This window comes from Argopecten irradians, chromosome 2, assembly GCF_041381155.1.
Source record: "Argopecten irradians isolate NY chromosome 2, Ai_NY, whole genome shotgun sequence".
Classification (NCBI taxonomy): Eukaryota; Metazoa; Mollusca; class Bivalvia; order Pectinida; family Pectinidae; genus Argopecten; species Argopecten irradians.
The window spans coordinates 52,976,412-53,260,022 of NC_091135.1; the positions used below are offsets into that span (position 1 = coordinate 52,976,412).

At 35.0% G+C, this 283,611-nt stretch overlaps 15 protein-coding genes, 2 long non-coding RNA genes and 1 pseudogene across 28 annotated transcripts; 7 read left to right on the plus strand and 11 right to left on the minus strand.

The window, feature by feature from the left end:
* Positions 1 to 3,097: 3,097 nt before the first annotated feature.
* Positions 3,098 to 18,765, minus strand: LOC138315911 (beta-1-syntrophin-like). Its single transcript, XM_069257280.1, has 6 exons — positions 18,215 to 18,765; positions 12,419 to 12,801; positions 11,450 to 11,592; positions 10,802 to 10,995; positions 10,254 to 10,447; positions 3,098 to 9,300 (listed from the first exon to the last, which is right to left on the minus strand). Exons 1-6 carry the CDS (start codon positions 18,717 to 18,719, stop codon positions 9,208 to 9,210), a joined length of 1,512 nt encoding a protein of 503 aa, XP_069113381.1. The 5' UTR covers positions 18,720 to 18,765; the 3' UTR covers positions 3,098 to 9,207.
* Positions 18,766 to 47,821: 29,056 nt separating this feature from the next.
* LOC138317018 (uncharacterized) lies at positions 47,822 to 49,842 on the plus strand. Its single transcript, XM_069258651.1, has 3 exons — positions 47,822 to 47,937; positions 49,117 to 49,371; positions 49,548 to 49,842. The coding sequence occupies exons 1-3, from the start codon at positions 47,871 to 47,873 to the stop codon at positions 49,727 to 49,729; spliced, it is 504 nt and encodes a 167-aa protein (XP_069114752.1). The 5' UTR covers positions 47,822 to 47,870; the 3' UTR covers positions 49,730 to 49,842.
* Positions 49,843 to 53,377: 3,535 nt separating this feature from the next.
* On the plus strand, positions 53,378 to 79,522 carry LOC138316714 (dnaJ homolog subfamily A member 2-like). The gene is made up of 10 exons (XM_069258372.1): positions 53,378 to 53,512; positions 56,115 to 56,174; positions 57,980 to 58,094; positions 58,379 to 58,514; positions 58,866 to 58,946; positions 59,151 to 59,284; positions 60,470 to 60,612; positions 62,876 to 63,074; positions 63,330 to 63,537; positions 79,498 to 79,522. The coding sequence occupies exons 1-10, from the start codon at positions 53,444 to 53,446 to the stop codon at positions 79,520 to 79,522; spliced, it is 1,170 nt and encodes a 389-aa protein (XP_069114473.1). The 5' UTR covers positions 53,378 to 53,443.
* Positions 75,717 to 100,345, minus strand: LOC138315915 (uncharacterized). 9 transcript variants are annotated; one of them, XM_069257286.1, is made up of 10 exons: positions 99,768 to 100,345; positions 99,252 to 99,345; positions 84,348 to 84,612; positions 83,630 to 83,705; positions 80,908 to 80,953; positions 80,774 to 80,804; positions 79,078 to 79,165; positions 77,281 to 78,817; positions 77,065 to 77,175; positions 75,717 to 76,598 (listed from the first exon to the last, which is right to left on the minus strand). In XM_069257286.1, exons 1-3 carry the CDS (start codon positions 100,296 to 100,298, stop codon positions 84,587 to 84,589), a joined length of 651 nt encoding a protein of 216 aa, XP_069113387.1. In that variant the 5' UTR covers positions 100,299 to 100,345; the 3' UTR covers positions 75,717 to 76,598; positions 77,065 to 77,175; positions 77,281 to 78,817; positions 79,078 to 79,165; positions 80,774 to 80,804; positions 80,908 to 80,953; positions 83,630 to 83,705; positions 84,348 to 84,586. The 9 variants fall into 9 exon arrangements, with proteins under 9 accessions (XP_069113387.1, XP_069113393.1, XP_069113390.1 ...); XM_069257292.1 differs by lacking the exon at positions 80,774 to 80,804 and adding an exon at positions 88,599 to 88,682 and having other exon boundaries at positions 80,871 to 80,953; XM_069257289.1 differs by lacking the exon at positions 83,630 to 83,705.
* Positions 87,825 to 90,169, plus strand: LOC138315914 (bifunctional 3'-5' exonuclease/ATP-dependent helicase WRN-like). The gene is made up of 4 exons (XM_069257284.1): positions 87,825 to 88,069; positions 88,283 to 88,334; positions 88,815 to 88,974; positions 89,189 to 90,169. The coding sequence occupies exons 1-4, from the start codon at positions 87,998 to 88,000 to the stop codon at positions 90,138 to 90,140; spliced, it is 1,236 nt and encodes a 411-aa protein (XP_069113385.1). The 5' UTR covers positions 87,825 to 87,997; the 3' UTR covers positions 90,141 to 90,169.
* Positions 90,172 to 95,629, minus strand: LOC138315913 (uncharacterized). The gene is given in 6 exon segments (XM_069257283.1): positions 90,172 to 91,482; positions 91,484 to 92,422; positions 93,139 to 93,269; positions 93,495 to 93,621; positions 94,094 to 94,567; positions 94,831 to 95,629. Coding segments are annotated over 6 exon segments (2,337 nt in total). The 5' UTR covers positions 95,263 to 95,629; the 3' UTR covers positions 90,172 to 91,248.
* A 244-nt stretch (positions 100,346 to 100,589) lies between the features above and the next one.
* On the plus strand, positions 100,590 to 114,151 carry LOC138315912 (DNA replication licensing factor mcm4-A-like). Of its 2 annotated transcripts, none has more exons than XM_069257281.1 (18): positions 100,590 to 100,725; positions 103,946 to 104,036; positions 104,503 to 104,538; positions 104,781 to 104,972; positions 105,303 to 105,469; positions 105,738 to 105,944; positions 106,240 to 106,474; positions 106,697 to 106,939; positions 107,317 to 107,557; positions 108,026 to 108,117; positions 108,402 to 108,504; positions 108,835 to 109,011; positions 109,234 to 109,327; positions 110,031 to 110,185; positions 111,128 to 111,245; positions 111,835 to 112,076; positions 112,398 to 112,608; positions 113,032 to 114,151. In XM_069257281.1, the coding sequence occupies exons 2-18, from the start codon at positions 103,952 to 103,954 to the stop codon at positions 113,125 to 113,127; spliced, it is 2,694 nt and encodes an 897-aa protein (XP_069113382.1). In that variant the 5' UTR covers positions 100,590 to 100,725; positions 103,946 to 103,951; the 3' UTR covers positions 113,128 to 114,151. The 2 variants fall into 2 exon arrangements, with proteins under 2 accessions (XP_069113382.1, XP_069113383.1); XM_069257282.1 differs by having other exon boundaries at positions 104,784 to 104,972.
* Positions 101,475 to 102,002, plus strand: LOC138316715 (uncharacterized). The gene has a single exon (XM_069258373.1). It carries the CDS (start codon positions 101,475 to 101,477, stop codon positions 102,000 to 102,002), a length of 528 nt encoding a protein of 175 aa, XP_069114474.1.
* A 4,860-nt stretch (positions 114,152 to 119,011) lies between the features above and the next one.
* On the minus strand, positions 119,012 to 191,232 carry LOC138315918 (H(+)/Cl(-) exchange transporter 7-like). 3 transcript variants are annotated; one of them, XM_069257295.1, is made up of 25 exons: positions 191,182 to 191,232; positions 183,837 to 184,048; positions 155,452 to 155,613; positions 149,456 to 149,530; positions 146,755 to 146,820; positions 145,711 to 145,846; positions 145,263 to 145,372; positions 144,789 to 144,932; positions 136,266 to 136,352; positions 135,792 to 135,950; positions 134,533 to 134,646; positions 134,128 to 134,182; positions 133,635 to 133,695; positions 133,334 to 133,475; positions 132,575 to 132,668; positions 131,836 to 132,014; positions 131,219 to 131,233; positions 127,543 to 127,719; positions 126,475 to 126,560; positions 125,613 to 125,730; positions 125,202 to 125,270; positions 124,645 to 124,731; positions 124,346 to 124,429; positions 123,808 to 123,888; positions 119,012 to 123,573 (listed from the first exon to the last, which is right to left on the minus strand). In XM_069257295.1, the coding sequence occupies exons 2-25, from the start codon at positions 183,963 to 183,965 to the stop codon at positions 123,475 to 123,477; spliced, it is 2,529 nt and encodes an 842-aa protein (XP_069113396.1). In that variant the 5' UTR covers positions 183,966 to 184,048; positions 191,182 to 191,232; the 3' UTR covers positions 119,012 to 123,474. The 3 variants fall into 3 exon arrangements, with proteins under 3 accessions (XP_069113396.1, XP_069113397.1, XP_069113398.1); XM_069257296.1 differs by lacking the exon at positions 131,219 to 131,233; XM_069257297.1 differs by lacking the exons at positions 183,837 to 184,048; positions 191,182 to 191,232 and adding an exon at positions 166,419 to 166,641.
* Positions 191,233 to 197,021: 5,789 nt separating this feature from the next.
* Positions 197,022 to 197,870, minus strand: LOC138316716 (keratin-associated protein 4-12-like). The gene is given in 1 exon segment (XM_069258374.1): positions 197,022 to 197,870. A coding segment is annotated over 1 exon segment (849 nt).
* A 2,842-nt stretch (positions 197,871 to 200,712) lies between these two features.
* LOC138315919 (uncharacterized) lies at positions 200,713 to 204,461 on the plus strand. Its single transcript, XR_011207556.1, has 3 exons — positions 200,713 to 200,910; positions 201,989 to 202,183; positions 202,961 to 204,461. It is a non-coding gene; the product is annotated as an uncharacterized lncRNA (long non-coding RNA).
* A 1,439-nt stretch (positions 204,462 to 205,900) lies between these two features.
* On the minus strand, positions 205,901 to 210,651 carry LOC138315920 (uncharacterized). The gene is made up of 2 exons (XR_011207557.1): positions 210,294 to 210,651; positions 205,901 to 208,161 (listed from the first exon to the last, which is right to left on the minus strand). It is a non-coding gene; the product is annotated as an uncharacterized lncRNA (long non-coding RNA).
* Positions 210,652 to 214,826: 4,175 nt separating this feature from the next.
* LOC138317020 (sex peptide receptor-like) lies at positions 214,827 to 216,493 on the minus strand. Its single transcript, XM_069258652.1, has one exon. It carries the CDS (start codon positions 216,224 to 216,226, stop codon positions 215,054 to 215,056), a length of 1,173 nt encoding a protein of 390 aa, XP_069114753.1. The 5' UTR covers positions 216,227 to 216,493; the 3' UTR covers positions 214,827 to 215,053.
* Positions 216,494 to 219,550: 3,057 nt separating this feature from the next.
* On the minus strand, positions 219,551 to 226,980 carry LOC138315921 (2,4-dienoyl-CoA reductase [(3E)-enoyl-CoA-producing], mitochondrial-like). Its single transcript, XM_069257298.1, has 8 exons — positions 226,870 to 226,980; positions 225,194 to 225,396; positions 224,391 to 224,448; positions 223,889 to 224,123; positions 221,506 to 221,605; positions 220,975 to 221,047; positions 220,673 to 220,819; positions 219,551 to 220,428 (listed from the first exon to the last, which is right to left on the minus strand). Exons 1-8 carry the CDS (start codon positions 226,930 to 226,932, stop codon positions 220,306 to 220,308), a joined length of 1,002 nt encoding a protein of 333 aa, XP_069113399.1. The 5' UTR covers positions 226,933 to 226,980; the 3' UTR covers positions 219,551 to 220,305.
* Positions 226,981 to 227,142: 162 nt separating this feature from the next.
* On the plus strand, positions 227,143 to 230,593 carry LOC138315922 (bolA-like protein 3). The gene is made up of 4 exons (XM_069257299.1): positions 227,143 to 227,234; positions 228,048 to 228,180; positions 228,900 to 228,988; positions 229,554 to 230,593. Exons 1-4 carry the CDS (start codon positions 227,205 to 227,207, stop codon positions 229,620 to 229,622), a joined length of 321 nt encoding a protein of 106 aa, XP_069113400.1. The 5' UTR covers positions 227,143 to 227,204; the 3' UTR covers positions 229,623 to 230,593.
* Positions 230,594 to 231,311: 718 nt separating this feature from the next.
* On the minus strand, positions 231,312 to 232,227 carry LOC138316717 (uncharacterized). Its single transcript, XM_069258375.1, has 2 exons — positions 231,919 to 232,227; positions 231,312 to 231,707 (listed from the first exon to the last, which is right to left on the minus strand). Exons 1-2 carry the CDS (start codon positions 232,225 to 232,227, stop codon positions 231,312 to 231,314), a joined length of 705 nt encoding a protein of 234 aa, XP_069114476.1.
* A 23,052-nt stretch (positions 232,228 to 255,279) lies between these two features.
* LOC138316718 (uncharacterized protein MCAP_0864-like) lies at positions 255,280 to 257,181 on the minus strand (annotated as a pseudogene).
* Positions 257,182 to 267,000: 9,819 nt separating this feature from the next.
* LOC138315923 (retinal guanylyl cyclase 2-like) lies at positions 267,001 to 276,787 on the minus strand. The gene is made up of 3 exons (XM_069257300.1): positions 276,072 to 276,787; positions 269,797 to 272,383; positions 267,001 to 268,403 (listed from the first exon to the last, which is right to left on the minus strand). The coding sequence occupies exons 1-3, from the start codon at positions 276,383 to 276,385 to the stop codon at positions 267,873 to 267,875; spliced, it is 3,432 nt and encodes a 1,143-aa protein (XP_069113401.1). The 5' UTR covers positions 276,386 to 276,787; the 3' UTR covers positions 267,001 to 267,872.
* Positions 276,788 to 283,611: the final 6,824 nt, after the last annotated feature.

The following is a 283,611-nucleotide window of genomic DNA, read 5'->3' on the forward strand; positions in this document are numbered from 1 at the left end:
TTAGTTACAGTAGTGACAATGTACAACTTTTCTGTGTACGTTTAGTTACAGTAGTAACAATGTACAACTTTTCTGTGTACGTTTAGTTACAGTAGTAACAATGTACAACTTTTCTGTGTACGTTTAGTTACAGTAGTAACAATGTACAACTTTTCAGTGTACGTTTAGTTACAGTAGTAACAATGTACAACTTTTCAGTGTACGTTTAGTTACAGTAGTAACAATGTACAACTTTTCTGTGTACGTTTAGTTACAGTAGTAACAATGTACAACTTTTCAGTGTACGTTTAGTTACAGTAGTAACAATGTACAACTTTTCTGTGTACGTTTAGTTACAGTAGTAACAATGTACAACTTTTCTGTGTACGTTTAGTTACAGTAGTAACAATGTACAACTTTTCAGTGTACGTTTAGTTACAGTAGTAACAATGTACAACTTTTCTGTGTACGTTTAGTTACAGTAGTAACAATGTACAACTTTTCTGTGTACGTTTAGTTACAGTAGTAACAATGTACAACTTTTCTGTGTACGTTTAGTTACAGTAGTAACAATGTACAACTTTTCAGTGTATGTTTAGTTACAGTAGTAACAATGTACAGCTTTTCAGTGTACGTTTAGTTACAGTAGTAACAATGTTCAACTTTTCTGTGTACGTTTAGTTACAGTAGTAACAATGTACAACTTTTCAGTGTACGTTTAGTTACAGTAGTAACAATGTACAACTTTTCAGTGTACGTTTAGTTACAGTAGTAACAATGTACAACTTTTCTGTGTACGTTTAGTTACAGCAGTAACAATGTACAACTTTTCTGTGTACGTTTAGTTACAGTAGTGACAATGTACAACTTTTCAGTGTACGTTTAGTTACAGTAGTGACAATGTACAACTTTTCAGTGTACGTTTAGTTACAGTAGTAACAATGTACAACTTTTCAGTGTACGTTTAGTTACAGTAGTGACAATGTACAACTTTTCTGTGTACGTTTAGTTACAGTAGTAACAATGTACAACTTTTCAGTGTACGTTTAGTTACAGTAGTGACAATGTACAACTTTTCAGTGTACGTTTAGTTACAGTAGTGACAATGTACAACTTTTCAGTGTACGTTTAGTTACAGTAGTAACAATGTACAACTTTTCAGTGTACGTTTAGTTACAGTAGTAACAATGTACAACTTTTAGTGTACGTTTAGTTACAGTAGTAACAATGTACAACTTTTCAGTGTACGTTTAGTTACAGCAGTAACAATGTACAACTTTTCAGTGTACGTTTAGTTACAGCAGTAACAATGTACAACTTTTCAGTGTACGTTTAGTTACAGTAGTAACAATGTACAACTTTTCAGTGTACGTTTAGTTACAGTAGTAACAATGTACAACTTTTCAGTGTACGTTTAGTTACAGTAGTAACAATGTACAACTTTTCAGTGTACGTTTAGTTACAGTAGTAACAATGTACAACTTTTCAGTGTACGTTTAGTTACAGTAGTAACAATGTACAGCTTTTCAGTGTACGTTTAGTTACAGTAGTGACAAATGTACAACTTTTCAGTGTACGTTTAGTTACAGTAGTGACAATGTACAACTTTTCAGTGTACGTTTAGTTACAGTAGTAACAATGTACAACTTTTCTGTGTACGTTTAGTTACAGTAGTAACAATGTACAACTTTTCTGTGTACGTTTAGTTACAGTAGTAACAATGTACAACTTTTCAGTGTACGTTTAGTTACAGTAGTAACAAGTGTACAACTTTTCAGTGTACGTTTAGTTACAGTAGTAACAATGTACAACTTTTCAGTGTACGTTTAGTTACAGTAGTAACAATGTACAGCTTTTCAGTGTACGTTTAGTTACAGTAGTAACAATGTACAACTTTTCTGTGTACGTTTAGTTACAGTAGTAACAATGTACAACTTTTCAGTGTACGTTTAGTTACAGTAGTAACAATGTACAACTTTTCTGTGTACGTTTAGTTACAGTAGTAACAATGTACAACTTTTCTGTGTACGTTAAGTTACAGCAGTAACAATGTACAACTTTTCTGTGTACGTTTAGTTACAGTAGTGACAATGTACAACTTTTCAGTGTACGTTTAGTTACAGTAGTGACAATGTACAACTTTTCAGTGTACGTTTAGTTACAGTAGTGACAATGTACAACTTTTCAGTGTACGTTTAGTTACAGTAGTGACAATGTACAACTTTTCTGTGTATGTTTAGTTACAGTAGTGACAATGTACAACTTTTCAGTGTACGTTTAGTTACAGTAGTGACAATGTACAACTTTTCAGTGTACGTTTAGTTACAGTAGTAACAATGTACAACTTTTCAGTGTACGTTTAGTTACAGTAGTAACAATGTACAACTTTGTAGTGTACGTTTAGTTACAGTAGTAACAATGTACAACTTTTCAGTGTACGTTTAGTTACAGCAGTAACAATGTACAACTTTTCAGTGTACGTTTAGTTACAGCAGTAACAATGTACAACTTTTCAGTGTACGTTTAGTTACAGTAGTAACAATGTACAACTTTTCAGTGTACGTTTAGTTACAGTAGTAACAATGTACAGCTTTTCAGTGTACGTTTAGTTACAGTAGTAACAATGTACAATTTTTCAGTGTACGTTTAGTTACAGTAGTAACAATGTACAGCTTTTCAGTGTACGTTTAGTTACAGTAGTAACAATGTACAGCTTTTCAGTGTACGTTTAGTTACAGTAGTAACAATGTACAGCTTTTCAGTGTACGTTTAGTTACAGTAGTAACAATGTACAGCTTTTCAGTGTACGTTTAGTTACAGTAGTAACAATGTACAGCTTTTCAGTGTACGTTTAGTTACAGTAGTAACAATGTACAACTTTTCAGTGTACGTTTAGTTACAGTAGTAACAATGTACAACTGTTCAGTGTACGTTTAGTTACAGTAGTAACAATGTACAGCTTTTCAGTGTACGTTAGTTACCGTAGTAACAATGTACAACTTTTCAGTGTACGTTTAGTTACAGTAGTAACAATGTACAACTTTTCTGTGTACGTTTAGTTACAGTAGTGACAATGTACAGCTTTTCAGTGTATGTATATTTACAAGAAGAAAGCATATGTGATAGTCCATTATTTTATTCTAAAAAAATTTTAAACAAAATCAGGGAGGATGAATTTTAATAAACTACATAAAAGTATAACATAAATATTTAAGTAAACATAAATCTACAACAACAACAATAACAACAGTACGTCTATACATATACCACCACATTGCCAACAATGTAGAATTTGCTGTCAATTTAAAGGCGTAGCAATGGAGTCGTCTCTAAAACTATATTAGATATTCCAATACATTCTTCATTATCGTTACTATAAGGTCATAAATGTATATAAAGTAGTTTATGAATATTTAAAATATCAGTATTGCAAGTATGATTTAACAAAATCATGATCATCGAGTTGTCTAATACACTGTATACTATTACAAATCAATTCAATCACTGGCTTATGTCAGCACATAAAGTAAATCATGGGGTTTAACAAAATATGTAAGTTTTTACTACGAATACCACATGTACAATATGGTACATGGGCATATCTGGTATGTTTTTGAGAATATTGTATAGTTGCATGTATAGTGCACACTTTTTCCATAAAAAATGGGTAATCAACCAGAAATAGGACAAAATTTTACAATTTTTTTTCCTGCCATTAAGACAAATTAATGTGGATTCTTACTTATGAATCTTTATTTCCCATGCATGGTTAAAGATCCTCTTTAGTTAAAGCATTTCACATTGTACCAATAGCACCACACCTCTGAATCGGATGATTATGAGTAGCTAGCTATGAGGGAGGTCAATATTTTCCCAACATCATCATTTCTATCATCCTCAATTCTCCAGGGATTACTATCATTGATGTTATATCCACCCCTGGACTATCTCATACTAAACCTTGAGGCAACAGGAGACACATGTAATTTGATCTTTTGATGTACATCAAAGGATTCGATTAAGGTACATTTTTGTAAGTGACTTGACTTTGAAGTTGGGCTTTGCTCTCCCTGTAATATTCAATGGAAGTCTTTGCAGGCCTACCATTGGTCGTTTTTTAGCTCGCCTATTCGAAGAATAGGGGGAGCTAATGTTGTCACCCTGGCGTCGGCGTCCGTGTTGGCGTCCCATTTCACTTTAAAGTTTTTGAGCAAGTTTCTGTTTCCTCAATTGTTTAAGCTTAAGTCATCATAAATGTTTATGATTTTATTTTCCTTATGTATATGGTTGCTGAACGTGATAATACAACCAATTTGGGGCCCTTTAGGGTTTTTTTGAGTCTGTTAATTTGTCATATTTCCATGTTAAAGTTTTTGAGCAAGTTTCTTTTTTGTCTATTGTTTAAGCTTAAAGTTGTATTGCTGCTAATTTCACTGTAACAATATGTAACTTAAACATTTGATATTCAAACATTGAAATGTAACTTGATGATTTAGCTTCCCAAAAGCATATGTCGGCCTATAAGAGAGCCGAAATCTAGGAATCATTTATTCCTGGTTTTGAATAAAGCGCCTTCAATCACCGCCATGTACAGTGACTTCGGATTCCGAATCGTATCACGTGACTGACGTTCGACACGACCTGCACGTGGTGAGCCAGATAACTAGCGTAAGCGCACATGTGTTTGTTTACGTTTTCCTTCTGGCTTATATGAGCAAATCATGCTGGTATATGTCCACAGATAGAGTATTTGAAACATCCAATTTACACATTACCATAAAATATTGTGTGGATCAAATACATGTATAGTAATGTGCAAGCATTATTTTGTTTGTAGATAGAGTCTGATGAAGTCGACCACATGTTTTGTTTATGAAAAATTGTTGATGTTTTCTCTTGGTTTCACAACCCTCGTTTTACTTCGAGATTGTCAAGACGATGTTCGGAAGAGTTCGGAATGATTCCGCATTTTTCGAGCCTATTTTTCACGTGTACACGTTAAAAAGATTTTTTACTTTTATAATTAAAGATACTTCCAGTGCTGCAACTTTATAAAAAGTGGTAAAATTAGAAAGTTTAAAACTCAGACAGATGGAGAAAAATATGTATAACACTTAAACAGTTTTCACTATGACAAAAAGAGCGAAAGTTATAGACCATACAACTTTAAGTCATCATAAATGTTTATGATTTTATTTTCCTAATGTGTATGGATGCTGAACGTGATAATACAACCAATTTGGGGCCATTTAGGGGGTTTTTGAGTCTGTTAATTTGTCATATTTCCATGTTTAAATAGTAAATACTTGAACATCAACTTCTTCTGAATAGGTGAGCTTTGCTGTTCTCCAACAGCTCTTGTTTCTCCTGAACTGCCTCCGGTTTTTACAGTGAGATAGTCCAGGGGTGGATATGTGTCAGTGATGGTAACCCCTGGAGTATTGAAGATGATAGATTTCAATGTAATATATCTTCATGTTAACAAAAAGTGATCAACGATTACACCCATGTCAAAAATCAGATGTGTCTTTGGTCAGACTCTGTTAGTTTGTGGTGTCTCATGATGAGACGTAAATGATCCTGACTTAAAGCTTAAATCAACCTTACTTATATAAACTTGTCATAAGGAAGAAAATTGTTATAATTATAACATCTAAATGGAGATAAAACACAAATAAAAGTGCAAAGCATGAACACAATTCTGTGATTTGTTCACAAAAAGGCACAGCATACTATTGACATGGAACAAAAATTTCATCTGAAATGAACGTCAGAAAATGAAACACATGACACCCACTATTCATGTTAAAAACGTACAATAATAAGGAAGGTATGTACAACTATGTTCTACAATAGTTATATAATCTATTCAAAATCTCCATGACATGAAATGGGGTTACTTAAACACATTGGACTATCAGAAAATCCTTCTCTAGTCTTGTGTCTATCTTGCATAAATTACAAAAAGGGGGAAATGTGCCTTCTATTACAACAATTACATATACACTAACATTTCTAGTTCATACTGACATGTATATAATTATATATAATGTACAAACATCTCACAACTCGTGATATCTAATACTTATACCATCCTTACATTTCATTCTGATGTATGAACAAATCTGACATGCTTAGAGAAAACATGACCCTCCCAGATGGCATATTATACACTAATATTGACCAATCATCATCACTTTGTATACATCTTATAGCATTCTTCATAAATCACTGAAAGTATTCAGCATTTTAAAGTATTTCATGAAATATCATGCATTAATAACTTGATCCAGGACATTACAAGTAGATGACAAAATCTTAAAACTCTTGGTTGATGATTTGAACACATTTGCTTCCTTCATTTGTTATCTATTAAAAAGTTAAAAGTTGTTAAAAGATAGAACAGCAATTTAAATAATGTGAATCTATGATACATTTCGGTTCAAACTGAATAGTCATTCGGTCAAAGTAAAATTCCTCACCACTCTTTAAAAATATAATATGACATACACTTAAACAAATCTTAAAATATAAATTACTAATCAATTCCCTGAACAAATTCCTGTATTGCTTTGAAACATTTCATTAGATTAGAAGATACAATTTGTTAGGTACAGATATAAAGATACAGTTGTATAATTGACATTTACCAATTTGTATTTTTTCAACAAGTTAAGGGGAGAATTAGTCTAAAATTCTAGCGAAAGCTTCCGATATTGAGTTATCAACATTATTCAGACTGTAACTCAATATTTACTAATGTAAATCAATGATGTAATAAAAACAAAATCAACATTAAAGATAAAGTCTTGCCAAATTCACTTGCTATATGTCTTACAGTGTAATGCATGATATCATGCTTTATTTATTATCCACTTCAAAAAAATCCAGTTCAACAACATGCCCTTTGTACAATTTCACTACATTTCACTACTTCATTTAATTATCTTGGTTGCTTCCTAAAATGCCTTCTCCAAATTCCAAAGCTTAGTTTTGAACTGAGTGGAGATATTCATAGTATAAATTATAAGTTTGAAGATGACAATCAAGTCTTTTATCATATTCAAGCAATTCCACTCCATGGGTCATCCAGACGATCAGATTACAATTTGCCAGGTGATAAATGATTTTGATTGTGATCTAATCAGTTAGCTGAGTCAATATTTTCATGCAATTTATACAATTTTACTAATGTTATGGGCTAACATTCTATTATGACTACATGCTTTTGGGGTATAGGTTTTCAGCAGTTAATGTTTTCATATAAATGTTTCTACACCAGTGAACTTTTTCTGTACATGACAATTTTTCACCATGACAACTAGCAGTTTTGAAGCTTTACCTCACCCTAATGCAATAACATCATCCATTAATGTAGTTAATCTGTTATTAAGTTAACATCCTAATATTTTTCTACATAAAAACTCTGTACAAACAGTACCCGTTTCTAACAGCTAGAGTAGACATGTTGTCTAGACTACATATATACAATGGTTAAACTAATTTAATAACAATGCTGATGACAGAAAGATTACTTTTATAGACGTATATAAGTTACTTGTCTAACCTGAGAATGGCTTTGTAGAGCACTGACATCTACTGAAAACATTTCACTTTAAAATAAAATTGAACTCTCATTCACTGGCCTGGGAAGTATAAATACAAGTAAATGAATCAGCAATGATGTAATGCTGATGCTGAGGATTGGTCAGGAATCGACTGAAAACAACACTAGATTGTAGACAAAATGTGCCTATAAATCTACAGTATCTTAAGTATAAACAATTCATATAGAGTTATCTGCTCTTGTGACCAGGTATTCATTGGTATGTGGTCAGTTGGCAGGTAAACAGGTCAATGCCATAGTAACCTATTAACAATATACTACACAACTTCTATAGGTGTAAGTACATTTCTGTAGATAAATCTTATGAAAACTAATTTTCTCACAAATTAATGACACTATACTACATAGAATGTAACTAAAATTGAAATGGTATCTGCTCTGATGGGAGATAACTCTGTAAAGATGAATGGGGAGGGGGTATTTAGAGTCTGTACATATCACAGGTAAAGCATCCTCCTGTCTGTACCAGCACATTGTGATGATAAAGACGGGGACTTGGCATGAATATGTACACCACTGTCTATTTACTATGAACTGTTGGCTATCAAGCCCCTGTGGTAGGTAACAAGGATAAAAACATGACAAGTCTTAAAATATCTCATGGTCCAACTAGACAATTTTTTTTTTTTTTGCAACTTTCTAATCAATGAATGGCTGAACAATCCATTATTCAAACTAGAATTCCATCATGTGTACGTAGATAGTGTGTTGCAAATTCATGTCAAGTCTCCATGGCAACATAGGTCTGAACAACACATTTTACATTTTATTATATGTACGACAAGAAAGCTACAACATTCTCTTGAATCACATTCATTCTCAGCCTTATACCACAATTCCATGGATACACCAGTATCACAGGATACTGAGTTACAGAATCATCAGACCTTCCTTAGTTTGCTTAAGATATTTTCAGACATTTTAGAGGTTTTGGAGAGAGAAGAAGGAATTTTCAGGTATTTTAAAGCTTGATTGTCAATGTTCATACAAAAAGGATTCTTCATAGTAAAATTTAGGGTAAGTAAGTATGTACTCTGTAACTCATTCAGATCCATGTGATTAGCAATACCCAAGTTCCTCAAAATCTGAACCATTCAGTAAATACGTAAAATAATGTAATGCACTCTGTGATTTGTAGTTTATATGTCCTCCTGTGTTGTCATGTCAACCAGAATCATTTCTCTAGGCCATGTAGTTTGACATTTTTCAAGTATTCTAGGAGTAAATTCAGCCTCGTCTGCCTGGAGAGTGTTAGTCACTTGGCCCGCAAGAATGTAAACTATAGTCAACACACCCATTCAATTGTTTTATATATTTGTCCTTAGTTCATTTGGATTTGGACAAACTAACATGGCCCAGGTGCTGTTCAAAACACAAAAAGTGACATCGTTCCTTCCCAACACAACTCTGGAATTTCATCTAAAGTGTCTTCGATGTTGTTGTGACATCACAGCTTCTTTTTGTCAAAATCACCACTTCTTTGTATCATGCTCCCATGATATAGTAACTTCAATGCGAAATTATCTTCATTATATATGATCAAATCTAATTGACCAAAATATCTCCATGGCAACATTTGATGACTGGGTTAATAGGTCAGGTCATGCCACAAGGCCAAGTCTGTTCACCTTGGAGGAGAGAAAAGTGTGCAGAACAAACACCATTGGCTTAGGACAAGTTCTTAGATCCAGTTCCTGAAAAAAAGTTTAATATATATTGAATATACATGTATAATGCAAAGAAATTCAGTTACACTTACCGGTACTCTCTTTTTGCTCACAATGAATTACTTATCTAACTAATTTTAATTTCAACTTCAGTACATCCTGTTCAAACTGGTCCTTGTCTAATTCAGATCCCTGTCTATTCTGACTTAATTTTATGATATTTTCCTTCATAGTTGATAGCAATGTAAAACCTGTATAATCCAGAACCTATCTACACTGGCAGTAAAAAAGCTGGTCCCTGTGACATTAATTTTAGACAAGTTATACTGTTTTGATTATTTTTGTTGGAACTACAATATATAAACTTTGAGGCTGTCATTTCTTATCAACAGCGACAGAACTGGTATGGTGGTTCAAACTCCCTACGGATCCATTTTCATTGAGATAATATCTGAATTCCAACCTATCAAAACCTTTACTTAATTGTGTTACAATAGCAACCAAGGTATACTAATTCTTATTGATTTTTTGGTTTGATTAGTTTAACGTCCTATTAACAGCCAGGGTCATTTAAGGACATGCCAGGTTTGTTGGTGGAGGAAAGCCGGAGTACCCTGAGAAAAACCACTGACCAGCGGTCAGTACCTGGCAACTGCCCCACATCGGATTCGAACTCGCGACCCAGAGGTGGAGGGCATGTGGTAATATGTCAGTTACATCTTAACCACTCGGCCACCGCGGCCCCAATTCTTATTGAAATCTTGCAATATCTACAAATATTCATGTAAAAGCAAGCCATGTGAGTGATGACAATTTTGTTTCCTTCAATTGTGGGAAGAAATGTTCTTACACATCTAATCTGCGAAGAGTAATAGGGTGCATACAATGCATAGTGATATAAAAAGAATTGGAAGAAAAACGGAGAAATCACTATTTCAAAAAGTTGGGAAACATGGAATTAATGATATAGTAAAGCCAACCTGTTCTCCTTCCTCTCCAAAGTCTAACCACATGAGTCTCTGTCCATCATCTGCAGACATCCTTAACTTGTCATATGGGTATGCCCAGAAAACATTGGCCTTATCTGAGCTGTCCCGAGGTTTGGCGCTCGTCAGTGCGAATCCCTGGTCATAGTGTAGGGTAAGTTTGCATTCCTGGCCTTGCCATCCGACAGCTGTCAACGTACACAGAAATCAATGGTAGTTTACAAAAAACAATAGCTTTCAAAATAACCTTATTATAAAATATTAAAAAATTACTGGGTCCCTTCCACAAAAAGCAACCCTCCCTCTACAAATTACCCTCCCCCTATATATATGCCCCTTCCCATAAGCATCCCTTCCCCTATAGATAACTTTTTCTCTCAACAATCCCTAAATTTGGTCCAAGTGTGAATCTGAAGTCATATTTATAGGATATCGGGGTAAGTTTGTATTCCTGGTCTATAAACACTACTTACCTCCCCTTACTAACACCTTTCTCCTATAAATCCTTTAATAACCCAGAACCAATGCCCTAACATACTTACCACAGGTAACCTCCCTAATGAGAGCTGCAGCTCCATGAGACCCTTGAACGAAAGCCCTGGACCAGTAAGCAAGGTCTCGCTGAGTCTCCACCCGAAACACATGAATTTCCACCCCATTCCTTGTTCCTGTCCTTGTGCCGAAAGTCATTATCTCACTTCCTGTTTGAGGCGTACTGTTGTTTGAATGCACAAGTCTGGAATAGATCAGAAACTACCCAGATGTTTTAGTCTGTCTCTTCATTTTGTCTTTACAAATATTGAGCGGAAGTACAATGGATATGAATCCATATATTAAACAAAAGAATATCAAAGTAGCTGGATTGATAGGGTTAAAGATTGGTGGACAGGGTTATCATTTGTAACTAGCTAGCTTCTGTCTAGAATTAGGAAGGTCAGCTACATTTTCTTCTCCTGTTTCTAAATTTCGCCACAAACTAAATGGCTATAGGGACGGTATGCAGGTTTTCATGTGCGCAATTTTCATACGAATAAAGGTAGGGGATGGAAATGTACATGTATACAAGACATGGTCGATCATAGTGTGTTCTCAACAAGTGTGTTGATATTGGTAGATCCTATTTCAGATGGTCCTGAGTTTGATCCTCTGTCTAACTGTTACATTCCCCTCCTTTGACAGAAGTACCCTACCTTGTTGCTAATAAAGGATGACTTTGGAAAGGGGTGGCCCATTCCTCTTTGCTCCATGGGGCAGTGTCATAAAGCAGAGCATCTTTGTCAGTCAGGGCGATAAAAACTGGCTTCCATGTTGGGTTTCCTTGTTCATTCAATAACTGCAAATAAGCAGGGATATTATATTTATTTTCTAACACAACTTCATAGAGGTGACTTCAAAATAATAAGAAATTCACCAATACTCTATATAGCTAACAAACTGTAAAATCGCATTGATCATGATTCATTTATCAAATTTAAAACTTATCTGTCACATTTTGTTAATTTCAAAATGTTATGCACTCTTCTAATAAATGTTTTCTCATTTCCCCCTGATGGCACTGTGACTATATATAAGTGCTGCCTTAAGCTGAGTATGGTGGTCTCCAGTTCCTGATCAGGTACTCTACTTTTCTATTTGGGTACTTTTCTGTCTGTGCACCTGACCTGACTTACTTACCATACTATCCCCCATCAACTAATCACACCAAAGTCAAGTGTCCTCAAAAGAAGGTATAAATATTACGCCCAAATAAGACATTAATTTAAGAAGTTTTGAAACCAAACATGGTATAATTATAAGTACTTTTAACCAGACATTGCCAAAGTTGAAAAAAAATGGCCGGACATTCCGACCGGCAAGGGCAAGCCGGACTAAACAAGATTTTGCTGGACCGAACATTAATGTGAATTTTTGAAATAAACATAACTGCCTGCTATTAGTGCAGGCAGCTGTTTTCATGATTATTTCATGTAGTTTACATTTTTGCCAGGTTCGGCACCTGCATAATACTTCAATTACTACCACTTCCAGTTTTGAATAATTGCTGGATGGTCGGTCCGTACCGGATTTTAAAATAGGCAGTCCCAGTCAAATTTGGGCAGACATTTCAGTCAGACCAGCAAATTTCACGATGTCTGTTTAACATAAGCAAACATTATCACCTGTTCTGATAGCCAGCCTATGTGTCGAACCTCTCGTGAGTTGGGCGCTGAACTCATCACATGGTTTGCCTCCACAATGCACTGCGACATTAGCAAGTTCACATTGGAGTGGATAGCACCGAACCAATCGTTGGCAGTGGCAGGGTCGGGAAATCGTAAAATGCAGGAACTCTTTCCGTCAGGAGAATGTAACTCCAGCGTGCGTTTTTCTGGGTCCGACATACTGAGGTTACGACACAGGTAACAAAGCCGAAGAGGGATTGCCTTTGATTCTGTCCAGTTTGCTTTTGCGGCATCCCTTTGTGCCTCTTGTGTTCCCCAACCAAGTTCATTAAGAGCTGAAGACTTCCGAATGTATGGACTCACTTTTGGAATATACTTAACTGTGGACAAAAAGAAAAACCTTTATAAATGACATGTATATATATATACATAAGTGTAGAAATGGTCAACTATATAGCTTATAAAATCAATTACTTAACTTCAAATAATAACTGTAATAGCAATCTATATGCAATGTCTTGCATACCTTATAAATTTTTGCAAATGTGGGACATTGCTATGATCGGGAAAACTTGATCCAAAAAATATTGAGAAATAATTGAGTCATATTCCTTAAAAGCCAGATCATGAAAATCAAAATCATCTAAGAATTAATGTTCTTGTTTTTAGTTGAAATCATGAAAACTGTGGAATTGTACTTGTATACTGTAACATTTGGCTCATGTGACTTCACAAGTAGGTGAAGATTCTTCATTTGAACAACCTTTGTTCAACCATGCTAGTGGCCATATAATTAATATGATCCATGGAATGTGAAGAGTTTCAATTGATAAAACTACTTTGTAATTATTTGCAAGATTTTGACTTTTTCTAAAATGGAATTGAAATGGAAAATTCAGTGCACATGCATATATGCTTGTCATTTGAAAGTTTCATTTTTCTTACCGACAAATTATAAATATTGACCAAGCCTAGTTCAAACTTGTGCTTTAAATATCCATTTATACGAAATGCTTTATAAATCCGTCAATATGATCATGTGAACTTGTTAAATGTCTGACAGAAATTTTTCTAACTTGACCCCAAACTTTAACCTTTCGGTGAATAAAACGTCATTCAGTCCTGCTAAAAAGTGATGTCACATTCACCAGAATGATGCCATTTTTACGATATCGAAAAATTTCTTATGGCGGTGTCATATTTTTTCTTGGCTCATGACAAAGGTATGTATTGTAAAGTAATTCTTTGGTGGGTAATAATTGTTTTTTGAGTATTTTCATGTTATTTCATTGATATTACACACTTAAAAGAAATACTGGTACTGTTCATGAATGCATTTATACATTTCCCATGGTCGGTAAAAAGGAGTACACTCTTATTCGGTATAGTGAATGAATCTTTTCCTCCTCAATAAATAATCGTCTTGCTTTGAGCAAAACCTTCTAAATAACTGGCAATTTGCATTCTTTTTGAATATCATAATGGTTGCAGGATAAACAGAATACACGGTTAGATTCAAGTTTTATATTGGTGCTCTACACAGAAAGCCGAGATTATTCGGCAAAGCCTCGTCATCTCGGCTTTCCTAATTATTTATAAGTCTTGCACCAAAGTAAACCTTTTATTGTAGGATACTAACCATGTTTTCTCTATATACAACTTAAATTTGGGGATTAAAGCTGTTCTGAATACAATTAGTTGCAATTTTATATGTACCCCCTGCTGCCAGACATCATAAAGAGGAAAGGCATTTTATTTTGTTACATTAAATCCGCTGTGGTCAGCTTTGATAAATATATGATTGAGGTCTAGATTTTTGGAGATGGACACATGTTCCTGCACCAATAAGCTCTCCCATTTTCTTTTTAGCTAAAAATGGCATCATATGACATATATATGCCCTACCTGCCTCAGGATCATGAAACAATCTTAAGTCTAAAACAGTCTTACCAGGTAAGTTTAGACTTAGCCAATCAACGACGATTTCTGAACCTGATTGGCTAAATACGTCTAAACTTAAGTCTAAAACTGTTTCATGATCATGGAGCCAGGGTCTCCATAAGAAATCTCCATTGGATTCTACAGGAGAGGACACAAAGGGATATGTGACAGATATAGGTTGCGCAATAAGACACATTTTTCTGTCCCTTGGGGTGTCTCATAACACAGGTTTGACTGTACTTATATACATATGCTCCCCCAGCCCAGCACAGCAATGTTGATTACAGCAGTACGGATAATAATTAATTTAGTAAGTAATTACAGCATGTATGAGCATGTATATGTGTACTGTACAGCAGTTTAAATTCGCGGGGTCAATATTTCGCGTTTTTGCTTACGGAACATATTTGCGGGGTTTAATTTCGCTGTGCACCTCCTCCAGATATTTCATAGATAGATTGTACATTGACATTGTTTTAAGTCAGTATTAAAATTTGATAAGGGGATAAATCATCAACTTTGAAACAGAACTACGCTTGTCACCACGTGTGTTTTTAATCTTGCCTTTTGTGTACACTATATCGTCGTGCGTCAGTGTCTGAATTCACTCGAAAGAATTCACTGAAGCAGAACTGATTCTACAAAACAGATCATACTAATGTACATAGTGAGTTGTTATCAATAAATTGTTTGCTTTACACGATCTTGGCTTGTTTTTACTCAGTCAACAGGCAACTGTCTAGGTATAAACACGTACTCACAGTCTCACCCAGTAATAATGTTTCTTGAAACATGGCTAAAACATGGAAAACTGGGTGCACGGACACCACTATCGCCAATATTACCTGACCTACGGCAACTAGGAGATGACTTTGCTTCATAACATTGTGCTAAATATTTCGCTGGTGTTTAAAACTTGCGGATTTCGGTGGAACCACGAACATAGCTAAAATAAAACACCAGCGAAATATAACCACTATACAGATTGTTAGTGACAATAGGATTATATACCATAATGTCTTGTGAAGTGAATTTCAATGACATGTAATTGCTTGATAAATATTCATGAACTAGTAATTGAAATGTAGCTAAAACTTCAATGTGACCGGCAGCTGATCATCAGGGCGACATTTGTGACCTTAAAGATGTCTAATTACATATACACGTTTTACATATTTGTAACAGGTGACCTAGTTTAACAGAATGACAGAGTAATAGAGCAAGGGAAAAAGACATTATAGAAGTCTATTACACATGAAATATAATCACCAGTCCACTAATGCCTGAAATTGAAGGTTCCCAATAGCTTATATGCATGTACACTAGTACTGTAAGCCATGCATCTTCAGCAAAATTACTTTAATGAATTATTGAATTCATTATCTTGTCATTTGAAAATCTTCATTTTGGATATTGATTTATTTACATAGCACATTTTAATAATGGTTTAGAAAATCAGACCTGGACTTGTTTTGGGTCTTTTCTATTAATTGTTTGGAATGATTAAATCAATTTAAAAGAGGGACCTGCAAAGACAGATTGTGTGACACCCTTTTTTTAATCAGACACAGCCATAATATACCTGTTGATAAACCTATATACAGTATAGGAGGTCGAATATACACAAATATTCATTTTAATTTGACACAAATTACATGATATTAATTATCTCCCCTTGTTGTTATGTTAAATATAATTTTTATATTCTTTTTTTTCCTTTGGTAAAATAATTCACTAAACCTTTGTAATTCAAAAGACTATACCTCCTCCTAAATTTTCATTCCAAACTTATGCAATACTATTTTCTGGAAAAAAAATATGGCCATTGGCCAATTTTTTTTTTTTTTTTTCCATTTTATTCTGTTGATAATATAAAATTACCTCCCCTTGGTTTGGAAACTTCTGGTAGTAAAGGAAAAAAGAACTTCTACCTAACTTCAAGGTACATACATGTATACATGTCTTTTTTTTTTTTTTTAAGGGAATTAAAATGACTTTGTTATTGTTAATCTTACCATTAATATTACACTGATCAACATCTTTTGAATAATTTACCGGTTATTAAAATAAAGTTTAATGTTAAGTATTTCCTGCCGTCAGACATCCTAATTACTGTGCATTATAAGTTGACTATCATTGTGCCAGACAGAATTTTTTTTATCTATTACATAGATCTATATCACACAAGGAATCTTGATATAGATCTAGATTTTGTTATTATTGTATTATCAAAGTTTTAATTTTTGTTTCAAAATGTAGAAACCCTACTGACCGGCCTTTAAATTATAATAACTTTATTTTTTTTATTTATATTCTAAAATCTGACCATCAGAATCTTACTACAAAATATCTTAAAGATGCTCCACCGCCGACAGAGCATAAATGATATTCATCATTCGAACAATAATTTGTGTTTAATCGTGTATATATATGCCTAATTAAAACAAAAAATAATATAAAATAATTTATTTCGCCTTTGGTGCATGCGCAATCAGTACTTCATTTCATATAGAATATAGTGCCACGGATTTTTTTCGGGATGCAATTAATTATTTTTCATATTTTTAACTTGAAGTAAAATTAGAAGCTCAAAGTTTTCAATGGTGGTAATTGTGTCAAGTAAGTAACTTTTGTAACTGACGAAAAATACTTAATCGTCTGCTCCTGTTTTTGAAAGTGAAAAAATACCATTTGTCAGCGGTGGAGCATCTTTAAATAACATTTTATTTAATGGGTCAGAATTTCTAGTTTGATATCGACTGCAGTAGACTTCTAATAAACTTTTAGGCCTAAAGTATTTTATTTTCAATTTTGTTTTTAATTCTCACAACTATAAAAGTCAATACAAGAAGATTTGCTGCAACTCACACATTGGAGTGAGACTTGGCTACTCAAATTCAACGAGGACAAGTGCAAGTCACTACACGTCGGGAAACACACTGGAGGGAACACTGGATATGTGCTTAATAATACAACATTAGAAGAAGTGGAAGAAGAAAAGGACCTTGGGGTCATATTTGATAAAGAGCTTACATTTGACAAACACATCAGCGAAAAAGTACAAAAAGCAACTTCAATTTTCGGTATGATCAGAAGAACATTTAAGTTCCTAGATTCTAAACTATTTATTCCACTTTACAAATCTTTGGTAAGAACCCATCTGGAATATGCAAGTGTTGTCTGGAGACCATATAAAATGAAAACATTGAACAGTTGGAAGGAGTACAAAGAAAGGCGACTAAACAACTACCGGGAATGGATAACCTATCTTATCCTGAGAGGCTTAAGAAGTTAAAACTCCCAACCCTGAGTTACAGACGTGTACGAGGTGACATGATAGAAACCTACAAGGCAGTTACAGGGAAATACGACAAAGGAGCAACCCAGTTCATAAGGATGTGGTCCGACACATCAGAGAGGTCTAGCACTAGGACAAACTCGCTGAAAATATTCCCCCCAGCATACTAAAACATCGATCAGGAAGAACTCATTCTCCGTTAGGATTGCTTCAATATGGAATAACCTACCAGACCATGTCGTTACATCTAAGACATTGGACACCTTCAAAAACAGATTGGACAATCACTGGAACGAACAGGAAATCAAATACAATAACTATAAAGAGAATATCAGCTAGGAAGTGACTATAATCATAATATGTAACTAAATAATATTACGAGTCCAGCAAAGAGGATCTATAAGGAGCCTGTGCTGGAAAACATTTTTAATTCTCACAACTATAAAAGTACCTAATATTCATATATCTGCTGATTAAAATAACAACCATTTGATTAAGGATCTCCATTAGGCTACTTAAACTCTATGAAGCAATTACGCAATATATTATGTTACCTTCTATTTCGACGACCTTCTTTGCCTTTTTGAGGGCTCTGACAGCATCATCATGAGTTGCCTCCCTTAGATCTTCTCCGTTGACAGACATGATAGCATCGCCGACGTAGAGTTTCTCTGTTTTGTCGGCTGCCATACCTTTGAATATTTTACTAATAAGAATCGGCATTTTGTTCTCCTTGCCGCCCTTAATACTGATCCCCAGTCCATTTTGTTCCTCTTTTACCACCCGGACGAGACGTTTTTGGCCGGTGATGCTTTCTGGTAGTTTGTCTTGATTCGATGTACTTCCATTTGTGCGAGCTGTATCCGTTCCGTTAGTGACACTTACTTGATTTTCTGGATTTTCATCCAACGCTAGCGTCAGTGAGTCCTCATTTAAAGTCACATATACCTTACACCACTGCTGACGGATATACACCTCGAATAACCCCGTCCGAGGTAGGCCAGCCGCCATTTTGACTAACATTGTGTCACGTGATAACACTTCATTCCTTGAGGCCATTTATGGGGGTTGCTTTCACACATCAAAGAGTTTTGACTGTACTGTACATTTAGTGCAAATCCGCACGGAAGAACAAAAACGAGCGTTCCTCCTTATCCTCGTACAATAGGCTAATGAGATAGGATTCGTGTTTCCAATAAATCGCACGAGGTCAAGGGCAAACTCTAGGAACGTGTACATAGAAGACCGTATTAACCGTTTTGAAACCCAACCAATTAAAGGATATCTAGATTTAAATAAATGAAAATATGCATAATTCTTCTTTTCGATTTGTGTTTAAACCATTCTTGTCTAGGTCTCCTCTTGGTATTTGCACATATATATATATTAAAATGAAAGAGATTATACACAAGTTATAAACTTAATTATGAATCTTCATGTATGCTCTTTATTGCATTTGGTGGTTATAAACTTAATTATGAATCTTCATGTATGCTCTTTATTGCATTTGGTGGCTTCCGATCATTTAAAACAACTGTAAGTTAAAAAAAAATTATAAGAAAACAAGTATATGTATTTAAGTGTACATGAAAGTTAATTGCCAGTCCACCAGTTTATATGATAAGCCTACAGTAAACTAACGATTTGGTGTTCCTAAATGAGCCCCAAAAGATCCCGAAATTCTCACACAGATAATGAATTTGTGAATTATTTTTCATTTTATTTTTATTTGTGCATAAAAAATGAGAAACTTTAAAGATGCGCCACCGCCGACAGAACATAAATGATACCCTTCGTTTGAACAATAATTGGGATGTAATTGTGTATATACATGTATATGTCTAATTAACACAAAAAATATAAGATTATTTATTTTGCTTTTTGTGCTTGTGCAATCAGTACTTAATTCCATAAAGGAAATAGTGCCATGGAATTTTTTCGGGATACAATTAATTATTTTCAATATTTGTATATTTTTATCTTGAGGTTAAATGGGAAGCTCAAAGTTTTCAATGGTGTAAAAGAAGTGACTTTTGTAAGTGAAGAAAAATACTTGTTCGTTTACTCGTGTTTTGGATAGAGAAAAATACCATTTGCCAGCGTCGGAGCATCTTTAAAGTATAGGGTTGAGGGATATACATATGTAACAAGTTTCCGGTTTCCCGAGATTTGTCTTTTTCCCGAGGCGGAGCCAGAAACTTGATATATCAATCAATCCCATACTTTAACTGTTTTAAACTAGTTTAACGGTCATGATCATTAGAGACTGAAAAGGTAGTATTTTACATTGTAATAGATCTACGTAATCTTAGCTTCAAATATTTGAAGTTATTCCGACATGATAATTGTGACTTTTTGAGAAGGCAATAAATATCAAAGACAGCTACATAGAAAACCATATTGACTAGAGACCTCACCAAACAACAAAGAGAGGAACGAAAGGCAAAATTCTACGTAAGAAAGACTGAAGAAAACTTGAAGGCTATTGCCTTAAGCTCGAGCTCCCATGGAACTAAGACCAATGAAAATCTAAGGAGAAAGACCTGCTGTCTGGGGATAGCCCCGCCACAGGTCCTATCTGAAACCCTAGTCATCCAAATCCTTCAATCATCCAGAAATCAACAACCGTAGATGATGTTAAGTCATTACAAACAATAGACTATGTAAGTCATATAAGGCCCTGTCAAAGGTTAGCCAAACTGAGACTGGTTACAGCTAGTGTATACAATGACACAACTCTTACTAATACCTCCTCCCAAATTTCTATCAACGATGACCAAGAGGAAACACTAGCATACGCAATCGATTCCGATGATGACCCAGTCAACGATACCATCACTGAATCTGGTTCCGAAAAGACCATATAGGATACCTGTTTTACCAGTGTTTCCCAAGATGATGTCCAAAATGATGTATGTGGAAAACTAACGACTATGTACAAAAACTGTGATACTCTAACACAAACTCAAAAAGTTGAATATACGGACATTATACGGATTAGTGACCCTGACATAATATAAGTCTAACAGAGATTCATCGTATACTTACTACGATCGTCACTACAAGATAGAAAACTACCACCACTATGTAGCGAGAAACACGAAGAGAGGAACAGCAATATCAAACAAATCAACTGGGAGACTATGTCAACATCGGTTGGATACAACCATCCTGCTAACAAATTTCTGTCTACAATTTAGGACTGCTCCCATGTATGTGGTGTGTTGCATGTATGTTTGCGGTATATTCATGTTGTGTCTTCTTGTATAATGAAGTGTTTTACGTACCGTGACGCTATATTATTAGTTATAGAGTCAGTTACTGACCCCCTATAAAGGCATAGAGGGTCAGTAAGATTTATAGGGGGCGAGGGCGTAGCCCGAGCCTCCTATACTTCTTACTGACCCTCTGTGCCTTTATAGGGGGTCAGTAACTGACTATATAACGAATTTATCGCATCGAGGACCATTTATTTGTTTTATTAATTCTTTGTTTCCTAGATTTCTATTTGTTTGGTCAAGAATCTGAAATCAAACTTAAATCACACTGGCGCGAATGATAACAAACAATCGCCAATTTTAAAATAATTGGCCTAGGCTACATATTTATCTATGTATTTCTTTCAAGAATTTTCAAATATACTGTATAAGGAACCTGCAGAATAATAATGAATAATTCATAAATCAACAATGATTTCGACATTCCTATGTGCACAGTAGGCCTAACGTTACCTCAATACGACACCAGACCGTCTGTATATTGAAAGCATCATAAACAAGAGTGACACAAATATCCATCTAACATTTTAAGCACAATCTCCTTGATCATCTGTGCATTCTCGCTGAGATAATCACTTAAAAGTTATGCCGATAATTTGATTGTAGAGTGAAGATTGATCTGTAGGTACGAACACCTCCATTTGTTTATAATCACAGTCTAGAAAACGCTTTGACTTTCGCCGCGTCATCAACTTTCAAACTGGCGTAGGGGAAGCAACTCGTATTTAAAAAATGCATTTCATGTAATTTAAAGTATTAAAACGATTCAACTTATTTTTACACAAAAATAAACAATTAATATATAGTTTTACGGTAGTGAAGTGGTATATTTAGTTGAAGATAATGTGTTTAAATTTTGAAGCGAGACTGAGAGCCGCCATATTGCACCATAATAAAATTTACTGACCCCCTATAAAGTGATAGGGGGTCACCACGTGACGGCGCTCCGCCAATCATTTGGGGACATTTCTGTCCGAGGTGCGATAAAAAAACGTTTCGGGGCTCTTGTATAGGAGATTTCAGAAAAGATGGCGATGACGTCACACAAAGGTACATCCGGGCGCTCAAAGGTACAACTCTGTATATCTACACATAAACATAGTGGGAACACAGCCGCTTGCGATGATTGTTTACATTCTATTGTAATAAATAGTGCGACAATCCGAGAACTATTGCGTAATTTTAATTATAAAAAGGGTAAATAAATATAATTTAACAAAAACATTTAGATATAAACATCTGGTATTCATATATTTTACTCTGTTTATACTCCATTTTCGACCGCCACGAGTAAAAACACGGTCGACATTAGACATACGTATAAACATTGACAGAAGTTACAAAATTATCAGAAACTACATATTAAATTCCAAGTTTTCCCCAAATAATATAATGACATTTTAATAATCGATTACTGTTTTCTAAGTTTAACTTGGTAAAACATCTTACGATGTGTGATTATGACTAAATTAAAATTTGCCTTCGTAGATTACCCCAAGCGCACGGCAGCCATTACGTACAGTACTGCCGAGATCTCGAATTTCGTCATTTTTCAGAGTCACAAAAATTATATATTCTGGTTAACTTTTTTGTCAGAAATTTTGGAATTTAGTTTATGACATTCAAATGAGTCATTTTATAGTTTCTTTTTATCATATTTTAAAACAAAACTTCGAGTATTTTAGGATTCTCGATGCCGTGCGCAATGTGTCCTGGTCGGCATTTCTAGTATTACGATCTAGCTATGTTGTAATTCATAAATCTAAATGTAGTCAATCTAACATGCATTCAAATTACTTAAAAGTAATATCACCTCAATTTGGCATTTTACATAACGGCACATGGAATAAAAGTGACTAAAAATTAAAAAATAAACTCATGAAATTGAACGATTTCACTATTTTATTTTTCGAGATATCGGCAGCAATACTGTACGTGTACGTACACATACATCTTCATTTATGTGTAACCGTGGTTTATACCATTTATTTAAAACCAGATATACATAGGAAATAACGAAATATATATCTTTTACAAGTACTTATTGAGATATACGTTGGTAATTACGTATAAATATTATTAATTTCCCAACTATTGGCTGTTGACCGAGGTGATCTACCGGCGAAGCCATGCACGAGCGTCCGTGGTCTGACCAGGTGGTTCACATTTCGTTATATTTATATTAAATAGTGTTATGAACAGATTTTCCGTGTATTACAGAAATATGATACATTGAAATCAATTATTTATTCATAACTTTTTCACAACATGGATTTCTATGTGTGAACAAAAAGCGTGTACATGTGACGGCCCGGCACCGCTTCGCAAGCTGGCCTCAACACTAAATCTACACAAATATAATTAGCAATAAGAAATTGTAAATATAAATGTCTGTAACCTCTGAAACAATATGAAATACTATTTTAATGTCAGAATTTGCAAGTATGAAAGTGTATACTTTTGTCACAGTATCGATTGTGTAGCAGGGGCTGTACGTATCTGTTATTGTTTTTTATTAGTCGCCATATTGTGTTTGTACCTTTGAGGACCCGGATGTAAACTTTCTGTGACGTCACGCGCATCTTTTCTGAAATCTCCTATAATGAACTGTTGCCCTTTTTATAGTAACTTTATTATATCCAAGTGATAATCCTGCATTCTGATTGGTCGAGAGATATTTGGTATTTAACACTATCACACGGCAGGTAAACATTAAAACAATAGGAAACAATTGACACGTTTCGTAGCAACCCCCTAGCAACGGGGTGTATTACGCCCGAAAAACTGATGCGCACTCGTTTCTTATTTCGACGCCATCTTTGTTTTTTGAAGCGACGCTTCAAAATTTATCTGGAGCTGTTTAGTAATAGTTTTGCCAAATTAGTCTGTTTATCAATAAAAATATCATAATTAAGGACGGAGCTTTCCGTTCACGTCTTTTCGCTTACCGTCAAAGCGCTATATGCTGGATTTTATGAACCCGTCGGTGATTAGGTGAACGGAAGACATGCGATTTCAAGCGTCATCCTGACGTTGCTAATGTTGTAAACAGACGACGGGACGAAACAAAAATTCATTGAGATTTACAAAAACGTTAAGATTTAAACAAACGCGGGAAACAAGACAACAAGAATTTTCAATAAATGCTTATTGTGAGTATTCTTTTTTAATGCTAAAATCAGTTAGGCCTAAAATGTTTCAATATATTGCAAATACTTGAAAACTAGTTTTGTTTCTAGACTTTTGGTATAATAAAATAAATACTACCTGCATTAGAGGGTGACAGTGCCTAGTGTCACCCCTCGGAATATCAGTGTCACCCTCGGCTTCGCCTCGGGTGACAGTGATATCCTCGGGGTGACACTTGGCACTGTCACCCTCTAATGCAGGTAGTATTTATATAATATAACTGACGCATGCCGCCAAAGACACCAAGCAACACACCCCACCCGGTCACATTAAAATGACAACGGGCGAACCAGTCGTCCCACTCCTTGTATGCTGAGCGCGAAGCAGGAGTAGAAACTACCACTTTTATAGACTTTGGTGTGTCTCGGCCAGGGGACAGAACCCAGAGCCTTCCTCACAAGGGCGAACGCTCAACCCAAGGCCAAAAGTGAGGCGGTGCCAAGGAAGGCATAAGGAAGGATAGTCAGTTAGGAAAAAGAGAAAAGATAAGATCCTAAATTTAGTCGCCTTTTACGATCATGCAATAGGGGCAGCAGGTACAATTCTAACGCCCTCCCTGCAGGACCAAGACTGCTACATGTTCCATCATGTAAAGGATCCGACTAGATAAAGAGAAGGGCAAGCAAGTAATACCCTGGACCTGGTCATCACTAACGAGGAAGGGATGGTAGAAAATCTTGAGTAAAGTCTTGGTTCCAGTGACCACTTTAGTACATTACATTTGATCTGAAATCGTGAACGTTGATAGCAACTCAGAAGACAACACTAAAACAAGATACAACTTCCATAGAGGAGACTATAAAGCTATTAGGCAAAGTCTTACCAACATTCAACTACAAGATATTGAGAACTGTCATAATGTCTCGGAAGCCTGGGAAGTCCTCAGTCAGCACCTAATAATGAGATTAAGGGGATAATAAAAACAAGTGGAGCTCCCCAAGGAAGCGTTCTGGGACCAGTACTGTTTCTGATATACGTAAATGATATTCCAGAAGCTGTGCCATGCCTTGTTAAAATGCTTGCTGATGACACCAAACTATACCAAAAAAATCTCTAATCCGGATAGCAGACAAGAATTACAAAATAGTATAGATAATATTGGTAAAGTGGACAGAGGACTGACTAGTGACTCTTACCAAGTATAAACACATGGAGATTGGAAAAAAAACAAGAAAACATCCCAGTGCAACTTCCGGAACGAATCCTCAAACATAATCATTCAGAAAGTTTCAACAGAGAATGATCTAGGTGTGATCCTAGATGAGAACCTGAACTTCTCAGAACAAGCTAACAAAACAGCACAAAAAGGCAATTGTATCATGGGAGTCTTTTTTAAGACATTCACGTACATGGATCAGCATATATTCAGAACCCTCTACAAATCCCTGGTACGACCTCACTTAGAATATGCCACTACTATCTGGTCACCATTTCTACCTATAAAAGATATGATTAAAGTTGAAAGCGTCCAACGTAGAGCTACAAAAAAGATTACTTGTCCTATGAAGACAGACTTATAACACTAGGTCTCCCGACACTGGAGTATAGACGTAAACGTTGTGATTTGATTCAACTACTAGTATACAAAATTATTAATAAACACGATAAAATAGTCTCGGACACAATGTTTAGTAGTCGACCATACCAGTCAACTCAGGGGAATGCCTACAAACTGTACAAGAGGCAGGTCGGGCTGAACACAACAAAAATGTCTTCTCAAATAGAGTCATCAACAACTGGAATGCATTACCAAATGAGGTAGTCAACGCCACCAAGTCACTCAACAGCTTTAAGACTTAGCTTAATAAAAACTGGAAGAACAACAACAAGTTTGTCCTAAGTGAACATCCATATTGAGGTCTGGAGAATATGGAAAACAGTATAACCAACTAAGATAGGTTTGGTCCAAGGAAACTGCAAAAGAGACTGTATCATTAAGTAGCGGTATTGGACTGGTTCGATCATCGGTGACCAGGTAGCTCAATCGGTAGAGCACTCGGCTAGTGTTCGGAGGGTCCCGGATTCGAATCCCGGTCTGGCCGCTACATTTTCTCCTCTCCTGTTACAGAATTTGCGCCCAACTAAAAACCCACGGAGGTGGTGTTTCGAAGGGTCACGTATTTCTTCGAGGGCAAAGACTTCGAGAAAGGAGGGAGGAGTGTAGCGGGATTGGACTGGGTCGATCATCGGTGACCAGGTTCACAGGGACCTGGCACGATTTTTTTAAACTAACAGTATACATATACATATTATAGTATCAAGGGTATGAACTCGGCGGTCGAGGAAAACGGACCTATTTGTTTAAAACCGTGATTATTTTAATAAATTGGTTCTATACAACATTGACGGATATCTTACCTTAAAGAGAAATAATTTTTCTTTTCATTGAGTGCTTGATGAACAAAATTGGCCAAGTATTGACGAAGTTATGACTTGATGAATCGGGAAATTTACGAAAAATATGCCAGGTAGACATTTCCCTGTCCGGTCGAAATGTCGTCTCGGCTCTAATGGGCACCTCAAAAACCAAGCCATAATCACAAAATCTACGCTTGTGGTGGTAAACAGTACCCATAACTGTGGTCATCCACAAATTCCTTTGGAGGTGTCATGACCCGTACTTTGTAGAAACTCCATTTAAACATCGTGTAGCTCACTTACTTTAACCGTCACCGCCATGTTCATTTGTTCTTCGGAATGCTTCTCGAGTTTACCCAAAAGCACAACATTACATAATTTGCATAATGTAGTCACATTATGTAAAGTCGAGAAGCGTTCCGAGAGAAAAATGAACATGGCGGTGACGGTTAAAGTAAGTGAGCTACACGATGTTTTTATGGAGTTTCTACAAAGTACGGGTCATGACACCTCCAAAGGAGATTGTGGATGAACACAGTTATGGGTACTGTTTACCACCACAAGCGTAGATTTTGTGATTTTGGCTTGGTTTTTGAGGTACCCATTAGAGCCGAGACGACATTTCGACCGGACAGGCAATGTCTACCTAGCATATTTTTCGTAAATTTCCCGATATATCAAGCCATAACTTCGTCAATACTTGGCCAATTTTGTTCATCAAGCACTCAATGGAAAGATAAATTATTTCTCTTAAAGGTAAGATATCCGTCAATGTTGTATAGAACCCATTTATGAAAATAATCACGGTTTTAAAAAAATAGGTCCGTTTTTCTCGACCGCCGAGTTCATACCCTTGATACTATAACATATATATATGTATACAGTTGGTTAAAAATTTTCGTGCCAGGTCCCTGTGACCAGGTTGCTCAATCAGTAGAGCACTCGGCTAGTGTTCGGAGGGTTTACAACTTTTTATTTGAAATATTGACAATGTTTATCAACGGAATATCGCAAAACACAACAAGAAACTGTATCTGTCGACATTGCTTGTTTATAACGGAAAGAACCGAGTGCAGCTTTGAGTTCAAAATCTGGATTGCTGAAAATCTCATCCGGCTAATGGATATACATCAAATGATACCACTATAAGAGACCACTTATATTTTATCGGTTATATTGGCCTGATTCAGTGTAATAGCCGATACAATGGAAATATGACAAGAAGTGAGAGATATTTTCACCCGTTAATTATGTATATATTATACATGTATACAGGTGTACATGTACTTTATCAAGCAAGCAAATACATTTTACATAGGTCTACAATGAATATGTAAGGTATATTTTTGCTTTGAATACATAAACACATACAATTTAGATATATAGGTTGATTTTTTAAAGATGCTCCATCGCTGACTAATGGTATTTTTTTCACTATCAAAAACAGGAGCAGTCGATTTATTGTTTTTCTTCAGTTACAAAATTACTTACTTTACACTATTACCACCATTGAAAAGTTTGAGCTTCTAATTTTACTTCAAGTTAAAAATATGAAAAATAATTAATTGCATCCCGAAAAAAATCCGTGGCACTATATCCTATATGGAATTAAGTACTGAATGCGCATGCACCAAAGGCAAATGAAATTATTTTATACCATTTTTTGTGTTAATGAGACATATATACACGATTAAACACCAATTATTGTCCAAATGAATATCATTTATGCTCTTTCGGCGATGGAGCATCTTGTTAGTTTGTTTGTTTGATTAATTAACGTCCTATTAACAGCCAGGGTCATGTAAGGACGGCCTCCCATGTGTGTTGCGTGTATGTTGTGCGAGGTGCGTGTTTTGGGAGACCGCGTTATATTCATGTTGTGTCTTCTTGTATAGTGGAACTGTTGCTCTTTCGGCGATGGAGCATCTTAAGTAAATCAGATGGAAAAAGGTTATATAACTAGTGACATGTAGGGGAATGTCCATTAGACGGATAGATATTATAACTAGGGATACATATAGGGAATGTCCATTAGACGGATAGATATTATAACTAGGGATACATATAGGGAAGGTCCATTACACGGATAGACATTATAACTAGGGATATGTAGGGAAGGTCCATTAGATGGATAGACATTATAACTAGGGATACATATAGGGAAGGTCCATTAGATGGATAGACATTATAACTAGGGGATATGTAGGGAAGGTCCATTACACGGATAGACATTATAACTAGGGATATGTAGGGAATGTCCATTAGATGGATAGACATTATAACTAGGGATACATATAGGGAAGGTCCATTAGATGGATAGACATTATAACTAGGGATACATATAGGGAAGGTCCATTACACGGATAGACATTATAACTAGGGATATGTAGGGAATGTCCATTAGATGGATAGATATTATAACTAGGGATACATATAGGGAATGTCCATTACAAGGATAGACATTATAACTAGGGGATATGTAGGGAAGGTCCATTACACGGATAGACATTATAACTAGGGATACATAGGGAAGGTCCATTACACGGATAGTCATTATAACTAGGGATATATAGGGAAGGTCCATTAGACGGATAGACATTATAACTAGGGATATGTAGGGAAGGTCCATTACACGGATAGTCATTATAACTAGGGATATATAGGGAAGGTCCATTAGACGGATAGACATTATAACTAGGGATACATATAGGGAAGGTCCATTTGACGGATAGACATTATAACTAGGGATATGTAGGGAATGTCCATTACACGGATAGTCATTATAACTAGGGATATATAGGGAAGGTCCATTAGATGGATAGACATTATAACTAGGGATATATAGGGAAGGTCCATTAGACGGATAGACATTATAACTAGGGATATGTAGGGAATGTCCATTACACGGATAGACATTATAACTAGGGATATGTAGGGAAGGTCCATTAGACGGATAGATATTATAACTAGGGATACATATAGGGAAGGTCCATTACACGGATAGACATTATAACTAGGGATATGTAGGGAAGGTCCATTAGACGGATAGACATTATAACTAGGGATACATAGGGAAGGTCCATTACACGGATAGTCATTATAACTAGGGATATATAGGGAAGGTCCATTAGACGGATAGACATTATAACTAGGGATATGTAGGGAAGGTCCATTACACGGATAGTCATTATAACTAGGGATATATAGGGAAGGTCCATTAGACGGATAGACATTATAACTAGGGATACATATAGGGAATGTCCATTAGATGGATAGATATTATAACTAGGGATACATATAGGGAAGGTCCATTACACGGATAGACATTATAACTAGGGATATGTAGGGAAGGTCCATTAGACGGATAGACATTATAACTAGGGATACATAGGGAAGGTCCATTACACGGATAGTCATTATAACTAGGGATATATAGGGAAGGTCCATTAGACGGATAGACATTATAACTAGGGATATGTAGGGAAGGTCCATTAGATGGATAGACATTATAACTAGGGATATGTAGGGAAGGTCCATTAGACGGATAGACAATATAACTAGGGATATGTAGGGAAGGTCCATTACACGGATAGACATTATAACTAGGGATACATAGGGAAGGTCCATTAGATGGATAGACATTATAACTAGGGATATATAGGGAATGTCCATTACAAGGATAGACATTATAACTAGGGATACATAGGGAATGTCCATTACACGGATAGACATTATAACTAGGGATATATAGGGAATGTCCATTACACGGATAGACATTATAACTAGGGATACATAGGGAATGTCCATTAGACGGATAGACATTATAACTAGGGATACATAGGGAATGTCCATTACAAGGATAGACATTATAACTAGGGATATGTAGGGAAGGTCCATTACACGGATAGACATTATAACTAGGGATATGTAGGGAATGTCCATTACACGGATAGTCATTATAACTAGGGATACATAGGGAAGGTCCATTAGATGGATAGACATTATAACTAGGGATATGTAGGGAAGGTCCATTACACGGATAGACATTATAACTAGGGATACATAGGGAAGGTCCATTAGACGGATAGTCATTATAACTAGGGATATATAGGGAATGTCCATTACACGGATAGACATTATAACTAGGGATACATAGGGAATGTCCATTAGACGGATAGACATTATAACTAGGGATACATAGGGAATGTGCATTAGACGGATAGACATTATAACTAGGGATATGTAGGGAAGGTCCATTAGATGGATATGGACATTATAACTAGGGATATATAGGGAAGGTCCATTAGATGGATATGGACATTATAACTAGGGATACATAGGGAATGTGCATTAGACGGATAGTCATTATAACTAGGGATATGTAGGGAAGGTCCATTACACGGATAGTCATTATAACTAGGGATATGTAGGGAAGGTCCATTAGATGGATAGACATTATAACTAGGGGATATGTAGGGAAGGTCCATTAGACGGATAGACATTATAACTAGGGATATGTAGGGAAGGTCCATTAGATGGATAGACATTATAACTAGGGGATATGTAGGGAAGGTCCATTAGATGGATAGACATTATAACTAGGGGATATGTAGGGAAGGTCCATTAGATGGATAGACATTATAACTAGGGATACATAGGGAAGGTCCATTAGACGGATAGACATTATAACTAGGGATATGTAGGGAATGTCCATTACACGGATAGACATTATAACTAGGGATATGTAGGGAAGGTCCATTACACGGATAGACATTATAACTAGGGATATATAGGGAATGTCCATTAGATGGATAGACATTATAACTAGGGATATGTAGGGAAGGTCCATTAGACGGATAGACATTATAACTAGGGATATGTAGGGAATGTCCATTAGATGGATAGACATTATAACTAGGGATATGTAGGGAATGTCCATTAGATGGATAGACATTATAACTAGGGATATGTAGGGAATGTCCATTAGATGGATAGACATTATAACTAGGGATATGTAGGGAATGTCCATTAGACGGATAGACATTATAACTAGGGATATGTAGGGAAGGTCCATTAGACGGATAGACATTATAACTAGGGATATGTAGGGAAGGTCCATTAGATGGATAGACATTATAACTAGGGATATGTAGGGAAGGTCCATTACACGGATAGACATTATAACTAGGGATACATATAGGGAAGGTCCATTAGACGGATAGACATTATAACTAGGGATATGTAGGGAAGGTCCATTACACGGATAGACATTATAACTAGGGATATATAGGGAAGGTCCATTACACGGATAGACACATTATAACTAGGGATATATAGGGAAGGTCCATTAGATGGATAGACATTATAACTAGGGATACATATAGGGAATGTCCATTAGACGGATAGACATTATAACTAGGGATATTATACAAATATAGCATTTTGATGAGGTCGATACATGGTTATATCGACCAAAGAAAAAAATATTGACCGAGGACGTAGTCCGAGGTCGATATTTTTTCTGTGGTCGATATAACCATGTATTGACTGAAATCAAAATACTATAATTGTTTTATTATTTTTCTGGATTTTTTACATTTTGAAATGAGTGTGAAACTAAATGACGCATCGCATTGTAAATTCTGCTTCGTGATGACAGTTACAATACTATGATTTTGTAACAAGTATAATTCAAAAACAACATATGAAAACAGTATCAATTGATGTACTTCAAGCTTTTATTACATGAACCCGGTGCATGAGTGTTTGTAAATTGCATGTACATGTATTCCATTATACATGTAGCTCCATGTCTTAAGGACACAGTCAATTAAATGTATAGTTTGTTCTCCGTTGAAATAATACACTTCGACGTCAAACCTATATTAACAGATTCAGATTGACATTAAGATTCATTATCTTATGCTAAGTATTCCATTCATTAAAATAAAAATCGTATACATACAGTAGGATTAGCCTAGGCGCTAATGTTGTAAGTAGCCTAGGTAGAATTTTATAAAATAAATATCAAACGTATTCACTATTCAATGACTCCAGACGCTTAATGAATGTTATTCGATTATTTCCTACTCTCCTACCGTGTTTATATTGAAACTTTAAAAGCTTAAACTGTAGTCATCAGCTGGAAGTCATCATCATCTTTGTTAGAAACCGAAACAATCAATATCTAATCGCGACATCTCGGAGTAATTTCCGTGAATCTTCGGAAATATATCACATTTCCGAAGATTACCGGAAATTTCTCCGAGGGGATCCGATTGAATCAACATCGTCTGTCACATTTTGTGGTTGCGCTTTGAAACAAACTCAGGTCATCAAAGCGTTTGTTTCAAAGCGCAAGGAACACGAAGCGTTTTGGTAACGTCGATGATAACGTTATCTAAAAATAACCGTGCAATATACTTTTTCTATAAACTACTTCCGGAAAAATCGTGCAATATAGTTTTATATCGGTGATCACGTGCGTGTTTTTGACCAATGAGAAGTGACAAAAAATCCAGAAAAATAATAAAGATATAAAGATATATAGGGAATGTCCATTAGACGGATATACATTATAACTAGGTATTCTTATTAGTTACATAATTTGTTTACACCAATTTGCATTTGAGGAAATATGCTATTTTCAATTATTACATAATTTGTTTACACCAATCTATATATGAGAAAACATTATATTTTCAACTATTATCCCGACCGTTCAATAAAACCTTGTTATATTGCACAGATAGAAGTTATATTGCACGCTTCCATGGAAACGTTATATTGCACGTTTCAAGATGTTATATTGAATTGTTATATTGCACGGCTTTACGAACACCTCGCTGTTGTTGTCTAGTTTTGTAGAAAACTTTCGAGGAATCGAGCGTCACAGTGAGTTACGTTATTATGACGTCACAAGGTTCACGCTCAATTTCGCGCTAAATTTATAGATCTCGAATCAGGCACGCCATGTAGACGTTTATCGAGTAGAGGACGGACACGGCAATTGTATTAGATTAAAAGGCTGCATTCAGCTCTCATAACGTTAAAGAAGACAATAAGACATTCAAACCGGAGTTACAACGTGACGTATGTGGGTAATACGTCAATCTTCAATAGGACTTGAAGCTTCTCCGTACGCTACGGTGCTGGTACGGTGCTGGTGATTTTGTTAAGTCATAGTCGTATTCGTTTTATAAAATATTCAACTAAAAAACTAGTGGTTATGTAATAAAATATAATATTTGTTGATTATCACCACCGAGGGGTAAATATTATGAACTAGAGCACAGTAACCCATGAAATATATTTGTATGATAGGGAATTTCCATTAGACGGATAGAGACTATAACTAGATATTTATAGGGAATGTCCATTAGACGGATATATATTATAACTATGGCTATATAAGGAATGTTCATTTAGACGGATAGAGACTATAACTAGAGATATATAGGGAATTTCCATTAGACGGATAGACATTATATAACTAAGGATATATAGGGAATTTCAAATATTGATATAATGATAAAAGAAATACATGTACCTCATTAGTCCGCTAAACATGCCTATATTATTAGTTTTTGTTTCCATTTTTTTCATATTATAAAGTGCATATATTAGGCCATTTTTTTTAAATCTGATAAAATTGGCAGGTTTAGCGGACTAGTACCGAATATCATGACAAATGAAAATAAAATAATGGTAGAAGCAAGTATAAAACCATATAATGTAATGAAATTTTATACTCAGTATAATTTATAGCTGCAAAAACCTGTACAATATATTAATATTTACACTTAGAAACTCTTCACAAAACTTCTGCATACTTTTCAACGTTTATTAGATTTTAACACAGTAATCAGGTACTTGTAGTCGATAGTCGATAAACCGGTGTTTTCAGTCGATAGCAGATATGTCAATTAGATAGATGAGATTTCCTTCGATGAATGTTCCCACATCGCGCATGCACACAGGGATTGTTTACACTGTGGGTATCCGTACACCGGATATTGGTATCGACGAGGCGAGGCCTGTCGCAACAAGGATAAGTTTTACAATATTTGCACAATTCTAATGTAATCAATGTATCTGTAACTATTGTCCACTTCAAGCTTATTATATATCGCGTCCGTATGCGATCTGTCAACCCCCAGCGTCATATATTTATTGAGGAATAGACAGGAATCCAGGGTCACCTGTAGGGGGGTACCGCAATGAAAACGACTGTGAACTATTGTTCGTGATATTGAATAACTAGCTTGTTCCAGGTTACAATTTTTGGGTTGTATAGACGGGTTATGATGGGAAGTTCATGTTGAGGCCAATTTCGTACTGTCGTGGCCACGGATGTTTCAACAAGACGACTCAAAATTTAGCTTGTGTACGGGGGCTTGTTAAACTAGTGTACGGGGGCTTGGTTTATGTGATAAAAATGGTGTACGGGGGCTTGGCATAACTAAAATGACAAACTTAACAATATGTTTAAAACAGATAGCGTCTAGTCGTCCAAAAGACAGATGTAAAGTTTTTCTCTGACGTCTATGTGTTCGTAGATCTCGTGTAAAGATGCCAATGGAATAGTAGGCCTACCAGACGAAGATGATGAATGTTGGTTAGTCTGTAGATTTTGTATACAATATCAGTTTGTTTGTTTGCTGGAAATTTTGTTAAATTCTTTAACGGAGGGGATCATTTTGAGGGAGGAATGTACTCGTATTAACCATGTAGCGCTGATAACTCAATTTCAATAAGAAATACAACTTCACCTGGTGGAAATGTCATAATATAATAGCAATAGTAAATTTTACTTTTAAATTGTAAACCATGGCTAAGAATACGTATTTCCATTTATCTATTTTTTTTTCTTTTCGTTTACAGGTGCTGGCCGTTTACATTTGTTTTTACTGTCCGGAAAATTTCGATACGTTCCGTATGGCTACCTGCCACCTGATTGAATGTCATAGTGACTTGACATTAGAGCTACGTAGACGGGAAAATAATAAGAAGCGCGTGCATACTTTAACATCACACCCGAACTCTGTAGAGAGGAGGGCAAAACAATACCTGTTATTGACAAAGTCGAAAAAATACATATTTCTAGGAGAGATGTTGTACCGAAAGATAGCCCATTCAAGAAAGATATCTAAAGATAATGTTTAAAGATGCTCCACCGCTGACAAATGGTATTTTTTCACTATGAAAATCGGGAGCAAACGATTTAGTATTTTTCTTCAGTTATAAAAGTTACTTACTTTACACCATTACCACCATTGAAAAGTTTGAGCTTTTAATTTTACTTCAAGTTAAAAATATGAAAAATAATTAATTGTTTCCCGAAAAAAAATCCGTGACACTATATTCTATATGGAATGAAGTACTGATTGCGTATGCACCAAAGGCGAAATAAATTATTTTATATTATTTTTTGTGTTAATTAGGCATTTATAAACACGATTAAATACTGGTTATTGTTCAACTAATGAATGTCATTTATGCTCTGTCGGCGGTGGAGCATATAAATACTTTAATACTTTTTGTTGCCCAGGCTTAAATTAATTGAAAAGAACTGTTTTTGCATGAATTGATCAAAATCAAAATGAATAATCATTCTGCATTGCGTATCGTTTCAATCAGTAATTTGATAATCATATAGAACGCTATATATTGCTATTTAGAAAGAAATATTTGACTTAAAAAGCTGCGTTTCTCAACTCATCAACCAATTTTCCGTACAATCGTCAACCAAGCTGCCGTACAATCACCATCCAAGCCCCCGTACACTTGATTTTTAACAACAAGCAAGCCTCCGTACACAACGTGATTTTCACGTATTTATTTCGTAATCTTCATGACTTCAAATTTGTCATCGGGGCGTGAGATGCTTTCATATGTCGTGAATTAGCCATAGAAAATGAATTCCGTTATCAGGAAAGCATTAAATATCTATATCAGTGATTTATTTTGAACCGTCTTTTTCACTGCGGTACCCCCCTACATGTGACCCTGGATTCCTGTCTATTCCTCAATAAATATATGACGCTGGGGGTTGACAGATCGTATACGGACGCGATATATAATAAGCTTGAACTGGACAATAGTTACAGATACATTCATTACATTAGAATTGTGCAAATATTGTAAAACTTATCCTTGTTGCGACAGGCCTCGCCTCGTCGATACCAATATCCGGTGTACGGATACCCACAGTGGTTTACCTCGCCGAAAGATAATAATATGAAATAGTGACTAGGTCGTTTCTATTTATTTTCAGTTTTTTTCTCCATTTTGAACAAAATGGTTATGCAAACTTTAAAAATTAGTTTTTTTTAACACAAAGTACACAACTTTTATAGTTATTTTCAGTTCTATAATTCGTTTTATCTTTTATTACATTATTTTTTTAACTATTTAGTCCCTTTAAGTAGGTACAGGATGCTTGAGGATTGCCCCGCCACTTGTAACAGTTCCCCAATAAATAATATTTTATTGATTTAACCCTATAGTTAGATCAATACGATAATGTAACTATAAAGCTCACAACTAGTACACATAGGGTACCCATTATCCATTAGACATCAATATTTTTAAATGAGACTTATCTAATCTGTCCTTTTGACTGGAATATATAGATATTTTTTATTTTGTTAATAATATAATATAGTGATACTTTTAATAATTGTAAATAACATTATACTCAAAAGTCAGTGTAGGAGGGGAAAATACATCATCAATGTCTCTCCATAAGTGTTAACGATTTCAACGAGGTCGTCATCAGCGAAGTATCAGCGAAGTATTTCCGTTTTGTTCAACTTTTATTCAAACCGAAGGTTATAATTTGATTCCGTGGCTCAATATTATACCATTTTATATCACTAGGTATAATCCTGATACTATATGCTTACATGCATGTACTGTTGAAATTCCGAGACGTTAACCACTTAGTAGGGAGCTAGTCAATCTAACAAAGTAACTTTTATATAGTGTAAATAAAGTAGAGGTACATTGTATTTTAAATAAAACGCGAAATGAATCTTCACTTATGACATAGATTATGCAGAAAATCTTCAATTTGTTTGGTGTTGTAATCAAATTGTGATGAAAAGGTAAACCTAATAGTCCAGTAAAAATACGAAAAATAGAGACCTAACCTCCAAATAATCGCAACAGAATTTATTTTCTGCTTTTTAGGTTGGAGGATATTAGTATTTTACCATGAAAAAAGTCGCCAAAAATCATGTTTTCGGAAAATCGTTTTTACAACACCCGAAAAATAAGAAAATGTAAAGAAATCACACTTTTGACCACTTTTGAGTACAATATCTGCTATTTTTGCATACTTGAAATATGAAATCGGGTATATAGTATGAGTAAGACAAACTTTAGGTTAGTACAAATAAGTTGAAATGATACAATAATTTCAGTCAATCCAAGAAATAAAGAAGGATGAAGAGGGCTTAAAACCTTTTGAATTTAGCTAGCATTACCGTTTTTGTTCTTTTTAGATGCAAACATTTATAAAATCTTGCCCTGAACAATATAAGTTTATGGTTTAATGTCTTAAAGGATTACATTTTCTTTGATATTAATGCATGATCGATAAAACATTAGCTAGAAAAAAATTAACCTGTCAAGTTGACTAATCGTGCCAATTTGAAGTGTTTTTATACTTAGATTTTGGCAAAAAACCCATTTTGGTAGCTAATATTTTGGAAAATAAAAAAGCAAATGCTTCCAAATATGTTATTTCCTTTTTTGTATATTTTGTACTTGGACTCAATAACAATGCTTTCTAGTAATATCATTATCAGTGTATAATGATAGTACAACACGTGCGGCGATTATATTGTTACGGGAATAGTCGCTGGCGTAGCAAAGTGGGGTAATGACCCAATGACCCCACTTTTGGTGGGAACATATGAAAGACTTTTCCAATCAGATGTTCAATCGAATAAGTTGACGATGACGGTTGAGAAAGAATATATGGGTATTTTAATAAAAGAAAATATGCAACTGTCGCGAGAATAAATAATATAATTTTGCGTGAAAAACTGTAAATATAAGGAATGCATTTTGATTTTGTTGAGGTTATGAGGGTATAATGATAATGGAGCCCGTGTAAATTTTATTAAATAATTTACACGTGTTCAATTATCATTATACTCTCATAACCTCAACAAAATCAAAATATATTCCTTAAATAAATATGCACATCTTATTTACTAGTAAAAACTTCCTATAACGTTAATTTGGCTGAATACCAAAACATGTCTATGTCCATAAATCTGCAATACAAAAATCTCGATTTTTCGAATATGCTTTATTCGTTTGTCATAAAATTTTGCCAGTAAATAAATCACGATTTTCAGTTATAAAATTGAAATTAAACTTTTATTTTATTCCTTTATCTCATTGAAAATTATGTAACCCCCATCCGGTTCCATTATGGAAAAATGAAAAACTGACCTATTCAAATATTTGATCAAAAAGAAACGTCAATCTCACGTTATAAAGAACGCTCCATTATGGTGGTAATATCTGCCAAAGGATTTTGCAATATGATTAGTTACAAAAATAGATATTCACATTTTTGATATTTCAACTTAAGGACTTGCTCGACCTCACGTCTATTATATTTGGGGATATCCTGATATAGTTGTCTCTTTTCGGTGAGAATAGCCTACATCGAATCTGAATTAATAACTATCTAAACACTTGAGACGGTACTTACTGAATAATTCTTGAATAAAAAGACATATTATTCAATTTGGACTTCAAAATATCCTTGGAATGGCCAAAAGACTAACTCTGAACAACCATATTATCTCAGGTAGTGAAAGTGAAAAGTTTTATTTTTAAAGCCTTTAATCAACAAGTTTTATTCAAAAAGATTCCACCAAAATGAGTATCAATGGTATTGTTGATAATAACAATTTTTTTCTCAACAATCCAACAAAAGCATTTTCTCTGTGTTGATTTCCCCATATGTTTTTGTCAATCTGTGCTGTCCTTATAACTTTCTTGCCATACAGTAATTTTCTAGTATCTCATGATAAGCATGTAAGTTTATATTTGGCTTCAAAGTAAGCAAATTATGCAAATATCCCTATTTTTCTGATTTTTTGGGGGTCAAGAAAAACGCTTTCCCAAAATTTTATTTGAGACGACTCTTTTCTTGTATGAAATAAAGTCAGATCTGTATGAAAACAAAGGAAAAATTCTGTTGCAATTATTTTGGGGTCTTTACTGGACTATAAACCAGACATCTATCTGTCATAATGTCTAAGTCTGATGTCAGGGCCAGAGTAGCTCGGGCTACATAATTTCATATCCAATTCTTATATAATTGCTATGCTGTTTGTATGAAAATTACAGAATGGGTTGAAATTAATTGATGTTAAATATATATGTATATATAAGAATAAAGTGAACCATCCCTATCCCGTAATGTGACCATGTAGGTAACATACAAATGATATCACATCGCAACCAAAAATCAATTTAGGAATCTATAATAAAACAGAGTAGGATTGATGACCCGCGGACTACAGAGTAAGGCGATTATTTCGTGAAGTATTAGTAATATCGACAAAACCACACGACCTTCACTTCATTACATATCACGACAATCATCTTATCTGATTACCTTATTTAGCCCGAGGCAAGGTAACGCTCGCACCACGAAAAATCTGTGTGTTGATGTATATTTGTTTATTTACGACTTCGTGTGTTAACTTCCGTGATTATTCAGAGATACAAAAGGTACCGCATTTCATTGCATTTCCTCACACTCGGTCATAAATTTATGATAATTCCCTTTTTTCGGTTACACCTCTTGTACTTCCTTCCATACTAAACAATGATTTATTAATACATCTACATGTAGATCATTAACAAACCTGGCCCGGCTGATCAAAAGATGATTAGGTTGATCACAGTTTAACGACGGGTTTTAAGATAAAATAAATTCTTGTACAACATGCTTGATAAAATTTTACAGAATTCCCACGTATTCTATGTTTTAACCTACTTGTCTATCTTAGAGAAGACGTAATTACAGATTTTGCAGCAAAATGGAAATAAAAAATGTGCTAATCAAGTGATTATGCTAATAACCCTTTGAAAGGGCTCTGAACAACACATAATTTATTATTTTTTCTTATCTATAACAAATGATAGAAGACATCCTTAAGCTCGACGTATAATATCTTATCGGTAATTGTATGATCAGCATGCACCTTGAATGGTCAGAGTCAGCATTTGGAGGTGAATGGGAAAGAAACCGAAGCACACACAGAAAGATAAAATATTACGGAAAGAAAATGAAACTTCAAGTATGTAATTATATGCATTAATTGGACGATTATTTTCGACCTTCATAGACATATCCAGTTGCTGTGGACGACAGATGTATATATCTCAAAGAAAATAGAGAGCCAAATTGGACTTGCAAAATCATATTAATTTTGTTTACCTAACAGACAAGGAAATGAACTACGTATAGATACATATATATATATATATATATGTATTTGTGTTATCTGATAATCGTAAAGTCAGTTATCTGATAATCGTAAAGTCAGCAAATGGTAGTTAATGCATTTTACACCAAGGACAGTTGTTAAGGAAACATAGACACGATTTATCATCTCCTAAGATATATGTTTTGTTACATTAAAAGGTTTACGTCGAGTGCGTTATTGACTAACAAGGCGCATATCTTTCCAGACATGGTCGTAATATCATTTCGAATCTTCATTTTATGTGAACATTTTCTAATTGTCTCATTGATTTTTAATTAGAAAAACGATTTTATTTGTTAAATATGTTATGTTCATACATCTGACGAGCGATTGTGAGATTATGGCTATGTAGATGTGAGGAATACGATATAACCAAGGGCTAGCCACATAGTATCTCAATATCGACAGGCAATCTATTTCACCACTAAAAGACATGTACTTGTCGTTTTATAGTTAAAGCAATGATTGTTTTTTCATGTTGATAACAGCTAGTAAAAATCCGAAGTAGCAAGAGTCGTCAATACAAACATATTTTCTTATTGGATGCGATGTATATGTTTGTGGGTTTAACATTTTTTACTTTTCATTCACGTGTTTATTGTATAGATTAACGCTCTGTCTCATTTTCACATGCCTTTATTTATGGCCCACTCTACAGTACAATAGAGATGTTGATGTACATGTAATTTCATGTTGTAGGCAAATGTTACAAAAGCATAAGACACTAATATAAATATAAATAGTTTACGACACTTTTGCGCCCCTGAATAATTTTAATTTGAATTCGCTTAAAATCATGAAAGAAACTGTGTCTCATCTAACTATTAACCATTTATCAACCTCAAACATTGGCCCAGTTTAATCAACAATCCCCAACGTAAAGAAATCTAACCAAAAAGAATCCATAGATATATCTACTCTAATGAACTTTCATCAACATTTGTAATGCTATTACACTGAAAATTTCAAGTTAAGGAGTTGATTAACGAGCAACGAATTGTGAAATTAACAATAGTTGTTACGGTTAACTTGATTACAACATGATACAATCGTAACAGTATACAAGTTTCTAGGTATATAGATTTGTGTTAATATTAACACTACCAGAGGGGAGATAGGTGACCGATTACGTTACTCCCGAGGCCGTGTTTAGTCACTACTATTCTGGTGGTTATTGACAGCCGAGTGTATGTTCATCTGTATGGTAATATTGTCGATATCAATATATCAATTAAGCTTCCTCCTTGGTGTACCACTTTCATTAACAAATATCATCAAGTAGTATGGCGGACTCGTATGCACGAATCGAATGAACTTTAGAAAACATTAACTGAGTACAATATCAAACTACACTTGGTCATTAGAACTGAAGCTTTTTAAACTGTAGTCCAACAAAGATAATCATTTAAGTATAGTGTTGAGATATATGAATATCAGATCTGTTGTGTACATCACTAATTATAAACATAATTTTGATAATGCAAAATTATCTCAAAGAATATTTGTTTTCAAGAATCTGTGCAGCCATTTGTTTAGGAAAACATTTTGCACTGTAAACCCAATGACTTACTTATTGCAAAGTGACAAAGAAGATATTTACAATATGCCGAAGACATCTAGCTATCACAAAAATTGTTTATCAGGAATCGACTTCACTTAGCATTGTGTTGTGTATTGCATGTAAGAGAGGCGGGAATTGCGTGTGCATTAATATACATGCAATGTATATAAAAAACAAAGTTGAGCTTATCATTAAGAGATCACTCGTTTTTACATAACACAAAAACCTAACCCGCTCTGTCAAGGAGCCAGCCACGGAATGACGTGGTACGAATCATGTTCTTCGTTAAATCTGTTGGATAAAATTAACAACACATTAATTATATGTAGTAATGGTATGACCACCCCGAGGTATACCCAGTCTGTCTACCCAGGTATTTAGTACTGACACATAGACCGTCTCATACCTGTGGTCAGAATAATCATCAGTAATGACCTTACCATATCTGTAATGACCTTGCTATGTAGACGTGACCTTGTCGATTTGGTAAGAACACGTGCTTTTGTATTTTCACAACATAAACTCGCATAAACTGAATCAAATAATCAAAATCTAATATTTATAATTAATGCTTGATAAGCGCCAAATATTTTGTTTTGTTTCCCCCAATTGATAGTAGTGTAATACTAAATATTTCTTCCGAGATATGAAAGTGGCATGACAATGATTTAGTATGATTTTCAGAATTAGGTTTAGTTATCACGAGCTGTTCTCGTATTTGAGACTCGGATTTGATTGTTCCATTTCATCTGCACCTTTCGGCATTCAGACAAGTCCTTTAGGTCGGTCGTCTATTTGAAAACGTTAATTCACAATTACAGTAAATGAACACAAGAAACCAATATTCTAGAAACGTTGTACAGACATATCAAGGATGCACACAATTAAATTATCCCAGCAAGGCTTTCTACAATGTTGAATTTAGTACTAAACGACCGTCACGATCCTTGTGCAGAAAATACTTGTACACGCCACTAATCAAGTTATCCATATCATTGTAATGATTGCATGGCAAATGTTATTTCATGAATGGAACAGGCTTTTTAAAATCTTCTTGCATCAATAACTATGGGATATTGACAAACATTGTATTTCTTAATGAGGAAGGATGAATGAGTTTGACTAATACAATGATAATTACAATAATCCTTCTAATAACCTCACTATCATCGATATAGTCTGGACTAGTTTATTGCTATGGAGTTCGTCTTGTGGTTCCGTTGGCGTCGCTGTTAGGCTGGGATTTGACCTAGATTTTGGTATGACTGATGTAATGGACGACTTACTCTTCCGAACCACCTTGTTCTGTTTTCCTTGAACTTAGAAATATTTGTAATTTTGAGTTATAGTTATATGATCACGTCCGTAGAAATTTAATTATACCTTGGTTATTATAAGGTTCCATTTAAAGTTCTTATCGAGTATAGAAAATTAAGCTTTAGCTAGATATTCCAGTATATGCACAAATAAATCGGGATGATGAAACTATTCAATTTTGCCACCGACATGCCAAAAAAGCACGTGTCCTTACGAATTCGCCGAGGTCATGTCCACATACCAAGGTCATTACAGATATGGTAAGGTCATTAGTGATGATTATTCTGACCACAGGTATATGGCAGGGTATGTGTCAGTGTGTCAATACTAAATACCTGGGTAGACAGACTGGGTATACCTCGGGGTGGTCATATCATTACTACATATGTACATTAATCGTAACATCTGTCATATTCAATCAACAAAGTCATCATATTTTCAACAGAAATTATTCCCATGACAGAGAGTCGTGACAGGCTTTTGTGTTTAGGCTTTTAATGTATAGATTATCTCTTTAATGCATACCAATGCAAACAATCCCGTAAAATGTCTTCTTTCAGAGTCCGTAAGTGTTTCATAGTTTGAATTCAGCGGGTAGACTCGCAAAATGACTCTTTCTAAAAGATCAGACGTTGAATACCTCATTTATGATATACTTTTAAAGTAATTATCATTCCCACATTGCCTGCTGGTCTTAGCTTACATACATTGGATCTGGCCTAAAATGTTTAAAATTTGATAACTTTGATTCTCCTTCTATCGATATAAGAATCTTTGCTTATCATAGTTATTAAAATGATAAAACTGTTTCATATTCAAAATGATATAACTGTCTCCATACAATACCCATACTACGTAGGGTCTATATCGAGGTTTTGTTTTTGTTTTCTGTTATTACCGACACTTTGTAATTAGCTTCATCGCATGGAAGACGCCACATTTACATACGACAGTGAATTCCAACTCTGAAGTCATGTTTAAAGGATTCGAAAATATAAAATGACTCTTCTGTGTTGTTATACAAGTAAATAAACTGGTTTATAACTTCCAGTTATGAACTTTTTCTAGTGCACAGTCTATCGATGTTAACTAATCTATCAATATGATGAAATTGCTATTTCTACACAATATATTAACTGATATTTTTTCCTGATTTAGTCGGATTTTAACTTAACTCAATGTTTTGTTCATAACTAGTTTGTAAGATCAGGAGTAATCGTATTTTGCAACACAACTATGGTCGGTTCATTGAAAGTTGTAAAATACTTAATGAATCCATCCGCCGTGAAGGAAGTTAGATTGACTTGTTTATGTTGATAACATAAATACACAGATTAACATACATTCGGCTGTCAATATTGGCCAGAATAGTAGTGACTAAGCACGGCCTCGGGAGTAACGTAATCGGTCACCTATCTCCCCTCTGGTAGTGTTAATATAAACACTATAGAACTGTCTACCAAACTACGTCACTGTGTACTTTTATAGTGACGTCATCTCCCAAGTGGTTAAGCCCTCAATTAGTTGTTAATTGATTAAACACAAAAATTGTTACCTTAAAAAGTTTAAACATTTGATTGTACATTTGAACAAACATATCCACGTTACAGAATATGGTTGGAGGTTACTGAAAACCTGCATATGCATTTGATTTACCAGAAGATGTGTAAAAATATTTTTAGTATCATAACATGTAACACAAAAACATTACAATGACTGATACTAGAATAGGACAGTATATGTGTTTAAATACTAAGTTAATCACTTCTACTTGCCACAAACGTAGCTCTTCTCAGAGTTAACATTTATATTTAAATTGAGTAGAAAGTGAATACACATCTGAAAAGATGTGGTTACGAGATAATAGTTCTTTTCGCAATACTGATAGATTAATAGCAATATAGATACATATGGTGAATTGTGAATCAGAACATCACTGTCCTTCTATATGACACATTTCATTGATAAAGGTTGTCAAAAAGGGAAGTATAATAGACATAGGGTACCGGAAACAAACGTTACACAAGAACCTACTGGTCTATCTGACTTGTGATCAATATTTTATTGATTTTTTGAATTGTTTAAATCTCAATTTCCATTGATTATTGATCAGGATACATACAATTGCTTTAGGTGCAGTTTAATCATAGTGTGGAATCATATATTTAATTTACACCTAACTACACCTGCTTGGCATCAGTCGATACATGTAGCAAGGTTAATTTAGAACGTCCTAACGGTCATGCAATTACCTACTTTGAAGGTTGTTTGGACCTTAGGGTATACGGGGGATACATACCACGTAAAATTGCAATTACAACATGATTATTTATTTCCAAGAATTCCTTTTTGTGGCAATCCACGAAACGCCAATTTCTAAATGACTTCCACGTTCTTAACAACATGGTCTAATATTTTTGATTATCCTGATATTCTCACTGAGATTGCCATTTATGCTTATTTCCCTTTATAGTGTCCTGTTTGCCTGATTCTTTTGAGAAATAATCTGTGTGTTAAAGGAATACATTTAGTTCGCTGGCCGTAACGATATTATTTCTTAAAAGCAAACATTTTTATTTATTGTTTGAAGATAAAAATATTCAACCTAGTTCCTACCTTGTCACAATTATATATTTACATATTTTGTTTCCTGCATGCAGTGAACTTCTTAAATATTTGTCAATGTAAATAAAATATTTTGAAATGTATAATGGATTTAATAAAAACCAGAATACACATTGCATTCCTTGCACACTATGAACGTCATATCTTATTTCGTTTCAGGATATTTTGTTGTCAGATGTTAAAGACAACGCAATCCATTTTGAGTGTGCCTTACATATCTAACCACAACCTTCAACATCAATTATTGTTTGCCAAGCGTACGCCTCATTGACAGACATTTGTTTTCTAGTTTGATGGTCTAATTGATATGTCAAAATCAATGTAAAGGGGAAAAACTGAAACAATGAAATTGTTGTGAAGAGGAGAAGACCATTTTAGCGTTTTTCAATTCATTAAATAGAAAAGTTTTGATTGGTTCTTCACTGGTAATGCATGAAGTTATGCATTTTCAAAAATGGTAACTTTTGTGTTTGTCAAAATTGTTCCTTATATTGAAACCGGCCAGATAAAACCGTGCAAATGTTATTAGACATTTAAGGTATACATTCCAAAATGATAAGGCCAGTAAAGTCAGCCAATGGTCAAATATACTTGACCTAAATAAACAGTGGTCATTGAGAAGTTATTTTTTGTGTCGGAGTAAAACGTCACCATGAAATACTCTTATGAATGAACCACCGTAGTACTATCCCACCCCCGCACATACTTGTGGCTAAAAATGCAAGTCGAAATTAATATTGGATAATGATGAAAAAAATTAAGTGATTGCATGACGCTTATACAGTTATTGTGCCAATTAATACTGTTTTCAGATACAAAACAGTTCAAGTAAACGTAAAATAAATACACAACTCCAACGTCTAGAAGCACCCGTTGATTTAGTTGCACCTAAGGCAACTATCAGTTCTTAAATTGGTGATCAAAAGGTTGAAAAAACAATAAAATATCAATAAAACACTGTTAGTACAATATGATCCCACAGGGTGCTAGGATAGCGTTTGTTCCGTGTAACTTTGATTTTATTTCACTTCCTTCTTTGGAGTAGGTATTGACCGTGCAAATGAGTTATACGTTATACAAATACATATATTTTCTCACCCCTGGGGGCAAACACAGAGATTCTCAGCACACTGACAGGTATTTTGAGCCTACTCAATTAAATTCTTTACATGGGTATATCATGTAGTATCATACTAGGGTCTTGACAGGGGCTGATGGATGGGGGAGCGTCATAGATGTCACCCGTCACCGCCCCTCCCTGGCTATATAGGGCCGGACACCCAGGGACACAGCATTCCCAGTTCCCCTCTCACAGGACTAACACATTTCGAGGACAAGTTGTTAGATACTGAAAACGATGGAGACTTTAGCAATCGTTTGCATCTTGGCTTGGATGCTTGCTTATACATCTGCTTTACAAACCTGTAAGTAGCATTTTTCTTAAATATTTTTCTCTCAATTTACAATGCTTGTTTATCCTAGATCTGCCCAATAGGCGAGCTGTTACATAGTATATTATGTCTCAAATACCAGTTATATGAATTTTCTACTAAATACATCTCATAATATGCAATAAATCACTTTAAATGTAATTTCAACCACTTTTCTATATTTTCTTATTTTTATTTAATACTAATTTAAAAGGCTTAGCGGCTTTTGGGATATTTTTGCGTATTCTATAATCTTTACGTTTTTTTCTGAATTCACCAAACGTACTACTTTGGTTTTTTTCATATTTTTTATATGTATTTAAAATGCTTTTGAGATATTTAAATGCGTTTTTGGAATCTTTGAGTGGTTTTTTTCTCTGAATTGATCAAACTTATCAATTCACATTAAAACATTTACGCCAGAGTTGGAAAGTTGAAATGGTCATGTTTCTTTCATATGAGTGATCTCTAGACATAGTATTAAGATTATTGTGTTCTTCAAAAATTCCCGGGAATTTTTGTGTATTGTTGATGTTTTTATTACTTACCTTTTACGTTTTGGTCATTACATATTACCTGCCGTGTTATGGTATGTGACATGGGTGATTGGTCGCATACCTGTAAAGGTAAAACATAACAGATAAGCCATAACCCCATCAATCACCGAAATCAATCAAGCATGACACTGATTAGGTTGTATCGAATTTCTGTGGTAATGTACCTACATAACATGTTGTAGACTGGTATCTTAATATTTTGCCTGTGGGATATCTGTGTCATCGCAGAGAAATAAGACTATTTCATTTAATACATTCAAAAATGAAAAAAAAATGGTTCCCGAAAAAAAATCAAGGTTGTTTAAAAAGTTAGTGAAAGCATTGATTTCTTTAAAGCAACATAAACGATTTTAATTCGGGATAAGTTATGTTTTAATAAAAATAATAAAGAAAACAAGAAAATAAATCAATTTTACCTCCTTTCAATGTAATAAAAACTATAATTTCGTATGATATGTAATTCACCTCCCCCTCGTTCTTTATAATGTTTTACTTTTTAGCATTGGGTTTTGTAATGATTGCTTACAAAAGAGCTTATTTACAATATTTTTTGGTTTACATAAAGACTATACAATTGAATGTTATGTCTTATTATTAGCTGCTTCTTTGTCAACAGATTATATGGAGGAAGGATGTGGAGCGGCCATCAATATGATGACCAGGAATGAGGACTCGATCATCCTAAGGCTGACCAGAAATCCTACACACCGTCCTAACCAGGACTGTGTGATTGCAATCGAACCACCACTGGGGAAGGATCTTTCTGTGACCTTTCGCGATCTTGACGTAGAAACCGGCCCAACAGGACAGTGTGCCACGGACTTTTTGAGAATGTACGACGGCAGGAGTGGGCAAGCACAGTTTGTTCAAGGTAATTTGTCTGTTTCGAAAATTTGCTATGTAATTGTTAAACACTCTCTAAATCCGTATAATTTCATTCTTACTTATATAATAATTTATTTAAAAGTATAATTCAATCCTTAGCCTTGATATTTTGTCATCATTGTCTCTAACCCCATATTGACATCTCACGTTTTGACATTTCAGGTCTTCCCCAGACAATCTGTGGTAACAACAATATGATGTTGAGCAGATCCTACGAGACCCGACTTGGATACCTCACCGTCCAGTTCCAGAGTCGGTCTCAGATCGTCAACAGGAGGGGATTCGAACTTCTCATCAGTGCCTTCAGACGAGGTAACATAAAGCAAGCACTTCCTAATGTTTAACTTTGGAGATCAAATTGTATTCTTTTATAAAAATTAATTTGCACTTTGAAATTTGAAAATTTCATTTATCTTTATGATTCATCAGCCAAAATGTAGACGACGTGGTGTACTAGTGATTTTTTAATAACATATTATTTTTATCACCTCGATGTAACTTCTAGACATTAATTAGATCCATTAATGTAAAATTCTAATGTCGGCAATATTGATGAGACTTTCTCAAACACAACAAGCTATACATAATTAATATAGATATTATAATATAGGTATAATTATCCTTAAACATTAGTTATTAATTATTTATTCATGTTATTTAAAACATTACAAGTAATTTATCTACATCACGAGGTTTGATATATTTATGACTGTGATGATGGGTGCATAATAGGTAGTTATTTATACCAAACGTAAATATAATAATTCCTTAGGCAATATTAATCATGTTAATTATTATATACAATATAAGAGTATTCAAAAGATTTCAATATCAACTTTAATAACGCAATTTTATGCCATTGTCCACAATAAGATTATAGATCCCCCCCCCCTCCCCCATACTGAAATCCTTTGATTAATAAAGAGAGACGCTTGATAAAATATAACCTCTAGTTACACATCGAGCGATCCGAACTGCATTTAATAATGGAAATCAATGATATACACCATCCCATTACAAGCATTCAAGGACTATTTTACCGCCCTTATTCCGGTTACCACGTTACAAAAAAACGCTGTTCTACATGCTAAATGAAGTATTGACTTTCTAGAGTTGTCTCCCGTTGATAACTTTCTCGTTTACATATTTTGCCAAGTCCGATCGCGAATAGTAGCAAAAGCGGTACATTTCACTGTGAGAGTGGGTAAAGTTTTGTGATTTCAAACTGATATGAGAAGTCATTTCTTTTGATTATTACGGCATGCAACTTAAAGCTGAAGTTTAGCTGTAAGATTTGTGTAAAACAAATGCAGAATTATCTTCAATTTGCCGATAGACACAGCATTTTATCTGATAATTTGGTTCAAAGTCGCAAACGTGATTTGATCTTGAGTCGGACACCAAAAATGTCCAAAACGATCATAAGTCGGACAGTGAATTTTAACATTATACCAGTGAATATATGTGATATATAGACATAAAGAGGTGCTGTAATTACCCTTTTTTCATCATATAAGTTTGAAACTTTCATCCCTTATTTTTATTATAAATATTTCTTATCTATTTTTTATTTTCTAATCAGTCTTTTAAGTTTCCTTTCAGGTCACCATTGGTATTCTTCTTTAATTTTTAATCAGAATGTATGGCAGCGCACATTTTAGTAGAAAAACGTGTGTAGCCCAATGAATAAATTTTAAATATATATATACAACAAGATTTCTCATATTTTATTGGTGCCATCCTGTTGATTGTACAGTTACATAATGTACTTTGTAAAGCAAAGAAGTGATATCGAGTACGCAATACACGAATATTTTTACTTGTCCATCAAATAGACAATTTTCTCTGACATATCAATGGTATATATATCAAAACTCATTCTCTGAATCATTTATCTAAAATATCGGCAACACAAGCTACAATGTAGACACAGAAACTTTAATTTGGGATGGCCATGACTCATGATTAGCGCGGGAAAAGGATGTTGTCCATCCAGCCATCCTGGAATTTGGACACAGCACTTTTGGTTGTATAGTTTTCAATTCTTTTTAAAGTAATTGGAGCAGGTTCTGCATGTGTTTATTAGGAACACCGGAGTTGCTATTGGCAATCGTCAATTCCTGAAAATGTTTGTGCTTTGCAAAGGACAAAGTCTCCTAGCATCAAAAAATGTACAGTGTATTTCAGAATGGGTTTAGAGCGACAGGCATTTCTCCTTATTCAACTTATGCAACCACGATAAAACACAAACTCAGATTAGGCAAATACATGTAGTTGTTTAATGATAAGGCCAGTGTGCTCGCCACGTCTGACCACGTAACATCGATACATAGTCGCGTTTGAACTGCAGATCCCTTTCGTGGTATAGTTCGTCATGTTCTAAACTTTTACTAACATTGATAATGTTTCCCTGGAATCTTAGAAATAACTGAATATACTTTCAAGGAACATGTTATGTTAAAACATATAACAACCCAATTTCAAGCATTGTATGAAACAAAATCAATATACATTCCCGTATTAAAATTGACCGCAGTTTCTTTCGTTTTTCAGTCCATGAAATATCTACAACTATTTCGTCAGGCTCATTTGTTATACAAGCTATATTTATTGATTTCCCAGAGATACACTGTATGTAAGGTGGAAACATTTTAAAGTGAAGTATATAGCCACATCTCGTGCCCGCAAACGCACGTGTATCTATTCAATGTCGGAGCAAATGTAATGTTGTAGCATACACAATACAAAATGCATTTTTAGTCATGTGCAGTTTGCTTGACAACTGGCGATATGTCAATTACCGAAAGTAATATGAACAACAAATTTCTTATTTAATGATAAATGACTAATATTGTTGATTCAGAATTGTATAAAATGTTAACTTAAACCGATTGTCCGACGTAATATCAAAGCAATCTGGACTGTCCGACTCATAGTCAAATGCGTCCGACTCTCGATCGAATTGCAGGTTAGGTACTTTATTTGCTCTGTATTGTATTGTAAGGTAAAAAACGAGAGTATCGAAATGGAAATATGATGCAGAAAGTGTTCTCTCTCGGACGGTACCCATTAGATTAATATGGTGGTCTTCATATCTCGACGTACTGCTGTTCTGAACACAAAGGGTGTCCGACTTACGATCACTTTACCCTAAAAAATAAAAGTGCTCAAATTACCATTAAATGTAAAAATAAAGTGAAAAAGTGAATCATTTCATACATTAATGCTCAATATTTTAATTATCACGAACCAAGTAAAGATTTACAGCAAAAATTAGCTCGATACAGCTAAAAATGCTGGTGCAGTGATGATTTAAGTAAAAACAATTTCAGTAAAAAATGGTAAAACTTTGGCTCTACTCAAAGCGAAAAAAGACACAATTTCAAAATGGCCGCCAAATGGGCCATTTCTTAAAATCCCCGTATAAAAAAACCTGCTGAAGTTAGAAATGTAATTTTTTGACAAAATTTGAAACCGGCAACTTGCTACAGGTATTGATAAATTGTGTTTGAAAATCTCATAACTTCTTTGATCTTTGTCGAAACGAGACTTCAACGGGACTGAAACCTCAGAAGAATACAACCTTAATAACTTTTGCGACTCTACAAAATGATCAATTAATCTCATTTTACATCCCCATTTCCAAAATTAAAAGCCGTTTCCGGCGGAAAGGTAGTCTATTAGGCCTACTGTACAAAGATCGGTAAAAACCTACATTATTGTATAAATTTTCGGCACTATAATATTTATTGTTTGATTAATTAGGCAACAGGCCAAGTCTATCTATAAAAGCCATTTCTCTTTTAAAAATACATACAGCAGACTAACACAGTTAAGTACTATACATATACTGTACTTTATATATTCTTATCCAATTCAAATTTATAGGAGATCAAATAATTTAAAAAAAAACTTTAGGCCTATAGACATATTTCTTAGTTGCCATCCGTTAAACCCAACCGTTAGAAATTAAGCCCAGATCTAGTTACCTCCCTTTACAATAAAGGAAAAAGATTTTCCTACCAGGTGGCTATGACGTCACGATTCACCTCGTGAAAATGGCAGACACAACGCTCTACGAAGTATTGGGCGTTTCTAAAAATGCCTCTGATGGGGAAATTAAGAAGGTAAATTAGGAGAAAACTTGACTTATATGTTATTAATAATCTGTTTTGTTTGTATCATTCTTTAAATACCACAAATATTTGTGCTTATTTCGATTTGAATAGGTTTTGTTCCCCGTCGATCATGTTCAGCATGGAGAAAAAATCGTGCATGGTCTTGACATTATCTTTTACGGCATGTTTTTTGGGATATTCACTAACGATAGGGTTTACTGTTATTCGTATTAAATGTCTCTATCGTTTAATGCGGGCAAATCACGGCAGAACTATATATAAAATGTCGATGTAAATATATTATCAATTCATTGTTCGACAAAATGGCGAGCAAGGAGAATATTCTAGTTTCACAAAAATTACGTCACCTTCTGCGCCTAAATAAAGACTTAACTTGCAATTCCTTCAAATCCTTTTAGTGCTATTGGTGTGTTTTATCGAGCTTGGTTCTATAGCTATTAAATCTCTGCTACTTCCATTGAATTATTGATTACTATTTGACTAAGTGGGATTGTTTTAATATGAAAGTACACCATTACAATAGCTTAAAACAGAAGACATTGAAGCAGAAAATCTCATCATGTTTCAATGTCTTCTGCATAGATGAAATGCTAAATCAATTAAACTTACTGGTCATTGAGCAATGAATGATCAAGTGAGTCCTTGTCCTATGATCAAGTCGTGGAAAACCACTAACTTGCGTATTATACGCAAACTAGAGTATTATAACCCATTGCAGTATGGATTTGCAAGGACATATATGAGAAGGATAAGTCACACTGGGTTTTGGGGGAGTACAATGAAGGAGCTTTTGTGTTTGTGCACTGACCGTGATTTTCCTTTGATATCCGCCGGCGTAGCCTTTGATGTAGCTTGCGGGTCCGAGGGTTACTGTCTTTCTTTCTGATGCGGAGCCGTCATTTCATGAGCTGTCTTATTTTTTAACGAAGATTTAAGACATGTCTCCTAAATCTTCCGTTTTTAAAGCAAGTGATAAAGGTTGTGAAATTTAATAAACTTTACATTGGTGCTTCGTTTGACTCGATAAGACAAGTATTTGTTGAGAAAAGCAGTTTTTATTCCCGGTTCATAGGCGTCTCGCGTGGTGTTCAGTTGTGTAAAGAGACAGTCACGAATCCTTCTCACTTATAAATCCTTGGGATTTGTTACTAAAAAAAACCTAAATTGCTGAAATCTCAGCTTTTGTTATACTTTTCAAAAAATCACATTAATACATGCCAATATGTTTTTAGTAAGACCATCTTTAGAATATGCCTATAGTGCTTGGGACCCATACACAAAGACTGACATACATCAGATAGAGATGGTACAACATGTAGGGCAGCCCGCTTTGTCACCAACAGACACAGGAACATGTCCAGTGTCAGCTCAATGCTGAGCAGTCTGGGTTAGCCAGCCTTAGAGAAGCAATGCAAGGATACGCGCCTCTGCACTTTCTTCAAGATACTAAGTTGTGCATGATCAAATCGACATATCGAAGGACGCACTTGTAGCTCCTATTTGTCTCACCAGGCACTCCCAAGCTCACACCATCCAGGTCCCTTCATGTAAAACCCAAGTCAGAAAACAATCATTTTTCCCACGAGCCATATCAGATTGGAACAGTTTACATCAAGATATTTGTAAAATCACGAAACTCGAAGCTTTCAAAACAGCCCTCACAAAACTACCAAAAAATTCACAATTTTTTTTTCTACTCAATCCTTGGTATTTAGCACACCACCATATGACATAATCTTCATCCTGTTGAAGGTTTCATTATAAAGTAGAAGTAGAAGATAAAGTGCAATTACTAAAATATGTGCAATAGTATCGTTTGTTACTTATGAACTTGATGCAACTTTTCTGAGTTTTCTCAAAGTATTGCATTTATTTTCAATACTTTCTGACATGCAAATGAATCAAATTTTTGCATGTGTGTACTGTTTCATAGTTAAATAAATGTAATCTGTGAAAATATTTGGGAAAAGTGCATTTTAAAGCTTTTTTAGTTATTTTTAGTAACAAAACCATACTCCAATGATTGGGGTATTATACTCCAGTTTGCGTATAATACGCAAGTTAGTGGTTTTCCCCTCGTGATGACATGACCATGCAGTCACCTGTTCTCAAAGTCTCTGCCCTCAAAGACACCCTCCAAGACAAATCTCAAAAGACTTTGAATTTCACTGTGGACTCCAGTCCTGTAATAAGGGATAATGTAGTGACTACCTGACCAGTTAGAACCGGGATCTATCTGAAAAATTCAGTCCCATTTCATAACTATACAAGTTTCCAATGTGTAAAGTGTTTAATATCCACTTAGGAAGTGAATAGTAAGGTGTATGTTTTTGCATTGGTTGTGAATATTAATATTGCCAATGTATTTTTAAATCCACAAAGTAATGATAAGCTATAATTTACCTGCAGTTAGTATGAAGGAGAATACTGTACTGGGAGCTCATATCTTTTTAATTTGGGCAATGGCATAAGCACATCATTTTTAAGAATGATTTGTAGGTAATTTTATCACTAAATTTGTTGAGTTGCAATTTAAAAAAAAACCCAGTCAAGTTATTAAAATAATATATTAAAATGTTTCTTTTTGCAGTCGTACTATAAGTTGGCAAAAGAATTCCATCCCGATAAGAATCCAGCAGCTGAAGATAAGGTGAGAATTCTACTTTTCTAATGTTCTGAATTTCTTCATTTTATGGCAAGGTTTAGTTTCTGTCACCTTTTAATTTTCAAGTTTTCTTACAGTTTTTTAGCTCACCGGGCCGGTGAGCTTATGTCATGGCGCGGCGTCCGTCCGTCCGTCAACATTTCCTTTAAATCGCTACTAGTCATAGAGTTCTGCATTGATTGTAACCAAATTTGGCCACAAACATCCTTTGGGGAGGGGGAACAGAACTTGTATAAATTTAGGCTCTGACCCCCCTGGGGCAGGAGGGGCGGGGCCCAATAGGGGAAATAGAGGTAAATCCTATAAATCGCTACTTGTCCTAGAGTTCTGCATGGATTGTAACCAAATTTGACCACAAACATCCTTGGGGGAGGGGGAACAGAACTTGTATAAATTTTGGCTCTGGTCCCCCGGGGGCAGGAGGGGCGGGGCCCAATAGGGGAAATAGAGGTAAATCCTTTAAATTGCTACTAGTCATAGAGTTCTGAATGGAATGTAACCAAATTTGGCCACAAACATCCTTGGGGGAAGGGGAACAGAACTTGTTTAAATTTTGGTTCTGGTCCCCCGGGGGCAGGAGGGGCGGGGCCCAATATGGGTAATTAGAGGTAAATCCTTTAAATCGCTACTAGTCATAGAGTTCTACATGAATTGTAACCAAATTTGGCCACAAACATCCTTGGGGGAAGGGGAACAGAACTTGTATAAATTTTGGCTCTGGTCCCCCAGGGGCAGGAGGGGCGGGGCCCAATAGGGGAAATAGAGGTAAATCCTTTAAATCGCTACTAGTCATAGAGTTTTGAATGGAATGTAACCAAATTTGGCCACAAACATCCTTGGGGGAAGGGAAACAGAACTTATATAGATTTTGGCTCTGGTCCCGCGGGGGCAGGAGGGGCGGGGCCCAATAGGGGAAATAGAGGTAAATCCTTTAAATCGCTACTAGTCATAGAGTTCTGAATGGAATGTAACCAAATTTGGCCACAAACATCCTTGGGGGAAGGGGAACAGAACTTGTATAAATTTTGGCTCTGGTCCCGCGGGGGCAGGAGGGGCGGGGCCCAATAGGGGAAATAGAGGTAAATCCTTTAAATCGCTACTAGTCATAGAGTTCTGCATGGATTGTAACCAAATTTGGCCACAAACATCCTTGGGAGAAGGGGAACAGAACTTGTATAAATTTTGGCTCTGGTCCCCCGGGGGCAGGAGGGGCGGGGCCCAATAGGGGAAATAGAGGTAAATCCTTTAAATCGCTACTAGTCATAGAGTTCTGCATGGATTGTAACCAAATTTGGCCACAAACATCCTTGGGGGAAGGGGAACAGAACTTGTATAAATTTTGGCTCTGGCCCCCGGAGGGCAGGACGGGTGGGGCCCAATAGGGGAAATAGAGGTAAATCCTATAAATCACTACTTGTCCTAGAGTTTTACTTGGATTGTGACCAAATTTGACCATAAACATCCTTGGGGGAATGGGAACAGAACTTGTATAAATTTTGGCTCTGACCCCCTGGGGGCAGGAGGGGTGGGGCCCAATAGGGGATTTAGAGGTTAATATTAAAATTCCTTCAGAAAATAAACAATGAACCTGTATTCAGAACATTACTTGGCATTACAAACCAGGAGAGCGATACAGGCCCTCTGGGCCTCTTTTTAATTGCTAGAAAAGTAATGTACGTTACACATATTCGAGTAATAACCTAAATTTGTAGGCATTGCATGCATTATATCATTACAAGTCTGTTACATTACTTAGTTGTTGATGTTTAGTTATTATATTTTTTTTCTAGTTTAAAGAAATAAGTTTTGCCTATGAAGTTCTTTCTAATCCTGAGAAAAGGGAAACCTATGACAGGTTTGGGCTTCAAGGACTTAAAGAAGGAGGTGGAGGTGGCGGTGCTGGAGGTAAAATGAATATCATAACTGCCATCGGTTTCTGTTCAACTTAATGATAAGAATATTTTGGAATGATCAGAAATAATACCTTAGTAGTTGATAAATATTAAGTTAAGCATTATTCTGATAATTCCGTTCTTGTAGCAGATAATGTGTAGTGTCAGAATTTTATGTTGTTCCTGGACACAAATTAGAAGATATTTCCTGTTTTCAGTAGACTCTATCATATCAAGTTTGTCTTTGTTTGTCGAACCCTAAGCCGGTTTTTAGAAATAATGTTTTGTATATTACAGGTTTCTCAGACATGTTTGGAGATTTGTTTGGGGGAATGTTTGGTGGTGGTCCATTTGGTATGGGAGGAATGGGAATGGGTGGAATGGGAGGACGACGTGGTAGAAGGAAGGGCGAGGACACACTTCACCCTCTCAGGTATTTAACCGTTTAATAAATATATTTACTGTTATTCCCTGAAACATAGATTTTGTATCTTCTGTGATTTTTCAGGAAAATTGCTAATATTATTATTACCAGTAAAAAGTGGAAGGAATTATAAATTGGAGTCTCCAATTATGTGTAGATGTTTATCATGAACTGAAGTCCTGGATTTTGTTAGAATTTTTGATGGAATGTGTATTTCGAAAGTAACTTATGAATATTAATTTCAATTCCATTTTCAAGGTAAATTTTTTCATGTTATTTATCCACTGTATCCTTAATTAGGATTTTGACAACAATAAACATCTGTAATAAGTATGCATCATTTATAACTTTCATTTTCAGAGTAACACTTGAAGACCTATATAATGGGAAAACATCCAAGTTGCAACTCAGCAAAACAGTAATTTGCACAAAATGCAATGGGTAAGTATTGTTAGTAAGACTTAGTGTCAATAATTTGGGCAGCCATAATTACAGCCTAGGCTAATTAAGAAACTAGGAAAAACAAATTGGTTCTTTTTATTTTCTATACATTGAAATATGCTAGCATTACAAAGATTCTTTTTACATTTGTTAAGAATTACTAGTGTTTTTTGAAAATTGAAGATGGGTCTCTTTTCTTTCTAGATCTGGTGGAAAAGAAGGTGCCATGCACAGATGTAGGACATGTAATGGCCGTGGTGTAAAGGTAACACTCCGACAACTTGGCCCTGGTATGGTCCAACAAATGCAATCTGTGTGTCCAGACTGTCATGGAGAAGGTAAATATTTAACTCATCATCATCAGTAGTGGTACATAGTGTTCACCATAAATTACTTGTAATTTATAAGTCACATAGGGTGATGCCACTGATATATATACACTGCCAATTATTTAGTGAAATGACTCAACATAATCTTTTATGGTTTTAAGCCCACCGTCATCAGATGGTAAGCTATTCAAATCTCCTTTTGTCAGTGGTCCGTCATCAGTCAGTCTGTCTGTTAACAATTCTTGTTACCGCTATTTCTCAGAAAGTGCTAAAGGGACCTTTTCAAATTTCATCTGCAGGTTCCCCTTTGGCCCTAGTTGTGCATATTTCATTTTGGGACCGATCAGTAAACAAGATTGCCGACTGGCGGTCATCTTAGATTTTGATAGTTAAAGTTTGTTACTGCAATTTCTCAGAAAGCACTGAAGGGATCTTTCTCAAATTTCATATGTAGGTTCCCCTAGGATCCTAGTTGCGCATATTGCATTTTTGGACCGATTGGTCAACAAGATGGCCGACTGGCAGCCATCTTGGATTTTGATAGTTATCGCTTTTTGTCAGAAATTACTGAAGGGATATCTCTCAAATTCCATGTGTAGGTTCCCCTTGGGCCCTAGTTGTGCATAGTACCTTCGGGACTGATGGGTCAACAAGATAGCCAAACGACCACCATCTTGGATTTTAACGCTGTTTCTCAGAAAGTAATGAAGCGATCTGTCTTAAATTTTATATGTAGTATGTTGGAAAAAGTTTGAAAAGCAGGGAAAAGATCCCTCTTCCCATTGTCAGACATAGATCATTCTTCGGTGGGCGTCAAGATCCCTCGGGGATCTCTTGTATGAACATTCCAGGTAATTTAGACATATTCAATTTCTGGTTTAAGGCTAACAATACCATAACACAATATTTCTAGCCTAAAATGACTGAGTATAACTAAAAATCCTGATAAGCTGCACTGAACTTAGAGGGGTTTTTCTGGCTGAATTAGGAATGAACATTTTAACCTTATTTTGAGAATAAAACGGGTGAAATGGAAAACAGAAAATAACTTAGGATCAAGGCCCCATTATCGGCCCAAAAAAAGCCCTGATAGTCTTTATTTTCTTAAATAGTCTATACACATGACCCCAAATTGGCAAAATTTGTTTTGAAAAATCATTTTTGCAGTCCGTAAAGAACTATAATTGTTTACAGGTGAGACTATTAATGAGAAGGACAAGTGTAAAGACTGTAAAGGAAAGAAAGTGGTCAATCAAACAAAGATCCTTGAGGTCAATGTGGACAAAGGCATGAAGGATAACCAGAAAATTACCTTTCGATGGGAAGGTGACCAGCTGGTATGTAATTTAATATACAACACATCATACAGTCAAACCTGCAATAGCGGACACTTCTATATAGCAGACACCTGTCCATAACGGACTGTGCTAGGAATCCCCAACAAAAATCACTATATAAATGTCATGCAGCGTGCCCCCTGACTTTCTCTCATCAGGGGTTAAGTGTACCCTTCCTCAGAAAATTTGAGGGGTACAAGCATAAATCTTGGGGTACAAGCAAAATTTTAACAAATATGAAGCATTTCATCAAGCTTTGATCATAAGACAATGACACATTTAAGTATATTCAATTATCGACTCCTTGGGTGACATAAGGGCAATGTTACTTTCATTTCTAATTCCAATTCATCGGATATCATGCTGCAAAAAATGACATTGAAAGGCTCAAAGCTGTAGATTTTAAAGAACTTAAATAATAGTGTTAACTGTTTCCAATCAAATCATCATAAACACTGGGGTTGGAACTTTTTTACTCGTTTCTTACATTGATCTACGTTTTCAGACGTTGTTTCATTCAGGGATTTTCTTTTGGTGATAGAAGAAATCGTTAATCGTACGCTTTTTAGACGGCTCCATGTTTACAACATCGGACAAGTAAACACCACTGGTGTTACGCCTTACGATCTTTAGTGTGTGATAGCGCCCATAATCAAATAGCGAAACATTATTCAGGTTATGAAATAACCTAGATCCATGGGTCGTCATGATCAGCCAATTAAAATGCAGGGAAATCGGCAGTAGCAACCAGCTTACAGAAAGATCAGAACGATATTGTCTCGTCATTTCTTCCGACAGTTTTAATATATAAATTATATATAACAACTGTTTTCAGCTTTTACACCCATTTTATTAGCTTTTACTCCCATTTTATCGTACGTGCAGTGTACCCTCTGCTTCCAATTTGTGTACGTGCATATTACTTTTGATGCGTGAATCACGTACACCTGTACGTAATGGGGCACGCTGGTCATGTATATAGCGGACAGCGGACACTAGATTTAGTCCGTAAGTCCGTAAAAATTTCCATATAAGGGACACAAATAAATTTTTCGAACGTCGGTACTTTCACTCGAAAAAACATAAGCTTTCAGTAGAAGTTAGACTACATAGATATACAGTATAGTGGACACAAAAAAAGACATTGTGTTTGAATGAAAATCACTGTATGAATTGAATGTGTATAGCAGACACTTTCTATGAAGAAAGCGGACACTTAAAATTAACCCTATAATACAAACAGCGAACATCTTATCTGAACCTGTGCATCGGTAAAACAACAAAGGAAGCCATATTGGTAATGTTCTTCTGCGTTAGTCAATTAGAGTTATTTCCCTTACGTCACCTTTTGTAACACTCTGGGGTTTGCATTATATTTGTGTTGGAATACACCATCGGGACTCGTTGGGTGTGAACCATTGTTTGTAAAGCGACTTTTTGATGTCAGCCAGTTCATGACTACATGTGTTTACATTTGTTTTGTCTGAAATAACAGAGATTTCAAGACAGCGTGGACACTTTACTCAGCTCATTAACAATGTGTTCAGAACAATTACATGTAACAGTTACGGACCAATGAGTGGCGAAAAGATGGAATCTTCCAAGATATTGTCAACCCCAAATGGAAATTTTTGAACAAGCCCAAACATCGGTTTTCTCATTTTGTGCCACTTTTTATTTGGGATTTTACAAACACAGACGATATTATGGCTTGTTCAAAACCTTCACGAAAGGCTCTGTCCCTTGATCAACGTGTAGACAGTTAAAAATAATTGGCCAATTCACTAAATAAATAAAAGGAAATTGATGTTCTCTGTTTTATAAGAATATCTATATTAATCATGAGGCTAATCAGCCCAAATTAATATGTGATAAATATTTTTTGTAATGCATTTAATTGAATTTTATATTTGTTTCTTCTTCTTCATAGAATTTGAGTGGTTAAAGGAATCAAAATGATTTTTGTGTGTTTGATGTTGTAATAATCATGGGGCATAACTTGTCAAAACACTGACACCTGTCTATAAAGGACACTTAAGCCTTTTCCCCTTGGTGTCCTTTATACACAGGTTTGACTGTATTATGTTCTGATCTGATTAATCTCAAGTTTCAAACTGTCAACAGGGCTACATGTGCAAACATTCACTTTATTAGCACTAATGATTTATGATTTCGTTTTAGTTTTACTTTTTTCGTTTTAAGTTACTCATTAAATTTCTTTCTTTGGCTATGATATTCTCAGTCAATGTTTTGTTTGTTACAGCCCGATATGGAGCCTGGTGATGTTATAATAGTGCTGAAGCAACAGGAACACGAGCTATACACACGTGATGGAGAAAACCTCTTCTGTACTTACAACCTTAGCCTCACAGAAGCTCTCTGTGGTTTCCAGTTTACACTCAAACATTTAGATGGTAGAGATTTACTCGTCAAAAGTCCCCCTGGTGATGTCATACATCCAGGTAATCCTTTTAACTACTGGGCTATACAATAGGTCAGTTTACTGGAGGAGGTGGGGTCTACATTTTTTTCACAACAACTTTCACCAGTTGAAAAATGACTTCTTGGAAAGTTTGTGTTTCTTCCTACTCATTAGAAGAATTCATATTAACATTTGATTTCATTAGTCTGACAAACTGAAATTCTTTAAACATTGGAAAGATATCATCATTTTTGCTGTTGAATTCATTACAACTAACATGATTGCCCTGTTGTAGGAGCTGTAAAATGTATAAAAGGAGAAGGAATGCCTTTGTACAAGAGTCCATTTGACAAAGGAGACCTTTTAGTCAAGTTTGATATCACCTTCCCACCACAAAACTTCGCCCCAGAACACAAGTTACAGGTAGGAATCATTTTTGTTTCAGTATTATTTCATTTTATCAAATGCAATACCATATTTTTGCGCAAAAAGTGTGCACCTGCGTATATTGCGCAGATTTGTTTTTCAGTTTTATTTTTTTTTTTGGGGGGGGGGGGGGGGGTTTTAAAAAAAAAATCTCAGATTTTGTATCTTCATTGAAAATGTTTTGCATAGCCTCACGATACTCTTAACCCTTTACCATATGTAAGCGCCTTTGGACGCCTTTACCCCTTGCCACATGTAAGCGCCTCTGGACGCCCTCACACGATCTCGATGCAAGCGACTCTGGACGCCATTTTGACTATCAATGTTTTGCTAGCTTCGTATCACGTGATAAAAGCGCCACCCATGTTCAGCCTTTACAATATAATTATAGACGTGACCAAATTTCTACCCAATAAAAAATCGGCACAGTGTTACTATATAAAACTCTGAATAAATTAACCGAGAAAATCACACGTGTGTTCACTGCTTCACTCATGTTACCACGGACGCCATCATGGCTTCTGTTGTTGATATTACAGTAGATATTTGTAATTATAAGTACAATGTCATGATAGTTAAATATCACAGGCCTAAAAGCATATAATCTGACAATGATTTAGACGATGTTTTATTCAATTTGACCGATCGAAAATCTGACGGTCATGAAGAACGATGAGGTCCCGTACTATCGCCATTACTTGACGCCGTGTTGGAATGGACTGGCAAGTTTACAGCCGTGAGTGTTGATAATTTTGTTAGAAACTTGTTGTCAAAACTTCAATAAACCTTTAATATACTTCAAGTAAAGTTGATAGATTATTTTCTTGCATTTTTCAACGGCAAATAATGTACAAACATCCCACAACAAACACAAAACTCAGAACGATAGAAAGTGAAAGTAGCGGTGAATGGGGTGTGAACCGGCAGGAACAAAGAAGAAATAACAGTGTTTTTTTCAGAGCAAATATATTGACTGAGCCATGATTCAGATATATATTAGTTTGTTTACGATATTTCAAGTAATTTGTGCAAATTTTTTTCTAAAAGTTATAAAAAATCGGCAATATTTTGAGTATTTCCGACAGAGAAAATCAACCATTTTCTGACCTGTAAGGCCAAAAAAAATTAATTGTTAGTTTCTCAGGCCACTTTTTTAAAAAGTCAGTGCAGGCGGCGGGAATATTTTTTATTTCTCTGAAAACAAATGCCGCAGATAACATTTTATTTTTTTCTCACTTGAAGGACATGAAAATCAATGAAAACATGTGTAGAAAATGTAAATTCTTACTCAGTCTTTAAGAACAGCTTTTAAATATCTCAAATTCACTATATCCAAAGAAAACCAGTTGAAAATACATAATCCTGGGAGGAAACATTCCGTTTTGAGCAAATGCTGACATCGGCAGCCATTTTTTACCGGAAATGAAAGGTGCATACTAATATTGGAGCCAATTTTTGGGTGCGTTTTCGAATGGAAATTTCGGGCGAGTTCGAATGGAAATTTGGGGTGCGTTCGATGCGGCGGTCTTGATTTTAATTTTTAAGTTATGGCGCATAAAAAACGTTTGTGTGGGGGGTAAATGTTGATGCGGCGTGGCCTGAGAAATTGAGAAATAAATTTTTTTTGGCTTAAATGTTTTTAATAATTTTTAGCCCACCATCATCAGATGGTGGGCTATTCAAATCGCTTTTTGTCCGTGGTCCGTCCGTCCTTCCGTCCGTCCGTCCGTTAACAATTCTTGTTATCGCTATTTCTCAGAAAGCACTGAAGGGATCTTTCTCAAATTTCATATGTAGGTTCCCCTAGGGCCCTAGTTGTGTATATTGCATTTTGGGACCAATCGGTCAACAAGATGGCCGCCAGGCAGCCATCTTGGATTTTGATACTTAAAGTTTGTTATCGCTATTTCTCAGAAAGTACTGAAGAGATCTTTCTCAAATTTCATATGTAGGTTCCCCTAGGGCCCTAGTTGTGCATATTGCATTTTGGGACCAATCGGTCAACAAGATGGCCGCCAGGCAGCCATCTTGGATTTTGATACTTAAAGTTTGTTATCGCTATTTCTCAGAAAGTACTGAAGGGATCTTTCTCAAATTTCATATGTAGGTTCCCCTAGGGCCCTAGTTGTGCATATTGCATTTTGGGACCAATCGGTTAACAAGATGGCCGCCAGGCAGCCATCTTGGATTTTAATACTTAAAGTTTGTTATCGCTATTTCTCAGAAAGTACTAAAGGGATCTTTCTCAAATTTCATATGTAGGTTCCCCTAGGGCCCTAGTTGTGCATATTGCATTTTGGGACCAATCGGTTAACAAGATGGCCGCCAGGCAGCCATCTTGGATTTTAATACTTAAAGTTTGTTATCGCTATTTCTCAGAAAGTACTGAAGGGATCTTTCTCAAATTTCATATGTAGGTTCCCCTAGGGCCCTAGTTGTGCATAATGCGTTTTTGGATCGATCGGTCAACAAAATGGCCACCAGGCAGCCATCTTGGATTTTGATAGTTAAAGATTAATATCGCTATTTCTCACAAAGTACTGAAGGGATCTTTCTCATATTTCATATGTAGGTTTCCCTAGGGCTCTTGTTGTGCATAATGCGTTTTTTGGATCGATCGGTCAACAAAATGGCCGCCAGGCTGCCATCTTGGAATTTGATAGTTAAAGTTTGTTATCGCTATTTCTCACAAAGTACTGAAGGGATCTTTCTCATATTTCATATGTAGGTTTCCCTAGGGCTCTTGTTGTGCATAATGCGTTTTTGGATCGATCGGTCAACAAAATGGCCGCCAGGCTGCCATCTTGGAATTTGATAGTTAAAGTTTGTTATCACTATTTCTCAGAAAGTATTGAATGAATCTGTCTCAAATTTCATATATAGGTTCCTCTATGGCCCTAGTTGTGCATATTTCGATTTGGGACCGATCGATCTACAAGATGGCCGCCAAGGAGCCATCTTGGATTTTGATAGTTGAAGTTTGTTACTGCTATTTCTCAGAAAGTACTGAAGAGATCTGTCTCAAATTTTATATGAAGTATGTTTGAAAAAGTTTGAAAAGCAGAGAAAAGATCCCTCTTTCCATTGTCAGACATAGATCATTCTTTGGTGGGCGCCAAGATCCCTCTGGGATCTCTTGTTTAAGTTCTCATATCGAATAATATTTGGAAATTATAGCACCACTGTGTAGTTTGATTCATTTTTAGCTCACCTGGCCCGAAGGGCCGGTGAGCTTATGTCATGGCGCGGCGTCCGTCGGCGTCCGTCGGCGTCCGTCTGTCCGTCAACATTTCCTTTCAATCGCTACTAGTCATAGAGTTCTGCATGGATTGTAACCAAATTTGGCCACAAACATCCTTGGGGGAAGGGGAACAGAACTTGTATAAATTTTGGCTCTGACCCCCCGGGGGCAGGAGGGGCGGGGCCCAATAGGGGAAATAGAGGTAAATCCTATAAATCGCTACTTGTCCTAGAGTTCTGCATGGATTGTAACCAAAATTAGCCACAAACATCCTTGGGGGAAGGGGAACAGAACTTGTATAAATTTTGGCTCTGATCCCCCGGGGACAGGAGGGGCGGAGCCCAATAGGGGAAATAGAGGTAAATCCTTTAAATCGCTACTAGTCATAGAGTTATGAATGGAATGTAACCAAATTGGGCCACAAACATCCTTGGGGGAAGGGGAACAGAACTTGTATAAATTTTGGCTCTGGTCCCCCGGGGGCAGGAGGGGCGGGGTCCAATAGGGGAAATAGAGGTAAATCCTTTAAATCGCTACTAGTCATAGAGTTCTGAATGGAATGCAACCAAATTTAGCCACAAAAATCCTTGGGGAAAGGGGAACAGAACTTGTATAAATTTTGGCTCTGGTCCCCCGGGGGCAGGAGGGGCGGGGCCCAATAGGGGAAATAGAGGTAACTCCTTTAAATCACTACTAGTCATAGAGTTCTACATGGATTGAAACCAAATTTGGCCACAAACATCAGTGGAGGAAAGGGAACAGAGCTTGTATAAATTTTGGCTCTGACCCCCCGGAGGCAGGAGGGGACGGGGCTCAATAGGGGAAATAGAGGTTAATTCTTTAAATCGTTGCTTGTCCTAGATTTCTGCTTGGATTATAACCAAATTTGGCTACAAACATCCTTGGGGGAAGGGGAATAGAACTTGTATAAGTTTTGGCTCTGACCCCCCGGGGGCAGGAGGGGTGGGGCCCAATAGGGGAAATAGATGTAAATCCTTTAAATCGCTACTTATCCTAGAGTTCTGCATGAATTGTAACCAAATTTGGTCACAAACGTCAGTGGAGGAAGGGGAACAAAACTTGTATAAATTTTGGCTCTGACCCCCCGGGGGCAAAAGGGACGGGGTCCAATAGGGGAAATAGAGGTAAATCCCATGAATCCCTACTTGTCCTAGAGTTCTGCATGGATTGTGACCAAATTTGGCCACAAACATCCTTGGGGGGAAGAGCAACAGAACTTGTATAAATTTTGGCTCTGACCCCTGGGGGCAGGAGTGGCGGGGCCCAATAGGGGAATTAGAGTTAAATATTAAAATTCCTACAGAAAAGAAATAATGAACCTGTATTCAGAACATTACTTGGCATTACAAACCAGGTGAGCGATACAGGCCCTCTAGGCCTCTTGTTAAGCAATTTTATTACCAAAAAATTTCTCAAAAATAAACATGAAAGTGAATAAATGCAACTTAAAAAAGGTATTAACAATCCAGACTGAAAACTTCAAAAAGTGCCATTGAGATTATACACTTGACAGATGTTGCAACAATGTTCGTGTTGAACATTGTGTACTTTCCTCATGGAAGCCTGGTGATGCAGTCTACTAGTTTGCATGTGGTAAAGGGTTAAACCACAAAATCAAATGATTCCTTTTGTGTATCAGCGCTTCAAACAACTGTCTGGTCATTAAATTAACAAAAGATGGTAATAAGAGTATATTTTTAGCCCACCTTCATCAGATGGTTGGCTATTCAAATTGCTTTTCGTCCATGGTCAGTCCTCTGTCCGGCGGCCATCCATCCTTCCACCTTTAACATTTACCGGTTAATGGTACATATAACATAGATTCAGGTAATTAGCACGTCTGTAAACGTGTGACATGTGCGTTTAACATCAGATGGGTACGATGACATGGGTGCGCGGTGCATGGTCTCCTCAGTTGTCAGAATTTAGTTCACAGAACTGTATGCATGTTCCAGTTTAGGTGAACCAGGAATTAGCGGTCAAATCAAGAAATTGGGGGGTCAGTCATCTCTGCCATATTGGAGTGCCGAGAGCCATAAAGGTATAAAACATAAGTTACAGCTTATACATTTGAAATTGGTAACATTAAGGGGAGAAATTACATTGTATTACATAATGTCTAGTTTGGGGTGTGGTATTTAGACCTGCCAGGTATCATTGGTGGGAGGGGGGGGGGGGGGTGGGGTGGTGGTGGGTGGGGGGGGGAGTCATCTCAGGTAAGCTAATTTAACTAATTGTACTGATTAATTGTAATATTAGGGCTAATTAGTTTATTAAAAGTATGCATTTTATGTTATAATGATGTAAAATACCATTTTGTGAATATTTTTTTCCTTTAATGAAACATATTAATGGTGTTTCAGGGTCATTCAAGATTTCCGGAAATATGTGTTGGTTGCACAGATTCCAGTCATGGACAAAGACATGCATCTTTTGTGCTCATTACAGGTTTGATCTTTGTTTAATTTGTTTATTTTAAACAGAAAGGCTCTGGAACCATGTTCCTGGTAAATTTTGAATATGTAAATGGTATGGTATATCTGGATTTCTTCCAAAATCTTGACATTTTTCTATATTATAGGGGTACCTGATTATGTAATGGATTATCTCCCCTTGGCTGGGGACTTTTCCTATTTTTTCATTATATTCAGAAAGTTTAATCATGTAACTAATAATTAACTTAAACAACATTAATACTATTTCAATATTTAATACATAATTTGCAATTAATCAACACAGTGTGTAAGTTCAACATTTCATGTTTTCAGAATTACTCCGCGGGTGACTGTCCGAAGGTGAAGCCCTGTCCTGGACAAACCACTTGACCGATTAAATTCATATTACAGATTTGACACACAGCCGAAATACACTTTACATCATAGGTGAGTATTAGAATTTTAATTTCTGCTATAGGGATCAACCAACTAAATAAAAAAAGACCTTCGAAATGGCCCCTGTGTATACAAGATTGAGCCCAGGATAGAATTTTAACCCGGCCGCTGATTGGCTGGCTAATTATGAATTTCAAAAGTAAAAATGTTTTCTGACAGGTAATTATTCCTAGATAACCATAATATAAATTTGGAAATTCATATTGAGATTTAGGTTCAAAATATCAATTTTGATAATGAATAGGTAAAAACATTAGAATTTCCGGATATTTTAGTGCAAAATGCGCCTGATTTCAATAAAGCTACCCTGGTTGGAGTTTGAGCAGAAGGACCCAAACTTTTTAGGTCATCTGACCCGAAGGGTCAGGATGACCTATTGTCATCATGCACCGTCCGTCGTCGTGCGCCGTGCACCGTGCGCCGTCCACCGTCCGCCGTGCGCCGTGCGTAAACTTTTTATTCAAACGACTTCTTCTCAAGAACCAGAAGGCCCAGGGTACTCATATACTCGTGTAGGTTGCTGGGATGGAGGGCTACCAAGTTTGTTCAAATGAATGACCTTGACCTTCATTCAAGGTCACAGGGGTCAAAAAGGCTAAAATTTTTAAATAACTTCTTCTCAAGAACCAGAAGGCCCAGGGTACTGATATTTGCCCTGTAGGATGCTGGGATGAAGGGCTACCAAGTTTGTTCGAATAAATGACCTTGACCTTCATTCAAGGTCACGAGGGTCAAATAGGCTAAAATCCTTTAAACAACTTCTTGTGAATAACTAAGAGGCCTAGAGACCTGATATTTGCCCTGTAGGATGCTGGGATGAAGGGCTACCAAGTTTGTTCAAATAAATGACCTTGACCTTCATTCAAGGTCACGAGGGTCAAATAGGCTAAAATCTTTAAACGACTTCTTCTCAAGAACCAGAAGGCCCAGGGTACTGATATTTGGACTGTGACATGCTTGGATGAAGGGCTACCAAGTTTGTTCAAATAAATGACCTTGACCTTCATTCAAGGTCACAGGGGTCAAATAGGCTAAAATCCTTTAAATAACTTCTTGTGAATAACTAAGAGGCCTAGAGACCTGATATTAGGCCTGTGGCATGCTGGGATGAAGGGCTACTAAGTTTGTTCAAATAAATGACCTTGACCTTCATTCAAGGTCTCGAGGGTCAAATAGGCTAAAATCTTTAAACAACTTCTTCTCAAGAACCAGAAGGCCCAGGGTACTGATATTGGGCCTGTGACATGCTTGGATGAAGGGCTACCAAGTTTGTTCAAATGAATGACCTTGACCTTCAATCAAGGTCACAGGGGTCAAAAAGGCAAAAATCTTTAAACAACTTCTTCTCAAGAACCAGAAGGCCCAGGGTACTGATATTTGCCCTGTAGGATGCTGGGATGAAGGGCTACCAAGTTTGTTCAAATAAATGACCTTGACCTTCATTCAAGGTCACACTGGTCAAATAGGCTAAAATCCTTTAAATAACTTCTTGTGAATAACTAAGAGGCCTAGAGACCTGATATTAGGCCTGTGGCATGCTGGGATGAAGGGCTACCAAGTTTGTTCAAATAAATGACCTTGACCTTCATTCAAGGTCACGAGGGTCAAATAGGCTAAAATCTTTAAACAACTTCTTCTCAAGAACCAGAAGGCCCAGGGTACTGATATTTGCCCTGTAGGATGCTGGGATGAAGGGCTACCAAGTTTGTTCAAATAATTGACCTTGACCTTCATTCAAGGTCACGAGGGTCAAAAAGGCTAAAATCTTTAAACAACTTCTTCTCAAGAACCAGAAGGCCCAGGGTACTGATATTTGCCCTGTAGGATGCTGGGATGAAGGGCTACCAAGTTTGTTCAAATAAATGACCTTGACCTTCATTCAAGGTCACGAGGGTCAAATAGGCTAAAATCTTTAAACGACTTCTTCTCAAGAACCAGAAGGCCCAGGGTACTGATATTTGGACTGTGACATGCTTGGATGAAGGGCTACCAAGTTTGTTCGAATAAATGACCTTGACCTTCATTCAAGGTCACAGGGGTCAAATAGGCTAAAATCCTTTAAACAACTGCTTGTGAATAACTAAGAGGCCTAGAGACCTGATATTAGGCCTGTGGCATGCTGGGATGAAGGGCTACCAAGTTTGTTCAAATAAATGACCTTGACCCTCATTAAAGGTCACGAGGGTCAAAAAGGCTAAAATCTTTAAACAACTTCTTCTCAAGAACCAGAAGGCCCAGGGTACTGATATTTGCCCTGTAGGATGCTGGGATGAAGGGCTACCAAGTTTGTTCAAATAAATGACCTTGACCTTCATTCAAGGTCACGAGGGTCAAATAGGCTAAAATCTTTAAACGACTTCTTCTCAAGAACCAGAAGGCCCAGGGTAATGATATTGGGCATGTAGCATGCTGGGATGAAGGACTACCAAGTTTGTTCAAATGAATTACCTTGACCTTCAATCAAGGTCACAGTGGTCAAATAGGCTAAAATCTTTAAACAATTATGTTGTATTGTACTAATAGTCAGATGACCGTTAAGGCCCATGGGCCTCTTGTTTTTCTATCTAGTGTTATATGAGAACCTAGACTTTAATTATAGAACACAATACCTAACTAATATTTCTTTGTTTTAATAATACAGTACAAAACTTTAACAAAGTTTAACACTGTGGTCTATGTAAAATCATTTAGTTGGTTGCTCTCTGTAGAGTGTGATGAATTATTGATGAATATAACCTGACTGTAGAGTACCTGCTAACGTTATTGATGGACATATATAAACTGTATTTTTAGTCCACTGTCACTGGTACTGTGGATTTAGTGTGACACTGGATGTTATACCCATGGAGGAATAAACCACTCGGCCATGACACTAATTAACATATCTGATACCAGAGTTCCCTGTATGTTACCCCTGCCCCACTGTAACTGTGAACTGAGACAGACTTTCCTGTATGTTACCCCTGCCCCACTGTAACTGTGTAGTGTGACAGACTTTCCTGTATGTTGCCCCTGCCCCACTGTAACTGTGTACTGAGACAGACTTTCCTCAATTTATACCATCATCCTCGTCACTCTCTGTAAATTTGTACTGTAAAACCACAGTGACTGTGTTAACATTGGGACGACTATGGATTCAGAAATGGTGCGTCCTGTATATATAATCTAAACCGTTCTGTACCTTCATCCTTATAGATCTCTGTAAATATGCATATATACTTAGACATATAAGTAGGGAACAGTGACAAATATTAATTTAGGACCGTCCTATAGCTATAATCTAGGATCTTGGTACTGATATATCTTTGTGTACATACAAACAGGGTATGGTGACGACCATGGATTTAGGACTAGTGTGTCCTATTTTATCATTCAGTATCTTGGACCATAGATTTTGGGTAACAAGTATGTGTAAGTGAGTATAGATTTTTGGCTATCAATTGTCGTGGTCCTTGTGGAGGTCCATAAATAAACTGGCATTTATGTATGGTATGTCAGATGCGTCTTCTTTCTATAAACTAGTACATTGGTCCTTGAATATATCGGTAATCTTTCTATAAACTAGTACATTGGTCCTTGAATATATCGGTAATCTTTCTATAAACTAGTACATTGGTCCTTGAATATATCGGTAATCTTTCTATAAACTAGTACATTGGTCCTTGAATATATCGGTAATCTTTCTATAAACTAGTACATTGGTCCTTGAATATATCGGTAATCTTTAACATATGTCTATAAACTAGTACATTGGTCCTTGAATATATCGGTAATCTTTCTTTCTATAAACTAGTATATTCGTATCTTGATGTATGTCTATGATTCGTTCTATTTCGAGATCTTATATACTGTCTGATATAGAAAGAAGAAGAACCATAACATTGTATAGAGAAACTACTATCATGGTCAATATACAAAATGTAGGCCCATGCCACAATGTCACAAGATAACTATTAAAAAGCAGACTAAGTCTGGAATTTTGATATATACTTAGATAATGAGGTGACTTAAGTTTTGACTTAAATTATGCTCCACCGCCGACAGAGCATAAATGATATTCATCATTTGAACAATAATTGGTGTTAAATCATCTATATATAGGTCTAATTAACACAAAAAATAATATAAAATAACTATTTTACCTTTGGTGCATGGGCAATCAGTACTTCATTCCATATAGGATATAGTGCCACGCAATTTTTTCGGGATGCAATTAATTATTTTTTATATTTTTAACTTAAAATAAAATTAAAAGCTCAAACATTTCAATGGTGGTAATGGTTTAAAGTTAGTAACTTAACTGAATAAAAAATACTAAAATGTCTGCTCCTGTTTTTGATAGTGAAAAAATACCATTTGTCAGCTGTGGAGCATCTTTAAGCGTCAGTTTTTCTCTCTCAAAAACTTGAAGGCGTGTCAGTTTGTAGTACTAGTATTTAGAGCCTATCATAGATGTAGGCCTGGTAGGGTCTCCAACGGTGATCATGTATAACTGTCCACTTGTGATCTCAGTTAATAAGGTGCGGTTTTTAATTGAGTTAATATGCATGTTTAAATAACCCTAAGTGTGGAATTGTTGCAGAACAAAGTGTACACAAAATTGATACAAAAATACCTATTCTGTTGTTCTCGGGTAAACATGAGAAATACGTCCTTAACTGTGATATTCTGCTTCCTGTGTGCTACTGTTGGTTGATGTTTATTTACTATATATAAGTATTAGTGAGAGTGCTATCCCATTGGTTCTGTCCTTCTGTTATTTACTTTGTGTTTATAAAACAAGAAATCATGGACAAGTTCTTACAGTTCTGTAAAGTTTATAAAACAAGAAATCATGGACAAGTTCTTACAGTTCTGTAAAGTTTATAAAACAAGAAATCATGGACAAGTTCTTACAGTTCTGTAAAGTTTATAAAACAAGAAATCATGGACAAGTTCTTACAGTTCTGTAAAGTTTAAAACAGAATCATGGACAAGTTCTTACAGTTCTGTAAAGTTTAAAACAAGAAATCATGGAAATTCTTACAGTTCTGTAAAGTTATAAACAATTCATGACAAGTCTCTTACAGTTCTGTACAGTTTGTAAAGTTATAACAAATAGTAAAACAAAAAGTTCTGTAAAATAAAACAAGAAATCATGGACAAGTTCTTACAGTTCTGTAAAGTTTATAAAACAAGAAATCATGGACAAGTTCTTACAGTTCTGTAAAGTTTATAAAACAAGAAATCATGGACAAGTTCTTACAGTTCTGTAAAGTTTATAAAACAAGAAATCATGGACAAGTTCTTACATTTAAAACAAGAAATCATGGACAAGTTCTTACAGTTCTGTAAAGTTTAAAAAAATAAAAACAAGAAATCATGGACAAGTTCTTACAGTTCTGTAAAGTTTATAAAACAAGAAATCATGGACAAGTTCTTACAGTTCTGTAAAGTTTATAAAACAAGAAATCATGGACAAGTTCTTACAGTTCTGTAAAGTTTATAAAACAAGAAATCATGGACAAGTTCTTACAGTTCTGTAAAGTTGTGTTTAAAGATAAAGATGGTTATCATTAAAACGTTTAATAGCCGTCTGTCAAAGTGAATGAAACTTCTTGTTTGTCTGAATGAATTAAATGCTTGTTGAGGTATCTGTAAATTTGTTATTTAACAATCATTAGTGTGCAATGTGTATATTTTATTGGTCATCATAACACAACAGCTTTTGATAAAGAAAATGAATTGTTAAATTTAGGTTCACACATAAATTAAGATCTGTAACATGAGAAAAACTCACCAGTTGTGTAATTTTTAATTATTTCGCGTCAAATGATATTGATAAAAAATATCTTAAAAGAATGCTTTTAGGATTATTTTTTTAATTTTTGGATTATGCCAAGAAAATGTTTAGTCAGGTTTGTGTTTCTTATTCGGTTTTGTATATCAATACACCTCCCATATTATAAATAGAGGGGGGATTAAGATAAGAATTGGCTACACCCATCATTCAGTATATCAAAAAGAAAATTCAATGTAAAGACTAATTTATTCATTATTCCATGTTGAAATCCAGATATTGTATAGCTAGGCATGTTGTAAGGATAATATAGGATAACCATGGTTTACCTTTTTGAAAAGTTTAATCTGAAGATTACAGATTTACAATGTACATAAATAAAAATATTATAAACAAATGGTAACAGAGAGAGATTTGTTGTAGAAGTTTTATGATTGGTATGTATGGTGTGCGTCATTCTACTTTTATATATAAATTTGTAAGTATTGTTATGTACAGACTGTATTATGGACTAAAACCATTCAACACTAGTCTGTATTCTATGGAACTTCTAGTGTGCATGAAAAATAAACTTGCTTTGAAGAATACACTTTTGTAATTTTATCATTGTTTTGTTGCAAACAAAATTCAATCGAGTTGGAGATATTTTATTGAAAAAAAAACCCACTTAGAGAATCTAGAAGTGTCTAGAAGATTCAAGCGCCATTTATGGTATCGTATGGTATAATAGTCATTAAACTCATCACATAATGTGTATAGGCTCTCGTCTGTTTACCATAGTGTCCTGACGTCCTTGGGTAGCGAGTATGAAACCCTCAAGGGGCAGTTGCCAAGTACTAATTCGAGTTCGATGGTGTTTTTTTCACTGAGAATTCTGGCTTTCCACCACCGCTTAAACCTTCAATTTCCCTGGCTGATGTGCATGGACGTTTGCTAATGTTATCGACAGGCAACTTACAAAAACATGCTCAAGGTCTAGAAAACAACACAGATGTTTTAAAAGCCCATAAAGAATGGATTCCTCATGTCAGGAATTTTCACAGATTTCATTTCACATTTCACTCTATTTGAACAGTGAGACAGCAATAGCATATCTTCATGTTCTTACTCTATATTGTACCACCAATCACGGTTAGTTGTCGATTACAGCACGTGCCCTGTATTCATTGACAAATCCAAAATATTTCCACTGTAATGTTTGATATACTGAAAAATAAACGGAAAATGTTAAAACTAACTTTGAATAATCTAGAACCATTTGTGATTGGTATACTGTGTTATTAAAGCATATTCTAAGAGCAAAAGTTAAAACCATTCGATAATTTACATGTAAAAGTTCTTATATTAGCGGTGGTTATAAGTATTTTAGTAATGAAGACCACATAGCCTGCTTTAGTTTGAGATCGAAGCTTGACCTAGACCTAGTTTTGTATAAGACCGGAATGACCTATATTGGTACACGGTACATGCCTTACATCTCAAGTCTGTGACACAAGATTCTGACACATGACGCCTGTGTTGGATTGAAAAAACTTTCTTTTTCTTCAAAAATTCTTTAAGTTAATTATTTTGATAATTCACATATTGATATTATGAAAATATTAGAACTTTGCACTATGGATTAAGTAAATAAAAACTATTTTGATAGATGAAAATAAATATATATACACACCACTCACAACTTTGGTCATGAGTAACTAGGGTAGACATCGTACAAGCAGATGGAATACTCGCCCCGTTATCAGCATGAGCTGTTCAGTCATCTTTTACGAGGTATCGAACACTAAAATTGATAAAAAAAATTAATAACAACAATAGCACTAAACTGTTCCATGTAAACTGAAACCACATCAGTCATGTGGCTAGATGATCTGTTTTACTTACTTACCCATTCGATGCTCGAAACTCCAATGCTTTTTGTTTTCGCTGTTGCACATCGATTCCATTTAACTGTCACTCTGTATACAAGTTAGATAACTAATTATTTCGAAATATTAAATAATCGGACATATATTAAATAAGTCTTTTATCTATTAATTTGAATACGCATGATTTATATTAAGTTATTTCCTGATATGAACATTTTATCCGACAAGTATAACGATTATTGTAAGATCATCTCGATATTCAGAAAGTCACAAGAAAGAATAAACATTAAATAAGAAAATAGTTTCATATCAACTGGTAAAAATAATTTTGATCCTTACTTACCTCAGTAGGTTCCTACTGAAATCAACTTACTTATAGTTTAGACAATCAAAACCGGCAATAAAACTTAACCTTGATTTCTATGTGTTTGAATGACAAACATTTTGCAGCATTTTGTTGATAGATATCATCGATAGCGTTGCATGATCTAAGGTTGACTATTATGTCAGGAACACAAATATATTTTTTATAATTTAATGCAGTAAAGTACCATAGTTTTTATGAATACCGGTGTATCTATATAAAGTGAAACAAATTAAATATTGATTACAGATATTCATAACATTTCATAAATCAAAACAAACAAAAAAAGAAACAAACCATTCTAAGGTCGAGAGACAATAAGATAAACCTTATATTTATAGTTCATAATTGATTAATATGGTATAAACACAAATTAATATTTATTTGGTATCTTGCTTTTATTCATTACAGTATAACATGTACATCAATCGTTACTTGATAAAAGGTATGTATAAAACAAATGTAAATATGATGCATATATTCATAATATTTCATAAAACAAACGAAAGGAAAATATAAACACTTCATTATCTTTAATAGGATAATCTATAAGCTTGGCGGTAATGTTAGAGCGGGACATGAACAGAGATCACTCCCTGTACATGGTCATGTAATGTAAAATAACGAAATACTCAACATAGTCACATGACAAGTGGTTAGTAATGTAAACCATATAGTGATGATAAGGTAAACAACATAATCACAATAATGAACAACGTATCATTACATAATCGGAATTACCAGAATTCTTTTATAATCTGTTTAATCACACACTATAACTGAGAGAGATATTGGTGTTAATATCAATGTTATTATTTTTAAATGTTCTCTTATTAAATATTTTATAATGCAGTATGCAAATTTATCTGAACTGCATTTACTGTATTATTGAATGACATCGTGTATGTAAATACTGAAGTAATCAATGAAATAGAGTTAACAGTTTATTTACAGAATGTAGAAATATGTCGGAATTTCCATTTTGTACTAACCTTCTTTTTCACAAAGATATGGCAAAAAGGTTGTACAGGACAGATCGTTCCAGCCGCTATCATGGATATGAACACAATCCTGATTACCACCAGAATCACTGGGTTGACCTGGAATCCAGTCGGTGTATGTTACTATCGAGTTGTCTGACACCCAAAACCAGACAGATCGGGTATTAGTGTACGCTCCGATCCATGGACCTCCTTGTCAAATAGTAAATCAACAACAATGATATATAATAATAAACCCATGATTTTATCGAAAGTATATTAGATATTAGGTATTTTTACCAAAAGAATGTTGCACGAAAGATGAGTATCAAATATGACGACTTATAGATTATAAATGCTGCTGCTTTTTTTTTTGCTGTGTCACTTCTGATTGGCCGTTACAATATCTTTTAGACGTTTCGGTATTGGGCACTGATGTAAGGTAAACACGTAATATTTATTAATCTGGATACCTAATAGGCTATGGTTAATTTTCAGCCAGGAATTTTCTGCAGCTGTTTCTATCTTTACAAGGGTGCTGCCATGGTTGAGGCATTCATTCTGTAAAAAGAAAAACAATGATTTGAGCATTTTGATAGTAAAATAATGTTGCTTCACAAAGAGACAGTAAAATAAGTCTGGAAAAAAAAATTCAAGCAGATAAGAGTACATGGCACATTTGTATTTCTTGTATAGCCTTTGTTGATACTCGAAGATGATTTTTAATGTTTAAACCTCTGTTGGAAATACAGACAGACAGACATGTTTTCGTTAAGGCTGTTACTCTCCTACACGCTGAAGAGTGACTTAGGTTGATCAACATGGCGAACGTTTTTCGATGACGCGTGTGAAACCTATTTTCGAGAACATATTTGTTTTCCTTTCTTTTTCAGATATCTCTTGGAAGTTTACAAATAGGGATTTATAACTTTGCCCCATACTTAGACATAACGTAATTTGTCCTGAAAGCACAAAAAAGGTTTTAAAAATTATCTGTAAAATGCAAAATTATTCGACTGAATAATATCAATAATTCAAATTAATGATTTCGATAATTCCTGAAATTAGTAATATCAATAAATCGAGACATTAATTTATCTACTGACATCATTAAGGTATCTACTGACATCATTAATTGATCTAATGACATCATTAATTTATTTAATGACATCATTAATCTATCTAATGACACCATTAATTTATCTACTGACATCATTAATTTATCTAATGACATCATTAATCTATCTAATGACACCATTAATTTATCTAATGACACCATTAATTTATCTACTGACATCATTCATTTATCTACTGACATCATTAATTTATCTAATGACATCGTTATTTTTTATTAGTGACATCGTTAATTTCTTTTGTGACATCGTTTTTTATTTAGTGATATAACATATTCACGTTGTTATTATCATTAATTGATATCGATAAATATTCCGATTTATCGATACATGCAGCACCAAATTGATATAACTACTTGATATAACGTAGTTATATTATTAATTCATGTGTTGCGTCACATAAACAATAATTACTCCACATTTTGTGTGTGACGTCACCCGCTTTGGTTGATCCAGGTATGAAGCCTGCTTGTCTCATTAAATCCAAAACTCTATTTGGTATTTAATTTGGGAGAAACCATCATAACATAGATGTTAAGCTTTGATATGTATACTACTCTCTGTGTTTATATGCTTTGTCACTCTTTTTTCTTTCTTCTTTTGTGTGTGTGTGTGGGTGTGGGGGGTGGGTTAATTTTGATTATGTTTCATTTGAATGATAGACTACATATTATAGTCTTTCTTATAACCTACCTGGGCGTCAGACCACGTGTCTGTAAACAACCTATAACAATACATACGTCTTACTAATTACCTACCCGGGCGTCAGACCACGTCCTGTTGTCTGTAAACAACGTTTAACAATATACACGTCTTACTAATTACCTACCTGGGCGTCAGACCACGTCCTGTTGTCTGTAAACAACCAATAACAATATATACGTCTTACTAATTACCTACCTGGGCGTCAGACCACGTCCTGGTGTCTATAAACAATATATAACAATATATACGTCTTACTAATTACCTACCTGGGCGTCAGACCACGTGTCAGTAAAAAACCTATAACAATATATATGTCTTACTAATTACCTACCTGGGCGTCAGACCACGTGTCAGTAAACAACCTATAACAATATATAGTCTTACTAATTACCTACCTATAACAATATATAGTCTTACTAATTACCTACCTGGGCGTCAAACCACGTCCTTATGTCTGTAAACAACCTATAACAATGGCTGTTATACTCCGTCCAGTCGTCCTGGCAACTTTCTGTCACAAAAAGACGAAATGGTTCTAATGCAAACTGCACACTCAATATTAACATATTTAAAATAAGATTTGAACACTGTATTCTGTTCCTGTGATTCCTCTACTAAACCAGACTGATGAATGTCAATTGTGTCTGGTAATGTTACAAGGACTGCAATCAAAATGTAAACACAGGGAAGTAATTATCAAAGAAGTCAATGCGAAATCTTCTCGCGAACGTATAACAACTATGTTTTAGTTGTAAAATGATATTAAATGAACCGGTTATAAAATAGAAACATGGAAACACGAGCGAAATTATACATATTGCTTGGCCCTATAAATCTATTAGTCAAACTAAATGGCAAGCGTTGGATTTGCAATTCAAAGTTGCCGGTTTGATACCCAGCCAAAGCAGTGACTCTATGCTATGTTCTGTAGAACTTAATGAACTACTTAATGTTAAGACCATTTCTCCTGTTATTGTATCGCATTTTATCTAGGATCTAGATTTTTGTTAACATGAAACATCGATTGATTGTCAAAGGTATATAGACAATATATATCTATTATCCTATTCAGTAATTAAGTACATTAAGTTCCTTTTTCACCTTATCCTAATCATACACAGGTGCGCCAATTTCACTATATAATTAGTTCAAAAGATTATCCAATTATTTCTTTGGACCGTTGGACAGAGTTCTAGATAATTTCACTTGGCCAAATAGCATGGGCAAACGACTTAAAGTCAAGTCATTACATATCAAAAAGATCGATTTGTCTCCAACAACACATAATTATATTATACTATATTGAGTATTATGATGAAATCCCCCCGAGATCTGTTTAAATCATTAAAACCGGTACAGTATATTTGTTAGAATATATTTGTCTTGTCTTGACTCATAAAAGGACACCTAATTGTACGCTATTAACAGCAGGTATCATATTTCATCATTAGGTAATTTAATTCAGCATTACCATTTCATTTTGTAAGGTTTAAACTCCCATTTTTCATTTTGATAGCAGTCCTTCTGTTCATACCAACATGTAACAGGATAGAAGAATATTTTAAATCTAGCGACAGTTTATGCAAACTATATTTGTTATTCAAATTAGAATTTGGATCTTTCTATTTTCAATGTTTAACTTGTGTGGATATAGGGTGCAATATTGATGTCGTATTATATAGATAAGTACAAATAAATGCCATGAAAATCTAAATGACAAATGTTTTTACCATAACAAGAGGCCCATGGGCCTTAACGGTCATCTGACTCATGGCACAAGACAACTAAGTCACAGTATAAAGTATTGGTTAACGATTAATATAAACAATACAAGGAACTCCTTAGTTGAATATGTAAGTTTCTGAAAAAGGTAAATGTCATTTGTTGAACAAACTTGGTAGCCCTTCATCCAAATATGGTCGAAACCCATTCAAGGATTAATATAAGGAGGAGTCAGATTTTAAAGCCAAATTTCAGCAAAGTTCCCATTTTGGACCTCAGTCATAAAATCCCCATGGGTCTTACCTCGGTCCTTTATAAAATATGATTGTCCTTACCTAAAGTTCCCCCTTCTGAATCAATTAAAACCACTATAGACCAATTTTCATTGAGATCGGAGACTGGAACCTTAAAACAGGAAGTGGGCCAACGGCCATCTTGGAATACCAAAATCTTTACGAAGATGTTTGCATGTTGTTCGGCATCAATTAAAACCCCTATAGACCAATTTTCATTGAGATCGGAGACTGAAACCTTAAAACAGGAAGTGTGCAAGTGGCCGTCTTGGAATACCAAAATCTTTACGAAAATGTTTGCATGTTGTTCGGCATCAATTAAAACCCCTATAGACCAATTTTCATTGAGATCGGAGACTGAAACCTTAAAACAGGAAGTGGGCCAGCGGCCATCTTGGAATACCAAAATCTTTACGAAAATGTTTGCATGTTGTTCGGCATCAATTAAAACCCCTATAGACCAATTTTCATTGAGATCGGAGACTGAAACCTTAAAACAGGAAGTGGACCAGCTAAAATTAAGAAAATTTGCCCTTTTGGGGCCCCACCCCTCAGTTCCTAGGGATCAGACCAGACTCATTTATATAAAATATAACTGTGTTTCCCCAATGATGTTTCACACCAAATATGGATAAAATTCATCCAAGGATGGAGGAGGATTAGGATTTTAAAGCTTAAATTAAGAAAATTTGCCCTTTTGGGGCCCCACCTTTCAGCCCCTAGGGGTTGGACCATGCTCATTTATATAAAATATGATTGTCCGTCCCCAATGATGTTTCACACCAAATATGGTTAAAATCCATCACGGGATGAAGGAGGAGTAGGCTTTTGTATAAATAGTCTTACGCACGACGCACGGCGGACGGCGCACGGCGGAGGGCGCACGACGACGGACGAAACACGATGACAATAGGTCATCCTGACCTTCGGACAGATGACCTAAAAATGCACCACCTCAGTACTATTGGAAAACCATTGCTCAGAAATCTGACGAAACCTTATTAACATCATTTGAGGATAGTGCCATTTTTAGACTTGTAGAACTTCACAACGTAATGTAATTTTCGTTCTATACTTATATAAAGTACCTTGAGAACGAAAATGAAACTTGTGTTAAGAAAAACCTACGAACTATCCAACCGAAGCAACTGTCAAGATATTGTTCTACTCACCGCTAAGATACACTAGTAGTAGAATTGGTAGGACCAGACGGTATAGAATAAACATTGTATAGGCCAAGTTGGCTTCCTGTAGATAATAACGAAAAGAGAAATACAGTATAATTTTCATGAAAATATTGACAAAGCGAAAAGAAAAATACAGCTGCTGTCTGAGCAATTTTCTATTGCAATGATATGGGGAACATTAGTAATAGAACGATATGAAGTACTCCGATCAATCTTATTTTATCTACTTTCCTTTTGATATTATGTTAAATAATGTTTTATCTGGTTAAGTTTGGTTTTGTCTATTTTTGTGCAACAGTTTGAAAGATCAGCAATTAAAAGTAGTTTAAATAAGGTTCACAAACTGTGAAGATTGACATTTATGTCATATTTTTATTATTTATTGTATTTCATTTCAATGTGTCATGAATTTGTATCACAGATTTGTTACACTATCACCCACGCCGACCTAAGCACTGACTTAATACCTACTCCAGGTATATCTATACGATGACCCGTTCCGTTACAACATTGCAATATACAGTCGATAAAACATACATGTAATTTATCATTAAGAATTCTATTTTGGGCGACAGGTAAATGAAATTTCGCATTTAACTAGGACCGTGTTCCCCCCATTTTCAAACATTTGTATCGATCAGACATACTAAATAATTTATTTTATTTTTTTTTTCATATTTATCACTATGTCAATGTTTCTTACCTTATAAATATATAGGTATCATTAGTCTTTGTGAAAGCCTTCCAAATTCTTTTTGTAGCGGATCACCAGACTGTATGGAATCTTCTCTGCTCCCTACTGTATTTATATACGGACTGTCGTTAAGTGACGACCGGTTTGTAGTTCTAGTACGACTTACTGCCGGGTATGCCCCCATGTACCCAGTCTGTACACATACGTGCCTGTTATTATGACACCCGGAAGTAAATACTTTGTACAGATCAACTCGAGTAGCTTGATCCTTTACCTTTGTAAGATATAAAAAGACTTAGTACAGAACAAAGGAGTCATGCATTGACAACTTATTTAAAAACATCTGCCAACAAATGAATAAAATAGAATCCTTTATATAGCTGGAATACATTCGCTCGTTGCTGTGTTTTGCGTGCTAAGGTCAGAGTTGTGTAGTTTATGATTTGCGTCCGTGTGCTGGTAGATTTAAGGTCCAGTGAGTGAAAAAAAACCAACAAAATATATTTTAGGACTGAGCAATAAAACATATACAAGAGGGAAAATGATGTTTCCCACCATCTCCAAAGATGTACAATCAACAAAAACAATTTTTTTTTAAATGATTTGTGTTTGATGAACAGTGAAACATGTATCAATTCAAACACCGCAATAAAAGGTGTATTATGTGTGTTTGCCACCTCATTGTCTGGTATGTTTAAAAAAGAAGCATATCATAAACCCAAACAACTATGGCCTATGAAGATATCATATCACCATACAATAACGGGGAGGCTGAAGAAGTTGGTTCCGAGTTCCGAGTTCCGTTTAAGCTAAACGGAACTCGGAACCAGTTCCGAGTTCCGTTTAAGGATTTTGTTTTTTAAACAAAATTTAAAAAATTCAATTTATGTAATTTGAACATATTACAAATGTTTTCTGTTGTGTTTTTTTCATGGATAATTTGTGATAGAGCTAGTTTAAATACGTTTTCAAATAACATCTATTTCCGTTTAAGTAAAACGGAACTCGGAACCAGTTCCGAGTTCCGTTTAAGAAAATTCTCTATCTTTTTAGATAAAAGTTATCAATGTGCTTTGGACATATTAGAAATGTTGCCTGTTGTCTTTTTTTAATGGATTAATATTGGTAAATCCTCTTTAATTTAGTTTTTGATCAACTCCCATTTCCGAGTTCCGTTTAAGTTAAACGGAACTCGGAACCAGTTCCGAGTTCCGTTTAAGGAAATTTTCTATCATTTTGGATAAAATCATTCTATATGCCTAACACATATGAGAAATGTTGCCAGTTGTCTTTTTTCATGGGTTACTAGTGATGGATCTACTTTAATTCAGTTTTTGATCAACTCCTATCTCCCAGTTCCGTTTAAGTAAAACGGAACTCGGAACCAGTTCCGAGTTCCGTTTAAGGAAATTTTCCATCTATTTAGATGAAATCATTCTATATGCCTAAGACATATGAGAAATGTTGCCTGTTGTCTTTTTTCATGGGTTACTAGTGATGAATCCACTTTAATTTAGTTTTCGATCAACACCTATTTCCCAGTTCCGTTTAAGTAAAACGGAACTCGGAACCAGTTGCTTAATCATTCTATATGCCTAAGACATATGAATAATGTTGCCAGTTGTCATTTCTTATGGGTTACTAGTGGCAAATCCACTTTATTTTAGTTTTCGATCGACTTCCATTTCCCAGTTCCGTTTAAGTAAAACGGAACTCGGAACCATTTAAGGAAATTTTCTATCATTTTAGATAAAATCATTCAATATGCCGAAAACATATGAACAATGTTGCCTGTTGTCTTTTTTCGTCGGTTACTAGTGAGGAATCCACTTTAATTTAGGTTTTGATCAACTCTTATTTCCCAGTTCCGTTTAAGTAAAACGGAACTCGGAACAGTTCCGTTTAATGAAATTTTCTATCATTTTGGATAAAATCATTCTATATGCCTAAGATATATGAGAAATGTTGCCAGTTGTCTTTTTTCATGGGTTTCTAGTGATGGATCTACTTTAATTCAGTTTTTGATCAACTCCTATCTCCCAGTTCCGTTTAAGTAAAACGGAACTCGGAACCAGTTCCGAGTTCCGTTTAAGGAAATTTTCCATCTATTTAGATGAAATCATTCTATATGCCTAAGACATATGAGAAATGTTGCCTGTTGTCTTTTTTCATGGGTTACTAGTGATGAATCCACTTTAATTTAGTTTTCGATCAACACCTATTTCCCAGTTCCGTTTAAGTAAAACGGAACTCGGAACCAGTTCCGAGTTCCGTTTAAGGAAATTTTCTATCATTTTGGATAAAATCATTCTATATGCCTAAGACATATGAGAAATGTTGCCAGTTGTCTTTTATCATGGGTTACTAGTGATGAATCCACTTTAATTCAGTTTTCGATCAACTCCTATCTCCCAGTTCCGTTTAAGTTTAAAGAAATTCTCCATCTATTTAGATGAAATCATTCTATATGCCTAAGACATATGAGAAATGCTGCCAGTTGTCTTTTTTCATGGGTTACTAGTGGCAAATCCACTTTAATTTAGTTTTCGATCGACTTCCATTTCCCAGTTCCGTTTAAGTAAAACGGAACTCGGAACCAGTTCCGAGTTCCGTTTAAGGAAATTTTCTATCATTTTAGATAAAATCATTCAATATGCCTAAGACATATGAATAATGTTGCCAGTTGTCATTTCTTATGGGTTACTAGTGGCAAATCCACTTTATTTTAGTTTTCGATCGACTTCCATTTCCCAGTTCCGTTTAAGTAAAACGGAACTCGGAACCAGTTCCGAGTTCCGTTTAAGGAAATTTTCTATCATTTTAGATAAAATCATTCTATATGCCTAAGACATATGAGAAATGTTGCCTGTTGTCTTTTTTCATGGGTTACTAGTGATGAATCCACTTTAATTCAGTTTTCTATCAACTCCTATTTCCCAGTTCCGTTTAAGTAAAACGGAACTAGGAACCAGTTCCGAGTTCCGTTTAAGGAAATTCTCTATCATTTTAGATGAAAACAGTCAATGTGCTTTGGACATATTAGAAATGTTGTCTGTTGGCTTTTTTCATGGATTACTATTGGTGGATCCATATTGATTTAGTTTTCGATCAACTTCCAGTTCCGTGTTCCGCTTAAGTAAAACGGAACTAAGAACCAGACCCGAGTCCGTTTAACACGAATACTTTGCAACGAGCCGAGTTCCGTTTAATAGGTTTCCTACCTCTAATTGCATGTTTAATTACATATATTATATTGGAATCGAACTCTGGATTTTGCTGCAATGATACAACTCAGAATTGATCACTTTAGCACATAATATATTTTTGAAACATATCTAACACCCATACCCCAGTTCCGTTTAAGCCAATCTAATTTAAATTCGATGTTCATTATCTACTCCGTATACTCCGTATGAACATCTAACCACATCCCTATAGGGGTCACGTCAGGGTTCAAATTTCCCGCATAAATTAGAAAAAAACTAACCAATCATCTTTCGGGAAATCTGTCCCGTCGGACCAATCAGATTAGTCGTTCTTTCACGCTTAGACCTCTACATCAAAATGGCGACGAAAACATTATCTGATGCGATTGCAAAAGTTGTTCCATTATTCGGAGAAAATATTAAGCTCAAAGACGAACAAATACAAGTATTACGATGCCTCGTCGACAAAAGGGATTGTGTGGCAGTTTTGCCAACTGGTTTTGGAAAGTCGCTTCCATTTCAAATGTAATATATACCCGTGGAGCGCATGTTGTGTAACGAAACTTCAAAAGTGATTGTGGTGTGTCCGTTGATACACAGGGCCTCGTTACTATTGATGATATATATAAGATAGGTCACGTCTATTTACATACATTGTAATGTATGTAAATAGACGTGACCTATCTTATATATATCATCAATAGTAACAAGGCCCTGTGGTTGATATCTCTGATGCAGGACCAAGTGGGGAAACTGTCCAATGTCAATGGCATAACAGCAGCTTACGTAGGTATGTATGTATAAAATGTAGTTAATATAAATGTAATTATATGATCATTACACCAACGCTATCGGAATCTCGTACTTTCGCAGAAAATAATCTGAATCTGATCATGCATGAGCCTTGGATGATGTACGGAGACAATTTAAGCTACATGAACCCGATGCAGCACCCGTTCGATCGGTTGTCAAAACGTGAGCAACGTGCATATAATCTTTCAAAGATTTGGATTGGTATGCTTGATATGTAATTAAACAGGTTGGGGACACTCACGTATAAACAGGATACTGGATAGTCGCGCCTTTGAGTAACAGTCCTGTATTTGATGGATAATTTTTGGTACTCAAATGCAGGATTCTGTGAAATGAAAATGGATAAAATTGTTTTACAAATTTGTATCAAAAAAGGGCATCAGATAATGGAGTGTCCTGTTAAACTTCAAGAAGATCAGCTAGATAAAATCTATAACCATCTATTTCAATTTTTCAGGTTCTAGTCCAGAGGAAGACACCAAAATTAGGAATGGTGAAATAGATTTGATATATGGATCACCGGAGGCTTTTGTTGGTGACTCAGTGTGGAGAGCCAACATTCAGAAGCTGAATGTTTCAGCAATAGTTGTTGACGAGTTCCACACCATTGCGACTTGGTAAGTTGTACATGTATATTAAAAAAAAAACCAATATGAAAATCACCCTTTCATTATGTAGACAAATGATACATATTTGTACGTCAGGTATGCATGTGTGTGCTCTATATGTATTCGTGAGTCGTTATGCATGAGGTCACACCTGTCATTACATGTGCATATTTTGCAAAGCGTAGTACACATGTTCTGAAACTGATGACTTAAATCTTTTCAGGGGAGATGATGACGATGGGACACAGAAACGGGCTTTCCGGAAGTGGTTCGCCAGTGTTGGGGAATTAAGATCCTTATTTCCAGCCGCAACTGTATTGGCATTGAGTGCAACATGTACTGTTAAGATAAAAAAACGTGTTATGAAAGTACTGGAGATGAAAGATGATACAATTGAAATAATAATGTCTCCAAACAAACCAAACATTAAAATATCAGTGTTTAAGGTTCCAAGCAATATTGAAATGGCTATGTACTGGTTAGCAGAAGGACTATCTTCCAAAAGAGAACATTTTCCGCGAACTATTGTATATTGTGTTTCAATTAAAGACGTGTCTAAAATATATTCCTACTTGACAACTGAAATCCCAGAGTGTGCCAGTTTAGTTGAAATGTTCCACTCGGAGACACCGGAAGTTAAGAAAGATAAAATTATTACAGAACTTAAGGTAGAAAGTGGCTCTCCTCTCCGGCTAGTGGTATCAAGTAGTGCTCTGGGAATGGGGATCGATGTGAAAGACTGCCAAAGTGTGGTTCTATTTGGACCTCCTACCAATCTTGTTGATTTAATTCAACAGATTGGTAGGATTGGTAGAGACAATAGCCCATCAGTGGCTCTTATATTGTACCATTCGTATCATCTAGGACAGCTAGGATTTGAAGTAAAATCTCTTGTTAAATCCACTGACTGTCGCAGAGTACAATTACTAGGCAATTTCCTTAATCCCAAGGAGTTAACAGACATTAAGAATAAAGAGTCGGGACTTCACATATGTTGTGACTTTTGTACACTGAAGTGTAGCTGTGGGGAATGTGAGTCATTGTTGTTAGAAAAACTGTTTAGTTGTACTCAAAGTGAACTTGAAAACGACAGTGATGGGGATACCGAGCCATATGATTTGTCAGACTATGAGTTTGAAGAAGAATTGCTCATGGCAGACACCGCAAATGACTGAAAATAAAATTAAAAAGGAAGTGTACAAACTGTTCAGTTTTTGTTAAGTTTTATTACATGGTCATACTTCCATGTGGGTGTATATGTGATATATCATATTCATATCTAACATTGATAGCAAATCTTAAAGACACACAATTTAAAAGCTTCTTATACACCATATCTGTAAAATGTCCATAGCAGCCTGTTCTTTTACTTATCAAAATAGTATTTATATCACTATATTAATTTCAAGTTTATTGGTCTAATTTTTGAAGAAAAAAAAAATTCTTTAATTATTTGATTATCACTTCTTGTTGCTATTCTTGGAATAAAATAAGACAAAAACCTGTGAAATTTGTGTCTTAACATTTTCTCGTACATACATTTGGTCACAGAAGGAAGTGTATGCTGTAAGATGGCTATGTGCTGTAAGATGGCTATGTGCACAAGCTGACATTACAAACAATAGACTTAGTGATGTGCATTATATTTCGAAAACTAAATTTTATGACAGTTGCAAACTGTTTACTATGAAAGCTCTAATAAAAATGTACATGTGACATCATGAAACTGTCCAAGTCACTGTCCAAGTCATCACTGCTAAAGAAATTCATTTTTGAATCATCATCATGATGACAGTTCAATTTTTGGTATAATTTGTCAATGGTCAGTGTTACTAGAAAGTATATATATAATTACTTTCTTTGCTAAATCATGAAACTTTTGAAAGGTAATGAAGCCAAGATCATATATATTGCAGGTTTTTTGATCATTTACTATTAATGCCTGGCATAATATTAGCAGTTAGCTCTTTTCAATATTTCAAAAGACATGAAAAAAGTCTTTAACAATACTTTTAAAAAAGAATTATGCTGCAGGTCTATATATCTATAACAGTTGCCTCCTATATGACGGAAAAGGAAACCTTTAAAAAAATCAGCAATTTTATCCTGTAAAACAGTGGAGAGTCTGAGGTATTTATCATAGACTGGGATTTATTTCGCATAACATCATTTCAAACAAAATCTTTATCACAAGTTCATATTCACTTGAGTGATCACTGTATTATAAATATCAGTGCATGTCATAAGCACAGTCGTGTATAGCTTCATAAAACTATGGATCCTTCAGATATGTGGATCTCTCAGACGATGATAGGGAACTACTGGTTGATGTCGATGAATCATTGTTGATAGTCCCCGAAATGCACTGTTGAAAGGGTTCCTTTCTGCAACCAGATCCTTGCACTGTAGGTGCCTGTTAGGTTTCTCTGTCAATACATCTTGCTCAGCAAAGTCCTTTAGAATTTTTTGAACATCAGTTTTGTAAGGTGGTAAATGATGAAAACCTTTTCTTTTCTTATATTTGGGTAATGTCTTCAAAATAGTGTGAGAAATTTATCAGGTGGGGGTATTCCTTAGAATGCTGAAGTATGCTGTTTTTTGTTTGGTGTCCTGAACATGCAATTTTGCTGTCTCTGTTCAACATTTCTAAATATTCATCTAAGGAAATGTTGTTGTTTTTTCCACCTTGGACATTCACAAACCGATTCACGGTCAGTCGTTTTCTTTGGTGTTCGGGAAGTGTCTCTGTTGTTAGAGAAGTAAGGTGTATGGAGCCGATGGAATACTTTACTTTGTTTGTACGGTTGTAGATTGGAAGTTCATACTTTGCAGAACGTACAACCCTTTCACCATCACCCATGTCCACACCGGTGTCAAGATTCTTGTGAAGAATGACAAGCTTAAACAGCATAAGAATGTACTCGTGCAGCTCATCTTTGTCTTTCCTTTTTGGTTTTGCCTTGTGCTTTTCACTACTAACACCATGTTCTTTAAGTTCATGAGCCTTTAACGATCCAACATAAGCATATGTTTTGTCACAGAAGTGGCACTTGACGCGTCCATCTTCCTTTTGGTTTGCAATCCAGTAATTCTCTGGATGATCAGGATTGCCAACTATCTCTCGTAGTTCCTGACATATGTCATCTCCCTTGTCGAAAAACCATTCTTTCAATACTGAAGCACTTATATTGTCAATCCACATCACTTTTTCAGCATCTGTCATGTTTTCAAAATTGTGTGGTACAGCAACTTCGTCATCAACAGTTGTATTGTTGAATTTGTTGAGAAAGAAGAGCAAACACAAAGCATCCAGCATTGCGTAATACAAAAGTTTGTATGCTCTATACGAATTGCACATGTTTCCCTTTACGTTACGCATGTTCAGAACATTTCTGAAGTAGTAAGCCGTACCAATATCTCCACTGCTCTTAGTACTGTATGTCATCTTGTGGATTGCCTATTTAAAAATAATGGTTTTATGAGTATTTCTTATCTAAACAATATTAGAATCAACAATAACTGCAGAAAATATGCTGTATTTTTTTTATTGTTTGTGAAATGTTGCCTACTAAATTACCAAGCAATATTGACATGTATGCTATATATAGTGCTAATTCATTAAGCATACATACCGCCGTCACAAGTAGCCAACGTTTTTATATGCTTAAAGGCCCACTACCTTTCCGGAGCAAAATTTATAGGTTTCTTAAAAACATTAATAACAAAAGAAAATATATATCGATGGCTTAAGATGAGGTTACAACACCAAACATATGCAAGATTTCCTGTCTAATGTACGATAACAGTGGAGATTCATTTCGCTGTTTTGCCGTCTAGCGCAGTGATAGTCAACTACCGCGCGGCATTTAGGACGACGGCGGGAAACATAAAACGACCCGCGTTATGAAAATTAACATTTTATTTATTCTAATTAAACAGCTCTGAAGGTGATGATAAGTGTGCTAGTAAACGTATAGTTAATTAATCCTGCGACTCTACAAAATTATTGATCTCGTTTTACATTCCTATTTCAAAAATTAAAAGCCGTTTCGGAAAGGTAGTGGCCCTTTAATGGTACAGTGTACATACATGGAATATGGCCCCATCATTTATCGTCGCATTAAAGAGATGCGATGTAATTATAGTTCATATTTTCCAATTTAATTGTTATACCTCCATGAAGTTCATCAGACGGTGGAAGTCTTCGATTTTTGATATAAATCCCTCCAATCTTTCTGACGGTGTGTCCGCATTTGCCATTGCCTGTTGAGCGGATTGTATTCTTTCATCCGTCAATCGGTCACCTTTAGAAAAAAGACTTTGATTAAGGAAATATCAAATTTACACATAAAGTTTTTGGGTTCAGATTTCTGAGTTATTTAATAAATGGACATCAAACTTGTATAAGATTGTAAAACAAATTCATATGTATCAAAATTAAATACCATCCAGACAGTTTGTAATTCACACTACCCATACCACTTTGTAATCCATGCTGAATAGGAAATAAAGACTGCTATAATTCTTACCACCAAAGAAAACCGGTTCAACGATTTCTCCATCCCTGTGTGGTACATATTTCTGTGACATTTCCTTCAGTAGCCTGATGAGTTCCTGAGTCTTATTTTCGTTGGTATCAAATAGGCCAAGCTGAAACTGCAATTGCATTTTTTTTTTAAATTATCAAGCTGTTGTATAGATATTAATTCAAAACGTTCGACAGAGCATCTCTGTTCCAAACAATATTTCTGGAATTACAGTGTGGATTTCTCAAGTTCAGCAACCCATTCATGAGTCTGGCATAAGGTGGGCTATAGTAAAGAAACAATTGTTATGAATCAATAAATCAATTTAGCATTTTAAACTAGTTGATTCACATACTCTAAACTTGCATGCGCAGCTAATACATGTGTAATTTCTTAACATTTCCATTAGGTGGGAAAGTATTATAATAATATTGTTACATAACCAGTGAAAGAATTCACTGGTGGCACAACAATATCATTACATGAAACATACAATTTGTTATTGATAGAATTTCAACCATTATTTTAGATCTTAATTTATTTACAAAAGTTTATCACCCTATCCACTAAGCCCCACTAAACAAAATGTTATGATATTATACCTGCTTAGTTTTTACACCAGCATATTCTGAATAATGGTGCTCAAGGTGCTTTGGATACACTTTGTCTAACAGCTGCTGCATCTTCGGGTGGTTCTGTATGACCGATGTAGAAACAATGAAGCAGAGTTCCTTCATGAGCTGTTGTTGTTCCTCGACTGATGGAATAAATCTACCAACATCAAGTCTCTGAGCATGATGATCAACATTCTCTGGGTCAAAAGTTACCCTGTCAACAATTGCATATACATTGAAAAGATGCAATGACAATGTTTTTCTGTCAGAAGTTCTGAAAGAAGGTAGAATGTTTTTGTCCCAGTTATCCCCGATAAGCTGATAAGTGGTCGATCCTCCATTAGCCCATGATTCTCGGATATCAACTATTTCTGCATCCAGGTTGTGTTTCCAGTTTGTCAATTTTCTTTGCACAGTCATGGGATGAACACTGAGGCCAATCTGTGAAAGCTTCTCAATGTTCTGCAAAAAAAAAAATACAATGTACTATACCTTTTAATTCTCTATAATCACCATAAATATCACAAACAAGAAAAATGTGGTGTAGCCATACTTCAAATTGATAGAATCTTTGGGTGAACAAATTATTTCAATCAATATTAACTAAACTTAAAAATATTCAAAATACTTTTCAAAGGATTACTTCTTTTAGTATAGTTAAATAGAAGATTTTGTTTATCTTTCGAAGAAAGTTTTGTGAAAATGGTTGGAAAAGTAATTTATACCCTTTGTGTACATCCACCATGAGTTAAGATGAAACCACACATAAACTGTATCAAGGACATTTCTTGACTTCTACCATGAAGACCAATGGCTGTTGTCAACAGGATGTGGTGAAAGGGCTTGGTGGAAATATTTGGTGACGTATCACAAACTATAGCAGTCACAGCTGAAAGGAGCGCCGGGCATCGTCTCTGTAGTTCTTCATGAAGCATTTCCCAATGGAAAGTAAAAAAGTCCTCAAAGTCCTTTTTTTGGAGCGCTGACCCTGATCCTCTTTTGGATAGTTGTGTACACTCCTCCCTTATTAGTTTGCATGCAACCTTCATCACTGCCATTGGATTGGTCTCACATATACTTTGAACAACATTTTCATCCACATTTGACCCACGAACTAAAGCTTTGCATATTTTCTGATGAGCTTCATCAGTGACCATGGTTTTCTTGGTACCACTAGGATAATAAATAGTCACCTAGGAAAGAAAAGCATAAGTTTTCATCAAGGGGTGAGGGTAGATAATGAACTGAACATCAAATGTAAATTACATTGATTCTACAATTGAAATATAATTAGTATTTAATTTTGATAGATCCATGAGGTTCATTTCATGGCCTTATAATTATAAATATATACAATATCTAAGAGGGACAGATGATTTTTCCTGTAGTGAAATATTGGATGTGACATTATATGCAAACTGCTCCTGCAACTGTAACTAGGTATATATAAAATATGAATATGTAGCCAATATAAATTATGTGTTAACATTACTGTAAAATTAATATCACTCAATTGCATTCAATTTAAGTTGTATAACTTACCATGTGATGTGCACTTTACATTAAATGTATCATTTCAAAATGAGAAACAGCATTCCTGAAAATAAACTAAAGCTATAGCAAGCAATTTAAAACAATTAATTAACATCCCTCACTTTCCTAAGATACTGTATCATCATGTTCAATTTGATTATGTTACAGGATATTTAAAATTGGTTTAAGGAACAGTCAGGGTTTTTCGAGTCATAAGATACAGTAGTTTTAGGAAATTCTGCTGCGGATATTACATTGATACAAGTTATCGCATATCTCAATCAGTGAAAGTGAGAGATACTAAACTATAACAACAATAACACAACCTCTTACCAGTCTGGAAACATATGTCTTGTACATTATATACAATGTGTAGCACATATAGGTTATGTACATGAAGCAAAAGTGACCTAATATTTATACATGTGCATGTACTTTGTGTACGCTATATACATGATATCATTTTTCATTCCATGTATCGCTTATAGTTAACTGAAAAATTAACAGATATTAGGCTAATAACAAATACACAAATCCAAATTCTATCACATTTATGGTTCGAGAACAGAAATATGATAATTATCACAAATTGATTTTCTATTTCCTTTCATTATATTTTATTGCTGTAAATCATAACAGCTGCATGATAGTCTATATGTGCTACAAAACATCTACAGTAGTTAACATGTGTCTATAAAAAACTGTACCGTATTCAACACAATAAGCGCACAGGCCACTTACTGTAAATATAAAAAATGAAGGGGTGCTTAATAGTTTACAGGACCAAATTTGGACTGATATCCCGAATCATTGCAAGCCATTTGATTTTCAAAAGAAATCAAAAAGAGAATGTTAACCAAAACAGTTTTCATAGTTACAGTCTGCATTTAATTTTGAGACAAGTGACACTGTACACACTACAATCAAAAAAGGATGAAGGGTGCTTTTAGGGACATAGGCGCTCATGGCGTAGTATTGAGTAGAATACGATATCTATCTAAGCTACTCGGGATAAAACCGGTAAATGTACACAGTCCTTTCAGTTTCATACCATTGTAATAGTCTCTTTTTGCAACATTTTTATTTTATAATATTATGTCTTTATTAAAATCTGTCAAATGTGTATGTATGTTTGGTATAAATGATGTATGTATAATTGGTTAAATTTGACCATGAGGATTTTTTTAATTTAACTGTGTACATGTACAATTTGTAAGAAGTTTGTTTCAACTGTTTGACATGACAAATCCAAATTACATAGGGCTATGTCAAAGGTCTATCCTCCTATAATTCTGAAGTTGTAATTGAATCAACTTTATCAATGAGAATATATTATTAATTTCTATTCACACAAATTAGATTAATGCAAGACCAAAATGGAATTGATTTCCACTTTGACCATCGGGACATAAATTGAATTTGTCAATTGAAAGAATATAACTGAAATTTAAATAAAAACCATTGAACACATGCTGATTTATACCATAAATTCTGTTTTGTGTTCAGTACCACAGGGATCAGAATCTGGAAGTTTGTTTTCTTTTGCACATTCAAATTCTAATGTTTTTTTTGCTTTGGGCTTCCCTGGCAGCTTCTTAAATGTTGGTATCTGCGCAGGAACTAAATTTAAGATTGAAAATGTTAATTATTTGATTCTTGTGTTTGTGCTGAAATTGTGAAATCAAAATAGATATGTGACTGATATTAACATGTATATGTAATATGTATCACCATATACAAATCTACATTTAAGGATTGATTGTCAATTTTGTTGCTTGCATTGACTGATGAAGAAAGTTAATCTCGTGCAAATGAAGTGAACTGCGAAGCAGTTCATGTAACATTTGCACGAGATTAACTTTCTTCATCAGTCAATGCAAGCAACAAAATTGATAATCAATCCTTATATTTACATTAACCAATTTAAAATTTCCGCTGTTGAAAAAAATCAAATTATATGTGTTAGGTATAAGATTATTATACAATTTTGCAACATTGTACCAGTTATCGTACATGTATGTACAGCTACGGAACAGCCGCCAGTCAGTTCTTCTCGTCACCAAGGCAACACAAAATGTAGTTCCGAAAATAACTTCATTCTTTGTGCGTTGTTACGATAAAAAACGGCGATTTTGAAATATTGTTTTTATATTCAAGAATTAATGGCTTAAATTTTATCATAAAACATTATTATGTAGCTTCAAATACAAAAATTGCTGCGCAATACTAGCAGTGCAGTCAATGTGTAATCCGGTCGCTCGATTGAGCAGGGGTCCGGTTTCGAAGAAAATGACGATTGTGGTGAAAATGCTGAATAGTTGGTATCTAAACATAATCAAACCTTTTAAAACTCAATTATAATTGTTATGGAATTAACAGAATGCTGTATTCCCGTCTGATAATTATTTGTAGCTGACATTTAAATATGTATTAACTATATCTGTTGTGAAATCCAACCCCTGTGTCTATGGTATGTGATGCAGTCCAATAACCATGCTTCCGGGGCTGAATAAAACGTGTTAAAATGTGGGACTTAGTCGCAGATCACTGGAAGACTTCTGTGTTATTCTTGAAATGTGATAACTTCTCTGTCTACTGGAGTTTGGGGATTAAAATTCGGTATAAAGTAAGTAGAGAAACATCGATTTGAAATGTTGGCGGTTTCCAACGACCCTCCAATGCCGTGGATTTTGACACTCACAGAATCGTTTCGTTAGGCTTAATGTCACTGAAATTAGCCTGTTTGCTGTTTGAGCGTATTTTCATGGAATCTATCGTTTCTAAGCTTTCGTGTATGACACCGTTTCACATATATTGTACACATTAAACTATTTGCGTTCGATTATGCCTACTAGGCTATGCGATGAGTGGTGAACCTCACTGCGTTCGGTCCTAACGTGACGCTAACCCAAATTACACTTTTTGAAGATAACATTGTTAAAATTTTCTTACGTGTGCTTGAATTAAGATATTCCTCTAAACATTAAACAAATAGATGCTTTTAGTTTTAATTTCATGCTTTGTTTACTTGTCAGCAGTGCATATATTTAGGCCTAATAAATAGAGAGCTTTGAAGCATCCCCGGTTCAGGCTATGCTCAGCATTTTTTTTTACCTGGGCTTGAGCCTAATTCAGTGTTTCATCAAAATACGTGTAAAATATCTCTAGGCGGCTATAATATTATATTACTGACAATTTCTAATATCACTTTATCAAACATTCCTGTCTGTGTTTCTAAATGTACAACGATAGGCCACATCGCAGAAAGTTCAAAACTGAAGCGGCGTAAAACTACAATGTAGGTCAAAATGTAAACAATGTCAAAATGTATTCTCACGCCGGTCAGAGGTCAGCGCGTGACCAAGCATCTTCATTGGGAAATGAAGTGATCGGAGTTTACTAGTTACATTGAGGCGGAGCGAAGTGAAAATGTAAATATACATGTATAATACACCACTGGTGTCATATATATATGTGTTTATATCATATATACATGGTACAGTAACAGTGAATCTAGCTGTGTGGCTCATTATAATTATAATTACTTATAGGCTACATGTACACTTGTTAAATCTTGCATACATGTATTATATATACATGTCTTTATTCTTACCCAAAGGCATCACTGTTGATCCAAGCAAAGGGATAGTTGGCGGTTGTGCAATACTGGCCACAGGTTTGCTTGGATTATTGGTTTGATCATCATTCTATTTCGAAATAAAACAACATGAACTTTGCAACAGGAGTAAACTAGTATGACTACAATATATCTATACATATGTATATATTGTATACATTGGTGTATTATAATCATTATAAATATAAGCTGTATTGAGTAATGTTGTATTCAATTCAGAACTAAATACTCTACAGTATATAGATTTATATCTATCAGACTATAATATATATATATACACACACTGTACATGTATAGTACATTGAATCTGAATTATAGTACTATAATAACAAAGTTGCAGTCTAGTTTTCCACATAAAAATTGTGAATAAATTAATGATAACTGTATTATATTTTGATAGAAACAAACACCTAGCTCGATCTTAAATTTCAATATGTTCTTGTTTTTACGTTGCATAATGCAGTATGGTTCTCATATACGTCCTTGACCTACCCTGCTAAAAACTGGCCCAAGTGATCGTCCGGGTGCCCTGGAATGTGTACTGGGTCCAACATCACTGGTATTGGTAGGTCTACTGCTGTTTGAAAGCTCACGAAATGGAGCGATCTTGACTGGCGTCACCACCCGTACTTTCACGTCGATTTCCCCTGCCTTCAACGACTTTGAAACAGGCAGTGCCACGTTAGGGCTACGTAGCATGCGTTTCGTTGGCATGCTCATTGTTGTTCTCATTGACTGTATTAATTCATTTCTTAGATCAGAAACGTCCTTCTCAAGCTTCAAAATCTTTTGCACAGCACGAAAACATTTCCTACAAATACCATTTTCCCCCTGTACCACTATCACCTGTTCCACAGCGTCCTCGATATTCTTGCGTCTTTCCTCATTAATTTTCAGCTTTGTATCGAATTTTTTAAAAACGACTTTCCCTTCTTCTGCAAAAGTTATAAATCTTACACCACAAAATATGCAACAATTACTCTTCCGAGGCGTAACCACTGCCCCAGACATGGAGGCTGCCATTGTCAATAAACTTTCGGTAATCCTCGGATCGGTTCTTCAATTCTTCAGTGAAGCGTACGCAAGGGAGGTAACTGAGGCGAGAACCAGTCTAGTGTATATAACAAAAATCGAGATAGATGTCGTAAAGTTTTAATTTATTTTGATAAATAAATATATACATTATGACTAACATTGATAATTATATTTTAATATTTTATGCTAATATTGTGTAATTTTTCCTAATTTTTCTTTGGTGGTCCCACAAAATATCAAATTAATATGAAAAACGGTTTTTAAAAAGTCGTAATAATCGGTTGTTCCGAAAAGAAAAAGTAGACTCCGAACGGACAATATTCCCGCGTTTTACGAAACACGTGACAAAGTTATTGTTGAGCCATCGTTGTTTTGCAGGCGAAGATCGAAATAGAAAACTTCAGCAGCTGAATAGGTAATGAAATCTCGATACTGATATTTTATAGATAATTGACTTATAACTTTAAACTCATGATAGATCTAGATTTATGATCATTTTGGGACAAATCTATAGGCAATTAATTTTCTTGATCGACCAACCTGCCAGTTGAAAATGTGGTCTCTCAATCATCCGCAATAAGTCTGCATAAATGGCCTTTTTAATTATTGTATGTTGTTTAAAAGTTTTAATTAGTCTTATTAAAATAATTCATGAAGATGATTTTAATTTTTTCGATGTTTCTTTGGATATTTTCATAGCTTAAATCCATGGACCATTTCGGTCCCAATCAACAGGTTGGGCACAACCCTGCATATGGGTAACAGTTACCCATTTGAGTAACAGTTACCTGTTTGAGTAATCAATAAGTTACCCAAATGAGGAATATTTTGTAAGAAAAATGCATGAAGTTTTAAAAAAAATTTATCAAAAAAGGGCGTAATAATTTTGACATGGCACCATTAATAACATAACATAGTACATTATTAATCAAAATGGGACAAACTTCATTGTCTCAATTTTGGTAAAAGTCACAAAATAAACCACCTCCATTGCTTACTATGGTGCTAAAAATAGAAACCAGGTAAAACTCATTCAACCATAGGTATTTAGAACGCTGATAAGTCAAAGACCCACTATAGACTATTTTTGCTGACGACACCAAACTTTACAAACAAATATCTACTCCGGGTAGCAGACAAGAACTACAAAATAGCATAGATAAAATGGTAAAGTGGGCAGAGAACTGGCTGATGACTCTCAATCTTACCAAATGTAAACATATGGAGATTGGTAACAACGAGAAAACATCCCAATACAACATCCGGAACGAATCCTCAAACATAACTATCCAGAAAGTCTCAACAGAAAAGGATCTAGGTGTGATCATAGATGAGAAGCTGAACTTCTCGGAACAAGCTAACATAGCAGCACAAAAAGGAAATCGTATCATGGGAGTAATTTTTAAGTCATTTACATACATGGACCAACATATATTCAGAACTCTTTACAAATCCCTGGTACGACCGCACTTAGAATATGCCACTACCATCTGGTCACCATTCCTACAAAAAGATATCATCAAAATCGAAAATGTCCAACGGAGAGCTACAAAGAGGATTAAAAATATCAAAGACTTGTCCTACGAAGACAGACTTAGAACATTGGGTCTCCCTACACTGGAGTATAGACGAAAACGTTGTGATTTGATTCAACTATACAAGATTATTAAAGGGACAATTCACTCACGCTAATTCTTTTACATAACCAAGAAGCAAAATATGGCATAAATGTATTGTTCTACATTTCTTATGAAACATGTAACATAAGATATTGACAAATTCCACGTCATTGTTAAGTATTTTAATTGATACCGTTGTAATTACAAATCGTTGATCAATACGATTAAGCAGGTACAATGTGTACGCTGTAAAAATATCCGAGCCAAAGTCACGCACGTTAAACAAATGAACTACATAACCGCTGTGGAGGTGATATAATAATTTTTTTGGCAAGACAATTTACCTAATAAGGTAAACACACATCTGTCAGAGCGATTTGAGCTGTTCTAGAAAAAAGTAGCATTACTCTACGGGCAAGGGACTGGGTTCGGCATACAAGATATCCGACCACAATGTGTAATGGCGGACAGCGAATGAGTTTGAACATTTCACACGCATTTCACCACCATGGGATTTTATGACATATCACAGTAAAACCGACTGATCTAATTTCCATTAGAACTGGGGGGTTTCCGATATATATACAAATTTTAATGTTCTTGTAGAATGAATTGTCCCTTTAATAAGCATGATAAAATAGTCTCAGACACAATGTTTAGTAGTCGACCATACCAGTCAACCCGAGGAAATACCCACAAACTGTTCAAGAGACAGGTCAGGCTGAATACAACAAAAAATGCCTTCTCCAATAGAGTCGTCAACCACTGGAATGCATTACCAAACGAGGTAGTCAACGCCAAGTCAATCAACAGCTTTAAGACTCAGCTAAACAAATATTGGAAGACCAACAACAAGTTTGTCCTAAGCGAACATCCTTAGTGAGGACGGTAGTGTAACTTTAAAATAGATTTGGTCTAAGGAAACTGCAAAAGAGACTCTATTAAACACATATGCAGCCTATAGACCAATTCTAATCGCCAGTCTACTCAGGTTTATATACTCATTTACCATTAAGTAGTACAAGTTGTTTGGGGATTGCCCCGCCACTTGTATCAGTGTTCCCCATTATATATCATTGTATCAATCTACCCTATAGATAGATCATAATTTTATGAAACTAAATCTATTAACTAGTACATATACACATAGGGTACCCTCAATTCATTTGACACCAATATTTTAAAATGATACATATTTTCAGTCCCTATGACTGGAATTTATAGAAATTTTATTTTTTTGTTAATAGTGATACTTTTAAATTTTTGTAAATAACTCTATAATATCTGTGCGTGCGTATCCGGAACTCAAAAGTCGGTGTAGGAGGGGGAAAAACCCCTATCTCCACCAAGATCTATAATACCATCAATGCCTCTCTACAAGTGTGTACACTTTCAACGAGGCCGCCATCGGCGAAGTATCAGCGAAGTAGACTAACATGTAGAGAAAGGTAAGGAACTCCTCCGTGACGCAAAATTGGATAATTTAGTTCAAAGTGTTGTAAAAAAATATCCAGAGCAGATATTTCAACAGCTTTGGTCTTAATTGAAAGTTAAGATGTTACACTTCACGATGATAACAAGAAATCCTACTGAACTTAACTAATTTTTTCACAAACAGCCTCGAAACTTTGACGAAAAATTGATGAATTTCCGTTAGTCAGACACGATCGAGAACATTTTTGCAAACGAAAATGTCTATTCGCTACACTGAAAACACGGCAGCCTACAATAACAGGCTTTGACATACACAAACAACAGGTGAAAACAAATGTATTTACTTGTTTGACGGTTCGTCCAAATCCCCCTCTCGTGGTCCTTATGTCATTTTTCAGCGTTAATAGTTATCCGGGTCAGGTTGACTGCCATTTTGCCACTATCTTGAAAGTTATGTATAGCCTAATCTGATTGGTCGGTTGGTTTTAGCTTAGCCAATGAGATTAGGCTATACATAACTTTTTATTTTCCTGATCATTGTGAAAAAAAAAAAAATCTTGAATGGTTCTATATTGTTAACAGATAATCATGTCTTCCCCTGTGACCCCAAGAAGGAAGAGTAAAAGGGGAAGGGAAGAGACGAGTAGTCCACCTCCAGATGATCCCGTTACACGTAAGTATTAGGGGCAGCAGGCAAGTCGTCCAGTGATTTCTATTCTAAATCATCTTCAGTTGTTTTATGTATGCAAACTCTTCTATTGATGATGAGATCTAAGTCCTCAAAATATTTGTCAGAAATCAAACATTTTCTTATTTTAAAACTGATATGAATACCCAGTCCAATCCCTCTACACTTAGTTTACTTTTAGCGATTAAAAGCATTGCAGATTTAAGTCTATGCGCTTTGTAGATATCACTCATATTTTTAGTAATTTTTGAAGGAGAAAAGGTGACTTCAATGTTGGGCACTAGGTGCATGTGTTCTGCTAAACACATTTCTAAAGAAAATGGGGTTGAGTGAGGAATTCTATCATAAGTCCCAAACTCAGTTTTGAAAACAGTAATTATGTTGTCCGAGTGATAAAATTCATAAAAGTTTTGCATCTGATTTGATATTTAATTAATGTATAATTTTATAGCATCAAGACGCAGCACAAGATCCGGAGCTTCAACGCGTAAGTAACTCAATAGATTTTCTTGTAAATCATTAATTTATTCAAATAAATATGGGTCTTCAAGCAACTTGAGCATGATTTTGAAGTATATTTGGACAAATTCCATGTTACGCATGAAAAATGATTAATGAAACATTAATTCATATTCTTGGAAGATTAGCAAACATTCCAAAAGGCAACAAAGATACTGTTTTCCTTCCAAATTATGATGTAATGTTGAGAGATATGGTCTATGATTTTAGCAGCTTCTACGAGAGGAAGTGCCAGGAAGCAGAGGGCTTCATCTAAAGATGACGCCTCATCTCCACCAAAAAAAGACAGGAGACTTGACAGCTCCCCAGGGGCTGATCTGGCCCCACTGCCTTCGTCACCTCCGTCTGGGGCCCAACAGGAGTCCTCATTGTTCTCAAGTCCACCACAGTCCCGGGCTGGAGGTATGTCCTGAAATTTATTTAGTTGTACAGTTGTACATTTGTGGCTGAAAATGGGGCACTTATCAGAGTGTTTTTGCTATATTTACTAAGTGTTCAGATTTCCAATGTATCACTATGAAATTCTTTAATAAGCGTTAGTTATGTCATGATTGACATCAACAGAGTATTGATTGTTATTATATCTCTATAGCGATATGACTTTATTGTGAAGCTTTATTAAATTTAAAACAATAATGGAATATATTTCTGATCACGGACCATTATAAAAAATAATCTTGGCAAGTTTGAAGTGTCGTGTAAACTGGACATTAGTATTGCCTCCTATTACAGCTCCTACAAGTGAAATTGACCTCAGTTCTCCACTAAATTATGGAACACCTAGCTCCAGGGGAGGGCCCAGGACACCGGGTGTTCTCAATACGCCCATCCGAAGTCGGCCAGATGTTCGCAGTGACCGAAAGTTGAGACAAGTGACCATTGGAGGATCAGATCCTAGTGTATGTATTGAATACAAGGGGTATGAACAGCATCATATAAGGGAATAATAGCACAAGTGAAATTTATTTATTTGCATTCTTTAAAACTAATCTTTATGTCCTTGATTTTCCTGTAAAAGCCCATGAATGTGAAATTCTGCTACATTCTTTCTTCCATGCTTTCTTCTAATTGTTCACTTTCAAGACTTTTGAAATTTTACCCAGAAAATTACTACTTTTATAATTATTTTATGTTCTGTATTAACTAATTTGATATTTTTTTGTTCAGGAGCCGACCCGGATCACTAGTGAGATCACCAGTGACCCTAACGCTGGGCCGCAGCTTGTAATCTGGGGTACCGATGTAGTGGTCAGTCACTGTAAAGAGAAGTTCAGACGCTTCATTACACGCTTCATTGACCGCAATGTATCGGAAGATGAGGAATTTACTGGCATGGATATCAATGAACCATACTACCTACAACGGTTGGAAGAAGTGAGTTCGTTAAATCTAAAAGTTCTTAAAATTGATTGAAGGAGAGCACCATTTGTAAAATGTTATTTGAAAAAATAAATTCCTACTGTTTGAGACGTGGAAACATTATTAAATTGCAAAAGAATTCAATGAATATGTAAAAGATAACAAATTTTTGAATTAAATTTGATAAAGTTTAGAATTTAAGTCTTTGTGCTCTAAGGAAGGCACCAAACTTTATCATCATGTAAAAAACAAGAGCAGATAACTATATGGAACAAGACAGTAACTACAATTGTATTATTATTGAAATCAGGTGAATGTAATTGGTGAACCATTCCTCGGGATCAACTGTGGTCACCTGAAGGAGTTTGACCCAGATCTGTATCGTCAGCTGATCTCCTACCCACAGGAAGTCATCCCCACATTTGATATGGCCATTAACGAAATGTTCTTTGATCGATACCCAGATACTGTTCTGGAGCATCAGATTCAGATTCGACCTTACAATGCCGAGAAGACCAAGAACATGCGTTCTCTGAACCCAGAAGGTAAAGCTTTGTCTCTGACATATCATAAGGTTCATAGGTTCATCAGAGATTAAATATTATCTAGTTGGTAGTAGTGTACATGTGAATTTAAGAAGTGAGAAATAAGTGGATTTTCTTTCCATTGAATATGATCAAACAAGTTCTGATACATTTTTACCTAGTATAATAAGATCTCTAAAATTGTTTATTTTATGTTATGGCTTATTATTTCGGTTTCTGTAGACATTGACCAGTTGATCACCATCAGTGGTATGGTGATCCGAACTTCCTCACTGATCCCAGAGATGCGCGAGGCGTTCTTCAAATGCTATGTGTGTGCTAACACAGCGTCTGTGGAGATTGACCGCGGACGTATCTCCGAACCCACTTTGTGTACCAACTGTAACACTAATCACTCCTTCGCCATGGTTCATAACCGCTCACAGTTCACAGACAAACAGCTCATCAAACTGCAGGAATCGCCTGGTAAGGCATTAATACAGCATCGTAGTTTCAAGGAAAAACATCTTTTGCTAAAAATTGAAGTCATTGGAATTATTTAAAATAGGTGTTAGTTTATAACGGACTACAATACAGAATTAAAAAATTATTAAACTCAATCTTCACCAGGGAATAAGTTTGAAACATGGCCTCTGCATTAAGGTGTTGATCTACTATTAAGAGGCATAAACAGGAGTATTCTTGATATTTAATCCTATCAAGAATCTATTGGAAGTATTTGTATTCCTGCCAGTGTTGATTAAGGAGCCACCGCAATCTGCAGTCAAAGAAAGTATTGATATCAATGTTTATAATTAAATAAGTGTTTAAATATTGCATCAGTCCTTACAACGATATTTCAGATGACATGCCCCCTGGCCAGACTCCTCACACTGTATCTCTATATGCTCACAATGATTTGGTGGACAAGGTCCAGCCAGGTGACCGAGTGACCATAACCGGAATCTATCGGGCCACACCTCTCCGTGTTAATCCTCGTCTCCGCAATGTCAAATCTGTTTACAAGACCCACATTGACACTGTACACTTCCGCAAGCTGGATAGCTCCAGACTGCGAGAGTGTACTGTTGATGATGATGACCAGTAAGTGTTAAATACAGGGTTCAGAAATGCCTGATTTAAAATTTTGTAAACAGATACTTGGAAACTGTTTACTGGTAAATCTGAGTTGTATTATTACTGAAAAGTAAATCAGTGCAGCAACATGATAGCCTGTTAAATACCAGTTTTAATTTTGTGAATCCATCACAAGCATTTAAATCTTGTTACACACTGCTTAAAACTTAAATTTTTTAAGATTAAACATCTGCATTTTTGCATCAATATCAATATGAAATTGTATCTATAGATCAAATCTCAAAGTACTCACATATTGAGATTGAACATTAGTATTCTTGAGATTGAACATCAGTATTCTTGCATAATATCAATATGAAAGTATTGTTGGGTAAAATTCCAATGTACTAAACCTAAATGTTTACTTTTTAATTGTAAGAAAGTTCAAGAATGTTTCGCTCTATTAATTTATTATTTGTTGTAACATCTTTGAAGGAAAGAAGCTGTACTGAGCCAAGAAAGAATTGATTTCCTCAAAGAATTGTCAAAGAAGTCGGACATATATGAAAGATTAGCACATGCTATTGGTATGTACAATGTGTGTTAATACTTTTTCTAGAATAACTAACACAGAAGATTTGAAAACAAATCAAGGTAGTCTCCATCTATTTCATTTTGATTTGTAAAATTGGTGGAAGATTAATTATAAGTTCTATATTCAAGAACAAGATAATTTGATTTGACAAAAAAAGTTATATCCAAAAAAAAAAACCCGACATAGAAATATGAAGAAGAAACAACTATTTCACTGTTTATTGTGACTTTCAAAATTGTACATCACAAGTTATAACATGTTTTTTTTCAACTACAGCCCCAAGCATTTATGAAAATGAAGATGTAAAGAAAGGAATCCTGCTGCAACTATTTGGGGGATGTAGGAAGGATTTCTCAAACACAGGCCGAGGCAAATTCAGGTAACAGTTGCACTCCGCCATTTCTGCTCAATTTTACATTGACTAGAAGAGTTTATTTCATAGTAATTAATTGGGCTTCAATTATTCCTCTGACCTTCCTTTTGAACTAGTTTGTTTGAAAATATAAAATAATGTGATTTGAACTTTAATAATTTGAGGTAGAGCAAAAAAGCTTGGTTGGAAATATAAAATAAAGTGATTTGAGCTTTGATGATTTGAGGTAGAACAAAAACAATGATTGTATGTATTTACAAAGGCAAAAGAATTGTTGCAATATAAATAGTTATTTTGTAGCCACTTGTTTTCTGTACGGGAGAGGTTGTGTTTCAGGTCAGAGATGAACATTTTACTTTGTGGAGACCCAGGAACCAGTAAGTCGCAGCTGCTACAGTACGTTCACCATCTGGTCCCTAGGGGGCAGTACACATCTGGGAAAGGCTCCAGTGCTGTCGGTCTTACGGCGTACGTCACCAAGGACCCAGAGACAAGACAGCTGGTACTACAAACGTATGTGTATTACACTAAATATCTGGTCAGGGATGTTTCATAAGCTTAAAACATACATCACTGGTGGGTCATGTTAAGTCTTGATTTGAAAGTATTTTTGAACACTCATTTAGCCCATAACTGATCTAACTCTAGTCTTATGGTTTTTGGAAATATTTTGAGTATGAGTAAAATAATGTTTTAAACTCACCGATGGATAAAATTGAATGCTGTGTTTTACAGTGGAGCCCTGGTACTTAGTGACAACGGTGTATGTTGCATTGACGAGTTTGATAAGATGAATGACAGCACCAGATCAATTCTACATGAAGTCATGGTTAGTATTATCTCGGGCTTAGGATGGAGTTACATAGTGTACTATGTAGATGAGGTTTACTTTAATAAGCTTGACAGTAAAACATCAGACATAAGGTGCCATATTATAGTTATAAATCATGAGCTGTGGTTTCAGAGGGGTCACAAACATAAACAAATTATCTTATACAAGATTGCATATTTTTGCAAATTGTTATGTGCTAAAGAATACTCTAAACCATGAACTTGAATAGGGTATTTGTGAGAGGAAAATCAATTTAATTAAGAGCTTTTCCAGTAAAAAAAATCTACCTGACCCAAGAATGTTTTGGTTCTATCCATGGTTGCATTCTCAGAAATATCACTTCTATGCATGGTTGATGTCAGTAAAAAACACTTTTATCCATGGTCCTACATTTCTGCACACCTTAATTTGCTACTGTCCCTTTCTCTGAAAAAAAGTAAATTATTGTGAGCATTATGGTAACGATCCAAGGAAAAAGAAACTAGTCTGTTTCCCTAGTTGATACTATCCTTCTGATCTTGTATTACATATAGGTTCCCTCTATAGACAATGTTAACTTGAGAGAATAAATAATTTCAATGAAAGGCGGCAGAGTGAACCAGGGTAAATATCTATCAACAGCAGTTTCACAGGAACATAGAGTAAGTTATGTATATCTGTATATGTTAAGATGTAAAGGTTAACTATTTGATGTATACAGGAACAACAGACACTGTCTATTGCCAAGGCTGGAATCATCTGTTCCCTCAACGCCAGGACATCTATCCTGGCAGCTGCTAACCCTGTCGAATCGCAATGGAACAAGAATAGGACAATCACTGAGAACATCCAGCTACCACACACACTGTTGTCAAGGTAGTCCGGCTTACTTTACTTCAATATATGCCCTTTGTCATCTATCATACACTATTCAGTAACTTGTTGTCCTGTTACTGCGCAAACCAATCAACTGCGAATGCTTAGAGTTGTGAACTTCCTTACTGTGTATGGAAACACTCTATTGACAATGTGGCTGTTTTTAGATTTAGTTCTCATTTTCTGAAGGCTCGCTGAATCGCAGACTGATTGGTTAATACCAGCATGCTGACAGGACGGCGTGAAACCGAAAGTAAACAGACAACTATTTTGATTCGAGATCATGGACAGAAACGTCGACAGAAACGTCAATGGTCGTGTTTATAAGGAGGGGAACCCATTAAACGATGACAGTAGGAACACTATCATTCATCTACATGATTCAAGACTGCCATATTCAAAAATTTCCAAAAGGACCCGTGTTTCGGCCTCAACTTGTCACAAGATTGCAATGAACAATTTAGCTTAGCTGGTATTAACCAATCATGGTGTTACAGTGAGCTTTGTAGATCTAAATATAGAGTGATAGTGTTTCTATACATGGTAGAGAATTTCTCGCTATATTACATGTCAAACGATTGATGGTAAGGAAGTTAAAAACTCTTAAGCATTCGCAGTTGACTGGTTCACAGAGTAAAGATTTATTTGATTAACTTTTTAACAAATTTGTATTCAGTGTTAGAGAAGTGTGATACTATTTGATTTGTTTACAAATGAAGAATTCAAATATTGTGTTAAAAATCTAGCATTTGCGTATGGTAAAATTCTGAACTGCTATCAAAAGAGCAAATTCTTCCGTACTTATTTTCTACAACAGTCCTTAAAATGATGGTTTAGAGCTGTCGGAACTGAAATAATTTTCATTTTTATCACTAAATGTAGTAATTTTTATGGTTATCACTAAATGTAGAGAAATCTTAACTTAGATATCTTAACTTGCAGATTTGACCTGATCTTTTTAATCCTGGACCCTCAGGATGAGGTATTTGATCGTCGGCTTGCCAGTCACTTGGTATCTCTGTACTTCCGCTCAGAGAAGGAGGAGGAAGAGGAACACTTGGTAAGGATAGTGATAGGTGTTTCTCTCACCTGGCCAGCTGTAATTATCATACTTGGAAATCTTAGTATGCTTCAAAAAAAATATTTAAAAAAATATGACTAGCACTTTTGTATCTCGTGAGGATATTATGAAGAAAGTGATTCAAACTACTGTTCACATATTGGTTTGTTTTAATCATGAGTTGACATTAAAGTGATAGAATATTTAGGCCATACAAAAAATATTTGTGTTTCTGGTAACCCGACCGACCTTATAAAATCAGTGCCTTCTCAAAAACTTTTGATCAGCTTTGTCCTCAAGCAAACAAATAACAACCTAAATTATGTTTGGTTTAGCACAAAATCATGAATTTTGGTACAAATTCTGTAAGTTAAGACACCAGTAATCCCCTGGCAATCAAATCTATGGTTTATATAAGGTTGAATAAAGTCTATTTCAGTTTTTTACTGCAAGAAACTTATGAAAAAAATATTAAAAAAAAAAAAAAAAAATCCTACTTACTGACCCGTCATTTCTAAAGGATGTTACCGGAAACAAAACTATTTTTTGTTTGGCTTTAGCTTGGTTTCAATGTAGGACTTGGTTACAGGACATGAGTATTCTGAAGGACTACCTGACCTATGCTAAAAACTATATCCAGCCAAAGATTGGTGAGGAGTCCGGTCAAACATTGATACAGGCCTACGTAGACATGAGGAAAGTGGGTAGTGGACGTGGCCAGATCTCCGCATATCCTCGTCAGCTGGAATCACTGATCAGATTGGCAGAGGCCCATGCCAAGATGAGGTTCTCGTCTGTTGTGGAGACTTGTGATGTGGAAGAGGCCAAAAGGTAAACAACTCATTCGTGATTTAAATAAAGACTTTAAAGGGCAAGTGTTGCCATGGCACCACTTGACCTCATTGATTTTTTTACATCTTTCTGAATATCAGTAATTGAAATAATTAGAACCATCTACAACATCAGTTCAACTTCTATTAACCATGCATGCTAGCTTAGATTAAAATCTTTATAGGAATAAAATGCTGGTTGCCTAGGTTCACTTTGGGAAAATGAATTTAAAACTGCTCCTCAGTTAATGATAGTATTTTGAATAATAAAGTTTTATAATATATATCTTTCTACAACAAATCACCAAATTGTTCCTAACAGATTGTACAAGGAGGCTATGAAGCAAGCAGCTATAGATCCATCAACAGGAAAGATTGACATTACGATCCTGACCACGGGTATTAGTGGTGCTGCCCGAAAGAGGAAGGCTGAGATCACACAGGCACTCAAGAAACTGATTCAAGAGAAGGGCAAGGTCCCAACCCTCAAACACCAGAAACTTTTTGAAGATTTCAAAGAGAAATCTGACTTTGTAAGTAAAAATTTTATATAGAAATTTCTACATAATTTCTGATGTTAGTGTAGCAGGTTTTAATTGTAATTAGCTATATGGTCCACTAAACATGAAATGCAACATTATTATCAGAAAATTAAGATCATTCACACAATGTCACAGCATCAAATAACACGCACACACATACACACAGTAAACCAGTATCATTCTGAATATTCCATCAGATAGGGAATTGGTCTCGGTGCTTTTTACCCCATTTAACTTGCTGCTTTATAGGCTACAGTTAAAAGTTGATAGAATGACGTTTATAAATACAAATTCTTTTTAATGAACTGTGTATTCAGAATGCTGGTATCATTGTTGTAAATGTTTAAGAGGGGCAAATCATGCATACTATATAGAATACTTGTCAGCTTTACGATTGTCCCCGTTTTATTCCAGCCCATCTCGAGGGAAGCCTATGATGACGCCTTGAAGGAACTTCAAGAAGAGGACTACTTGATCGTCACCAATAAACTCATTCGTCTCTGCCAGTAAAAATGGAATGGATTCACCTCAGCTAGTAACAATGGAATGGATTCGCCTCAGCTAATAACAATGGAATGCATTCGCCTCGGCTAGTAACAATGGTATGGATTCATCCCTGCCAGTGACGGAATGAAGCTGCTTGTCTTAAAATAAAATAAACACAGTAGTAATTGTGGGTGGACATCTCCACAGTGATGGTAACAAGTGTCTTTGGTGTAAAATCAGTAATAATCATCAGTGGAGTAGAAAGTAGCATGAACTTTGTTTAGACAGAAATAACTTATTCAATCATATTATGCATGTTGTGGATTTTTAAATCCTGAAAATTAATTGTTTAATTGACTTAATATGTTGCACAAATGTCAATAGATGTTTTCACAGAATTGATGAATTTTTCCAGTACTAGATACAATTACATACATACTTATACATCGTTTCAAGCTCCAGGCTACATTTATTAAGCCATTTAGATTTGGAGATATACCTTACTGAAGATTCACGATCGTAACATATGTCCGGTCATGAACACACGTGCCCCAAAATGGACTTTCAAGAAATTAAAGATATAAATTTCAAGTGAGCTTTTCATTTCATATTCAATATATGCATTGAATATTGACTTAAGGATCCAAGTATTTAATCATATCTCTCAACATGTACAAAATGTTAGGCTACTACACACTTTAGCTTGGACCTGCCGGTCGGTCATCATGACTCAGGGCCTGTACTTGCGTATAGTGCGCACCCCAACTTTTCACTTGATATTTTATGGAAAAAAAGTGTACACTATACGCACAAAAATACAGTAGTTATTTTGGAATTATTAATACATGTGATTTGTATTATATTATTAGGACATGTATGGGTAAAGGAATTGTAAATATAGTAATACCCAGTGTATATAGACAATGAACTCTACATGGGGTGGGGTTAAAACTACCATTAGGGACTTAAATTGATGGTTGATGTTTCATACTGAAGAAAATTTGACTTTTGTATTATAAAAAATAAATGCTTATAGGTCTCAAAACAATTTAAGTTTTGTCATTTATGAATTAATGTAAACTGGTTACCACCGTCTAGAAGGTGAACTGGTCACCAGTCTCTAGTAGAATATTATTATCCCCCGCCCAACGAAGTTGGAGGGGGATATACAAATGGGTTCCGTCCGTCCGTCTGTCCGTACGAATGGTTTCCGGAGCATAACTCTAACACCAGTAGAGATATTTCCACGAAACTTCATACACACATTGGTCTTATGGTCTAGTAGTGCCTTTTGCTATTTTTAGGTTTTCATTTTTTGCATTTTTTCCGTAACCATGGAAACATTGCTGAAAATATCATATTTTTGTACCAGGTTCGTTTCCAGAGCATAACTCTAAAACCAGAAGAGATATTTCCACGAAACCTCATAGACACATTGGTCTTATGGTCTAGTAGTGCCTTTTGCTATTTTAAGGTTTTCACTTTTTGTACTTTTTAGCCCACCATCATCAGATGGTGGGCTATTCAAATCTCCTTGCGTCCGTGGTCCATCGTCCGTCCGTAAACAATGCTTGTTATCACTATTTCTTAAAAACTGCCGCAGGGATTTTGTTCAAACTTCACATGGAGGGTCCCCTTGGTCCATATTTGTGCCATACAGATTTTGAGGCTGATCGGAAAAACAAGATGGCCGCCAGGCAGCCATCTTTGATTTTGGCAGTTGAAGTTTGTTATCGATATTTCTTGAGAACTACTGAAGGGATTTTGTTCAAACTTCACATGGAGGTTACCCTTCGTCCCTAGTTGTGCCATACAGATTTTGAGGCTGATCGGAAAAACAAGATGGCCGCCAGACAGCCATCTTTGATTTTGGCAGTTGAAGTTTGTTATCGATATTTCTTGAGAAATACTGAAGGGATTTTGTTCAAACTTCACATGGAGGGTACCCTTGGTCCCTAGTTGTGCCATACAGATTTTGCGGCTGATCGGAAAAACAAGATGGCCGCCAGGCGGCCATCTTGGATTTTGATAGTTAAGGTTTGATATCCCCATTTCTCAAAAAGTGCTGAAGGGATCTTTCTCAAATTTAATATGTAGGTTCCCCTAGGGCCCTTGTTGTGCATATTGCATTTTTGGACCAATCGGTTAGCAAGAGTTATAGTTTGTTATGGCTATTTCTCAGATAGTACTGAAGGGATGTTATGGCTATTTCTCAGATAGTACTGAACGGATCTGTCTCAAATTTCATATGTAGGTTCCCCTAGGGACCTAGTTGTGCATATTGCATTTTGGGACCGATCGGTTTACAAGATGGACGCCAGGCAGCCGTCTTGGATTTTGTTATTCAAAGTTTGTTATCGCTATTTCTCAGAAAGTACTGAAGGGATCTGTCTCAAAATTCATATGTAGGTTCCCCTAGGGCCCTAGTTGTGCATATTGTGATTTGAGACCGATCGGTCAACAAAATTGCTGCCAGACAGCCATCTTGGATTTTTATATTCAAAGTTTGTTATCGCTATTTCTCAAAGTATTGAATGGATCTTTCTCAAATTTCACATGTAGGTTCCCCTAGGGCCCTAGTTGAGCATATTGTGATTTGGGACCGATTGATCAACAAGATGGCCACCAAGGAGTCATCTTGGATTTTGATAGTTGAAGTTTGTTACCGCTATTTCTCAAAAGGTACTGAAGCGATCTGTCTCAAATTTTATATGTAGTATGTTTGAAAAAGTTTAAAAAGTAGAGAAAAGATCCATCTTTCCTTTGTCAGATATAGATCATACTTTGGTGGGCGCCAAGATCCCTCTTGGATCTCTTGTTATCTCTGGATATGTCTGATTTGTTTAAAAGTTTTAAACTAGGGGCATATAATCTAGTAATAAAATTCTTGTCAACATCTGGAGTCTGATGGCCAGTCTCTAACACAGAGGATAACACATGTCACTTTTACTTACTGAAACAAAAACAAGAGGCCCAGAGGGCCTGTATAGCTCACCTGGTTTATTTAGTAATTATCATAAAAAAACTCATACAATTTGAAATAGTAAACTTGGAAATGGCTCCGCCATTTGTACAATTTTGAATCCCCACTCCATAAGGATGCTACCAATGCAATATGAGTGCTATCCAATGCTTTGTTTTTGAGAAGTCATTTTTATGGGATAGCCAAATTGACACTTTTTGTCCAACCCCTCAGGCTCATGGGTGTCAGTCCCACCATTTTACAATTTTTAATCCCAACCCCATAAGGATGCTATCATTGCAATACAACTGCTATGGAATGCTTAGATTCAGAGAGGAAGTCGTTTATATGGAAATAGCCAAATTGACCCCTTTTTGCCTTCCCCCTCAGGCCCCTGGGGGTCAGCCCAATCATTTGTACAATTTTCGGTCAGTACCCCATAAGGATGCTACCAGTCAAATTTTGTTAATTCCAACCTGCAGTTATGGAGAAGTCGATTGTTAGCTCATTCAAAATTGTACAAATGATGGGGCTGACCCCCAACCTGAGGGGCGGGGCCAAAAGTGGTCAATTTGGTTATTTCCATATTAACTTCTTCTTCTCTTAAACTATGCATGGGATAGCACTCATAATGCAATGGTAGCGTCCTTATAGGGTGGGGATTCAAAATTGTACAAATGATGGGGCTGACCCCCAACCTGAGGGGCGGGGCCAAAAGGGGTCAATTTGGCTATTTCGATATAAAAGACTTTTTCTCTGAAACTAAGCATGGGGTAGCACTCATAATGCAATGGTAGCATCCTTATAGGGTGGAGATTCAAAATTGTACAAATGATACAGCTGACCCTCCGGGGTCTTGAGGGGCGGGGTCAAAAGGGGTCAATTTGGCTATTTCCATATAAACAACTTCTCTGATACTCAGCATGGGATAGCACTCATAATGCAATGGTAGCATCCTTATAGGGTGGAGATTCAAAATTGTACAAATGATACAGCTGACCCCCGGGGGCCTGAGGGGCGGGGTCAAAAGGGGTCAATTTGGCTATTTCCATATAAACAACTTCTCCGATACTCAGCATGGGATAGCACTCATAATGCAATGGTAGCATCCTTAAAGGGTGGGGATTCAAAATTTTACAAATAATGGGACTGACCCTCGGGGGCCAGAGGGGCGGGGTCAAAAGGGGTCAATTTGGCTATTTCCATATAAACAACTTCATCTTTGAAACTAAGCATGGGATAGCACTCATAATGCAATGGTAGCATCCTTATAGGTTGGAGATTCAAAATTGTACAAACGATGGGGCTGACCCCCCAGGGGCCTGAGGGGCAGGGCCAAAAGTGGTCAATTTGGCTATTTCCATATAAACGACTTCTTCTCTGAAACTAAGCATGGGATAGCACTCATAATGCAATGGTAGCATCGTTATAGGGTGAGGATTCAAAATTGTAAAAATGATGGGGCTGACCCCTGGGGCCTTAGGCGTGGGGCCAAAAAGGTTAATAAGGCTACTATTTTCATATAAATTACTTCCTCTCTGAAACTATGTATTGGATAGCATATTGGTATGGTATCTTTAGCATCATATGGTTGGGATTCAAAATTAAACAAATCATGGAATTAATTTTGCTATTTTTAGCTCACCTGCCCGAAGAGCAAGTGAGCTTATGCTATGGTGCAGTGTCCGTCGTCCGGCCGTCTGTCCGGGTCAACTTTTCCATTTAAACAACTTCTTCTCCAAAACTTGGAGACCTAGAGTCCTGAAATTTGTGTTATAGCATGCTGGGATGAAGGGCTACCAAGTTTGTTCAAATAAATGACCTGACCTTGAATTTCATTCAAGGTCACAGGAGTCAAATAGGCTAAAATCTTTAAACGACTTCTTCTTAATAACCAAGAGGCCTAGGGACCTGATATTGGGCCTGTGGCATGCTGGGATCAAGGGCTACAGAGTTTGTTCAAATGAATGACCTTGACTTTCATTCAAGGTCACAGGGGCCAAATAGGCTAAAATATTTAAACAACTTCTTTTTAATAACCAAGAGGCCTAAGAACCTGATATTAGACCTGTGACATACTTGAATAGAGTGCTACCAAGTTTGTTCAAATGAATGACCTTGACCAACATTCAAGGTCACAGGGATCAAATAGGCTGAAATATATTGTTAAGACTTCTGCTTCATAACCAAGAGGCCTAGAGACCCGATATTTGGCATGTAACATGCTGGGATAAAGGACTACCAAGCTTCCTCAATGACTTTCATTCAAGGTCACAGGGGTCAAAAAGGCTAAAAATTTTAAACGACTTCTTCTTAATACCCGAACAGTCTAGGGACCTGATATTGGGCCTATGGCATGCTGGGATCAAGGGCTACCAAGTTTGTTCAAATGAATGACCTTAACTTTCATTCAAGGTCACAGGGGTCTAATAGGCTAAAATCTTTAACAGACTTCTTCTTAAAAACCAAAAGGCATAGGGACCTGATATTAGGCCTGTGGCATGCTGGGATCAAGGGCTACCAAGTTTGTTCAAAAGAATGACCTTTACCTTCATTCAAGGTCACAGGGGTCAAAAAAGGCTTAAATCTTTAAACAACTTCTTTTTAATAACCAAGAGGCAAAGAGGCCTCTAATGTGATTAGGAATGATATAAATTCTTATTTACTCTATTTGTTAAGTATGAACCATGTATAATTACCAGATTGCAGGTGAGCGATTCGGGCCCATTGGGCCCTTGTTTCTAATTGTAAGAGTCTTTGTGATTTTTGAATCTCTAATTACTAAATTGCAGAATTACTCAAAAAAAAAAAAGACAACAGTAAAGCGATACAGGCCCTCTGGGCCTCTTGTGCATGGATGGCAGGACGCCAAGGTATTGCAAAAGCTCACCTTGGTCCTTCGAACTAGGTGAGCTAAAAATGCACACAACAAACAACAAGAAAGAATTGTTAACAAAAGAAAGGAAAAATTTATTAAATTTTTGGGAATTGGATATAAAAATACAAAGATTGATAAAATTGATTTAAATTCTTCATGAAAATCAATATGCATGCATAAAACGAAGTAGTCTTGAAACTTTAGCAAATAGTTTGGTTGCTATATCTGTATGTAGATTTGATATCCAAAATATTTACTAACTTCAAGACCAGTATATTGTTATCTGGCACTCCCAGTTTATTACATTCAAAAAGTAATATTGCATAAATCACCACATTCAACAAATCCCCGTAGCCAGAAATTATCTGCATGTGGATAATTTAAAAAACCTTTTAATTTTTACCCCTTCACAAATTTCAACTTTTGGGCTTCTGAATTTTACCCTAGTTTAACTATTTCTATTCAAATGCCGACTCTTTTACACATGTTCAGTCTGTATTTCTTCCACAATTTGTCTAGCAAACAATTTATGCTTGACAAATGAATTTCTTTTTCCCAGAGTCAGTAAATATTGGTTATTTAAACAATGAACTACCATTTATTTCAGAAAAATGTAAAAGAAATCTATTGAACTTGCTCCACTTAATTTTTCCATTTGACTGTTATTAGATAATGATTAAAAAACTTGTCCATGATGTAAAGTTCACTCTCCTATTTACACGCTAATTGAGAATTTAGGAAACTTAACACACCTTACTTGACCCAATGAATGTCCAGTGTGCAAAATTTGGGACTGTGTGATAGGCTGGAGAAGATGTTTGATTATGCACAAATTAAGACTGTCAACTACCTCCAGGCATTGGAATAAAAAGGATGGGTGCTTAATGGATCAAATATGATAATTTTGTTTATTCACAAATAGCTTTTCCATAGCAACAAAACATTGTCAAAGACTTATAATGTTGGGAATGTTTCCTGCATCACAGGGACTTGTGCAGGTTTGTGTTATATGAGTAGACCCCCAATCTGTACCAAGTCCCTATGCTACACTTCTCTGTAACGATATTATTCTATTGTTATTCTATTGCACTGGCATATGTCACATTTTAAACAACCACTCCTATTTGTGAGGTGCAGATAGTTTCAAAAATACAGAACGGACATGCACAGTGATTAAGACATGTATACATGTGTGAACTATCAAGAAAAGTATTATTTAGGCCAACATTAACTTCAACACACTTGCACGATTTCAAATGACATGTGTCTATAGGTATCAACATGATGTGTAAATGTACATGATAGTATCTGGTCTTATGAAGGTGGAAAAAACCCCACAAGATTTCATTTCAAATAATGATATTTAAAAATCCTGATATTCGATATTTTTGACAGACTAAATGTCTAATGCAGGTCTCTGGTTCAGAGTAAACTTGGACTTTCATGATGATCCTCAATGTTTCTGTCACAAGGCAGACCTAACAGAGGTTAAATGCACAACTGAATTAAAACACAAAGCTTCTGAATTCTCTACAGATAAATACAACCCAACTACCACGAAGGAACTTCATCTGGAACCGACGTCAATAATGACTTAGACAATAAGAGCACATTGCTGTACAAAATTGTGTGCCAATACTACTTTCGTTGTAAAACATGGTAATATAGGAAACGTAACAATAAACAAATATTTACATTAAACATAACAAAAACTTAATACTACCTAACTATCACACTTGTGGCCTTATTGTCGGAAACTCATGAGTTCACAAACGATAAAGTGGTGACTCGTGGGTTTCCGAAGATGTTGTGGTCTTCGACCGAAACTTGACGTTTACCAAATTAACAGAAAAGTAACCATTCTGTTTTGATAATATTGTTTTCAGTCAACTTTACAGGAACATCTACTGCCATTTATTTGACTACTGATAGCCGTTATTTTGAGGACACTTTTTCATTGTTATAACAAACGTTAATTTATTAGACTATTTACAAAACAAGCAATAACTAATTAAATTAGCAATTAAATCACATCATGTCATGGTTATGGGGAATTTTAACTAATCGTGTATTGGTAAATCATCTCTTTACATGTTGGTGAAAAGAAATAGCGTATAAAGATTTTGAAGTAAAACTGAAGTGTTTAAATACATACATGTACACATCTGTCATCAGATATGTAGTCTCCTACGTACGCTCCATAGAAAGTTTGCAAAGACGTCAATTTTAATACTATGATACAGAATAATTAACTAACTTAAACAGTGATAACTTCAAAAATCTTCATTCAAACGCTTACCACAATATATGTGAATACCATATCTTGGTTAAAATGCACACTTAAAAAAATCGTTGAACATCATTCTCCCAACAAACTTTTATCACAGTCATCAAGGATTTCTTATGTACATACATAAGTATATTTTCTGGCCAACAATATTACATATTTTAGAGCAATTCATCCTGCAAAAATTGTCAATACATGTACATACTACGGTAAGTACACAGAACAAAAGCCAGTGTCCAGATATAGGCTAACACATGTAACATCTGGATCACAAATACTTTCCTTTTTTCCAAAACTTCAAAACCTGACCTGTTTCTAATAAATGGTGTAAAAAAGGCATCATATTACTACTGCTACTTTCCTTATTACTTTTTGTGTCCACATCAAAGAAGTCAAACTCCTCTAGCCTTTGATAAATCAACAGATTCCGTTTTAACATTTAATTGAACCTGATTGTTAACTTGTTTGAAGAGTAATAAATTTATTGGCAATTGATAATTTTTTCATATTTAAAACTAAACTGTAGTTTCACTCATTTAAATTGAATGTGATAAATGTATGTGGAGAATATTTCTCTCATGAATTAGAAAAATACAAGTAGCTAGATAATTTGACAGGTTTTGTTTTAAACATGAAGAAAATGTTAGAATATAAGCTACTTTCAAAGTGACCTACTTTTGGAATGTGACACAACACCTGTCTAAGGTGAACTCATGATCCAATAATTGTTAATTCCTATGATAATCTCAAGAACAGTAGATAGAGGGGAGATAATTACAAGACTATGGGTATCAAAATCATATTACTATTTAGCAGGTTATTCGTCAGAAAACTAAACTGATAAATGAACAAACTATAAATTCAAAGCTTCTTTGTACCAGTGCTGTAAATACTGACAATCTGAATAAAAATGCGAAATAAAAGTATCAGTTTAACAGATTCTGTAGACACAAAACCCCGATATGTCCAGGCATGTCCTAATGTTATAAACATCCCCTCTTGGATATTAGCAATAAGGCCAAAGTAGCATAAATATACAATTTTCATAAAGATTCCAAAAATGTTAATTAACGCCATTTTAAGTCGAAATGTATGATATTACTATATTTGTTCAATATAAAGACCAAGGTGGCAGCACACAAATTTTGACTTTAAGAAATATGCTTATTGCATGTAACAAAAAGTAACAATTATGTGCATTGTTATCAGATATGTATTCACTCTACCCATGGGTACGTTTAGAGAATATGGAGTAACCCATGATACATGTAGAGTAATACAGTTTTCCATAGGTACATTTATAAACAAATTGGAGAATCCATGATAACAAACATTAATACACAGGTACAATATGGAAAGAAATGGGTTTATTTACAAACATTGTAATCAATGGGTACAGTAACCCATAGGTACATTTACAAACACATACAGTAACCCATGGGTACATTTACAAACACATACAGTATCCCATAGGTACGTTTACAAACATACAGTAACCATGGGTACATTTACAAACACATACAGTAACCATGGGTACATTTACAAACACATACAGTAACCCATGGGTACATGTACAGACAAGCACGTTAAGTCGTGGTCAAATTATCACTTCTGCTTTGAATAAATAACTTTCTTTGGGAAACACAAAAAACCTAAATGACAAATAATTGACAAATGAGCCCAACTGCAAATAAAACTCCACTTTTCTATGACTTCAAGCTAAATGACCAATAACTAAAGTTGATGAAAGTTTTAACATATATAACCTGTTGGCCTATATAAGTTTGTTCACTTTGATATTATATTTAACATCGACAATCAACAAAATCTTGACAGTTTAAAACTGAACAACCATGTATCATTTATCAACATTATCATGTGCTTATATTTTGGCACGTGTACATATATATATATATATTTGTTTGACATATCAACACAGAGGTGCATAGTAGGTACTGCGGAATGAAAGGAAGACTCGGACAGCCTCCTGTAGTGTGAGGTGTAGTGATGTCAGGCGCTCTCCAGGAACCTGTTACTATTGATGATTATTGGTGTGGTACACAGAGACTTAGAGAGGACTTGTTGTTATGTTTAGTAGATGATGACCACCTGGTATGTTGTCTACCCTTAACAGTAGACATAAACTGGTGACTACAAGGTGTCCATCTCCGTGAGATAACAGTATCGTACTGGGATATGGTGCTTGGGTGATCAGGGATGTACGAGTCAATGAGGTATACTTCCTTACATGTCCTCAATCTTTAAATGTTCTATTTTCACAATTCCTCTCTTTGAACCAGCACGGAATTTTGCTAAGTCTTTTCGTGTCACCATTCCAATCGCCTGAAACAATGGAATAGCACTTTGTACAAACATACTACGAATAGCCTTATTCATCATAACTTTGTCCAAAAATCTAACCCTGCAAGTATGAAAAGAAATGCAAAATTTAGCTAAATACAAAGTTTACTTTTTAATTGGATGAAATGCTCATGAAATAAATGTAAAATTTAGCTAGATACAAAGTTTATTAGATAAAATGATACTTGAAAAAAAGTTAACAAGTAAAAACTGTACCTGGTTCTTTTCATTTACAACAATTAAATGTCTCAGTCCGAGTCCACGGAACAATTTAAATACTCGTGGCAGTGAAAATGTCTGAAGGAGAAAATCAAACAAATATATCCAAATGCACATCCATCTGGTAAATAAATGTGTTTGTATGAAATGCATTAAAAAGTGTATTAATAAAAACAAACTAACAGACAAATCAGGATAATTAACTCCAATGATCAAGTTCCTTATTACTTTAAACATTATGGTTTATCAGTAAATCATCTAGGGTGTATGGTGTATGGTTTGTGGGTATTCAAAAAGAGGGTGTTATAATCAAATATTTATGTAAATTTATGTTACTCAAATTTTTTTATGTATTATTTATTTTTAGTTTTACTCCGAGAATACAAAGATTCTGATTTAAATGTAATACGGTTATAGCTATTTATAGGTACATGTATATGTATAGAGTTATAATCTACATTAAATAAGTTTATATCGTTATAACATGTATTCTATTGACAGTTTATGTAAAGTAAAAGTATTATAACTGACTCACAGATTCTATGGTATATGGTGATGGATTCATGAAAGGCCGTAAATCCATAATATACTCTCTTTCTTCTTCTTCTATGTCTATTTCCTGAAATTTAAAAAAGAGATTACAGCTCAAAACAAGTACTTTAAAGTTTGCTTAAATTTCAACTGAATAATGAAAATTAACCAAGAAAAAGCTTTCTCTTGCTGTACTCCTGGTTCTAATTTCCATGAACTATTTCATGATTGTCCTTGCAATTATGGAGTAGTGGTTATTCAACTTTGACAGATGAAAATAGATTTGACAAATCTTCAACTTACATGTACTTTGAGGTATACTGGATAAAAATTACGAAAGTCTTTCAATCGTATATTTCTTGGCTGTGGTGTACCTGCTGGACTAAATATCTGAAATTTAAAGAAACTTTAACTTATTACAAAAATTCATGAAATTCTAAATTGGTATTTTCTTTTCTTCATTCAAATGAAGATACAGTCCAGAAATAAAATGCTTGTAAAACATAAATACTCCTGCCCTCTGTATATGAAAGTTGGGACAGTCACGTTAATATTATATATGCCTCCCCCCCCTTTCATTTTGTTAACATTAACAAATTCCCCCTCCTTCATTTCATGGCAGGGCAAAGAACTTTTTTTCATTGAAACTTTATCAAAATTTGATCTAAATTAATAAGACACAAGACGCCTCCTCCATAGTATAAGAAAGAAAGTGCTTTACACTCACTGTCTTTGTACTTGTTTAGTAGTCTCTGTACAACTTCATATTTTACCTGTAAGTGGTTTCCCTTGTTTTACTAATTTTGAGTTGTGATTACATTTTGCTTATAATGTTGGTATTTGTTATTTTTATGACTTACCTTTTTCTTAAGAAGAACTAAAAGTTGTGATCTCAGTATAAGACCCTTAAGTTTGCCTTTTCCTGGGAACTGAAATAGTATACATTTTGTAATACATTTTAGGGAAACACCTCATCATCCTATTCAGTTACATTTGTTTGATGCTCAAATGTTCCTCGGTACTATTGATTCCTTGATTTAATGTTTCTTGGTTATATCTACAAATATTGAAGTTCATTAAGATAACTGTTGATTTTTCTGTGTATTTTCTATAAATGCTGTATGTTTAATCGTTTTTTTCTTTAATTTTCATTACTGTTAGATATTTTCATATGACTAATCAATGGTTGCCATTGTCTCTGAGCATTTGATATAAAATAATGATATACATAAATTGGCCAACATGTTTAGAGATACGAGGTTTATACTGACCATTGGGTCATCGTCCACTACAGGAAAGCCACAGCAGCACTCATTATTAAGGATGTCCAGTATATGACCTACTTTCTCCTTTGGTTTGAATGTGGTTAGAGGCTGGCTCATCACCTCACTACAAATGGCAAGATCTAAATATAGTTACTACAAAAGCTTAGATCTTGATTCGATCACTGCAAAAGGTAAGATCTTAATACAGTCACTAAAAAAGGTAAGATTTTAATATAGTCACTACAAAAGCAAAGATCTTAATATGGTCACTACAAATGCTAAGATCTTAATACATTCACTACAAATGGTAAGATCTTGATAAAGTCACTACAAAAGCTAAGATCTTAATACAGTCACTACAAATGGTAAGATCATAGTCACTACAAATGGTAAGATCTTAATACAGTCGGTACAAATAGTAAAATCTAAATACAGTCACTACGAAAGGTAAGATCATAATAGTCACTATAAATGGTAAGATCTTGATACAGTCACTACGAAAGCTAAGATCTTATTATGGTCACTACAAAAGATAAGATCTTAATAAGTCAATATAAATGGTAAGATCTTATTATGGTCACTACAATAGCTTAGATCTTGATATGATCACTACAAAAGCTTAGATCTTAAAATGGTCACTACAAAAGATAAGATATTATCATGGTCACTACAAAATGTAAGATTTTAATAAGTCACTAAAATATTGTAAGATCTTTATATAGTCTCTTCAAAAGCTAAGATCTTAATACAGTCACTACAAATGGTAAGATCTTAATAATACCATACCTGTAAGACTCATTTTACACATTTTTTCATCATCATTAAAGAGAAATAGGAAGGTGACACAAGGCAAACATTTATTACTTACCTAGCCCTGAGGTCATCACACAGGGGCGGGGGTTCACAAGGCAGCAAGGGTATTCCACTAACTTCCACATTCATGTCATACAGCCCCTAAAAGTAGAAAAGGAAATACTAATATATTTCCACACATATACAGTGGAACTCGGTTAATACGAACTCGAAGAGACCGAGATAAAACTTCGAGTTATCCAAGTGTTCGAATTAAGCAAATTTGATTACTGACGAGAGCACCTGTTTTTTATGATGTCGCCATTTCAGTAGGGGTAATGTTTATGTACAAGTAATGAACATGTACTGCAGCTTTACAATTGATTATCGCTGATGATTGTTGATACAATATAACTTAGGTTCATTGCTAAACATTAAACACTTTTTCCATGTTTTTGAAGTTGTAAGCGGCTATTGAAATGCCGTTTTATGGCATATTTATGAAAAAGAAATCAGCATTTTCTGCGATCTCGGTGTCCAAAAAATCTCAGTTCCAGTTATACGAACATTTTATGTATGATTAAGTTCATTCGGACCAAAGAATTACTTCGCATCATCCGAGTTTTCCGAATTCAAATTTTCCAAGTTTTGTTAACAAAGATAAAGAAGGAATTCGGCCGGGACCGGCAAAGTACTTCGTATTATGTCGGGTTGTCGAATTATCCGAGTTCGTATCAAGCAAGTTCTACGGTATTTCAATAAAATTACATTGCTAATTTGGTTAGGAAAGCTCTAGTACCTGGAGAAAAACCACCAGCTTATGGAATTGAAGTTGTGACCTAGAAGTGGAAAGCTGGTGGTAATTTGTCAGAACACCTTATAATCATTCATAATTAATGGAGACAAAAGTAACCCGAATAGGATTTCCAAACATTTTCTTCGGGTTAGAAAGAATGGTTTATGAAAGGATATTGTTACACAACCAGTAAAACAGTGTCCATTAATCTGGGGTCAAATTGTGTATTAAATGATTGAATCTAATTTGTCTAATATAGAAACCTGTTCTGTATATCCACAGGTATCCTGCATAAAACATTCATCTCAACATACACAACTACATCAGTTACTATCCAAAAAGTCTCACCGTGGTGATGAAATCTCCGACCCACTTGGATATCATTAGCACAATCATGATGGGTAGTCCGAATGAGATGTCTCCGGTACATTCCACAATGATGACAGTCAGACTGATTGTCGTACGTAGGATTCCTCCTAGTTGGCTGGCTGCCCCTATCAATGCATACTTCCCTACATCCATTTGCTGAAAAAGAATTTAGCAGGTAAAATTAATTCTTGAATGATGCATCTAATTTAATTCTTGACGGGTAACTATATTTTATTAACTAAACTTCATGCACAATTCACATCACCAGAGGTTCATGTTGAAATATATCGGATACATAACTATGATAGGCACATATATGTTTATTACTTATTAGGATATTCTAGCATGTTTTTTTAGCATATTTTAACATAAAAAAATCTGTTTTCATCCATAAATCTGAATTATTATGCTTACTGTAAATCCCTGTAATGTCAGTGATAGCAAGCTATTGTATCTGCAAACAACACACCCTTTGGTATTTGGGTTAGAGTTTCCCAAGAAAGGGATGAACTTTTTTATATTTTACACTATCCTCATATTTCAATGCAGCTGTGGTAATACAAAAATCTTGTAAGAGTTGCTTCCCTTCCCACAAAACCAACATGTACTGACAATCCATCGAGTAAAGAAGACAATAATCTAATACATCATCATCTCTTGTAATAACAATCAAAATTCTATAAAGATTTACTAAATGGAAATGAAATCAGATATTGAAACTTTGAACTGAGAGTGGCATATAATATTTACTCAGTATGCAGAATGTAAAACCAATTTCTAGGCAACCCCAGATAATATAATCTTCTTAATTAATAAACACATGATTAAATACATGTGTGATATGATGGAATTTTATTCCACAGACATGAGATTGAGTGGTAAGCTATGCTATCTACACCAAGAGACAATAATTAGGGCTGCTGTGCCAGTACTGGGTGAGTAGGTGTACAAATATACACAGGTGACTGTGTATTATCCTCTGCCTATCAGGTTACACCAAGCTACTGATCTAAAACATGTATACACACATGCTCTAACATCTAGTCAACCCTTGTTGTTCGTCCAAATGCATGCTGTGATCATTTCATCTCTCTATCTTTCTTACAAGAATTAATAAACACTAATCTTGATATTGTATCAATTAAATCTAATATAAAAAAAAATTCCAATTAAAATTAAAATTGTGATATTTCTTATCAAAAAGATTTCACAAAAAATGAAAGAAAGAAAAAAGAAATTCAAATAGGAGATTCCCCACCCCGTACTTGATAATAATACTTATCATGATATGATTACCGGTAACTATGAATGAATTATCTCCCCTTTATCAATGATAACTGTATCCCAATTGTCATATATTTACTTCAATTACAAGTTACATTTGTAGCCACTATACATATATTTCTTGTATAAGTGTCATTTCCTATTACACTTAATCAAACATAATCAACCATACGCTTTCTACCTTCTTCATGACAAAATATATATTGTAATATTTGTTTTGGGTAAATGTCATATACTAAATGTTAGTAACACATCACAGTTTTTGTACATGGAAAATGATATTACTTAAAACAACCAAATTCATGGAATTTATATCCCCCGCACTTGTTAATCAAAGGGCCATAACTCCACCAAATAGGGTACTATGAAAGTGCCCAACCAACGGGGCAAGGCCCTGACACATTAACCATGTTACTAACTTTCGAGAAAATCTGGTAATATTTACGAGTTATTGCACAGAAACAGCGGAAAATGCTGTTTTTTGTTAATCAAAGGGTCATAACTCTGCCAAAAAATTGTCAGATGAAAGCGCCAATCGAACTTGGACAAGGTCATTAAGACATTCAACCATGTTACAAAGTTTCGAGAAAATCTGGTAATATTTGCGCTTCAGTACTCTCTAGAAAAACAGCGGAAACAAACTTCAACAATGAAATCTAAGATGGCAGCTGGTTGCCAATCTTGTTGACCAAAACATTCCCAAAAGGCACTTTGCACAACTAGGCCTCAAGGGGAACCTACGTATGGAATTTGAGAGAGAGAGAGAGAGAGAGAGAGAGAGAGAGAGAGAGAGAGAGAGAGAGATCCTTCAGTAATTTCTGAGCAATAGTGGTAACTATCAAATTAAAAGATGGCGGCTGGTTGGCCATTTTGTTGATCGATCAGTTACAAAATGTAACATGCCCAACTAGGACCCAAAAGGAAACTACATATGGAATTTGAGACAGGTCTCTTCAGTACTTTCTGAGAAATAGTGGTAACAAACTTCAACAACCAAAATCCAACATATAAATGAAATTTAAGACAGATCTATTCAGTACTTTCTGAGAAATAGCAGTAACAAACTCTAACTTTCAAAATCCAAGATGGCTATTTGGTGGCCATCTTGATTACCGATCAGTCCCGAAATGCAATATGCATAACTAGGGCCCTAGGGGAACCTACATGTGAAATTTAAGAGAAATCCCTTCAGCCCTTTTTGAGAAATAGTGGTAACAAAAAAATGTTAACGGACGGAAGGACAGACAGACGACGGACAGAGTTTGAATAAAAAAATCAAGAGTCACTGAAACACTGTATGTAACTCTTTATCAGTGATTAGTGAAACATAGAAGCAATTTCAATTAGCTTCAATATATCAAATAGTAAATTGATGTTGTGATGTTGCCAAATAATTAAATGTCATTTCAAACAAAAGGAAGGTTAGTTCAATTATTTAAATCAATAATATCCTAAAATGATTGAAGAAAAGGAAAGACAACATCAAAAGAGGTAAACAATGATAGATATTGAATAAATCCTAAAAAGACACAGGAGTCTTACAGTACATTCTACCATCAAATACCATTAAAGAATATGCAGTGTGTCATATGAATGGATTTGGAATAATTCTGTTAAACATTAGATGGATTTGATACAATCCCTTTTTATAAAGAGACATAACTGATCTTAAAAATATTGAGAACACTGAATGAGAAAGTGAACATTTCCATGCCAAATCAAAACTGTGTATAAAGTATAAATTGAATTGTGTTCACACTGTGAAAGCTAGGACATCGTTTCTCAAGCTTTTTACAAACTTACAGAACAGAAGGGGGGATAAGGGGAGTAACCTGCACGAGGCATTAAAACTTTGAACCAAATTTGGATACAGTTATTGAATGCTGGAGGGGGATGGAAATGTATTCAGATTTTTGGATTATTGGTTTTGCTGGCATTGTAATATCTCCTATTAGACTAATAAAGAAAGGAAGTTCAGAACCATTTTTTGTAATATTCAACATATTGAACACGTATTCTGACAAGAAAAATAATACACCTTGTGATTTCAGTACCACTCTACTAGGATTCAATAAAGATTTAGATAATGTTTGTCAAAGATAATCAATGTAGGAACACTTACTCACTTTTTTGTTTGATTTATTATCTATAGGAGTTTTCACTAATTAATGGTTTATTAATTAATATCAGTAATAATCTTTTATCATTTCAATGTGTTGACTGTTAAGACTTAGAATTAACAAAGTACAAGAAACAGTGAAAATGAAGTGGAAAGCAACACGAACAGCAAACATGTAATTAAGGAAGCAGAATTATATAGGCACTAGAAACGACAATCAACATCCAACCATATACAGAGAACTCTACCTGCCTTATTCAAAGACACCTGTTTAAACGAAGATACATGCTTTAGGTTACTTGTTGGTTACTCCGCCGGTACATCTTGTACAGTCTTGTGTTCTTCTGTATAGCATATGTAACTCTAGTCTAACACTAATCTTTTTATAAATACATAGTTTTACTCTGAAAACCAAGTTGCTATAATTCCTGTTGCTGCTTTAAAGATGCTACACCGCTGATGAATGGTGGTTTTTTTATCAAAAACAGGAGCAGATGAATCAGTAGTCTACTTTACACCATTACCATCATTAAAAAGTTTGACCTTATTTTACATTAAGATAAAAAATATAAAAAATAATTAGTTGTGTCCTGAATACACCAAGAGCAAAATAAATCATTTTGTATGTACTTTTTGTTAATAAGACACATATTATACACAATTAAACATAAGTTATTGTTCAAATGATGAGTATCGTTTATGCTCAAAAAGTCAGCGGTGGAGCATCTTTAAGAGGAGCATGTAACTCAATCCAGCCAAAAATTATCAATTCCAATTATTGTCCTCAATATTTTATACACTTAAGTGGCTGTACTGTAAAGGGAAATAAGCTTCCCAAATCTGTGTAACAAACAGTATGTGTGACCCACCAGGTGAGTGTTATCAGGGAACATATGAACAACTCCGATTCCTACAAGTCGTCCCCAGGCAGCTCCGATGGCCAGGGAGGGGATGAAGACTCCACTGGACACACTAAGGCCGTACGTCCACACCCCCAGGAAGAAAAACACCACTGTGAACACTATCAGGGACACAGGACCATGGGCATCTGAAACAATACATTAAAACTTGTTAATCAAGTCTTAATGAAATCCAAGGATTCTGTAATTTATTAGTAGGCAAGATTTCCTGCGGTACTGAGTTTTATTGATGGACTCAAATCATCAGTTACTATTCTATTGACAACCAAGAACCTATTTACAGAGTAATCCCTTAAATTGAGTCCTAGTCTCTTAGGTACTCTTAGCTAACTGTTCTTTTGATAGTGATTAACCTTCATAATATAAATACATTTCATGCTTCTCAAAGCAAATACATGTACATACCTTCCTAATAATGAAAGACATCTCAAGTCAATTTTTATTCCATGAGAGTTAATTCACATCAAAATATTTTGGAAAAGAATGAAAAACTTCACAGCTTGTCAAAGAAGCTTAACAGTAGATACAGAATCACACATGCGTAGTTAAAAGGTACGGGAGGTTTTTATTGATGAGGAAAATTTTTCTAATAGCTGTCGGATATCAAGCCACTATTTGGCATATGCCCCGAAAATTGAATCAAACTTATGACCCAGAGGTGGGGGACTAATGGTAATATGGTACCTACCAAATGGGTCGTGGAGTAAAGCCTTGAGACAACCTTCTGGTGTGGTCAAGAACAGCAGTGACATACTATTATACTTGCCCTCCTCACAGTGTAACTAGAAGTAAACATTTCACTTATCAGAGAGCAACTGTCTAAGATGGTGATCTAACATCTGGCATGTTAGTGAAAACCTGTATCAAATTAATAAAGTTTAAAGTCAAGAGTACAAAATTACAGATGCTGGATGGTACAGGCCTAGTTTCATTAGCCCAATTTTTGATTCACAATAAATCACATTATGTTGGATTTCATTGGTTTATTTTACTGTGACCTTTAGCAGTGACGGACCATCAGTAAGATATCTGATTTCTGTTTTGACAGTGTCCTTGACCTTCAGCTGTGATGGACCATCAGTAAGATATCTGATGTGTGTTTTGACAGTGTCCTTGACCTTTAGCTGTGATGGACCATCAGTAAGATATTTGATTTCTATTTTGACAGTGCCCTTGACCTTTAGCTGTTATGAGCCATTAGTAAGATATATGATGTCTGTTTTGATAGTGACCTTGATCTTTGGCTGTGATGGACCATTAGTAAGATCAATAATAATATTCTTCTCTCACTTTGGAATACATTTTTCCCAAGTTTCATTAACTGATTCATATATTAATACACTGTGAGAGACAATGTCCCTGTAATTTCATAATGAACTGTTCCAGTGCTAGAATCAGAAGATTCCATATGAGTTTTCAGGGTTTCAGAGTAGTGATCAACACCTACCTTTGCTGTGATAGCGTGATCATCGTAAGGACTGACGGAGGTACATTCATTAGTGGCATACATTAACACGAACCCGACCACTGCTGATACCATGGCCACCACTCCAGCCTCTAGCACTTTGATCCATTTCTTACGCATATATCTGTAACAGAGGGTATCCATTTTTTTATGTTATGTAACAGAGGTAGGCGATTCAAAATACTGAAGATTTGTTAGATTCAGAAAATGTAACTTTAATTGATATTTTATAATCTAAGAATATTTGAAATTTTCCTGTACTGGTAGCTCCTCACACACTCACTTTTGTCTGAATACTGTTAATTTGTAGTTGAGCACAACAAAAGCGGCACCAATCAGACCACCTGTAAATAAAAACAAATGTTTTAAACTAACTGTTGTCAAATCACTACACACAATTAGGAATCCAATCACAAACCTTACATAAACTTACTGAGCTCGCTTTAATACATGCCAAGTTATTATGGTGAGCTATCATAAACCCATGGTCAGCATTGGACAAACTAACCTGGGTTTAAGGTTACTATTAAGGAAATGGAAAGAAGACCACCTAGAAATGTCTTAAAACATCAATGCTGCTGCTTCCATATGAATCTGCCTGACACAACGGGACAGGGCACAATGGGCTATTACAGGATATACATGGGTTACACTATATGTACCCTATGGACACTACATTTTATGGCAAGGACATGAAGAAGATGACATACAATTGCAAACTGAAGTTTTTCATCATTGTAGAACCTTTCAATAATATGAACTCATTTTTGACTTACCTAAAACTGCCATCACTATAAAAACTGGAATTTCTATGAGATCAAAACTTAAATCCTGAAAATATAAATGGACATATGTGATTGAAATCCATTAAAACATTTAAATGAATGTGGCACGAAACTGTGAAAAACACACAGATTTTTTTTCTTTTCTTTTTAGAATTCTGAATAAAGATCAATCATACAACAATATAATCTCTCTTCTATGACATCATACAAATGTTTTATTTGACATATTGATGATTGGACATTTTGTACATGTTGGACAGAAACTAGAATACAATATGGACACATCTTCATTTGCACATAAACCATAATTTAAACGGACAAACTCTGAATAATGTGGTAGCTATATACTATTGATCGTAGATGTTGGTGTACTATCACAGTAGCAGAGGTACTCACCACCTTAAACACATTAAATCGCACCAATCCTGGGGCAGATAGCTTGGTGGGATGGCCATTAAAAGCACTGATTAAGAAGTTAGTACCAAAACAGGCTATCATTGATGCAAAGAACTGAAACGACACAAAACAATGTCTTCACAATACTCCATTAAAATAACAACAGGATCAATTTGTTCAGTTTTCATAATGCTTTATCAGAGAAACATACATGTATTTTTTTCCTTTCTAAATCTTTAACGTTACATTCAACATTCAACGTTCTAATTATTGTTAGCTATGTAAATCTATAATAAATACCAAGGAATCAGTATAAAAGGAAATGCCTATAGTTTGTAAATGCCCTCGCCTCCACATGAATTTTGAAGAGATGAAGCATGATGTTATAGTATTGTATTAAGGCAAACTCATTTCTCTTAACAGCTAGGTTCTCCGGCAAAACAACAAATTACAGTCTAGGATAGTTTTACTAGTCATGAAGAACAGCCTATAGGTTTTGTATTGTCAGACATAACTTACGGTGCATTCAACAAATACTTATATATTCCATGATATGGGTTGAATGATTTAAGAGGCTTTTAACCAACTCAAGTCTTGGTACTTCATCATACCATGTGCCACTACACCTCTTTATCTACAGTGCTTGATTATAGTTATAAAGGGATATTATGCTTGCCCAGGCAAATATCGATTATTTTCTTTTTTCTTTTTTAAATCCTTTTTAATTCTGTTATATTTGAAGACCTCCTTTTTTAATTCTGTTACATTTGAAGACCTCCTTAACTTTATAAAAGTACAGTTCTATAAAAGTACTGTAGAGAGTCCATGTGGGTTAAAGGAAAATAAAAATTTGTTTCAAGTATGGCGCTTAATCCACTTTTAACTGACAAATTCTACTAAAGTTGTAGGTTCATTACAAAATTTTTATGATAAAAACAGCCTCTTTTAGACACAGAGTCAATTTCTGTCCAAAAATATTTTGGTGGCAAAACATTTATTTTTTAGTTCACAAAAACATTTTTTTTATTAAAAGTATTTCACTGTGTCTGACCAAACTTCACAGTAAACAATCAGCTATAGTAATAAATCTGTAAAATCTCCAAGCTAATTAACACATCAAACTCAATGTGTGACCATTCAACAAGTTAGTAAAACTCACCATTCTTGTCATTAAGCTTGAAGATTAACGTAAATGTATTCTGAAAATACAATCATAGCTTTATATAAAATCCTTGCAGTCATTATTTGAGACAACCTACCACTCTCCAGGTGAGATCCTGGTTCCAGAAACTAGCTGCCTCCTCTAAACTGAACAGAGTGCCCCCTACAGGAGCTCCAAAGGCTGCAGAAACTCCCGACGCTGCTCCACCCGCTACAAAATCACGAATCTCGTGGTCATCACGGAAACCATCATATACCTGAAACAAAAACCAGACAAAATCATAGTTATGGTGATTAAATTCTAATGCATTATTTTATGTGTGCATCAATAAATGATGTAAACTAGTAGAACATCATTGACCAACTAACCTGCTAGGTTCTTTAAGAAATGCAATTTCCAAGAATAAGTCATTACAATTGAAAATAATGGAATTGAAATAAGATTGATTATTATTCATCTTAAAAGTTCATACAATTATACTAAATTTTCATTAGCATTAAAAGAAATCCTCTTGGTACGTAATGAATAATACCTATGCCAAAGGGACCTGCAATATCTGATAGGTACTTACTGAGCACCTCTTTCTGCCAAAGAAGTTGATACGGCCCTTCCCCAACCCTGCAGCGATGATTCCTCCCGAGTGAGCCATAGGACCTTCCTACAACCAAACAGCCACATGGTTGGTCAAACAGTTCCTCATATGGTCAGTCAAACAGTTCCTCACATGGTCAGTCAAACAGTTCCTAACATTTTCAGCCAAACAGTTCCTAACATTGTCAGCCAAACAGTTCCTAACATTGTCAGCCAAACAGTTCCTAACAATGTCAGTCAAACAGTTCCTCACATGGTCAGTCAAACAATTCCTCACATGGTCAGTCAAACAGTTCCTAACATTGTCAGCCAAACAGTTCATAATATTGTCAGCCAAACAGTTCCTCACATTATCAGCCAAACAGTTCCTCACATGGTCAGTCAAATTGTCAGCCAAACAGTTCCTAACATGTCAGCCAAATAGTTCCTAACATTGTCAGCCTAACAGTTCCTCACATGGTCAGTCAAACAGTTCTTCACATTGGCAGTCAAACAGTTCTTCACATGGTTAGTCAAACATTTCCTCACATGGTCAGTTAAACAGTTCCTCACATGGTCAGTTAAACAGTTCCTAACATTGTCAGCCAAACAGTTCCTAACATTGTCAGCTAAACAGTTCCTCACATGGTCAGTTAAACAGTTCCTCACATGGTCAGTCAAACAATTCCTCACATGTTCAGTCAAACAGTTCCTAACATTGTTAGTCAAACAGTTCCTCACATGGTCAGCCAAACAGTTCCTAACATTTTCAATCAAACAGTTCCTAACATTGTCAGTCATACAGTTCCTCACATGGTCAATCAAACAGTTCCTAACATTGTCAGCCAAACAGTTCCTTATATTGTCAGCCAAACAGTTCCTAACATTGTCAGCCAAAAAGTTCCTCACATGGTCAGTCAAACAGTTCCTCACATGGTCAAGTTCCTCACATGGTCAGTCAAACAGTTCCTCACATGGTCAGTCAAACAGTTCTTCACATGGTCAGTCAAACATTTCCTCACATGGTCAGTTAAACAGTTCCTCACATGGTCAGTCAAACAGTTCCTCACATGGTCAGTCAAACAGTTCTTCACATTGTCAGTCAAACAGTTCCTCACATGGTCAGTCAAACAGTTCCTCACATGGTCAGTTAAACAGTTCCTAACATTGTCAGCCTAACAGTTCCTAACATTGTCAGCTAAACAGTTTCTCACATGGTCAGTCAAACAGTTCCTCACATGGTCAGTCAATCAATTCCTCACATGTTCAGTCAAACAGTTCCTAACATTGTCAGCCAAACAGTTCCTTACATTGTCAGTCAAACGGTTCCTAACATTTTCAGCCAAACAGTTCCTCATATGGTTAGTCAAATATTTCCTCACATGGTCAGTCAAACAGTTCTCACATTGTCAGCCAAACAGTTCCTCACATGGTCATTTAAACAGTTCCTTACATTGGCAGCTTATTAGTTCCTCACATGGTCAGTTAAACAGTTCCTTACATTGGCAGCCTAACAGTTCCTGTTTTTGTCAGTCAAACAGTTCTTTACATGGTCAGTCAAACAGTTTCTCACATGGTCAGTCAAACAGTTCCTAACATTGTCAGTCATACAGTTCCTCACATGGTCAATCAAACAGTTCCTCATATGGTCAGTTAAACAGTTCCTAATATTGTCAGCCAAACAGTTACTAACATTGTCAGTCATACAGTTCTTCACATGGTCAGTATAACAGTTCCTCACATGGTCAGTCAAACAGTTCCTCCCGTGGTCAGTCAAACAGTTCCTAACATTGTCACTCATACAGTTCATCATATGGTCAGTCAAACAGTTCCTAACATTGTCAATCATACGGTTCCTCATATGGTCAGTCAAACAGTTCCTCACATGGTCAGTTTAACAGTTCCTCACATGGTCAGTCAAACAATCCCTCACACGGTCAGTCAAACAGTTCCTAACATTGTCAGTCATACAGTTCCTCACATGGTCATTTAAACAGTTCCTTACATTGGCAGCCTATTAGTTCCTCACATGGTCAGTTTAACAGTTCCTTACATTGGCAGCCTAACAGTTCCTGTTTTTGTCAGTCAAACAGTTCTTTACATGGTCAGTCAAACAGTTTCTCACATGGTCAGTCAAACAGTTCCTAACATTGTCAGTCATACAGTTCCTCACATGGTCAATCAAACAGTTCCTCATATAATCAGTTAAACAGTTCCTAATATTGTCAGCCAAACAGTTACTAACATTGTCAGTCATACAGTTCTTCACATGGTCAGTATAACAGTTCCTCACATGGTCAGTCAAACAGTTCCTCCCATGGTCAGTCAAACAGTTCCTAACATTGTCACTCATACAGTTCATCATATGGTCAGTCAAACAGTTCCTAACATTGTCAATCATACGGTTCCTCATATGGTCAGTCAAACAGTTCCTCACATGGTCAGTTTAACAGTTCCTCACATGGTCAGTCAAACAATCCCTCACACGGTCAGTCAAACAGTTCCTAACATTGTCAGTCATACAGTTCCTCAAATGGTCAGTCAAACAGTTCCTCACATGGTCAGTTAAACAGTTCCTAAAATTGTCAGCCAAACAGTTTCTTACATTGTCAGCCAAACAGTTCCTCACATGGTCAGTCAAACAGTTCATAACATTTTCAGCCAAACAGTTCCTCACATGGTCTGTCAAACAGTTCCTCATATGGTCAGCCAAACAGTTCCTAACATTGTCAGCCAAACAGTTTCTAACATAGTCAGTCAAAGGGATCCTCGCATCTCATTTATAGTGATATAGAACTTTGATTGTGATCATCAAGGTATCAACATATGTTTAATTTTGTTTCTGGAACCTCAGTATTCTCATTAAGTATTATATTTCATTTCTGATCAGATGAATGACTCAAAGAATGCAGGCCAGTATGATATTCTGTTGCTCCTCTAAAGAGTCACTTACAAAATCACATATTGATTGGTATGCAAGAGATCACAGAGAGTTTTGGCTTGCAAATCAGTCGAAAAATTCCTGAGAAATAGTATTAACATACTTTAATTGTTAAAATCCAACTTACAGAGCTACACAATCTAGGCTAAGTATTAGATTCTATTGCTCACTGTACTGGTGACCTATCAAATGCAGGCTAGCATTAGATTATTCTAGTCTGACATTAAGTAATTCTCAGTATCAAAACTATAATCACTAATTGATATACTAGTAATTCCTTTTAGGAACAACATACCACATCAAATTGAATCAAATTCTTTTTTCCTTTTCTTTTTTTAACACTTTTTTATGATAATGTTCATGATACAGATAATGTATCTTAATAAGATACCATGTATTCAATAATTTAGTTTTTTAAAATTGTTATCAATTTTAAGTCTAATATATTAATTTTGAGTGATAATTAGTTCCATCTGAACTTGGCATTTCAATTTTTCTCATAAATGCTCAAAGACGCAATCGTTCAAGAATGAAAATATATTAGGACAAATTTTAGGATTCCAGAAAAAATTGTATCCATTTTTTTTTCTTTTACCTTTTAATCTGATCATATTTGCGAGTAACTATAGATGAATTAGTTCTATATCCATGCACAGAAGAATATACATTATGTACTTTATAAAACTATTATTGTAGAAAATGTATAAAATGGAGACCTCCCCTAAGTATCCTTTAAATCATGCAACTACAGCTGTGCCAACTTTGTACCCAGATGCCAGACTAAATGTTCCAATAACCAAGCAAAGCAAGAATCGGGTCACACTTAATAACGACAACAAACGACAAGAAACGACAACAAACGACAACACGTTAAATATAAGGAAAAGTTAGTGACAACACAAGATATGTCATTCAGTACATTAAAATGAATATTTCTACCAAGTTTTATGAAGATTGGTGCAAAAATGAAGAAATTAGAGCGATTTTAATATTCTGAAATCGGCCGCTGGTCAACGATAAATCGAGTGACAAGAGGTTTGCCGTGACGGTATACCGACAACACGTTGAAACATCGAAAATGTTTTAAAAACCTAACGACAACAGAAGATATTTTATTTGTCATACTATATTGCATATATGTACAAAATTTCATTAAGATTGGAAAAAAAATGAAGACTTTATACCTGTTTTAATGTTACGAGATCGGCGACTGGTCAGGTTTACTACCGACAACAGATCGACGACTCACACACGCCTGTACACGCGTGTGTACGAGTGCATAGGGTCTCGATACTGTTTGTCTAAGCCATTATTGTGTAAACATCATTATAGTCGGTGTAGAACTCTAGGCCATACTCAATACACGAACACTTTTGAAGATAATTGTAAAAAATTTCTTACATGTGGTTGAATCCAGATTTTTTTCTTAACATTCCACAAATAGATGCTTTTATTAATAATTTCATGATTTGTTTACTTGTCAGCCCTGTGTTTCAGCAGATTTGAGTACCCAAAATGGAACACCTCCTAAATAATTAAAGTTTGATTAATAAATGTCCAGGCATGAAAAAAAATGTTTGAATTCATTTAAAGAAAGTTCAAACATATTTTAGTTTATTCAGGGCACATGTCTTTCAAAAATATTCCATTCAGCATTTATTTTCTCATTTTAAAATATATGGTGTTTTTAGGGGTGTCGCACGACGTCGTTTCCCGGAGTTTTTCAAAATTTCATTATTTTTAAACACAGATAATAAACAACTGGAAAGAAAATTGTCACAAAATAGTCAGCACCTTAGTTTTTGTTCAGGACTGTTATTGTTAGTTTAGATTGCAAACTGAAAATTCTGTATCACATATTTTAAAAGTGTTTCATTTTGGGTAGCGTTCCAAATTGGGTAGCGTCACGTTAGTTTTTTGTGTGTGTGTATTTTTAGCTGCGTAAATATTTTTATATTAATTCACTTTTTTTTTATTAACGCGGTAACTTTATTTAATACGTTTTATTTGAAAGATTAAGTTTAAATATCTTGAATCCCGTCTCGCGGGCACACAAGATTTCGCTTGCGTATCGTAAGTTTTAATTTCGGGAAGCTTACAAATATTACGTTTATTTAACACTTTTTATTACTGAACTTACACATTTTATTTATTGAATGATTTTTACTGACACATACATACGTGTAATTCATTTGAAAAGTATTAGAAGGTCAACGAATTTTAACTGTTACAACATCTTGAATCCCGTCTTGCGGGCACACAAGATATTTCGCAAACATATCGTAAAATGTCCAACTGATAATTTCGCAAACTTATCGTTTAAAGTCTAACTGTTTAAGAGAAACACAATCCTTAAATATCTTGAACCCCGTCCTGCGGGCACACAAGATTTCGCTAAGACATTTTTTCTGTTTAGACGGACCGTGCGATTCTGTTCATTTCCACGTACACGTTTTCGTGTATCCGGTTTTTTCGCGATGGCTGATGTTTTTGTAATAGTTAGCATTCCATTAGTGGAAGATATAAGTTCCTTTTTCTGCTTCACAAGTTTCAAAAACTTGTGCACGTTCCGTTGTCGTTGTCTTTGTCTTTGGCAGTGTTCTCCAAAATACTGAACTTATTTTTAAATGTTGCGCATGCGGAGCTAATTCGTACTCTCCTATTCCGTGACGCGATCTGCGCACGTGGTTGTACTTCGTGTTTTGTATGTGCTCTAATCGTTTTTCGAAATTTTCCAGTCACCAACAAGCTTTATGATGTCATTCATTGATTCGCAATTGTTGTTTTTCCAGCCTTTGGGTATATGGGGGCATCGTACTCGGGCCTCAACCACCCTGCGCCGGATAGTTGGTAAAGTTTTTTCAGACCAATATGTACCCATACGTTCACCATACATATTGTCGATTTTGCTTGATACTGAATCAAATTCTTTGATAGTATCCAAATTGATCAGTCCATCCTCGCCAAAGATAGACGACATTATCGGCGCTTTTTCTTTGTCGTTCATTCATGCTCCCGAAAATATACGCAAATATTTTATACAAAAATGTACAATAAAAAAAAACATATAATAATGTATTTCTTAAGATAACATATGGGAAGTATATATACACACCATATGTTTACATAACAATAAATACAATCGCGAACTGTAATCACTCTGATAATATACACACGTGTGTGCTTCTTCTATGTATACTGTATGCAAGCCGTCGTAGACGTTTCAATGACCATTACTCATTCAAATCTTCATCAATAGTCATTACAATTGACATGAATTACTTTCTTTAAATATAGGTTACATATAGTATTATTTGCGGTAACATTACTGCGTAATTTCGTAAAATAATTTGTGTTGTCGGTCGGATCTAGATCTCTACATGTAAGCTTGGCTTACACACATGTATACACTCTGCGTCTCTTCATATTTGAAATCGTCATTACTCCGGTATTTTTACTCCAATCTTAATGAATTTTTGTACAGAGATGCATTATGGTATGACAAACAACATATCTTATGTTGTCGTTAGGTTTTTCTAATTTTTTCAATGCTATGATGTGTTGTCGGTAATACTGAACATACACACTCGCGATATAAATCTGACCAGTCGCCGATCTCGTAACATTAAAACAGGTATAAAGTCTTCATTTTTATTCCAATCTTAATGAAATTTTGTACATAGATGCATTATAGTATGACAAATAACACATCTTCTGTTGTCGTTAGGTTTTTAAAACATTTTCGATGTTACAACGTGTTGTCGGTATACCGTCACGGCAAACCTCTTGTCACTCGATTTATCGTTGACCAGCGGCCGATTTCAGAATATTAAAATCGCTCTAATTTCTTCATTTTTGCACCAATCTTCATAAAACTTGGTAGAAATATTCATTTTAATGTACTGAATAACATATCTTGTGTTGTCACTAACTTTTCCTTGTATTTAACGTGTTGTCGTTTGTTGTCGTTTCTTGTCGTTTGTTGTCGTTTGTTGTCGTTATTAAGTGTGACCGCAAGAATCAATGCGCCAGACAGTATTTTGTTATATTAATTTAAATGCAATGATATTGTAACCCAAGCAAATGGTAAATGTAGTCAATATATTGGCTGAAATCTTGCTGAACTGTCATTGCAATTAATGCTTCATTCTTTAAGGCCTCCTTTAAGTTACATTTTAGTACACATCCCCACTTCCTCCATCCCATCATACTAAATCCATTCCCTAGGTTTGAAGTTCTATGGATATTACTAATGTAAGATACAGAACATGTACAGGATTCTTGCAGACACATGCAGTAACTATAACATGATGATATAGTCAGAGTGGTAGCTTGTTAGGAAATAAAATGTTAAAAAGGCACATATTCAAGGTAGCTGGTTAGCAAATAGACATGTATACATTCATAATCTGGATATATATAGCATGCTCATAATTATGGGTAAAGGTTTGACATGAACATCAAGACACTGACTCACTAGAGATCTCAGACTTAGTGAAGAACACTGGAGGTGAGAGGGCATTGCATTGTCTGAAGGGCACTGGAGTTCTGAGGGAATGGTAATGTCTGAAGGGCACTGGAGATGAGAGAGCATGTCTGAAGGGCACTGGAGATGAGAGGGAATGGCAATGTCTAAAGGGCACTGGAGGTGAGAGGGCAAGGCCATGTCTGAAGGGCACTGGAGGTGAGAGGGCAAGGCAATGTCTGAAGGGCACTGGAGGTGAGAGGGCATGGCAATGACAGAAGGGCTGGAGGTGAGAGGGCATGGTAATGTCTAAAGGGCTTTGGAGGTGAGAGGGCATGGCAATGACAGAAGGGCTGGAGACGAGAGGGCATGGTAATGTTTGAATGCACTGGAGGTGAGAGGACATGGTTATGTCTGAAGGGCACTGGAGGTGAGAGGGCAAGGCAATGTTTGAAGGCACTGGAGGTGAGAGGGCATGGTAATGACAGAAGGGCTGGAGGTAAGAGGGCATGGTAATGTCTGAAGGCACTGGAGGTGAGAGGACATTGTAATGTCTGAAGGACACTGGAGGTGAGAGGACATTGTAATGTCTGAAGGACACTGGAGGTGAGAGGGCATGGTAATGTCTGAAGGGCACTTGAGGATAGAGGGCATGACAATGACTGAAGGACTTGAATGGGACAGATAGCCGTCTTGGATAAAGATTGTAGAGCAATGAAATGATAGGAGAAGAACAGTTTGTAGGATAGCTAGCTGGGGTCTGGGAGGATAGCTGGGCGGGGTCTGGGAGGAAAACTGGGCGGGGTCTGGGAGGACAGTTGGGCAGGGTGTGGGAGGACAGCTGGGCGGGGTCTGGGAGGACAGCTGGTCGGAATCTGGGAGGACAACTGGGCGGGTTCTGGGAAGAAAGCTTGGCGGGGTCTGGGAGGACAACTGGGCAGGGTCTGGGAGGACAGCTAGCCGGTCTGAGTGAACAACTGGCTGGGGTCTGGGAGGATAGCTGGCCAGGGTCTGGGAGGACAACTGGGCGGGATCTGGGAAGACAGCTGGGCATGGTCTGGGAGGACAGCTAGGCGGGGTGTGGAAGGTAGGTAGAGTCATGCAGGGTTAGTAGTTACCTTCCCACATGCAAGGCCACCAAGTATAGAGAGTACCACTCCTACGGTTTTGGACACAAATGCACGTAAGGACAGCAGACCTGGGATTTTCACACCGTTCAGGTACGACTTGATGTAAGGTATCCCACTTCCTGCTGCCATCGGCTGTAAGGAAACATCTATACATAATTCAAATGTATGATAGATGTTATTAACTTCTAAACTCGTACACCACAAATTACAGGTAGAAACGCATTGTAAAAATCATACATTAGGGAAGAACCCAAAAATAATTTACCAGAAGAGAATATGAACCTATTTTTCAGAATTCTAGAGTTATCTTTTCTTGTTAGCATATGATGTACTGGTAATACAATTAGTCTGTGTTAAACAGCTAGTTTTCATTTCCAACTACTTTACTCAAAATACTCACTTAAAGTCTTTTGATTGCAAGACATGTAAAGTTTGTTATGAAATTATATAGGTGAATCTTACCTGCAAAAATGTAACAAGTCCAGCCCCGGCGAGGCTGACCACTAAGTTGATAGCCATCCATATTAGGATTGGTTGGTACAGGCAGCTGTGGTTGGCACAATGGTCAAAATCTGAGGCAACGGTCAAGGTGATATAAATGTAGCAGGAGAGGGGAAATGTCATATTTAGACTGGCATTGGTTGGTTGATTGATTTAACATCCTATTAACTGATAAAAACTTTGTTCATTGTTTATTAAGGAAGAAGAAGCATGAACTTCATTTCCTTGTGAAAGCTGAAAATTCTATTTAGTTTAAAAGTACATTAGATTATAGCACTTTAAGTGAGAGGACATTGTTTGGAGCAGCAATATGAGGAGGAATTTGTTCATTTAATTACTTTTTCCAACTACATACTGTTAATTGCCTGTGTATTCTCAGGCAGATTATCGTTTTTAAAGTTAAGGATACACTCTTGTACAAGTTCAAATTTCTTGTGAGCAAGGTTTTCCACAATGACATGGATGGCTGCAGCTAGTAGTGCTGTACCGATCCCCACGAGGAACATCACCATCCACTTGCTGATCCATCTTAACGTCACAGATTTCTGTAAACATTGAGGAACATAGTCAACAACAAAACAACAACAAAATAACTGATATATTGACATCAACAACAACACCTATGTAGTGGTAGGGCTCGGATTGTTTTATTCAGAGGCTTTTTTTCAAGTGGTTTTCAAATACCGTAGACCTTTTTATGAAGACATGAATTCAAGAATAAAGAATTTCTAAGTTATATATTTTGTTCAATGCATTATAGTCTCCTCCAAGATTTGAAATTCAGCATGGAAAGATTTTCTTAGATTGAGGTAAAAAATCAATATATATCTATTTTTGGTTAACACTATTTGTGTTAGGAATGACAGAGAAACTTGTAATTTATTTGAGTGTCATATAAGACCAACAGCAAAACTAGATTTATTCCTCATTAGAACAATTTAATGATGGTAGGAAAACAAATATGCTCAATACTTCATAATCAAAACAGTCTTGTCTATATTTAACTGTATTGTGTAACAGAGTTGTCATGATTTGCAAAAGGAAATGTGTATTGAATTGCATTTCTTTAACAGATCTTTTGTATAATTGTGAATTCAATATCACAATAGATCTTTTTTTTTACATAGGTTTATATAAAACATGTGTTGGTAACCTTGAACTTAGCACTTAGACCCGATCAATGAGTAGCATAGAATGTTTCTGAAGTATATCAGTCCATTTGGTATCCACAAAATTGATTCCAATTAAGTCTTCATTCCTGATTACCTACTTTTTATTACTTATCAAGCCTTAGATCTCCTGCTCTCACTGTTAAACTTTCAGATATTTTACCCCCTTTGACATCTAAATGGGTGTTGTTAGACTTGATTACATGTGGTTTACAGGTAAAATTTCTAATGCACATTTACACAGTCATATTGGACTACTAAAGCTTTGTACATCCAATTCTTACCTTTGACTTATACTTGTCACGTTCCTTCAGGTAGACGTAGTTCTCACACGTGTCATAGTTCAGACTCTACAAACAAACAAAAGCAGTCATATTATATTGATTTATGTGTCAGGATTTTACCAACTTAAGAAACTAACAATTATATAGTGTTTTGAGTGTTATAAGTCAATTGCTCTTATATACACATGCTGTACATGTATATGCATTTGGCATTATTCAGACTACAATAAAATTTTACAGATATTCTGACATTGTAGCTCAGATCAACAATCTAATATAGGATATCTTTTTCTTCTGTTTGTCCCTCAAATATACTCCATACTTCAACATCAATCTTAGATTTCTATAACAAACAGTGAATGTGTAAATATCTCGATCTATAAGCTTGACTTTAAATAGATGTTCATTCTATCGTAATTATACAGTTTACTTGGTTAGCTCAGGTTTTTTTGTGCTGCTCCAAAGCTATGATCATGATCAGTTTACAAGTTTTAGTGGTAGTAAAAAACCTGAGTATGCTCCCCTATGTGAATTTTGATATCATCCCAGAGAATATAAGGGGGTTGATAATGGAATGTTAAGATACCTCAACCACTTAGCCACTTTAGCTCTGTTTGAACAAGAACAAGAGAAAATAAACTGCTAGGTCAAAATATTGTTTTTACATGTCATATTTATACTTTTGATAAATGTACCAGAAGTCATTAAGATTTCCTTTTTGCTGTGTTTGTTTTCTTTTATTTTTAAGAACAAACCTGAGACCTCTGACATATAGAAATGATTGAACCACAATGCAATTCTCCCGAACAATTGTAGGTAGAAAGTGGCTAGAAATCCATTGGTTATACCAATAGATATAAATATTAAGATTGTAAAATGTCTTTTATGTTTTAACCTCATTATACTAGAATATATGCTGGTTTAATTGATATATATGTTTTCCTTAAAATGTCAAGGAAATTTTGCATTTAAGTTAATCTGAAGATATTGGTATTGGTATCACAGAAGCAGCTTGGCAGTATAACAATATATAGCATTCCTTTGTTAAACTTCAAATCTTATGTTGGCTGATCATTACAACAGACAACACACTGTCATTCAGAATCTATACACGATTCCTATGGCTCTATAGTCCTTGAATCTTTAGGATCATCAGAACTTCCAAGGGCTTTGATTGGAATCAATACAAAATTTACATGACAATTAAAGAATAATTTTAAATCTATTATGATTGTACATACATTAATAATCTTATATATCATGTTTATTCATCACCAGTGATGGTTTTTTGTTTAAAAAGTATAAAAGGAAATTATATAATCTTATGGTATACATATTAAGTAGAATTGTACGTGATCTAAAACATGATCTCATTCAGTCTAAAAAGAATTTGAACTCTTTTGATTCTAATGCTGGAACAGTTTATTATGGAATTCATGGCGTGAATGAGTGAAATGTTTGGTTCCGTGTAAACCGTAAAACCTGTACGTTATTGACCTTTCAGACTTCCTTGGAATAAATAAACAAATGTTGTGAAATTTAACTACAAACCAAAACAATACAATTACATATTCTTTGTTGAACTTTCAGCAAAACTGATCATGACAGAGTCTGACTGTATCAGAAATTAGTTGAGCGAAATAAATACTGCTTCTTCATGGTTGTAAGTATATGTCAAATACTTCAAGAAGCTGAACAAAGATTTTACACATAAAGCTGGATGATGGAACAGTAATGTAATCATGGCAACTACAAAATCATGGTCATCCTTAAATGAGTGTCAGAAGATGGAAGAGTGATTCCAGTCAACCATCTTCTTCATTGACAATTGAACAAATATTTTAGTGTGTTAAGAATATCAGATGTGCTATTGGAAACTACACCAAGGCACTAAAATCTTCAACCAAAGCCAGTATAACAATCTACCATCAAGGATCAGCAGTATCTCAAAGCAAGTGGCAACCGATATAGCTAATAGCCTTGGATTCACAAGAGAATGACCTGTCAAGTAGGAAAGAGACAAAATAAATGGATATTCTCTTACTTTACATGTATCAAGGGAATTGGGGGGTGGTCGTTCATAACATGCAATGATGCATTATGGGCGACAATGATCAGGGATGTCGTCTGCTATCACCGCTTTAGCTCTGGCACTGTGATTTTATTTTAGTGTAGCTCTATCAATCTCTGTTTATCAGTTAATTGGTGATCTCGTTGAAGCAGGATACTATACATCACATGCTCCACAGCGCCCAGGCACTATATACTGCCTTCCTACATTCTGTTAGTGTCAAGCCAGTACACACTTCCAAATCTCGTCATATTTGAGAAAAAATTGACAAGCAAAATGATAATATGATTTAAATGGAAGTAAATTGAAGTTCTTCATCATGGATATCCCAGTGTTCCAATTTTTTTGTTTTTCAAAATTCTTTTTAAACTTCACAATCTAGATATTATGTAGACAATTAATTCCATTTTTTTTTGTAGATAAGTACCATTATTTCTTTATCATATGTACTGCTAACATACAAATGGCATTCAGCCTTCTAATGGTATGCATCACCCTATAATCTTGTAAGATGATATTGATGATATGCTCAAGTAATCATCTTACTGATAACAGGAATTCAAATGTATGTCAAATATCAAATGTATCTGTGTAAGGTCCAACATCCAGACCTTCCACTGCCTCACTTACCTCCCATTTTGAGACCAGCCTTTTCCTGAAATGTGGGGACTCTATGCCATACTGTTTCAACTTCTTTTGTATATCCTGAAGAAGAAGATTTTAAATAAAGATATAACTTTTTTAGATTAAAATTAAATCCTTGTAATAGCTGGTGAACAATACATTTATTGTGATTCAATAGAGCTGATTGTAACATTGAATCACTCATTATTGGAAAGTGCAGTGAAAACTGGATGTCTCCAAACAGGGCCAGCATGTTTGGCTAGCTGGATTATACAGGTTTAATTTAAGGTAGACCGTCCCTTCTGGTTTCCTCTTATGGATTTCGTTCATTTTTTGATATTTTGATTTTAGATATACCCTGATCACAAAAACCGCATAAAAATCATATGTCACCGGGTTAATTTTTCTTCCAGGGTTGCTTAAAGATATGTACTTATGACTTAATATTCCGGATTTTAATGGGTTTTAAATGAATAATATTTCCTCCCTGTAGCATCCCTTAACATATAAATAATATACCTGTAACATGTTCATACCTTCAGTAGGTGATATAGAATTCATTACTATATCCAATAAGCTGGGTTTTCCACAATAAAACGAAATATCGTTTTTTAAAATTAAGTCCGGACCCAATTTTAGTGAAAAATTGCATAAAAATAGTAATGTTTTCTTTTTTACTGAAAAAATGATCTCAAGAAAAATCGTTGTTTTAGAATTTCCATGAAGACTGGCTTATTTGCAATACGAAAAGCCAATAAAATGTATACCTCACCGCATTATTTTTCAAATCATGACCGATTTGCTTCCTACAACCCCTTAAATTTTGGTCTGAAAATGTTAAAAAATTGGCGAATCTGTAGCACTTTTCAACGTTTTATGTTATTCATCTACCCTTGTTAGTTTTTACCGATTGGCACACCTTTATATTGATACACTTCAAGTAAACACTAGAAAAGGTTCTAGACGAAATACTTGCTCGAATGCCGATTTCAGAAGCTAGTTGTAATAGATGGGTACGGAGAAATAAAATACGTTTGCCGGGATTCGGATAGCGACGTAACAAACGTATGACGTCACAGAAGGGACGGTCTACGTTAATATAAAACAAGAAGACAATGCCATATGATGATGTCAGAATAGACAGGGATGTGTATTAGACAAAGACATGTTTTGACAAGTAATAATGTACTAGCAAATAGAAATAAAAAAAAAAAAAAAAAAAACAATGCTTTGGGGTTTCTTCTCACCTTTTTGAAAGAAAGGTGAACAAACTAGAACACTGACACGTCAGAAAGGGCCCCGCTATGTGTCTGACGTGCTTAAGTGGAAAAGTAGTATTTTGACAACGAATTCTTCCATGTTAGCTATATGTTGCTAATAAATAATTAATGTCAACATTAATTGGGAAACAGATGATGGTACATTATTATAATTCTTTGGAAAAAGTCTTCCAAGTATTTAACTTGAATCCTGATTCCAAGCTAACATTACATTAAGAGCATACAATTAACTCAAATAAATTTGACCTTGACCTTTTACTTAGTAACCTTGGCCCATGACCTTACCTTTGGACAGTCAACTCCTTGTTTAATTTTGAACAACTTTGCATCATAATGTTATAACAAAATGTTTATCAGTTAAGAGCAACAACATTGTGATTTTTTAAAATGTTAAAATCCAAGATGGCCGATTTTTTAATTTAATTTCAGCCTGAAAAATTACCAAGCAGATCTAGGATGGATGGGGAATCATCATGTAAAATATGGGCAAAATACTCCACTCCCTTCCATCATTAATGTGCAAAAGAAAAAAAACGGACAGACAGACGGACGGACGGACGGACAGACAGACGGACGGACGGACGGACAAACAGACGGACGGACAACCTGATTACTATAGGGCACCCGCATCTCGATGCGGGGCCCTAATTAACATCATTTTAGGAAAATATATTAATTTGAAAGAAAATTTTAAAGACCAAACCGAGACCTCAGGACTCTGGCTACATAAATTTTGATTGCATTAAGAAATTCAATAATGTAATATTTTATGCATTAGTTGCCGATACTGGTCTAGTAATTAATGGGATACCAGCATCATGATTCTGTAGAATTTATTGCCGATGTTGACAGTACTGGTTGTTGTGTACTGTGTGGTAGAAATGATTGATCACTAATACATTTTCACTGCAGTTCCGCTATGTAACCTTACCAAGAGCAGTTTGCATTCATATTGTCTATGAACTACAGCTGCTTATTATGACGTCATTATCATTGCGACGTCACAGTTGTTGTGCCAGCGATTTCTGAAAATGGCTGTTCAAATTGCTGTTCTGTTCCATCCTGAGACTATAAGTAATGATTTATTCATTTATCATTAAGTTATAACCAAATGTAAATATATACATTGAACATCTTTGGGTTGGTATTAATAGCCAACATAATGCCAAATGAACAGAGGCAAATTCTACATGAAGTGCTCGCATGCTAGCATACTGCTATTTGCCTTTGTCAACTTGGCATTCATATTGGCTATGAATTCCAACTGAAAGATGTTCAATGCTTAAATGCTCACCATTGGCTTAGGTGGTAAAAGTGGACTGACAGAATATTTAAATGTAACAGTGTGCAGGATTTATATATAAATTAAAAATTTCATCATTGCCTTTGCTATGAATGAAACTTGGAACCTCCGGTTCATGTATTAGTCTGATGCTCAACCAATCAAGGTTATCAAGCTAAAGATGTTCTATCTAACTAACGAAAAGGTATATCGCCAAGAGGTATATTGCAGTTAGTGTACATCAGGAATACATAAAACATCACATAAGTGGAGTATAATGATGCAAGTGTACAAATCATAGACAAAGACATGTATATTATGAATATAGAATTGAGTTGGAGTTGGCTGAATATATCTAGCAAGTGGTACTGATATCAACGCAGATTTTCTACTTCATCTCATATTTCAATTCAATGTGTAATTCATAAACAAAGTAATAAGCTTCGATACCTAATATCTAACTTGGAATTGCATGGGCTAATTTCAGAGTAAATATGGTTCACTGACACATGTTTCTGTTGTTTTAAAAGACTTCCAATTATATATGACACATCAGAAAGCAATACACATGGAATGATGTGCTTTCTTACCAAATCAATATTTTCTGTGTAGAATGACTTTTGCATGCTTGATTTACAGCTGATTGAATGAACCATATTTTCCCCATTATAAAACAACATGATTCTAAGTACAGAAGAACTTAGCCCTAATAACTGCTCCCCTTCTAGATATTCTTAATGCTAATAATGGTATTTGCGTTTTAAGGTTTCAGATGTTATTACATGAACAAACTTCAATATAAGCTGGTTAACTCATGATCATTGACCCCTGAAATTTCATAATGAACTGTTCTAGCCTTTTAATTAGAAGAGCTCAAAAGTGTTTTCAGGGGTGAAGGACTTAAATTGATAAACTGAGACACAATATACACCTAGAAAGCTGGATGAAAACTATCTTAGAATATTACTGTACACTGGTCACTGCCTAAGAAGTTTTTAATGAACTATTCTGCTCCCTGGCAATGTCATGTGAAGGTATCGTTATGATTGTAGCTTTTGGCTTCAATTAAGGCGAGAGATTGGCCAGCTCTGACTGACAAGCCCCTGGAGCCCGAGGCTCAGACACACCAGTTCTACATTGAGCTCCTCGTACCTCAGGGGAGTGCCTATCGTATCTGACCTACACAGTTATATTCACCTTCATTGACCTGATAGAACATCTCATCAGCAATTTATCCCATCCTAACTAGGCCCTTTGAAGTGTGTATATGTATATGAGGACTGGAAAAATGCAAGGCCCCAGGGACCAGGGCTCAAACCTGGGATCTCCGAACATTGAAGCTGGATGCTCTCCTGACTCAGCTTCCTTGTAACAGTAACACTATCCAGACCCATTACATATAGTTGTGACTTTAAAAGAGCTTTTACCTTCTATAACAGGATTACACCTTTCCATTAGTAACCTCGTACTGACAAGGTCACAATTGCCATGCGTTCTTCAAAATCACTGAAGGATTGACATCACTATTTTATAATTTCAGCGGGGTATGAAAATTTTTTTTGCAAATTGTGTGAATCCATGTAGCAGATTCTCACAATGCAAACAAAATTTTTTCTTACCCCACTGAAATTAAAAAATAGTGACATCAATGCTTATAATTAATTTTGTAATCTATTTGATAAAATAGTGCTCAATTTTGAGCTCATGAGACTAATAGGCAATTTGTCTATGAAACTTCATAATTATGATGCAATTACATGTTCATGTCAACCTTTCCATTTTTCTATTACTTTAGTCATTTGAAAACACTTTAAATGGTTACATTGGGTTTCGTTTTAAGAAAGACCCTTCAAGTTCTTCTCAAACAAAATTCTATAAGTTGGCAAGTTGGCCATTTTGGTTTTGAGATCAGAACAATGTCTAAATGATAGACTGAGCAGATCTTTATAAGGTGAATATACCAGATTGTGGCCAATTTGTATGCATGACATCAGATAGCCATGCCCCGACCCTGATGTATACAGCTTTTCCTGTCTGTAAAACACCAGATCTACCACATGTTTCAGATTAGGACGTCCAGACAAGACAATCCTGCCAATGTATGAAGAAGTAAAGCAACTATAAAAGCAATCTGAATTATTCATGACCATTGGACATGCATAAGTTTAAATGACAGCTACATAATATACCAAATGTTTTAGGAGCTTATTCCAAGACAATAGATTATTAGTGAAAAGACTTGGACAAAGAAATATATGACAATAAGAGTATTGGACATGTTTAAAACAGATTATGATTCAAAACCTAAAATTACTATATATTTAAAACTTTCGAATAGAAGCCTCCAAATATTACCCTATTACATAACATCTCTCGATCTGAGAGTTTCTGGGGCATCACACCAGAGAGGATAGTATAAAAGAGAATTAAGAATGGCTGAGTTGGGAACACAAAAGATGGGAAAGGAGGCAAAAAATTCAGAGTAAGTTTACTAAATGTTGAATTCCGATCAATACATATCCACATACGTATTGGCCTGACCTGAGTATACGTCCACTGTTATATGTTCTGTCGCCAGTCGTATTTGCTATGACAATTCCAGACAAAAATATCAACAATTGTACTCCCAGGGGGTACACTTATCTACATGTAAGGAAATGTTTTCTTGGTGGTTTTAACATGTAAACAAGAAATTATTAGAATGTTGGAACGGTACGCTGAAATTTAAAGTGACAAACATGGTAGATGTAGCTGAATTCATTCACTAAAATTTCATTGTGTACCAGGTGTTCAAAATTAAAGTGAATTGCAAATTAGCAAACAATTTAAATGTATCCCAATTCATGGAGCAAATGTTCTTTTTTGTACATAACATTATTTAAAGGTTAAATCTATGATATCATGTCAGCTTAAAAAAATTCATAAAACACTTAGAAAAGGTGGCTATATCTCGTTACGATTTAGATTATGTACCTCTACATACACTGTATGAGGATGGTAGATGTAGCTGAATTCATTCACTAAAATTTCATTGTGTACCAGGTGTTCAAAATTAAAGTGAATTGCAAATTAGCAAACAATTTAAATGTATCCCAATTCATGGAGCAAATGTTCTTTTTTGTACATAACATTATTTAAAGGTTAAATCTATGATATCATGTCAGCTTAAAAAAATTCATAAAACACTTAGAAAAGGTGGCTATATCTCGTTACGATTTAGATTATGTACCTCTACATACACTGTATGAGGATTATTACCACTAAGTTTTGTTGAAATCCCTCCAATAGTTTAGGAGGAATAGTTGGATGATCGTTTTATCAACAGGCACACAGATTATCAGACAACCACCAGAATAAAGTATACCCCCTCCCCCTATTTTTTTGCTCAGGGGAGAGGGAGATGTATAAACAATGAACAAAGTGTGCCTATAAGTACCTACTCTAAATTTGGATGACAGTAGAGCAGTGATACTGTTCTGTGTAAGGGTATCAGCATTTTCATCACTGTCAGCTATCTCAAACTGGGCTGGCCTGGACGGGGTAGAATTGGACCGCTGCTGCTGCTCTTCTTGTTCTGCATCAGAGACCGGCGTAACTGTAAACTGTAACACACAAACGAATAACAGGTTTTTATCGTATCAATACAAGTAGGGATTATGTTATTAGTATAATCCATGTTTTTGTTTCCTTCTTTTAAGTACACATCAGGCCCATAGCAACAATGGTGAATCCTAGGAGGTAACCTCCATTCAAGTAATTTGACTTGTTTACTTCTACAGTAAAACCTGCCTTAGTGACCATCTAATGCATAAAAATGTAAATGCTAAATGTAAATGCTTAATAAATAAGATCACTTTATTAAGGTCCAATATGGCCAAGTTTACGTCATTTGGCTCACATGGCTAATAATTAAGACTAATGGTCTGTTGCGTGGTTATTATCTATAGACAACTTTGAGTAATTTTCTAATACTCATTACCATATTCAGCTTAAAGATTGATATAATTTTCAAACATTTATTTTAAATTTTTTAATTCTCAATGTACAAAGATCAATCTCACTATATTGTCCTGTAGGTCTTTCTAACAGTAAAGAAAGCATTCCGAGGACCGTTTCCTATACCTTAATATGGCTCACAATGAAAAAACATAACCAAAATTCATTTGATGCTTCTACCAGAGTTTTTGATGGAGGAAAAGGACTATCAGTTGTGGGTAATTTCAGAAAAAAAAACTTCATAACCTCCTGTAGTAAAATATTACATTCTAATTGTGGCTCTTTTTGGTTCTGACCAAATGGTCAATGGAAAGGTCAATGTTTCCATTGACCATTACTGTAGCTGTCCCAGTAAACAGACCATGCAGTAGGTACATTAGCACTCACAGGTACAGTGGAAAGTGTATTTACATTTTATCCTGTCACAGCTATTTACCAATCACACTCCAGCATTAGACCAGACCATCGCTTTAGAATTCCGATGAGGCAGACCATTATTTTACTATTCCAACTAGTGCTAAGTTGTTCAATAATCCCCAATGTACTTACACGCTTGATATCAGTCTAGACAATTATTAGCATATTCTTTATGGATTTCTCAAAAACAGTTAAAATCAAAAATTGAATATTGAATTTGTCTTCAATAATATGTGAATTCACAGACATGCATTACCATTCAGAAATATTCCAGATCTAAACCCCTTTATACAAATCTAAATATGCTTTGGCTGAATAGAATGTATTTTCATTTAAGAATAATGTATTTCATTGTACAACCTTAGAGTGATAGAAATAGTCTCTCTAAAATTGCTGAAAACGTGATATCAGAAATCAAAATTTGCAATCATCAGCATTTTTTTTCCATTTTTTTTTCATTTCCCTAGATCACAGAAACACACAATTTGAGTTCCAGCAAAACGACAATCAAAATCATAACTACTGCCTTCAATTAGTTTAAAATACAATTGTAAGCTCTGCTTTTAAAGTCATTTCTAAAGACACAGAATGGAAAACGTAATCAATCTCAAGTTTGTAAATCAATTTAAACATGACCAGAGTGTATTGAAGTTTAATATAGAAAATAAAACTAATTCTCTATTTTTAAATTAAGTTAAAGATTTCTTTTCATAAAATGAAATACTCAGAACTATTAACTACTGAAATCAATGTTCAGGCAAACTGATGGCATTTATATGAAATAGAATTGGTTTCTGTTTAAATAGTGAAATAAGTATAAACATTATAAGCAAAATGCCAGACACCAATAACATGATAAATCTAAGTTGAAATCTGGTTACCAATTTTAAAATACTCACTGGTACATCGACGAAGCGGACATGGTTTGTAACTTTAATAATCGTAATTTCCTATCAGTAACATTTTACCAGAGAACCACTTGCTTCTGATGGTACTAGTCATATCTCCGACTGTAATTTCCAACGTTTCTTAAATTCTATAAATTCACTCGCTTATCTTTCTACATATATATCCAGCGTAGCTTTAGCTATCTCCATGCATTGAATTAATGCCAGGCATGCTAATTATAGGTCTGTGTGATGAGAGACAAGCAACCAACGGTGAGTATAGAACTATAAAGACCTTGATCTTTGAGAAAAAAGTTTTACCTTCACAAATTTGTGTAAGTTTAATTGAAATCAATAGGTTTTGTGTTGGTAAACCTCCACCTGTGCCAATCAGCAAATCCAATAAATGTTTGTGACCGCATTGTTGGCTGATCTGCTGCAATGAAGGGAACTTACAGCGCCAAGACATTGTTAGCACCGTGCCACTGTCTGTGTCCTTTGTTCAGGAATACAACACTATAAGCATGACGTAGACAAAACCACTGTGGCGAGCTTCCAACAAAACTCAACAATAGAAAGTTTTCTTTTGATTTCTTTTCTTACCAAATAGCTCAAGGAATGCTGCAACATTTCACAATAATTTTCAACCCAAACATTGCTTCCTAATAGTATTTTTGTTGTTGTTACATAATTAGTTTACTACCAATATGACTCAACCTATTGCCAGGTTTGTCTCATTGATTTGAACAAGAGTTTATAAACTGCTTTGAGTAGATAGTTACTGATTTATCACCTAATTCTGACTTCACCTGTCATATGTTTTCTTTCATAGAATATAGCATTGCATCATAATGTCTAATCAAGAACGTTAAGGACATACATGTGTATTTCTACTACGTTAGGGACATACATGTGTATTTCTACAATGTTAGGGACATACATGTGTATTTCTACAACGTTAGGGACATACATGTGTATTTCTACAACGTTAGGGACATACATGTGTATTTCTACAACGTTAGGGACATGCATGTGTATTTCTACAACATTAGGGACATGCATGTGTATTTCTACAACGCTAGGGACATGCAATACAATACAACGTTAGGGACATGCATGTGTATTTCTACAATGTTAGGGACACACATGTGTATTTCTACAATGTTAGGGACATACATGTGTATATCTACAACGTTAGTGACATACATGTGTATTTCTACAACGTTAGGGACATACATGTGTATTTCTACAATGTAAGGGACATACATGTGTATTTCTACAATGTTAGGGACATACATGTGTATTTCTACAAAGTTAGGGACATATCTACAACGTTAGGGACATACATGTGTATTTCTACAATGTTAGGGACATACATGTGTATTTCTACAACGTTAGGGACATACATGTGTATTTCTACAATGTTAGGGACATACATGTGTATTTCTACAATGTTAGGGACATACATGTGTATTTCTACAATGTTAGGGACATACATGTGTATTTCTACAAAGTTAGGGACATACATGTGTATTTCTACAACGTTAGGGACATACATGTGTATTTCTACAATGTTAGGGACATACATGTGTATTTCTACAATGTTAGGGACATACATGTGTATTTCTACAATGTTAGGGACATACATGTGTATTTCTACAAAGTTAGGGACATACATGTGTATTTCTACAACGTTAGGGACATACATGTGTATTTCTACAATGTAAGGGACATACATGTGTATTTCTACAACGTTAGGGACATACATGTGTATTTCTACAAAGTTAGGGACATACATGTGTATTTCTACAACGTTAGGGACATACATGTGTATTTCTACAATGTTAGGGACATACATGTGTATTTCTACAACGTTAGGGACATACATGTGTATTTCTACAACGTTAGGGACATACATGTGTATTTCTACAATGTTAGGGACATACATGTGTATTTCTACAATGTTAGGGACATACATGTGTATTTCTACAACGTTAGGGACATACATGTGTATTTCTACAATGTTAGGGTCATACATGTGTATTTCTACAACGTTAGGGACATACATGTGTATTTCTACAACGTTAGGGACATACATGTGTATTTCTACAACGTTAGGGACATATTTCTACAACGTTAGGGACATATTTCTACAACAAGGGACATAGTTCTAAAGTAAACTTGAAACACTGAGCATCTTTTTTAATATTGTCCCTTTCCATTTCACAACATGGTTAAATGAGGGTTTTTAGTTGTGTGTCACTGACATCCAATTAATACCAAAGTACTGACATATGACTCGAGGAGACAAGTTATCCTTACACAGAGGCACAGGAGTTGTAGTGTATGTATACACATAACTTGTGTAAAGTGCAATGTTAGGCCATACAGAATCATTTCTACTATGAACTAGTGGTATAATCAAGCTATCCATGTGATTCAAGGTCATTTGTGTGATAAAAGTCATCAAAACGATTCAATGACATTCAAGTGATTCAGGGTCATAATGTGATTCAACTCAAAATTCAACCATATTCAACCCTTATTGCTAATAAAAGAAGGTGACTGTGAAGGTCATTTATCCGAACTAAGTTGATAGCTATTAATCCTAATGTAATGTACCACATCAATACTACATGAACATCTGTCATAATGCCGAGACTACAAATACCCTGTAGTTATTACCTATATAACCTGTCTAACATTTGTAGTGAGCAGCCTCTATCATGGCTGGTGTGGTTATCTAACGGCCACACCACACCATTAACACCATCTTTGTGTATAATACCACCCCGACAAGTCTATCTAAATTCCACTTCATATAAATTACGATCAATGTCACTACTTTGGTGTCAATTAGATGTCTGGCACACAACAAAAAGCCCACATTCACCATCCAAAAAATACATGTTCTATAAAGTACACAGTAAACATTAGAGGCCCAGTAGTCCTGTATTATACTTGTATATCATGATATAGACTTGTGACCTACTAGAGGTTTTTCTGTAGTGGCAGGTGGCTACTGAAGAAGGAGCCTAGCGACATGAAATCTACATCAGTTTCTGTTATACACTGATAACAAGTGTTTTTTTCTTCTTAAGGGCATATGTCACATCCAACAGTACGGATCTGTAGGCACGCTTCTGAAGAATTGTAACTTAAACTGTAACCATTTCCTTGTTATGATATGGTATTTAAGCTGGCTCGCAATTGTTACTTTTTATTTTCCAGGTGTTACAATTATCTATCAATGTAGCATGTATTTAGTGTGAGACTGACACAGGTTTGGGAGGAGGGAGGGATGGGGAAATACACTAGTATCCCTTATAAAAGGTAACAAACTGTATAAACTCAGTAACAATCAAATCCTTACAGTTAAGGCCATAAAATGATGAGGATCTTTTTATTACTGGATAACTGATTTTGTAAGTTGTGATTGAAAATACATCGCCTGTTCAAATACGTATTTTAAACTAGTATAACAATACACTTGATATTAATATTGTGCTATTAATAACAATTATAAAATTCAATTCTAAAATTTTCCCTTAAAATGAAATATTTGTGTGTACATTCTTGCACGAATGTAGGTGTGTGTAAGGGTGAGTGTGTGGGTGGGAGTGTGTGGGTGTGAGGATGTGTGGGTGTGTGTATGTGTGTTTTTGTGTGTGCTCGCGAGTGATATGTGATTGTGAATACATATATATGTGTACCTGTATATTGTTTTATGTGACTGTGTACATTGTGTTGTAATGTAATTATGCAAAAAGAAAAAAAAAGAAAAAAAACAAAAAAAAAATAAAATGATGAGGAAACTGAATTAAATTTTAATCCTGAATTTAGTGAGTTAATCAGGTCTCTGGCCCCTACAGAAGAAACTCATTTAGAAAGAAAGCATACTATTGATCCGAGAAGATCAACACTTCACTGGCTCTAAAATGTACTTAGCCTTAGGTAAACAACACTATCTCAGCTTCAGTACCACAATCCGTCTTAGCTTTGATGGGCAACGTTCAAGTTTCTGAACATTCTGTTTTTATTAAGAGATAATAGTTAAATTGCTTGAAATAAAAAAAACATTTAATTACTGACATGTGTAAATTGATACATATTAGTAATAAAGTGTTTTTAAAGTTATAGCTGATCTAACAATAGCATCATATTAATGAAAACAAACATAATACCATGGCAACTAAATTTGTCATTTTCATGCCACTTTTATATTTTACAATTCACATTAGTACTAAATTACACTTAAAACATTTTAAAAGCAAGTTTTTTTGTGAATTTCAATTGGCTGGGAATTATGCAAAAAATAAGATTACAATATTTCTTATTGATGTGGTTTATGTTATATGTAATTATTATACCACTTGTAAGTCTAATACACCGTATAACAATAGATCACAGGAAAACTGAATTACTGAGATTAGAGCTACATGTAATACATTTTATTGCACTCAGCCTATAGAGGTACGTATATTAAAAAACACAACAATAAAACAGTTTAGCTAACTGGTATCTTTTAATATTTGCTAACCATTACAAGGACATGCTTCATTTTCACAATATATTCTAAGCTTTGTCTAAAGACCTCATATGTGTACGTAGAAATGAAAATGTTACCTTAGAAGATATAATTTATATAATAATAACAAGAGGCCCAAGAGGCCTTGACGGTCACCTGCGTACTGCTACAGAAAAGCATTGCAAAGTTGGTTCAAATCTGTAAAAAGTATTTACGAATTAGAATAAACTTTAAAGTTGAACCTATTAGAATTTTTTATTTTTTGTTTTTCATTTTGATAGTGTTTTATGTTACCAAACCTTATGCTTAAAATTCCAATTTGCTTTGCCAATGTTAAACAACAAAACCAAATAAGAAGTCAGTCAATGTCAGTCATTTCATAAATTTCACTTTTTAATCTATGAAGATTATTTGGTTCCATCAAATCTGTGAATTCAGAATAAGATTTTTGAAGTTTTAGCCTATTTGACCCCTTTTGGCCCCGCCCCTCTGGCCCCTGGGGGTCGGCCTGAGGCCTGGACAAATATGGATATGGTGTTAAATTCTATTTCAGGCTAATAATTCTAACCAAGTTTGACTAATTTCCAATGAAAACAAAGCAAATAATGTTCATAAATGTGTTTTTCCTACATAAACTATAGTAAATTTGACGCCCTACCCAGGGGAAAATCTGAGATCCCAGGGCGATGAGATTCACAATTTTTGTAAAGGGCCTTAAGACCTTCCAATCTATGAAGAGTATCAGGTTCCATCAAATCTGTGAATTCAGAAGAAGATTTTTGAAGTTTTAGCCTATTTGACCCTTTTTGGCCCCGCCCCTAAGGCCCCTGGAGGTCCGCCAGGACCAATATGGTTATGACGATAAAATGCTATCTCAGGCTAAACATTCTAACCCAGTTTTACTAATTTCCTATGAAAAATAAGCAAAAAACATTCATATATGTGTTTTTTCCTATATAAACTACAGTTAACTTGACCCCCTCCCCAGGGGGAAACATGAGACCCCAGGGTCATATAATTCACAATTTTTGTAAATGACCTTAAGACCTTTCCATCTATGAAGAGTATTTGATTCTACCAGTTCCAGAATTTTAGAAGAAGATTTTTGAAGTTTTAGCCTATTTGACCCCTTTTGGCCCCGCCCCTAAGGCCCCTGGGAGTCAGTCATGGACAATTTGTTAATAGAATTCAATGGCCATTTCATAGGGATAATTCTGACAACATTTGACTAATTTTCTATTATAAATGACCAAGTAATGCTCCAAAATGTGTTTTCACTATATAAACTATAGTAAACTTAGCCCCCTCCCCAGGGGGAAACCTGAGACTCAAGGGTCATATAATTCACAATTTTTGTAGAGGGCCTTGGGACCTTTCTATCTATGAAGAGTATTTGATTCTACCACATCTGTGAGTGGAGGAGAAGATTTTTGAAATTTTAGTCAATTTTACCCCTTTTGGCCCCTCCTACAGCCGCCTGGGGGGTGGGGGTCATATAATTCACAATTTTGATTGGCCTTATGCCTTAGAAGGTTTGTGCAAAATTTCATTGAAATTGCTTCAGCGGTTTTGGAGAAGAAGTCGAAAATGTAAATTGTTACGAAAACACGACGCACGACGACGGACAAAAGGCGATTAGAAAAGGTCACTTGAGACTTCGTCTCAGGTGACCTAAAAATATATAGTCTATAATGAATTGTTCAGAAATAACAGGAAGCACATCTAAGAGCTGATGAGGAAATTCCTTCAGCTCTGTGCTATAGAGTCTATAACTTTGTTATTACAAATGTAGCCCCTATGTATAGTATATCATGCCAAAATACCCTCCTCAAAATACACAAACACAATCAAGGATTGTTTACCTATCTGATAGTTAGGTCACAGACCTGTAATCTCCTAAACAAAAATTCCGTGGTATATCTGTGGCAGTAATCAGAAGATAAACACAGTATTGTGGTCAAGTACATAAGTAAATTATACACTTAAAAGTCCTGTACTTAAACTTAACATGTTAAAACAATAATGGTCTACACTTAATTGCACTTCAATGGAGGCCCCAGGATCTCTAAGATTTAAATTTATTGTATTTAGAAGTTGAGCCTTTGCAAGCAAAAATTAAAACTCTAACAAGGTTTCATACAATTTCTAGCTGTGATTTTAAGTCCAGTATGCTTAATCTGGTTTACCTATTTGAAATGATAATTCATTTGTATCAATTTGGCCAACTCAGTTGAAATTTTGCATTTTGAATATCGGGAAATCTGGCTTCTTTTCTGATGCGAGTAGGCATTGGTTATGACATCATGTGTTTGTGAGTGCAACTTTTCAAGAAAACAAAGTGAGTTAAGCTCACAAAATGATGATCTACTTGCAAGGGAATTAACTCCGCAACATGAAAAGACTGAATTGAAGGTCACCAGTGAATGCATACCTGGATGTCTAGGTGTGCAGACCATGGCCATACTCAATATAACAATAATACTGATTAGCTATTTCAATTATCGATAAATAAGAAAGGAAATAGCTTCCGGGTGGACCACACAACTCACAAAAGATATTGGGGTGTGATATGCACTTACACTCCAAAATTAACGAGCTTTTGACACAACATAGATATGAATAACCAATCGTTAATGCACCAAATCTGATTCTCACCCAACAGTCTGGCACCAAATTCACCAGCCTCCTACAAACGTATACTGCACCCTGGGTTTTTAATGAATTATTTAGCAAAAGAAACAAAAAGTTGAGAGTCATTGTTCACATTAATTGCCTACTGTTTGGCAATGAAGACAACAGCTATTTTGTTTGGTAAAGGTTGATTATGCAGCTTAATCAGCAGAATTGAGGTACAAATGTACTCCATAGTGCCAACGGAGTGTACGATCTATAAAACGGAGGTTGCAAATCTAAAGCTCTTGGGAACTACTAGGAATCATACACAGGTTTACAAAACATAATTACATGATCCAAATAATAGTTCAAAAGGATTATGATAACTTCACAAGTTATAGCCTTAATTAAGTCCTGTATTGTAAGCTTTGTTGTGTTTATGTTTTTTTACGCTTATTTATCATCACTCTATGTTTATGACACTTTGTCTTTATATTATATGGTCTTGATATTGCTTTTTACCATCTCAAATAAAATGTTTCATTTTTTAGCTCACAGTACTATATTAGTGCATAATCTGTCAATTTTTACCTTTTGCTATGTTAGCATACCTGGTATATGTTCATTACACTTATCTAATTTTATCTGATGTTTTAAACCCTACCTTTAGGAACATTCAGTGTTTGTACATATTCCAGAGTTCATGTTTAATTAACATTTTTTACCCTTTAATTTCTATGATATATTTATACAAAGGTAGAGCCTTTAATTGTCCACATTTTATATATAATCTATGTTGTTGTCAATAATACATATATACTTTTGTTTGTCACGATAATAGCTCACAAGAGCTAAGTTACTTGTATGAAATATGCGACTTTAAATAAAATTATTGTATTGTATTGTATGATCTTAATCAATGAAATGAATCAGCAAATGTTAAATGAAACAGCATAATTGTGATTTGAGAGGGGTCTTTTTAGCTAATGGATAATGGGATATGTACATACTAATTTTACATTTAGTTGAGGATCTATCACACCTGATATATAAGGAGTAATTCATGAAAATATGATGATTTAGAAGTGCTTATTGGAGGGAAATTGCAGGGTTTATTTGAGGAAAAGGCTTATTTAAGGAAAAAGATAAGAAAATAAGGAATTCATATGTTTAAGATGCCAATGTGATCAACTAACTTCTTTTCTTCATTTTTTCAGTCATTATTGCACCACATTTAAAAGACATCCTCTCGCTAGGTAAACCTGTAATCATAGCTTGAGATAATGTTTTAGTGACAAATTGATTGTGTAAGGCTAGACATCCAGCAAAATTTGAAGGCCTTAAAGAGATGGCACTTAATATATGTAATCAAATCTTATTAAATGTCGATAAAATCCTAATGTTTTCACATAGCATTAAACATACATTACACAGTTTCTATCTGTAGAATGATATTGATGCAAGTGCAATTTGTGTACATGTATCCAGTTTTTTAAGTTGATAGAAGACTTATATTTCCTATTCAGTATTGTTACTATTTCATATATAATGTCATCATTATATGATATTAAAGATGTGTATGTGCATACATTACAGTACATTTAAATGGCATTGATTTATACTTTTTTTTTATATTTGACAGTTTAAACAAATACACAATATTATTATTTTTTCAACGCTTTATTCAAATTTTAAGTTCAGAAATTGTACTCATAGTAATATTAAGGAACTAAATATCAATGCAAATTCACCAAGTAATTAATCCCCCTATCTTGTTTGTAATTTTTCAAACCGCATACAGTTTAGTAAACAATTCAGGAACTAAATTATTTCCCCCCCCCCAATGTTGACAGTATTTTTTTAATATGGCCTTGATAGACATACCAAGACATTACTACTACTCATATTGTATGTTACTTAATAAGTTCCCACACATGTACTCCCACACAAACAAATACACTGGTACCTTGTGCCAGAAGCTGACGACCTCATCAAATTTGTACTTTGTCATCAGGTCAACGATAGGTCAAGGTTACAGTACAAAATGGCGTTATAAAGAGGCTGATCTTCCGGACTTTCCCGATATCCTTCCAGACAAAATACTGACACTAAATACTACCTTGTGAACCGTCCGAAACCAGGAAAACTTTTTAGTACCGAGTTATTTAAAGCCACTGTTCTAGTCACATACTGGAAGGTCTTAAAAACCAGGCCAATACACACCCCTGGCTCACAAAAGACAGGGGAAGGGTTTCATTCATATCTAAATTAAGCAATTTAAGATCTTTGAGCATTTTAAATATTCTTATACTATTTACCTATAACATTGTGTAAATGTAAGCAGTTATAATAGTTACCGTCTATTTAAAAGTCTGTGTCAACCCAACAAATGATTACAATCGTCTTACCAGTAGTCAGTGAGGGTCGAACCACAATGGAACTAATAAGCATACATTTCAGATTAATACTCAACTGTTGTGTTAAAGGACTGGAACCTGTAAAGTTCTGGTGCTCCTACTGTACTCGCCATTTCCCCTTCCCTACTACACATGCATACTCAATATTCAAAACTTCAAACCTTTTATTCCGAATCATTTTATCCATTGTTTTTTATCACACTATGTGGAGATATTTGGGAATTGGCCAGTAATTCTCTAAATGTTTGATAATTAATTGAAAGTAAAACATGTAGCTGTAGCTGTAGGTATAGTTGGAGTTGACTTTCCCTTGATTAATGAGTTCTATACCGTATATGAAAAGTGTTGATATCTTGTTTCTCACACGGGTGACGAGACCTTCTGAGGACTGGGTCAACCCTACTAGGTTGTTCACTAATGTTGACTTACATACCAAGATAATATGTTTACTAGTACATTCATCTGAATTTATTTTTAGTTTTACATTAATCGACAAATTCAAAACCTTTTTGATTTTGGACAAGATAAGGCTATTTTTAAACACCTGAATTATTTTTTAATTAGGTAAGTATAATTCATTGCAAAATAAACAAAGAAAACATTAGTTAAAACACCAACTGTAACTATATATACATGTATGTATATTTCATTCTTTGTTTAAAACTCCAAATTGAATATATTATAGAATAAACAAAGAAAACATGTTAAAAAATGCAACTATATTTCATTATTTGTTTGAAACTCCATTATAATTTACAATTCCTTATTTAATTCTATGAGTGCCATATCTAATTACTTCAAATTCCATCGTTACTTTATTTCTGATTACCGTTAATAGCAAAATCTGTGCAAAAAAAAACAACACACATCTTGTATCAATTGTGTGTCAATAGTAAAAATATTTATTGTAAGATCTACAGTGTATCATTATAGCCATGACGCATACCAACAATTTATAACAGTATCCCCTCCTAGCATTCTAACAGACAGGTGTATCTCAGTATCCCCTCCTATCATGCTAACAGACAGGTGTATCTCAGTATCCCCTCCTATCATGCTAACAGACAGGTGTATCTCAGTATCCCCTCCTAGCATGCTCACGCTGACAGGTGTATCTCAGTATCCCCTCCTAGCATGCTAACAGACTTGTGTATCTCAGTATCCCCTCCTAGCATGCTAGCAGACAGGTAAATCTCAGTATCCCCTCCTAGCATTCTAACAGACAAGTGTATCTCAGTATCCCCTCCTAGCATGCTAACACACAAGTGTATCTCAGTATCCCCTCCTAGCATTCTAACAGACAGGTGTATCTCAGTATCCCCTCCTAGCATGCTAACAGACAGGTGTATCTCAGTATCCCCTCCTAGCATGCTAACGCTGACAGGTGTATCTCAGTATCCCCTCCTAGCATGCTTATAGACAGGTGTATCTCAGTATCCCCTCCTAGCATACTAACGCTGACAGGTGTATCTCAGTATCCCCTATTAGCATGCTAACAGACAGGTGTATCTCAGTATCCCCTCCTAGCATGCTAGCAGACAGGTAAATCTCAGTATCCCCTCCTAGCATTCTAACACACAAGTGTATCTCAGTATCCCCTCCTAGCATGCTAACACACAAGTGTATCTCAGTATCCCCTCCTAGCATTCTAACAGACAGGTGTATCTCAGTATCCCCTTCTAGCATGTATCTCAGTATCCCCTCCTAGCATGCTAACAGACAGGTATATCTCAGTATCCCCTCCTAGCATGCTAATGCTGACAGGTGTATCTCAGTATCCCCTCCTAGCATGCTTATAGACAGGTGTATCTCAGTATCCCCTCCTAGCATGGTGTATCTCAGTATCCCCTCCTAGCATGCTAACGCTGACAGGTGTATCTCAGTATCCCCTCCTAGCATGCTTATAGACAGGTGTATCTCAGTATCCCCTCCTAGCATGCTAACAGACAGGTGTATCTCAGTATACCCTCCTAGCATGCTAACAGACAGGTACATGTATCTCAGGATAACTGATATTTATTTATATTACATATATCTTAGCCATATTATAGAACTCTGTAATGTTGAATGATTCAAGGTCATTCATTTCAACAAACGTTGTAGTTATTTCATTCTGCAAGCCTTAATGAGGTGGCTATGCCTTTTGGGTTTTTCGATGGACAGAGAGATCATATATGGTGCTGATTCACTATTCAATGCCCTCTTAGCAGTAGGCGACCTAAACATTACTGTAATGATCTAACTAGTAATGGTATAGTATGTGTAACGACACTCAGTTAGAGGGCTGATGTTACACTGATAATAGGTGGTACCCAACTATTACATTCAATAGTACAAACTAGAACACTGACATGTCAGAAAGGGCCCCGCTATGTGTCTGACGTGCTTAAGTGGAAAAGTAGTATTTTGACAACGAATTCTTCCGTGTTAGCTATATGTTGCTAATAAATAATTAATGTCAACATTAATTGGGAAACCGATGATGGTACATTATTATAATTCTATGGAAAAAGTCTTCCAAGTATTTAACTTGAATCCTGATTCCAAGCTAACATTACATTAAGAGCAAACAATTAACTCAAATAAATTTGACCTTGACCTTTGACTTAGTAACCTTGGCCCATGACCTTACCTTTGGACAGTCAACTCCTTGTTTAATTCTGAACAACTTTGCATCATAATGTTATAATAAAATGTTTATCAGTTAAGAGCAACAACATTGTGATTTTTTTAAATGTTAAAATCCAAGATTGCCGATTTTTTAATTTAATTTCAGCCTGAAAAATTACCAAGCAGATCTAGGATGGATGGGGAATCATCATGTAAAATATGGGGAAAATACTCCACTCCCTTCCATCATTAATGTGCAAAAGAAAAAAAACGGACAGACGGACGGACGGACGGACAACCTGATTACTATAGGGCACCCGCATCTCGATGCGGGGCCCTAATTATGGTACTTATACCATTGAACTATCCTAGATAGCTGTGAATCCAATGGTACTATACCATAAAACTATCTCTAGACAGATGTGAATCAATTTCTTGTAGATATATATATACTAATTTTTTGCTGAATTACTGATGAAATGAATGCAGTTTTACTGTTAAGTCTCAATTCTTTTATAAGTTTTATGTTATTTTTCAACATTAATAAATTGTATTACATAATTTGTATTACAACATATTGTCCTGTATTCTGTGGCAGCTGCGGTCATATTACACATTCAATCTAGATTATAACCATTCTGCTATAAACCATGAAACTGTTACACAATCATAAGTCAATTACTGATAGAGGAACAAATGAAGCTGTCATTGGGGTTCATGGATTATTTGCTTAGAAAAACCTTTTGTAGAGAAATGTTTTTGGCAGATATCTCATCCAATACATCACTTAAAGCCATGTTTGTGGAGGTCAATGGAGCTGGAATGAACTAGAATTTATATAACCATTATAAACATCAGTGCAATTTAATGTCAGATTATTATTTGTTTTGTTTTGGCTCATCGTTAATCATTTTCCATCACTAATAGATTCTTGAATCTTCAGAGGTTTCAATTTCACCAATATGATTCTGGATATTTAATCTATCTCTGCCACCTTTCAGTACCTATATGGTGTTTTGCTTATATGAATATTGCAGCAGATAGGAATAAGGTAATTTATGGTGGTAAATACTAGATATACAATTTCATTGTGTAAAAAAAGTGAAAGTCTATTATGTTTGAATTTAGTGATTTTGATAAATTTGAGGACAGTTTCAAGGCTGTCTATGACACGACTGATGTAAACCCTGAAGACCTGAAATGATATTAGTACAGACAATAGATGAATTGTCTATATGATAACATATACAATATAGGGAGGATCCTGAATCCCCTAGGAATAGAACACATTATGGGGTCTGTATAACGACAGGACTTTACGACTTGGAAACCACACATAGTTAAGGGAGTGTTAGTGTGGGAGTATACAAAGACAGTTATTACCAATTCCATAGCTCTGTATTCCTCGATACTCGATGATTGTAATTCAGATGGATATACATCAGAGATTTCACTATAAATATATCTCTATATTCTCCCAAAGCTCTGTATTCTTATGATTCTTCAAAGTTATTATCTTATTCTGGCGATTATAATCAAACATATAAATTGTGTACGTGTATACCAATGTATTTATAAATATTATCAACGGGCCATAAGTAACAGGAGATTCGTGAAACTGTAGAGATTTAAATAAAGTAATTCACATGTACTTGTGCCAAGATATTAAAAGCACCTTGAGAGTATATATATGGAGTATATAACTTGAACACTCATAAAGTGAGTAAAACAAACAATCAAAAAAGAAATTTGTATTGAATTGCATTATATTCATTATAATTTGAAAAAGTTAATGTCTTTATTAAATTTCTTATAGATTTTCTATCATTTTTTTATTACTAAGACTGTGGTAGAAATTAACATTCACCAATATTACAAAAGGGAGACAACTCACAGAATTATACAATGGCAAATCTGTCTACCATAACCAAGCAAATTTTGAGTGATTAGAAAATTAACAGTGGCATTTACCTGGTGATAATAGTAGCCGAGATTGTCAAATAGGATGCTTCCCAAGAGCACTGACACTGAATTACATGTGTAATTTGTTATTACAAAATGTACACTGTCTACCACCCAACAAAATGAATTATAAAACCATCACCAATTTGTGTTCTCCCTAGTCTTATTGTCAGAACAAAGGTGTTAGTGATAGACTGTTTGATTTTAGGCCAAGTGTTTACTACAAAAATTACATATGTTAGATAGGAAATAGCTTCACACTCGAGCTAATCTCATCATTTAAGTCAGTGCTTGGCAGATACAAGCTATGTTGTATGACTGTGTGGTGCATGCTTGTGGTGCTTATAATATGTTGTTTGCTTGGTGTGGTGCTTGTCTTGTGGTGCTAAGGTGTTGTCTAATTGGTCTTCTTCTGTGCAAATTTATGGTGCTGCTAATAATTGAGCGATTCCTTATTTGGTGTGTTTTCTGCCTAGTAGGACAAACTCACTATCACACTCCAGGTGTTAACACTAGCCACAATTACCAACACATATACTTCAGCAAAGTCATTTATATTTCATAAGCCCTCATAACTTTTGGTTTCATACTTCTTGTCATCTGCTGACATAATTGAGCATAACAGCCGTTGATTAGATAGAACTGCATCCACAGCACTATGAGCTGTTTGGGAAGTGATTTCCCTGGGGTTTACAACAGATTACAAACAAGCCCAGTATCTTGTCTTGATAATCTCGCTACAATACAATTGCTACATTGAGAATGTTTATAAGTAAATTGAACACTGGGACATGAGAAACCAGGTGTAGTATGACGATAACTTCATGTTAATGCTGCTGCAGTGTTCTCCATCTCCCCTACAACCCATGATGACTAGTCCTGGTGCTTCCATGTCGTTAATTCCATAAAGATTTACTACTGACAATGGGAAAGCCATTAGATGACGTCACGCCTACCATTATAAGCTAATTGCATATGTTGTCTGAAAGTGCATGCATGAGAAAATCAAATCTGAAGCCTTCAATTTTAAACTGATTATGCCAATAATGAATAGCGTCACTAATAAGTTAAGCTCTCTATAGTCTTACTCCTGTATTGGATCAATAGAAGAAATCTAAATGTTACCCAGCAATAAACAAATCAAAATTCATTCATTTTATGCACACAATTCAAATCACAAGATGTTGATCTTTCCTTCTGAGTTAGTCTCCCATTGTGAAGAATAGGTCCATCCATTCCATCCATTCACCTATCATCCTTTCTAGACTCATTATTTCTTACTGTCTGTAGATATCTTGCATACCAAAAGTAAACCACTGTGAATATATTTTGACTATTGACCTAGAAATGAGCCAAGTGATCTTATTGTGTTGACTTTGTACTGTATCAGGGGTCTTTAAAGTATGACCTTCATAGTAAATGTTGCATGGCCACCTTCTTTTTGCCTTTTGCCCAAGGTGTCTCATCATTTCACATTGTCGAGTGGTAAACCAACAAAACCTAGGGTGAATCTACAGCTTGGTGATTAATGTTATAAGTAGCATGGCCACTTCCTTCTGTCCTGCTTCAATTTCTATTGAAACCTAGGGATTGTATATGGGGGACATCAGCTTTATTTTACACTAATTCTGTGACAAATGAAACCTAGGGATTGTATATGGGGGACATCAGCTTTATTTTACACTAATTCTGTGACAAATGAAACCTAGGGATTGTATATGGGGGACATCAGCTTTATTTTACACTAAATCTGTGACAAATGAAACCTAGGGATTGTATATGGGGGACATCAGCTTTATTTTACACTAATTCTGTGACAAATGAAACCTAGGGATTGTATATGGGGGACATCAGCTTTATTTTACACTAATTCTGTGACAAACATATGTAAAGCTGAGAAGTATTTAGTTTGCACAGGGTATGGTCAATGATGTTGTAATAAGGCTGCAGACTAAAATGCTTGTCTAAAAGATGAAACATTTTGTAATTACAAAATTGTGTATTACGCTGTAGACAAACTGTGTCATTGTACTCAAGTACCTACGTTTGTAGATATGATTAACTTTCAGGCTGAAGGAGGTAAGACAATAATGTAATCCTGAAAGGAAAGCAAGCGGGATATAGTGTCCTTGAATTTAAACATTCATTCCTTACATTCATTTCTGAGAATGCTGTACCCAGATGGAGAATATATATAATTCAGTACTGCTGGTGACAGCTAAGACAGCCCATCTCGGCCACATGTACATCTATATAGGATCAGTTGTCTTCCTGTATGACATCATGGCTGTATTTGTTCCTTCTTCAATTTTCTAAGTCTTTCCATATATATTTCCAGGTACTTATGATTTGATTTTGGAAATAAAAATGTCACAGAAGATTAGTTATGTTGAAAAGTTTCGAAAAAGATTTATTCATATCATCGATTTTCACTCAGAAAGTTGATTGTGTCTTCTAGAGCAGTAATTAATTCTTGAAAATAGCAGATTTTTGTGATGGTTGTTCTTACAGGAAGGCTTTGCAATGAAAGTGAACTAGAAATGTCTGTAATTCCTAAAATCCTGATTACATGGACATGCATAATACACAGTTGGGATCTTATCCATTTTGAGTAGCATGTTAATCTTGCCAAGTAGGAGGTCAAAACTAGCCATGCCTTCTTATCAATGTAAATCTATACAAAGACAAATTTACTGATAAAACAGGTTTTCATTTCTCTAGATGTTCCCATTTAAAGAATATTTGAATACATACATGTATGTTGCAATATACAAACTTAGCTGCAAGTAAACTCCAATGTAAAGTAGAACTTTTTAACTGTGGCAGTGTAATTCATGCATATATCAATTACAAGTTGGTTGATACTAGACAGCTTCATATAACAAACTGCACGGTATAACAAATATATCCATTATACATGAAATAAATCAATATCATTTAAGTAACAGCTGAATGTTTAACTATGTTTTTGTTCAATGAGTATTATCGAGTCTTGTTTACATATACTGTAAGTGAATGTGTTTCAGTTGCAGTCGGCAGGCGGAAGCAAGTCGTAGGACTTGTAAGAAATGAACAATGCAATATTCTACCTGACTGATTAATGCAATATTAATGTTGTATTAACTTGCTCTCAAATAACCTTGAATTTGTTGTAAACTCATTACAATATACTACATAGGACCGTGTTAGACATTTAATACCTAGCCATTAATCTTTACATAATTTATGACGATAGCTTTAATACAATATAAGAATAAGCCATGGAAAAATTAATAATGTAATGTCTATTTTTTTGGACATACAAAAAATGTAAACATTTTGGCCACAAAATTGATATCTAGCTTTTTTAAATATCAATTTATCAAAGATTTCCAATTCAAAATATTCCAGACAAAAACATTATAACTATTGCCTAATTAAGTAAAATAGCCTACCGGTATATCCTTTTAAAATGATAGAATAACTTTTATACATTTAAAAATGAAAAATAAATCGGCTATCGTAACATGAAACACCTGCATATAAACAATCAGTTTTTTGTGGTACAATAATTATTTAACTTCTCATGATTCATTGATTGTCAAACAACCCATTCACCATATATACCTACATATTTATACAAGTACAATGGTGATATATGTAATCATCTCGCTGACAAAGTAAAGGACTTAAATGCATTGTGACCTCTAAAGGTATAGGACAATACAGAGAAAATAAACATATTTCACAGCTGCATTAGCCCCATTAAGTTGTCTTTGTAACTTGCGTATAAGTTGTTGGTGGTTCAAATTTACTTTGTAAATATATAAGGAACATCAAAAAGCTTTAAAGGCCCACTACCTTTCCGAAACGGCTTTCAATTTTTAAAATGGGAATGTAAAACAAGATCGATAATTTTGTAGAGTCCTAAAAATTATTAACTTACAGTTAATACTACATTTATCGTCACCTTCTGAACGATTTGATTAAAATAAATAAAATGTTTATTTTCATAACGCGGGTCGTATTATGTTTCCCGCCGTCGTCCTAAATACCGCGCGGTAGTTGACTATCACTGCGCCAGACGGCAAAACAGCGAATTGACTCTCCACTGTTTTCATATATTACGCAGGCAATCTTGCATATGTTTGGTGTCGTAACCATATTTTAGATCATCGGTATGCATTTTCTGGTGTTATTAATGTTTTTTAAGAAACCTTTCTATTTTGCTCCGGAAAGGTAGTGGGCCTTTAAGTCTAAGATTGAGATCCAGCTGTGATTATAGTCAACTTCTATGGGCTCCAGACCTAATTCAATTGTCACATTGCTATCTAATCAAATAAGTATTATGAAATTTTTCATAGCAAAAACTGCATAAAGATTTGCTTTGTTTAAGATTCAATGCTAAGTATTAGTTTGTATATAAATTACTTTGATCAAACTTCAAACGGAAGATAATCAAAAGATGGACAAAACATTAAAATCACCAACTTCCTTTGGTGTCGTGAATAGCAGGATTTTTATAATGTCATACAAATGTTTACATCCTTGCTTTATTGGTTTCTATTAATATGTTTAGTAAAGTCTAAAGAATTCATGACCTTGACACGACAGGTTTTTTTTATATGCTGTCACCTAGACATAAAGAGAGATCAAGGAGAATTACACTTACAAAGCTGCAGAGAAAGAGTTCCTTTTGAACCCTCCTCCAAAAATAATTTATTCTTGCTTTAGTCAAGTGTCTGAAAAGGGTTGTTTTTAAGGGATACCAATAAAAATTGGGGCATGGTCTTTTTGGGATAAAAATGAGAACAAACAAATTCTTAAAATCCTGAATTTTTTTTAAAAACTATTTTTATACATGTACCTACTTTCCTTTGTCGCATCCATACAACACTCATACATTTTGCTAAGTTAGGTGACATGAAAGTTATAACAAGCGGATATAATCTTTTGTGATTTATGTAACCTTACTCTCGGCGAGATTTGAACCCACATACTTGACACTTACCATCGGCTCTGCATCTTTTTTTTTTTCCAAGGATAAAAATAATTTTATTTTCCCATCAACAGGGCCCCGGGGTTGGGTCTCCCGAGGTTCCTCACAAAACAAACAAATAAAAACAATCAAAGAAGCATTATCGGCTCTGCTTCTTAACCACTACACTACTGGGTCAGTTGGCGAACCAAAGGCAAAACATTCTGTACAAAACTATGGCTTTAAAATTAATCCTGCTTTATTAATACAATGATAATTATGAAGTGTTTTGTTTATTGAGTACATTTGAGAATGAATGAAGAGGATAATTCATTTGTTTTCTCACCAAAGATTTGTTTTGTCATAAAGGGGGGTTCAAAAGGAACTCTTACCATGTGACCTAGTACAGTCAAGGCCATTCTGTCAGAAGGCTGTTCCAACCCAGAAAAGCTAGAGTTCCTGATCAAGCTATATACATAGTATTATGCAATTAGGTCGTGCACTGTGTCAGCCTAATTGTATCTATAATTTATCAAGGGGTGCGGTACAATCAAATTTTGTGGATATCTATAAATTCAATGAAATAAAGATATTCAATTTAAATTTAATTGAAATATTGATAATGCTGATAAATATATTGAAGGCCATCCTGATATCTTTTTTTTTTTTTAAATTAAACCTTCTTTAGGCATGACTGTTATCTGTTGTCTATAATGGCAGGATAAGAGTCACAGGTGATAAAATGTAAGTGTGACATATAGTGTATGTAATGACTGCAGCAGCAGAGAATTTGACAAATGACAGGTGTTATGTACATGATAAACAATTTGATATGTTCTTTTTTAACATTCTTTTTGCACAAATACATACTTCATGAGTACAAATTGCACTTCATTTTATTGTCCATTGTTATATTCAGTCAAAAATGTCTACATTGTAATGCATAAATAATGCTGCAAACAAATTGCATGCACCTTGGGTGTATCAGCATGCATCACGCCCATACATGTACACAATTTTGACAAGCATATAATGCAAGTTTACCAAGATCATTTCATTTTAAGTGTATGCTTGAATCAAGAATAATAATTTTGTTGTTCATTTTTTAAACAAACTTAAAGTGGACTCACCAAGGGGATTTCCTCAGGCATGGAAACGTCTTTCAAAACTAAATCATCATCTAGCCATTCACATTTAATAATCTCATGTCTCCTATGGACATCAATAGCAGCTTTGGCCAGAAGGTGAGAAGGTGTGGTGTAGACCAAGCCCAACATGGGGGTATTCTCACATCCAAAACACACACTAGATACAACGCCAGTATTCCTTCTGTCAAAGAATGCCTAAAACTATGCCCTATCTGATAACCCCCTCTACGCCATATAATTGTCATTTACAAACTTTTCACGTTCCACTATGAGCACATTTCTACTGTATTGATCAGAGAGATGCTGCCAAACTGCCAGGAATTACCTAACGAAGTAAAATGTCCATAATGGTAGCCTCTACTGAAGCACAAGTTAAGCACTTAAGGCTACACCTCCAGAAGCTTCCTCCTGTTATACACAAAGCCTCTCCTTCCCCATCTCAGCATCCCCAGTCAACCTTGAGAAGAACTGTGGTAAGCATAAAGCCTGCTTTGGCTTACTTAATGTTGTTTTGTTGCTCGACTGAGGTGAAAAAATTCTCCATGAATTATTTACTTTAATCTTACACCCAGGAGAAGAACGGATCAAGCAGGTCAACTGTATTTATTTCAGAAGTAATGAGCAATTTATATGTTCTACTGTTTTACCTTTCACAATAGGAATTGCTTCTATCAAAAATCAATAAGAATACTAAAACAGTTTTACATCATAGTCGTCATGCTAACTTTTGGGTATGTGGGAGCTCTCCTGAGAAAACCACACATTTCAATGCATGCAGTCTGTGCTGATTTTGATCTTCTTGAAACACATTTAATACTTTTCAATGCTGGTAAGTTTGTATCAGTAATTTTCTCTGAACTGAGCAAGAAAACGTGACCTATGGAATGAAACTATCTATAGTAAACTAGCTGAGGTGGACAATGTTGATCAATAAACTACTTTTCACCATATATAAGTACATCATGCCAAACCTCTACACCACAACTCTTCTATTATATACCGGTACCAAGATAAATTTCTCTTTTAACCAAATTATATATAAATACACTACAGTCTATGCAACCATCCTTGTACACTATAAAAATCTCATTAAACTTTAGAATTCATAGCACGATTACAAAACCACTGGAAGGTGAGGTCTACTGCAATGGCTTTGACATTTTTTTTTCAGTTAAACAGCCCCATTGTGATGCAATTATTATTTTTTTAATAAAATAATTCATAACATGGATTCTTCGAAAAGTTAATGGTCGAAACATGAAAAAGACTGCAAATTTGTTTGTAAATCATGCCAATATTAGGGCTGCAATGAAATAATAGTTATTATTCAATATAATTCAAAAGTATTTAAAGCTCTATAATATAATTTATGCGATCACATCATTGTGCAATGTTTAATTGATATATTACAGCGTTATATACTAAAGATTATTGAATATTGATTCAATGAATACTTTTATTTACATTTTCTTATATTAATTTGTTTTTTTAATGATTACCAAATTACCAATGGTTCTTAAATGATATGATTTGACAAAAAATGTAAAATATCACACCATAGCCATTACACAAATGTATCAGTGACATAAAACTTTACATATACACCCTGAATTTTCACAATGAACTTTCCAGTCTGAAAATTAGAAGCACTCAATTGTGTCTTCAGGGGTAAATTGCCTATAATGAACTGCTCCCAGATAAAATATTGTGTCACTGCGTTTTGATCAGACATTATCTAATAACCTTGGTAAAGCACTACGAGACCCTTGTGTGTTCTGCCTAAAGTAATGGGAATAATTGACGTACCACGTGATACCCGGTAACGTTTGTGCGGGACTATTGTTTCTATTGGTGATGGAATGATGTCAAAAGATGATATCCCGAGCTAACGTCATTTCAGCGGGAAGATTACAAATAGTTACGTTCCATCACCACTGGATATACTAGTCCCGCACAAACGTTTTCGGTAATCATGTGGTGCGTGAATTAGTCCCATTGCTACCCCATCAGCTTAGGCTCAATATATTGTTTGATATACAAGTATAATATTTAATAAGCTTAATGTTAAAATCATCAATCCAATGGTATAGAATATCACCAAGCATTCCACACAAGGCTTGCAGGCTTGGGTTCAATATGCTGATATTGTGCCTAATAAGCTTTGTTATGAGGCCATTTATTGGAAAGTGATAAAAAAGGCACTGCGGTACCCATATTTTTCCTATTTAGGTCATTATGAGAGGAGTACGAAGATCAAGGTTACCGTATGTGTACATGAAATATTAATTTCTATCTAAATGGACTAGTTGTCTTTATAGATTACTCTCAAATTCTGTGTAATTAATGAGAAAATAGCATTATATTGCAGTCTTGCCGAAGTCCATTTGTGTGTATATGCTTTACACAGTGGTTGCTCCTGACTTAGGATCAATGTTTATATCTGAAGATTTGCCAACCTAAGTGTGAAGTATTCATTGGAGACTTCAGTACCAGTGGTAAAGTCAGGATACACTCCATCTATTATTTATGTAAATCAAGCCAAAATAGCACAGCAAACACTTTTTCGCACTGATTACCTTAAACTTTAGTCTAATTCCCATTGGTATGAACTGATGAGTTCATAGATTATTCAAGCCATATCTGACAGTTATTGAAGCCTTTGAGCTTGATCTGTAAGTTTTTTAACATTATGGGATTGTAATTATTCATGAATTGATCTACCAGAGTATATATATGCCTCTTTAGGGTATAAGTTAACATCAGAGACGCCTGTAATACACTGAATACCATGATGCCATCATATGATTTTGGGATGACACAGATTGGGCCTCCACCTATACTCATCCAATTTATTTCTTAGCAAGAGCATTATTTACAATGAAACTTAATATTTTGTACGAAGTCTACTTGAAACTACGGAACCGCACGGATACGAGAAACATGGGGAAGAAAATATTGACTAAACTGCACGTCACCATCATAACAAGACATCTGATTCAGAACCAAGAAAGCATCGTCAACAAGCTGCAAACCGCAATGTTAGGCCATATAGAAGAGCATATTGAAGATATATTAAACAGAAGTTTCCAGCGTTTTCTCTTTGATGTACATCGAATGTGAACCGCTTTCTGAAACCACGCAAGCCGAAATACGGGAGAACAAAACTTTTGCACATTGAAGATCATTACACGAATATGACTCCACTGCTGAACAACAGAATTTACAATTTAACGCAACCTAAACAGATTTATACTAATGCTCTAGATATCTAAGCAACATTTATTTCACGAGTGATTTCTAATGGATACACGATTGCAACGTTATAAACGTTCATTGAGTATCCAAACAAAACGTTTACCCATACAAACTCAACATTTGGACGATGAACTTTTGTAAGATTTTATACTTACTATATAGCCTTATCAAAAGTCTAGATAGCATCAATTTTAGATCTTATTTTTACACATATTTTCTTGAAATTGAAAAAGACGTCTACATATACACTGTATGTGCATGTAGTTCCTCCTTTTATATATGATACACGAACTTTCTTTAGATCCACATTGAATGTTAGCTAATCAATCTATTAAAACTGCCAATGGTTATAAATACAATGTCCATTACAATATAGTTTTAAGTAATTATGACGTCACAATGCTATGTATCCATAACGTCACAATGTATTTAACAACTGTAACCAATTTAAACCGCAAATGTGTACTTCAGGGTAGATAAAATTTGTAAAAGTCGTCCTGATGACGGTCGCCTAGCAGTCGAAACATGTCGACCACATCAATATCCTGACCAAAATAAAGGAAAAAGAACACTTCTTGGATGTTGAGGATCCTTTATTTCTTGATTATAAATAAAATAAAGAACAATCAGCAGAAAAATAATACTGATATGTCAGTAAATCCGTCAATTCAGAACTTAAATGACAGGATCTCAAAAATACTTGTCTGATCAGCTATTTCAGCTACTACTACTTAATCCTTAGTAAATGTTTTACACTTCATTACCCTAGTCAACACTAGAGTTGTGTATATATGTGTGAATATAATTAGGATTCTAACTCCTGTCATGATACTGAGATAGTTCTAAACTAAGGACCTGTTAGCATCTAATAACCAACAGTCTAAGGAATTCAGTAACAAAGATGCAAAGTGATATCACACCAATTTATTTGCGTGATATGAAATAAATTACATTAATAACTAAATATTGTTGACTTGTGATGCTTTCGTGAGCTAGAAATATAGTTTGGGAATCAAACTTTGTACTTTCCAGGGTTTCCTAGCTGCAGTGTCAGACCACCTACAAGCATCAAAAACACTATGACTTTCTCATGACTTTCTTTTGTTTTACCTGGTAGTTTAATGTCCTATTAACATACAATTTCATTCCAGGTTTGATTGTCAGGTTTTTTCTCCCCACTACATTGGGAATGGGTCCTGTGGCTTTGAATTTGGGAACATGTGCGACAAAACCAAGATTTTGGAAAAATAATGAAATGGTTGCATTGAAAAGTTAACATCAATTGGTCTACTAAAATTTACAACAGATATATGATATCAAATTAAGACTTAATATCATAAGATAATGGTAATTCCATAGTACTGCCTGGTAGTAAAGTAGTGTGAGACTTTGCTGGTAACTTTAATTTACAGAACCGTCTAAAGTTAGCTGTCCAAGTGTTTTTGATCCATCAGAACTTGTCTCTTTATCTTATTTATATGTTGTTCAATTTTATTATCATAGAATGAGGCAAGAGGGAATTTTAAAATGTGGATAAAATTAAAGGGAATATAGATTTTATTTCATAATTAAACAAAGATATACTAATTTTACCACACGGTGTTTGCTAAGATTCATGTAGACAAGCTCAATTATCCTTGAAGGACCAATATTTGTCAGGGGAATAAAATCCCCTCAGATATCAACAAAACATTAACAAATAAAATGTACCAATTGTATCAACATAAATATCTAACAGTTTGTCTTACTAGTACAACAAAGGGTCTACCAAATCGTTAATGATCTATCGAGATATTGGAAATTCTACCGTTCAGTCGCTGGGTGATGGCCGCCACAATAGGGGCCTATTTTCATCAGGGAATGCTGTTTAATTGCCTTGTTGCAAAAATTGAGGTCATTCCAAATAAATGTTAAGCAGCATTTAAGCTAAACTTTCTCATTGTTACATTGATTTTTAAGTCTTTAAACCCATCGGTCATTGAAAGTGACAAAGACCTCTGATCACATAGAATAACCTTATGTAATCATCAGTACCACATCAAAATTTTCGAGTAAGTTGAATCAACAAAATAATTTGTACCAACCCAAAATCTAGGCTATGAATCACATGATCAGACACGTGACTTCTGGTACTTTGTTGACACACTGCTGATCAGTGCACCTGGACAGTCAAATGCTGACGAAAGTGTTTTAAAGTTTCATTTAAAAATGGATATTATATTACTGCATCGTTTTTATAAGGTTACTTGTTTATAGCACACACTCCATTTTAAGCAAGACAAATCGATCTTTCTTGGCCAAATCTGCTTTGGCAGATGACACTCTTTATGAAATCACAATAGTTCATGAGATATAACTAGCAAAATTCTAAACATACAGCACTTGACCATAAGTCAATTTCAGAAAGACATGATTCCTAGTAGGTACAATTATTTCTTTATAAGAATTCAGTAAATTTTAATTAGATTCTAGGACTTATATATATTGTTTAATTTTGAATATTAGTCAGCCGACAACTTTATGTTACATATTTTTAAGACCTTTATCAATTTCATGGAGTGCACAAAATTTGGAAAGTTAAAAGAAAAAAAGATCTCGTCCGAAATTGAAATGTTGATTTCATTAACTAATTCGTGACAACTCTTTAGGTTTTCGTAGAAATATTATATTAATATTTAGACTAGGCTACATTACAATGACGAGAGGACTTCTAGTTCGATAAGCGTATACGAGTTATTCCCCTTTGTTTACGACTGTATCAAATGTCAGTTGGAAAACTTATCAGCATCTTTTTTAAATTGTATCTCGTTACGAAGCGATAGCATAATCTAATCTACTCAACGGTATCAGTAAGCATGCTGACGAGTATTGTATCACACATTTTAAAGTATGCAGAAGATAACAAAATTACTTTCACACTGACAATATTTTACACGACACTTACTAGGCCTACGTAAGTGTCGTGTAAAATATTGCCAGAGAGCATCATTTATTTGACACCTGTGAACTGATAACAAAAGATTTCAAAAACCTACCTTTACTTTCTTGTCATCTTCAGTTGGAACACTCATGTACTGCCCATTTGTTTCTTCATATACTGTTACAGAAGGTGAAGATCTGGCAGAGTTTTCCACTTCATCAACCTCTAAAGTAGTAGACGCCATTCAATCCGCCTGATGACAGTCAATGGGGTACAGAAGAGTTCCGTTATCTTTGGCACCTGACGTTTCGCGCGGTTTTCGGGAGGCTGTAGAAGAAAGGAAATGCATGCTACCAAAGTTTGACTTTCGCATTTTTTGAAGAAGAAGACAAAACATTCGAAATTAGTCCTATGTACATGTGTCACAATTTTTCTTTTGATGTTGGTCACAATTGAGCAAACAAAAAAACAATTGCAAATTGCCATTGAAATGGAGAAAAAAATAGAATTCTATGGAAAATATAAGCAAACAAATAGACTAATCAAAATCAATCAAATGAAACCGAACATACAAACGCTACATACACTTGCCGTCTAAACACATCCAACACCACATGTACAGAGACACTTGATTATAAGACAAAGTTAACTATATATCAACACTCCCGCCCCCTAAAAATATCAGAAAATCAGAGAACTCATAATTTACAACATTTAGGCCTAGTGAAAACGACGTATTGAAATATTATTGAAACACTCTACATTACAAAACTGTATATAATTAGAATAAAAACTTAAACCTTGCGATTATTTATGAGCAAACTCCTTATTGAAAAAGGTAATGACGTCAAAAACTGCTAGGGCATAAAATAACTGAACCAACTTGTCTTTGATCAACTGAACACCGATTGACATTTTAAAGTAGACTTTTTTATTCTCTGTAATCCATTGTCGTTCTTTTCTAATACAATAAATACAACCATTTTTCAGCTCGGTCAAATGATGAATATCCAACACTCTACCAAGGGTACCTTTATATTACCACTAACCCTAGTAAGACATCGTCCTCGATGCTCCTGGGGTTACTGTTGACTTCAGTTTAACAATAACATATTCCAGTGGTAACGGTAACAATATTAATAGTAACCCCTTGAGTATCAATGATGGTAGTACATTTAAACAATATTATGTTCTCCATTACCCAGGCTAAGGGCCCGGTTTCCTCAATATTTTGAGAGGATATTGCTTCCCGTTCATGTATGTTAAGCTTTCTTACGAGGATTTATAACAATATGTGTTCATGAAACAAGAACAACAGATAATTTTTCATGGTTAATATCAAACCCAAACTGAACAATTTGCAAAATCGCCTTGACATGTTGCGTATCAGAACTGCCTGTGTGAAATTCACACGTTTTTGTTCTTGTTGTTGTTATTTTCGCACTCATTCTCTCAACATAAATCTGAAACTTTTTGGTTTCATGCAGAAACGTTAGTAATATATATCTGACTAATTATTTGTTATTAGAGAGACATATGCGATGAGGAAATTTATCGAATCCAAATTTATAAAACTTAATTCGCATTTCCTATGGCCCATTGCTTTAAATTGGGAATTTATGCCTTCAATCATATCGAAGAGACATGGGGATATTGAAATATGAAATATCTTAGCAATCGCATTGAATTCTACAGTAATCGATACTGAATATATGTTAAACGTTTCATCGGACCATTTTAGCCTTGACCCCCAGAGAGACTACCCGAAAATAACCAAACACGTAGTACCCTACCATACGTGATATCACACCGACCTTGGGACGAAGATAAGGCATATACCCACCGTTGATAATAAACCACTCTATTTACAGTGATGGGGATTCGCGTGGATTTGCCCATAATAGCTTGAATTATCATTATTAGCACGAAATATATGTCAAAATTCGTTGCCTTTGTAAAATTAGAATGATCAAAAAGTGGGTACCATATTTCCCTGAATCCAACGCATAAACTGTTTTTTAACATTTTTTATAGAGATCTGATTGTCTTTTTGGAATAATCGTTAAGCATACCGTATTTGCATTAAAAAATAAAAACTTAAGAAACAGAGACAAAAGAGTCCACATTTCCGGATTACAAAATGCATTTGCAATGGAGAACGTTGAATTGTTTTGTTGCCATTTTACATTGATTCTAGATTGACGACAGGAAATGACAAACAAAAGAGTATTCCAACCAGTGAACGTTTACGTTACTTTGATATTCCAAATATAAAAGGCAAGTTGATATGATACATACAAAACAACCAAGATACCCAATGTCCCATTAAGGGACTTCATTTAAGGTTTACGGCACCAAGTCCTGATTGTGATTTGGTTCCGGCTAAGCACATAAAACATGGCCACACTTTAAAACAAGAACCTCTTTTGATGAGTCTGTCCTTCACAGATTTGTTTCACACCAAGACTTTTTTAGTCAGTATGGAGTTCACGACATCAAAACAATACTGCTACAAAACAGAATACTGATCAAATATCATAATTATTTGAAAACTAACATAACAAAAACATAGCATGTCAAATAAACAAATTACTGAATGAAGAACCAAGGGATATAAGTATAAAGACTACTGTATACAGCAGTAATACTATCTAGGCCAAATCATATGGATAATTTCCACGTAGGACAACTGCTAAGCCGACCTGCGTCCGCGAATGGCTTATGAAATGATCTGGGTTCAAGTTCACGAACATTCCTTAACTTCAAGGAATCATTTAACTCGAAATTCCCCATAGGAAAGCGATACAAACGTTAAGGAAAATCTTCAGTTAAGAGGAGCCCTCCTTCAAAACTGTAATACTTTCCTATCGGTAATTTTTAGTTAAGGAATTCCTTAAAGTTAAGGAATGTTTGTGAAACTGGGGCCTAGTATAGTAGACAATGGGCTAGGAGGGTCCCACATCCCCGAACCCATTGTTCCTGATATGAACTCTGGCCATGGATAGGTCATGAAAGACGACAGGCTAGAACAACTGTCACATTAGCACATCGACATCGAAGATGACACGCTGACTTTCGATGAAATGGATACTGATATCTCGTTTCTCATTTCGGACTGCATGTACCAGTTACCAGACATGCTGAATCACTTCAGTGGATAGAGCAATGAGAGGATAAAGCACGAACAATGATAACAATTATCATTGAGAACCAGAGAAAGAAATGCGTGACACTGTAGTAACCATCTAACATTTTGAGTATGCTATGCAGAGGAAATAAACAATGGATGTGTTTATTTTCAAAGAAACAAACGTTTTGGAAACTGTTTTTAATATTAACTGAAATACAGACTTAGCTAAGGTTACATTTGTTACGCTATCAGTCGATGTTGATTAATTTTGAGGCGCTGCTAGTCTACAAAATTTCAAACATGAAAATGGATTATGTTAGGAAATTTTGAAGTTAGGAAACTGTGACTTGTCCCACCTAGATATTCTGTCAACTTTACATTATTTTTTCTACTTATAAATCGTCAATAGTCAATGTTCTGTTTAAGAAAATTACAATTCACTAGGAAACTGCAGTGTCAGTGGGTTGGAGTTCGAAAAATAACAATCATATGCACAGCATGAGTTCGAAAAATAACAATCATATGGCCAGCATAAGTACCCGGTATGTTGTGGAAACCTTATGATTGTATAATAATAATTCTCTTTTGCATATCTATATATTTTATTGTTTTACTGATTGATAAGAGGTAACTGATTACGAATAATAGCTTGTTGTTGGGAAGCATTTTTGCTGCGTCAAGCTTAATATGAAAAAAATGCTAAAAATTACCATATTTGAGCTTAAAATCTTATTTTTTCATTTCCTGCGTACAAATTACTACATATAATGGCTTATTTGGTTCTGATATGTATTTGTTGTTCTATTGTGGTCATTTTGATACCTCATTTGTCTAATTCGGTTGAAAATTGACTATGACTATTTTTCACTTTTTAGTGAAATTTGAGATTGCGGCCATCTTGATGACGTCATACCTGGAAGATCATCACAACTTATGTAATGTTAACATTTTGATCAGTAAGTCATAAGGGTTCAGAAAATATTGGTTCGGAGATTTGGGGGGGGGGGTGAAGGTGCATATATTGGACCCTCTTAACTCATGGCCTAGATCATGCAGTAATTTGACCTGGTTTTGTGCAGTGTGTCGTCGTTTGGACATATAACGCTTATCTTTCCTGAACACCTGGTTCTATCATCTGATCTGTATTTTCTTTATTTGGTTTATTTTTCTGAGATTAGGGTTATATTCATTTGTTGTGACGTTGGCGGTTGTTGTTATTTTAGTTCAGCTTGTTAGGATGGATATGAGGTTGATATCAAACGCAGATTAATTTACAACATCTTTATGATGAATGTCTAAAAGCCGCTGAGTAGTTGTTTTTCAAGCCACTTGGTTCAAGTTTACGATAGATAAGTGAACAAATAATGATTTTATCAGGGACGAAAAATAAACGAAAAGTACACCTAGTGCTCACACAATTGTGTTATAAAGTAGATAACGAAACTTGATAATGAATTTACATTTATGGGAAGTGGAAAAGAATAATAAGGGACGAAGTTGCTGATATCAGTTTGGAAATGCGGACAGAACAAAAGAATTTAGTATCAAAACAGTCTGTATCGAACCCAGAAACCGATCTTTACACCAGGATTTCTATTGTCTCTGGGAACTTATGATCAATATTACAGTATATATTTGGCATCTGCTATTTACATGTAGCTAAAAATAACCAAAAAAATAAATACATGAATATGTTTTGATTTTTTAAAATATTTTGCTAGCAATTCATTAAAAATCACTAAAATCATGTAAAACATTAAATGTTTTGAAATCCACAAAATAATTATTGCTTATCATAGCTTGCAGAGTTTTAATTACTTATACTAATTTACACAATGTCATATTTGAGATCCAAATGTTTACCAATATCACGATTCATATTACAAGGGATGTTATGTAACGTTTATTTAAATTACTTTCTCTATTATCAATAACACAACATTTTTTAGATCTTCAAGAATAGCTGAATCCTCTGGGACTTCAATCATTTTGATTATTAATCAGTATAATCAGTTAGTCTATCGCATGTGTCAACGATCGATGTCATTATGAGGGGTATAAACTGACTCGTCATGTACCTTGACCTTATATGTCAATATTGAGGTGTCTGGTCTCACCTAACAGATCTTGACCTTAACATTACGTCATAAATGTAAATGAAGCCGATTGGCTGTATCTATAATATTGACATACAATGTTGACATTTGAGTTTGATAAGGTATGTAAGTATTAACATTCAAATGTGTACGTACGTCGATCAGATGCTCAGCATTATCAGACAATGGACGTCTATGACTATTCGGGTGACCTACATGTTATATGACGACCTTGACTGTTGGTCTCTATCCTGGAGGTGTCCTTATATCGTTACATAACAATATATTATCACACTATCGTCACATTCAGCCGAGTAACTGTTAATGGAAAATCTGTGAAATTTTGTCAAATAAATCGGAATAGATATGAAACATGTTCTTTATTTTTTCTCCTCAACAAGAAATAAATGCCCGCCAACACACCGAAAAGAGGAAGAAGGATAAAATGAAGATACTCTTTTTCAAAGGATGTTTGAAAGGAGGCAAACTGGCTTCTACTCGTCTTGTCTCTTTTAATCTCCCCATATGAGCCTTGGTAAGACTTCAAAAACAAGAGGAGGTTTTTTTAGAAACGAGTTAATACATACATACTGTAGAAGGCTACCTTTAAGCTATCCATGTGCATGAAGGTAATATTTTCCCTAAAACCCCTTATAGGTCGTTTTGCTGACCTTGGCCACAGAACAAACTCGTATTTGTATTTATTATGCCATCATAACGAATAACCAATACAATACTAAATACATTTCAAGTAATCAAGTAACATATTTTCCTTTTGTCCGTGTGGAGTAAACGAAAAGGGAAATGTTATCGTTGGGAAGACATTAAAAGAATGGATTTGTAAATAGTTACTGTGATATCCAACGAAATCCTTTATGTGCGCATGTAAATAATAATTCTGTTATACCATAATGCAATGGCGGAAGCAAGTAAAATTCTTATTCCCTACCTACTGGAATTTTGTTATATAAACTAAACTTTGCCAGAAACTCATTATAAGCAAAATAAATTTTATGTGAAATTAAAGCTATCGCAATATTTGTTTTTCCACACATTCTATTATCCAGAGATATCACTTTATGTCTCGTGAGCAGTACATCAGTTCATCAGCTGTCTCCAATTGTTTGTGAAGAAATAGTGTTGGTATTTATATGATGTTAGTAATTATGAACAGCACATCCTTGGTTTTCTGTGACTAATAATAGCTGTCAAATTTGTTAAATACGTACGTTTCGTGTCATAACTGTCATAGCTGATAAACGCTACTCCATATAAGTGTGTGTTTGTCATTGATTTTGAGATTTTATGAAGTTAGTCTGTAAAAGCGAAGACTTACAACACTTATAAGTCTTTGTGATACACATAAATGAAAAGACCTGTATAATTTTAAAAAAACTCAAGTATAACAATAATTAATTGCATTAAATTACAGTACTATTGCAACGCAAAATCATCCGAATATTCAATTTGTTTACGTAAATGTCAGCTTAATGATAGGTTTCAGATTTCTTTTGCCTCTATTACCTCTGACAACGTATGCAGTCTAGAACAAAAAGCATTGTATTTCAAAAACGCGAATGTCGAAACATGTCACCGTTTTGATGATGAAGGAGGTCGTTTTCTAGGACTATACAGAGTGCTAAATGACAACAACACCTGAATGTTGCCTGTAACACATAGTTACGTGGTCTAAAGTGTGAATCTTAAAATCAACAGCGACCTTCAAAAGTGAGATTAGAATCAGTAAAACGCCAATATTAAAAAAATGCTTAATATGTAAAAAATTATGAATTTGTTACTTACACTTATCGTTGTTTTTTATCTAACCCATATCAAAAGACACATGGGATTTAAATTCAATACCGTGTTTGTTGACATCCAACATGATACGATTCCAAAATTCATAACTGCATGTATCACATAGATTGCAAAGTCTAAAGAAAATAATATACCAATTACCTGCATGATGTGCAGTAGAATGATGCTTATTTTTCATAAAGTGATAGTTTTCCGTAAAAGGGAAATTAACAATAATAAGTCAGCGCCATAAAGATACTAAGAATCAAACAAATCAAAAGTTAATAATAAGGGATGACTAAAACAAAAATTTGCTGAAATTGATCCAGCAATTCGGCCTTATAAGGAATGAAAATGCGCTAAGGACCCTTTATCCAAAAACAACATATTATTGGACAAGTGTAATAAATTACAGATATAGTAAAGATATATCGTACCTGGTGTAGATATGTTTGGTCCGGCGATCAGCCACGGAGTGTGGACACGGGTGCTACACCTATAGGATACCTCTACAGAGATAGTGTTTATCAATAAAGGTAGATAACGATTAGCGGCCAGATAGACCACCCGCGCAGAACAGGGTGGCATATCAAACCAGAACAAGAGTGAACATATTACTGTCGGCCTAGAACATAACAACACAGATTGAGATATTTAATTTAGTTTGTTTAACGGCTGGTCTCTATTTTAAAGATGCATTTAGGACGCAAAACTGCAATACAATGGATATTTGTTACTTGACATATCCTAGAAGGTTGATCTATGTCCCATTATGTATCGCTATGACCACTTAGAAATCGACAAATTCTCAATATTGATTACATGGGGCATTAACCTGATAGTTCGACATTAAGGGATACGACAATGATGTCGAAGACCTTTGTGATTCAGGAATAGAATATAGAAACAAAAAGTCAAGGTGTTTGAATTTTGGTATACACTGTACATTGTGAACGTCTGAATGTAACTCGTTGGTCACATTGTCCAAACAGCGAATTTCGACATAGCAAAAGGTTTTTCAAAGTAAGAATCAGTTAATGAAAGACAAAGCAATGATTCAAATTAGAGATTCGTTTGAAAGCTGTCGGAAATTATACCCAGGAGCTGTGGTGGAGTAAGCGTCGCCTGATCATTGACGACAACCACGCCCACAATCTAAGTCAAATCTAAACCAAGTTACCATCCTAATTATAATATTGTAATTATCTAAATATATCTATTATCCATGCATAAATATTAAGAATGAAAGAAAATATTAACGAAAACAGTTATTTTCATAGAGTATCAATGAAATATGATTTATTAAAAAGGAATGGTCGATACATTTTATGCATTGATATTGTTAAGTCAAGAAGCAAACTGACTATCTAAGGAAATAAGTCAAGGTTTCTGTCTCCATGTCGAGATAGCAATGGTAATAGTTCACAAAGTTCACCGTAAATTCGGTCACTGTAACCAACAGTGTTGATGGGTGTACTGAAACTTAACATTTTAGGATAAACAGATCAGACATCAAGATCATGAAACAATCTTAGACTTGTGCTTAGCCTAATGAATATGACGTAACATTTTGTAACGTCATTTTTTATTGTCTAAGTCCAAATTTCAGATTGTTTTAAACTTAAGAATGTTTCATGATACTGGGACCTGCTAAATCTCGTACAGTTGAGATATAACAGCTAGTTTAGCTTGTGGTGATTTTGGACTATTTCTGCTTTGAAAATTACTACATTCTTATCATACTTGGGAAAAATACCATGAACGACATCAAGTCTTGAGGAATTTGGATAATTCCACTATATTATAAATTCAAATGAAAACAATGATAGGTTTGTAGCGTCAGTTTTGATAGTTTAATTCAATTAAAAAAGTGTGTTGATACCTTAGAAATCCATTGGTCCAATAAAACACTAGTATGGCAATTCATGAACTTTAAAACTATAGTGTTCATACTTATGTGAAAGGGAAATTTGATGGAAAACCCTCCAATTTTGAAATTCTTTTAAAACATACCTCAAATTTGAATTTTCAGTTTTTGATGACTAGCTACGGTTAGATACAATAAAGTTGTACTTTGTAGTCTCAAGAAAATGTCTTCACGATATCCAACCAGACATGTTCCAGGACAAAACTCAACGAAATGCAGTAATTGTGACAAATAAAACTTTTATTTTGTTAACGTCAGTTTTTATAAAAAAATGATAAGATTAATATTCTAACAGTACATAACATAAGTAAGATAATGTGTCCTGTCATATCGTATCACTACCACCGAAAAGTTAGAAAGCACAGGACTATTTTTTACCAGCATATCTCCGTATCCCACCAAGTCAGGTATTTGACAGGTCAAGGTAAGTTCTTTGACTATATTTGGTTTTTCTAAATATGAATCCGACCACTTTATGACTGTATACATTTGTATAAGATGTCCCTGTTAACTAGCTAGTGATCTTATCTCCAAATTGTCAAAACCAAATAGCTCTGTGTCCAATGTAGGCCCAACCTGGACACACAAGGCTTTTTTGTTAATCACACAAGCACACGCTTAAGACAACTTGACTTGATTTGACTTTTAGGTCAATGTCATCCTCCGCCGCGAGACCATGGGCTATTGAAATCGAGTCATTTCTTATCATTCACGTTAATGAATATGTAAGGAAAAAGAAAGACATTTGAAAAAGAATTAATTCTCTTTTGGATTCAATAAACAAATAATGCAGGTACATGTAAATTCAGACATTGGATAATAGGAAAAAGGAATCATTGTGATGTTTCTAAATTGGATAGGAAAACAATAAAGTACAAGAAGTTCAATATAAATCCATCAGGTGTATTGAGGTGGAAAAATAGGTCACATTCCAAGGAAAGGTAGATTCATAGATAACATGGAGAGGAAACTCCTTCATGTGGTATTTGATTGTGGAAAATATTTAAAAGAAGATGATTTTGAGCTACTATAAATGAATATCCAAAATTAAAAAAAAAAATCTATTTAGACAGTCTTATTTCTACGGCGGCGTATTAGGGCCAATATATAATTTAATTTATCTTGTACGTACAAGTTAGTATCTTGTACGTACAAGTTAGTATCTTGTACGTACAAGTTAGTATCTTGTACGTACAAGTTAGTATCTTGTACGTACAACTTAGTATCTTGTACGTACAAGTTAGTATCTTGTACGTACAAGTTAGTATCTTGTACGTACAACTTAGTATCTTGTACGTACAAGATAGTATCTTGTACGTACAAGTTAGTATCTTGTACGTACAAGATAGTTATCTTGTACGTACAAGTTACTATCTTGTACGTACAAGATAGTATAATGTTGAAACTCTCGGTATTAAAGGCTGTGGCTGATTTACTGTCACCATGGTATCGCATGAAGCTATACGTATATTACGTACCCTTTGTATAAGCCAAAGGGAAAAAAGAATACCTTGCGACATGTTGTGGAGTTGTAATGCTGTGATAAGTTTCCGAACATATAGATGTAAATGTTTATAACAGAGTATTAACTATGATCATCATTTTGACAATAATTGATGTGTGTATATATGTCTAATAAACACAAAAACATATATGAAATAATTTGTTTTGCTTTTGTTGTCTGTGCAATCAGTAAATCATTCGAATTAGGGCATAATGCCTAAAATTGTTTTCGGAGGCAGTTAATTATTTTCAATACTACTATTCTGAAGTAAAATAAATGCTCAAACTTTTCCAATAATGGCACAAGTGTGAAGTATTTAACTTTTATTACTGAAGAAAATTACGAATTTGTTTGCTCCTCTTTTTAATAGATAAAACTTATCATTCATCGGAGATGTATCATATCCATTTTATCACTAAATGTATCTTGTTATAAAACAAGCGACTATACAGTTTCCTCGGAAGGAACTATACAGTGTCAGTTTCAAAATAATGCAAGTGACTATACAGTTTCAACTCATAATCCGGCAATTTCATATTACGATTGTGAAAAAGATATTGTCCTCATTAATATATATCTATATTTTTTAATATTGTCAAATAAGTTTATAAACCTGTGATCGTACTTGAAGCAATGCAAATTAGACCGACTATCTTTAATTACGAAAAATATCAGGCGGGTGACTCAATTCTGCGGTGATGAACAGCAGTTCAACTCAACTTGTATGTACAAAATACTAAGTTGTACGTACAAGATACTATCTTGTACGTACAAGATACTATAAGTTGTACGTACAAGATAGTAACTTGTACGTACAAGATACTAACTTGTACGTACAAGATACTAAGTTGTACGTACAAGATACTATCTTGTACGTACAAGATACTAAGTTGTACGTACAAGATACTATCTTGTACGTACAAGATACTAAGTTGTACGTACAAGATACTAACTTGTACGTACAAGATACTAAGTTGTACGTACAAGATACTAACTTGTACGTACAAGATACTAAGTTGATACGTACAAGATACTATCTTGTACGTACAAGATACTATGTTGTACGTACAAGATACTAACTTGTACGTACAAGATACTAACTTGTACGTACAAGATACTAACTTGTACGTACAAGATAAATTAAATTATATAGTGGCCCTAATACGCCGCCGTCTTATTTCACATTAAATTTATAATATAAATAAGTATCAGGAAAAAAAGCAAGAAAGTTTCTAAACCACATTCGTTTAAATCTCTACAGAATTCATTTTCAAAATAATAAGAAGAGAGAAATTTACAAGATAATATACTGTCAGAAATCCGGATAGGTTAGAAAAGATAAACAACAGGTGCGCTAATTGTTATGTGTATTGATATTGTTTATCAGTGTACGTGTTAACCTACGTATCATATCTACCTTCCTTTGTCTAAATGTGATACATATTTGTCAATCGCATTTCAGACATTCATGAAATACTATTCTAAGGATAGTGAATAGTTTCATTATCAATATTGTGCTTTGTGTGTAATTAATTGCTAGCTATGTCACACATATTTGTAAGGCAGTAGAATTATCATATCATACTTATTACTACCTGTCCTAGATTGATAGCTATTCAAGCCTTGACTCCTAAAAACCCACTGGCATATTTTCGGGTGTGATTAAGCGCGTATTTTGCGGGCGATTAGTATTCGCAAAAACAAATCTACCCGAGAACATTCACATGCAAGCCTTTTACTGTAATTCGCAACAATAAATTGGCCTAAGAACATTAAAATGCATGCCTTTTACAGAAATTTTCACAAATAAATTTGCACAAGAACGTTCAAATGAAAGCCTTTTACTGTAATTCGCAAAAATAAATCGGCCTAAGAACGTTCAAATGCAAGCCTTTTAACTGTAATTCACAAAAAGAAATTTGCACAAGAACGTTCAAATGAAAGCCTTTAACTGATATTAGCGAAGTTAAATCGCCCAAGAATGTTTAAGTGCAAGCCTTTTAACTGTAATTCGCGAAGTTTAATCACCCAAAAACGTTCAAGTGCAAACCTTTTAACTGTTATTCGCGAAGTTTAATCGCCCAAAAACGTTCAAGTGCAAACCTTTTAACTGTAATTCGCGAAGTTTAATCACCCAAAAACGTTCAAGTGCAAACCTTTTAACTGTTATTCGCGAAGTTAAATCGCCCAAAAACGTTCAAGTGCAAACCTTTTAACTGTCATTCGCGAAGTTAAATCGCCCAAAAACGTTCAAGTGCAAACCTTTTAATTGTTATTCGCGAAGTTAAATCACCCAAGAATGTTCAAGTGCAAGCCTTTTAAGTTTTTAACTGTCATTCGCGAAGTTAAATCGCCCAAAAACGTTCAAATCAAAACCTTTTAACTGTTATTTGCGAAGTTAAATCGCCCAAAAACGTTCAAGTGCAAACTTTTTAACTGTTATTCGCGAAGTTGAATCGCTCAAGAACGTTCAAGTTTAAACCTTTTAACTGTTATTCGCGAAGTCAAATTGCCCAATAACGTTCAAGTTCAAACCTTTAAACTGTGATTCGCGATCGCCCAATAATGTCCAAGTGCAAACCTTTTAATTGTAATTCGCGATCTCTCAAGAACATTCAAGTGCAAACCTTTTAACTGTAATTAGCGATCGCTCAAGAACGTTCAAGTGCAAACCTTTTAAATGTGATTCGCGAAATTAAATCGTTGCGAACATGTCCTTAGCCACGAAAACACGAAAACAATTTGGTTTACAGCATGCAGCACTCCTCATACAAGTTGGTTTACAGCATGCAGCACTCCTCATACAAGTTGGTTTACAGCATGCAGCACTCCTCATACAAGTTGGTTTACAGCATGCAGCCACTCCTCATACAAGAAGGTTTACAGCATGCATCACTCCTCATACAAGTTGGTTTACAGCATGTAGCACTCCTCATACAAGTTGGTTTACAGCATGCAGCACTCCTCATACAAGTTGGTTTACAGCATGCAACACTCCTCATACAAGTTGGTTTACAGCATGCAGCACTCCTCATACAAGTTGGTTTACAGCATGCAGCACTCCTCATACAAGTTGGTTTACAGCATGCAGCACTCTTCATACAAGTTGGTTTACAGCATGTAGCACTCCTCATACAAGTTGGTTTACAGCATGTAGCACTCCTCATACAAGTTGGTTTACAGCATGCAGCACTCCTCATACAAGTTGGTTTACATCATGCAGCACTCCTCATACAAGTTGGTTTACAGCATGTAGCACTCCTCATGCAAGTTGGTTTACAGCATGCAGCACTCCTCATACAAGTTGGTTTACAGCATGTAGCACTCCTCATGCAAGTTGGTTTACAGCGTGCAGCACTCCTCATACAAGTTGGTTTACAGCATGCAGCACTCCTCATACAAGTTGGTTTACAGCATGCAGCACTCCTCATACAAGTTGGTTTACAGCATGCAGCACTCCTCATACAATTTGGTTTACAGCATGCAGCACTCCTCATACAAGTTGGTTTACAGCATGCAGCACTCCTCATACAAGTTGGTTTACAGCATGCAGCACTCCTCATACAATTTGGTTTACAGCATGCAGCACTCCTCATACAATTTGGTTTACAGCATGCAACACTCCTCATACAATTTGGTTTACAGCATGTAGCACTCCTCATACAAGTTGGTTTACAGCATGCGGCACTCCTCATGCAAGTTGGTTTACAGCATGCAGCACTCCTCATACAAGTTGGTTCACAACATGCAGCACTCCTCATACAATCAATTAAACTAATAAAAAGAATTAATGCAGATAAAAGCGACATCAATTTTGTTAAGTAAAATTATTTTCTCGTAGACTAATGATCTCGGGTTTGTGTCTGATATTTCTTTACATCGATTATAAATCTTACATAAAATGTTAAATAAAAAGTAAAAATACTGGACATCGGGAATGATGGTTGTACTCAAAATCCGAGATAAAAAAATCACAAGTGAAAAAAATTATTTACAGCCTGCTTTACTAAAGAATAAAGAAAGAAAAAATCCAAATATAAGATTCAAGGTCTAATAAGCCATTCCTGTCTGGCCATCCCTTCATTTTTAATTGCACCGTTTAAACTTATTAAATACGGTGCCTATTGAACCACTGAATCTTGCATTTGAATATTGTAAGAGTTCAATCAAAGACTAAGGCTTATCATGCGTAGAATTGAATTAGTACATCTGTATCTCTAGTATCCAGTTAATCTTATTTCTCAAAATCTGCTGATATATTATAATGATGTAACCTAGTTTTTTATGTTGTCATTCCTATTACCACTCGGACGAGAACAGATAACACGAGTACTAAAAACCAACACAGCTGTTGACGTAATGATAGTATCCCCTGACTGTGGTATATCTCTCACATACTATGTGTGAGGGATCTTTTGTATAAACTTTGCACAAATCTTGTGTGTACTTCCAGCTTTTATCTGTCCTAATAGATACTTCACATTTCAAATTAAAGATACTAGTTACACAGTAAACAGCTAACTATGTGACCAATGTCTCTCTATCTCACCCCCATGATAACCCAACACTCATCGTATTTAGTCAGTCAGATAAAGCTATATCATCTTATGCACGATCGTTCAGGTCCACAACTTGGACGTTGGTCAATTGGTTTGAAGACGTCATTATACAATTTGTTATGCGGATAAGCTTGCATAGGGAGCATACAGTGGTGTTTTTTTACTAGCAGGGACGAAATAATTTATAATAAATCCCATGTGGGGCAGTTGCTAAGTACTGACCGCTGGTCGTTGGTTTTTCTCCGGGTACTCCGGCTTTCCTCGACTAACACACCTGACACGCCCTTACATGACCCTGGATGTTGTTAGGATGTTAAACTATTAACTATAAAAAAGTAAAAATCGGATCCATAACATAATAAAACATCTGTACTATCGTTTGTTTTCCAGTATTGTGGACCTAGTTATACGGTTGTATTTTTGTTCCTTGTATCAATATGGGTATCATATTAAATAGAATCTTAAGTAACCGAGTTTTGTGTATTTAGTTATTGTTGACATATGCAGTTGTGCCTATGTCCCTTGTTCATAGGAGAGTGTCATTTGTTAAACGTAAGCACACTTAGCTGGCGAGGTTGACGTAGCTGGCTCTTGCTGACCCTAAGCCTCATAGTACCATTGGTTGTCATCATTCATACTCATCATGACCAAAGGTGGGGTCTGGTTAAATATCACACATATCTGGCTAATCAGTGTACTATTATAGCTATTCAATCGAACTACACATGTATATACTTCATCTGCATGTTTTCCCAAAGTAATTTATTGATAAATTTCAAACAATATTTTGATAGTTCAAGTATTATTACTTTGAGTGTGCTGACTCATCAGTTGCATACATACATACATGATAACAAATCAATGCCAATTGTTCGGCCAGTTATTAATAAAGGTTATTTTCATGTGTTAACCTCAACTAATAAACATCTAGATGCTGCATTATGATGCTAGAGATACGTTGGTTGGCATGCTTAAATTGCTTAAATTATTTTACCCATAGGTTATTTGTAGAATGATTTGTGTACAGCTTTGCGTTTTTATTTCGAGATATTGACAAGTTTACTATGTCTAGAACATTATTTATAAATTCTGGATTAAACAAAATCTTAAACCCACATCTGCAACACTGCATGAATACAATGCCAAGTGTTACAATACATTGACATTTATCGGAGCCCGTATGTGTAAATGTGTGACTATGATGACATCTCCATTGGGTTCAGTAACTGGATATAGACAATAACACCACATTTAAATGTGAAATTAGGGCCATGCGGATGCCTGGCGACATGTAATGAAAACATTAGATTTAGACGTGACGGTCTGGTATTAAAACCCGTCAAAATAGGCTCGTTATCATGCTCCGATGACACTTAAAATCAAATAGGAAGAGTTTTACGGTGTCAGCAGTTGTATAGTTATGGTTATTGGAAGTGTATCGAGGTGCTAATAAGCATACTGCATAGTCGGTTATTTTCGTGATTTAGTGGGTCATCGTCATCGTTGCGAAAATTTAAACCGGCTTTACATTGATCGGATATCTTACACCCCTCCCCAGTCTAACGTAACCATCATAAGATATGTATGGCATGTGAAACGTTGCAATATTCATTAAATTTATATTTTTGTTCTAAAAAATAAATATTTGTTCTTAAAAAAATAAATATTTGTTCAATAATACAAAATATACATTCAAAAAATAAATATATGTTCATAAAGAATAAATATTTATTCAAAAATTTAAATATATGTTCATAAAAAAATATATTTATTCAAAAAAATAAATATATGTTCATAAAAAATAAATATTTATTCAAAAAATTAAATATATGTTCATAAAAATAAATATATGTTCATAAAAAATAAATATATGGTCAAAAAAATAAATATATGTTCATAAAAAGTAAATATATGGTCAAGAAAAATAAAAATATTTGTTCAATCTGTATTTAGGATTATTGATATAACAATATATTTATACATTCAATGTGCCAAAATAAATATATGTTCATAAATGTTGCATTGTGGGACAGTATGTAATGACACCAAGGGCTTTCGTTACGGCGTATTTGATTGGATAAATGAAAACGAAAGTAGTCTTGATCATGGAAGTGTTTGTTTTCAAATGAAGGCTGCAGACGATTTGACGATGGAAGTGGAAATGCTATTTGTTTTGGTGAGTAAACTAAGTAATACCTACGTGTACATCTAAATTAAATGTAACTGTGTGACAGGGCACATCGTTTGCAATTGGCGTCCGACCAGAAACATATATAACGTTACGTAACCTCCCGTCAAGTAGTTCAATAAACCACAACATGTCATGTAAGACCAAGACCGTTTTCGTTTATTCGGAACAACCAGTTCGACCGTTTGTTATTGTCATTATCTAAAATGTAAATCCTGACGGACCTGCAGTTTTTTTTCTGACCGAAGGGTCAGGATGACCTATAGTCATCATGCACCGTCCGTCGGCGTCCGCCGTGCGTAAACTATTCATTCAAACGACTTCTTCTCAATAACCGTAAGGCCTAAAGTACTCATATTTGGCCTGTAGCATGCTGGGATGAAGAACTACCAAAGTTGTGAAAATGAATGACCTTGACCTACTTTCAAGGTCAAAGGAGTCAAATAGGCTAAAATCTTTGAACAACTTCTTCTCAATAACCGTAAGGCCCAGAGTACTCATTATTTGTATTTCTAAAATGAAGTATGGAAAATGTGCAGGAGGACCCATTTTTCTTTCAAATGTGCATTTTTAGAACATTTCAGTCGGCTAAAATGGGGGGGGGCAAAAAGACATGTTTGGCCCTGTCCTGGGTAACGGGGATGGGGAGGCGATTACCCCCCCTGCCCCCCCTCTTCCTACGTCCCTGCCAAGGACGTATACTTATAAATCCTTGTTATGACGGATAGAGGTCGGTGTCTAAAAAAGCGGTCTTTTTCGGCGATTCTGGCCAATGTCATAGCAAGTACCGTACAGTACAGTAGTCCCCCATTATACAGATTGGGGACACTCCCCTATATATACGCAGAATAGTCCTGCATTTGAGTAATAGTCCTGTATTTGAGGGAGTGTCCCAACCTGTTATACCGCCTATTTCCACCCTGCTGATGTACCGCTAACTCCCCAGATTCACTTTACAGCTAGTATACAAGTAATTGATCATAGAGTTAAAACATTTTTTAGGATGTTGATGAATGTTTCAGAGACTTTGTTATCCAACTATTTATGCTCCAATTTTATTTTACAGAAATAAACCCAGTATTCCTTCCAAAGGCATTGAAGCAGGTATAAACGAATTGAAAGGCAGGATCAACATGTTCGACAAACAAGAAATAACAGTAAAACTTAGAGACATTCTTGGTAGTGTTTTCAATGGTTTGCAAATTGTAGTAAAGTTCAGCGGAGAACTGGAGATGAACTACGGTGGACTTACATTGTAAAGGTATATATGGCATATCCCAATTGTAAAAAGCTTCATTTAATTTATCATTATTTTACATAAAATAAGTTTGCTTGATCAAGTTACTAAAATTAATTAGAAAGTTTCACAGATTTATTTTCGGGACAATAACTTGAGAACACAACAACAGAATTTGTTCAAACTTCATAAATTTAATTGATGGCAGGGTACATGTGTTGCTTGCAACACTTATTGTAAGCTTGTTTTGTGATAAATCTAATATAGTACTATAAAATGTTTAATAATTTTGCATAAAGCATTGGAGGTTAAGATTTAATACATGTAAGTTAGATAAAGTATCTTTACGGTAGATGAGCATCTAAAAGCAATTGACCGATCGCCAGGTGTAATATAGCTACGCCTAGTGCTCACAAACGCACGTGTTTCTATTCAATGTCGGAGCAAACATCGTAGCACACACAATACAAAATACAAAGTCACGTGCGGTTTGATTGACAGCTGGCGATCCGTCAATTATGTAATGACTATAGAAGCGTATACCAATACGGGGCTTACGAGACTTCAAAACAATGTGAGTAAAGTACAATTTACTGTGGATTAGTCCCAGCATCCGGTTATTATGATATCATGAGTTTCGCGATGTTGTGAGTAATGAACGGTAAATTGTACTTTACTCGCGTCGTTTTGGGATCTCGAAAACCCTGTATTCGCATATTGGGTTAGTGTTGAGTGTTTATATTGAGAACCAGATTTATTTCCAAAACATCCATTTTTGTATGATTTTTTTCCCCATTTCAGTTGACATCACATTTGGAGAACTACTCACATTTATAACTGGAGCGGATGAGATACTTCCTGCAGGCTTCTCAACAAAATTCCACTACTTAGAACCACCTGTTTTCAGATTACCTTAAACATCAACTGACAACTTGCACATTGAACTTTCATATTCCCAGGGATTATGATGTAGATCAACTGAAACATCTTATGATGAGAGCATTGAAAGAATGCCAAGGATTTGGGAAAATTAAATCAGTTTGAGCATGTCATTCCTGTAACAAATAATACTTTTGTTATAAAATCAATTTTTAATAATGTGACACACTTCAAATGGACTGTTATAATAAAGTTTCATGAAGCAATACCATTTACATGAAATTTCATGAAATAAAAACAAAAATAGAATATTTTGAATAACGGTCAATTGAATCAATTTAGTAATATTTATATATTTTCTTCATTCAGGGTCACAGGGGTCAAATAGGCTAAAATCTTTAAACAACTTTTTCTGAATAACTAAGAGGCCTAGAGTCCTGATATTGGGCATGTGACATGTGGGATGAAGAGCTCCCAAGTCTGTTCAAATGAATGACCTAGACCTTCATTCAAGGTCACAGGGGTTAAATAGGCTTAAATCTTTAAACAACTTGTGTATAGCTAAGAGTCCTTGAGACCTGTTATTGGACTTGTGGCTTGTTTGTATGAAGGGCTAACATGTATATTAAAGATATAGACCTTGACCTTCATTCAAGGTCAAAAATTTCATCAAATATATCAGAAACTGAACTTCTTCTATTAAAGAGTTTGTTGCATTGCCTTGTTTGTCACTACTATATTCTTTGAGGTGTTGTATTGTGCCAATAGTCAGATGACCACCAAGGCCAAATTAGCCTCTTGTTTTAAATTAGTGACCTTGACCTTCATTCAAGGTCTAATTCATCAAATGTATCAGAAAATGAACTTCTTTTGTTAAAAGAGTGTTTTGTATTGCCTCAATTTGTTTACCACTACTATTTTCTTTGAGGTGTGGTTTATCCTGCCAATAGTCAGATAACCGTTAAGACCCATGGGCCTCTTGTTATATACAATGAGTCTTAATTGTAAATTGTAAGTTGCAGAAGAGGTAGGCATTTTCATCCAATTTGGTGTGTTGTATTGTACCAATAGTCACATGACCATTCAGCCTGTGCCTGTAATTATTTACAGCACATCTTCATCCTCAAAGCAGCTTTCATAGCATGGTAGATGTAATGTCATGAGGAGCAAAACTATAAATACATGTATAACTTGTTTTCCTATGACTTTGGATATTGAAAAAAATCAAAAGATCACAATATTTGGAGTAAATTCTGTTATGTTATAAATGGTATTATTTTGTGAGCACATGTATTGAAGTTGTTTAATGAAATGAGCTATGTACAACTGCATTTACTGTGTTATGGGTCTAGATTGGATTACAAAATAAGATTTATAATTCCTTCATTTGATTTCATAAATAAAGATTTTCATAGTCAGTTTATACTTGTGTTTGCATTCCTTTATAAAACGATCTTTCTTAAAGTATGCAAATTACAAATTTTAGCTTAATACATAATTGTAACTATAAGAAAAGCATGTGCTGTAGTATGTCGTCCATCAATTGCAACATCTCCATAACTATGACAGAAAAAAATGTGATATATGGCTAGTAGTATGCTGAATAATGCACTGCCTCACATTTGGCCTTTGGTAGATCTAGAGTGTTCGCCCTTGTGAGGAAGCTAGAATTTGGGTTCTGTCCCCTGTCAGAGACGTACCAATTTTTTAGTTTGATTAGTTTAACGTGCTATTAACAGCCAGGGTCTTTTAAGGACGTGCCAGGTTTGTTGGTGGAGGAAAGCCGCAGTACCCGGAGAAAAACCACCGACCAGTACTTGGCAACTGCCCCACATGGGATTCGAACTCGCAACCCAGAGGTGGAGGGCATGTGATAATATGTCGGTACATCTCAACCACACGGCCACCGCGGTACTAAAGTCTGTAAAACTGGTACTACTCCTTCTTAACGCTCAGCATAATAGGTGTTGCTTGCAAGGCTTAAGGACTAAAAATGATATTAAATGATTGCGGAAAATTTGTTTTAATGGAAAATATAAGGACATAGTTCTTACTATAATGTTGTTGATAAACATGTACCCTGGTACCTATACACCTCGCATAATCATGCAAAAATAAGTTCTTTGATATACATCTGTAATACAAAACTGTAATTTTAATACGGATATTAAATTATAAGTAAAATGATATTTTTTTTACAAATTTAGGGCACTTGCATTTTTTAGCAAGTGACAAGAAAAATTACAATTCAAGTCCTGAATAAGCTAATGTGACTCTTCTGGTACATAAACCAGGGACAGAAGGTAACCTTCATATGAAATTTGAGAAAGATCAATAAAACATGAAAGGTGATAAACTGTCAATGTCAAAATTCAAAATGGTTGAGTGTCGGACATTTTGCTTAAAACTCCTGATCAGTCAATAAAGTGAATGGGCTTTCTAAAACTTGCAACAAAGAAAAAAACAAAATTGTATATTTCCTCTATTATTAAGGCAAATTCATAAATATATAATAGTAGGCTAAAAATATCAGAAAACTTTCAAGTTAATGCAAACTTTAAATTTTCTCACATAATAGATGTGTCTATATCTGAAAATCGAAATATGAATCTGAAAGGGTAAATTTTAGCAACAAACATTATTAACAGTCCTTTACTGTGTACTATTTCAAATTACTTAGATTGTTTATTCATTTAACATTTCACATGAAATTCTTTAATTATAGACTTAAGTAATGAATGCTTTAATAATTGATTAAACTTCATCAGGTATACTGCTGTCCACAGTTATAGTGTAACTGGGTTTGGTTAAGTCCCAGATGAAGGCGGGAGTGTTGGGATGTAATAGAGGACACAATCCGTCTTCTAAGTCATGATGGTTTATTGACAATACATGTAAGTGTGTATGTCTGTAACAAAATAAAACAAGCTCATTAAATACATGTTCACAATGCAATAATACATAATAACATTCATACTAATCATACATCCATCCATACATACAAGATCCCTAAGTAGCCCACAGTAAATTAGCATCAGATGTGAAATATCTATTTAACATACAGTAATACAGTAATATTATAAGTAACTGTAGAACAAGACATTTATGAACCATTTATAATAATAGATATTATGATAAATACAAGGGGAGACAATATTTTCCCGGAGACAATGTCTTCTCTATACTATGCTATATCAGGGTGAGACAATTCACCCCTTTACAACTATACAATAAAATACTCTAGTCTAAGGGGAGATAATCTACCCACTTAGCCACTACAACATAATACACTATCAATGCATTACATACACTTTATCTGTTTCATTCGACCCAGGGTCCTATACATTGTACATGAATAAAATACATAATGTTACAAAAAGGTCTAAACTAATATAACATCTTCATATAAAACACTAGCTTTCGATCTCTATACTAATAATGCTAGAGATCCAAATATATACTCCTTTACATCAAATGGTCCATATAAATAGACAATTACACTTAAATTCAAATATATACTTATACTTTTACACTTTCAAGTTAATTTAACTTGTTCAAAAATACATTCTGATAATTTTACCAAAATAAGACAAATAAATATACATAGTTTTCTTTATGAACATTGCACAGGATATACAATATTGCTAAGAAATATAAAAAGATGACTTACAGAAGTAGAAGAATTATATTCCAATTCCACAAAACAGCCAAAAGGTCTAAGAGCTAGACCAAAAACACAACTGCATGCTCTCATTAAAACCTTTCTGTGAACTGTCCACAGACAAAGGAAAGTGCTCCAAAGATAGAAATTTGGAAGGAAAGTTTGACCAATAAAAAAACACATTATTATATCTATAACCCAATAAAATCAATCAGCTGACTAGCCAGGTGAGTCAACTGACTGGTACCTACCCTCACCTATAATTAAATAATGCACTCATGCATCCATCCATGCACTCACTCATTCCAGGTAACATACAGGTATACAGGTAAACAAGACGGTGACATATAGACAGTACTGGGACAAGCAGGGGTGCATCTTAATTTATAACCATACATAAATACACTAATACTAATTACATAACTAATTAGTTACTTAATTAATTACATAATTAATTACCCTGCCACAATAGCTTTATTCCTGTTGTTTAAAAACATTACTTCCTTACAGTATCTCTCAAAAAAAGAGTAACAATTCTTCAGTACAACCAAACACTACAATTTTTGCAAAAAAATCATTACACCAACTGCTGCAAGGAATGCAGATACTGTCTGACAATTAGGTAAGTATCTATGCCAAACTCTGGACCGTTGCTCATTGGATTAACATTTGTTCTCAAGTCACTGAGGATTTCCTCTCTTTGTCTACCTGTAGGTAACTGTAATTCCACTTCTGGAAAATGTGGTGGAAGCATGTCTCCATTATTGGTGTACACTTCAAAGGGGTCTATTCCAAATGATTGAATGTTAGCTGACTTCATGACATCTCTTAGAGCAACACTGTTCTGTCTATGTAAGTTTAATCAATATATTCATCCACATTATGTACGGACTCCAACGTTCACCATGTTTTGTTCTAATACTATATTGACTGTAGGCTTCAGAAAATTAACTGAGAGGCGGGAGCAGCATTAATCCATGGTAAGAACTAAGAAGACATAATGGAGACAGAAAAGATCATTTTCATTCTCGACATTCTAAAACATTTGCATATTCTAAAAACATTGTTATAAAAAAAGGCTATAAAAAGTTTTTATCACTGAATAATAAACATCCCTCCATAGTCGTTTATTGCGACTGTTCAGTTGTGTACTGATCTTCCTCCAATATAACTGCCTCGGTTCGATCCTCTTTAGTTTTCCATAAACTCTTCCACTAGCACATTTTCCACTCAACGATCACCTCTTACGTTGAATCGTTGATATCCTTGATGGTAATCCATACCTCTCTACTGCTTCCGAAAATAAGCTGAGCGTAGTTTCTGCACGCTTGTCTCCAGAAACAGATAAGTGTTTCTGACAATCTCTAAAATCTTGATAGTTTTCTGCTTGCAAATTTAAGGAAAAGGTTCAGCCAATTTTCTGTGTTTTCTTTCATGTCTGTCACAATTTCTATTAGGAGATCTACAAAATATAGAATATCAACACATATACTAATTTTGATAAATATACTCTACCAAATATATATTCAAAATGAAAGATTCAAGAAATTTATTCAAAGTTGTATATTCGGATAATGCTAATATTACCACTGTTTACAAAATATAATACTATAAAATAAATAGCAGTGATTTTTATGTACATTTATGGCTGAATCACAGGGCCTCGTTCCTAATGATGCGATATATATAGGATAGGTCACGTCTACTTCCATACTAATGTAACAGGGCGAGAGTAGTGTGCCGCCAGATGGGCTCGAACCTTCGACCTCTGACTTACTGGTCCACCACTCTACCGACTGAGCTAAAGGGAAATTCCCCCTAGCGCGAACTAGAAGGCGACGATATCACTATTTACAACACTACTCCCCCCTTCAAACGTGTTCACCCCCGAACACAGAACAACCCAGGTTCTCTCTCCAAAAAAGGCTCTCAATCTCATATGGAGTGGTCTACGGCACAAAATGTAACAGGGCGCAGAGTAGTGTGCCGCCAGCCAGACTCAAACCCGCGACCCCAGACTTACTGGTCCGCCACTCTATTGACTGAGCTAAAGGGAAATTCACCCCAGCACGCAGCTGGAAGGCAACCGTAACACTATTTACAATTCTCTGTCCGAACACAGGGCCTTGTTCCTAATGATGATATATATATACAAGATAGGTCACATCTATTCCCATTTGTGTAATGTATGAAAATAGACGTGACCTATCTTATATATATATATCTAATCATTAGAAACTAGGCTCTGTGGCTGAATATTTGCTGCATTTTCCCAATTTTATGTTAATATTTTCCCCGCATTAAGAAAAACTCTCAGAAATATAAGTTTTAAGAAAGCTGCAGTGTATTGTTTTCTCAACTGTCAAAGGTACAAGCCCCTGAGCAGGGTTAAAAATCACAATACCTATGAACCTTCAAAGTCATTGGCCGTTTATACGATTATACGGTTTGATTGTTTGGACCTAGGCTACGTTCGTTTATGAATTTCAGACGGACCTGCTAATCTGATATTGTTTTCAGACGAGTCTTAACAAAGCCCTCACAGGCCTGTATAAAAACAAAAGGCCCAAGGGCCTTAACGGTCTTCTGACTACCTTGGCAATAGTCGTATAGGAAATTAATTAGATATGGTGTCATGGTTAAAAAATAAAAACACTTTGTCGGGACAATGTAAGGATCATTTCATGCAAGTTTCAGCCAAACTTAGAACAATAGAAGAAGTTCAAAATATATTTTCAAGATGGCAGGTGTGGTGGCCATCTTGGATTTCGGATCAACATTAAAATATAACAACACTTGGTCGGGACCATGTCAGGCTCATTTCATGCAAGTGTCAGCTAAATTACACTGGCAAGAACTTGATAAGAAATTCAAAATTCAAGATTTTAGAATATTTGACCCCCGTGTCCGTTATCTCATCATGCTACTGGCTAAAGATGAATACACTGGGCCTTTCGGCTAGTTTGAAGAAGTACTTAAAATATATTAGCCTAATAGACCCCTGTGACCTTGAAAGAAGGTCAAGGTCATTCATTTTCACAGCTTTGGTAGCCTTCATTCCAGCATGCTACAGGCCAAATATGAGTACTCTGGGCCTTACGGTTATTGAGAAGAAGTTGTTCAAAGATTTTAGCCTATTTGACTCCTTTGACCTTGAAAGTAGGTCAAGGTCATTCATTTTCACAACTTTGGTAGTTCTTCATCCCAGCATGCTACAGGCCAAATATGAGTACTTTAGGCCTTACGGTTATTGAGAAGAAGTCGTTTGAATGAATAGTTTACGCACGGCGGACGCCGACGGACGGTGCATGATGACTATAGGTCATCCTGACCCTTCGGTCAGAAAAAAAAACTGCAGGTCCGTCAGGATTTACATTTTAGATAATGACAATAACAAACGGTCGAACTGGTTGTTCCGAATAAACGAAAACGGTATTGGTCTTACATGACATGTTGTGGTTTATTGAACTACTTGACGGGAGGTTACGTAACGTTATATATGTTTCTGGTCGGACGCCAATTGCAAACGATGTGCCCTGTCACACAGTTACATTTAATTTAGATGTACACGTAGGTATTACTTAGTTTACTCACCAAAACAAATAGCATTTCCACTTCCATCGTCAAATCGTCTGCAGCCTTCATTTGAAAACAAACACTTCCATGATCAAGACTACTTTCGTTTTCATTTATCCAATCAAATACGCCGTAACGAAAGCCCTTGGTGTCATTACATACTGTCCCACAATGCAACATTTATGAACATATATTTATTTTGGCACATTGAATGTATAAATATATATTCAATAATCCTAAATACAGATTGAACAAATATTTTTATTTTTCTTGACCATATATTTACTTTTTATGAACATGTATTTATTTTTTTGACCATATATTTATTTTTTATGAACATATATTTATTTTTATGAACATATATTTAATTTTTTGAATAAATATTTATTTTTTATGAACATATATTTATTTTTTTATGAACAAATATTTATTTTTTTGAATAAATATATTTTTTTATGAACATATATTTCAATTTTTGAATAAATATTTATTCTTTATGAACATATATTTATTTTTTGAATATATATTTTGTATTATTGAACAAATATTTATTTTTTTAAGAACAAATATTTATTTTTTAGAACAAAAATATAAATTTAATGAATATTGCAACGTTTCACATGCCATATATGGCTATAATAAAGAATGCTAATCGTTTTGTTACCATCCCCAAAAATGTTACTTTCAAGAATTCTGTATTTGCATATTACAGAGTTATCATCCCCTGTGGGTAGGTACTGTATTAGTTGTGACGTCATGTGCGAGCGTAACGTTATACTTTTCAGGGAAACGACGTGAATTTGGCTCACAGAATAATGATGTAACAATGGATACCTACCCGGAAAATAGGTAACTCTGTTATATGCAAATAATATAAATAACACACAACCAACAATAAACAATATGTTGTTTATTTTTAACAACACAGTGATAAGAGAAATAACCAGATTTACAGTAGCTGTGTTTTATTAAGAGAGAGAGACTTTATTCCTTCGGAGCTTATGGTTCTATCCTTCGCATGTGATAATAGTGTTTGATTACTATCTTGGTATATTATTATCTGTTCCATCTGTTAATTGATAATGTACTTATAACAAGTTTCAGTTTGAGTCTTTCCCACCTCCCCATTCATTACCCCAACTCATTAAAGAAAGTGAGCAAATTCTGGAAAAACACTATTAATTGAACAAAAGTTTGGTTTCAACAGTGGGTTGACGAATGCATAATACATGTTTATCTATATTTGTTTAGCGATCACCGACCTAATAACAACAACAAAAAGATGTGTATACTCGACCGATAATACGTAATTGACAGCAGGCTTTTATAATATCCCTCTTATCCGTATAATTATCCAGAGCAGTGATGGGACACCAGAGAGATGGGGACATTTGTAAAGAGGATGTAGTTTGTCGGTTTGATAGATCCCGTGTGACGGACGGAAATGTAAAAGATGTCAGCGTTTAAAAACTAAAACGTTTCAACCAATAAGGCCATGTTCCCGATCAAAAGAAACCTGACATTTGTTTGTTTGTATGAAGTTCCGGATATGGTATCGACAGAAGCAGAACAATATCTTTGACGGACACAACATATAATGGCCTCATCAAAATGTTAAAATTGTATTTGACTAGTCAGTGATATTAAAGCGTACCAATAGTAGTGATGATAGAAAAGGACAGAATATCACAGGACACAAACCAACAGATCTGCATGGGAAAATGTAATAGCAATTACCATATTGAATACGAAATCCGAATTCAAAATTAAAACGCGGTAAATATATACTAAATATACCAAGAAACATTTCTGTATTTACCTTATATATATTTGATTTGAAAACTTGATAAAAATGACATTTTATTCATTATACATGAATAAAGATGGCGGGATTTCTGACTATTTATTCACAACAACAGACGAGATCTAAAGTTAAATGGTTGAACTACAAATAAAGAATCTTGAGTGATTATTTCATATGAGATTTTATGAAACAGTCAAAGGTTTTTTTATTATTGTTATTGTGAGCCTTGGCGAGCGAAAATTAAAACTTCGACTTTTAAATGTTGAGGAAAACGCTGATCTGTTCTAATTTTGAGGTCATTAATGCGGAATTTTTCGGCACAGTAATAGAACAACTAAGGTGTCGGTCTGGTGTGTATGGTAATATATTGAAGCAATAGCTATCCTGTTTACTTTGTTACCATATTTTGTTAACATATATCTAGATTCTGACTGAGAGAAAATGAGTTACTCTAGCCCAAACAAGCCAATAACGGGTCTAATATTACATCATTATTATTATTGATTATTATCGGAAATATTTTCTTGGAAAACTAAGAGAAAGATAAACCTGGTAGTGTTGTCACGCGGTTAATGACAGATTCATATTCAGACATTTGTGACATTATTTATTTGTTTTAATCTACCCGGACATACTAAACATCCTAAATTTAGAAGTAGAACGTAAAGTTTTATTCTAAATATTATAGCCCTTTCTTTATTGTGATCTATTTAATTGATTTAATGTATCTACCTGTGTTTCTTTTAGCTTATCCTTCCTAGCACTTCTCAATACCGGTAACTATTGCGTCAGTTAATTAGCGACTATTGTATATCACGTTTTGACTAATTCAATAAGTGCTGTATACATGTTTGTCTGTATGTTTTGTATATTATTGCATTTTTTGTTACTTGTATATTCACTTTTAGGCCTAGGTTTGGAAGTTTATAGTTTCTTTGAAAACTTTCAACTTCCTTCTTTTACTACACCAGACAATTTTTACATTTTTTTAAATTTAGCAACCTTGCAGTTTCTCTCTCTCTCATGCATGATGTAATCTCCTGAGCAAATCTCTATTCTCCGTATTCGTGTCTCCAAATCCGTAGTACGTCGTTCAGGGATCGTCATTGTTTTGTTTTCAGTACTGTCCGCCTTACTCAAATAATTTCAACCACTGTAGTATTCTGACAAACGATCCACCCCTATCAGCTTTTGTTTCACACCATCTTCCACTATTTCTTTCTTTCTTGTATCTTAATTTCTTTCTTTGTTATTTCTTCTTTGTTTTTGTTTTTTCTTTCTGAATTTTTTTTCAAGGTTTTTCTGTTCCGTATTTACATTTACCAACATTGTGAAAATATAAATCATTGTCTTTTCATCACAGGAGATTGATTATACATTACCGTGACTTGAACTTGTTTCCAAAATCAGTAGAATTTTTATATTGCTTGTTGTAATTATATAAACTGTAACATACAAATTTAAGGTCAAAACGACTTGTACGAAAACTAATTGAAAAGCATGAGAAGAATGGAACCATATGATTCAGATGAATGACCGTCTTCCGCGAAAAGAAATATGACGCAGACTTGATGCTAAAGATTTGTAAATGGTCTTATTTTGAAGAAACTGATCTAAATCTGATTGCCATATTTTGTACAGTAGACATTTTTATATTGAATTCACAGTAATCTGTATATTTACCGTCAAATAGCACATCTAATTTAGTTAAACAAGACATATTTGTATTTTTAAAAACTTAATAAAGTTAAAGTGTAGACTTTAAATAGACTTTTGTTACCAATCTCCATCTTTATTTTGTTTAAAATCTTCTACGATTGTTTTGGTCATACATCTCTGTATATCTTCTTTAATGAATAAATTTTGCATTTTGATATTGTTCGGAATAGGAATTGAATTTCTCATTTTTCGTGTAATATAAAATTTGCCTGTTTGTTTTTGCATCTTTACATTTTGTTGCTGATTTTAGACTTATTTGAATTTCTAACATGAAAATTTGGGTATCATTGTATGTTTGACAATACAAACATGTTTGTTTCTACACAATGAAAGGATCGATACTGTTGATGGCGATAAAATTATAGTAACAGGGGTATAGGGATATGTGTAAAGGAGGATAGTATCTGTTTATTTTGTTTTCATCTCAATGATATCGATGCTACAATATCACCATATTACAAAAAAAATAATGTGGAAATATACTAATGTCGATGTGTATGGGTGAGTGAGTTAAGTGTTGACATGCAGAGTGTATATAACGTATTTTTAATGAGAATGCCATAAACTAGCGTCCATCACAAGCATTGTTCGCAAGTCACACGGGAATAGTCAACATATCAGGGATATGATCGAAATGCATTTTACTGTTTTGTTTAAATTTCCATCATGTTTGGAATTTTGTTCTGTGAAAACGGTTGATATAACATATTAATTATACATGGTACACGTTTCACGTCATTTTATGACTTCTACGTTGCAAATAACACGTCGGCAGGGCGAGCGCATTATAATGACAGCAGTTTCGTTTCGACAAGGAATCCTGCCACACCTGTTGTCCGACAACTGTTACAACTGTGTCATTTTAAAGATGAATAAGGACAGATGAAATAATGATGATATAATTGATGATACAATCATGATACTATGTTTCAATTTTTATTAACGACAGTACATGTATATAGATTATATTTCAAGCAATACAAATGAAATAAAGAATGCTACATTCAAATGAACATTTTAATACTCACAACATTTCTGATACTTTAGCCAGATACAAAATCAGATAAACTTGAATAGAGTTTTGTTAACAAACAGCTTACAATTCAACCCATATTTTTTTTTAAACTGCACATTTATTGAAGATTGTGACCCCTTCCCTTCAAATACATATGTGTAAAGAGCGATGTATTTGAAGAGGTCGAATAATACAACGTCATTTATGAAAGGTATTCAGTTTTTTGTTGTTGTTGAAAAGTCATTCCTTGTCTGAATCTAAAGTATTGATATCGGCCATAGTACGTTTTCCTTGTAACGGCGCCAGTGTGGAGGTTGTCGTAACACTTTCATGTCGGACTGACGAAAAACACAAGCTCTTCAGTGCTGACCTGAATTGAGAGCTCATAAGCATATAAATCCAGAAATTACACTGGAATCCAACTAAAGAAAGCATCATTCCAACGTAGTCCCATATGGCGTCCACTTTCTGTGTGAGAACAGACGCCACCTTGTCAGCTGCTATCTCGTACACATAAATCCCAAACGCTATAGCATCATGGAGCTCAGAAAGGAGAAATATTACAAGAATAGCGACGACAAATTGTGTGATTTGTTTAGTGTTTCTCTTACTGTTCGAATTTTCACATGCACTGACGATAAAACGTTGACCTTTTCGAAGTTCATGCACAAGCAAGCACGTAAAAACTAGCAGCAAAAGACACGGGAGAAATCGGGAGAGAACTCCGGATATTACATAATACAACATTACAGCTCTTTTGATGTCTCCAACTACTTTGATATAATAATCAGCAACGGTTAGGTAGCAGCTATCTACAAATGTCTCGTTCGTCTTCGAGGTAACCGGAAGTGGATGTACTTCAATGAACAGGAATAAGTTTAAATGAACCGTAATAGCGATTACGCAAGCAACAATACACGCTATTATCGAATGTCGCGAAGAACATATCTTTTTAGCTTTGAATGGGAGCCGAACTACAACATACCTTTGGAGGCCTAGAACAACGGTGATCCAATTAGAACATGTCCTTGTCACTCTGTACAGATCTGCAGTGATGTAATGGCGGTACAAACACCATCCAAATGGCAAATAAGTCCTATAGTTCTTCAGAGTATAGAGGTACACAGCATCTGGTAACATGCACAGACACGTCAAGGTGTCGGACAGAGCTAAGGCCACCAAGATAATGGAGGTTGGCGTTCTCATCTTCTTGCTGAAAATCGTCACCACCACAGTATTTGTGATTAGCGTCATGAGGGCGAGAATCGGGTATACGTAGCCCATCATTGGTACGATAAATGGAGCCGCCACCGACACCATTTCAGGGGATTTCTCTTCATAGTAGTAGTAGTAGTACTCTTCTTCAGCCGAACGGTTTTCCAAAGAGGAACTGTTCTCCAAAGACAAATTCATGTTGATACCAAGCAAAACTATATGTCCCTCATATAGATACTTAACGCCTCTTCTAAAATTTGTAACTTTGCAAAACGTTTGATGGCTTACACTTATTAACTGTTCATTTGGTCGTTTCTCCTATCTACTTTCAATCTGGTGTTTGTCCCAAGCATACATGAAATACGAACCTACAGTGAATACTATAGGTTTGTGAAAGTCTGATTTGAAAAAAAGTTCAGTTTCATGACAATCGCTCACATCCCCATGTGATGTGGTATCGCTGAATGCGTCGGCACACGTTGCCGAGGTTGTAAATATAATGGGCATACTCGAGTGCGCGCTGCTGCCATATGCTATCAATTGTAAGTTGACAAATTATACGGTATTAAGCCATCTGATCATTGGTGGGATGGTGGTATAGTGGACCAGTTTATGGTCCATTTCCGATAATATCATGAGTGTAGTGTAACTTTAATGAATAATATAAAAACTAATTTCATGGGAATAAGTTTATTGCACTCTATTGATTGAACTATCTTTAGTAGTGGTTTTATCACACTCGTCATTGTTACAATCATTTCACAAAAAGGTCATCTGATTACACAGCGTGGAAACGAAATGTCAACTCTTTATGATGTCTGACTTTCTTTCTAACATCTCCCTAGACATTGTCTCACCTTTGGCCTACAAATGAGCGTTCGCCCCTGTGAGGAACCTTTGGGTTTTGTTCCCTGATCGAGACACCGCAGTCTATAAAGTGGTAGTTTCTGCTCCTTTTTGCTTCAGACAATATTCAAAGCAAAAATTCCTGATTTCGATTTTGAATAAGATGAACTGTAAGATGGATTTACAAAGGATTGTGCGTATCTCCTCAAAAAGTCAGCAGAAATCTACTTTCACGATACTGTGACATGGGCTTTATTAACTAGCATGTAAAGAAATGTGCATTTAGTCGTGCGATTTTGTCGCTAACTGAACTTTGATCTGACCTTTCTATGTAATAAGTCCGCTCCAATATACATGTATAAACAATTTATATTTTTTTTAAATTCCTTGTACTCTCAACTTTTGAGGAATAAAAAATGATGATGATGATGATGATAAAGTATGAAGATACTATGACACTTTATATATGACATATGAGTTGTATATACCGACAGTGATAAATTAGTACTGATATAGTCCATGGAATATCGAGGAAGCAATCCAGCAAATTCCTCTAAAAACGTGATTAACTTAAATGTTTATCTTTTCTTAACAGGAAAGAAATGGAGGATGATGTTATACTACAGTTTACGAAGACGTACAATACAACTATAGTTCAGGCTATAGATTGGGGGGCCCTCAATATTTTGTAATTAATTGTCTTGCTAATAAAAATAAACTAATGAATCTTTTAAGAACCCAACCACCCCAACCCCACGCTACCTATGCCCCTGGTTGAGGCCTAAACCACTGAGGAAATGGAATGGTCCGCTGCTTTTGCACCCAAATCCTCTGATGTATATATACCAATACAATATTGTATGTTGGGACACTGGTGCAACAATATTGTGCAAATAATGATAAGTAAGGTAAGAACGTTTGCGTGCTTTATTCTTCTGCATTTTTTTCTTCATATTTTGATTGTAGTAGGTTTAGAATCGTTTAAGCAGCTCCCAGTTTCAATTACATCCCTAAACTTCAAGATGCTCCACCGCCGACAGATCATAAGCAATACCTAACATTGGAACAATAACTGATGTTTAATCGTGTGTACATGTGTCTTATTAGCACATATACAATAATTTAATTTGTCAGTTCTTCTTTCCATATAGGACATAATGCCACGGATTTTTTTGGGACGCAATTAATTAATTTTATATATATTCATCTTGTTGTAAATAAGAAGCTCAAACTTTTCAATCATAGTGTAAAGTAAGTAACATTTGTAACTGAAGAAAAATACCAAATCGTCCGCTCTTGTATTTGATAGAGAAAAAATATCATTCATCAGCGGTGGAAATTTAATACTTTAATAAATATTTCATAGGAAAGCATTACAGAATGTTAAGTCAAGGAATCTTCGTACACTGGGACCTGATAAATTACACCTTATGACCCTTTATCTTCTTTTCACCATTTCATAATTGGACAGGACAACGTGCAGCTAATTCGGAACCTATTCTGTCACCAAATAACCTTACCGACATAACGTTAAACGTTTAGAACAAGCTATTATAAGTAGAAACCAGCAGTGGATTTCCTCAGCAGGGTCTGTCGAAATGGTGTAGGCTCATCAATCAGGACCAGTGTCTGGGGGAGTTGGTTCCATAGATGGATCCTATAAAAGCATATTCCAACGACGGTCTTCCATATGAGTTGGTCTTACTGAGCTCTTAATGGAAAGGTGCCGATACTGTGGATCAGAAAGGATAGCGTCGACTTAATCTTCTTTGTGACTGACTGTATGTCGATCCTAGCAGATAGTAATGTTAAATATTCGCTTGGTCAACATGGTCCTGCTGGTTGTTGTGTATGCTGTAGTACTGGTGCAAAGATTTCCATTTGTTGGTGAATGTAAGGACTTTTCGGGGTCAAAGCCTGTCTGTCATCACTCGTTACTCTAATGTCCTTCAATTCCAATTTGCGCCTGTGCAGTTTATCTTTACACTTTGTGCATGTTGTCTTTACGCCTTGTGCAGCTTGTCTTTACGCCTTATGGAGCTTGTCTTTATGCCTTGAGGAGCTCGTCTTTACGCCGTGTGCCGTACCTGTCTTTATGCCATATGCAGCTCATGTCTTTACGCCGCGTGCAGCTTTTGTCCTTACACCTCGTGCAGCTCTTGTCTTTATTCCTTGTGCAGCTCGTCTTTATGCCTTGTGCAGTTTATCTTTACGCCTAGTGCAGCTCTTGTCTTTACGCCGTGTGCAGCATTTGTCTTTACGTTGTGTGCAGCACTTGTCTTTACGCTTTGTGCAGCTCTTATCTTTACACCTTGTGCAGCTCTTGTCTTTACGCCGTGTGCAGCACTTGTCTTTACGCTTTTGAAAAAGCTCGTCTTTACATCGTCTTCAGCTCTTGTCTTTTCCTTGTGTGCAGCTCTTGTCTTTACACTTTGTGCAGCTTCTCTTTACGCTTTTTGGAGCACCGTCTGCGTTGAGGAACTTGTCTTTACGCCTTGTGACATTCCTCAGCTCTTGAGGGATGTATAGTGGGTTAATTTTCGTAGTAGTAAACTTTGATTTATCCAAGAGTATTCATTACAATATTATCAGTATATCCTTTAACCACTCAATAATATGAGAAAAAGCAAACTATTGCCCATGGGTATGGATGAAAAGACTACAAAAGCAATCAAATAATAGAAAATAATTTATTTAACAAATCTTCTCATGTCAGGACCATTGAGCCTGGGCTCAAATCAACAACTATGTACCACATTAAATTTACACTCAAAAGAAAAAACTACTATCAATATTAGCACTCGCATTTATTGATTAGTTGTATCAACCATCAAAGATATACATTTTATTTATCATTGTATGAGGATCATGCAACAATATACATGTATATACAAGCTATCTAAATCTGTGACCATTTGATGGCTTCTTGCTGTCTTCTATAGAGTACTATAAATATCACAGTGTTGAGTAACCAAATTCTGTTTGAATTATCATATTTCAAATTTTCTTAAGGTAACCCGTTTTGATTGTCATCAGATCTTCTTAAAAGTCATACAATGAAGCAAGCTGAGAAAAGGGAGGTAATTGTAGCTAATATATGTAAAGTAACTCCATGTTTGGTGACCTCAGTTATCTCAAAATATTCTCACAATCAATATCACTAAAACCCAATGTTTCTGTAATTTACAGACAATTTTATAAAGAAAATGTAATATCCAAAAAATGTTCTACAGACATTATAATAACATAAGGCTCACTTCCTTTTACAGACATTAAATAGCAGTCAAAATCATATAAACCTACATTTTGGTTTAGAATTAATTGATTATATCAGAATATAGTCTTCTAGTACCTAGGTATCACAGTAAATTAAAATCTGATTTTAATTTATTGAAATTCAGGTAAAGTTCCTAACTTTTAATTCAGATGATTTATGACCCTTTGGTTTTTCGAATCATCTGCTCCATCAAATCCCATTGTTCCTTGGATACTTGTCGAAGTTCATTGAACGATCCAGCTCTGCTGACAAATTCTCCACCATCAAACCGGACAACCTAAAACCAGAAATGTGAAGATAAACGATAAATTCTTTACAAAAGCTTTCATTATTAAATGTTTGGAAGTTAACATTACCTATACAAGACAGTAAAATTGTTTACGATGAAGTTTCTGGAGAAATGTTTTCCTACCCCTCTCATACACATATTTTTTGAAAAGCTAAACTTTTTTCACTGCTTTGAGTTGCAAATAAGTGATTTCTTCCCTAGGAAGAAGCATCAGAATTTTTTGGTGACATACCTCTCCTGTGACCCAGCTAGCGTAGTCACTGACCAAGTAGCTGGCCAGGTTAGCTATCTCCTCCACTTCTCCAAGGCGGCCACTGGGCATTATCTCCTTTACACTGTCTATAAACTGACCAGTGGGGTCCAGGCGGCTAAAGGCACCCTGATATGGTAGAAGAATTAAGTGTACCTCCAGATTATTTCTTAATCTAGACTAACAAATTCAAATGTAAAAAGCATGAAAAAAAATATAATTACTCGTCCAGTTTTTTACATCAGAAAATTCCTTTTCTCTGGTTTTATTTTCATGATACCTACCACTGTATGAATTGGTCCAGGAGCGATGCAGTTCAACCTGATACCGTACTTCCCCCATTCAGAGGCTAAGGACCTATTAAATGTTAAACAAATATTAAATAAATGAAAGGAATGAGGGGTAACTTTTTCATTGTTTTTGCAGAATTTTTTTTTTCAACTTTAAAATTGATTTAATGCTCCCTATTTTAATAAATATCAATGCTCTAGAATGAAGTTACTACACCAAATTAATGCCAATATTCTCTTTGTAAATCTATGTAAACAATGAAGGTTCATTTTGCTGTTTTTCCATGTGGTGCAGTGATAGTCAACCACTGGGCAGTAATTAGGATGACCCTGGTAAACATCAGACAATACTTGTTATTGAATTTACAGTAACATTTAGTTGTTCAGGAAGTGGTGATAAGCATAGTATTAATTAATAAGAGTAAGCAAACTCATTTCACATTCACAAATAAAAGCTGTTATGGTTATATCTATAGATGAATCATAAAGAGTGTGACAAGGGAGATAATTCTCAGATCTACTAACTTTGTCATGGCTTCCACTCCTGCCTTAGCTGCAGCACTTGGAGAAACATAAGCTGATCCACTTTCAGCATAAATTGTAGTGATAGAAAGGAATGCAGCTCCTGTGAAAAAATAATGTTTTAAAATTTTATAAGGCAAATCATTCACTCCTATATAATATGGTGGCATACAATCATTGGATTTATATAACAGTACAGGTACATTATGATCAATGCACATGCACACCTGCTTTCCTATTTTATTGTGAGTATTAACGCTTTCAGTTTTTACCCCTGGTATATACATATAACAAGAGGCCCAGAGGGCCTGTATCGCTCACCTGGTTTTTTGTTAGTAATTATCACAAGACTCAGACAATTAGAAAAATAAGCAAAATTGACTCCCAAAGTTTAATTTTGAATCACAACCATACAATGATGCTATTGATACCATACAAATATGCTATCCAATACATAGGTTCAGAGACAAAGTAATTTATATGAAAATAGTAGCCTAATTGACCTTTTGACCTCGCATCTATTGCCGTCTAAGGCCCCGGGGGTCAGCCCTATCATTTGTACAATTTCAAATCCCAACCCTATAAGGATGCTACCATTGCATTATAAGTGCTCTTCCATTCTTAGTTGCAGAGAAGAAGTCGTTTATATGGAAATAGCTAAATTGACCCCTTTTGACCCCACCCTTCAGGCCCCCGGGGGGTCAGCCCCATCATTTGCAAAATTTTGAATTCAAACCCTATAAGGATGTAACCATTGCATTATGAGCGTAATCCCATGTTAAGTTGCAGAGAAAAAGTCATTTATATGGAAATTGACCACTTTTGACCCCGCCCCTCAGGCCCCCGGGGGGTCAGCCCTATCATTTGCACAATTTTGAATTCCCACACTATAAGGATACTACCATTGTATTATGAGTGCTATAACGTGGTTAGTTTCAGAGAAGAAGTCGTTTATATGGAAATAGCCAAATTGGCCCCTTTTGACCCCGCCCCTCAGGCCCCCTGGGGGTCAGCCCCATCATTTGTACAATTTTGAATCCCCATCCTATAAGGATGCTACCATTGCATTATGGGTGCTATCCCATGCTTGGTTTCAGAGAAGAAGTCGTTTATATGGAAATAGCCAAATGGACCCCATTTGACCCCGCCCCTCAGGCCCCCGGGGGGTCAGCCCCATCATTTGTACAATTTTGAATCCCCACCCTATAAGGTTGCTACCATTGCATTATTGGTGCTATCCCATGCTTGGTTTCAGAGAAGAAGTCGTTTATATGGAAATAGCCAAATTGACCCCATTTGACCCCGCCCCTCAGGCCCCCGGGGGTCTGCCCCATCATTTGTACAATTTTGAATCCCCACCCTATAAGGATGCTACCATTGCATTATGGGTGCTATCCCATGCTTGGTTTCAGAGAAGAAGTCGTTTATATGGAAATAGCCAAATTGAACCCTTTTGACCCCGCCCCTCAGGCCCCCGGGGGGTCAGCCACATCATTTGTACAATTTTGAATCCCTACCCTATAACGATACTACCATTGCATTATGAGTGCTATCTCATGCTTAGTTTCAGAGAAGAAGTCGTTTATATGGAAATAGCCAAATTGACCCCATTTGACCCCGCCCCTCAGGCCCCCGGGGGGTCAGCCCCATCATTTGTACAATTTTGAATCCCCACCCTATAAGGATGCTACCATTGCATTATGGGTGCTATCCCATGCTTGGTTTCAGAGAAGAAGTCGTTTATATGGAAATAGCCAAATGGACCCCATTTGACCCCGCCCCTCAGGCCCCCGGGGGGTCAGCCCCATCATTTGTACAATTTTGAATCCCCACCCTATAAGGATGCTACCATTGCATTATGGGTGCTATCCCATGCTTGGTTTCAGAGAAGAAGTCGTTTATATGGAAATAGCCAAATTGACCCCTTTTGGCCCCGCCCCTCAGGCCCCTGGGGGGTCAGCCCCATCATTTGTACAATTTTCAGTTAGTAGCCCATAAGGATGCTACCAGCCAAATTTTGTTGAAATCCGACCAGCGGTTATGGAGAAGAAGTCGATTGTTTGACGGACGGACGGACGGACGGACGACGGACGACGGACGACGGGACGACGGACGGACGGACGACGGACGCCGGACGCCACGGTATGGCATAAGCTCACCTTGGTCCTTCGGACCAGGTGAGCTAATAAATATACCTATAAAAGTATTTCTAAATTGACTTTATAGCCCTGGCTCCATATACCAACAAATATTTTTCATACAGAAAGAGCTTGAGAAGTTCTAATAACTATAAAATAACCATGATAATTGATCCAAGGATGATCTTTATCAATTTACTCCTATAAATTTTGGATCATAAGAATATGAATGAGGAGTATATATTTACCTTGTTCAGCAGCTATTAGGCGCTTGCCAATCTCTAGGGTTACATATGCTGAGCCATTCAATACAATGTCTGTGATGGTTCGCCAAGCATTAGGAGACAGTCTCTCTGATGGTGATATAAAATTTCCTGCAGCGTTATTAATGACGACATTAGGTAGTCCAAAGGCCTCAACACATTGATCCACTGCCTTCTTCACTGTCTCAGGGTCTCTTACATCAGCAGCAACAGCAAGGACCTGTAATTTAAATATCTCATTTTATTGCTATTGATAAAGCATGGATGTGTAATGATATTTGAATGGTAATATAGTGTTGAAATTGTTCAGTTGTCCCCCTTGACCAGTTTCAAACATGTTACTAATACTTACTATTTAGGAGGGTATTCTATGATCATAATCTTTGTCTGATTTTAGTGTTTTATGATTTATTTAAATTAATATATTATTATTATGATATTCCAGAGAGTTATACGGCGAATGTGACATCAGAGTTGCCAAATGTACCTTACTCCCAGTTTCTTCTGCTATTTCAGCTGCGGTAGTTTCAAGCACATCTATTTTTCTGCAAACAAATGTGATCTATTTACAAACTACGTTTATAAAACAAAAATTAAATTGATGAATATGGATGTTGACAATTGCAAGGAGTGTGATAAATTTGAATTGATTATTTCCATTTGATTTTAATCAATAGTGTTTACACATGTACATTTGTTCAATGTATACATTCAATATAAATTAAAACATCTCTTGAAGTTTCTACCTTTAATTCCTTGAAAATCCATTTTTGGGAGCACATTTTGGGTATGTCTACTGATGGTATGTACATTTGACTAAGAAGAATCTGTTTCTTACAGGCAAGGATTTATAAGTGAGAAGGATTCGTGTCTGTCTCTTTACATTACCAAACACCACGCGAGACGCCTATAAACCGGGAATACAAACCGTTTTTCTCAACAAATACTTGTCTTTTCGAGTCAAACGAAACACCAATGTAAAGTTTATTAAATTTCACAACGTTTATAACTTGTTTTAAGGACGGAAGATTTAGAGGCTATGTCTTAAACTTTCGTTAAAAAAATACGACAGCGCATGAAATGACTGCCCGCTTCAGAAAGTAAGACGGTAACCCACGCACCCGCAAGCTACATCAAAGACTGCGCCGGCGGATATCAAAGGAAAATCACTCGTCGCCCAACGTCACGGTCAGTGCACAAACACAAAAGCGCCTGCCTTGGACTTCCCCAAAACCCAATGTGACTTATCCTTCTCTAAGAAGAATCTGTTTCTTACAGGTGTATACTTACCTACTAGTGATGACCACTTGGGCTCCCAGTCGTGCCAGCATTGTCGTCATCCCCTTTCCTAAACCAGTACCCCCTCCTGTTATAAAAACTGTCTTTCCTTTAAAAGAGTCTGCAGGTAACATTGGAGTTCTCATAACAGGGAACATCTTCGCTTGTGGGTGCTCACCACAGCAGGGCGTGGACACAGACAGATAACGTACATTCTAAAACAAATGATCATAAATTCAAAACATAAACATTAAAGATGCTCCACCGCTGACAGATCATAAACGATACTCATCAATTGAACAAAAATTAGGGTTTAATGGTGTATATATATGTCTTATTAACACAAAAGTAATAATTAATATAAGATCAATTACGTTGCTTTTGGTTCATGCACAATTAGGACATAGCACCACAATTCTTTTTCAGGACACAATTTATTATTTTTAAAGATGCTCAACCGCCGACAGAGCATAAATGATATTCATCATTTGAACAATAATTGGTTTTTAATCGTGTATATATATGTCTAATTAACACAAAAAATAATGTAAAATAATCCATTTCACCATTATTGCATGTGCAATTAGTACTTCATTCCATATAGCATATAGTGACACAGAATTTTTTCGGGATGCAATTAATTATTTTTCATATTTTTAACTTAAAGTAAAATTACAAGCTCAAACTTTTCAATGGTGGTAATGGTGTAAAGTAAGTAACTTTTGCAACTGAAGAAAAATACTAAATCATCTGCTCCTGTTTTTGATAGCGAAAAAATACCATTTGTCAGCAGTGGAGCATCTTTAATAGTTTCATCTGTAAGTAAAATTAGAAGCTCAAACCTTTCAGTGGTGTAAGTAAGTAACTTTTGTACCAGAAAAAAATAATAATTTGTCTGCTCCTGTTTTTGATAGAGAAAAAAAAAACCCACCATTTTTCAGCGGAGAGGCATCTTTAAAAAGAAATGAAAGGAGTAATTCTGCTGAAACAGTAACAGTGTTTTACTTGTTTAACATATTATGATCGCGTAGAGAAAATAAGCAAACTGCATTGGGAGGTACAATTTAGACGTTAGGCACTTCTGATACTTTTTGCACACATTATAATGTTGTAAAATTAGAAACATATATGGTATATATATACATATATTGTAATTTGTAATACAATGTATGTTTCTGGTACAATACAATGTATATTGACAATTCGAAAACATACTTTTTTGATAATCTGATAATCTTTGTACAGGTAGCATAAATGAACAAACGTGTGTGACAGTTTTACTTAATTTTAAAACCGAATCAAATACTATTTATGACAACTTGTGCAAGTGTTTTTGTGGAAGTTATCTCCCTTTACTCAGTTTTACTCCGTTAGTCAGTCAGTAAGTGTCGACCTCAAAGCTTTAGAACTTAATACTGTTGCTCTGATTTGTTTTAAGACATGCATAACATTTGGCAGTTCAAAATGTCAAGATGTAAATCATTTTCACAAACAAAATGGTAAACTACGTGCTTGGTGACTTGTTTACCATTTCAAATGAACTTTGAACCTTTGGTTTGCTGACGACCATTGAGAAATGTCATTTACAAAGTAAACATTAGGAATAAAACGGTCGTAAAAGATACTATTCTATATTAACATATTAGAAAGAGAACAAGTTATGCTGAAAATTAGTTTAGTACGTATACCTTAATCTTATTCTTGAAAACTCTGTGAAGTTTACCGGCGACTCTGCTGCTGAAGGCTGACATCTTGAAATACCCCGGATGTCTAAGGGAGGGAGAATCGCTACTTGATTATAATAAAATTTATTTTGCCATACTTCTACACGCTCTTGTAATTAAAAAAAGTAGGGTTTTAAATTAATCTTACGTATTTTTTTCTGATGACAAATTAGCGTTTTAATAATCAAATAACATCAATTTATATAAATTGATAAAATAGGAAAATGATTACTCTACACTCCAGGTCACTTCCGCTCTGGAATCAAAACATGGTCTGAAACTTGAAGGGATTCAACAGAATGTTTCGCAGAATATTTTTGAACAGACAGGTAGCATGGTTTTTATCATTAAAGGAGTCGATCAAGAACATGTCGCCGTAACTACATGACATTATTTAATAGCTGTGATTGACAGGGAACATTGTACATATGTACATGTTTGCTGTAAGACAAAGTGATAAGATACTACACGTGCAAATCGGTCAAGCTAAGTTAAGGATCCTGCTAGATATATCAAATTGAAATGTAATGCTACTTGATATATTCCATACTGATTGTTGCTGTACATGTAACACGTAAACAAGTACAGTATTTTTAAAATTTTGTTAGGTTATGTAATATTTTCAAGGTCACAAACAACACTGTTGGTATACGTACATACGATGTGCAACATGTTGGTCATATTCATTTATATATATGTTATGTAAATGCAAACTTAAATAACATATGTCTTTACTCAAAATTTAAAAGTCAGTGTTCCAGTGACAAATGACTCATTATTATACAAATCTATAAAGAAATCCTGGTGAAATTACCACAGTTAATGCGGTAAAAAATTGGCTAATAGAGCATTGGATTGTGTTATTGGTTTAATTTGCTTTATTTTTTAGGTTTAAATTAACTATATAACAATGATCCAGAGGTTTTAAGTTTGATCTCTAATGCAGGTCGTCATATACAGAAGTGTACATATATGTGAACTGAAAATAATTATACAAACATGTACTGTATATATATGTATTTTCAGAGCCACCTTAATTGGTTAGTACTGTATATATGCCTTGCATGCATGTATATCAATATAATCAGTTAATTTTATTTTTGGGCTTAATGTTATTATTTATTTTCTATCAAAATTGACAGTTACCAGCCTTAAAATGGCTGCGTCCATATTGTGAGGCTAATGCTCCACCCACAGAGGCAGAGCAGCGATTGATGGACATCCTGAAGGAAAAATTCCCGAGTGCCTCTCATGTTGAAGTCGCGGATATTTCTGGTCAGTATAAACTATGGTAAAACAGTTCATATTTGTTGATTATAGTTACTCAGTTCTTTCTTTGTTTCAAAATATAACTATTTAGATTGCATGCTGATGATGTTGCTTGATTTTTACCACAAATGGGCATTTCTGTTATTTGCTTTAAAAGGAGTTTCCATTATTGTTGATTTCTTTGATCAAGCTGATTTATCTACCTTTAGAAGCAGTTTTGACTGTTACAGCATAGCATCGTTACGAAAAATGACATTTTCTTCTTCTTAAAAAAAGAATATGTTGTTACTCAAATGAAGTGTATAGTACAATGTAGCGATAGAACACATGGCCTGTCAAGATAGGTTAAACTATATAGTAAAACAGAAGTCCATGGGTCAAATTTCGTACCATACATGTATGTGGGTGATCAGACAGTGGGTCAAATACTGTACAATATGTGGGTGGTCAATGGGTCAAATACTGTACCATATGTAGGTGGTCAATGGATCAAATACTGTACCATATGTGGGTGTAGATTGGTCAAATACTGTACCATATGTGGGTGGTCAATGGGTCAAATACTGTACCATATGTAGGTGGTCAATGGGTCAAATACTGTACCATATGAGGGTACACATGGTCTTTGGGTCAAATACGGTACAATATGTGGGGTATCAAATACTGTACAATAGTTGGGTGGTCAGTTGGTCAAATACTGTACCATATGTATTGTATTTCTATAGGGGGCTGTGGTGCAATGTATGAAATCCTGATAGAAGCAGATTCATTTCAAGGAAAGCGAAAAGTAGCTCAGCATAAAATGGTAACAGAGGTGGGTTTAGTTAAGATACTAAATGGACTAGTCTGAGCCCCAATTTCTCGAAACAAACTTAAGTCAAAAACTGACTAAAGTCTTAAGTTTTCATATAAGTTACATAAAGGAGAAAAACTTAAGTTTTGACTAGCTGACTTAAGTCTAAAGTTTTCATATATTAGTTACATAAGGAGAAAAACGTACAAAGTTTTGACTGAAGTCTGCACTTTTGTTTCGAGAAATCAGAGTCAGATCTTCCACTCATTTGAGCTATGAAGAAGTTATCTCTCCAAAAGTGTTTATATTGTTCAATATTTACCCAAACGATTTGTGATATAAAACAATTAAGTGTTGGATTGTTGCACATTTTCTTTGTTGATTAGTAGCACTATTAGTTGTCTTGCAATCATACTGGTCAAACTACATCTGCTATAATTACAATTTACATTCATTGGGGTCAATATTATGGGGGAAAAAACCATTTGCCCTGCTATTCTGTTGTCAAATGGACTTGAACATTACCTAGTATATACCAGGAGAGACGAGACAAATCATTAAATGTAATTCTTGTTTCTTATTTCAGGCTCTCAAAGAACAGATAAAAGATATGCATGGTTTACGTATTACAACAAAAGTTCCTGATGGCTCCTAGCATAATTATTAATTAATTAAAAGGACAATGTGTGATTTAGAATGATATAAAATGCCATTTTCTATGTGAGAAGGAATACAATGCTTCATTATTTATAGAGGTCAGGGGACAGGGAACTATACTGTTGTCATTGTATTATAAGCTCAGGAATATTTATACATTGTCCTTCTGCAGAAATAAAGAAATTTGTCTCTCTGATCATGTGCCATCCCTCTTACAAAATCTCCGATGTAAGAAATATAATTTTATTAGTCAACCTCACTCGACCATGTACATACCCTATGTTAGAATTATAATTGTATTCATGTAGTTCTCTATGCTGTGGAGCTCTGTTTGTGTTTTTACTACCAGTATTGATACTTACAATAGAACAGCAAACAGTGAAATTGAGTGGTGATAATTAGCTCTTATCCTCATTGAAGTGACTGTGTAAATTCAATTTTCTTCAAAAATCATGAATAAAAATTATCATCTATTACATGATGAAATAATACTATAAATATTATCATCCTCCATTGACAGGTTCACAATGTTAAAGCTCTTTCTTGGCAAACTTTTGTATCTGTAGAAATAGTTAGAGAACCATGGTCCATTGTGGATACTACATGCTACTATTGTGGTTTAGAGAACCAGTGTAAATGGTATGGCTATACAGATCTCAGTTTTAACCAATGGAAAAATTGAATACAACATACAGATATGTACAGTGATATTTAATGCAATGAAACAATCATTTAATGATTGCGGTAATAAATGATTCAACATTTGTGTGATATGATCGTACTTGATATAATGTTTCATTCATAAATATTTATACACATGTACTAATTTAAGTGTTCCCTGTGGCCTGTAAGTTTATACATGTGTGTTATGTGTCATGTGCGATTGACAGAGATATAGAGTTACTACCAATTAATTGTTTTGTTTTGATATTGATTTGGACATTAAATTCATCTATTTAAACTGAACAATCCTTTTGTTATGTATCTTTCAGTAAGACTGTTCATTGTGTGAAGATTTGACAGATAGGCATTTGTACCTGTGTACATTGGTTTCTGTAACTTTAGGCCTTTGTACCTGTGTATATTGTTTTCTGTGACTTCAGGACATTTACCTGTGTACATTGGTTTCTGTGACTTTGTACCTGGGTACATTGGGTTCTGTGAATTGTACCTGCTGCCCCTATTGCATGATCGTAAAAGGCGACTAAATTTAGGATCTTATCTTTTCTCTTCTTCTTAACAGACTTTATCTTTCCTAATACCTCCCTTGGCACCGCCTCACTTTTGGCCTAGAGTTGAGCGTTCGCCCCTGAGAGGAAGGTTCTGGGTTCTGTCCCCTGGCCGACACACACCAAAGTCTATAAAAGTGGTAGTTTCTGCTCCTGCTTAGTGCTCAGCATACAGGGAGTGGGACGACTGGTTCACCCGTTGTCAGTATAATACGACCGGGCGGGGAGTGTTGCTTGGTGTCTTCAGCGGCATGCTTCAGTGATATAGCACTGTAAAAAGGTCAACAGTTCCACTATATAAGAAGACACAACATGAATATACCACAGTCTCCCAAAACACGTACTCGCACAACATACATGCAACACACCACATACAACGGAGGCCGTCCTTACATGACTATAGCTGTTATAGGACATTAATTAATCAAACAAACAAACAAACAAACAATTCTGTTACTTTAGGCCTTTGTACCTGTGAACATTGGTTTCTGTGACTTTGCACCTGTGTACATTGGTTTCTGTGACTTTGTACCTGTGAACATTGGTTTCTGTGACTTTGTACCTGTGTATATTGGTTTCTGTGACTTTGCACCTGTGTACATTGGTTTCTGTGACTTTGCACCTGTGTACATTGGTTTCTGTGACTTAAGGCCTTTGTACATAGGTTTCTGTGACTTTGTACCTGTGTACATTGGTTTCTGTGACTTAAGGCCTTTGTACATAGGTTTCTGTGACTTTGTACCTGTGTACATTGGTTTCTGTGACTTAAGGCCTTTGTACATAGGTTTCTGTGACTTTGTACCTGTGTATATTGGTTTTTGTGACTTTGTACCGGTGTACATTGGTTTCTGTGACTTAAGTACATAGGTTTCTGTGACTTAAGGCCTTTGTACATAGGTTTCTGTGACTTTGTACCTGTGTATATTGGTTTTTGTGACTTTGTACCTGTGTACATTAGTTTCTGTGACTTTGCACCTGTGTACATTGGTTTCTGTGACTTAAGGCCTTTGTACATAGGTTTCTGTGACTTTGTACCTGTGAACATTGGTTTCTGTGACTTTGTACCTGTGTATATTGGTTTCTGTGACTTTGCACCTGTGCACATTGGTTTCTGTGACTTTGCACTGTGTACATTGGTTTCTGTGACTTAAGGCCTTTGTACATAGGTTTCTGTGACTTTGTACCTGTGTACATTGGTTTCTGTGACTTAAGGCCTTTGTACATAGGTTTCTGTGACTTTGTACCTGTGTACATTGGTTTCTGTGACTTAAGGCCTTTGTACATAGGTTTCTGTGACTTTGTACCTGTGTATATTGGTTTTTGTGACTTTGTACCGGTGTACATTGGTTTCTGTGACTTTGTACCGGTGTACATTGGTTTCTGTGACTTTTACCTTTGTACATAGGTTTCTGTGACTTTGTACCTGTGTACATTGGTTTCTGTGACTTTGTACCTGTGTACATTGGTTTCTGTGACTTTAGGCCTTTGTACATATGTTTCTGTGACTTTGTACCTGTGTACATTGGTCCCGTGACTTTGTACCTGTGTACATTGGTTTCTGTGACTTAAGGCCTTTGTACATATGTTTCTGTGACTTTGTACCTGTGTACATTGCTTTCTGTGACTTTGTACCTGTGTACATTGGTTTCTGTGACTTTAGGCCTTTGTACATGTTTCTGTGACTTTGTACCTGGGTACATTAGTTTCTGTGACTTAAGGCCTTTGTACATAGGTTTCTGTGACTTTGTACCTGTGTATATTGCTTTCTGTAACTTTGCACCTGTGTACATTGGTTTCTGTGACTTTGTACCTGTGTACATTGGTTTCTGTGACTTTAGGCCTTTGTACATGTTTCTGTGACTTTGTACCTGGGTACATTGGTTTTTGTGACTTTGTACCTGTGTACATTGTTTTTTGTGACTTTAGGCCTTTATACATGTTTCTGTGACTTTGCACCTGTGTACATTGGTTTCTGTGACTTTGTACCTGGGTACATTGGTTTCTGTGACTTTGTACCTGTGTACATTGGTTTCTGTGACTTTGTACCTGTGTACATTGGTTTCTGTGACTTTGTACCTGTGTACATTGGTTTCTGTGACTTTGTACCTGTGTACATTGGTTTCTGTGACTTTGTACCTGTGTACATTGGTTTCTGTGACTTTGTAACTGTGTATATTGGTTTTTGTGACTTTAGGCCTTTGTACATAGGTTTCTGTGACTTTGTAACTGTGTATATTGGTTTCTGTGACTTTGTACCTGTGTACATTGGTTTCTGTGACTTCAGGCCTTTGTACCTGGGTACATAAGTTTTTGTTACATTGAAACTTGATGTTTTACTAAGGGACCTTCAATACGACATGAATGCTTGTGATTGGTATGTATACAATAATTATATAATCTACGAGATCTTCAATGACATAGGTGATTTCAGTCCAACGGGAAATAAGAACATTGGTTTAATTGACACACGCAGTGTGTTTAACATGGATAAAAATATGGCATGTTTAATTGATAATGATTGACCCTGAGCTGAGGGTACTACCGGCAAACTCTAATCAGAAATTTCATTGTTATGTTCATTAAGATATAGACTCTTTAATGAGAACACTCATGAATTCATTGTGATTTATAACTTTAAGCTATTAACAGATCTGTAGAAAATGTAAATACAATTACCTTTCTGATTTAAGTCTCGGATACTAATTGAAGTTAAATTTCATGATTTTATTGAATTAAATCAAACAAGTCTTGACATGGGCCTACATTATGCAAGACCTGTAATTTACCACAGAAACACTCGACCGATTGGATAGGCACTCCATGACATTGTATATGTTTATTAGAAGATTGATTGATGGTGCTTCAGGTCCTTGTTATTTTAATGCATCCTGTGCTCGCTCTATTTATGGGTAGACGACCTACTAATGTACTTTTATAAAAAAAACAACAGCCTTTACAAATATTATTTTAATATTTTATGATTTTTTTTATTGTTTGGAAATGCGTTGACGTAAGATATCGAACAAATGTATGCTCTCTATACTTTATTCTAAAAGATAAGTTGTTGATGATTGTAAACGTATAGTGTCTGTATGTACCAAACGAAATGCGTCATGCTAATAGCGACAGTGCGACACTACTCCATGCGAAGAGCGACCAAATTAATACTATTAATGTTAACAAACCAGCTGGTCCTGATGGCATTATTCCAAAAATAATTAAAAAACTCAATACTTCACTTGCACTTCCCTCACAATATTGTTTATAAATCATTAGAATCAGGATCAGTACCAACTAACTGGAAGCAAGCTAATATTAATGCAATATACAAAGGAAATGGTTCTTCCAATGATGTTCTGAATAATAGACCAATTTCAATTACTTCCTGTTTTTTGTTTTTTTTGATTGAAAAAATTATTTTTGAATATCTCTATAACTACCTTGTTGATAATTCTATAATTACCAGACATCAGTCAGGCTTTTGTTATATATATGTGTTTCTCATATATATATATAACAAAAGCCTGACTTATGTGTTTCTCATATATATATTTTATTGACCATCAAGTGTGTATCCGGAATTTTAATGTCTTTGTATGTTATTTTGTACTATTCCGGAATATGTGTCTGGCCATCACCGGAAATTGTTATGTACCTGTAACAGTTGAAAATAAATGTTGGAAGAAGACAGACGTCTTTTTGTTTCACTGCAAGCGATTCCCTACATTATAACTATAAACACGACACATTACACCAGGTAACTCAACTGTGAATCAATTATTGTTTATTTATAATGAAATTGTTAGTAATATGGATCAGGGAAAAGAGTTGAGGTTTATTTTTTGTGACATTAGCAAATCATTTGACCGAGTATGGCACCAGGGTCTTCTATTTAAATTTAAAAAGTATGGTATTAATGGAAATTTGCTTAATTAGTTTCAAAATTATCTTTCGGATAGAATGCAAAGAGTAAGTACTGAAGGTCATTTTTCTCAATTCAAGATTATTAATGCAGGGGTACCCCAAGGATCTGTTCTTGGCCCACTTCTCTTTCTTCTTTACATTAATGATATCACAGAAAATATCTCTACTAATATAAAGCTTTTTGCAGATGACACTTCTCTTTATGTTATTATAGACAACAACCCAGCACGAGCGGCACAAGAATTAACATCTGACCTTACTAACATAAGTGAATGGGCACACACCTGGGACATAAAATTTAACCCTAATAAAACTAAATCAGTAATCTTTTCCAGGAAAAGAAACACAAATCACCCTACAATAAATTTTCAAAACAGCCAAATCACTGACACTTCATTTCATACACACCTAGGGCTTACATTAACAGATGATGCAACATGGAATCAACACATCCACAACATATATGAAAAAGCTTACAAAAGACTTCGCTACATAAAAACTGAAGTCAGTAGGAAAAAAATACGTTTGATATATACTGCATTTATTAGTCCAATTTTAGAATTTGCTGACATTGTTTGGGATAACTGCACCCAACAATCTACTGAACTTTTAGAATCCATTCAATTAGAAGCAGCAAGAATAATCACAGGCCTACGATCAGGCACTTCTCATATTAAACTTTATACCGAACTTGGTTGGGAATCTCTGGCTGCCAGAAGAGAGAAACACAAATACATCATGATGTATAAATTAATGCACGAGCTTTCCCCCACAATACTTACAAGACATACTAATTCCCTTTACTAATAACCCTAATGAAAACCACTATTCTCTCCGTCACACTAGACAATTTAACCCCCCAATATGCAGGACTAACAGTTACTATGACAGCTTCTTTCCATTCATGTGCCGCACTGTTAATACCTCTGATACTAATCTCTTTAACTCTCCTACACATGCGAGATTCAAACTTTAATTAGATAAAGATAAAGTAACTGATATAATATCAGTTCAAAATTTTAATTCAGAAGGGGAAAGGAGGGCAAATATCATTCTTACGCAACTTAGAAATAATTGTAGTGATTTAAATTTTGATTAACACCATGATCATCTAATTGATAATCCTTCATGTAGTTGCTCTAATCCAATAGAAACAGTATCTCATTATTTTCTTGAATGTCCCCTTTACAATGATTCCCGCAATGAATTACTCCAAAACCTGAATAGGTACACTAATACACATAATCATATAAGTATTGACACATTTCTATACGGATGTCCTGATTGTGGTATAAATACAAATAAACAAATACTTAAAGATATTCATATATTCATAGGAAAGTCTCAACGTTTTAATCTTTATAAGCTATAGTAAGCCTTTATATTGACCTTTGGACTTTTTCATAGAATATTTTTCATATCAATCTAGTTTTGTAAAATCCTTGAAATAGTTGGAAACTAGTTGGGCAATATTGCTGTGTTTCTGTGTTAATAAACTGATTTTCATTTATTTAGTTTGTGATTCTTTACAACAGTTAATAAGTTATCATATTTTTAAATTGCTAAACTTAAAATAATTAATTATGTATGATTCAAACAATAACAGATGGATGGTTATGACTTGTGCAATAATGCATTTGGACTTTTGTCAATCCACTTAACTGTATAGTATCCCATAATAATGTTATGTCTATTATATACATACCCGGTATTTAATATGATACATTATATATATTGATATTATGATCACTATATCCTCATGTTTAGATTTTAATTGTGTGTAAGGTGTGCGTTATGGTTTGTCTGTCTGTGTTAAACTTGAGTTACCTCCCCTGACTGTTATTGGATTTTTTTCATTTCAAAAATATTAATGTAACAATATATATATAAATATTATAACTGATATAAACACTCAATCCACCAATGGAGAGAACTTATATGGCCTAGCCTGTTGTTCCATCCTATTGGCTGTACCATCAATATGTCAATAAAATTTGTTGAAATGAAAAAAAGAGCGACAGCGTGACAATGGGCTTGGCGCAATGTCACATCAAACCCTGTTGAAGATATTACAAGAGATCCCAGAAGGATCTTGGCGCCCACCAAAGAATGATCTCTGTCTGACAATGGAAAGAAGGATCTTTTCCCTGCTTTTTAAACTTTTTCAAACATATTACATATAAAAATTGAGACAGATCGCTTGAGAACTTTCTGAGAAATAGCGGTAACAAACTTAACGATGAAATACAAGATGGCGGCCGGTTGGCCTTCTTGTTGACTGATCAGTCCAAAAAGGCATTATGCACAACTAGGGCCCAAGGAGAACCTACATATGTATGAAATTTGAGACATATCCCTTCAGTACTTTTTGAGAATAGTGGTAACAAACTCTAACTATCAAAATCCAAGATGGGTGCCAGGCGGAGATCTTGTTGACCGATCGGTCCCAAATGCAATATGCACAAGTAGAGCCCTAGGGTAACCTACATGTGAAATTTGAGAATGATCCCGTCAGTATTTTCTGTGAAATAGCGGTAACAAACTTTGATTATCTAAATCCAAGATGGCGGCCTGTCGGCCATCTTGTTGACCGATCAGTCCAAAAATATATTATGCACATCAAGGGCCTACGGGGAACCTACTTATGGAATTTGAGAGCGATCCCTTCAGTACTTTCTGAGAAATAATGGTAACAAATGTCAACTACCAAAATCTAAGAAGGCGGCCGGTCGGCCATCTTGTTGACCGATCAGTCTCAAATTGCAATATACCACCACGGCCCTAAGGGAACATACATATGATATTTGAGAGAAATTCCTTTCGTACATTTTGAGAAATAGCGGTAACAAACTTTAACTATCAAAATCCAAGATGGCTGCCTGGTGACTATCTTGTTGACCGATCGGTCCCAAAATGCAATATGTGCAACTAAGGTCTTAAGGAAACTTACATATGAAATATGAGAAAGATCCCTTGAGCCCTTTTTGAGAAATAGCGATAACAAGAAATATTAACGGACGGAAGGACGGAATGATGGACGGACCACGGACGAAAGCGAATTGAATAGCCCACCATCTGATGATCATGGGCTAATCACTCATCTTTAATTAGGGAAACAAATGGAAAACAAAGTTATACATATGCACTCTGTGAACATATACCAGCATCATTTGATCATATTAGCCAGAATGAAAACGTCGACGTCAGTCACGTGATACGATTAGGAATTCCGACAAAACCCGAAGGTGCTGAACATGGCGGTGATTGAAAGCGCTTTATTCAAAACCAGGAATACTTGATCACTAGATTTCGGCTCTCTTATAGGCCGACAAACGCTTTTGGTGAGCTAAATCATCAAGTTTCATGTCCATGTTCAAAATATCAATTTTTAAGCGACATGTCATTACAGTGAAATTAGCATGAAATATAACTTTAATCTTTGCTTTGTTTTGAATCTTTTACGGAGAGCAATCAGAAAAAAAATATCATAATCGAGAAACAAATTCAATCGTTGAATTTACATGATCTAATGGCAAGACGAGAGACTGAATACAACGCTAAGCAGGAGCAGAAACAAACACTTTTTTAACTTTGGTGTCTCGCGGAGGTGCAGAACCCAGAACCTACCTCACAGAGTCGAGCGCTCAACAGAGGCGGTGTCAAGGGAGACACTTGGAAGAGGACAGTTAGTTAGGAAGAAGAGAAAAGATAAAATCTTAAATTTAGTCGCCTTTTACGATCATACAATAGAAGCAGCAGGAAAAATTCTATCACTCTACCTGCAGGGCAACTTTTCAAATAATTTTCATTTTGTCTTTATATCTCAATAACATAACCTGAGGAATAAAGTTTGACGTCGTAGGAGGTATGTGAAGTATCACAATTAGAACGACTGACGGTTTGTCGAAAGATAAACCTAAAAGAGAAACGATCCCACGACACAAATAAAAGTCTCTTCGAACACGTAATTTTAGTTTGAAGTTTGTACGGCTGGAACACATTACCATGTTTACATTGTCCTGTTTTCTAGATCAGTTTACTGGCCGTGTAAATGTTCTGTATAAAGTGTTTAGACTATTGATTCAAATGGCTGCTCCGATTACAATGACCTAGCTGCAGACAAACTGAAGTGTCTAGTACCCTATGTAAGAGTATTAGAGTTCGAGATAGCAAGTACTTGTTTTTCTTCAATCTACCAGTGGCAGGCAGCTGTTTTACAGACAAACGGCAGTCAGAAAATGTCAGTGGTGACGCATGTTGTACATATATTAAACAATACATTCCCGATAATTAAGACCGTCGATATTGTACTTGCTACATACTCTTGTGTCATATCAAATGAGAGCCTAATGGACCTTTGTATATACGTAAGTGTCCATGTGTTACCTCAGTGGTTTGTCCTTCTATAACTCTAAGTGGATCTAAAGGCTAAAAGTTGTGTTAATTGGAGGAATACAATTCTGAATCTTCGAATGGAATAAAACGAAAACCACAATTGGTGATCTCTGTTTCGTCTTAACATTTTTTCGCACCCCCCTAAAAAAACAACCAAACAACACCAAGCTTTAAACTTCTTCCCCGAAAAGACGAAATCTAAGAAACCTTTTCGTGTTTGCAATCTGAAAAGTTAACTTTTAAGGTTTATTTATTTCCGTTTTCGCTCCGAAAAGGCCTTGTAAGAAATACCGATCGCAAACCTTAAAAATGGGTATCATTCAACGTTAAAAGCTGACGTGCTTCATAAAGCTATTTAGTCTTTCGCCAGGGTTTGTTTGTTTGTTTGTTTGAACGGCCTCACATGTATGCGGTGTATAGCATGTGTGGAGTGAGAGATGCGTGTTTTGGGAGGCTGCGGCGTTCGTGTTGTGTCTTCTGTATAGTGGAACTATTGCCCTTTTTTATAGTGCTGTATCACTGAAACATATCCCTACCGGTCACTTATACTGACAACGGACGAATCAGTCGTCCCACTCCCTTTATGTTGAGGGCAAAGTAGGAGCAGAAACTACAACCCGAAGCCTTCGTCACAGGGGTGGGCGCTCAACCGAAGACCAAAAGTGTTGTGGTGTCAAGGGAGACGTTTATTAAGGAAGAAGAAAGTAAGTTAGGAAAAAAAAAGAAAAGATAAGGTCCTAAATTTACTCGCCTTTTACGATCATGCAATAAGGGCAACAGGTACAATTATAACACCCTACCTAAAGATGAATACAATTAAAAAAAAAAAAAAAAGCGAAATGCCAATAGCATTTAGTGGAAGGTATATGTAAGCTGTAGAAAATTGAGTGCGTGTTGGTTTTATACGATCTGTATGATATTTTTCGATATAAATTTGAAGTCAGAAATTATTTCAACAATTAAACATGAGAGGGAATTGTGAAGCGAACTTACCTTCAACAGATCGTCTAGAATTACAGTGAATGTGTAAATAACCTAGAATGATATCAAAGTTGCCAAATAAATCAAGCAATACAAAATCGTTAACGTTTATCAAAACCTGTTATGAATGTTCCCCATTTAATCATATGATTACATCATGCTGATTCTACTGTACATCAAGTAGTTTCGGGCAAGACTTATGTAGTTTTAGCTATAAAATATTGACATATAAATATACAAATGTATTTCTAACTACCTTATTTTAACAACCACTACATTGTAAGTCTTCTTCTGATACAGTAAAATATTGTTTGAAAAAACATAACAATACGATACAGCTGCTCCGGTGTGTTAGGACTTGCCTATGATTTTAACGACACCGTTATTGGATTGGCTCTTCTGATAAAACAGATGGCATTGTTTTACTATCAACATTATCCCACAAGGATGCTTGGTTCTATTGTTTTACTATTAATAATTATCCCATAATGATGCTGAGTTCTATTGTAATACTGCTATAATAAGCATTTAATGCCGCCATGTTGATTTCATCATTATGATCAATTCTGCTTGCTTTCATGGTGAACCTTATATAAAATAAAATACAGTTTCCTTATTCCGATTAATTACAAGATAAACAATGAAATTGATAAAAAGTAAATTTCCATTGTTTGCATGGCAATTTTCTGATTGTTAAATCCAATGAATAAACTGCTAAGGCTCACCAGAACTTAAATAACATCATCGACTCCTCTATTGCTGAATACTCAATAACTCATTAAACTCAGCAGTTGATACGACAGTTTTATGGTTGCCTCTGATATAATCTCGAATCGCGCTTTGATCCATGGTTGTCAGCGCATGGAGTGTGCTGAGGCTTATTACAAAATAACTGGGCCCTGGTCATAGACATGCAGCATATGTCAAATCACCTTTATGTTCACAGTTATTGTTTGAAAAACAACAACACAAAGACATCCCGTAAGGAATATATTTCATTACCGACCATTCTTTTTCATTTCAGGTCATCCATTTCTCCTTCAGGATGTTTTTTTTTTGGCTGGAGGAATGGAGCATGAATGTTTATCATTATTAGTACATGTATACTGTGAAATCATTTATTTTCGTTGGACTCAATTTTCGTGGATTGTAAAATTTTACAATTTCGTTGACAGTTGAATTCGTGGAGAATGCCTTACACATTACTGTTAAAAATACACAGTCGACACTGTCCCCGTACGTGTGATCGCTCGAGCGGAGCTAAGCTCTACACGTGCACCACGTACAGTTACAATCAAAAGCTAGAGTCGGTACTCAACCAGTGTTTTCACAGGTGTAGCCATGAAACAATTATCGTGTCACATTGTGATTTCATGATAGACTCAATCTATGTATCGTTGGACCATGTAGAAATAGTTAATCAAATTTTGAAAACTATCTTTGATCTTGTTATGCTATTCCCTGAAATAGACTTATGTAGTGAGGTACTAATCATCCTACGATGTATTAACGCATAAACTTACATGACATTAGAACTCATTAAAAAGATCTATTTTCGTTGGGATGTAAATTCGTTGATTTTGGTCAAACAACGAAATCCACGAAAATTAAACCCCCACGAAAATTAATGATTTTACAGTACACCCTTATCCAGTGTTATAGTTCCCCGGAATTCGTTTGATCGATAAATTAATATAAATCGATTAAAAAAAAGAGCATTGGCTTGCATCCCTATGTCCTGTTATCTCGTGAATGATAAGATACAGCCAAAATTCAATTATAGACGCATTAAAACGTACATCTCATGAATAACTAGTAAACATGTGGATCACTGATTCCGTGATAGTATTCTATGTAAATGAATGCGGATACAAAACAGTGAACTCTACCGTAAAGTTTACAACATGAATTATTCAATAATATTGTTTTCCATTCAAAAACGAATTATTGCAATCAGTTTATTTCTAACTCGGAATATAAACGAATAGATGGCAAATATTTAAAAAAAAGAAATATAGATTTACACATAACATTGTACAGAATTGGTAAGCGTTACAACATTGAAAATTACAGACTTCATGTTGGAATAAAAAAAAATCTACACAAGATCGTTTTGTTGACTACTCGACGTCGCCTTATTAAGCTTAGTCTTCAATAACATACACTGTACTAGTATTTCACGGATACCTACCTGATAAACAGGATGTCGAGCGTTAAAGAATATTTCTATTGGCTCAAAAGTAATCTGAACCATGATCATCTATTTCTCAGTAAAGTAGCCGATGTCTCATACAGAATCACAGAACCTTTTCAAAAACAAATGCACATTCATATTTGCAAAGAAAGATGATAACCTCTCGCGACTGATGCATTTATCTTTGTAAACAGAAATCAGCAAATGGGGGACGGAGGCTAGAGTAAAATGGTGCCGGTGTGATGTAAAGTTGATCGATGAGATTTTATTTCTTCTTTTAGCCGTTCATTGTTTCGGTGAAAAATACCAAAATTACAAAAAAACACCTTTATCGAACTGACAAACAACATTTTAATGAATGGAATACTCGACACAAGTGGATGTTCAAGAATCTTATGACGACGTAACAAACTCAACAAACACTGCTATCTATTTTAGTGATGCATATGACCGTTGAACATTGATTCTCAAGTACTTTAGATGTTTTCCCCATTGGCAATTATGGCTAAATCAAAAATGAAACATGGGCATTACATGTAAGAAAGTAGATCTTAAAAAGCCAATATATTATGCTTGGATAAGTCAGAAGCATAAACTTGCCTGAAGCGGGGTACTTCTATGGCAGTGATATAAAATATTGGCTTTAAGTTAATATCTTTTAAACATTCTCAGTAGACATTTTACCTGCAGGTATTTGCAATTACTGCGACTTCTTCAAAGCGTTCGTACAATATCACGTGAGGAGAAAAGACGGATATGGCCGCTTCTTGGGAGACCCAGCGCATCCACTTTCATGATGGAACGTATTTGTAATAAAACACTCATATCAGTTTTGAAGCAAAATACGGCATAAAAACCACCAAAAGAAGCATTTTATGGCGTAAGTCACGTAGTTTGCGCCTCTGAAAAAATAGTCGTAACCAAGTATATTTTTCGCAGTGTGTGTTGTTCAGTATAATGGTAAATATTATAGAGTAAGAATTTACATTGTAATTATCTTTATGCAAAAATACAGCAGATAGCAATAAGATCATATTCACTCTTACAAAGATCTTGTATCATAGGTTACCTTGTTATATTTTGTATGACACTGACAGAGTGATGTGTTCGATTACTGGAGCATGTTTTTATATACGTCCACTTGCATAGCACCTTCCATACCGATAGCCAAGTTCATGTGTCTTTTGTATTTTAAGGTGAATCCGCGGTGGCTGAGTTGGTTAAGGTGCTACAAGTTTGTATCTTGATTCCATAGAGCTGTTTCTGCTTGTTTATCAAACTAATATAATTGAGGAAAAACCGAAATCGAATCCTAGGAGCCTATATGTAGTCAAAATGATGTGCAATTTATCCAGTTTGACAACATATAAAATGCCTGAAAGTTCACAAGCCTATTTTTAGATATTAAATTTAATTGACGTTATGTGTTTTCATTGTCTTTTTATTTGGTTGAACAAACCTCTATTGTCACAAAATTGCAACATTCTAGGTCAGTGCGCGCCGAGGGAGTCACGTTTCCGTCTCAATACCTAAATTCCTTTTGATGTTGGAAACTCACGTGTTTCAGTAAAATCCAACAATTATAGATAATAATCTACATACAAGGATATATCGTCAAAGTATTCAGTTTTAGAACGAAGGTAATGGTGGACAGTTTTTCGTTGTTCTTTATTCTCTTTAATTTGCTAGTTACGAAGAGTGCAATGCATCCAAATTAATGGAGATAAGCGTTTGTTGTAAAACATGGATTTACTGTATACATAATTTGTTAATGGGAATCATATGCGAGTGATGTGAGATGAGGAATTTTCCTATACTTTACAGGGATATCCCGTGGTTGCTAGTGAAAGGATATCTGTATCTCACACAGGGGGTGTAAGACAGCTCACACACGCTAGGCAATAACGTGACGTCATCAATATATGCGGCGTAACTGCGCATTGTATATGACGTTATCAATTTTGACGTATAACGACGTTCCTGCTATAATAGCGCGATGAAAAAGCTGGAAACCGAGTGAAATTTCATTATTTTTCTTCTAAGTATGGGAGAAAAAGAATCAAACATGGGTCTGTGAAGTGGACAGGGATATTTCAACCCGAGTGAAAGATTTTGGCCGTCAACCATCGGCAAGTCTCGGGTTAGATAGATATTAAGGAAGTCGATTACGATTTAGAATAATATCTATAACGTGTAATGATATACAGTGATACCATCTTTATAGCGGTATAAACAAGAATATGCATAATAGAGTTTCACAAATTCTCATCTTGAAAAACATCAAGATTTCAAAATGTGATGTTATACGAAGAGCACTTGGATACGTCGTCGCGTGACTGCTTCGGCCTGATAATGCAAATTTTGCACAAGAGGAAAAATGCCATTTGACGTAAACAATATCTCGAACATTGGACATGACGTATTATTTGGTGTGTGGAACAGGAAATGCTTTCAGCGATCATAGACATAACTCGTACGTATAACAATTTTGTTCATAATAACTTCTTCAATTATAGTTATACTTTATATTCATATATAGAAGTGTGATATATATCCAAAACGTAGAAAAAAATATAAAATTGTTCAAAACATGCAATAATGTTTAAAACTACAGTGTACATGTATATATCAACCAAATTTCTAATATTTTTTTTACAAATTTGTATTTAAAAAAAATAAAAATATATATTCGATGTTTAATTCATATCAAATATATTTTCAATGTAAAATAATATATGGTAAACAAATGTTGCTATTGCATGGTCGTAAAAGGCGACTAAATTTAGGATCTCATCTATTCTTTCTCCCTACCTTACTTTCTTCTTCCTAGCGTATACCTTGACACCACCTCACTTTTTGCCTTTTGTTGAGCGCTCCTTCCTGTGAGGAAGTCTTTGGGTTGTGTTCCCTGTAACAGACCTTAGTCAATAAAAAGTGGTAGTCTCTGCTCCTGATTAGCGCTCAGCATAAATGGAGTGGGACGACTGGTTTGCCCGTTGTCAGTATAAAGTGACCGGGTGTGGTGTGTTGCTTGGTGTCTTCGGCGGCATGCTTGTGTGATATAGCATTATAAAAAGGGCAAGAGTTCCACTATACAAGAAGACACAACACGAATATACCACAGTCTCCCAAAACACACACCCGCACTTCATTCACGCAACACACCGCATAAATGGGAGGCCGTCCTTACATGACCCTGGCTGTTAATAGGAAGTAAATTAATCAATCAATCAAAAAGCGTTGTGGGATAGCTTGACATGCAATCAAGAGATCATTTGACGGCTAACGATAGAGACAATTAAATGAATTTGTAAATCAACAGTTACTTTATGTATTTCTGATAATTAGAGCCCATTATATCGAGATAATTAAACCACATGACAATTCCTTTCGTCTATATGATATGTTTGGTGAATCTATAAATAACCAAAATCGCTTAGATTTCTCGTTATACGTGGAGTTTACTGTGCCAAAAACAAATATTAGAGAGAGTGGCAACTGCGGATTTGCTTGACTATGGTTTTGACAATCGTGTATCAGTTAGTTATGAATAGGTTCAGAGCAGTCTTTCTGGGTTTGAGGTTATTGTTGAATGATGAATAGACTGAATGCCATTTATGAACATATATATTAAGGATATTTCTAAACGTTTCTGTGTTATTCATAAACAGACAAAGGCTAAAGTATAGTCTAATTATTTTAATGGCGATTAGAAGTTATGTATAACAAAACAAAAAAGTTCATATTGATAGCTTTTATGAATTATTAATATATCAAGAACAATAAGATTGGCACACCCTGATCAAAATAACAGCATGACATAGTGATAGTTTATAAACGCTTTCAAGCGATTATTGGCGCTGACGAATACTTAATTATCCATGGATATTGATATTTGATACTAGTGTATATAAATAACAAAGAACTCGGTTACCTAATATTGAATCAGAACTTTGTTTTATGGCCGGTCATTTAGCTACTGCTTATTTTACCATCTCTCATGATGCTGAATTTTCAGTATGAGGGACTCTTTCTCTTGAAATTTTCGGTCGATTGAAACAACAGAAATAATAATAGCATGACAAAAAGTTATGTAATCATTTATGATATTTACGATATACAGAGATTTAGATAAGCTCTGTCACATATATAAGGGTAATACTATGATAATACAGAAGTCCATCGTACAGAACATAATTCTAATCATAGTGAAAGTACTTGATATGTTGGGTATACCAGTGATATATATCATTGTCTCAGGGTACGTTATAACCTACTTAACATTCTTCAATGTGAGATTGATTGAAATTTATCTCCGAATTATTTTGAACATGGATTTCACCTTCCTAAATTGCGTGTTTAGTGGCCTCCAGTTTGTGTAATCTGTATTGTGTCGTATTCCACAATCAGCGGTCGCTTAATCAAAAGCTTTTGTAATTAATTATTTCTGGAAACACAGGAAAATAATATTTATTACGCTTACCCTTTTAAGGGTCCAAAATGATTTTGTTTATAAAAGTTAAATGTATCATATTTGTCAAGAGAAAAAAGAGTTAGCATGTATTGTTACGATTCGATACTCACTCGGCTGTTATTAGAGATAAATGTAAACAATTTCTGCTAATAAATGTTACGATTCGATACTCACTCGGCTGTTATTAGAGATAAATGTAAACAATTTCTGCTAGACAGTAAAGTCCCTTGGGTGTCCTATAAACATCCATTGTTAAAAATAAACAATGGTAATGTATTATATGTAAATATCCTTTCTCAGACAGCCTACAGCATTCGCACTGAACTCTGTAAACATTCTGAGGTTTTATTACAGATTAAACAAGGCAATACTTTCAGAGAATGAGGCGTGCTGCCTGACGTTATGGATTTGATATATAAAGTGAGTTGTTTATCATCATTTAATGGAGGAAGGTTCACCTACCATTATCCTCACCAGCCATGACAGAAATAGCGGGAGTTCACGGATTAAAGTTTAATCATCTGATCTATAGGGCATTTCGTTGTCGTTGACGGATTGTTGCCCGTTTGATGAGCTTTTCTCAATTTCTGTTATATTTATAACCAGACATTATACGGATGGTTCTGATTCAGGGGTCAACTATGGTTGAGTAGTTAGTTGAATTAGGTTAAAAGTCACCCACACAAAAAGTTGAAAAATTCTTATTACTTCAAAATGTTCTGAAACCATTCAGATTATTGTGCATAATAAGACTACATCAAGGCTTTAAATATCATGTGCTACCTTTAGGGCGGTATGAACAAAATTATTATAATTATCGTAGTGTTTCAAACAAAAACACGCAGATCGACAACGACCTAATGTCTTTAATGATCCCAATGACTCAAAATTGAAATACAACGTCCACAAGTGGACAGTCTACATAGCTATCCTGTAGACTTTAATTGTCGTTGTACTTTCGCTTCTTTCAGAAAACACATACTAATATACGCAAGTTGTAAATGAATAAAACCTGTCTTTATGCCATTGTTTCTCCATGTATCTGGAAGTTACAAATATTATGATGTTAAAGAACCATAAAATACCTTCATCGCGTTAATATTTTTGAATACTCGGAGGTAAAAACGCTGAATCGCTAGTGTAGTTTGGTCCCTCAAACTCTATACCACGTGCATGTGCGACCGAAAATAATTTAATACATCATTAAGCACACGGAAATATGGGCTAGATTTGCTGTCACTAGTCATGGGAAAGGTTGAGTCTCAGGAGACTTCAAAGGCTATCGGAATCGTATTAAAATAGACAAAACATTTCTCGTGTGTATTTAAATTAATTGTTAATTTACAAAGCAATCAGGCAAATTATTATCAAGGGAAAAATGGAATTTTGTATATGATATGTAAATGTGTGATATGTTTCTGGTTTCTGTGGGTAATGATATATGTAGATTAGAAACACAAGGTATCATGTTACACCGTAATTAACATTAAGCAAACGTAACGGAAAAGAAATGAGAGCGACTATTGAGAATTGTAAATTTGTCTGAAATGTTTCAATCTACATGCGATAAAATACACTAAAACCTGTTACAAAGGAAGGTGTTCACTGCCGGACAACACATTTGACTTTATGTTTTGAAAGAATTTTTTTTCTGGTAATGGCAATCACTAGAATTTCAATAATCATTCCTCAGATTAGAGAGCGAGTGGTAATTATAGGTGTAGTGCTCTGTTCGCACACAAAAATATCATTATTTAATCATGAGGCATGAATTTTAAGGCAACAAACAATCAGTCGTATATGCTACCTTCAGTGTTCGGTCCCAAGGGATTTGTATTTTTAATCACATATAAAGCAACCTGTAAACAAAATAGGCATTAACAAGTGTTTTTAGCACTTTTGTTTCGCCTGGTGAAACAACTTAATCAATATTCTGTAGGAGCCTCATCTCGCCATATTATGGAGTATCGAGTCGCCTCGCATGCCATCTGATTAAAACAACATCTACTTGGAGGATTATTATCCTACTTTATCCTCATTATATTATAAGAATATTTCAAATACAAGTCAATAAATACTGTATTCAAAGTCAATAGTTTGTGTTATCTATTCTATAAACGTACAAACATGTATACAAGGTTTAAAATGTGGACGAAAAACGGAGTATTCCGAGAAACCTACCAACTTCGGCTAGTGCCCTTTGTGCATTGTGGCAATTGAGCCATATTGGTTTGTTGGTTGATTAGACTCTTTTAGCAGCTAATGGAAGGCATCCCATGTTTCGTGTTTGAATGTCTTTTTCTGTTTTGGGAGGCTGCGATATATTATGTCCCTCTGTAACAGGGACAATCTTGCCCTTTTTATAGTGTTGTCTAAATGAAGTATGCCATCAAAGATGTCAAACATATACTTAAAACACCAGTGATTATGACAATGCATTTGACGCCTACTCCTCTCAAAATTACGGTCTTTATCACTTAAAATTCATGAACTCGGACTAAAATTGTCATTTTCTTATGGCCCTATTCGATACTTTGATATGCTTGCGATGTGCCGTTTTCATGCGAATAGGAATCGGCTTATCTAGGAACGATAACATGTATAATGTGATGTCCCTTTGTTACTGGAAACAGAATTGACAGGATATGAATGGATTCCATTAAGATGTCACATTATCTTGATTAGAATCACCTGTCGAGAATTTAATTTGTAAAGGTCCAAAGAGTCCTTGGTGTGCTGAGTCGGGCCAACTCACATTGTAATTCCGTTCAGGCATGGTGCTGTCAGGATAAATATTGAAATTGTGGCGATATTTGCTGTTACATTGGTAGAAGATGATTTTCAATATATAAAAAGCCGTAATTCAATTTACAAAATAAAGATTAAAATTTACACACATAAACACACACACATATATGTGTGTGAAATATTGTTAAAAATAGGAAGACTGTGTGACAACGGTAACATCAGTCGTATCAAAAGGAAAATATACTATAAAGCAACTTTCTTTCCCGCTCGATGAATTGTCGCGAATTTCGCGATACAAGTAAATTCGTGAAAATGTATTTCCGCGAAATACCATATATATCTTATTTATTGATAGGAATTTCCATTCTTTCTTTTTTCAATTCGGGAATTGTAATCTTCGTAAACTTGTTTTGAAATGTAAATCACGAAGTACGCTTACAGTAGTCACCTAGATATATATAATACAATGTACGCTTACAGTAGTCACCTAGATATATATAATGAACTGACATAATTTTGAACAGTCGAATTATTAATTGAATATGAGGTTTACGAATGTCGCAGATTATGACGTAATTTAGTCTCCATTGAGGTGTTTTTCAGTGTTTGTTCGGAAGCTGAACAAACAATATAATCAATTTACCATATCTCTGGAAATGGATACATGGGCAAAGCTGATTGAACCGGAACAAAGGAATAGAATCGTTTTGGTAATAATTGGTTATGATGATTGTTCATATTGGCTATTGCATAACAAACAACAATGTTACAAGTCGTTTATTCTGACCATTATCACCAAACTTTATGGAATGGTTGTCTATTGACTGTGAGCGAATCAGAACAAATATAAAAGAAACCAATGAATAACATGATGTATCTCCTAAACCATTGATATATATTCGACAGACACTTTACTTTTTATCTCGAAAGATGCTCCACCACTGACGAATGGTATTTTTCTCTATCAAAACAGGAACAGACGAATAAGTAGTTTTCTTCAGTCACAAAAGTTACTTAATTTACACTATTACCAGTGTTCTCCCTTAAGGATTTTTTTCCTGCTGGTCCTAAGGACCGACTGGCTCTAAAAGTTACTGGTCCTGACTGAAAGTTATTGGTCCTGACTGAAACTTATTGGTCCTTACAAAATTACCTTGTATAACTACAATTCACAAGCATATTAATAGTTTTACTAACAAAATATTTCCGCATATCCGGATTAGTATCTTGCGCTCTCAACAAAGTTGACTGAAAACCAGCATATTTTGTTTTGTACAGTTTGATCTTCAACCATTCTACAACTCCACTGCTACATTTTTGTTTTATGTATCCTCTAACTGGATCAATAATTGCCGGTCAAAGGACCAGGTACATGGAAAAGGTTGTCTGCCCGACTCTAAAGTTGCCTGTTACGGGCAGACGGACAGGCGTTAAAGTGTACACGGAATGGTTTGTTATATAAGGCTTGATAAATGCGTCATCAAAATTTAGAATGGAGAAAGTACGAGTTTCATAGCGATTACGGTATTAGAGAAAATGCGACTTTTCTCTAGAACACACCTGAAGCCCCAAGCCATTAAACCCGATTCGGGACCCCTGACCTGTGACGTCACGAGGACAACGGGGCGTACTGTACTCGCATAAGATAGAGTGGCGATTTGCGGTGTCTGCCATCTAATATAAACTGTCTGTTTGTAAATATCGATTTTGAAGACACAAATACCTTTGTACATGTCCAAGAGATCTACCTATTTAACATTATTATATTCTCAATCTCAGATATGAGTTTGGAATACGCTTGAAAATAGGGATTTATACCAAGCATATATTGACGTACCTGTCGTATAGATAAATGCGCGATTTCTGCATAATTGTACACAATAAAATGTACATAATAACCCACGTACGTTGTATATGTGCGGTGTTTGGAGCCTCATATACATGAATATTATATCAGGAATTTTTGATTATGTTATCCAAAACCCGACTCGAATGTAATACCTTCGTTATCTGCATATATACACATTTTAACAGTATCGCTGATAAACGATCTAAAAATGGCTTCATGGAATCATGGGATATCATCTTATTTTTTTATTGTTTTTTTTTTCATTCAGTATTTAACATTAATACACTATAAAAAACATCCATGGAAATGTTAGCTATGACTATGTCAAAATATCACTAAATCAAGATATTTATTTATGCACTGCCTGGCATATCATGTAATTCAAACAATACAATATGTGTGTACATAAACCTATTTATTACTTTTCTGGATTTTTTTGTCACTTCTCATTGGTCAAAAACACGCCACGTGATCACCGATATAAAAACTATATTGCACGATTTTTCCGGAAGTAGCTTATTGAAAAAGTATATTGCATGATTAATTTTAGATAACGTTATCGTCTACGTTACCAAAACGCTTTGTGTTCCTGGCGCTTTGAAACAAACGCTTTGATTTTTTTTTAAATACCATATCAATATTACATGAATTCAATGATACAATGATTACTACTTCTAGTGTAATTATAAGTGTTCTTTGCATCCATATTCTTCTGATCGCTATATGTAGAGTATAAAGTATACATATAATATATACATGTAATTTAATGTTCATTTGAGTTAAGGATGTATTCTTCTGTGGTTTCAGTCCCGTTAAAGTCTCGTTTCGACATAGATCATAAACGTTATGAGATTTTCAAATACGATTTATCAATATCTGTAGCATGTGGTCTGTAGCAAATTTTGTCAAAAAATTACATTTCTATTTTTAGTAGATTTTTTTACACAGCGATTTTTAGAAATGGCCCATTTGGCGGCCATTTTGAAATTGTGTCTTTTTTGGCTTTGAGAAGAGCCATCGTTTTCCCATTTTTTACTTAAATTGTTTTTACTTAAATCATCACCGCGTCAGCATTTTCAGTTGTAACGAGTTAATTTTTGCTGTAAATCTTCACTGGGTTCATGTTAATTAAAATATTGAACATTAATGTGTGAAATGATACACTTTTGTCACTTTATTTTTACATTTAATGGTAATTTGAGCACTTTTATTTTTTAGTCAAAAATATTGAAAAATAACATATATTTAAATGGGGCAAAAAAGTAAGCACACGGACCCCCCATTTTTCTGCCTGATTTAGAAAGAACAACCCGTTCCCTATTGATATGCAAACTATTGACAAAAGTTTAATACCAGAACTTTTTCTATAAAGTATTAAATTTGACAAAAATGGCTGAAAATGGTGCATTTTGGAGCTCAAAATTAAGGGGTAGGGGTAGCATATGTTGTTATTTTGAGAAAAAATATGACTCTTATTAATCATAACTGATATATCTTTAATGAAGACTACTGGAAAATAAATTCTACAAACATCCATATATATCAAACACCTCATTAGGAAATTATGGCTTTAAATTCTAGTGTATGTGGTCAAAACGGCGAAATTCCAATAAAATCCACTAGTTTGTCATTTTGGTATCTTTGAGTGACAATAACTCAAAAACGAGCACACGGACATATGTTTTTTCTTCCATTTTCTTTCATGGTATGAACTCCTCTTTCCAAAAATTTATATGAGAAAAAAAGTTTAATACAAGAAAATTTTGACTTCTCAGAGGAATACATCCTTAATAAGCATATATTAAAGTTAAAATGTTTTTTAACAGTTTCTCCAATGATTGTCTAAAAGAATTTTTTGACATCTGTTGCATCTATAACATGCTGGGGTAAATTGTTCCGGGTATCTACAACTCGAAAACTGAAGAAATGTTTTCGAATATCAGTGTTACATCGTTTTTTGAATATTTTTAAGAAGTGTCCTCTTGTCCTGCTGTTGGTATCCATTTGGAAAATAGACGATGTGACGCGCTCATCATAAATATTTTTCAGGATTTTGAAAACATTTATCAGGTCCCCTCTTTTCCTTCGATGTTCTATGGTAGACAGATTTAGTCTCTGTAGACGCTCTGGGTATGGCAAGTCTTTAAAGCCTGGTATAAGCTTTGTAGCTCTTCGTTGGACGTTCTCAATAAGATCTATGTCCTTTATTATATAGGGACTCCACACACTTGAGGCATATTCCAGGTGGGGTCTCACGAGAGCCTTAAAGAGACAATTCGCTCAAGTTAATTCTTTTACATAATCAAGAAGCAAACTATGGCATAAATGTATTGTTCTACATTTCTTATGAAACATATAACATAAAATATTGACAAATTCCACGTCAATGTTTAGTATTTTAATTGATACCGTCGTAAATACAAATCATTGATCAATACGATTTAGCAGGTACAAATGTACGATGTACTCATACCCGAGCCAAAGTCACGCACGTTAAACAAATGAACTACATAACCACTGAGGAGGTGATAAAATGATTTTGAGGCAAGATAATTCGTCTAATAAGGTAAACACACTACTGTCAGAGCGATTTGAGCAGTTCTAGACGAAAGTTGCATTACTCTACGAGCAAGGGACAGGGTTCGGCATACAAGATGTTCGACCACAATGTGTAATGGCGGACAGCGAGCGAGTTTGAACATTTCACACGTGCATTTCACCACCACGGGCTGTTCTGGCATATTACAGTAGAACCGACTGAGCTAATTTCCATTGGAACTGGATTTTTTCCAATATATGTACAAATTTTAATGTACTCTTAGACTGAATTGTCCCTTTAAACAGTAGTTTAAACATTTTTTTCATCCAGGAAGGTAAAGGTTCTTCTTTTCAGTCCTAAAATGCTGTTTGCTTTATTTACTCCTAATTGGATGTGTGTTCTAAAATTTAAATCTTCATCCACTGTTACTCCAATATCCTTTTCTGATGTAATATTATCAAGATCTAATTGCTCGCCTGTTGTTCAAGACATACTATATACTCTCTTTTCTTTAGATTTAATCGCAAGGACTTTACATTTATTTGGATGAAATTTAAGTATCCACTTTTCAGACCATTTTTCAAGATTGATCAAGTCACTTTGCAAAATGTTTTTATCATCTATGCTTCTGATTTCTATGTATAATTTTGTATCGTCTGCAAAAAGTGGCGACTGGGATTCTGTATTTTCAAGTAAATCATTAATGTAGAGTACAAATAAAATTGGTCCAAGGACGCTTCCCTGGGGTATGCCGCTTAATACAGGATACATATTTGATGTTTCTCCATTTACAATGACCTTTTGGCATATATTGCTAAGAAAATTTGCTATCCAGTTAGTAGCCCTATCACTCACTCCATATCCTTTAAGTTTCTTTATTAGACGACGGTGTGGGACTTTATCAAACGCTTTCATGAAGTCCATGTAAATTACATCCAGTTGACCACCGTTGTCAATTATTTTTGTCCATTCTTCCAAAATCATTAGTAGCGGAATTTGCGTAGATCTCCCATTTATAAAACCAAATTGTTTATTACTTAAAAGATTATTTTTGTCCATGTGATTTACAATGCTATTTCTTACTAATTTCTCCAGTGTTTTCCCAATAATACTTGTAAGACTGACTGGCCTGTAGTTTTCTGCCTCAGATTTTGAGCCCTTTTTGAAAATTGCTGTTATATTCGCCTCTTTCCAAGCTTCTGGTAGTTTGCCTTCCTGGAATGATCTGTTAAAAATTTCTGCTAGAGGGTTACTTATTTGCTTGCGTAGTTCCTTGAGGGTTTTAGGATGCATCATATCCGGTCCTTGGGATTTATTTCCATTTAAATCACAAAACAATTTTTCAATTGCTTCTGGCGTGCAGTTAATTTCCTCAAATTGATAACTAATGCCTCTTTCTTGGAAGTCTGGTAAGCCTCCTGGTGGTTCTTGGGTAAAAACACAACTAAAAAATTAGCAAGTACTTCTGCTTTGTCCTTGTCTCTCACAGCAATTTTCTGGATATCTCCATCTAGGCCCTTGAGGTCGTAAATGCCTGTTTTAACTTTTCTTTTTGAGTTGACATATTTCCAAAATTTCTTAGGTTGTTCTATGATGTCTTCTGCTATTTTTCTTTCTAACTCTCGTTTGGGTTTTTTTATCTCCCACTTAAGCTGGTTCCTGATTCTTGCGATTCTTCTTTCTTCGGTTCTGGTTTCCATATACCGTTGCCATGCTCTATGTTTTTTCCTAATCTTCTTCAAAATTACCTCTTTTAATGGTGTCCTATCTTTTTGATCTCCTTTGTAGGGGCGAGGTTTTGAGTTTTTTGAGTCGTGGTTTGACGACCAGGTATTCAAATTAATTTTCGGCATGTTGATATCGCCAACTAATAACAGATGACTGTACTCTGGGTCAGATGATACAGATGTAATGAGCTTGTTTAGCTCCTCTACGTTTTCAGGACTCGAATTCGGACTTTTATACAGACATCCTATCTGTAAGCAGTTTTTATCAGCAAGATTGATTTTCACCCATACGCTTTCCTTGAATGTATTTCCTATGTTTACTTCTACTCCTTTCAGTGTTTCCTTTGTGTATATACCAACCCCTCTATGACAATGTAATGCATTTTCATTCATAAATAAGTCATACCCTGGGATATGAAATTCTGTTCTGTTAGGTAGATATTTACAGTTTTTTGGATACATCTCTGTAACTCCTATTATGTCGGACGATTTTTCTGTCCCAAGGTGGGCCCCTTACTCGAAATACATATTTCCCCGACTGAGATTTCTCTGTGTTCATGCGATTTGCATCGTCTCTTAGTTTTGCTTCATTTTCCCTTTCAGTTTTCGTGAGGTCGTTGCTGATCCTGATTTGTATTCCTTAGTTGTTTGCAGCTCCCTTATGTTTTTAAAGAAGAGTTTTTTATCCTCTGTTGATCCAAATTAAACCAATATTGGCCTTGGTTTTGCATCTTCATTTTCTTTGGCATCGCTTTCAGGCTTCTTAATTTTCCCTAGACGTGCCACTTTATTGATACTGTCAAGCAGTTCCTTGTTAAGTTTGCAAGCTGACAAGATATCACGTATCGTTTTCTCATCCTTTCTTTTTCTTTCGCTTCCCTCATTGCTTGTTTGTTCTTCAATTCCAAAACAGATGATGTTATTTTCCCTTTTCTTTCTATCTTCTAGTTCTGATAGAACTTCTTGGGTGTTGGTGGTGGTTTTGGGGGCTTCTGTCGATAGAGACTGTGTTTCTCTATTTACTCCAGTTGCCATTTCCTCCTTTATAATGTCCCTCACTTTGTTTTCATCACATTTGTTCTTGAGTTCAGATTCAATTTGCGTGATCCTTATTTCAAACTCGTTCATTATTTCTTTGCATTTCTGCTCAATCATTTTTTCATTGTTAATATTCTCTTCTATATGGACTCTGCATGGAGCGCAGAACCACATAGCATTCGACTTTGAGAGTACAGCGTACTCATTGTCTCCCTTGTCCAAGCATTTAGTGCAGAAATGGCCTTCGCAGCGCTGACATTCTAATAGTTTAGAGTCCTTATCTGTGTACAGTTTGTTGCAAACTGAACAAGTCTATGGCTCTTCTGTCCATGGAGCAGTGAAAGATCCTCCAGTTGATATAGATTTTTCCTTTGCTCCCCTTGTATTTGACGTTCGATTACTCTTCCGCAAGCCGTTGTCCGCGACGTCGGATTTGTTTACATCTGGTCCAGTAGGCATGATCGCGAATTTTGGATGATTCACGTTCTAGATCGCTACTTTGTGGGACTAGAAAATGGTTCTAGTAACCTATTCAACAACAAATATCATAAAACTTATACAATTATAATGGTTTAGAAGTAAAAAATGGCCTCGCTCACTCGGAGCGATAAACAATAGCGACCGTCGCGATTGACACCGGAAGTAAAAGTTGATGACCTGAGTTTGAAGCGTAACCACAAAATGTGACAGACGACGTTGATTGTTTCGGATTTTAACAAAGATGATGATGACTTCCAGCTGATGACTACAGTTTAAGCCTTTAAAGTTTCAATATAAACAAGGTAGGAGAGTAGGAAATAATCGAATGACATTCATTATGCGTCTGAAGCCATTGAATAGTGAATACGTTTGATAATTATTTTTAAAATACCACCTAGGCTACTTACAACATTAGGCCTAAGCTAATCCTACTGTATGTATACGATTTTAATTTTGCGGAATGGAGTACTAAGCATATGATAATGAATCTTAATGTCAATCTGAATCTGTTCATATATATGTGAAGTGTATTATTTCAACGGAGAACAAACTATACATTTAATTGACTGAGTCCTTAAGACATGGAGCTACATGTATAATGGAATACATGTACATGTATGCAATTTACAAACACGCATGCACCGGGTTCATGTAATAAAAGCTTTAAGTGCATCAATTGATACTGTTTTCGTATGTTGTTTTTGAATTATACTTGTTACAAAATCATTGGACTGTAACTGTCATCACGAAGCAGAATATACAATGCGATGCTCAGTTAATTTCACACTCATTTCAAAATGTAAAAAAAAAAAAAAATAAAAAAAAAATTAAACAATTATAGCATTTTGTTCAGCCAATACATGGTTATATCGAGCACAGAAAAAAATATGGACCTCGGACTACGTCTTCGGTCAATATTTTTTCTTTGGTCGATATAACCATGTATCGACCTCATCAAAATGCTATATTTGTATAATATTTTTACACAATTGAAATGTGTATGAAAATTCATTCTTTACTTTACCCCTTGATTTATAAGTCTTGTTGATATAAAGCTTATAAAATTTGTAGTGGTATACACAAATATACCACCATTAGTTGTATTGCTACCAGTAATAATTACCATTTTAATACGGAATTTTAAAAACTGCTTTGCATCGCAATTTGTAATAGGTATAATATCAATTGAAATCGAAACGTCATGTGTGTACATTACGAATTTGTTATTACTAAATCTATTGTACACGTATGTGCATAATTCATTTTTACCCATTGAAAATGCAATACAATCTATGACACATATGAATATACATGTAGATGATCGAGCAATTGGTATTGTGCATAACAGTGTCTCAGATCACTTCCTTAGTATAGTTTATAAATCTTACAACTATGCGAACAACGTATTTTTACTCGGCTTAACACCCGACACCATTATTGCTGCTTTCTTGTGCGGTCAAATAGACTCCTCTTATCTATTGTTTTGATAAGTTCATTGACGAATAATCTAAAATATCCCCATGGAGTCTCTTAAAATTATTCACACACTATGTATACATCAATAATATTCTTCACAACATATTATGAAAATGTTAGCTACAAATCTGATCAACTGTCACTAAATCCAGATACTAATAGTATGATTGGATATGATGTAACTCGATATTTATACAACCATAGTAATATATAAGATTTAGTATAGTAATATAAAATTAACATTTGCCTCATAGTATATAAACTACATTACCATAACTTATTTACATATGTACTTTATTTCATTGGATTATACATTGCGATATATGGTATGAATGAGTATTTGATGCTGTGTTTTACGAAACTTTTGATTATTTTTAATATACATTTGTTTACGTTTTTCAGCTTTATTCACTAGCGTTTTAGAACCTAAATAGTTTATACCTTAAACATTTTATTATCAATTCCTACCTACCCCATTCCCAAACCCACGATGGTTTTAATAGCCATGATATCAATCTTTTTCGATACCCTGCTAATTTCCCTTTCCGCAGCACCTTTACTTTCCCTGCACAATTACCTCCCCTTTCTCACTGCTTTTGTATACAAAAGAAATGTACCATACAAACCGTACCACATAGCTGTTGATTATATTTGTCAATCTATTCGATACTCTATCCGGTCACGAATGTCATCCCTGCGAAGGTTAACCTCCGTAACTTGAATGCCTATATATCCTTATCTTTATTGTGTCCGGATAGGTCTGTTTTATAGTAACTACTATCGGTCATGCACTTTTACTGATATGACCGGGTCTGTTCTTGTTGAAATTTTATACGTACTAACTGTATTATATATATTGCATATTTTATCGTATACGTTAAAAGTCTCAGCTAAATACAAACATGACCTTGTCACACAAATGAAGAATATATCATATATAGCAAAAAGTGTCGTAGCACCTTGTATTGCCACGAGCATATCTATACTACTCTTCCAATTACTGTTCATTTTTCATGAAAACTTCGAAAGTAATTCTGGTCAATGTGTGCCGATTTTATTTTCAGTTTCTCATTTTACGTTAGCACTATTATCTCTATCCCCTAGCCTATGTACATCAGCTTTATCTCTATTACTTGTTAAACTATTGCTCCTTCTTAGTGGTGATCATGATATTGAATGTAATCCTGGACCTCAAAAGTCTGAATCTGACCTTTCATCTGTTTCTTCATGTTCTTCCAATTTCTCAACATTATTTAACGAAGCCAAATACACATTTGTTCACCTTAACGTACAAAGTATAAAGCAGAAATACGATATCCTCTACAGTGAATTATACAATCTAGATATTTTATCATTTACTGAGACAGGGCTTAGTCCTGATTATACTACTTCTGATGTTGGTTTTCCTAGTTTTTCACCCCCTTTTCGCTACTGTAGACCTGATAGGCAAGTAGGAGGAGTGTCTGTATATGTGAGTAATAACTTATCATGTAAACGCAGACCTGACCTTGAATTACCTTTAGTCGAGTGCGTTTGGCTACAACTAAATATATCTGGAAAATCTATCTTATATGGAACCTTTGACAGACCTTCTAACACCACTCCATCGAACTCACTTTCAACACTGGATTATCTAATATAATATTTACCGTTGACTTTAACGTCAACCTCTTGGTCAATAATAATCACTCGTTACATCTTAAAAACATGTTAACTACTTACAACCTGACACAGTGTATATCCATCCTATCCTACATTTTTTACTGAAACTTCTTCCTCTCTCCTTGATATAGTTTGCACCAGTGATCCGTCATTAATTCACATCAGTCGTGTCGGTGAGAGCTTTCTTGATCAACCTTTGAGATATCATTGTCCCATTTATGGTGGTATAAATATATCTAAACCTTCCCAAATATGCTTCAAACGTAACATTTGGCTCTATAATCACGGTAATTACGATGACTATAGAAACAGACTTCTTGCAGTCAACTGGGACACTATTTTAAATGATAACGATATAGACAAACGTACAGAACAACTAACAGAAATTATTCTCAGTACAGCCAAAAAATGTATACCTTTTAAAACTATCACCGTTAGAAACAATTCTCCTGCATGGCTAACTAACAATATAAGAAAACTGATACGCAAGAGAAAATATTTTCATCGTAAGGCTAAACAATCTGGAAATGCAGGCGACTGGGCCAAATTTAGAAGTTTAAGAAATATGTGTGTTACTGCCATTCGAAAATCGAAATATAGTTATTTTAAAAAGCTTTGCTATAGGTTAAACGATAATATTAATACTAATGCTAGAGAATGGTGGAAAATCGTCATTGGTCTGATGTCAAACTCTTCCAAGAAATGTTCGATCCCTCCTATCGCTGTCGATAATACGATTTTGGACAGTGATCTCGATAAAGCTGAAGCTTTTAATACATTCTTCTCCTCTCAATCTGCTATTAAGGATACTAATATTCATCCACCCGGGCTTCCCGAATCTCATTATAATTTTTCACACTTTTTCATATCTCGACAAGCGATACAATCTCTAAAAAAGCAGCTGGTCCTGACATGATAAGCCCTCGTCTTATCAAGGAAGCGGCCGATATCCTAAGTTATCCATTACAACATATATTCAATCTTTGTCTTAACACTTCTATATTCCCGTCTTCCTGGAAAAAGGCAAATGTTACACCAGTGTTTAAAAAAGATGATACATCTAGTATTCAAAACTACCGTCCAATATCACTATTATCCATTTGAGGCAAATTAATGGAACGGTGTGTATATAAATACGTCTACAATTTTCTTGTTGATAAATCTCTACGAACTCCCCATCAATCTGGCTTCAGATCAGGTGATTCCACTATCAATCAACTTTTATCCATTTCTCATGATTTTTTTTTCCAATCTCGATAAGGGTAGCGAAGTAAGATTAGTTTTCTGTGACATACATGTAAGCAAAGCGTTGACCGGGTATGGCATCGGGGTCTCCTACCCATATTAAAATCTATCGGTATCTCAGGAAATATTTTCTCTTGGTTCCCTAATTATCTGCTTAATCGTTGTCAATGTGTAGTAATTAATGGTAAACAATCTCATTAAGCTAATATTACAGCAAGTGTTCCTCATGGATCCATCCTAGGTCCATTGCTATCCCGAATTTTCATTAACGATATTGTAAGTAATATCAGCTGTTCCATCAAACTATTTGCGGACGATGCATCATTGTCTGTTATAGTGGAATCCCCTGATCTGAGTGCAAATCTACTAAATAATAACCTTAGAAAAAATAACGATTGGTCTAATACATGGCTTGTAAAATTTAATCCTTCTAAAACTGTAACAATGACCGTAAGCAAAAAAAATAACAAACCGATTCACCCCTCCCTATTCATGAATAATATCACACTAACAGAAGTCACTTGTCACAAACATCTTGGCATCACCCTTTCAGCTAACGGAACATGGTCTGACCATCTACAACATATTATTACCGGTAGTAAAACTTCTAAAAAAATAAATTTACTCCGAAACCTCAAATTCAGCATTGATAGAAAATCTCTTCAATCTTTATCATTTATTTGACCATTGCTAGAATATGGAGACATTGTCTGGTATAATATAACAGTTGGACAAAGTAATCTTTTAGAAAACATTCAACTTGAAGCAGCAAGGATCATTACCCGTGCCACCAAACTCACTAGTCATGATCGTTTATATACAGAATCTGGATTAGACACAAAATCATTAAATTCCATCAGATTGTTCATGGTCAGTGCCCCCCTTACCTAACTGGCATGCTCGTCATCGTAATATTCTCTCATACAACACAAGGGGTGCCGATTCTTTCTATCAACCTCCATGCCGCACTAACCTTTACAAAGACTCCTTTCTACCTTCTTCTGTGGACCTATGGAACTCGCTTCCGGACATTATACAATTTAATCAATCTATTACCTGTCTCAAACACTTCCTTAATACTGATATCTAAGCTGTCCCTCTCTACTATTATTATTGTAAAAAAAGGCACGGCCAGACTCACCACTCCCGTCTTAGAATGCATTGCAGTTCTCTAAACTCTCATCTATAGGAGATTTCAGAAAAGATGGCGTGACGTCACAGAAAGTTTACATCCGGGTCCTCAAAGGTACAAACACAGTATGGCCACTAATAAATACAGTAACAGATACGTACATCCCTGCTGGATGAACATCGTAAAGTATATGAATACCATTTGTTTACATCTATAAATTATTGTTATATATTTTTATATACACCTTTTGAAATTAAGATAAAGCAACAATTCTCGGATTGCCGTACTATTTATTTCAATAAAATGTAAACAAACACCGAAGCGGCTGTGTTCCCACCATGTTAATGTGAACAGATTTAGATATATATAGTTGTACCTTTGAAGAGTGTATGACAAAAGCCCCTCCGGACAAAAGCCCCTTAGGATAAAAGCCCCTTCTTTATAAAATAATTTATTTTTTTCTTATTTTTATTTATTTAAAAAAAAATTATCTGCTGTATGGTACATTTTGATGTTATTAGAGAAGAGTGTCAAACATAACAAAAATACATAATTATGTTGTGATCATTTGAATTCTTTTCATTTTTGAGTTATAGATATCAAAGGAAGATTAACCAAACATGTACATATATGTATACATAGACATTTGAATGTTATATATACACAAGAAGCCATTAATGTTTTCTTTATAATAATACACCTACCAGGCTTACAGCTTGATGTTTGCATGCATAGGATTATGTAGATAATTAGGAAAGTATGTTTAATTTCAAAATATTTTGATCATATAGTGTCATAAAGAGTGTAACATCAAAATAATTTTTACTTTTTTTTTTCTATAAATCATTAAATTAATATATCAAAATTTTATCAAAATCCCAATAATTCAGTAACTCTTTTCCATTAGTATGGAGGGGCTTTTGTCCTCGGGGCTTATGTCCTAAGGGGCTTTTGTCCCCACCTTTGAGAGCCCGAATGTACCTTTGTGTGACGTCATCGCCATCTTTTCTGAAAATCTCCTATATCATCGTAATTTTGTAGTTAGTCCTCGCTGCTCGCGTAACCAATCTGGCGAAACTTCTGAACATTTCCTTCTCCATTGTTTAAATTACCAACAAACAAGAATGGTATGTTTCAGAAACCTACCCCATGACTATGATATTAACACTTTACTCTATGGTAACCCTAATATGCCCGATCAGTACAATGTAAATATTTTTGATATGGTTTAAAATTTCATCAGTTGCTCAAACCGTTTCAAGTAGATATAAATTATAAATACATGTGCATCTATCAGAACTACTCTACTGTCCATCTTAAAACCAATCTGATCTTTTTCTTGTATTGGTTATAAACTCATGACCCGTGTTAGTTTACTAATGATCAAACTATGGCCGATTTATCTAAAAATTTCTGGTTTTGTATGGTTGAAAAATAAACACCATTTTTCTCTTATCAATCCATGCACCCTTCCCTTTCCCTACCAAAGCACTGTATAAATAGCACTGACAATTCTGAAATCAGTACTGTCCAATTGCTTATAAATTATATATATATATATATATGGAGACGGATTAAAATAAGTACATATATTGTACTTGTTTCTGTATCCAACCTTTTTGACATATATATTGTACTGTATCGATTTTGAATTGAATAAAATATTGTTTACACCAACCCGACTCGGGTCGTTGAATGTCTACTGGTAAAATCAGCTTTACAAATTTCTGACATTTTCATAAAACCTACCCATACAATTAAGTTATGATTCGATACAGAAATTTTTGAAATCGATCCATTTGTTTTTTGACGAAATACATTCGACGACTTGTTGATATTTCCAAAAATATATATAATAGAGATTCGGCTCAAGTTCATTCATTAGCGTTTTTAATTGAAAAATAAATCAAGCATGGTTCAGCCGAAAAAACTGAGACTGAACATGTCTATGTCTAATCCAAGTAGCAGATATCAAGTGCAGAACAAAATCAGAACTGTACTTCCGAATAGCCAATGTCGTGCTGCGTTAATCTCTATACCTGTATACTGCAGTAACTAAAACGCGTAGTCAACCGAGACTAATGAGGGGGCTAACCAGATTACGTAAGAAAGGTGTTTAGTGACCTGACACGCTTTGTTGATTAGCTCGCGTCAAAAGTACGATCACAGGTAAGTTAGCGATGGACCATCATGTAATTGTTGTATAATGTCATATTTGTTTACATTTACAAATCTTTGGTTTACAGTAAAATATACCGTTCGAACATAACACCAGAGATTTAAATAATTACATTTAAATCTCTGATAACACATAACAAATGCATCAATCATTAGATGTATACATTTCAGAAAGACTCATACACTTGTCTTGTATATATGTTTCTGGTTACATGCAAATGCATTTTTATAACAGAAACTACAAAATTATCTACAAATGACATGTCGAGAAAGAACAATGCAAATATAATGCTCAGTGTCAGAATTTTTATATTTCTGATAGTTGCTAGATTTCGGATATCCAATTCGTTGTGAATTTTGGTCAATATCGATCATTATATAATATCAATAATGATGATATATATGACCCATAAATGTACTGTTGAAGATTGTTAAAATAATACATGTTTTCATACATGTAGCTTTAAAAGGGACTCGTTACAGCTATAAATGAATTATTCATTTTAGATTCAATCTCTCAAGTGTTTTATACCGCCCTCCTCCGAATTTATGTCTATGATATCTACGTGTATTGAACTATGGTACATTTAAGAAATTTGCTATTCGTTATGCTGGTTCTTGAAATCCACAAGCCTAGTGAATTTTTATTCATACAGAAACATATTCAAATGGATTATTATATGACCATCATTTTTCGAATTCGTCTCTTTTAAGATCACATAATGGAAATGGAATATTCCCGAGGTTTGATAATTTAGTAAGCTGTTAAAACGGAGATAGATCTCTAGTTAAAAGTTTTTACATAAGGTACACCTGCATCAGTTGCAATATTTCGTATTATATATATAATTAAATCGTTATCATAACTGATGTACCCCAAATCAGCAGTCGATATACATGTACAGGTAAAAATCGAGCACTTTGGAGGGCGGTATCAACAGGTACTGAAGCGGCCGATTTTGATGCGGTTTTCAACATTCTTGTCATGAGATCAAACAGAATAACATTTCTAAATATTATTTTCCGTTCCGAGTATAATTGGTTCTGATCATTATCACCGAACTCTGACTATCACCACAATTGAAAAAGCTTGAGTTTCTTATTCTACTTCAAGTTTACATTATCATAAAATGATTAATTAATTCCCGAAAAAACCTCCATGGCACTTTGCCCTATATGGAATGAAGTACTGATTGCGCATTCACAAAAACTGAAATAAATTATTTTATATTTTTTTTGTGTTACATGTAATTAGACATACATTTACAGAGTAAAAACCAATTATTGTATAAATGAAGAGTATCGTTTATGATCTATGGGCGGTGGATCATCTTTAAATTCCAGTGTTAATGTGCTTTTTTTGAAAGTTTTGCAGATAACAGAATAATCAAAATCCTACTCTTTCAACTAATTCTTCTTTTATATTAATATTCCAAGTAAAAAATCAAACTAATGATATAAAAGAATGACTATAATAATCTCAACATTTTGTTACATTACACCTACTATTGACTCAAAGTTGGAATTATCGATGGGTATTAAAGTAAACCAATCAACCGTACAAATGTAAAGTGATCCATATGTGAATGTTTTAACATGAACTTTTCGTTATAAGCTCTGGTACAGCAAGTAGCTATTGTTTTTCTAATAGAATATACTTGAATGCTTTCCTTGTATATGTTAGCACATGTTGTAGGACATAGTATGAATCCATCAACGGCATGTTGCTATATGAATAAAAAAAGACTACCATTTCTCATCATAGTAATTATTTTTTGAATGATGGATACAAACTTATGTGTAATAAACTAGACAAATTAGAATGAGCAAGTGACACAGATGATTGATAAAGCGCAGTTTATTTCTTTTTAACGGTTATTCAAAATCAATAATATATAATATGCAGTTCTGATGGGCCTCTAATTAAATATAGTTAACATTACATATTGAAGTTGATATGCTTCTCTAATGGAATCTATATGAATAATGGAGAGATGTGTATAAAATTCCTTGATAGCAACGATACGATCTTCACAACCAAAGAAACTTATTAATGTATCTATTATTAATAAATATGTTAAGGAATATTTTACTGTTATGGAGATATAACACAAAAATCTGAGTGTACTCTAAATAAACCGCGAAGCGGTTTATGATGAGAGTACACTCAGATTTTTGTGTTATATCTCCATAACATAAAAAATCTATTCAAATTAATCCTTATAATTCAATTTATTTAATATAATCTCTTCAATATTCAGAATTCATTTTGGGACTATTTTTTCTATGAAATCATTACGCCGTCATCTCAGCCAATCAGAAGCAACGTTACAAACAGCGACGCCATTTTTTCCTTTATGGGCTGATAAAGTAAATTTTTAAGCCAATGAAAATGCTCGTAACAAGCAAAATTGAATTATTAATAAATATGTTAAGGAATATTTTACTCAAATGAGAGAATATATCTTGTTAATTTGTTAACACAGCATAAAGTGTAAAATGAAAGCGCTTGTAGTAAAATTATACCTGATGAATCGACCACAATATGGTAAACAACCCTTATGGTGAATTGGTTCGAATTACTATGAACCAACTTCCTTTTGCGGCTACTAAATTTCGCGATTTCCATTTAAAATATTTTCGCAGAGATTAAGTTTCGAGGATTAAAATTGAATGAAGATACTTCGAAAATCAATTTGCGGAGATAAACTTTCGCAAATTTACATTTATCGCGAAATTCGTAAAAATAAATAGCACACAAAAGAACGTTGGGATACAGTAATATAACCATACAAACGATAAATGAACATAGTTTATACCTCCGTATAAAACCTAGATGAAATGTGATAGGAAGGGAAGGGACGGGATTGGACGGACACAAGTAAAACTGAATGGAGTAAATGTCTACTTCATTCCATAATCCGAGCATTAACGATGAAGCTACCGGAATTGTAACTAAACTTGAACGATATGTAATTCATGGATACTCGGGATGAATGTCGTTTAGAAAGAATTTTCGTTTCCATTTACTTTTCACGGGGACGTATTCCTTGGACACTGGTAGCCGTGTATTTATGGATACAACATCCTGGGGTTCTACGGTATCTATGGTGACCAAGCTACGTCTGGTGTCACGTGACTTTTTGAGGTTTGAATGTCTTTGATGGTGGTGAAAGTGGTGCCTTGTCCGTGTTCGTATTTGATAGTTAACCGATTCCAGATGGGTCGCATCTGAAGTAGTCTGTCTGTCAGCTGCGTCTTCCGCGATTGTATCACCCTGATATTTAGTCACGTGGTCCGTAGTGTTTGCCATTGTTTTTGATGCAGTATGTTTCTCCACAGAATCTGACACGTCACTCGTCGTACACAGGTGATTTGTTGCCTTTTCCGACTTACTTGGACAAGAGCATTCGGTCTGTGGCTCACCTCCGACGCCAGAATCCTCAGAAATAGCGTACTTCACTTTTTCTTGTAGACGCTTAACAGTATATGTGACATAGGTCTTCCCCTGAAACAAATATCAAAAGTTTAAGTGTAGCGCACAAAATAGCAATCAACAGCTTTATGAAAACACAAAACATTTGGCGTAACTACACAATTATAGTCTATTAACTAACTAGAACTTATTAGCGATATATTACAATATGAATTATATGTCGCATTATTTTATGCATTTGACGAGACGTATTGCACTGTAATTGTATTGTTCGGTTTTTTTTATTAAAAATATTTTTAAGTAACTGTCTTTATTGTAGTTCAAACAATTAGATGAAGATTGTTTTTATTAATAAACCTGTAATTGTGGATACAGTTTAAAGAATCTTTAGTATCCCTAATAATACACGTCATATAGTACGGGGTCGTTTTCGTGTTTTGGCATTTCAAAGATAATCTTTTATCAATGACTGTTTTGTGCTGAAACAACGGCATATCGAGAGCAAAGTAAATACAATTGCTCTAATTTTGTGAACTTCTCATAACACAAAGTTCATTCCCGTACATATATATTCACTCCGGCTAAGACACGCAAGGTATTGATGAGAGGAAATCAACAGACGGTCATACTATGATCAGTTCATGATGTTTTGTTTTTTATTGATCCAGTTTTCCTTTTGCTTAGTAAATTAATATTTATGGTCGATGTTTCTATTATAGTATGCATGCAACAGATGATTAGAAACTCCCTAGTGTAATTAGTTAATATCAATTTCGAATATTTCTATGTCCTTACGAACTGATTATATTTGTTCTGTATTTGATTATGTACAATTTATTTCATATAGAACACACAAATCTTTAAAGAAAGACGTCATAGAACTAAGTGAGAGAATTTTAAGCACCATCCATTTGTTTAGGTTTGCTTAGTTTTACGCCATATTAACAGCCATGGTCATTTAAGGGCGTGCCAGGTTTGATGATTGGGGCAAACCGGAGTTCCCGGAAAAAAAACCCCATGAACAAGCGGTAAACAGGCAACTGTCACACATGGAATTCGAACTCGCAACCCAGCGGCGGAGGGCTTGTGGTAATATGCCGGGATATCTTAAGCATTCGGCAATGAGACGATGATATCAGGTCAAAATTGAAATGACATTGAAAACGTAAATTAGATGACGATTATGAACGAAAATATATTTTGTTTAAATATTTGTTGAAGTTTCATTTACAGGCCTTGACATTATGCACAGTGCTCAAAATTTTACAGATTGAAAAACAAGATTTTGACGCACCTATTAAGATTTGTCTGAAATAAATTGCAGCGATTTTGCATATAAAACGTGTTTATAAAGACCATCAAAAGCAAATGAAAATAGTTTTATTGCCGACTGGTTTTTAAACAAGGGTAACAAATCTATAAATAGTGTCAAAAGTATCAAAACAAGTATAATGGATGAACCTACCTTCACACTTAGTTCCCCCGCAGTACTAGCCTCGAACTGGTGTCTTTTCTTGATAGCTCGCCACACATTTTCGGACACATGTAGACGCCTAAAGGGAGCAGTTCGTGCCAGAGCCTGTGACACATCGGTACAGTCCCCAAACATCACGTAGGTCGGTGATGTGATTCCTGAGAGACCCGTTATGGCGGGACCCACGTGGACACCGAGTCGCAGATCAAATCGGTGTTCTGTTGAATCTGTTAACTTGTCAATGTCTTCGTGCAAGAGGATGTCAATACACAGGTTTACCATTGAAAGACACATATCTTCCTTTTGTGTCGAAGATGACTCCAACCCATGGACAAGTGCTAGCGAGCAGCCACTAACAGGGGCCGTGTAGACGGAATACTGGCGAGCTAGCATGTCAATTTCAAAGCTTAGGTCGTTAATAAAAGCAATTGCATCATTGGGACTGACATTTTCAATGTTTGAAAAACAAGAAATATCGAGAACTCCCACGGTGATAGCTGGAAAGAGCATTGGTTTCACAGATTTGCCCTGCGATAATGTTTTTGCAAGGAAGACCGGCATCAAACTAGACAATGTTGTTTCTAATTTGTTATTTGAAATTTTCAGTTCAGCATTTTTCTCCTCTACCCTCTCTTCTAAATGAGCAATGTATTCTTCCATTGAAGATATCATGCTATCTACGACTGTCTTTTTTAGCGGATTGACACGTTTGAGCAATTTCAGAACCTGTTCAAAAGAAGGCCGTGATATGGCATGGTCGTTCCAGCATATCTCCATAAGTTGTTTGATGTGCATAGGTGTGTCCTCGTTATGCTCAGGCCTGAGATTGTTGAGAGTCACAGCATTGATCACCTCCGTCGGCGTCAGGGTGCCTGCATGCTCGGCATATGGGTCTTCCCTTGTGAATATTTCTTGTAAAATCATTGCAAAGCTGTATACATCGGACTCCTTCGTTGGAAACAGTTTAAAGTCCGATCGCAATATATCGGGACTGACCCAGAAGTTTTTAAAAGCGATATCATGTTTACCTAGTTCATATTCTGACTTTTTACGCATGCATAGTATTGGTGATATTTTCACTTGCTGAGAGGAAAGCAACGCCGCATATTCCCAATCACAGATCTTCACTTGCCATCGATCATCGATAAGACAAACCTCAGATCGCAGAATACCATGCACAATGTCTTGGGAATGAAGATAGTGCATGCCATTTGCCACGTCACCTGCTAGCGTGCATTTGAATTCAGTAGACAGGTTGAACTTGTCATCACGAAGTAGGTTTGTTATCCTACCTTTGCCGCAGTAATCACCAATTACATATCTGTTGATGTCTACTTCTGTCAAACCAAAAATCTTTACAACGTTAATGTGACTGATTTTGTTTTTCATCAGCAAGAGTTGATATTTCGTTTGTCTCGTCAGTTGATTTAGCTCGTCCACCTCAATCAAACGAATGCCAATTTGACTTCCTTTATATTTTCCTGGCCACTGGATAATTTGCTTGACAAGAAAATCATCGTCCTTAATATCTCGGATTGACGAATTCGAAATGATAGAAGGTAAATCAGCGATGCGAGAATTCATCGATGATCTCCCTCTTCCATCAAAGTAGAAAAGTATATCCTCTATGGGAATTAGCCATTCGTCATTATCAATCATTTTCTGGATACGCATGCGCTGTTTAATGATGTAGAATAGGAGCGCGAAAAAACACAAAACCACTAAAGGTATGACGGTTGCGATTGGGATTATCCACTGTTGTTCCACTTTGTTCTCGGATGCTATATCGCTCTGTACCATATCCCATACGTTAGCGCCGTGACAGAGGACATTCTGTAGCACAACGGTCTGAATCTGCTTCACCATACCCGCACTGAGCGCTGCCATGCCTTTTCTATCACAAGTGGCCCTCTGCTCTTCCTCCGTCATGGCCCAGTAAATGTATCTTATCAACTCTTTGGAAGAGTCACAGTTTTCCATTTGTGTTTTGTAAAGGATGATGTGAGTGAATCCTGCTATTGGATATGCATGTTCAGATCCAGCGTCTGCTAAGCTAAATGTTAGTGCGACATTCCCTTTGGCGAGATAGTCCATGGCACTTTGTACAGTAGAAGAGTTAGCGCTGATTGCTTGACCCGCTTTATTTACTATAGCTGCTGCTTCAATGTTTGCTTCATAAGCATCAGCAACGGAAAGATATCCGATGGAATTCGGGAACGATAAGATTAATCCTGACACGCCACGGTTTTGCTGACCAAAGAAAGTAATGACATCCATACCCCAGTGATACGGAACATGGTTCTCGGAGTCATAGCCTTTTGAAAATACACCATATTGCTGTTGCCATTCGGAACTGAATTTGGATAGAGCTTCAGTGAATATCGAGGTCGTACCCGATTTGTCTGCCCTTGCGATGACGATTATCTGTTCATCGGGCATATTTAGATTTGGATTACTTGAAGTAAACACAGTGTCGTTCCACCATGTATAGGTGCCGTTAAAAATCCCAACAATCATTGATCTCGTGAGCACGAGACGCCCACCTAATCCAGGTAAATTATAGCCTACCATTACGGCACTGTAAAGTAAAATAAAAGAAATATGAATTTAGATTAATTGAAAGCAACCAAGCAAATATTTACAGTCCCTTAAATAAACACGCACACACACAGAGAAAAATATTTGAAAAAAGGCATTTCGTTTCTTAAATTTTAATTAATATGGTCAACAAAGCCGGATACTTCAAACATATTTCTATAGTTTTTCACAAAGGCTGCAGACTACATGTTTTACGTCCTTTGTAAATAAGTTGTGTTATATAGAAAATTAATTCTAATTTATTGTTTATTTCACAAAAGTCTATGTCATTACTAATTTCTGTGCTTGAACACAATTGAAGAGCCAATTATTTTTCAGTCTGCAATTCTGCAGGATATCCTGGAAACACATCTATCTATCAATCTGGCCGTAATAATAAGAAGCTTTAGTCTGTGAACAGTTATATAAACATAGAAAATGAAAATCGATTGTTTTAGCAGATCCTTCCTGTCTGGATATAATCTTTCAATCAAATACACAGTCAAGGGTGTACCAGCACTAATTACTCGTTACAGTGGTGATAAATATTTAGGTGAAATACGTAAGATTTCATGAGTTCCAAACAATTCACTCTTTTCAATATTTCCAAAATGTCCATTATTTTCCTTTAAAATCTATTGAATCATAGAAGTTGTGAAGGAGAAGCTGAGTGAATATTGAAAGCCACGGACAAAGATATTTATTAATAATTATTTGAAAACCTCGTTAGTAATACTGATACATGATATAACACCAAACGAATGAGAGTGTTGACTACTGTACAAAGTAGTTTACAGTACTGTAACTATACCGCTAATGTATCCATCTGTGGTTTAAAATAGATGCTATAGATCGGTGGTAGTCACGTCTTCCCTGGTAGTTTAATATTCCTTATATTTGTTTAATCAAATAACAATTATGATATGCATCTTCTGTCAAAGTTCCGAAGAAGTTACCTGTATATCAAGTTTTATTTTTATATTATAATATTGTTATGTTTGAAACAAATAAATTAAGAAAATAATGCTGTCTTCAGAGGGTCTTTAGAATAATTGTCAGGGTCATGATCCACTCTGGAAGTATTTTATCAACGTTTAGAACGTTAAACCAAACGTTATTTACAATATATTAAAAAAAATGTTCTAAATGCTATATACACACTATTTAGCTTTCTGATATGTTTTGACAATTATTTGTTTTATTGAAAGATATAACGCTTATTAGTTATCGCTTGTGAAATACTATGTTTTATTGACATTCATTCGATTGGGAATCTGGAAAGAGTTATAATTATAAAATAGCACTAGAAAGATGATAATACTTAAAATCACATATAGTATGACAATTGATAGGGAATGGATCGGAAAACGAATCTAAAGTTCAAATATTGTTAGTTTTCGTGCCTTTTCATGGTAAATATACAACTTCCTATGGAAGTCCATTTACGAACGTAATGTTTTAAGACATAGGGTTGTTAGTCTTGGTTTAATTCTGCGGTCAGATTTGTAATTTAACCTACTAGATGTGTCATGACAATACTGATCGGTAATACAATATGGCTACGTGTTAGTTGTGCCTTAGTATATCGTTACCTTGAATCTGATAATCTGCCGTGTTAGATAGGTTCTAACCCGTCAACAAACTCCAGTATATGAACGACACATCAATGTAAACAATTAATTGTTCCGAACATATATCCATATAATATTAATATGATAATGTATAATACAAAGGTTAGAAAAAGCAATTACCTTTTAAGGAATGGTATGCCATTTAAACTAGAATCTATTTCTCACAACATTATACGACTATATAAATATCGACATCTGTATCCATTACGTCTTAACCTGGACGTAACAAATTAATCTTGTGAAAAGAGGACACAATTCTGAACCTGATATCAAGACATGATACTCTATATAATTCCCTTGTCTAAGAGAATGGTATCGTTGCGGAGATGTCGTCGATAATCTGATATCCTGTACCGTCTAGATAGGATCTACAGACAATAACGGATGTACCGTAATAATGGCTTGGTGTCATATTAATGCATTATGAATGTCATTATAGGTATACCACACAAGGGACAACACTGCGTGCGTAAAGTTAATAAGCTAAATTATACTGATATATGTTGATAGGAAGCGTACCACCAGGAAATAAAACTTTATGTGACAGAAACTCCAAACGACTATGTTGTTCACATAACGTATTACATAGAGGAGGAAACAATCCTGGGTAGATATTTGGTAAATCAATACTGATAAATTAAATTGTACAAGAAGATTAATAGAATATGTTACCTCATTTTGAATGATAGAAGGGAATCACCATGAAGGGGAAATTGTTAAGCTCAAACACAGCGGATGTCGAGTATCTGTTAGCTTAACAATCTTCCCCGAGAGTTGATATCGCGAACCTCGACAATCGTCCATCGGAATGAAATCTCCCTATCTTATTCCAATATGAGATGGATAATTATTTTGTCTTCCCCTATTTTCATTTTCATTCAAATCTTTGTCATCAATCGAAATAAATAAATTGTTTGAATTTTTAATCAGATTGTTTCGTTTCTGCACCAGGCGTATAGAGACAGACGCACAAGAAATTTTGACAGTTGATATTTGGGGAGGAATCAAAACAATGTCAAAGGGTTGGATTAATGGCGGAACAATTTTTGCCTGTACTATATATAAACGATCATGTTAACATAGGTCACCTGTCCAAGGTAAACAAAGTGCTTGTGTTACCCAATACTTTTAACCAATACTTCTTTCGGTCTGAACATTCACAGATATGTTATACAAAAACTACTTTAGTTCAGTTAAAAATACTTGCCTTATGAGTATAAAAGTTAAAAACAAAATATTCGGATTGGTAATGCATATATAAAAGTGTATATACTCTCGACAAGTTAAGATAATATTTTCCTGTCTCCACCGCTTGCTAAGTCACGGACATATATAAATTCCTCCTGAATACATGTTGCACTAGTACGTGCATTCTGTGTGATTGCCACGCAGACAAATTGTTTACACACATCGATGATGTTCTTGACAGCTGGATATCAATAGTCTACACGACTTTAGAATACGAGATTGTCGCCTAAGGTGTAAATGAAGTGACACAATAGCGTTTTCAAAGGAAGCAAACTGCGGCCCGAAAAATACAGGTATATTACATAATAGAGTACAAACATAACTATACAATATTTGAAAAAAAATATGGAAAGAAATTAAAGTAAGCTTTGAAGTTTGTTTTCCTATTTGAATATCGTGCGTCATTAAACCTGATGAAATTTAAAACATATCCAAGTTACGAATGAATTTATTCTCATGGATTGGAAATTGAAATCTCAATTCTAAGGTAGATATTTGGTTGGTTGGTTGATTATGTTAGTTAATGTCCATTTAGCATATCTAGATATGGTCATTTAAGGAAAGTCTACAGTGTATTCGGTGTGTTGCGGGTTTGGAGTTTGTGGTTTTGAGAGAATGCAGTATGTTCGTGTTTCGACTCTTTGTTGTAAACAAAAACTTGCCATTCTATAGTGCAAGAAAGGGACGAGGAAGAATTGTTGAAGACACTGACTTGCAGAAGAAATAGGAGAAGTAGAAGGAAATTACATGTTGAAATCAACACGATAGGAGTATGGTGAAAATAAAATAAATGTTGGAAGACAATATTACCCTGCCATGATTGGAAAAAGCACAAGATCTGGATTGTTGGCGACCGTAGACTCTGACAACAGCGAGTCAGACCCGGCGTACTCGATGTCGACGTTTTCCACGATAGCCTTCTTTCCATTTCCACTCCCGACTGCGTCATACGGCATGTCCAGAGTTACATGTGTACTCCTGTGTAGCCGGTAAGCCGACCTCCATTCTTTGTAAACTTCGTGAGGAATGCTTGCACCCTTCCCTCGAACATAAACAACGGTCAAAGCACCATCAATTAAACCGAGAACCAGCAACACAAGAAAACGTATTTTGTGAAGGTCCATATCGAGAAACGGGCGTTGTAACTATTTGTAAGAGAATTTCTTTTCATTAGTAATAACAAAGAACAATTCCACTGAATAATCCAAGTAGCTTTTCTTCATGATTATGACACGACCTTTTTGTCGTAGTAATGTTGTATATTCCGTGTTGTTCCATACATATCAAATCTAAACTTGTAATCCTCCAATGGTTGTTAACACCGTTCTGGGTTTATATCATGTTACTTCGGCTATTATATAAACTGAATACAAACTGATGAAAGTAGGCAATATTACCTGTGAAACATGTCAATACAATTAATGCTTTCACTAAAAGCTGCACGAATCTAATACATATTGAATCAAAATGCAAATCATTGTACTTTCTCTGAAGACATATTTGCCTCGCTAGATGTATATGGCCTGAGCTGTAACACTATTGTGGCATCACTGATATCATGTCAATTGTATTAACAGTAGAATTGATTATCACCCCAGTGTGTCACTGAGTCTAGGATCAGCCTTCCACAAACTATCACTCTGACGTTGTCAGAAAATAGGATATAATCGTTACATGCTCATTATTATACGAGGCTGAGACCCAAATCTTTAGCATCGTCACTCATTTTTGTAAACGCGTAACAATGAACCTGCTAGTGTATTATGTTGGAATTGGTTTCATTGTGTTTTCTGTATCTATTCTGACTCTGTGTTATTTTCTCTAACCATTGGGCTAACCTGTCAAGTTAGTAAATCATTCTTTGAGGTAAGCTCTTGGTTCTGTCCGCTGACTGAGACACACCAAAATCTATAGAAGTGGTAATTTCTGCTTAGCGCATGTCGATCCATATTATGATCGTTATTTGATAAAATGAATATAACTAATATTGAACTACGGGATAGATTACCACCTCACCCGGTCTATATTATTTATAACAAAAGGATTTATTAGCGGTATAGTTAATATGTTTTGTACAGTGGTCAACACCCTCATTTTTGATCAATACAAACCGACTATTGTTCTTTGTGTTATAACAGTAGCGCTACCGAGGTTGTCAGTATAATGTAACTGGATGGGGGTGTTGCTTGGTGTCTTTTGTAGCATAATTCAGTGATATAGCAATATAAAAAGGGTAACAGATCCACTATACAAGAAGACACGTTACGAGCATACTACAGTCTCTCAAAACACGCACCACACACTACATACATGCTACACACTACATACATGCTACACACTGCATACAGGCCGTCCTTACATGACCCTGTCTGTTAATAGGACGTTAAGTTATCCTCCAAACAAATAAACAAACAATGAATCATGCCTGAAACGATTCCTCTTGTGTCATCGAAATGTACATTATTTATATTACAATGTACAAATTCCATGTTTTCCATAAAATTGAAACAAATAACATAAAATCAAGACATTTAGAAAGCTTCTTCATAAAATTGGTATTGTGATGTTTAAATTGTCATGCTTATAAGCTATAAATCACAAGTACAAAGTTTTTGTAATTGCATGTTCGACACAGCACTTTATTGCGTCATACATGTTTAATGAATAATGTGAATCTTGTCATAAAAATGCCTTGACAATAAAAATTTTCCATGTTAGTCGTAATGTTCACATTTACGGTAAAATGAAGTCACTGACGAAATAAACTTTAATGGAGTTATGTATTATTGAAAACTTTACTTTTTGTTTTTGATTGATTAGTGCGAACAAAACTGGAAGCATAATCTTCAATCCAACAGTTTGGTAACATAATTTTTTTTAATGGAATTATTGCAAATAATCTCCAATTCCATCAGTCTTAGTTATACAAAGTAGTGGTATGTAAACTCATGGAATATGCAAAATAAAATATAAATGAACTTGAACGACAAACCATACATTGTTGCAATATCATATATGCATTACAGCAACCAAAGATTAATCTAGAAGTTGAAGCTATATTCCTCATTCGTCACTGTGTTGTGTTTTTTTGGAATGGTAATTCTTACCGTAAAAACAATTTGTTTGTCGATATAATGTGGTATGTGTTATGTGTCGATTGGAACTAGTGGTTGAGAATTATCCAAATTACTTAAAATTATTCTATTATTGAAATTACTGCCCGAGGATTGAAAGGGAAAACCCTAATTAATGTATTTGCTTTTTCGTTTATCCTGTGATAAAATATTTACAATATTACGTCTAAGGATTATTTCTGTAGTATTAGTATTATATCTAAAGAAGATCTTACATTTCGTACCGGTCAGATTAATTACTTATTGGTGATCTGTCGATTCTCTGCTGATTATAAAATGGAATAAAGGATAATTAGTAAGAAATGAATTAATTTCTCTTCTGACAGTTTCAACACCAAATAGAATCATTATATGTCGATATATCGTTAAAAGTTTACCATTCAGTCTTAACGTCCTAACAATTATGCTTTTAATGATCTTTCTGTCACGCCCCTTGGAGGACACATAGATAGATAAAGGAAAGATAAAACAAATACTTGTATCTAAACAAGACAGAGACACGACAGGTAAGACTTCCACTCATTGTTCTTTCAACCCAAACCATTTCATACAAGAGTAGATTTTGAAGTGCTTGTAACTGATATTGTAGCACGTCGATGGTGAACTACAAAATGCATTCCTTCCTTGAATACTGATACACACACTGAATCAATAATCCAGTACTAATGTCGTAGAATTGTTTGAAAGTACATTTAGTTCCCGCGCCAATAACCCGCGAACACCGTTGAAGTGCCGAAGCAGAAATATGGAAATGCACTGATGCCGTGTCTGCCCACCTTTACATACTAGTAAATTGTCAAAGGAGTGAATTGACTTGAGCAGTTACAATTATTATGGAAGGGATCCTTTTCCTGAACTCTCATTTTCATATAATCATCGTCATAGCATATTGAATTCAAAACTGATGTCTGAAAAAAGCATTACGATCACATATTAAAAGAATCCTGAATAGATTCAGTATTCAACATTTAAATAGGTCTGTATTAAATAATTCATTTCAACTTTATATGTTGTCAACATTGTCATTTTCCCGTAGGGTCGATTTCAGTTTTTGTTGGTAAGTCCTATACACACGAAGGCGATTCTCCCAATCGATAATCACATTTCCAGTTGTAGATCTCATTTGAAAAGAGAAATCTTCATAGTGGAGTGAAATATTTACCACTACGTACTCCATGCGCATGTTTAAAACCCGTACATGCAATGTCAGAACGAAATCGCCAAACCATAGTAGCTCATAATTTTCACTGTTATTAAGCTATTTCATTCCGAAATTTGCATTTCAAAACTATATAAGATGCAGGCTTCATGACGTCATTTTTAAAACATTTTAACACCTGCCCAAATAACGTAAGTATATCATTTTCTTTCATACCTACGGGTGTAATACTGGCTGGTCTAGGGCAATACACTTATGTCGCCTGAGGCTGTATTGCATGGCTACCCATGCAATAAAGCCTCGTGACGTCACGGCGTCAACAAAATCTCTATTTCCTCGGTAAAATTTTAACATTTTTTTCACAAAATTGACTGGTTTTACTATAAAAGATGCAAGCAACGGAATTTGTGTTGAAAATATCACGTAATTTTTCATGTATGGAAATTGACTTCCAGTCGTGGATTTCTTCGAATTTATTTCAAAATGGCGGGATATTATAGTTGTAAAATTGCAGTAAAACGTCGTGGTATGAAAGAAAAATACTCTTTCATAAGTGGATATGGAATGAAAGAAAAATGATCCCTCGGGATCACAAAATGTTGCAAAACCCTCGGCAAGCCTCGGGTTTTACTACATTTTGTGACCCTCGGGTAGAATATCCCTATCCTTCATATCCACATATGAAAGAGTCTTATATTCTTTCATACCTACGGGTGTAATACTGGCTGGTCTAGTGCAATACACTTATGTCGCCTGAGGCTGTATTGCATGGCTACCCATGCAATAAAGCCTCGTCACGGCGTCAACAAAATCTCTATTGCCTCGGTAAAATTTTAACAATTTTTTTCACAAATATGACTAGTTTTACTATAAAAGATGCAAACAACGGAATTTGTGTAAAAAAACATCACGTAATTTTTCATGTATGGGAAATTGACTTCCAGTCGTGGATTTCTTCGAATTTATTTCAAAATGACGGGATATCATAGTTGTAAAATTGCAATAAAACGTCGAGATATGGAAGAAAAATACTCTTTCATAAGTGGATATAAGTGGACCCTCGGGATCACAAAATGTAGCAAAACCCTCGGCAAGCCTCTGGTTTTACTACATTTTGTGACCCTGTGGTAGAATATCCCTATCTTTTATATCCATATGTGTGAAAGAGTCTTATAACATGATATATTTAGGTTTACATTGTTTAGTCCAAATGCAAGAGTACATAAAAAGAATAACAGTTGATATAAATAATTGAATCAAAAGCAATTATCTATTTTATAATTATCTAAATCCACATAGTTATTTTGTTAAAAATTTCTCTTAAATAATCAATAAATAGTTTAAGGATTGTTTAAAATGATACAACATGTACGTACGTGTTCTAATCTGATATTCATTCTTGAGAAATCTAATGTTAATTCCCCCAACATAATATAACTTAACTTAAAATCTGATGAATAAAGTAGCATTGGTTTGAAGTATATTCTGCACTAAGTACCAACTTCTCAGTACATAGACAAATTTCAGTATTCTTGCAAAGATTTATGAACCAATATAGGTTTAATTTGACGGTTACGTCTGTGGGGTGTTTTGTAAATTCGTGACTTTATTTTTGTTTCCATTACTGATTGTAAATTCACATTACATCTACATCTTTCCCATCGATGTAGAAAATACCATGGAACTTGTAACAAACAATTAAGTAAACAATACCATTTGTCTATTTAGAACTGTCTCGTAATCATCCGTCTATTGTCACACATGTTTGTTCTTAACCACATATGGTGCAAATATTATACAATGAGTAATATATTGATAGAACAATCAGTCTTCCAACGTAAATCTGAGTGCGTATGCTCCAATGTAGACTTGAGCTGGAACACAACTATATCAGAACATCAAAGGGAGTTGGGGCGGTAATGAGGTGGAAGCGAAACTCTCACAGCATGCACTGTCAAATGTATATTAGCAAATGATTGGTTCTTGCTTGATTAGCAGAGCTCGTGAAAAGTGAAAACACGTTGACGTGATTTCATTATAATGCAGTTTTTAAGTCAAATAGTCGGTCATCAATGTATGGTATTTCAAACTTTTGCAAAAGCATAAAAGCGCAGATGTAAGTGTTTTCAGATACATTGCTAGGGTTGAGTTTCCGGTTTGCACGTTTTTATGGTCACCTGTCCAACTGTGTCTGTTTTATATCGTATTGTATAGAAACAGTAAGCCGAAGAGGCCTAGAACTACAACACGGTATGCATTAAATCTTTACATAATTAGCTGGAAAATTGTAATAACAATATTACAATAATAGCCTTATGTCGAATTATCTGTGTAAAAGTACCATTCGGGGTCAACAAGAGTATATCATAATCCTTAGTTATAATCACTGATTACATTTGCCGTCATAACGTCAAAACTATTTTCCATAAACAGAATCACGGTACACCTTTCGTAACATGAACATTTAGATAGTACCATTATAATAAACACTACTGGTATTAGGTATCTGATTAACACTGACATTGATCAATACATCCTTACACTTGACAAAAAAGGAAACGATACGTCTAATGAACTAAGTTTGGTGTATGTTTAAATATTGCATCGGATCTTTCATATTCTTTCATTGTTGTCAATACTCTATCCGTTTATGTTATACATGCAAAATATCTAAAGTCAATTTCGCCTGAAATTCACATGAAAATGACTTGAAATTGAGGTCAATTTTACATGACGAAAACTCAAATTGTTGGCCTGAATTTTCTTTTTTTGCTCTTGTCAAATAAATTTAAGTTAGAAAAAATCCACGTGATACTGACCCGAATTTAGTTTGTGTATATGACTTTAATGTATACGCTATGATTCAACAAATCGTCGCCCGATTCTCATTTTCCGATTGTGACGTGTCCAAACCAAATCCTATCTATTTAGAAATGTTAATTTGGTTTAGTTCACTAATAGTGTCCTATTAATAGACAGGGTTATGTAAGGATAGCCTCTCGTGTATGTGGTGTCTTACGTGTATGAAGTGCGAATTGCGTGTTTTGGGAGACTGCGATAAATTCGTGTTGTGTCTTCTTGTATAATGGAACTCTTGCCCTATTTATAGTGCTATATCACCGAAAGATGCTGCCGAAGACACAAATCAACACCCTCTGCCGGCTACATTACACTGACAATGGGTGAACCTATCGTCCCACTCCCAAGTCGAACACTAAACCTAAAGAAAAATTATCTGAAACAGTTTAACAATATTCTATCTTTAACAGTCAATTCGAAATTATGCTACAAACACGAGGATATTACCTTTCTTTCTGTTTAATTGAAAATGCTTCCCTGAAACATTTTGTTACGTTAATTATGTTTAACGTCATATTCACATTGTTACTTGTAGGCGGAATCCCCATATCCGGCGTGTTCCATATGAAGCTAGCTAGATTGTGTGTTTTAGGAGACTGCGAGATGTTCCTCGTTTCTCCTTAACTTTTATTCATCTCGCAGCGCAACCTCACGGAGGTACATTGCCAAAGAACTAGGATCGAATTTCCCACCAACGGACAAACCAGTCGTCACACTCTCTATGTACTGAAGGTTATACAAAGTTTTGTGATGAAATATTTGTTGTATTTTTTTATATCCATTTACTTTTCTCCATTTCATAAACAACGCGAATGTAATTATTATCGTACTTTTAAGGCTATTAAAATGTTTTATTTTAAGGAAAACATAAAAGCCCTACGCTGCAATAGCTATTTGAAGTCGAATGCTGATGTCCTTTAAATACGACACATAAAGCATCACGATTACACATTAAGGGAGTTCGGTTTATTTCAAGGTCATCAATAACGCTGTGGTTTATTTCAAGGTCACCATACCGCTTTGGTCTTCACATGTAATATTACATAAATACAGGAGTAGATGCCTGCAGGTTAAACGGAAAGAGAAAATGTACATGAAATATAAATAATGTCAAGACTGTCAGAAACATCTTCAAAGGTCCAAATCTTTGAAATCTTTATTTTTATATTCTTATACCGATGAAGCAATGGTTTGCAGT

Bases quoted from the DNA above. Each gene is read 5' to 3' on its own strand.
- LOC138315921 (XM_069257298.1), bottom strand. From the start codon at position 226,932: ATGTCAGCCTTCAGCAGCAGAGTCGCCGGTAAACTTCACAGAGTTTTC. The intron at 221,048-221,505 runs GTTAGTAGATCT...AACATTTAATAG, and splicing joins GGAGTGGAAGCCATGACAAA to GTCCTTAGCCTCTGAATGGG. The intron at 220,820-220,974 runs GTAGGTATCATG...CTACCATATCAG, and splicing joins CTGGACCAATTCATACAGTG to GGTGCCTTTAGCCGCCTGGA.
- LOC138316717 (XM_069258375.1), bottom strand. From the start codon at position 232,227: ATGTACACCGGTACAAAGTCACAGAAACCAATGTACACCGGTACAAAG. The intron at 231,708-231,918 runs GTACAAAGTCAC...TATGTACTTAAG, and splicing joins ACAGAAACCAATATACACAG to TCACAGAAACCAATGTACAC.
- LOC138315918 (XM_069257295.1), bottom strand. From the start codon at position 183,965: ATGGCGTCTACTACTTTAGAGGTTGATGAAGTGGAAAACTCTGCCAGA. The intron at 144,933-145,262 runs GTAAGATTCACC...GTTTCCTTACAG, and splicing joins GACTTGTTACATTTTTGCAG to CCGATGGCAGCAGGAAGTGG. The intron at 133,696-134,127 runs GTAAGTCAAAAA...TTTTATTTACAG, and splicing joins TATAGTGATGGCAGTTTTAG to GTGGTCTGATTGGTGCCGCT.
- LOC138315923 (XM_069257300.1), bottom strand. From the start codon at position 276,385: ATGGACCTTCACAAAATACGTTTTCTTGTGTTGCTGGTTCTCGGTTTA. The intron at 272,384-276,071 runs GTAATATTGTCT...TTTACTTTACAG, and splicing joins CTTTTTCCAATCATGGCAGG to TGCCGTAATGGTAGGCTATA. The intron at 268,404-269,796 runs GTAGGTTCATCC...TATTTGTTTCAG, and splicing joins CGGGGGAACTAAGTGTGAAG to GGGAAGACCTATGTCACATA.
- LOC138316714 (XM_069258372.1), top strand. From the start codon at position 53,444: ATGGCAGACACAACGCTCTACGAAGTATTGGGCGTTTCTAAAAATGCC. The intron at 59,285-60,469 runs GTAAATATTTAA...AATTGTTTACAG, and splicing joins TCCAGACTGTCATGGAGAAG to GTGAGACTATTAATGAGAAG. The intron at 63,075-63,329 runs GTAATCCTTTTA...GCCCTGTTGTAG, and splicing joins TGGTGATGTCATACATCCAG to GAGCTGTAAAATGTATAAAA.
- LOC138315912 (XM_069257281.1), top strand. From the start codon at position 103,952: ATGTCTTCCCCTGTGACCCCAAGAAGGAAGAGTAAAAGGGGAAGGGAA. The intron at 105,470-105,737 runs GTATGTATTGAA...TTTTTTGTTCAG, and splicing joins TTGGAGGATCAGATCCTAGT to GAGCCGACCCGGATCACTAG. The intron at 109,328-110,030 runs GTTAGTATTATC...TGATGTATACAG, and splicing joins CAATTCTACATGAAGTCATG to GAACAACAGACACTGTCTAT.
- LOC138317018 (XM_069258651.1), top strand. From the start codon at position 47,871: ATGGAGACTTTAGCAATCGTTTGCATCTTGGCTTGGATGCTTGCTTAT. The intron at 47,938-49,116 runs GTAAGTAGCATT...CTTTGTCAACAG, and splicing joins TACATCTGCTTTACAAACCT to ATTATATGGAGGAAGGATGT. The intron at 49,372-49,547 runs GTAATTTGTCTG...TTGACATTTCAG, and splicing joins GCAAGCACAGTTTGTTCAAG to GTCTTCCCCAGACAATCTGT.
- LOC138316715 (XM_069258373.1), top strand. From the start codon at position 101,475: ATGGTAAAGTGGGCAGAGAACTGGCTGATGACTCTCAATCTTACCAAA.
- LOC138317020 (XM_069258652.1), bottom strand. From the start codon at position 216,226: ATGAATTTGTCTTTGGAGAACAGTTCCTCTTTGGAAAACCGTTCGGCT.
- LOC138315922 (XM_069257299.1), top strand. From the start codon at position 227,205: ATGTTTCGCAGAATATTTTTGAACAGACAG. The intron at 227,235-228,047 runs GTAGCATGGTTT...CAAAATTGACAG, and splicing joins GAATATTTTTGAACAGACAG to TTACCAGCCTTAAAATGGCT. The intron at 228,181-228,899 runs GTCAGTATAAAC...GTATTTCTATAG, and splicing joins TGAAGTCGCGGATATTTCTG to GGGGCTGTGGTGCAATGTAT.
- LOC138315911 (XM_069257280.1), bottom strand. From the start codon at position 18,719: ATGGCCTCAAGGAATGAAGTGTTATCACGTGACACAATGTTAGTCAAA. The intron at 10,448-10,801 runs GTAAGTATGTTA...GTACGTTGACAG, and splicing joins CATTAGGGAGGTTACCTGTG to CTGTCGGATGGCAAGGCCAG. The intron at 9,301-10,253 runs GTTGGCTTTACT...ACTTTTTTTCAG, and splicing joins TTGGAGAGGAAGGAGAACAG to GAACTGGATCTAAGAACTTG.
- LOC138315914 (XM_069257284.1), top strand. From the start codon at position 87,998: ATGCCTCGTCGACAAAAGGGATTGTGTGGCAGTTTTGCCAACTGGTTT. The intron at 88,070-88,282 runs GTAATATATACC...TCTCTGATGCAG, and splicing joins AAGTCGCTTCCATTTCAAAT to GACCAAGTGGGGAAACTGTC. The intron at 88,975-89,188 runs GTAAGTTGTACA...AAATCTTTTCAG, and splicing joins TTCCACACCATTGCGACTTG to GGGAGATGATGACGATGGGA.
- LOC138315915 (XM_069257289.1), bottom strand. From the start codon at position 100,298: ATGGCAGCCTCCATGTCTGGGGCAGTGGTTACGCCTCGGAAGAGTAAT. The intron at 99,346-99,767 runs GTAGGTCAAGGA...ATTTCGAAATAG, and splicing joins TTGGGCCAGTTTTTAGCAGG to AATGATGATCAAACCAATAA. The intron at 84,613-99,251 runs GTAAGAATAAAG...TATCTTACAAAG, and splicing joins ATCAACAGTGATGCCTTTGG to GTAAAGGATCAAGCTACTCG.